Source organism: Megalobrama amblycephala, linkage group LG10, assembly GCF_018812025.1.
Source record: "Megalobrama amblycephala isolate DHTTF-2021 linkage group LG10, ASM1881202v1, whole genome shotgun sequence".
NCBI classification, from domain to species: domain Eukaryota; kingdom Metazoa; phylum Chordata; class Actinopteri; order Cypriniformes; family Xenocyprididae; genus Megalobrama; species Megalobrama amblycephala.
The window spans coordinates 5445681-5734038 of record NC_063053.1 but is presented as its reverse complement, the minus strand read 5'-3'; the positions used below and the strand labels follow the sequence as shown (position 1 = coordinate 5734038).

General features: G+C 37.0%; 14 protein-coding genes and 2 long non-coding RNA genes across 33 annotated transcripts; 7 read left to right on the top strand and 9 right to left on the bottom strand.

The window, feature by feature from the left end:
* Positions 1-25220: 25220 nt before the first annotated feature.
* On the bottom strand, positions 25221-27732 carry LOC125276562. Its single transcript, XR_007186696.1, has 3 exons — positions 27445-27732; positions 25489-25564; positions 25221-25404 (listed from the first exon to the last, which is right to left on the bottom strand). It is a non-coding gene; the product is annotated as an uncharacterized LOC125276562 (long non-coding RNA).
* Positions 27733-29779: 2047 nt separating this feature from the next.
* gabrb1 (gamma-aminobutyric acid type A receptor subunit beta1) lies at positions 29780-69728 on the top strand. 7 transcript variants are annotated; one of them, XM_048204135.1, is made up of 11 exons: positions 29780-30905; positions 31226-31317; positions 31434-31501; positions 52300-52520; positions 56564-56646; positions 62378-62512; positions 66988-67140; positions 67330-67568; positions 68714-68947; positions 69062-69164; positions 69352-69728. In XM_048204135.1, coding segments are annotated over exons 1-11 (1434 nt in total). In that variant the 5' UTR covers positions 29780-30801; the 3' UTR covers positions 69354-69728. The 7 variants fall into 7 exon arrangements, with proteins under 7 accessions (XP_048060092.1, XP_048060093.1, XP_048060091.1 ...); XM_048204136.1 differs by having other exon boundaries at positions 30129-30905; positions 69062-69099; XM_048204134.1 differs by having other exon boundaries at positions 30130-30905; positions 69062-69728.
* A 5189-nt stretch (positions 69729-74917) lies between these two features.
* commd8 (COMM domain containing 8) lies at positions 74918-84643 on the bottom strand. The gene is made up of 6 exons (XM_048204131.1): positions 84619-84643; positions 79956-80116; positions 78509-78664; positions 78251-78403; positions 78006-78161; positions 74918-75317 (listed from the first exon to the last, which is right to left on the bottom strand). Exons 1-6 carry the CDS (start codon positions 84626-84628, stop codon positions 75297-75299), a joined length of 657 nt encoding a protein of 218 aa, XP_048060088.1. The 5' UTR covers positions 84629-84643; the 3' UTR covers positions 74918-75296.
* On the top strand, positions 84001-120516 carry atp10d (ATPase phospholipid transporting 10D). Of its 3 annotated transcripts, XM_048204128.1 has the most exons (23): positions 84001-84238; positions 87208-87556; positions 87653-87847; positions 97090-97294; positions 98356-98441; positions 98523-98629; positions 98738-98869; positions 100083-100195; positions 100583-100835; positions 101578-101792; positions 101976-102152; positions 104356-104992; positions 109455-109558; positions 109707-109833; positions 109916-110100; positions 112060-112330; positions 112414-112490; positions 113552-113677; positions 113772-113972; positions 114070-114150; positions 115351-115455; positions 116281-116468; positions 119254-120516. In XM_048204128.1, the coding sequence occupies exons 2-23, from the start codon at positions 87267-87269 to the stop codon at positions 119468-119470; spliced, it is 4092 nt and encodes a 1363-aa protein (XP_048060085.1). In that variant the 5' UTR covers positions 84001-84238; positions 87208-87266; the 3' UTR covers positions 119471-120516. The 3 variants fall into 3 exon arrangements, with proteins under 3 accessions (XP_048060085.1, XP_048060086.1, XP_048060087.1); XM_048204129.1 differs by lacking the exon at positions 84001-84238 and having other exon boundaries at positions 87049-87556; XM_048204130.1 differs by lacking the exons at positions 84001-84238; positions 87208-87556; positions 87653-87847 and adding an exon at positions 90424-91243.
* On the bottom strand, positions 99882-101624 carry LOC125276558. 3 transcript variants are annotated; one of them, XR_007186694.1, is made up of 5 exons: positions 101495-101624; positions 101149-101227; positions 100742-100868; positions 100522-100627; positions 99882-100383 (listed from the first exon to the last, which is right to left on the bottom strand). It is a non-coding gene; the product is annotated as an uncharacterized LOC125276558 (long non-coding RNA). The 3 variants fall into 3 exon arrangements; XR_007186692.1 differs by having other exon boundaries at positions 100534-100627; XR_007186693.1 differs by having other exon boundaries at positions 100534-100627; positions 101441-101581.
* A 5138-nt stretch (positions 120517-125654) lies between the features above and the next one.
* On the top strand, positions 125655-139614 carry dapp1 (dual adaptor of phosphotyrosine and 3-phosphoinositides). The gene is made up of 9 exons (XM_048204125.1): positions 125655-125962; positions 128310-128432; positions 132054-132187; positions 132280-132410; positions 134423-134470; positions 134655-134717; positions 134799-134884; positions 137188-137275; positions 137479-139614. Exons 1-9 carry the CDS (start codon positions 125904-125906, stop codon positions 137500-137502), a joined length of 756 nt encoding a protein of 251 aa, XP_048060082.1. The 5' UTR covers positions 125655-125903; the 3' UTR covers positions 137503-139614.
* lamtor3 (late endosomal/lysosomal adaptor, MAPK and MTOR activator 3) lies at positions 139600-145155 on the bottom strand. 2 transcript variants are annotated; one of them, XM_048204126.1, is made up of 7 exons: positions 145013-145155; positions 144806-144851; positions 144695-144729; positions 144552-144610; positions 144335-144468; positions 140016-140079; positions 139600-139913 (listed from the first exon to the last, which is right to left on the bottom strand). In XM_048204126.1, the coding sequence occupies exons 2-7, from the start codon at positions 144818-144820 to the stop codon at positions 139840-139842; spliced, it is 381 nt and encodes a 126-aa protein (XP_048060083.1). In that variant the 5' UTR covers positions 144821-144851; positions 145013-145155; the 3' UTR covers positions 139600-139839. The 2 variants fall into 2 exon arrangements, with proteins under 2 accessions (XP_048060083.1, XP_048060084.1); XM_048204127.1 differs by having other exon boundaries at positions 145049-145125.
* A 2301-nt stretch (positions 145156-147456) lies between these two features.
* Positions 147457-156190, top strand: rrh (retinal pigment epithelium-derived rhodopsin homolog). Of its 5 annotated transcripts, none has more exons than XM_048204120.1 (7): positions 147457-147719; positions 150914-151104; positions 153163-153262; positions 153351-153504; positions 153623-153791; positions 155601-155779; positions 155861-156190. In XM_048204120.1, the coding sequence occupies exons 1-7, from the start codon at positions 147599-147601 to the stop codon at positions 155964-155966; spliced, it is 1020 nt and encodes a 339-aa protein (XP_048060077.1). In that variant the 5' UTR covers positions 147457-147598; the 3' UTR covers positions 155967-156190. The 5 variants fall into 5 exon arrangements, with proteins under 5 accessions (XP_048060077.1, XP_048060079.1, XP_048060078.1 ...); XM_048204122.1 differs by lacking the exon at positions 147457-147719 and adding an exon at positions 149207-149391 and having other exon boundaries at positions 155861-156188; XM_048204121.1 differs by lacking the exon at positions 147457-147719 and adding an exon at positions 149449-149776 and having other exon boundaries at positions 155861-156188.
* A 51-nt stretch (positions 156191-156241) lies between these two features.
* On the bottom strand, positions 156242-174241 carry LOC125276551 (glutamyl aminopeptidase). Its single transcript, XM_048204119.1, has 20 exons — positions 173256-174241; positions 170213-170354; positions 168214-168345; positions 167973-168093; positions 165848-166002; positions 164940-165053; positions 164684-164818; positions 163697-163762; positions 163549-163614; positions 161862-162022; positions 161305-161384; positions 161056-161192; positions 160395-160450; positions 160051-160201; positions 159821-159894; positions 159430-159534; positions 159153-159335; positions 157453-157593; positions 157291-157372; positions 156242-156687 (listed from the first exon to the last, which is right to left on the bottom strand). The coding sequence occupies exons 1-20, from the start codon at positions 173888-173890 to the stop codon at positions 156526-156528; spliced, it is 2898 nt and encodes a 965-aa protein (XP_048060076.1). The 5' UTR covers positions 173891-174241; the 3' UTR covers positions 156242-156525.
* Positions 174242-177166: 2925 nt separating this feature from the next.
* On the bottom strand, positions 177167-185566 carry lrit3b (leucine-rich repeat, immunoglobulin-like and transmembrane domains 3b). The gene is made up of 5 exons (XM_048206098.1): positions 185203-185566; positions 183685-184139; positions 181933-182238; positions 180707-180769; positions 177167-178172 (listed from the first exon to the last, which is right to left on the bottom strand). The coding sequence occupies exons 1-5, from the start codon at positions 185397-185399 to the stop codon at positions 177718-177720; spliced, it is 1476 nt and encodes a 491-aa protein (XP_048062055.1). The 5' UTR covers positions 185400-185566; the 3' UTR covers positions 177167-177717.
* A 2220-nt stretch (positions 185567-187786) lies between these two features.
* metap1 (methionyl aminopeptidase 1) lies at positions 187787-204790 on the top strand. The gene is made up of 11 exons (XM_048204117.1): positions 187787-187974; positions 190037-190088; positions 190203-190312; positions 190407-190467; positions 197614-197705; positions 198692-198775; positions 199421-199559; positions 200848-200979; positions 201179-201322; positions 201437-201502; positions 203733-204790. Exons 1-11 carry the CDS (start codon positions 187861-187863, stop codon positions 203897-203899), a joined length of 1161 nt encoding a protein of 386 aa, XP_048060074.1. The 5' UTR covers positions 187787-187860; the 3' UTR covers positions 203900-204790.
* LOC125276549 (alcohol dehydrogenase 1-like) lies at positions 204645-214628 on the bottom strand. The gene is made up of 9 exons (XM_048204118.1): positions 214490-214628; positions 213703-213804; positions 213261-213402; positions 209355-209442; positions 209030-209249; positions 206155-206415; positions 205925-206054; positions 205215-205350; positions 204645-205140 (listed from the first exon to the last, which is right to left on the bottom strand). Exons 1-9 carry the CDS (start codon positions 214505-214507, stop codon positions 205110-205112), a joined length of 1128 nt encoding a protein of 375 aa, XP_048060075.1. The 5' UTR covers positions 214508-214628; the 3' UTR covers positions 204645-205109.
* Positions 214629-225334: 10706 nt separating this feature from the next.
* Positions 225335-231437, bottom strand: adh8a (alcohol dehydrogenase 8a). The gene is made up of 9 exons (XM_048204116.1): positions 231303-231437; positions 229340-229441; positions 229098-229239; positions 227963-228050; positions 227662-227881; positions 226203-226463; positions 225948-226080; positions 225720-225858; positions 225335-225639 (listed from the first exon to the last, which is right to left on the bottom strand). The coding sequence occupies exons 1-9, from the start codon at positions 231318-231320 to the stop codon at positions 225609-225611; spliced, it is 1134 nt and encodes a 377-aa protein (XP_048060073.1). The 5' UTR covers positions 231321-231437; the 3' UTR covers positions 225335-225608.
* A 1981-nt stretch (positions 231438-233418) lies between these two features.
* Positions 233419-237231, bottom strand: fam241a (family with sequence similarity 241 member A). Its single transcript, XM_048204115.1, has 2 exons — positions 236690-237231; positions 233419-235074 (listed from the first exon to the last, which is right to left on the bottom strand). Exons 1-2 carry the CDS (start codon positions 236813-236815, stop codon positions 234781-234783), a joined length of 420 nt encoding a protein of 139 aa, XP_048060072.1. The 5' UTR covers positions 236816-237231; the 3' UTR covers positions 233419-234780.
* Positions 237232-238421: 1190 nt separating this feature from the next.
* On the top strand, positions 238422-245344 carry eif4eb (eukaryotic translation initiation factor 4eb). Of its 2 annotated transcripts, none has more exons than XM_048204114.1 (7): positions 238422-238529; positions 239302-239405; positions 240356-240451; positions 240574-240637; positions 241286-241399; positions 241507-241646; positions 244371-245344. In XM_048204114.1, the coding sequence occupies exons 1-7, from the start codon at positions 238485-238487 to the stop codon at positions 244483-244485; spliced, it is 678 nt and encodes a 225-aa protein (XP_048060071.1). In that variant the 5' UTR covers positions 238422-238484; the 3' UTR covers positions 244486-245344. The 2 variants fall into 2 exon arrangements, with proteins under 2 accessions (XP_048060071.1, XP_048060070.1); XM_048204113.1 differs by lacking the exon at positions 238422-238529 and adding an exon at positions 238626-238750.
* Positions 245345-259981: 14637 nt separating this feature from the next.
* On the top strand, positions 259982-280959 carry lingo2b (leucine rich repeat and Ig domain containing 2b). Of its 2 annotated transcripts, none has more exons than XM_048204111.1 (2): positions 259982-260589; positions 278398-280959. In XM_048204111.1, exon 2 carries the CDS (start codon positions 278404-278406, stop codon positions 280231-280233), a length of 1830 nt encoding a protein of 609 aa, XP_048060068.1. In that variant the 5' UTR covers positions 259982-260589; positions 278398-278403; the 3' UTR covers positions 280234-280959. The 2 variants fall into 2 exon arrangements, with proteins under 2 accessions (XP_048060068.1, XP_048060069.1); XM_048204112.1 differs by lacking the exon at positions 259982-260589 and adding an exon at positions 260621-261255.
* Positions 280960-288358: the final 7399 nt, after the last annotated feature.

Below are 288358 nucleotides of genomic sequence, written 5' to 3'. Positions count from 1 at the left end.
ATATAAATATTAGATGAGAACGGGCCTTTAAATATGAATCCAATCCAGACAGATGGACTCTTCTCTAGTCATTCATCTGAGGTCCATTTATCACCACACTGCTTTCAGAATGGCAAGAAAGAAAATGGAGGTGGTATAATGATGCTGTTATAGATATATCAAGAAAGAGTGAGACTGTTTAACATCCACCTAATTTACAAACATATCCTGTCTCAAAATAGGGAAAAAAGTAATTAAACTCACTGTTTTTTCTACTATGGCTAGCATGACATGAAAAGAAAGTAGTTTGCAGTGTCAATGTGTGGTATATTTGCATGAAGGCAGCACAACCATCTTATAGAAGCACCTCTGCTACTGGCTGCCCTCCCACCTGTAATTACACAGTAAGTGGGTAGAAAGACTCTCATTTGGATCTGTGTGTGTATGTGCATCTGTGTAGCTAAGACACAATTTCTCAGTGAAGATTAGAGCAAAGGAGAGGGATGTGGTGGATTTCATGGTCTGTTTACACGTTGACTAGGATACGTTATGGCTAAGAGAATTTGCTTAGTGAAGAAATGTGGAATAATGTTTTCAGGATTACAAATGTGCAATTTAGCTTTAACTGTAAAAAGAGATCTACACTTATTAAAAATCATTTTGATACATTCATAATGATTTGATACATTTGATTGATTGCAAGTGTGATATTGCAACTGTAAACAACAGTTAAGACAAAAAAAACTATAAGAAAAAGAAGAAATACTGAGTAACATTGATTTTAGAGACAGTATAGCTACAGTAGTCAACATTTGAAGTGGATCAAAACCTTTCATCAAAGTTGTCGTAAAACATTCTTTTTAGGACAACTTAGTTCTTAGGACAGCTTTGATGAACTTTTTTGATCCACTTCAAATGTTGACTACTATATAATATATAGTTATTGTTATATATTAAATATATATTATATATAGTTACTATATATATATATATATATATATATATATATATATATATATATATATATATAGTATTGCAGAAATATACAAAGTCGAAGTAGAATTATTCAGTTAGTGTCTCAGAGCAACAAGTTCCTGAATGAATCAGGGTTTTTGGACAAATAGATTGAGTGAATGATTCAATGATTTTCTCATAGACAGTTAGACCCTGTTCCAAATGGCACCCTAAACACTCGCAGTCTTCCTATGAGTCTGCACTTTTGTGACGTAACGCCCCTTTGACTGTCCGGTAGAAGTCTAAAGTCTGACATTTTTGCCCACGAAGGTGCACGTGGCAAAAATGATGTCAGCGCGTCGTGCACGTTGAGTGCTCGAGACCCCATTTCCCGTGGCAGTGGACACGGCATTTTTTGTAACTTTCCGCGCGGCTCTGCTTACAAAGATGCATGACTTCCAAGGCGATTCTGGCCGAGCAGGTATGTCTGTACTGGCATATTACCAGTACTCAGTTTGGGCTTGTCTAAATTAATTGCTTACATTTACAAAATGAGCCTACAATAGCAGAAACAAGCCTTTTTAATGAAAATAAAGGTCCATGTTTAATAAAACTGTTCACGAAATTAAATGAAAATGCTTAAAGCTGCAGTCCGCAACTTTTTTTGTGTTAAAAATTTACAAAAATTATATAATGAGAATATACAACATGAATCCATTTTCCAAACCGTGTTTTTGTCTTATCCTGAATCATTATGGTACACTTATAATAAGTGTTTATATTCGGACTATTTCAGACCAGACTGGTTGGACCGCAGTAACTGCATGACTCGCCATAGACATACACAGAGAAAAGTAGCTCCGGCTACAATGTTCTTCCACAAGACGCGTGCAGTACTGTTTATTAACCGCTAGAGGGGCAAAAATCGCGGACAGCAGCTTTAATGAAATTAGAAAATATTTAAGAGATTGTTGTTTAATTTAGTTTTATACATACGTTCTCATATCCATATATTTGGTTCTAATTTCACAAGTCATAATCTCAAGGTTTACTAGGTTTTACCCTATTCTTTGGTTATGTGGTGTGAGATTGGTTAAGTGTAATAAAAAACAAACATCTTCATGTATGTACCTCACTTCTTCTCATCTATGCTTCCTGACAGAGTTGCCAGGTTTTCACAACAAAACCCAATTGCTACACAAAACTAGTCCAATCACATTTCGGGGGGGGGGGGGGGGTTAAAATGTTTCGGGGGTTAAAATCCACTTTGAATGACTCATAAAACAGTCCCTTGTCTCCACCTACTGGCATGTCTATGTAACCTGCAGAAACAGTCACTGAATGAATCAATATTTTTAGTTTGAGTCATTTGAGTGAATGATTCAATGACTCACTCATTTTTCGCTACCTACTGGTATAACTATGTAATCTGCTGAAACGGTCAATGAAAAATTCCCACAGCTACACAAAGTGACAGTCTGTCTAGAACCATTAAACACAGACAAGCGGAGTGATTCAAACAATGAAAAATCCCTGCACTGTATGGACAAATATCAGAATATAATATTATTTTTAACCAGAACAAATCCATAATGTTATCAAAGTTGGGAGGAAACACTGTGATTCTTACAACATTAGAATAATAGTTTACTTGATTCTTATAAAAAATATTAGCATTATGATATGTTTTCTTTTATCATGTTTTGTAATTTTTCATAAATATTAATTTTTGTGTTGATTCGTGAGGCTGTTCCAATCTAATCTCTTATTATCATTCCTCATAAGCTTCTGGCAGATCTGAAGAAGAGAATGAGAGCTTCCATTACAATTCACGGGGGTAACACACAGCATAAGATAATGTTCTGATGTTGCTATGGTGATATCAGGCTCTAAGATCAAAGGTTTAAGGTGTCATTTGGGGAGACCAAATGGTTGATTCAACACTGTTAGAGACCGGCAAAATATGAGATATTAACAAATGTTTTTTCAGGCATCACTGAATCCTGCATTGAGATATCCCAGAGGATCAAGGTTCATTAAGCATTTAGCCAAGAGAGAAAATGAGAGGGAGGATTGATGGGGGTGGAACAGTCTGTGTGTTGTCTTTGAGGTCAGGTCACTACGGCCCATGGGTCAAGATTAGTTAGGTCAAATATTGATGAAAATTATACAGAGAGGAGAATTTTACAAAGAACTGTGTTCAAAAAAGTATATATATATACACACACACAGATCAGGCATAACATTATGACCACCTTCCTAATATTGTGACCCGTCGAGGCATGGACTCCACTAGACCCCTGAAGGTGTGCTGTGGTATCTGACACCAAGATGTTAGCAGCAGATCCTTTAAGTCCTGTAAGTTGCGAGGTGGAGCCTCCATGGATCAGACTTGTTTGTTCAGCACATCCCACAGATGCTCGACTGGATTGAGATCTGGGGAATTTGGAGGCCAAGTCAAAACCTCAAACTCGTTGTTGTGCTCCTCAAACCATTCCTGAACCATGTTTGCTTTGTGGCAGGGCACATTATCCTGCTGAAAGAGGCCACAGCCACCAGGGAGAATACCATTTCCATGAAATGGTGTACATGGTGTGCAACAATGCTTAGGTAGGTGGTACGTGTCAAAGTAACATCCACATGGATGGCAGGACCCAAGGTTTCCCAGCAGAACATTGCCCAAAGTATCACACTGCCTCCGCCGGCTTGCCTTCTTCCCATAGTGCATCCTGGTGCCATATGTTCCCCAGGTAAGTGATGCACCCGGCCATCCACATGATGTAAAAGAAAACGTGATTCCTCAGACCAGGACACCTTCTTCCATTGCTCCATGGTCCAGTTCTGATGTTCACGTGTCCACTGTTGGCTCTTTCAGCGGTGGACAGGGGTCAGCATGGGCACCCTGACTGGTCTGCGGCTATGCAGCTCCATACGCAACAAACTGTGATGCACTGTGTATTCTGACACCTTTCTATCAGAACCAGCATTAACTTCTTGAGTAATTTGAGCTACAGCAGCTTGTCTGTTGGATCGGACCACACAGGCCAGCCTTCGCTCCCCACGTGCATCAATGAGCCTTGACCGCCCATGACCCTGTTGCCGGTTCACCACTGTTCCTTCCTTGGAGCACTTTTGATAGATACTGACCACTGCAGACCGGGAACACCCACAAGAGCTGCAGTTTTGGAGATGCTCTGACCTAGTCGTCTAGCATCACAATTTGGTCCTTGTCAAACTCGCTCAAATCCTTACGCTTGCCCAGTTTTCCTGCTTCTAACACATCAACTTTGAGGAAAAAATGTTCACTTGCTGCCTAATATATCCACACACTAACAGGTGCCGTGATGAAGAGATAATCAGTGTTATTCACTTCACCTGTAAGTGCTCATAATGTTATGCCTGATCGGTGTATATATATATATATATATATATATATATATATATATATATATATATATATATATATATATATATATATAATAGCTGCCTGATGACCTTGAATGTATATATATATCTTATTCATCAACTGCAATTTTCTGCAGCAGCCCAACAAATAGCCAGGGAAGAACCTCTTTCATCGAAAATAATCAATGAGATTTTACTATGATGTGTACATTTTAGAGTTACACTTTGGCACTCAAATCAATGTAATATGTTTATATTTAAAGCAGTTTTATTAAGCAATGATAGATCATTGTCCTTATGTGAGGAACAGAGATAAAGAGATTTCAATTTTACACTTCCCATAGCTGCCAAAAAACAAATACAAGGCCCTTTTTCTGACAACAAGTCTAATGAAACCACTTAAATGCATGTCATCACACCGGGTTAGTCTCCGAAATTGGCTTCATTCACTCAAGTTGCTCAGCACTCTGTCTTTATGAAGGTCATTTGCTCTTCTATATCCAGACACTTGACCTTTCCTCGACCAAAACAAAAGAACAACTTCACTAAATAACATTCTGACAAAAATGTTTTTTTCTCAAGCAAATATCATCCACATGCTTTATTAGCATTTTCTATTAGCAAATTTCTTTTGTTAAAAAACAAAAAAAACAAACAGCATAATTATTTGAGTGAAAAGTTGAGATTGGTCCAAAAAGCGTGATCATAGTCAATGTCACAAATTTGTACTTAATTGAATAGTATAAATATATGAATAAATATATTAAACATATTAAACAAAATATATTTAATCAGTTTTTTAATCCTAGATTTTTCAATGTGGTATCAGACTTTACTGTCAAAGCTGTTGGGATTTGCTTTGACAGCCAGCAAATCTATTTATTAAATAGAATTCATTTTCAGTACAAAGTTGTTAATTTGCAAAGAGTGGCTAAATACTATTTTACCTAATAAGTATCCTGGAGTGAACCTGAACAGTAAACTGTTTTTGACAGCCAGTAGCTACACTGTACAATAAAGGGCAGAGCAGGCTCTTCTGTCTGTTCAAAAACAGCATTACAGTGTGATGTAATGTAGAGCAGATGAGCAGTGATGTGCTGGATGGCTGCAGGGCTTGATTCCGCAAGACTGACAGGTGAGTTGATCTGTGTTAGTGCTTGGGTCATTGATTTGGGGGACAAATAATTCATTTGGTAACAACTTCATATTGCTGGGCTGTCCAATTCAATGACTCATATGCTTAGTAGGAACGACCATCAGATCCTCTCACTTCTCAGTTTCTCCTCCCATTCAAACACCCACAAGGAGATGGGCATTTTTGTAATTATGACATACATGTGTGTTCTAAAACTGGTGTGTGTTTTGTCTATGTTTATGGGTATTTATAGCTGCTTCATACTGTATATTAATTATGCATACTGTATTGTGGCTGCTTGAGTATCTTTGACTGTGGCTACTGAAAGACCTGTCTTTTATAGGGGCTTTCACACCGGATAGTTATAGGAACTTGTGCTGGGTACACACTAAAAGATTTTCAAAATGTGAGAGACCACAAACAAGAGGACAAAAAATCATAGATTTAACCGTTTTGCTCCTATAGTGTGTAGTGTGACAAAGACAGCTTTTCAACCAGATTTTCAACCAGACTGTGAACACAGGAAATCTTGCAAAATCTCTTGAGTCTTCAGAACAAACATGGCGGACAATAGGCAGAAAGAAATTGCGATTGTTTGGAATGATTTTGACAGAAAATTCATGGGGGGGGAAAGAAAAGGGGGTCCCACTTTATATTAAGTGGCCTTAACTACTATGTAATAGTATTATAATTTGATACAATGCACTTATTGTGTACATACATGTTTTTACATTGTACTTATATTTTAAAAACACCTGCATGTAATTACATCTGCAATTAATTTCTGTAATTACATCTATAATTACACTGTTGACCCATCCCTTACACCTTACCCCTACCCTTAAACCCACCCATACCACCAAAGCTTTCCCTAACCTTACCCGTATCCCACCTCAATAGCAGCAAAAGTGTTTTGCAATTCAATATGAACCCAATAAGTACATTGTATTTATTTTTTTATGTTAGTACATAGTAGTTAAGGCCACTTAATATAAAGTTAAATATATCATGTTGAATATTTAACTACTCGTAAATATTCAACATGTTGAAGGGGAGAAATTGGCCCAAAATCAGCCCCATTATCTTGTGGTGTGTACCCAGCATTAGTTATAGAAACTAGCCACCAGGCAGTTCCCCAAGCACTATTAGTTCCCCTAGGGCCATTTTTTTTGGTTGCAAGTGATGTAAGCCGGCCGACATTGACGTCATTTAAGCACGGCATTCAACAACATCAACAACTTGAGAACGGAGGACACCATGATAGGAACTGTGTTTTTGTTGGGGGTGGTGAGATTCCTGATAATGGAGATGGAATGTAGACGTATACGTTTTGCGATGGAAAGAGGCAAAATCTCCTACAACAACTTGCGGTGCTACATATCAACGAGGCGGCAGGTAAATGCCCATTAACATTAGCTGTTTTATATGGCATGTGTTCGACCAATCAACATACACTTACAGTACGTCACTGGTAGTTCCTATTGAGCTGGGTTAGAGTGACCCTACTCTGAAGTAAGTGCTAATTTACTTCCCCCAAATGGTGTTCCTAGAACTAAATTCATTGCCAGTTCCTGCGGTGCGAACATGTCATACAGTGGGTACTTCCGCCATTAGTTCTTGTAACCATAAAAAGGTTCCTCTGGTGCGAAAGCTCCTAATGTCTGATTGTAGCTGATATTTTGGGAGCCATGGTGATCAGTACTCCTCACCTGATGAGTCATACACTATCCTCACTCCCCAATCTATTCACCATCCACACACTCTCATTGTCAGATGAAGACTAGTAAACAGTATGAAATCCCATGAAGGTTATTCTGACGATGAATAAGGAACAAAAATAGACATCGATGAGATCCAAGGACTTCTTTCATCACATTTATTACAATGTCCTTTGAATGAATTCCATCATCTTTTACTCATCCTCTTGTTGTTCCAAACCTGCATGACTTTATTTCTTCTGTAGAACAGAAAAGGAGAAATTAAAAATAGTTTATTCGACTGGTGCATTGCACATTAAGTCTTCTGAAGCCATACAATTGTGTGAGAGGAACAGAGCAAAATCTAATCATACTCTGCACATAGCTCTCAAATTACATTCCACATTTTGGCTCCTTATGTTCATTTCTAGACCTTATGTAGCCCCGCCCCTTTTCAGCACTGGACTTGTGTTCTGTCTTCTGGTTTGCATTTCCACGACATCTGCTTCAAACATTACAATGTTCATGATAACTTTCATTAATTCTATAATAAGTATATCCATTCCACCAACTAATTACTATTCGACAGCGCTGCCATTACACAGAGATAGCGCAAAAATGGAAGTTCTAAAAATGGAATTCTAATGATGGCTGAGGTTGGCTGAGGAAACCTGGTGTTACATGCCAAGTTTGAATATGCATTAGCATATTTTGAATCACAATTTAAGATTCTATTTCTATTGTGAGTTAAAGTCGCAATTAACAGAAATAAAGTCGCAATTAATAGAAATAAAAGTTGAAATCAAGAGAAATAAAGTCACATTTAATAGAAATAAAAGTTGCAATCAAGTGAAATAAAGTCACAATTGTGAGATATAAAGTTGCAATTAATAGAAACAGAAGTTGCAATCAATTGAAATAAAGTTGCAATTGTGAGATAGTTGCAATTAATATAAAGTCAATTAAAAGAAAAGTCACAATTAAGAGAAATAAAGTGTTTGAGTTGCAATCAAGTGATATAAAGTCGCAATTGTGAGATAGAGGCAATTAATTTAAAGTCAATTAATAGAAATAAAAGTCGCAATTAAGAGAAATAAAGTCGCAATTGTGAGATATAAAGTCGCAATTAATATAAAGTCAATTAAAGGGTTACTTCAGGATTTAGCATTAAGCTTTGTATTAGTAGAATACCACTAGTATTTTCGAATTACCGTGCTTTCCCCCTTCATATCAGCCCGAGATGAGAGATTTATGCATTTTTATTCTGTAAAAAAGCCTCCGATGACGCAAAAATCGTCATTTTGCGTCATCGGAGGCTTTTTTGGCCAGAGGCTTAAAACTACAGCCAGTAATAGCAGGTAGTTCCGCATTTTTTCACCACGCCCATACATATGCGCGTTTGAGGTTACTCACAGACATAGATCAAAGATTTTATCAAAAGTGGGTGTCAATTATATTTTTAAGCTTACAGTAATTAACTTTATTTTGTCTGCACTACATCAGTGGATCATGTCGCAAATTTATCGGTCTCTGCAGTCATCTCAACCAATACAGCAACAGGCTTTTGTGGTAACGTTAGCATAAATAGATAAATAAACTAACTCAGTTTTACAGAACAGTGGCTTTACTTTGATAACAGTCAACTTATATGCAACTTATATGTAATTGTCTATCTAACGTTACTTTGCTAAGTTTGCAGTTTTACTGCTACCTACAACACTACATATAGGCTACTGTGTTATCAGTCTAGTATCAGCGAGTCTTACCTCTAGGCGAATACGCTTAGTACCAGATGGCCCAGGCTGTTCGTCCTCTGGGAAAGTGAATATCGATGGTATCGCGGTGTCCTTCAGAATGGTTCTCTTCATTGAAAGGATATTTGGTTCGTAGTCCTCGTGCTTGAAATGGAGACTACATATTCTGCGTTTTTTTTAGGTTTTCTATAACGGTGTCATCTCCAAACTTCGGGTGTTTGATGGCCCGCAGCCACTGTTTACATCGCTCCAAATCTTTAACTTAATCGGAAAATGATGGAAACTTACTTGTCCTTTCCTGGTTTTGGGTGTACATCCAGGTACAAAGCAATTTAGCACCATTTCGCTGTAAATGTATGAACTAACTCACGATTTATAGAATTAATATGTAACAAAGCAAGCCTAGTTGTTTGAATTTTCCTGGTAATGCCGCCTGTAACCGATAGGCGCGGTTTGGGCGTGGCCTCACAAGGGCAGCAAAACAAGTGCATTCTGGGAGTTGTTGTCTTTCATCCACATTAGTCAAAAATACATTTTCTGCCTTTTCTCAGTCTAGAAAGCTCCAAATTCAAAAATAATTTCACATTTCTACTACATAAATGACCAATTTTAAATACACATTCATCTTTCCAGGGGTGAAGTACCCCTTTAATAGAAATAAAAGTCGCAATTAAGAGAAATAAAGTTGCAACTGTGAGATACAGTCACAGTTAATAGAAATAAAAGTTGAAATCAAGTGAAATAAAGTCGCAATTGTGAGATATAAAGTCGCAATTAAGAGAAATAAAGTTGCAATTATGAGATAAAGTCGCAATTAATAGGAATAAAAGTTGCAATCAAGTGAAATAAAGTCACAACTGTGAGATACAAAGTTGCCCTAGAACACTATTTCACAAGATGTAACATAAGTCTAAGGTGTCCCCAGAATGTGTCTGTGAAGTTTCAGCTCAAAATACCCCATAGATTGTTTTATTATAGTATGTTTTAATTCCCTATTTTGGGGTGGGATTAAAAATGCGCTGATTCTGTGCGTGTACACCATTAAATGCTCGTGCTCCCCGCCCCCAACCTCGCGACTCCATTAAACATTGGATAAACAATAGAATAAGTTCACACAGCTAATATAACTCTCAAAATGGATCTTTACAAAGTGTTTATGATGCAGCATACGAGATCACGTAAGTAGGGCATGTATTTTGTGGATGTTTACATTCGATTCTGAATGAGTTTGCTCAGCTGTACGGCTAACGGGGCTAAAGCTACACTGTTGGAGAGATTTATAAAGAATGAAAACATCAGATATCACTAAATATCATGATATCATGGATCATGAACAGTTATTATCGATCCATCTGCCCATTTTCGCTATTGTCATTACTTGCTTCACAATACCAGCAGAACTTCTGATGATTTGGCTGTGCAGCTCCAGACGTTAATACTGGCTTATCTAATGCTTAGAACATGGGCTGGCATATGCAAAAGTTGGGGGCGTACATATTAATGATATTAATGGTGTTATGTTGAGATTTGCCTGTTTTTCAATGGTCTTTTGCATGAACGAGATTTACATAAGAAGGAGGAAACAACAGTGTTTGAGGCTGTCATTTCCATGTACTGAACTCTTATTATTCAACTATGCCAAGGTAAATTCAATTTTACAATCTAGGGCACCTTTTATAGAAATAAAGTCAATTAATAGATATAAAGTGAGGTATAAAGTCGCAATTAAAATAAATAAAGTTACAATTAAGAGTAATATAGTTGTAATTGTGAGAAAGTTGCAATTAAGGGAAATAAAGTAAAAGTTCAGAGAAATAAAGTCAGAATTGTGAGATATAGTCGCAGTGAAGAGAAATAAATTTGCAACTAAGATAAAGTCCCACTTGCAAGAAATGAAGTCATAATTGACATAGCTTTTAATTTTTTTACTCTGAACTGGAAACACGCTTCCAACTATGTTCTGACTGGCTGGCTGAATACTGATATAAAATGGCTAATCTCTGCACACAACTAAACAACTGTACCAATTTGTTAATATAATGAAAATGTTGGATTTCCACACTAAATAAGCTCCATAGGCTGTCCACTAGACAGTGGAAGTGCAATAAGGACTACTCAGATCATAATGTCCTCCAGAAATACCCCAAACACACATGGGGCCATTACTCTAGTCATGTGTACATGAGGTCATCCATCTCAAGTGTTATCTTATAACAGAACGGAAAAGGTGAGCAAAGGGGCATTCGGTTGTTTGGATAAACCTCCTGAAGAGATCGAAATGCTGCGACAAACATTAATATGGCAAGCACAGTGTGAACTCATACACGCACACTTTAAACATTTGTTCCCCTGCTCATTGTCCCAAGAGAGCTCTGTAGTGGATAAGAGGCACAGATGGCCACTGTCAAGAGTGCTGATAAAGTGAAACGTCAAGAAGTGTTTCTCATCACACACACGCAACATTTTCAGAGCATTTGCTATGGAGTTCACACCGGATTATCAACGCCTCTTTGGACTTATGATGCACATTCAGATCTCCTACTCTGCTGACTGCTTCAAAACTGATAATACCACAGCAAATTTAATAATCTTTAAAGAAATGTAGTTATGGTATTTATATATATATATTTATATAATAAATTCATTGCGAAACATATAAATATATAGCTAAATCTAGACCTTATTAGAGAAATAATACAACCTAGCCTAAAAAAAGGAAATCTTGGGGTAAATTGTGAAGGCATGTCCATATTGCACCCTCCAGGCTAAAGAAGTATATCCATATGCACAGATATAATCATGTCAGAGATAAAGACTTGGAATGTGCACATACTGTATGCATATATATTAACACATCAAACATAAGCAAAATACATCATGTTCATAATATTTTTGGTAAAATCACTCACGTGAAAGACTAGATTCACATCACATCAGGCTTAGATGACGAAAACAGACAGCTGCAGGCTCCGGAGGGCTCTGTGATTCATGCTAGACTCACATTACATACTATGTCAAGGCACGAATTACTAGATTAATTCCTTTTACATCAGGTTTGCTTTTTAAACATTTATGACTGTCTTTATAACCTTAGTTCTGTTTTATTAATACATTTAAAGAACCCTGTGGTGAAAAGTTTTTAATGTTGTTTATATGTCTATATGTCCATTTTTTAAATATGTATTAAAGGGTTAGTTCACCCAAAAATGAAAATTCTGTCATTTATTACTCACCCTCATGCCGTTCCACACCCGTATGACCTTCATTAATCTTCGGAACACAAATTAAGATATTTTTGTTGAAATCTGATGGCTCCGTGAGGCCTTCATAGGGAGCAATGACACTTCCTCTCTTAAGATCCATAAAGGTACTAAAAACATATTTAAATCAGTTCATGTGAGTACAATGGTTCAATATTAATATTATAAAGCGATGAGAATATTTTTGGTGCTCCAAAAAAACAAAACAATGACTTATTTAGTGATGGCCGATTTTAAAACACTTTGCGAATCAAACACGTTATGAATCAGCATGTCGAATAAGCGTTTCGGAGCGCCAAAGTCATGTGATTTCAGTAGTTTGGCGCTTTGATCCGAACCAACCCCATCAACGTCCTTTAGCATATCATTAACTATGACCACTCTGAAGCAGGAGAGACTCAGGAGAATATATCCCGGTATATTTTTCTGTTGATATGAAAAATCGGGTAAATTTAGCAATTATAGTATGATGTAGCCTACATTACGATGTTATGATAAAGAGTCATTCAAAGCGTTTCTACAGATACTAATTTTTAGAGGGCAGCTAGACTGCGAACAGATGGCGAACAGGAACATTAGCTACACATTATTAAGAGCTGTTTGATAACATACAACACGTATTTGCGCAAAAACGCGAGACGCAGTGCTCAGGAATGGTTTTTAAAAAAGTGCAGCGTAGAACGTGATGCTTTTGAGACGTGATGCAATAGAGGGTATGCACGTGACGCCACCGTCGACCATTATGACTGCGGTTACGCCCACTGAGTGGCAAAAGACTGAGTGGCACTATTGGCTTTTAGCGTGAATTCCGCGAAAAACACACAAAACACATCCAAAACATGAAAGTGCTTTGCTATTGATTGTACAAATAGCTTTGACACAAAACCTGAGGTATATATTTAAAGACTGCCGAAAGCTACAGAAAAAAGAAACAAATGGATCACTGCAATTCACAGAAACAACTGCACTCTAGACAGAGAAACGTGGATTTGCAGTTATCATTTTGTGTCGAAACGATGGATTTTGTGGTAAAATCATACCCTATGTATTGTATTGTTATATATTGTGTTCAACTCATCAATTAAATATTTACCATCTTATATTAACTGGGTGTTTTTTTAAATAAACACTGACAAAAACTAAACAAGTTTTAGGGCTGGACGATATGACGATATATATATATATATATATATATATATATAAAACATTGATATAAGTGATCACTCGGATTTAGACTTATACTGCAGTTATATAAAGCATTCACAGGCAGATTTGCTTTATGTATTTCCCAGGAGTCGAAATCAGGCACATATAAATGCCAGGAAACACGATTCCTGGCTGTATGTAAATATCCATGGATTAGGTTTCTTTGACATGTTATAAGGAACACTTTCGAGCTATTAAATCCAGTCATATGCAGCAGGTTCTTTTGCCACTAAGTCCAGCTGAGGGAGCCTGTTAAAAGCTATTTTTAAGGCATGAAGACATTGTTTTTTTAAGGGATACAATTATTGACAACATGGGGAATTTAAATATTAAAAACATACAATTAAATATTTTTTACTTTACTGACAAATGGAGAAAAAAAGGGATTGGCAAAAGGATAAAGAAAAGCAATTTGGTCAAGGTTTGTCTGTTTATTTATTTAAATGCTCTTAAAAAGTTGCAAAATTGATGCATTATTTTATTGTTATATTAACTAACACTTTAATTTTTTTATTGAATAAATAAGTAAATAAATAAAAATAGAATATAAGATGTTATTTTTTTTAAAAAGCCATTGCTTATTTACATTTTTATTTTTTAATTAATAAATTGATAATTGATTCCTTCATTTTATTTCAAACTGGCACTCCTGCTTCCAATAGTTGACTGACTCTGTGAGAGAAATGGCTGTATATGAACCCCGCAGATGGATGAATATAGAGTCAGGGATTCTGTAGATAGAAATAGTGCCCATTTGTGGTGAACCATTTTGAAGCCATCAGCCTGAATAAATGATAGCTTGATGGCAGAAGAGTGCGGGACTGATAAAGATTTCAGCTGAAAATCCACAGTTCTTTTGAGGGTGAGAGAGTGAAGATAACTAGCATGCATCCACATGCATCTTCATCAAGATGCAAGTTTAATCAACAGCTTCCTCAGGATGTAATTTTATACAAGTCTCTCTAAAGCTGATTTGAATGCAGATATGAAGGACTCATCTTGCATTGCTCTACTCTGAGAAAACAAACAACTTTAATCGTTACTTCTGTTTATTGCCATCTCAAACGGATTTGAAATTCCACAGTGGCAAAACACTGCAAAGTCCAATAATCTAGTGCATCTGACTCATAACAGGAGACTGCAGAGCGTCAGAGCCGAAACACACTTTAGTTGGAATTGAGCTCTGAATTTGAATAGACAATGCACTGATTCTTAGTACTGAGACAAAAGAGGCTAAAAGGTTTATGTATCAAAGAATTATTTATGATTAAACTCTCCAACCTGTTCAGAGGCTTTCACCTGTGTGCGTGCAGTTTTCTGCTGTTTTCCCTTGCTTATCGCTCAGTCAAAAAAGAAAGGTTGAGTAAATATTAAAGGGTCGTTCCAAACCCGTAAGACCTCCGTTCATCTTCGGAACACAGTTTAAGATATTTTAGATTTAGTCCGAGAGCTTTCTGTCCCTCCATTGAAAATGTATGTACGGTATACTGTCCATGTCCAGAAAGGTAATAAAAACATCATCAAAGTAGTCCATGTGACATCATTGGGTTAGTTAGAATTTGTTGAAGCATCGAAAATACATTTTGGTCCAAAAGTAACAAAAACTATGACTTTATTCAGCATTGTATTCTCTTCCGGAATCCTTTCCATTGAATTGATTCCATTGAATCCTTTCATCTGTCGGCGTTGGTGATGCACTTGTACGTCGCCGTGGTTGTTTTTGGCGATTAGGACATCCGTGACATTTTGAAGCATCGAAAATACATTTTGGTCCAAAAATAACAAAAACTACGACTTTATTCAGCATTGTATTCTCTTCCGGGTCTGTTGTCAATCCGCGTTCACGACTCCGCTTCTTCTTGTTCTTGTTTCCTGTTTTACGGCGGTTGGCATCCAGCTTATTGGTGCATTACCGCCCCCTTCTGCTCCGGAGTGTGGTTCACGACTCCGCAGTGACGCTGCTGATGTAAGACGCTGCTGACGTGTTATCCGATGCGCCAGAGCTTCGTTTACAGTCTGAGGGAGACGCACGCTGTATTCAAGCTATTCTACATTGTTTGTATTTTGGTATTGCTATATTTTTTTAAATGGTGCATAAGTGTGCATGTTGCGGATGTCCTAATTGCCAAAAACAACCACGGCGACGTAAAAGTGCATCACCAACGCCTACAGATGAAAGGATTCAATGGAATCAATTCAATGGAAAGGATTCCCAAAGAGAAGACAATGCTGAATAAAGTCGTAGTTTTTGTTATTTTTGGACCAAAATGTATTTTCATTGCTTCAACAAATCCTAACTAACCCACTGATGTCACATGGACTACTTTGATGATGTTTTTATTACCTTTCTGGACATGGACAGTCTACCGTACATACATTTTCAATGGAGGGACAGAAAGCTCTCGGACTAAATCTAAAATATCTTAAACTGTGTTCCGAAGATGAACGGAGGTCTTACGGGTTTGGAATGACATGAGGGTGAGTCATTTATGACATAATTTTTATTTTTGGGTGAACAAACCCTTTAAGTACAGTTTAGACACAATATTGCCAGTTACTTTGTTTTTTTCATTGTCAACTAAAATACACTGCTCAAAAAAATTAAAGGAACACTTTGAAAACACATCAGATCTCAATGGGAAAAAATATCATGCTGGATATCTATACTGATATGGACTGGGTAATGTGTTAGGAATGAAAGGATCCCACATTGTTTGATGGAAATGAAAATTATCAACCCACAGAGGACTGAATTCAAAGACACCCCGAAAATCAAAGTGAAAAAATGATGCAGCAGGCTAGTCCATTTTGCTGAAATTTCATTGCAGCAACTCAAAATGGCACAAAATGGTAGCTTGTATGACCCCCATGTGCTTGTATGCATGCCTGACAACGTCGGGGCATGCTCCTAATGAGATGAAGGATGGTGTCCTGGGGTATTTCCTTCCAGATCTGGACCAGGGCATCACTGAGCTCCTGGACAGTTTGAGGTGCAACCTGGAGGCGTCGGATGGACCGAAACATAATGTCCCAGAGGTTCTATTGTATTTAGGTCAGGGGAGCATGGGGGCCATTCAATGGTATCAATTTCTTCATCTTCCAGGAACTGCCTCCATACTCTCGCCACATGAGGCCGGGCATTGTCGTGCACCAGGAAGAACCCAGGACCCACTGCCCCAGCGTAGGGTCCGACAATGGGTCCAAGGATTTCATCCAGATACCTAATGCCATTGTCTTGACTGTAGAGGTCTGTGGATTCCTCCATGGATATGCCTCTCCAGACCATCACTGACCCTCCACCAAACCATCATGTTAAACGATGTTACAGGCAGCATAAAGTTCTCCACGGCTTCTCCAGAACCTTTCTCGTCTGTCACATGCTCAGGGTGGACCTGCTCCCATCTGTGAAAAGCACAGGGTGCCAGTGGCGGACCTGCCAATTCTGGCGTTCAATGGCAAATGCCAATCGAGCTCCACAGTGCCGGGCAGTGAGCACAGGGCCCACTAGAGGATGTAGGGCCCTCAGGCCATCTTCATGAAGTCTGTTTCTGATTGTTTGTTCAGAGACATTCACACCAGTGGCCTGCTGGAGGTCATTTTGTAGGGCTCTGGCGGTGCTCATCCTGTTCCTCTTTGCACAAAGGAGGAGGTTTATTACTAACTGTAGAGCCATGACGCATCACTGTGATTTGTATTCACGAGTGGGATGGCCTTCTCTGGACACTAGGAGGAAGGGACATTGGTACACTTTTATTTTCAAGGCTATGCTTGGATTACTGCCCCCGTACATATGTACTTTAATCACACAGAGAAGTGTTGACTCATACACCCTGCGATCAAACGATCAGCTGTTGCTCTCTGTTCCTTTTGCCCGCACTGAGTTGGGGAAGAAAGCCTTTGTCCACTCGGTTCCTTTTGCTTGGAACATGTTGCAGAAGGACTGGAAACTGACCGAGTTCTTGTCCTTAAAGGTGCCATTGAATTGAAAATTGAATTTTCCTCTGCATAGTTGAATAACAAGAGTTCAGTACATGGAAATGACATACAGTGAGTCTCAAACTCCATTGTTTCCTCCTTCTTATATAAATCTCATTTGTTTAAAAGACCTCCGAAAAACAGGTTCAACATAACACCAACTGTTACGTAACAGTCAGGATCATTAATATGTACGCCCCCAATATTTGCATATGCCAGCCCATGTTCAAGGCATTACACAAGGGCAGCCAGTATTAATGTCTGGATCTGTGCACAGCTGAATCATCAGACTTGGTAAGCAAGCAAGAACAACAGCGAAAAATGGCAGATGGAGCGATAATAACTGACATGATCCATGATATCATGATATTTTTAGTGATATTTGTAAATTATCTTTCTAAATGTTTTGTTAGCATTTTGTTGCTAATGTACTGTTAAATGTTGTTAAAGTTACCATCGTTTATTACTGTATTCACAGAGACAAGAGAGTCATCGCTATTTTCATTTTTAAACACTTGCAGTCTGTATAATTCATAAACACAACTTCATTCTTTATAAATCTCTCCAACAGTGTGTAATGTTAGCTTTAGCCACGGAGCACTATCAAACTCATTCAGAATCAAATGTAAACATCCAAATAAATACCATACTTACGTGATTAGATATGCTGCATTACGAACACTTTGTAAAGATCCATTTTGAGGGTTATATTAGCTGTGTGAACATTGTTTATGCAACAATAGAGTCGAGAGCTCTGGGGGGGGGGCGTAGAACGTGAGCAATTAAAGGGGCCGCAGCATGAATCGGTGCATAGTTAATGATGCCCCAAAACAGGCAGTTAAAAAAATTATTTAAAAAAAAATCTATGGGGTATTTTGAGCTGAAACTTCACAGACACATTAGGGGACACCTTAGACTTATATTACATCTTGTAAAAAAATGTTCGATGGCACCTTTAAATGCTTTTAAAACTAAGCTGAAAGCAATAGAGGCTGCCTCAATAATGTGCAATTGTTTTTCATAACCTGTGTTATTTTAATGTTTCTTTGTTTGTTTTGCTGGACTCTCTTGAAAAAGAGGTTTCTTAATGGGTCTCTCCTGGTTAAATAAAGGTTAAATAAATAAATATTACATTCACTGCTATTTCATTTACATTTGTCATAAGACAAGTCCAACAAGAGAAATGTACCACAGGATTCAGTGTACTCACAGACTTTTTTTCTACAAATACTTTTTTTGGATTTCTATTTATTTTTAACAAATCATAAGATTTGTGGATCCCAGGTTTATGCATGTATTGAGACTAAATGTTCACATGTTCCCTCATGGGAATAAGCACAGTGACATACCACACTTAAGAGAGAAGATGGGTTTTAAATGTAAGTGGTTTAACTTGTGTGTTCTTGTAAAGGTGTGGGTCTAGCTTTTTGGCCTGACACAGTCCCAGATGCTCTCATGTCTTATTCATGTATCATTTGGTTCTTGAATTATGCTCGACTAAAGTGTCTTAGCCTCTACTTTGTGTGTGTGAGACATCACTTTTTAATCTCACAGGACGATTTTTCCACCAAAAAACCAAACCATGAGTAGCTTGAACAACTTTGTTTGAACATCCAGCTTCAGGGTCATCAGCTGAAGTACTTCTTTTCAGAAGTTTTCTTGAACTCCATCCCATCTGCCCTCCAGTTCTGCTTCTATAGTTATACATGGGCTTTAATCTTTGTAAAAAGGAAACAAAACTAAAATGACTGAAAATATACACACAGACAGGAACACTGGGATACAGCATGATGTTGAACTGCAGAGAAAGTGTGGTGTATGCTGGGAGTGCAGTGAGTCATGGGTCAGTAAACGTACTGCTCTTGTGGCATTTGGAATTGTTTAGTGTTCCTCTTTTTCTCTTTGTCCCTCTCACCACCCATTTCTCCATCACTCAGATTGAAATAGACGAAGTAAAAACCTTTTCTGTCCACCCTTTAAGTATACAGTACTATTCACTGTGGACACCTCAACAGCACAAATGGTCTACAAAGATTCATCTTAACATCACTGGGAACCTTTTTACGTACACATACATGCCCATTTACAGTGATGAAAATGTGTGAATTACACCAATGTTTGATGATCAAAATGGCTTGTGCAAAACACACATAAAAGAGACATAAAAGTGTGTATCTGAGTCTCAGTGAGGACACATGTCTCATCTGTCAATTCAATAACACTGATTAAAGCTAATGTATCTCCCCTTCAGGCTTAAACCTAATAAACCAGACATGAGACAGTACTGGTGTATGCTTTAAACACAAAGCTCACTTTCAAGATGTACTCTTACCCTCGTTAAAAAGTTTCACACTTCACTTTTTTAAAATGCATAAAATGTTGTTTACTCACTTAAGATCCACGCCACTAGGAGTCAAGTCAAAGTCCATTCAGAAAATATATGGCATATGTTCAATATGTCTTCTGAAGCAAGTGAAAGGAGAAACGAAGCTCTTCAAAACTCTCAATCATTAAAACCATTAGACACTCGGTCATGGATTCACCACATCAACGCCCTCCAGCTGTGTTTTGAAATTCAAGGATTTTGAAATGTTTCCAAATCAAGGTTCGAAACAGTATGAAGTCTCATTTGCTGAAATCACGTGACGTGCCAAGTTTGATACAACTTCTGAACCTCTGGTTCAATACAAAAGATTTGTGAATGTTTTAAAGCTTCATAAAAGAGTGTTTCGAAAATGACCATCACAAAGATTTGTGAGAATAACAGACTGAATTTTAAAGGGTTAGTTCACCCAAAAATGAAGTTTCTGTCATTAATTACTCACCCTCATGTCGTTCTACACCCGTAAGATCTTTGTTCATCTTCAGAACACAAATTAAGATATTTTTGATGAAATCCGAGGTGGGTTTTTTTTTTATCTCCCATTGAAAGCAATGAAATTACCACATTCAAGGTCCAGAGAAATAGTCAACGTGACTACAGTGGTTCAAACTAAACCTCTTGGATTTCATCAAAAATATCTTAATTTGTGTTCCAAAAATGAACGAAAGTCTTACGGGTGTGGAACGGCATGAGGGTGAGTAATTAATGACAGAAATTTCATTTTTGGGTGAACTAACCCTTTAAGACGTTTAAAATCCAGCCTAGCTTTACTTGGTGTCTTCGTGTGAGAGTTCATGAGTATCGATGTCAGTTTTGTTAATTAATAATCCCTTTAAAGGGTTATTTTGCCCTAAAATGAAAATTCTGTCATTAATTACTCACCCTCATGTTGTTCCACACCCGTAAGACTTTTGTTCATCTTCAGAACACAAATTATGATATTTTTGATGACAAGAATACTGTCAGATTTCCTTCCAGACAGCTACGCAACTTGATCTTTGACGCTTAAGTTCATAAAGAGATCTTAAAACTAATCCATATGAATTTAGAGATTTAGTCTGAATTTTCTGAAGAGTCTCGATCGCTTTTTATGATGAACAGATTGAATTTAGGCTTTTACTCACATACAGTATAAACCTTGATCAACAAACATAAACAAACGCTCAACCAAACCTGAATGACACACGAGAACAAACCTCTTCCAGAAGCTCAAACGGGCTGTCTAACAGGTTCATTTGTGTGTGTTAGGTGGCATGTTTGAGTTTCCAGAAGAGGTTTGCGATTGAGTCTCTTCAGAAAATTTGGACTAAACAGCTTGATTCATATGGATTAGTTTTACGATCTCTTTATGAACTTTTTGAAGCGTCAAAGTTGAAAAGGCACTCTATGGAGGAACAGAAAGTTAAAAATATTTTCATTAAAAAATTGCGTTTTGAAGATGAATGAAGGTCTTACAGGTTTGGAACGACATGAGGGTGAGAAATCAATGACAGAATTTTCATTTTGGGGTGAACTAACACTTTCAGTTTTGAATCTTAATAAATAAGTTCCCAACTGATCTATTCCCAAGTTCAACTCATTTAATGATACGGTTACAATGATCACTGAAGGGGAAAATTAGCAGTTAATAACACCGTAAAAAATCTTCTTGTTGTTGTTTTTTTAAACAAATGTATCTTTTATGACTTGGAATATAATGAAAGTCTTACTGAGCACTATTAAAATTCTTGGAGCTTTTGTGTCTTTGAAGCTTGAATGCGTCTGTTCGTTGGTCTTTACATTCTCTCCTATTGTGTTTTAAGGAAGAAGGATGTTTGGAATGACACAAGGGTGAGTAAATGATGACAGAACTGACTCACAAGAGCGCATTTTTCCATAAAACGATAAGGTTCTTCCTTAATCTGAATCATAATAATGGATTTATGGAGGAATGTGCTTTATTTAATCAGACACAAGAGTAAAAAATGCAATGCATATTTTTTATTTTAGGCTCAGATGTGCAATTCCATTGCCCTCTGCATGATGTGTCCTCTATGTTTTATTTTTTTATTTTTTTTTGGATGTGACCCAGCAAGGCAACATGACAGCCATCCCCTCTGACTAACAATCTCAACTGTGGGATCCAGGTCTATATCGTAGACTGTAAAAAAGAATAACGTTTATATATTGCAATTTTCATCCATTTGTTCCAACCAAGACAGTTTAGTAATTATGCTGGTGTATTTAGAGCGGTGAGAACATGGCTGTGTGTTGCATGAGTGATTTCATATTACGAGGCGAGTAATTCATCTCGACTAAGAGTCTCATTTACTTACAATCCACTATTAGGAATGATGAAGCATGCGATCTGATCCTTTATTTGAAGATGGAGATGTTTGATTGGGGGGTAAAAAAAACAGTTTCTATTAAAAGCAGGCACAACTATCAATCTGAAGCTTTGGCGACAGCTTCCACGCACTCATTTGCCATACCAAATTAGTTTGATTTCCATTTGTTCCAGCCAGGGCACAATTTAATCATATCACATCTATTATCCAAAACATGTTTTGATGCTGGATCACAGCAGCAGTATTAGCAGTATCATACAGCTTCATGTTTTATGAATGTGCATGTGTGTATCTTTACGCATGTAATAATGGTTTATCTGAAATAGGGTCAGACAGCCCCTAAACAGACCACTGGCACTGTCACCATAGCAACAGCCAGTCCTGCCATCCCCCTGAACTGTTGCCAACACATAATCTGATGCCTCTCATAAGACAAACAACCACAACACTTGTCCTTTAAACTCAACAGGGGAGGTCTAGAATGATGGATGGCACATCCAAACCTCGACCCAGGCCCTACAAAGCCAGTCACGGGGAGTCTGTGTAGTCATCTTTTCATGCAACACGGGCTTCAGAGGCAAAACATGCAGAGAACAGCCAGAGGCCTACTAGTGTCCAGATCCCACCTACTGGGTCTTTATATACGGAGTGAATGCCTGAAGAGCCTGGTGCTTCATATGAGAACAAACCACATAATAACAAGTCTAGTTGATGGTTTTGTTGAGTTTTAAAGGCATATTATATCTCATTTCCTATTGCAGTTGTATCCTTAAAGTGTTAGTTCACCCAAAAATGAAAATTCTGTCATTAATTACTCACCCTCGTGTCGTTCCAAACCCGTAAGACCTTCGTTCTTCTTCGGAACACAAATGAAAATATTTTTAAAGAAATTTGGGAGCTTTCTGTCCCTCCATAGAGATCCAACACAACTACCAATTTCAAAGTCCAGAAAGGTAGTAAAAACATCATTAAAGTACTCCATGTGACTCCAGTGGTTTAACCTCAATTTTATGAAGTGACGCGAGTGCTTTGTTTGTGCAAATACCGTAATAGCCTAAAAATAACCCAATGCGATTTTCTTGATTGTGCAGCCAAATTCTTCTCTGAATATGTACATCTGGGGGGTGTTTTGGGGGTACTGGATAGCCAAAAATGTACGTACGGGGGTGTAAATCAACCCGTGGAAAACATTTTTACCCACGGCAACCATAGATACAGTAGTATATACATGGATGCCTCATTAGCGGCCGTTTCAATGGGCCATTATAAACAAGAACATTTGAGAGCATGTATGAATATCTATATATGAAACAGACTTCAGCAGATGATTTAGCTAAACTAAACAATACAACAAGACAAAGGCATCAGCTGACACAACATTAAGAAGTTACCATAGTAAAAGTAAAAACATTAAAAATACCATAGTAAAAACATGTAATATTGAGTTAAAGGAGTAGTTCACTTTCAAATAAAAATTAGCCCAACATTTACTCACCCTCAAACTATTCTAGGTATATATGACTTCTTCTTTCTGATGAACACAATCGAAGATATTTTAATAAATATCCTGACGCTTTATAATGGCAGTGAACGGGGGTCACGAGTATGAGCTGAAGAAAGTGTCTCCTCCACATCCATCTATCATAAACGTACTCCACACGGCACTGGGGGGTTAATAAAGGCTTTCTGAAGCGAAGTGATGCATTTGTGTAAAAAAATATATATCCATATTTATGAAGCAAAATATCTAGCTTCCGCCAGACCACCTTCAAATTGCGAAGAAAGTGTAAACTGCGTAGGGAAGGCGTAGGACGTAGCGTAAGCTTTATGAACTGCATGAGTTTTACACTTTCTTCATATGTTGAATACGTACACATGAGTAATTAATGACAGAATTTTCATTTTTGGGTGAATTAACCCATTAAATTGAATTGACAACTGTCATCATTTACCCTGATTGCTCTCCAAACCTTTATTCTGTGAAACACAAAGGAATATATTTTGAAAAAGTCTTTATTTTTGTCTACAATGAAAGAAATAGAGGTCCAAAGTTCGAAATATCATTTGAAATATTTAACGTTTCACAGAATAAAGACATACAGGTTTGGAAAGACATTTTAATTTTGGGGTGAACTATTCCTTATATAGCCATAGTAATATAAATGACGTATTTTCAGATTTCCCACCTTCAAAACTATCTCTGTCCTGTAATCTTCTAAATTTCCCATCTGTGGCATATTTACTGAAGCATTAAACACAGCTGAGTACACAACTATTAATATCTTTCTAAGCTCATCATTCTGCCTGTGTATGTACACTACATGGCCAAAAGTGTGGACACCCCTTTACGGGTTTGGCTATATTTTTAGCTATACTGTCACAATGCTCTCAAAATCTTAAATGTAGACAAACAATGTTTTGAGCCATTTTGTGCTTTTTAAGGCCTTCTTGGATGTTTTTTGGTCATGCACCTGCTCTAAAGTGTGCACATACCATTTTATTTCAGCTATGCCCATTACTGGCCGGTGCATAAAATTACACATACTGCCATACAATCTTCTTCTTTTCAGTATAATGTGGTGTATTAAAGAGCACAATAGGATGTCAAAGAAAGATGGCCTACACAAAACCCAGACCTAACCCCTTTGGGACAAATTTGAATGTTGACTACCAATACCTCACTAATTGAATTTACTGATGCTTGTGTCTGAATCAGAGCAAATATGCACAACCATGTTACAACATCTTCCCTGAATAGTGGAAACCATTAAGGAACCAAAGGGCAGACCAACTTCCTATAGTATTTAATGGTCAAATTAGTCTCTGTTCTATGGTTTACTAAATTACAAATTCAGTGTAACTCATAGTCAATATTGTTTTTTCTCTTCTCTCTTACACTCAGTGTCTGTCTGAATCCATTATTTTTGTTTCTAAGACATTATTTAGTTGGTAGCGCCCCCTAGTGCCACCACTGCTGAATTACAGTAATGCAAGCTGTGTCTCCTAGGGTTACTGCCACTGTCTGCATCATATTTTACCCTCTCCTTTTTTGTGTTGATCGACAAAACATTGTATAGTGCATACATTTTTTTTCTTTTTTCAAATAGGAAGACTCCATGATTTGTCATATGTGTGAAATGCCAGACCTGTTTATCATCCTGAAAATCTCCCTAAACTGCCATTTTTTTCACAAGCAGTGAATTGTTAATTAAAAACCTGCCAATGAAAGTGCCATCAAAATAGATGAATACTGACACTGACCTTGCTGTGAACCTTTAGTTTTTTATAGAGTGAATCCTCCAGTGATCCCAGGACTGGTGTCCCTGAGTCTGTAACACAACAGCCAACTCAAAGTCAATGAGGAGAAGCAGCAGGTAAATGATGAGGATGGTATTTTTCACTCACTCACTCACCGGTTGCCGTTATATTTGTGGTCTGTGGTTTTCACAGTATGAGAGCCACTTCTCAGTAAAGCATGATGGACACACGCTGTGAGGAATAGGAGGTGAATGTGACTCAGTATTGATTCTTTGCTCTTGTTTGGGTTGATGAGATGTCTATGTATGTGTGTGCATGTGTTCAAATTTGTATGGCTACTTATTCATGATTTATTTTTTTTGGTGTGTGACTAAGTATATTACAACAAATTCAGAATGAATTATAGTCACCCTTTCCATGTCATTCAGTACTCTTTACTCTTTTATTAAATACAGTGACATGTGCGGTGTATATCCGCTGCTCTAATTAGCAACTTTTTGTGAGGAATCAAATGTGTTGGACTGTCCTCCACAAAGTGTCACTGGTACAAAAACCTAGAGGTGGTGGTGAAATAGTGCCTAAGAATTTAGTTTGGTAAGCTAGATATTCCAGAAAATTGATGGTTTGGTATGTACCTCAGTTTTGAAGTCAAGGTTCGGTACAGTTCAGTACAGCTGGGGTAGAAAACTGAACAAAATTACTTTTTTTTTTAATTAAACAGTTTACTGAACACTACTAATTGTGTCTTTGTCTTTAAATTAATTCAATTATAATTAAAAGTTTCTTAAGGATAAAAAAAAAAAAGTTCTCTGCTAATGCTGTAAACTCTATAGGGAGCCCTTACTTTAATTACATTACTTTAATATTAAAGGTTAAGAACAAAGCCCAAACTATTAGCCTAAATTCAGTTGCTATTTATTTTTTAGATATAATATCAACATTCAAATAACAAATTGTTTCCAAACATGTAAACTCCATATAAGGCGGTTTTTGCATTAACGTCTAAATCTAATTATAAAATTATGTATTTACTCCAATTCGTTGTTGAATTATAATCATTTATATGGCTGTCATTTTCATGACAGATTTATTTAAACATACACTAAATAATCAAGACATAACTAACCATTTAAACGGTTAGTTCACCCAAAAATGAAAATTCTGTTATTTATTACTCACCCTCATGCCATTCTACACCCGTAAAACCTTCGTTAATCTTCGGAACACAAATTAAGATATTTTAGTTGAAATCCGATGGCTCCGTGAGGCCTCAATGACACTTCCTCTCTCAAGATCCATAAAGCTACTAAAAACATATTTAAATCGGTTCATGTGAGTACAGTGGTTCAATATTAATATTATAAAGCGAGGAGAATATTTTTGGTGCGCCAAAAAAAAAACGACTTATTTAGTGATGGCCGATTTCAAAACACTGCTTCAGGAAGATTCGGAGCATAATGAATCAGTGTGTCGAATCATGATTCAGATCGCGTGTCAAACTGCCAACGGCTGAAATCACGTGACTTTGGCGCTCGGAACAGCAGATTCGACACACTGATTCATCTGTGCTCCAATGCTTCCTTAAGCATTGTTTTGAAATCGGCCATCACTAAATAAGTCGTTATTTTGTTTTTTTGGTGCTCCAAAAATATTTTCCTCGCTTTATAATATTAATATTGAACCACTTTACTCACATGAACCGATTTAAATATGTTTTTAGTACCTTTATTGATCTTGAGAGAGGAAATGTCATTGCTCCCTATGGAGGCCTCACTGAGCCATCGGATTTCAACTAAAATATCTTAATTTGTGTTCCGAAGATTAACGAAGGTCTTACTGGTGTGAAACGGCATGAGGGTAAGTAATAAATGACATAATTTTCATTTTTGGGTGAACTAACCCTTTAAGTAAAATATAATGAATAGGCTAATAGTGCATTTATTTAGCAAAAGAATATAACTACAAGCAGCTGTGGACTCACCTGAGGTAAATGCTACATTACAATGTTCACAAGCTGTTTTATTGACGTCTTTCCGCCGCTGAAACACTGATTGAGCGATTACACGAGATATGATACATTTCAGTAAGTTGTATTGTATCTTTCGACATACCTTCAGATGTTCATTCATGTTTATTCTGTAGCTAGTTTTAAAGAGGAAGAGATGACCGCTTTCTCTCGTGCTCCACGCTGCCGTTTGAAATGAGGCGCCTGTACAGTGATCTGCCACGCAACATCAAAGAGAGTAAAAACCGCATTTTTTGTTTGAATTTCGTGATAAAATGGACAGAATTGGAAAGATGACACTTTGTTTCTTATCGAAAGTAACAAAATGCGGAGCATATTGCGATTATTAAACTAAATAACAACTTTATTCAACAATATCTAGTGATGGGCGATTTCAAAACACTTCATGAAGCTTTGAAGCTTTACGAATCTTTTGTTTGGAATCAGTGGTTCGGAGCATGTATCAAACTGCCATAGTCACCACTGTCAATGCAACCATTGAAATTTCAAAACACTTATGACATAACGAAACCTTGTGTAATGAAATAATTTTCACGTTCCGAACCACTGATTCGAAATAAAAGCTTCATAAAGCTTCATGAAGCAGTGTTTTGAAATCGGCCATCACTAGATATATATTTTTGAATAAAGTCATTATTTTGGGTTTTTTTGGCACACAAAAAGTATTCTCATCGCTTCATAACATTAATGTTGAACCACTATCCACCTTACTCTAAGGCAGTGGTTATCAACTGGTTTTGCTTCAAGACCAACATTTGACATCAAGTGGCGACCCTACATAATACCCCCCAAAATTTATTGCATATAATTAAATGTCTTTAAAATCATTAGTGTAATGAACTGCAAAGAATATGCAAAATTATTAATATGACAAAATGGGAAACTAGTAACAAAGTGTCAATACCACAATGAATTCTGGCATCACATTCTGTCAGCATTTCTCTGAATCACTCCGTCTTTTTATTTTAAATCTGTATTGCTTTGAAATCTTTGGCACTTGTGAATATTTTGTTGTAGCTGGATCAAACTGAGCTCCTTATCTGCACTGTTCACTCCAGTGCCCTCTTACACAGTTCCTTCTGCTGTTCCAAGACCTAGTTCCCCACCAGGCTTGGACTTTGTGCATTTGAGGATTTAAAGATCCCAAAAACCTACTTTCCTATACCAACCCTCTTCTTCATGATATCTCAGGTCAGCTCAAAACAGTCTTTATTGAGGGCTCCTTACAAAGCCTGTACAGTATGGTTGAGCATTCAGGCATACCACTTAATGTCCAGAGGGGAAGAAAATACAGCAGCCTGTCATCGTGTCTCAAACTCTTTGCTCCACTAAACAATAAATCTTCTTCCCACAGGGCCTGACATGCAGTTTAGTTCCTGTCAGGCCTGATGGCAGGAGTTTTTTATATTGTAATTTAGCAGACACTTTCGACTGAAACTCTCCCTGGTGTATCCTCCATGTACGAATCCATACGAACTGAATACAGTAAAATCGCCTTGAGAGCGTGTTGAATATTTTCATGCTACCTTGTTCTAGTTTTTCTGATTTTATGTTATTGTTAGCAGTGTTGGGGTAACGCATTACAAGCAACCTGAGTTACGTAATCAGATTACTTTTTCAAGTAACTAGTAAAGTAATGCAGTTACTTTTTCAATTTACAACAAAATATCTAAGTTACTCTTTCAAATAAGTAACGCAAATTACTTTTTCACATTTATTGACTGACAGCTCTCCTGTCATGTTGACAGAAATAAAGCACAGAGGTGTTGTGTGCGCTGTGTGAACATGATGGTTATTGTAGTTCTAGACTAAATGTGAACATGCATTTACTCATCTCACTTACACAAATACATTCAGTATTTCTCAAAATGAATAAAAACAGCGAAATGCAATCTCAGAGTTTTACGCAAACATGTAATAATTAATTATATAAAATTACACAAATATACTTTATGTATTTAATCTCACTTTATTATCCAATGTCTTTGCTGCTGACCTTCAATGATCTGATTCAACCATAATAATAAGCAAAAATTACTTTAGATTTTATTTACAAGTAAGAGTGTTGAACTTCCTTCTGCTGTATCTTATTCTTCTCTAATCCAGAATGGCAGCACACCTGAAAGGTTTGTTTGAGCGGCGCCCTCTACTTTACAGATGTAAATATGCATTTCCTTCAGCCTGAGGCTTATTCATTTCACTTTTAGTGAGAAAGGGCCTTAACATTTGCCAAAAATATAACTTTTTTTGTTGTTATTAAAAAAACAAACAAACAAGCAAGCCCAGCCCAGATGAGAAAAAGTAAAGCAAAAGTAATGCATTACTTTTCATAAAAAGAAAATAAGTAACGCAATTAGTTACTTTTTTAGGGAGTAACAATATTGTAATACATTACTTTTAAAAGTAACGTCCCCCAACACTAATTGTTAGTCTGTTTAATGATGTAAAATAAACAACTGCACTGAATTCAATTGGAACTCACAGAATTACGCCTATATTTTTAATAAACTAAAAAAAGCTACTTAAAATAACTAAACAACTTGTTTGGTTTTGAACTAGTGTTTGAAAAACAAAATGGCTACCATTGCTAGAGAAAACAAATTTGCTTGTAAAAGGACTTTTTAACCCAAAACCACATATTTACTGTGACAACAAGCCCCTCGCCTATTCCTTTTTTTTTTCTGTGCAGTTTATCCCCCTTTATCATTTAATAACTTACCAATTTAGGTTCCTGCTCTTAGTTTATAACAGGTAACAACTATTATAGAAAATATTGCTAAAGTATTACTTGGCTGTTTGAACAGAATATCTCTATACTTTAAACGTCTGCTGTTCTTTCCTGACATCAGCAGTAACGCGCCCTGTCCATTAATTATTCCCACCGTCTCCAGATATTAATGCGTTTTTCGCTGCGCCCGCTGTTTTAATGCGTTTTCCGAGTTTCTACCAAATAATTCACTCTGTCTCGGGCGCGTGATGCACCGCAAATTGAAAGGTGGCGCGAAAGAGCTCTTGAGCCGGCGCGCGCGTTCAGGTGCGCACACACACCTCCAGCAAAAACTACGCACTCAGCTCTGTCTGCCTCGGATTGAATCATTTTAGATGCACGGAAGGGACAGGCGCATAATCTCCTCAACGCGACTGTACGTTCAGCTTCTCTTCCAAGGAACACGCGCAGTGGACTGCCATGAGCTGTCGTGTCCAGTGACCCGCTGGCGATGGGATCTGACCGGCATACTGATACGCTCCGCAAGCAGCGTCAGCACCGGGCAGCGCGACAGACGCAAGAACACCTCGCGCACCACTTTGGTTTTCCATAGAGTTGCTCATTTCTTTGCGTTTGTAGTATTTTAATGTTGGTCTCATCGTCGCGCATGCGTTGCTGTGTAGTTGACGTCGCTGAAGCGCTTCTTCAGACTAAGTTTGGGCTTCTGCTCGGTCGATGATGAGAGGGATGGTGATCGCTCGGGATCACTGGCGCGCGAGGATCTTGTGTCTCCTCGTGCTCGTGGCTTTGACGCTTGGTCGTAGCCCGCCGGCGAACAGGTAAGACATTACGTGCTTGTGTACCTATATCTGTATGATCAGTCTGACTGCATTCCCTGCAGAGCCATGTTAAACCATCTTTGCTGGTCTTAGCTGGTCTCACAGCCTGGTTTTAGCGCGGTTTTGGGCACTTTTCAGATGAAAGCCAGTTGAGGACAAGCTAGGGACTATCTAGAGCAGACTGGTAGACCAGCTAAGACCAGGTCGGCCAGGCTAGAAGGCAGCTTGGCTTTGCTACAAGACCAGATTTTAGGCTTAAGATGGATTGTTTCCGCACAGTTGAGTCACAGTTTCTTAAATATCACACTACTCTTCCTCAGTGTAAATGAACCAAGCAACATGTCATACGTCAAAGTCACCGTGGATAAACTACTCAAAGGCTACGACATCCGTCTCAGGCCTGACTTTGGAGGTAAAGATGTTATATTGATTTAAAACATTTTTCCATTCTCACTGATGGATTTGACCATTTTGATGGATCATATGAGACCATGTTAGAGAAGATTGTGGTGTCTGTTTGCTTTGCAGGTCCTCCGGTTGATGTTGGTATGAGTATTGACATCTCTAGTATCGACATGGTGTCGGAAGTGAACATGGTGAGTGAGTCCACAGGCTGCTCTGATTGTTTAATAGATGGTGGGCTTTGAAGCAAGTGGAAATCTCTGTCAACACAACCTATTAAGGCTACAGTGAATAATGTCTGCTGTTGTAGTCCAGTCAGGGAAGAGCTACAGGCTGTTTCTCTTTCTTTCACAAGCACAGCTGACTGTAAGATTAGAGAGGCATTGTGTTCATTTTGCATTATGATTGTTTTGGCATTGGAGCTGAACTGACATAATCTTTTACTCTGACTCAGCAAAGAAGACCAAAATAAGCATTTTTGTGAGGAACATGCACACGAGACCCCATGCACACACACTCACAGGTTGGTATAGGTTGAAATAATGGATGTTAAAACACAAAAATGATTTTAATGTCACCCTGAAATAAAAGAAATTATGATTTTGATGATCACCTAGCGGAATTCACTTTGACCTGTTTAATTAAGGTTTAAATGCAGCGAATTTTGGCTTGCGCTTCTGTAACCGAAGCTGAATGCATTGTAACGCATCAGCCATGGTCCAATAGAGTGGTGCAGGGAAGACAATTTTTGTTGGCCAAAACCCTGAAATTAGTTAACATTTTAGCACTTCCAGTTCCTGAAGTCAGTGGGTTTTTGGTGTAATTTGGTGTAAAACACAAGCCCAAGATATTTTCACATTTTATTCTACAATATAAAAGACATCAGTAATACCCTCTTGTGATTTTTTATTTTAAAGTTTTTACTTGTCTTGTAAAAGGCAGTTGTCGTAGATGTTAAAGGTGCCCTAGATTCAAAAATTGAATTTACCTCGGCATAGTTAAATAACAAGAGTTCAGTACATGGAAATGACATACAGTGAGTCTCAAACTTCATTGTTTCCTCCTTCTTATATAAATCTCATTTGTTTAAACGACCTCCGAAAAACAGGCGAATCTCAACATAACACCGACTGTTACGTAACAGTCGGGGTGTACGCCCCCAATATTTGCATAATGCCAGCCCATGTTTAAGGGATTACACAAGCCAGTAAAGTCTGGATTTGTGCACAGATGAAGCATCAGACTAGGTAAGCAAGCAAGAACAATAGAGAAAAATGGCAGATGGAGCAATAATAACTGACATGATCCATGATATCATGATATTTTTAGTGATATTTGTAAATTGTCTTTCTAAATGTTTCGTTAGCATGTTGCTAATGTACTGTTAAATGTGGTTAAAGTCACCATCGTTTATTACTGTATTCACAGAGACAAGAGCCATCGCTATTTTCATTTTTAAACACTTGCAGTCTGTATAATTCATAAACACAACTTCATTCTTTATAAATCTCTCCAACAATGTAGCATTAGCCGTTAGCCACAGAGCATATAGCCTCAAATTCACTCTGAATAAAACGTTAACATCCAAATAAATACTTTACTCACATAATTCGAAGCATGCATACAGCATGCATGACGAACATCTTGTAAAGATCCATTTGAGGGTTATATTAGCTGTGTGAACTTTGTAAATGCACTGTAATATAGTCGAGAGCTCGTTTGGCAGGGAGCGTGAGCATTTAAAGGGGCGGCGTCGAGTGTAAATCAGTGCATAGTTAATGATGCCCCAAACTAGGCAGTTAAAAAAATTAATTAAAAAAAATCTATGGGGTATTTTGAGCTGAAACTTCACAGACACATTCATGAGACACCGTAGATTTATATTACATCTTGTGAAAAAGCATTCTTGGGCACCTTTAAATGTCATCAGCAAAACAGGAAAACTCTTACTCGAACTTTCATGGAAAATGTTTTTAAACAAAGACTGAAAGAGTTGTCAAAAGCTAAGTGATGGTGACGTTGAAGTCATGAGACTGTGGTGTAGTTCGTTTATAGCCTACGTTTAGATTTTGGCGCCTGCATTTACTACTTAAAGGGTTAGTTCACCCAAAAATGAAAATAATGTCATTTATTACTCACCCTCATGCCGTTCCACACCCGTAAGACCTTTGTTCATCTTTGGAACGCAAATTAAGATATTTTTGTTGAAATCTGATGGCTCACTGAGGCCTCTATTGAGAGTAAAGCCACAGAACCTCTCAAGATCCATTAATGTACTAAAAACATATTTAAATCAGGTCATGTGAGTACAGTGGTTCAATATTAATATTATGAAGTGACAAGAATATTTTTTGTGCACCAAAAAAACAAAATAACGATTTATATAGTGATGGCCGATTTCAAAACACTGCTTCAGGAAGCTTCGGAGCATTATGAATCTTTTGTGTCGAATCAGCAGTTCGGAGCGCCAAAGTCACATGATTTCAGCAGTTTGGCGGTTTGACACGCGAGCCGAATCATGATTCAACACAAAAGATTCATGAAGCAGTGTTAATAAGTCGTTATTTTGTGTTTTTGGTGCACCAAAAATATTCTCGTAGCTTTATAATATTAATATTGAACCACTGTACTCACATGAATTGATTTAAATATGTTTTTAGTACATTAATGGATCTTGAGAGAGGAAATGTCATTGCTCCCTATGGAGGCCTCACTGAGCCATCGGATTTCAACAAAAATATCTCAATTTGTGTTCCGAAGATGAATGAAGGTCTTACAGGTGTGGAACGGCATGAGGGCAAGTAATTAATGACATTATTTTCATTTTTGGGTGAACTAACCCTTTAAAGCACACTTTAAGTACTTAAACCGCAGCAAAAACTACTAGCCTAACTAATAAAGTTCAAACATTATTAAAGGCAAGTGAACAGTCAGTAATAAAATAAGAACAATAATTACAAGCATAGATAAATACAACACAACTAGGGCTGCAACTAACGATTATTTAGATAATCGATTAGTTGGTTGATTATTTTTTCGATTAATCAATTAATTGGATAAAAATCCTAATTTTATTTATTTTAGTTTTTTTTTTTTAACAAAAAACACATTATTGCACATCGTGCCCAATGTACTTCAAACAAATGTTAATTGAATGCTATGAAAACATACAGTGCTAAATTTATTAGACTACCTGAGAGAACACCTGAACTTAAATCTTTCAAAACTTGTTTAAAACTAAAAATGTTATTGCCTAGGCAAATAACAAACTGAAAAAACTAAATAGTCATTATTCACACATAATATCCCCCCAAAAACTTAATAACAGTCTCTGGTGTTATTGACTGTAATTGGGCATCTGAAAAAAAAAAAAAAAAACACAACTATAAGTGCTTTACTTTTTTTCTGCCTTTCTTGTAAAACAGTAAAATCAAAAATTCATGGATATCAACAATAGACATATTGTAGCTTTAGAAATACTGCTGTGACTAAAGAACACATACTGGTAGATTAACCATTACAGAAACATAAAAAATGATTTTGGTGATACTGATAGTTTAGGACAGCTGTGGCACAAACCTTACATTGGGTGGCAGAGGTCTAATAAATTTCTTAAGCACTGTATATTGTGAATGTAGTGTAAATCTCTACATTACAAATTAAGATAGTAAAAAAGATAATAAAGAAAAACAAGATAAATGTTCTGCAGGAACACACACATTCACTCTGGACACAATCACCTGTTACTATCATTTCTTTGTCCTGTAAATAGTCTATAAAGCCCCGTTTCCACCGCAGGAACTTTACCCAGGAACTAGGGACTTTGGGCTGGTACTCGGTGTGTTTCCACCGCAGGACCCAGGAACTAAAAAAAGTTCCGGGTAAAATTTCCCCCTCAGAAAAGTCCCTGATGGCGAGGTGGTACTTTTTCAAAGTTCAGGAACTTTCGGGGGTGGGACTAGGCGCTGAACATGCTGATTGGTCGGATTCACGCCGCATTTGATTGGTCAACTCCACGCAGCAGTAAATTCCATAATAACATTCTTCACAACTCTGGATAATTTTGATTGATTGTTTTCTTACCAATCTTGTTCTTTCTGCCCGATGGAGCGCGTTCGTCCCAGCCATCTCACGGTCGATGTCGGCAATTGCAGATAGGACACGTTGTCTCATTTTATATCGAGAATTACGAGCTTTCTGTATACGCTTTACTATCAGTGCTCGTCTTTTTTCTGCCGTTTGGTTCATTATTTCTTTAGTAAACCAATACACCATGAGCAGAAGCAGCATTCCTTGAATCTCCTCCATACTGCTTTTTCTGTCGCACAAGAATGATTACGGTCCGTCACTGACAGGAAGAAACAGTTGCGCGCAGTACTACGTCACCGGACAAATTAGCCTAATCTTCACGGTACTTTAGACCGCGTGGAAACGCAGAAGGCAACAGGTCTGGGGGGGACAAAACGTTCCTGGGAGAAAAGTTCCTGGTACAATTGTTCCGGGTAATTTCGGTGGAAACGCGGCTTAAGAAACTTCTTACATTTAAATTACATGTTGTTATCCCTTTACAGTTACTACTATTATAAAATACTTGAATGACGTTGATTTTTAAATCTAAATTTAACTTTAACTTTAAACAACAGATATTTCAGCAAAATGAATATTTTTGCGCTGAATATCCCTCTCTACCGCGTTTCGTCTGTCTGACGCGGGTGCATGCGCCGGCTCTCATTCAGTAAAGTTTGAAGTTTAACGCAGACTGTCAGGATGAGCCTTTATGCAAAATGGAAATGCTTGCATGAATTTGTAACATTTACAGATAAGGATATAGCCGTAGAATGAACGTTTTGCGCTGAGGAAACGCATGCATCTGTCAAAGCGCCAGGCAGGGCGAGCCACTACGCTAATGCATTAGCTTGAAGCTTAAAATAAAGAATTCTCATGTTTTGATCGGCTCGTACCTTTCCCGCAGCAGCTCAATCTGTTTCCTCCACTTCACTATATTGATTTTATTGAATAGTTGTTGAAGCCCTAAACACAACAAAGTTACACAATAAAGTAAGGTCTAACTTGTATTCAGGTAGATAAATGTAATAATTAGGCACAGATAATAACAGCGCATGAGTATCGAATTAAATTCTCTTTTGCCTCTTCTTGCACTGGAATGGTTTAAAATCACTTGTATGTGTAAATTGGCAAAACGTGCAAATGATAAACTTCCCTATGATGGTTAAACTTTGCAATTAATCCCTGATTCACATGTGTGCTGAACCGTGGTTCCTGGTCTGTATGGATCACGAATCAACTACGATCCGTTTAACCCCTATTAAGAATCTTACATACCTATCTTACATACCTATTATGCCCCTTTTAAAAAAGATTTAAAATAAGTCTCTGATGTCCCCAGAGTGTGTATTTAAAGTTTTAGCTCAAAATACCCCTCAGATAATTTTTTTATATCATGTTAAATTTGCCACTTTTTGGGGGTGAGCAAAAACGCGCCGTTTTTTGTGTCCCTTTAAATGCAAATGAGCTGGTTCTCCCGGCCCCCTTTCAAGAAGAGGGTGGAGCTTAAAGAGCTCATGCTCTGGCATACCAGTGTAGGACAGATTGCCAGAACATGGGCAACAACAAAACAGGACAATCTCACTGTGACGAGCAGGGCGGGCGAGAGCCGTGAGGGAACGGCGCGAGGCCGGTGGCGCGAGTGATAATGAGCATCACCTGCGAGGCGCGCCGGCCTCGAGTCTCTCACGGAGGAGCTCCGGAGGCATAAAAGGAGGAGCGACGACCGTGAAGGACGAGAGAGGACCAGGCCTGGACTTTATTTTACGTTTTATTATGTTTGTGTGGCCGGCAGACGTCCGCGAGGGTCTGCCGGCATTACTTTCGTTTTGTTCTTTGTTTATTTTGAATTAAAGTTTTGTTGAATGTTCGCCGGTTCCCGCCTCCTCCTTCCCACATCTATGAACCACGTTACACTCACGCACTGAAAATTTCAGAAATTGTCAGTAGCGGTGTTCAGACTTATATGTTCGAACCGAAGTCGTTGAAAAGACCCTCGTTTGTGAAGCAGTTTGGCGCAAAATGATTGACACAAATGACTGCCATTAAGACCAATTTTCTTTGAGACATTTCCTTCGAAAATGAAATTTAACCACAATGTCCCAAAACACAACTCTTGTAATGCCTCTTTGGCACAGACATTGGACAACTCCAGCTGCTACAGCGAGTATACAGAAATGGCGGACTCTGTGCTTCTCACTCATGGCTGTGTCTATGCTAATAGTTATGCAGATCGTCACTGGTTGTGGGTGGGGCTTCTCCTTACAATGACATAATCGTAGGGGGGATTCTGAATCAGCTTATTTGAAGAGACTGCTTTTTATTTATGGGAATTATAAAAAAAGTGAGTGAGTGGATTTTGACCATTATAGGCTGGTTGTTCTCACACACATGCGGACACACATTAAACACCTTAAAAAGTGAATTTAGCTAATAGGACCCCTTTAAGAACCACTGCTATAGAGGACATTAGTGAGCTCCTCTTGTCCCACTGATGATGGCCGTGGACTGGAGATTAGTTCCAATCATTTTCTTTTTAAAATGATAAAATAGTTGTAAGAATAACAGTAAATTGTGTTCTGAAATAAACTTCCGCTCTGAAGACGGATGCACTCTGTGGGATTTCTAGGATACTCAGGTCTAAGGTTGAGGTTGTTATGACAAGGTGTCACATTGCTCATGCTGGAAAAAGCTTTTTTTCGTGAATTATGGATAGTGGGCCTCAACAAAAGCCATTTCTGTGGTGATTTGTCATACATAAATTATTTTACAGATTTGGAGGCCTTTCAGGGAGGACACATGGTGGGGGGAGTTAGTGAGGCACAGCGGAGAGATAGTTAACATTTGCAGCATCTCCCTCAGGACTCACTCTTTATAGAAATTCTATGTTTCTAGAAATATACTTTTAAAAATAAATTCAACATGTATGTGATCAGGTTAAATGTATGCAGGAATACCACCTGGACCAATTTATGTCAGTTTTCTCCCTTGTGGCAAAGTCAGGATAAAAGAAACCATCCCAAAAATTATTGTAGAGATTGAAGTTATGATTTATAATGTAGAGTTGATTATCGTGGCTGATTTAATTTACTGTTGAAAGGACAAAAGGATCTGGCATATTGTAGCGTGTTCTTATGCTCTGTTTTGAAGTTCTTTATCTAATCAGCTTTTCATGATTGCTTTTAATACTGGTCAGTGGTGAGTTTCACCGGAATTAATTTAGATTTGTTTGAATGTGTTGTGAGCAAAAGTCAAGTTTGGTTGTCATTTTTGTGTAGTATCTGCAGAGACTAGCATAAAAAATATGCAGTTACGTCAAAATCTGTTGTGATTTTTAGGTAAGAAGGCAGGGAAAAAATGTGATTCATGTGGCAACTCTATCTATGTGGTATATAAATTTATTTTATTCAACTTAATATTATTTAAAATCATTGAATCAACCTAAATGCATTAGGTTACACCTACAGAGCTAAATTTAAAGGTTCTATTAGGTAGAAATAGAAATAGCAGGTTACCACTTTAACAGCATACATATCTTGTCGATTTTTAAAAAATTCTAATTATTGGTTGATGTTGAATATATTGGCAGATATAATTGTGCATGCTCCTTTTCTTAATTTTTTCGTCTAGATTCCCTTGCATGTAATGCACACTTAATCTAGAAACACTAATATTGTTTTTCATTCTGAATATTAGAATGTGATGCCTGTATTTACGTGTAGTATTTAAAACTCTTAATTTATTTCTAGTTTGTTTTGTTTTTTTGTTTGACATTATAAATATAAAGATATAATTTTAATAACTGTGACTTATTGGTTATGGACCATTCAATGAAAGTAATCATGAGCTTATTGCTATCAGCCAGAATTTTAATATCAGAGCATCCCAAGTGCTTTTAGAAAATCAGATATTGAACTGCATTTGTCTCCAAGTAAACTCTCTCATTCTATTTTCTCCTCTTTGTTTGTCTGAAATAAACAGACACATACTCTCCGACGCGATTTTCATAACACTTCAGGATTGAAGCGGCAGATATCGACAGATGTGTTTTCTGTTTCTTTGCTTTTTATAGCCCAGAAAATCACAGGTTCAGAGAGCACTGCGGAAGGTGATTTGGCGGAGGAGTGAGAAAACCCGAATTTAAATAGCCAATTTAGAAACGGCGTTAAACTCTAAGATAATCTACCTCAGCTCCCCTAAGAATATTGCAGAAGGTCAGCTGTTCCCAGTGCTGTCACAGCTTCATAGCCAGCTTTTTTACGCTTCTGCATTGATTGTTAATGTACACTGCTGGTTACCTTAGTTGCCCTCGCTCACCACGTCGTGACTGCAGTGTTAAGTTTGCAGTAAAAGACGCTTGATGTTGATGAGTTGTGGACTCTTGGCTGCAGCATAATGCTGGTGTTTTTCTAACAACTGTTGTGGACTTCAGAAACAGAGACTCTGTTTACTTTATCAGTCTTGTTGTAAACGATTAATCAGTTTATTCCAAAGAAACAAAAAGGGTGTTTATAATATTTAATCAGGTTATTTTAAAGAAAAATTGGGTGTTCATAATAACAAATATATAATCTTCCTCTGAAATGATTTTCCTTTTCTGCTGACGTCACTTAGGCCATGCAAGCTTAATGTTATATATGGATAATGTTAACGATACGCGTATTCGTATCGAACCGTTCGGTACGAGGCTTTCGGTTCGGTACGCGGTACGCATTATGTACCGAACGGTTCGTTGGACTAATTAATTACATTTGGAAAATAAAAAAGTTTGTGAAATATAATGTTATGCGTTCAACAAGGTAGCCCAATAACCCAAACGACGTAACAGGCAACGCCCCTGACACCCCCGAAGAAAAAAAAACACCAACTTATACGTTTATGTTATGCTGCGTTCAAACCGAACGCGTCTGGGGCGTCTGGAGCGTCTGATTTACATGTGGCTACTCAGGCAGGCGCTCGCTCACTCAGTACGCGCTGAAGGCTCTTTGCAAAATGGCTAATGTGTTTAACACATAGACTGTAAAGGTTTAACAGACCAGAAATAGAAGATCGTCCAAATAACCAACAGGTCTGGTGTTTGGGTGCACTTTGGATTCCCTGTAAGCTATATAACATTTTCATTTTTTTATAAGGAGCTGTTTTTGTTTTATCTCTTTCGAGCGTGAGTTTAAAATATTCTAATCTCCCCCCAGAGTGAGTTTTTTTTTTTTTTAATGCAACCATTATTTTAGAACGTTTGCCTTTAATGTTTCCATAGGGACGCGTCTTGCGTGTCACTAGCGCTGAGCGCAGCAACAATAACACTGTATGACAGATGGATCGCTATTATTTTGTTTTTCCTTGTTTATTTAAAATATTCACAAACTTGCTTACCATGTTATCAACTATCTGATATTCCGATCCTCAAATATGTGTAAGTGAGTGTGTTTTGTCGTTTAAAAGCCTTTATAAATGATCTTTATCTTGATCTATAACGCGAGATAGGCGCCGCCATCTTAGTTTGCGCTGCATTTCACAGAGTCCTGTCAGTCGGATTTACAGCAGGTGAATTCATCATTTTCTCCCGAAATATATGCAAGTAAGTGGCTGGTGAACTGGAAGAATAATAGAGTAAACTTTATAGTTACTTAGGCCCATTATGTGTGTCTGATATGAATAAATATCGGCAAATTGTATATGAATGGATTGTTATTGCTCCTTCCACTGATGTCTGACATCAGCGTGCATTTTATAAACTCTAAATATATTGTTTTAATGGTGCTTATGCGTATATAAATGTCTGAAATCTTAAAAGAATGAACGTTAAAGAACGTTATGTGGCTGAAAACACTGCATAGTTGTGATAAAACGTACCGAACCGAACCGCGACACCAGTGTATCGTATCGAACCGAACCGTGAATTTTGTGAACCGTTACACCCCTAATATATATATATATATATATATATATATATATATATATATATATATATATATATATATAAAACATATTGGATAATGTTAACCAATATATGTAGGCAGGACTCGACATCCAAATGCAGGTGTATTTCAGCAGTGGTGTACAAACCCGATTCCAAAAAAGTTGTGACACTGTACAAATTGTGAATAAAAACAGAATGCAATGATGTGGAAGTTTCAAATTTAAATATTTGATTCAGAATACAACATAGATGACATATCAAATGTTTAAACTGAGAAAATGTATCATTTGAAGGGAAAAATAAGTTGATTTTAAATTTCATGGCATCAACACATCTCAAAAAAGTTGGGACAAGGCCATGTTTACCACTGTGTGGCATCCCCTCTTCTTTTTATAACAGTCTGCAAACGTCTGGGGACTGAGGAGACAAGTTGCACAAGTTTAGGAATAGGAATGTTGTCCCATTATTGTCTAATACAGGCTTCTAGTTGCTCAACTGTCTTAGGTCTTCTTTGACGCATCTTCCTCTTTATGTGTCACAGACACGTCAGGTTCCACCTCACTCCCTTACCCACGCACTCAATCACCAGCATACTAATCACCGCCACCTGAAGATCATCAGCACCATCATTACCACCACTATAAAGCCACCACACTCACACACACTCACTGTCCGGTCTCGTTTGCACTACAGCACATGTATGCTTACCTTAAGGACTCCCAACTACATACTTACCTGCTCCAGCGATCTCCTTCATCTCCTTCGTCTCCTGTTCTCCTCGTGTGCCTACCTGCCTGTGTGTGTGAGTGTCTCCGTCGTCTCCCTCCAGTGCATCTCTCCTCCAGCATCTGCAAGTTGAAAAAGGACAGTATTACATTCCATTCATCTCTCAAGAACCACATATCTGCTTGCTATCACCCAGTGCTCTGCTAATTGTGAAATAAAACTTACCTGGATTGCTTTTACCTCTGTCTCCGTGTCTCTGTTGTAACATTATGATGCACCAAATGTTTTCTATGGGTGAAAGATCTGGACTGCAGGCTGGCCATTTCAGTAACTGGATCCTTCTTCTACGCAGCCATGATGTTGTAATTGATGCAGTATGTGGTCTGGCATTGTCATGTTGGAAAATGCAAGGTCTTCCCTGAAAGAGACGACGTCTGGATGGGAGCATATGTTGTTCTAGAACTTGGATATACCTTTCAGCATTGATGGTGCCTTTCCAGATGTGTAAGCTGCCCATGCCACATGCACTCATGCAACCCCATACCATCAGAGATGCAGGCTTCTGAACTGAGCACTGATAACAACTTGGGTTGTCCTTGTCCTCTTTAGTCCGGATGACATGGTGTCCCAGTTTTTAAAAAAGAACTTCAAATTTTGATTCGTCTGACCACAGAACAGTTTTCCACTTTGCCACAGTCCATTTTAAATGAGCCTTGGCCCAGAGAAAACGCCTGCGCTTCTGGATCATGTTTAGATATGGCTTCTTTTTTGACCTATAGAGTTTTAGCCGGCAACGGCGAATGGTACGGTGGATTGTGTTCACCGACAATGTTTTCTGGAAGTATTCCTGAGCCCATGTTGTGATCTCCATTACAGTAGCATTCCTGTATGTGATGCAGTGCCGTCTAAGGGCCCGAAGATCACGGGCATCCAATATGGTTTTCCGGCCTTGAACCTTACGCACAGAGATTGTTCCAGATTCTCTGAATCTTTGGATGATATTATGCACTGTAGATGATGATAACTTCAAACTCTTTGCAATGTTTCTCTGAGAAACTCCTTTCTGATATTGCTCCACTATTTTTCGCCGCAGCATTGGGGGAATTGGTGATCCTCTGCCCATCTTGACTTCTGAGAGACACTGCCACTCTGAGAGGCTCTTTTTTTGCCAATTGACCTAATAAGTTGCAAATTGTTCCTCCAGCTGTTCCTTATATGTACATTTAACTTTTCCGGCCTCTTATTGCTACCTGTCCCAACTTTTTTGGAATGTGTAGCTCTCATGAAATCCAAAATGAGCCAATATTTGGCATGACATTTCAAAATGTCTCACTTTTAACATTTGATATGTTATCTATATTCTATTGTGAATAAAATATAAGTTTATGAGATTTGTAAATTATTGCATTCCTTTTTTATTCACAATTTGTACAGTGTCCCAACTTTTTTGGAATCGGGTTTGTATAACGCAGTCACTCTTACTAGCCACTTTGGCAGGTTGAATTTTATAAATAATATACATATACCAGGGGTGTAACGGTACATGTATTTGTTCATGCAGATAGACGACGAATACAGTCAGTCGCAGGTGATCCACACTACAATCCAGAAGGGGGCGCGTGTGGTAATACAAAACTGTTTGCTAACTATAAAAGAGCAGAAGACCAAAACAAAGTCCACAAGATACTAATGTCTGTTCAAAATGAATGAATAGAAACCTAGCATTGTGGATTTGTTCATTTGTCCGGTAAAACTTTAATTTTTCCAATTCTCACTATGAAATAGTTGCTTATTAGTATTGGCTGTTTATTAGTATTTATAAAGCAGATATAAATGCCTTATTCTGGATGACCATATTCTACATCCCATCATCCTACCCAATAACTAAACTCAACAACTACCTTACTAATTATTAATAAGCAGTAATTAGGGCTTTATTGAGTCAAAAGTCGTAGTTAATAGTTAGTAAATAGTGAGAATTGGACCCTAAACTAAAGTGTGACCTTTTCCTATTATACCAAAATCGTACCGAACCAAAACCGAGGTACATACTAAACCATGACTTCTGTATACTGTTACACCCCAACATATGCATTTTGCAATTGTAGTTTTTTAAAAAGGCATCTGAAATAATAAACTAAGTGCAATGTAGTGTTGTCAAAAATATAGTTTTTTTGATACATATCAATACTGAAATATCTGAAACACTTCCAATACTCAATTTCTGCAGAATAGATACACGATACCAGCTGCGCTTTCTCGCTCTCTCATCTCTCTGACACCAAGTTGACACACAAACCCGCCACCCGTCACTCACTCACTCACTCACTCACTCACTCACTCACTCATTGAATATTGTTGATGTTACAGGGCTTAAATTTTGCTGTGGGATTGCACGTATTGTAAACATAAAGCCACCTCTCAGTGGTAAATTGAGTTCTTTTTCACTGCTTATTGCGCTTAAGCAGTCAAATACACACTAAATAATGTCAAAAGGCTGGTCTTGGTGAGTATTCACGTAAATACAGTAAGTTATGTCTTAAGTGAACGTAAACCGTATATTGGATCCGTGCGTCAGGTCTTAAAGTGACAGCTGCCTAATATTCCTGCTGCCAAATTATGATATTACAATATTAAAAATATCTATATGGCAGTTTTTCCCCATGGAATTGATGTTAAAATTGTATCCAGTGAAAATGCTGAGTGGCTAGTAACTTTGGAAAGTGGCTCACAGTGGCTGGTGAGCAAAAAAGTTAATGTCAAGCACTGTATGTAGGCACTGATTCAGTAAACTTGCATTTGGTTTAGCTTCATTCTGGTTTGGGCTGTGCCTATGCAATCATATATCAATATGCATTTCTTTTTCCCACAATGCTGAAGTTTATACTGCGGATCAGGTCCTGTGTTGATTCATATAATTTCCTAAGGTTTGCCTAAATAAACAAAGTCTAAATTCATTCTGACTTTAATGCTGCAGCAAGCTGAACCAAACCAAATCAGATTGTTTTACAGTGATTTTTCTTCCCAGCTTTCCTTGTCCTTGACTCAGTTTCAATCTTTGTTCTTCTATTCGCTACTTTTAATCCTGTTGTGTCCCTCTCAAGTGAGTGTCTCTCTCTCTCAGCCTCTATTCTTCTGTTCCTCTGTGAAGTCTTCAGTGTGATGGGCACAGAGAAATTAGTTCATTTTAGACCGCACTGTGAGATAGGGTGTGTGACTGTGATAGGTATGGACTCCATTTGTGTGTATATGTGTGTGATGTTTCATTTGCTTAAGCATTTGTGTTTGTGTTTTTGTTTTGTGTGTGTCATGGTGCTTTGTGGAGAAGTTGAGGTGCTGGAGTGATGATTTTAAGCGGTTGTCAGGGGCAACAGCTGCTTCTAATAATAGAAGCTGAAGGAGGCATTTGTCCTAAGCGAACCTGAGGCACACCCATACTGTCTCTCTTTCACATTTCTCTCGCTTTCTGATTCGGTATTCTCTTTCTCTGCTTTTCTGCTGCACTCACATGAATACACTGAAATGTTGTCATCTTCATGGGATGGCACACTTCATGTCTGAAGAGTAGTTTATGAGAAAAAAAAATGTCCTTTATCTTTTGAAATAAAAGAAAGTAAGTAAGTCACAAATACATCACTCTAAAAAAAAAACCCCAGCAGTTGGGTTGTTTTAACCCAGCGATTGGGTTAAATGTTTGCCCATCCAGCTGGATAGTTTTATTTAACTCAACTATTGTTTAGAAATTACTGTATTGCTTGCTTAAAATGACCCCAAAGTATGTTGGATATTAACATTTACTAATATGTTTAATAAATGAACATTTAATAATAAGTTTAATGAATAATAATTAAACAATAAACATTTATTAAATTGCTTATTAATAAATGTTCACCTTTTGATTATTGCTGTTGCTTCTAGTAATTATGTGTCTGATTTTTAATTTCCAACCTATTTTGGGTTCATAGCCATATAGTAATTTTTAAACAATAGTTGGGTTAAATAAAACTGTCCAGCATGTTGGGCAAACATTTAACCCAACCGCTGGGTTAAAATAACCCAGTCACTGGGTTTGTCCATTTTCAACCCAACTTGGGTTGTTTTTAACCCAGCATTTTTTAGAGTGCTGGTATTATATTTCAGAACTCAAAACCATCCTCAATTTAAAAAATCATCATAATTATTAGTTATTATAATTATTAAAAATATTGTTTTTTACATTTTATTTTTGAATAATAATAATTAACAATGAATTCATCGATTAAAATGTAAAACAAATTAATAATAATATGAATAATAATAATAATTATTATTATTAGATTAGTAGTAGTACACAGCTGGTCATGTGATGTCCACATGGTGGTCTCCATATGTGGGGCAATCTTCTTCATGTCGAATAAAACTAGCCTGCTGTTCTTCCCTTCCGTTTGGCCTTAAACACTGTGTTCATGTTCATCAATTTTGAAATGTTGACTGCAAACACAGATGCTTTTCAGATTTTCCATTGCAGTGTTCTCTTCATATTTACGATTCTTTGCGGCCTTTAGCCACTGCCTACAACTCGCCGGATCCTTCACTGGAAACCAAAACTAACTCACTCCCGCTAAATGTTCACTCTTTGAATTCTTACACCTGGGAACAATATAAGTCAACATTATTATAACTAAATGTTTGCTAAGAAGTATTTTCTACTAAAGCAAGGTGTTATTTGACTCTGGTAAGTGTTTCGATTTCTGATTGGTGGGAGTGACCTTGGATGGCAACATGTCAAGTGCATTATGGGTGTTGAAGTTTTCCTACCTATTTGGCAAAAGGGAAGACAACAACCTTTTTCCTTTGTTTTCTCTAGTTAGGTAACAGCAATTTCATTTTTCACCTTTCTACTAAATACCAAGTTTTATTGAAAGCCCATTTTGCCAGTGTACCCCTTTAATCCTGACAGAAGAACTAACAATAAGTGTAAAATATGGGCAAACCTGCATGGATCATCTGTCCGTCCTGAAGGATCCCAAAGTTAGAAAAGAACACCTGTTATTTTTAACAAGATCACTGTCACAAATACGGTTCCCGCGGCTATTCCTCCCGGCCGCCGGAGGGAGCCGTCACCTGAATTCTGATCATCTTCCAATTCGGACTACATTACCCATAGGCCCTCATTCCTGGGACTGATTGCACACGCACGTGCACTGCATCACACTCATACTACTTAAGACACACACACTCACACACTGTGAAGTCTTGATTTGCCTAGGTGATCATTTCTGAGGGTTTCCTTGTGGACTGTTTATCTGTTGCTGTTTGGACTGCTTACCCTTTGTGAATCTCCGCCGTCTGCCCTGATCCTTGCCTGTTTCCTGGACTGTGTTCTGCCTGCCGCCTGCCCTGATCTCTGCCTGTTGTAAGATCCTGTCTCCTTGCCACCTGCCACAGCCTCTGCCTGTCCCTGTTTACGCTTTTGCCTTGCCCTTGTTTGCACTGTGCTGTGTTTTAAATAAAAGCTGCAAATGGATCCTCACGCTGTTGACCCATCATTACAATCACAGTAGCAGTAGCACTCAGTAGCATTTACAGTTTTCAGTTTAAAGGGTTAGTTCACCCAAAAATGAAAATTCTGTCATTAATTATTCACCCTCATGTCGTTCCACACCCGTAAGACCTTTGTTCATATTCAGAACACAAATTAAGATATTTTTCATAAAATCCGATGGCTCAGTGAGGCCTGCATTGACAGCAAGAAAATGAACACTTTCAGATACCCAGAAAGCCACTAAAAACGCATTTAAAACAGTTCATGTGACTACAGTGGTTCAACCTTAATATTATGAAGCAACGAGAATACTTTTTGTGTGCCAAAAAAACAAAATAATGACTTTATTAAATAATTTCTAGTGATAGGTGATTTCAAAATACTGCTTCATGAAGCTTCGAAGCTTTATGAATCTTTTGTTTCAAATCAGTGGTTCGGAGCGTGTATCAAACTGCCAAAGTCACGTGAACCATAGAAATTTCAAAACATTTCGAAACACTTATGATGTAACGAAGCCTCGTTTACTGAAATCATGTGACTTTGGCAGTTTTATACATGCTCCAAACCACTGATTCGAAACACAAAACTATTCTCGTCGCTTCATAACATTAAGGTTGAACCGCTGTAGTCACATGAACTGTTTTAAATACGTCTTTGGTAGATTTCTGGGCATTTGAAAGAGTTAATAATCTTGCTGACAATACAGGACTCACTGAGCCATCAGATTTTATCAAAAATATCTTAATTTGTGTTCTGAAGATGAACGAAGGTCATACGGGTGTGGAACGACATGAGGATGAGTAATTAATGACAGAAATTTCATTTTTGAGTGAACTAACCCTTTAAGGTCATGCATCCATACAGTACATCATCTCAGAAAGGCATGAGATGCATGTTATGAAGTGATTCCATAGGCATTTTTTAAAATCTTCCAACTGGGCTGGATGATGTGTGTGTGTGTGTGTGCTCTGAGAAGAATCTTAACTGAGTCTTTGCAGTCCAGATGAGTCTGGAGAAGCAGTAATGCTGGGACAGAATCTACCTACACCCTTCAGTAGAGCAACTGAAACATTTTATAACATCACACATATGGAGAATAATTAATCAAAATCATGTTCAGTTTTCCTCTCTGCTTTTTCTTCCATTACTGCAACATGTTGCATATTCCATTGGTTAATATTGACAGGATCAAATTTACTGCATTGCAGCAAACAAGCTTGCTAAGAATAGAAACATGACTGTTACTATCCTAAAACACAGGGGCAAATATCCGGATCTACTGCACTATTCAAATGCTTATGAAATCGATGGAAGAAATTAAATTGCTTAACATTTTTAAAAAGATTTATTCAATTGATTTTATTCTCAAAATTATTTTTTTTTGCTACAGCAGGATAGATAAACCCTTTAATTTGTTGTGTTATGTGTTTACACAGTTTGTATCTTATCCTGTTGGACTTCAGCACCAATTTCATGCTTTTCAACTAACCTAAAACTGTGGGTGATGCAGCTGTCCTGTTTTGGTCACTGCAATAATGACAACATGGACAGGTACAAGGAAAATATTTAAGGGTAAAAAGTGAATTTTACAATTTTTTCTAAATCTCCACTGTATGATTTATTAGATGTGAGATGATAGTGATGATAGGAGATGATAATGAAGCTAGTTAAGTTCTTTTGCTTTTTTCAGTGTTGGTTTTTAAAGCTGCATAAAGTTGTTTCTGGACTTCATTAGCTTTACAAGGTTTTCTGCCATCAGACATAAAACAGGCATAGACAGACGCTGTGATTGTTTTAAAGGGGTTTGTAAGTGTCTCTGAGAAGCAGGGCGAATCCACTCTGTCTGTTTAACATTCACTCTCACTTATCATGTTGGTTTAATGGAACCTTAACTTAATTTGCTTTACCACTTATTCAGCTGAGAAACATGGCGGCTGGGGGGATGGAGTTTAAGCAGAAGCCTCTGTGCAAATGACTTCGTTTTTTCAGTCTAACCTTTGACTTTACTGTTAGTCCCAACACATTTGGGTTCTTAAGAGACCCTTTTCTTTTCACAGAAACCTAAATGAAGTGCACAGTCATGTAAGTGGCAATTACTTAGAGCAGACCAGTGTTTGAAATATGGATGCGCTGTTGGAACGGAATCTCATTTGGTTCCATTTAAGTTAGTGATTTAACTCAACTTGACCCCAAAGCAACTTTATTTTCCTTATACTGTGGATAATGAAGCACGCAGTTGTTAAAATGTTGATGTTTTGTCTGCAAAGGAGAGCTTGTCATCTTAGATGATGCTTTGTGTTTTTACACATCTGGAGGCAGTGGCTATCTGACCTTCAGCTGAGAAAAACCGGGTGATGGAGGTCTTGGCTGATGGGAAGGCAAGCTCAGCCTCGAGGTGGTTGACATCCACTTTGATATGTCAGAGCAGGATGCAGATGCCCTTCCTGAGATTACAGATGCAGACGGAAAAGGAAATGAGATGGATAGCAGTGATACATTTTAACATGTGACATTTTCTTTAGTGGGGCATTTGCATATAAGCATGCAGTGTGCATGTTTTCGCTGTTAAAATCACTGAGAGCACGCACAATTTTAATGTTGTGAGCATTTTTGATTTGCACTTTTTTGAGACTAAAGTTACACTTATAATTTAATAAAAACGAATTTCATATTGTTAAAGGTCCTGTTCTTCGTGATCCCATGTTTCAAACTTTAGTTAGTGTGTAATGTTGTTGTTAGAGTATAAATAAAATCTGTAAAATTTTAAAGCTCAAAGTTCAATGCCAAGCGAGATATTTTATTTAACAGAAGTCGCCTACATCGAACGGCCAGTTTGGACTACATCCCTCTACTTCCTTCTTTAATGACGTCACTAAAACAGTTTTTTGACTAACCTCCGCCCACAGGAATACACAAGAGTTGTGTTTGTCGCCATGTCGTCGAAACGCTGTTATTTTCATCCCGCAGTCCAATCACCGGGTCTGATTCCAGCTCAAATTGATAGGGTAAAATTAAAGACATGTTTACAATAACACTGAGCGCGTGCATCTCCACGTTATGGTAAGAGGCGTGACCTTTCCGGGCACGGTGCGCTCAGAGCTGTCGAATCACAACACAGGAACCGCTGGCACAATCAGAACTCGTTACGTATTTCTGAAGGAGGGACTTCATAGAACAAGGAAGTCATCAGCCCGTTTTTATGACAGTGGAAACAGCGGTATACAGATAAGTAAATTATGTGAAAAATACTGTGTTTTTTTACACGCAAAACATGAACACATGTTATATTGCACACTATAAACACAATCAAAGCTTCAAAAAAACACGAAAAACGGGACCTTTAAATCATGTTGACTACCTACCGACAATGCCAAAATGTTAGATGGGATAGAATCCTCCACACGTCAGAAATACAGCAGAGCTTGTCTAATACCCAAAACCTGTTAACAACAAGTCATATCTGGTACTCAAAACCAGTGTTTTGTCTGGTACCCAAAACTGTATTAACAGTTTTGTGTCAGCCTGAGAGTTTGACTAAGAAAGGCAGGGACGAGCGGAAGCAGAAGATGAAGTGATGATGTGAAAACTTTTGAACAGGATGAAGATGTCACAATTTTTCTTATTTTGTTTAAATATCATTGTTTTTCATTTAGTACTGCCCTTTGGAAACCAACAGAAACACTTGCATGTTTCCCGGCAGAAAAATTAACAATTTACCTTGATATTTGAATTCAAAAGTTTTCACCCCTCGGCTCTTAATGCGTCGTGTTTCCTTCTGGAGCATCAGTGAATGTTTGAACCTTTTTTAATAGTTGAGTTTGAGTCCCTCAAGTGTGAAAAGATGAATCTCAAAATCATACAGCCACAGCTGGAAAGGGTTCAAATATGCAAAAATGCTTGAAAACTGATGAATCTGCAGGACTTTGAGGATTTTTCGGAAGAACAGAGCTCAGTTTAACTGCTCAGGACAAACAAGAGACTCATGAAGAACCATCACAAAACATAAAAACAGTCGTGGATCATCGGGTAGCCACACACAGTATTGAGAATCAATGGTTCACATACTTATGAATGGGGTTATTTTAATAAATTCAGCTATTGTTTTGTCTTGTGAACTAAATGCAAATATCTTTTATGTAAAATATCTTACTCAGGACAGTACTAAACAAAAAATAACATGCATTTTTTATTATCCCTCTTATTTTATTAAAATAATTCTCATTTTCACAGATTCTGCAAGGGGTTCACATACTTTTTCATGCCACTGTATAATATATCTTTATAGAGATCAGAGAGCAGAAAGCTAGGCTGTTGTGAATTCTGTAATATAACGAAATATATTGAATGATTTTGCAAGTTATTTTAGTTTTACATGCTGTATTTTAGTCATTTTAATGAAACGGAATAGATCAACTTTTATAGTTTGCTATATGTAACACGAGCATTAACTTTTTATACCATGTATAAATGAGTGATAAAAATGAATAATTCTCATCCTTTTGAATTCAGATGTAGTTGGGTTTATTGTTCTCAATTTGATTCTTTTGCTTTATTATTTGATTATTTCCCTGTTTTGTTTCCAACTTGAATGCATGACTTTTTGTAATAATGAATGCCTGATTTGGAGGTTTGAGTTTTCCAGGGGCACTTGAAGTCAGTGTGATCCACCAACATTTGACAACCAGAAAGAGTCCAAATATTTTTGGTCTTCATTTTGAACTGTAAATTAATCATTTATTTTTGTGTGTGTTTTTCAGGACTATACCATCACCATGTATTTCCAGCAGTCCTGGCGCGATAAGCGTCTGTCCTACACTGGGATCCCTCTAAATCTTACTTTGGATAACCGAGTGGCTGATCAACTCTGGGTGCCTGATACTTACTTCATAAACGACAAGAAATCTTTTGTTCATGGGGTCACAGTGAAGAACCGCATGATCCGTCTGCATCCTGATGGGACTGTGCTCTATGGTCTCAGGTCAGAGAGTTTGTGTGTGCGTCTTGTTTTTTTTATTTGTACTTTTTTTAAGTATTTTTTGTCTCACTTTTTCTCTCTCTCATGCATTAGATTAATGTTTGTCTCTTTTGCGTGCGTGCATCTATACATTTATCTCTGTCGGCATGTGTATGCTGTATTTTTGGCTGACCCTATTCCCCTGGCTGTCCTGATGTTGCTTTTTTAGAATTTAAAGCCCAGTGAGAGATGCGTATCCTGTCTCAGTCAGGGAATATGGGTTCTGTTTACCAAAGAAAGATGAGGCTGTCTCTGTCCTGGTTGAACCAGGCTATTTGTTAGCATTCACTAATTGGCAAAAGGGGAGATTGAAACTTTGTTTATCAGTTTGAAGTGCCTTAACAGGGTGCAGTCCTGTCGTGTGAGGAAGATCCATTTAGATCTGCTCTGATGGATAGATCCGTTTAGATCCACTCTGACGGACAACAACAACAACAAAAACTCCCTAAGACTTCCTAGCTCATCCATCCAGATAGCAAAATTCTCTGTCTTTACTGTTATTTCTATTCTTTATGTTCTATTTTTATTCTTCTTCTTTATGTAAAGCACTTTGAATTACCATTGTGTTTGAAATGTGCTATACAAATAAAATTGCCTTGCCTAATTGTCAAGAGCACAGTCCAGATCTGGACCCTGATTGGTTTTTATTCAGACATTATTATAATTATAACATGTAAAGAGAACAAAAAATGTAAGTCATGAGTAAATTATGTTCTCTACTGTTTATATGTTTGGGGGTTGTAATCAGGGCTTGAAAATGTGGGTGGATTTCAGCAGTGGCGTGTAACAGTCACTCCTACTAGCCACTTTGGCAGGTTGAATTTTATATATAATACTTTTTCCAAATGTAGTCTTTTAAAAAGGCATCTGAAATAATAAATAAAGTGCAATGTAGTGTTGTCAAAAATATAGATTTTCCAAAACATATCGGTACTGAAATATCTGAAATGCTTCCAATACTAATTTTCCGCAGAATAGATCATGATACCAGCTTTGATTTCTCATCTCTCCAACAGCAAGTTGACACACAAACCCACCTCCCCTCACTCACTCTTTCATTTGCTCCAGATGAATATTGTTGGTTTTACAGGACTTGAATTTCGGCGTGGGATTGCACGTATTGTGCATAATTTTACTCATTCCCGCAGATTTTGTTCTCAAACCCAAAGTGAGCACACATAAAGCCGCCTTTCAGTACAGAGTTATTTTTCGCTGCTTATTGTGCTTAAACAGTCAAGTACACACAAAATGTCGAAATGCCAGTCCTGGCGAATATATTTACGTAAACACAGTCAGTTTTAAGTGAACGTAAACAGTTGAGAAAGAAAACACACGTGTAACAGTGTAATGGATCTGTGCGCCAGGTCTTAAAGTGACAGCAGCCTGATATACCTGCTGTCAAATTATGAGATAATACTAAAAATATCTAGATGGCAGATTTTCCCCATGGTATCAATGTCACAATTGTGGCCAGTGAAAATGCTGAGTGGTTAGAGATAATAATTTCGATGCCGATAGCCGATTATTCAGAATGATATCCGCCGATGCTGATACCGATAGTTTGGTTTTTCTTAAGGAAAAAAAAAATCCCTCCCAAATAATGTTGCAAACTATACAGGGAACCCCTCATTTCGTACACTACTGTCATGATCACAAGTGGGAGTGCCCTAAAGCAGCCACTAGAGGGCACTCCAACCCGAACTCTTGTTTTTTACACTTGGACTTCATTTCCCAGAACTCACTTCCCGGACTCATTGCCTCTTCATTGCACCCAGCTGTCTTGAGTTATGTTATTAGTGTCTGTCTATTTATACTGAGTTTGTTTCTGCTTTTGTTATCGTGGTTTCATGTACGGTCACCGGCTTCTGTTTGTTTTTCCCTGTTTCTGTTATGGACTGTTTCTGTGGAGTTTGACCCTTGCCTGTTACTGGATTTACGTTTCTGGATTACCCCATTAAAGCTGCACTTGGATCTTACCTTATTGTCTCTGTGCCAATACGTGACACTACAATATTAGAGGTTACAATTAACAACAGAGGTATTATATTCAGCTGCTGTTTATTTTCAGATATAATAATTACACTTAAATTAAAAACTGAAATGTATTCCCAAGGTATCACAAAAGGTAGTTTACATAAGCCTTTTTTGTCTTCATGGCAAATTTACACAAACATATAATTAACAGTAAATAAGCTCCTCTCTAGTGTTTATTATATATAGATAGCTGGAACTGTGAACATTGGAAAACATTCCTGAGATAAATGTGACATGATGTGACACAGTGTTCATAAGCTGTTCTATTGACGTCTTTCCGCGGTTGAAACACAAATAAAGATTACATGAGACATGATACATTCCAGTAAGTTGAAGGGCTGCTATATCTTTCAACATACCTTTGATGTTCATGCATGTTTTTCTGGATATAACTTGTATTGAAGAGGAAGAAAAGACTCGCGCTCTGCACTGCCACCTGAGCTGAGGCATTACAGCGATCTGACACTTCACATTTAATGCTATTTATTGTTTGAATTTCATGATAAAATGGACAGAATTTGAAAACTGAAATTTTTATTCTTATCAGAAGTAACAAAGCACAAAGCTTTTTGCGATTATTGGATGGGAGGCGCTACAAATAATATTTGATGTATGAAAAAAAAAACACAGACCTGGCAACCCTGGCTTGAACGGTGTGATTAATAGGGTCAAAAAGAGCCTTTTAATCAATTTAATGTTTCCATGGAGAATAAAAGTTTTAATTTCCTTCCAAAAAATAAATCTTATTGACACCAAATTTTTGAAATCTTTTCTTGTTTTAAGTGCAAAATCTCTCTACATTCGGTTAGATTTATGCTAAAAGACAAAAAACTATTTGTCGAAAAATAAACAAGCCTTAATATCTTTAGTTTAGCTTCTGTTATTGTTACTGTAAGCAAAAAAGAAAACATTAAAGGAAAATATTGATTGATTAAAGTCAAGATTCATGTCATTCTGCAGAGGAAAAGCTGCAGTCCTACACTTCAGTGCAGAGTTTGATGTGCAGCTTTGTCAGACCGATATTCTCTCTCTCTCCATCTTTCTCAGTACTGTATAATTTATATCTAATGCACTATGCCTGAGAGGTATGGGCATGTGCTGCTCTTCAGCGGTGTGCACCTATGAGTGTGTGTCTATAAATATATGTGATCACTGATTAGATAACCAGAAAAACAATACAGAGTATAATAAGGTGTTTTTGTGGGGGTGGATGTACCCGTACATGTATACATTGTGTTTGTGTTGCATTTGTCAGGAGAAAGTGCTTTATACCCATCCAGGACTGCAGAACGAAGAAGCAATTCCATCATAAGTTGTCAGAAAGTGAGGCAGTCACGCACTGAAAGGCCACCGCGTGTGTTTCTGTGTTAATTAAAGCTCAATGTAATTAAGATCCAGCCAGAGGCATTTCAGAGAGGGGCTGCAGACATGACTGAGACAGCGTTAAGGCAATTACACAGGAGAGGAATATAACACAAGAGTGATATAAGGAACACAGTGTGTCTGCAGTGTTGTTTCACCAGCAGCTTGTGAGAGAACCTTTAAATGACATGTGAATGAACAATAAGCAAATATTACTGTGCATCACCATGCAATTACTTGCTACATCTATTTTACTTAATGGTGGTTGATTGGGAGATGGTTACATTTGTTATTTTGTTATATGAATAAATGCATGTGTGCTTGTCAAATTGATATTAGTTCAGCTTGAATTAAAGTTCTGCCAAGCTTTCCTGAGCAGCCATAGCTTTGAATATAAATCTCATTACAGGTGGAAGCAGGTGGCTGTAACACCATCTGCTCTTAAATACTTACCTCTTCTGACATCTGGACAAAGTTCAATTTTTTCTAAAATAATCAGTATGTTTGATCAGTCAAACTCACAAACAAACTTCCTATTACTGTAGACCTTCTAAACAACTGCTCAATTGTAATAGTTTCGTGTTGTGTTGTTTTTTACTTCATATCTGTAGGATAACTACCACAGCTGCATGTATGATGGATTTGCGCAGATATCCGCTGGATGAGCAGAACTGCACGCTGGAGATCGAAAGTTGTAAGTGTTGTTCACTGATTAACCATTAACAATCATGACTAGCACAGATGGCTTGATTGCATATTCACAATTAATCATGTATATGAGTTAGTGTTGTCTAAAGTACTGACCGCGATATCAAGTCGGTACTGAAATTTTGAAAATGTGATTCTTTGAGTGCTGTTGAGCAGATTCCTAAACACCTCTGCAGTGTTAATTTTGACAGCAAATTTTAATTTAGTTTTAGTCATAGTCTTTTGACTAAAATGCCATTTAGTTTGTCATATTTTAGTCATCGGAAATTGTTTTAGTTTTACTCGACTAAATATCATAAGATTTTAGTCGACTAAAATTTAATTTAGTTAAATTGTAATGCTTTTAAGCATTTCTCTAACAATACATAGATCCTATGCACTGATATAGGTAGGCCTACATATTCCCCAAACTGTTTATGTTCACCCAACTGTACTTTGCTCGCCAAAGCGGACGTTTTTTGACACGAAAGAGCAAAATTCATTACTTTTCAGGGATTGACACTTATCATTGAGGTACTAAACTCAGGTTAAGCTAAAGCTTAGACTTTACTTTTTTATATATATATACATATATTTATTTTTTATTTCAGTTAACGTTTACTTCAAGTAATAAAGATTTCTTTGGTTTTAGGTTTAGTTAACCCTTATACTAGTAAAATATATTGATTAATGTGTCAAATAATGTTCTTAGTCTTTTCTTCCTGTGACAGAAGATACAGTAGTTTACTATGCATTGAATAGAAATTAAATTTTTTGAATCACTGATTTGATTCGTAAAGCCTTATTTTGTTTTTTTGGCGCACAAAAAGTATTCTCGTCGCTAAATAATATTAAGATAGACCCACTGAACTCACATGAACTGTTTTAAATATGTTTTTAGTACCATTATGGATCTTTAGAGTTTCAATGGCTTTGCTCTCAATAGTGGAACGACATGAGGGTGAGAAATTAATGACAGAATTTTCATTTTTGGGTGAACTAACCCTTTAAATAGACTAAAAGTGGCTTTTCAATTTTTAAAAAAATAATTTAGTTTTCTTATCATTGCACACAAGCCTTTCACAGGTAATTCATTTTACAATCGAGTTTGTTAAACCGTCCAGGGGTGCGTTTACCAAAAACATAATTTTCTCAAGTTCAGTAGTTACCAATATAGTTCAAAGATTCAACATTTCCCAAAACCAAAAGTCCAGTGATCATTTACAAACAGCATCACAAAGTCACGTGATTGGAACCACAGCTCTTAGTTAGGCGCGTAGTTTATATTTAGTATGGCATGTGGACCTAAGTAGATCATGCTCTTAAGTGCAATCTATCTTTCATATATGCAAATTACATTCTACATCTTTTTGTTTGTCAGAAGAAAGAAAGCGCTGTTTTTGACGAGTGCATTGGGCGAATGTGATCTAGAATACTGGGGAACCCTGGAGTGAACCTGCGACTGAATCAAACATCTGGAATTAAAGCAAAACAACAAAGAACAAATTGGCGAAGTAGTACAGCAATAATCTGAAACTCCATCACCTGCATGACTATGTCATTAATGACAGTTCTTTATTGTTGAACAAATGTGGTTTGAGCTACAGATATGCGACAAAGTTACCATGGTTTCAGGAAAACGCTTGACTGGCTACTGTTCTTAATTTTTGCAATAATTAATCATACTATGGTAGTTAAAGGGTTAGTTCACCCAAAAATTAAAAATGTGTCATTTATTACTGTCATTAATTATATCAGTAAGACCTTCGTTCATCTTCAGAACACAAATGAAGATATTTTTAATGAAATCCGAGAGCTTTCTGTCCCTCCATAGAGATCGAATGCAACTACCACTTTCAAGGTCCAGAAAGGCAGGAAAGACATCATTAAAGTAATCCATGTGATTCCAGTGGTTTAACCTCAATTTTATGAAGCGACACGAGTGCTTTGTTTGCGCAAAAAAACATAATTGACCACTTTATTTTAATTCCGTATATGTGCAAACTGGCTTTTCCATCACATCCTCTTCAGCATCTTGTGCCATGATTGTTACATCTTTAAGACATCATGTCAAGACACACGTCTTGAGCATTGAGCATGTCTTCTGCATTTTGCAAGTTACATGTGTTTCATCTCAACATTTTTTAACTCAAGATCACATCCTTTGTGAATGGCTTCACATGAGAGGAGGTAAATAAAGTTAGTAATTTCTCCTCAGGTAGGAAAATGGGTCAGGAGGCATGATTAATTGTGTTAAGTTTGTTTTTGCATTATTCTTTATATAATATAAAACATTGACAGTCCTAAAATATGTATAGAAAGGGTGAATGCAAAAAGACCACATTTTCACTGAAAACATTAAATAAAGATGTATGATTTTCTTTATTGCGTGTAGTTGCAAGTAACTGTTGCATGGCAATGCAGCAAAAAAAAAAAAAAAATGGTGCAATTAGTTATATAATGGTCATGCATGCATCATTCATTTATCAGAAAAAATACCTGCAGAGAATATAGCTGTGCTGACTAATCTCTCGGTTTCATCTTTCTCAGTCTCTGCTACTGTCTAACTCTCTGTCACTCGTTCTTTTTGCTCTCTTTCATCTCCTCTCCTCATCTCTTTTGCACTTTGTCTCTCTCGGGGTGACAGACAGTGTTTGTAATTGGGCGTCTTCTCTGTTGGGCAGACAGCTGTAGCTCTGTGAGGCTGCTGTCATGTCAGAGCTCTGAGATGCATATCACAGCATGAAGGAGAAACCTCAACACTAACATCACAGCTGACATAAAACATGTCGCTTCCACGCGGCAGACATAAATCATGTCACCTTCACCACATTCTCATCATCCATGGGACTGGACAAGATCAGACTCACTGTTATGTAGACAAAAATACTTTCCACAAATAAGTTATTATTAGAAGTTAATAGTTCACCCAAAAATTAACATTGTGTCATCATTTACTCACCCTCATTTTGTTTCAAACCTGTATGACTTTTGTTCTTCTATGGAATATAAAAGAAGATATTTTGAAGATTTTTGGTAACCAAACAATTTTGGTTACCAAAATTCAAAGTTGGGAATTTAACTTTTGGAAAATTGCATCAAACATTTGCGAATAAAGCACTGTTTGCATCCATTGAGTCGAAGAGAACAAAATCGTCAATTCCTGATAAACTGGCGCTAAATACCACTAAGAAAAATGGAAGTTGCTGCAGTAGAAGCCATTGTTTATAATAATTTTTGTGTATAATAAATTATTTGTGCCTCATATCTCATATGATATCATGCATTCAGATGGCTGCTGTCTGTGAACGCAATCGTGAGAGGCGCTTCTGGAGGGAATTAAACTTAACCACTTTAACAATAGACTTTGCTCAGGCATTACAGAAAACAGCATTTCATATGCTGTGCAACGAGATCCTTCCGCTGGTTGGTCCAGTTATGCCATCCCATCGCAAAGTCACGTCTTCTTTAAAGGTGCCCTAGAATTAAAAATTGAATTTATCTTGGCATAGTTAAATAACAAGAGTTCAGTACATGTAAATGAAATACAGTGAGTCTCAAACTCCATTGTTTCCTCCTTCTTGTGTAAATCTCATTTGTTTAAAAGACCTCTGAAGAACAGGCGAATCTCAACATAACACAGACTGTTACGTAACAGTCGGGATCATTAATATGTACGCCCCCAATATTTGCATATGCCAGCTCATGTTCAAGGCATTAGACAAGGGCAGGACGTCTGGATGTACACAGTTGAATCCTCAGACTAGGTAAGCAAGCAAGGACAACAGCGAAAAATGGCAGATGGAGCGATAATAAGTGACATGATCCATGATATCATGATATTTTTAGTGATATTTGTAAATTGTCTTTATAAATGTTTCGTTAGCATGTTGCTAATGTACTGTTAAATGTGGTTAAAGTTACCATCGTTTATTACTGTATTCACAGAGACAAGACTGTCGTTATTTTCATTTTTTAAACACTAACTTCATTCTTTATAAATCTCTCCAACAGTGTCTAATGTTAGCTTTAGCCACGGAGCACCATCAAACTCATTCAGAATCAAATGTAAACATCCAAATAAATACCATACTTATGCGATTAGACATGTTGCATGACGAACACTTTGTAAAGATCCATTTTGAGGGTTATATTAGCTGTGTGAACTTTGTTTATGCTGTTAAAGGCAAGTGCGAGCTCCGGGGGTGGGGAGCGTGAGCATTTAAAGGGGCCGCAGCCTAAATCGCCGCATATTTAATGATGCCCCAAAATAGGCAGTTAAAAAAATTAATAAAAAAAAATCTATGGGGTATTTTGAGCTGAAACTTCACAGACACATTCAGGGGACACCTTAGACATATATTACATCTTTTAAAAAGACGTTCTACGGTACCTTTAAAGCGCATCAAGGAATTTATGTTACCATCATACGTTATGCACATTTTCGTATCGCATAAAAATCTATCCTACACATTTGAGCGTGTATGTTTTTATGCACATTTTTAGAATCTATTCACATCTTGGCGTTTCCATCCAGCAGGGTTTTTTTTTTTTTTTGCAATATCCCAAAATGCGCATAAAAATAGGTGGATGGAAACATAGCTATTGACTTCCATTTTATGGTTAAAAAGATTATGCAACAATACAACATGTTATGTGATTTTAATTGGTACAGTCAATACAGTGGAAGAGGAACAGTCATGGGACACCAGAGTGTACCCTTTTTTGTCACCAATCAAGAGGCCCTGTTTCCACCTGGTATTAAGATGGTCGATCGGATTACAAGAGGACGAAGGAGACACATTCCTGTTTACACCTGGTATTTTAATCCGTCTCTTTTGTCCACTTTCAACCACTTCTGTCCTGATTTCTTTGCGTGGAGAGTCTATGGCCAGGTAAATGCAGGGGCTTTTTCAAATCTTTCGATCTAATGGACAAAATAAGCTTGTGCAATTTACATATTAACGCACCCGGAGATGAAGGAAAAATATATGGAGAGTTGTGAGTGTGTGTTAGAAATCAGGAATGGTGAGATAACATTGTGCTTGATATGTTTTCATCTTCAAACCAAACTTGGGTCTTCAGCCGGCAAAGTTTAAATCCCATCTGGCTGGCGTGCTTCCCATAATGTTTACGCATTAAATCAGTAGGCGGTCTTTTGTGGCTGTTTGAACACATTCAGCCACATGAGCATTTACACTACGAAAGCAATGCATGCGTTTTCGACTACCTCTGGAAGTGGTAGAAAGTGGACAAGGTCAATGTTTTACACCTGTATTTAGTGTCATCTACTTGTGATCCGATCGTCTTAATACCAGGTGGAAACAGGGCCAGCTGACGGGCAATTTCAGACTCAAACATTAAAGAGAAGAGGACGGGAAGAGTAGACCTTCATGAGGATTATCTCTGTGCTTCAGTCCCTCAGGAGTCTAGACTGATGTTTCTTTTGATTGGACTTAATGAAGAACAGGGAGAATTGACTATCGTAATACTTTATCCTCTAATTAAGCTTTAATGTTCTGCAGTACTGTGCTCTCCTGGAGATAAGCGCGGAGAGTCTGCAGGGACAATCTTGTCAGTTAGACCTGGACCTCTCAGAGAAGTGTTCTCAATCACATGCTGATTTACACCACTGACAACACAGACTGTGGGAACGTGAGAGAGGCAGCTTTCCCTTTGAGCCAGCATGCTGTTTTGTGTATTTCTGAATGTTTCTGTCCTTCTTTTTTTTTACTCAGATGGCTACACTACAGATGACATTGAGTTCTACTGGCAGGGAGGAAGTTCAGTGACGGGGGTGGACAACATTGAGCTGCCGCAATTCTCTATTATTGATTATAAAACACTGTCTAAGAAAGTTGTGTTTGCCACAGGTACAGTGCACTCCCTGCATATTCATGAGATGAATAGACTTTCTTTTGAGATGAGTCAGCCCTCCTTGGTACTGTATGCCAAGTTTCTTTCAGTTCACGTCAGTTCAAAAATGATTCATTAACATATAGTTGTTTTTTATTTGTAAGCACAGAAATTCAAAAGTGTATCTATAATTAGGGCTACACGGTATATTGTTTTAGCATCGATATTTCCGTTTTCTTTTCTCGTGTATTTGTGTTTGAACTAGGGTGACCATATTTCTCATGGTAGAATAAGGGAGGGGTGGGCAATATAACCATTTTATTTGTAATATGAGAAATTATTGTTATATAAAAAAGAAATTTACAAACAATACGACAAATACAATAGAGATACAAATTAAATAAACTTGTTTTCAGATACAGTAGGTTTATTTACCATGTATACATTTATATTTTGCAACATATTTTGTTGTTTGATTAACATTAATGACAGACAAATATTTAATTAGGTTACTGTCCCTTGAAGAATTCATGGATGTAATATACTGACCAGTTTTCATCATAGACTGTAAGGTTTTCACCCACCTGTTTACGTGCACTTAAGCCATAACCGACTGTATTTACATGAGATACTTCACACTATGGACATTTTGGCAACTATGTGTGCATTTGACCATTCAGGTGCAATGATAACTGATCGCGCGCTGTCTGAGAGAACTGGGATCGCGCGCAAGGAAAGAGAGAGAGAGAGAGAGCACGCAAGAGAGAGCGCTTCTGGTATGTGTCTAGCGTGATTGCGCCTATCCCGCCTTCGCTAATGGCAAGTTAATCGATAACGAATTGTGATTGGATGGTAATTTTGTTCTACGATGAATTTGATTGGGCTGTTCTCATGTGACAGAACACTACTACTACTCGTGCTATTGGTCATAACGAAATTTTAGGCAAAACATGATTTTTTCTTAATAAGTCGGGACACTAAAAATAGAGCTAAAATAACGTCTGGTCACCCTAGCTCGAATGGACACATATACGCAGAATTATGTCAAAATGCCTGTCTCGGCGAGTGTTATCGTAAACACAGTCAAGCGTAAACAATAAAAAAAGAAAACGGATGCGTATTGGATCCATGCCTTAAAGTGACAGCAGCCTAACAGTCTTTAATGGTCTTAAAGTGATAGCAGCCTAATATTCCTGCTGCTGTCTGTGTCATTAATGTTAACCAAACAACAAAATACAAAGAGAAAATCACTTTTTGTAGATTTAACAAAGATTAATTATATTTAATTTATACAGTGAAGACTATGCAGTGCTATTTTTCATTTGATTATTCAATTTCTGTACCTGAATGCTGTTAGACTTACCTGAAAAACATAAAGCACTATTTCATTTGTATCTTTGTTCTATAGTGTTTATCTGTGCTCGTAATTTATTTTCTAGATTCACTCCCGTACAAAATCACCCCAATCATTCTAGAATGATGAATTCTTTCCAAATAGAGCTATTCAAGTCATTTGGGGAAATTTGCCAATATACATCACAGAGAAACAAAATATTGCAATGTCAGTTTTTTTTCAGCATTGTGCAGCCCTTGCTGTAATACTGTTCTGATGTGAACAAAATAATGTAGTATGCTGCTACGTAATGTCTGGTCCAGTTTGCAGCTTATTTTCATCCAGACCCGCCCATTTTGATATAAATTGGTCTGACTGACATGCTAAACAATCAACCACAGTTTGTTTTAGTAAATCTGAAACAGATAGATGCCACATTAATCGACCAGTGCAGAAAAAGCTCATTCGAAAATGGACTGACAGTCTCCACAGTTTAACAAATGCATGCATATACACCATTCAATTTGGGGTCGCTAAAAAAAATGTTTTTGAAAGAAAATAATACGTTTATTGACACTAAAGACTGGAGTAAAGGTTGCTGAAGATTCTGCTTTGCCATCAAATTACATTTTAAAATATAGTAAAATAGAAAACATTTGTTTAGACTGTAATAATTTGTCACAATATTACTGTTTTTTAAAGAAGCTTGTTTCCGCCACAGAATAAAAAAAAAACACAGTTTCCTCACAGTTGTGAGATATAAACTCGCAATTCTGACTTATAACTCACAATTGCGACTTTATATCACGTAATTCTGACTTTATAACTCACAATTGTGACTTTATATCACGCAGTTCTGACTTTGTAACTGGCAATTGCGACTATATCACGCAATTCTGACTTTATAACTCAAAATTCCAACTTTATATCACTCAATTCTAACTTTGTAACTCAAAATTGCGACTATATCATGCAATTCTGACTTTGTAACTTGCAATTGCGACTACATCACACAATTCTGTCTACAGGTGATGGTCATATAATTAGAATATCATCAAAAAGTTCATTTTTTTATTGTCAATTATTTTTAAAAATGAAACTTTCATATATTCTAGATTCCCTACATGTAAAGTAAAACATTTCAAAAGTTGTTTTTTTTTAAATTTTGATGATTAGAGCATATAGCTCATGAAAGTCCAAAATCCAGTATCTCAAAATATTAGAATATTTCCTTAGATCAATCAAAAAATGGATTTGCAAAACAGAAAAGTTCAAGTTCTTTAAAGTATGTTCATTTGTGCACTCAATACTTGGTCGGCAGCACATATTACAGCAAATGACTTGCTCCTAGCACAAATTACAGCATCAGTGAAGTGTGGCATGGAAGTGATCAGCCTGTAGCACTGCTGAGGCACTATTGAGCCTTCAGATCATCTGTATATTGTTGGATCGACTGTTTCTCATCTTTCTCTTGAAAATATCCCATAGATTCAGGGGTCAGGCATGTTGGCTGGCCAATAAAGCACAGTAATATCATGGTCAGCAAACCACTTGGAAGTGGTTTTTGCACTGTGGGCAGGTGCTAAAGTCCTGCTGGAAAAGGAAATCAGCATCTCCATAAAGCTTGTCAGCAGATGGAAGCATAAAGTGCTCCAAAATCTCCTGGAAGATGGCTGCATTGACTTTGCACTTGATAAAACACAATGGACCATTACTGACCATCATTACTGACTTCAGAAACTTCACACTGGACTTCAAGCAGCTTGGATTATGTGCCTCTCCAGTCTTCCTTCAGACTCTGGGACCATGATTTCAACATGAAATGCAAAATGTACTTTTATCTGAAAAGAGGACTTTCGACCACTGTTCACTGTCCAGTTCTTTTTCTCCTTAGCCCAGGTAAGATGCTTCTGACGTTGTTTCTGTTTCAGAAGTGGCTTGGTAGTCCTTTTTCTAAAGATGTCTGAGTGTGGTGACTCTTGATGCGCTGACTCCGGCTTCATTCTACTCATTGTGAAGCTCTCCCAAGTGTTTGAATTGGCTTTACTTGACAGTATTCTCAAGCTTGTGGTCATCCCTGTTGTTTGTGCACCTTTGCTTACCCAATTTATTCCTTCTAGTCAACTTTGCATTTAATATGCTTTGATACATCAATCTGTAAACAGCCACCCCATTCAGTAATGACCTTCTGTGACTTACTCTCTTTGTGGAGGGTGTCAATGATTGTCTCCTGGACCATTGCCATGTCAGCAGTCTTCCCCATTAGTGTGGTTTCTAAGAACAAGAGATACCCGGAATTTATACTGTAGGGATGGTCATTTAATGAAACTCAAATGTAAATATTCTAATATTTTGAGATACTGGATTTTGGACTTTCATGAGCTGTATGCTCTAATCAACAAATTAAAAAAAAAAAACTTTTGAAATGTTTTACTTTACATGTAGGGAATCTAGAATATATGAAAGTTTCATTTTTTTAAATAATTTACAATAAAAAAATGAACTTTTTCACAATATTCTAATTATATGACCAGCACATGTATAACACGCAATTGCAACTTTATATCACGTAATGCTGACTTTTTTTTCTTACAAAAGTTAACATTTTCTCAGAATTGCGTGATATGAAGTCGCAATTGCGAGTTATAAAGTCAGAATTGTGAGATATAAACTCGCAATTCTGACTTTTCTCACAATTGTGAGATATAAACTTGCAATTCTGACTATAACTCGAAATTGCAACTTTATATCATGCAATTCTGACTTTGTAACTTGCAATTCTGACTATATCACGCAATTCTGAGAAAAGTCAGAATTGTGAGATAAAAAAAAGTTACCTTTTACCAATTACCTTTTTTATTTTTTATTCAGTGACGGAAATGAGTTTCCATAGTTTTTACTGTATTTTTGGTCAAATAAATGCAGCCTTATTGAGCACAAGAGACTTCAGTGATTTAACTTCTTTCAAAAACATAAAAAAAAATCTTACCAACCCCAAACTTTTGAATGAATTATTACTGTGTGATTAAATTACTGAACGGTATGTGTACAGAACAGGACTAATCACAAAAGGTGAAATGACAACCAAATTTACCTGCAGTGTGCAAGTGTAATTTGTATACTTCACTGACCCAAAATACTTTTATTTCTCACTTTCAGGGTCATATCCTCGTCTGTCTCTCAGTTTTAAACTGAAGAGAAACATTGGGTATTTCATCCTGCAGACCTACATGCCTTCAACACTGATCACCATCCTGTCCTGGGTCTCCTTCTGGATCAACTATGATGCTTCAGCTGCAAGAGTTGCTCTAGGTGTGTGTGTGTGTGTGTGTGTGTGTGTGTGTGTGTTTGTGAGACCACCTAATACTTCACAGAAACTGAAGACACGTACATTCAGTGCACTTTTTCAACACCTCACTTTCCCCACTTCTTAAATTTACATTTGATTTCAACCATTTCTAAATAAGCTTTTTCAAACATTGTAATACTGACTCTTTTTAGGAATCACCACCGTTCTGACAATGACTACAATCAACACTCATCTTAGGGAGACTTTACCCAAGATCCCTTATGTGAAGGCCATTGACATCTATCTGATGGGCTGCTTCGTCTTTGTGTTTCTGGCTTTGCTCGAATATGCTTTCGTCAACTACATATTCTTCGGCCGTGGTCCACATTTACAGAAGAAAGTGGCAGAAAAAGCTGCAAAAAGCAACAATGAGAAGAGTAACAAAGTTCAGGTGGGTTATTGATCAGCTCTATGTTTACACTAAGTATTTTTTTTAATCGATACAGTAGAGGTCTTGGACTTCATACTGTCTTCCATTATTATATGTAAATTACCTTTGCCTTCATCTAACATTCACAAGTTAACTCTTTCCCCGCCATTGAGTTCTCATCTTTTATGAGAAAACACTTTTTTACGGCTCTCCGTGTTTTCACTGTTATAAGGTAGGGGGCGCTATTACACATCTTCTGAAAGAGTACTGAATCTCCTGATCAAACACAGGCAAAGAAGATGCAGAAACATGCGATAGCACATGTAATCACATGCATAAGTAAAATAACATGATCAACAACATTAGATAGCATATAAATCAAAACTGTCTAATGTTACCAAATGAAATATCGACCCAGGATGAGCTATAGGACTGTGATGCTTTGGGGGTGTTGATGGACTGTGTACTCCATTGTTCTGAATCTGATCCGGATGTAGTCTTTGACAAAACATGATTTTCTGAGCTTTTTGCTCAAAATGTTGTTGTTTTTTTTGTTTTTTTGTTTTTTTTATTAAACTTAACCATATTCAAGTGTTGATTAAAAAAAGAATGCATGAAGCTAAAATAAAACAGGGTTTTTTTGTTTGTTTGTTTAAAAGCTTATTTTTATTTAAAAGTTTGTTTTTTGATATATTGTTCAGATATTCATACAGCAAAATATTCTGGGGGTCATGAAATATTTGTGAAAATGATCAAAAATGCTGGCGGTGACTGGCAACTTAAAAAAAAAAAAATAAATAAATAAATAAAAACTGACGGGGAAAGAGTTAATTTTTAAAAACAGTGATTTAATAACACTGCTAAATGTAATCTTTAACAAATCTGATATATATTTTCATTCTGTTTTTCATACATTATTATTTGGTGATGCCTAAATTTACTTTCAGCATTTGGATTTTAGTTTTTAGTGTTTTATTTTTAACTTATTTCAACAAAATTGTTGGCCAAAACATAAAAATATTAATGTCTTATCAGCATTGGCCAGAATTTTAATATTGATTAATCTATTAATTCTATTTATTTCTTTTTCCATAAAACTTTGTAGTGAGAAAAATCACTTTTATTTACTCAAATGCAGTTTTATTCCTTCTTTTATATCAATAAAGGTTGATGTCCATGGAAACATTCCCCTGACAAACCTTGATCTGCGCCTTAGCGGGGCAGAGATGTTAGGTGCTCTTGGGGACCCGAGGAACACCATGTTCTCCTATGACAGTGCCAGCATCCAATACCGTAAGCCCCTTACAGGTCGGGACCTCTATGGCCGGCCCACTGCCTCTCTCGAGAGGCCAATGGCACAGAAAAAGAGTCATCTTAAGAGGCGAGCCGCTCAGCTGAAGGTGAAGATTCCAGACCTGACAGACGTGAACGCCATTGACAAGTGGTCACGTGTCATCTTTCCAATCACCTACACCTTCTTTAACTTAGTGTACTGGCTGTATTATGTCCACTAGGGAGCAGCACTAACTCGACCCAGCCATTCACACATCAGGTCAGGCTCTCTTACTCTCCTTGAGGTTTTGGCTGTCAGTCAGACAGGAGGAAGAGGTGCTTTCTGTAGGTAGCCCTTCTCTGTAAATTATTAAACTATAAAAACTATATAATATAAACCTGTATTATAATTTTTAAATAAGAGAGAAAAAAAATTAAGTTAAAATGACTGCCAAACTTTTACTGCTTAATGTAGATTGTCATAAATATTCATTTAAAATTGACACTGGATTTTTGCACTTTGCTTCTGTAGGATCCATTTCACTGACTGCAGGAAGTGCAACTTCACAATGGAAAGAAAATAGGCTTTTCTTAGCTAATGACTTCACTGCACATCTACTGTTGGTCAGGCTTGAATCTGTAAACCAATATTTGGAAGTTGTTTTCATCCTTCATCTTGCATATATGAAGGTCTTAAAAAGATTTTCTGGGTCTATTACAAGCTCTTTTGACATTTGTGGCATACATTTCATTACCACAGAAATTAATTTTGACCTGTCCCTCAGTTTTTATAATAAACAATTGGATTAAATAATTTTAAAAAGCTCTTAAAGGGTTAGTTCACCCAAAAATGAAAATTCTGCCATCAGTGACACACCCTCATGTCGTTCCACATCTGTAAGACCTTCGTTCATCTTTGGAACACAAATGAAGATCTTTTTAATAATATCCAAGAGCTTTCTGTCCCTCCATAGAGATTCAATGCAAGTACCACTTTCAAGGTCCAGAAAGGCAGTAAAGACATCATTAAAGTACTTCATGTGACTCCAGTAGCTTAACCTCAACTTTATGAAGCGACGCAAGTGCTTTGTTTGAGAAAGAAAAGCATAATTAACCACTTTATTTGAGGAAAAAAATTGAAAATATTTACTCTATGATACCTGGTAACTCAAATTGGTGTAATGTAACGGTTAAGCACTGCTTAAATAGGCCAAACGCCACCTACAGGAATTAATGTGCAGTATAATTTACTGAATATAAGTTCATTCCCCTAAAAAAGTAGTTCCTTCAGTAAAGTACATTTTATAGTTGGTCGATGGAGCTTAACTTGAAATAAACCCTGGAACATTTCTTTAAAACAAGACCTTCATAGTATATATTTAAGTTTGTTGATGAAAGCCTTGCCCCAGTTTAGACACATCGCATACTGTAGAATAAACTGGTTCTTCTTAGTAAGACCTCAGTAACTTTGCTACCAAGAAATGGGCTCATCATTTGGGTTACAGTATTAATAGGGCTTGGTTAAGACTACACCTCAAAAAATATTGTTTGCAGCTCTTGTGTGTCTATTTGTGGCCTAACACACTTTCTGTTCTCTATAATCAAATGTAGTCAAACTGCCAGGAATGGATGTCCTTAGATCAATATGACAACACATGATGACAAGCAGGATGTTCAGACAGTATGTAAATTTGTACATTAAAACATATCAGGTATTGGAAGATCAATGATGTCATCATGTTTTTCTGTACTTTTTCTTATAAACCAATGAATCCTGCATATTTCATTCAAAGCAGCGGTTGTATTTTCCGGCCCACTTTTTATTAAATGTCTTTAACTGCTGTGTCCTAACATTTTAATTAATCATATTGAATACAATGCACTTATTGTGTACATGCATGTCTTTTTTTTACACTGAACTTGTATTTGAAAAAATACCTGCATGTAATTACAGCTGTAATTAATTTAATCTAATCTAATTACATCAATAATTACACAGTTGACCTTCCCTTACAAGGTACCTGATCCATAAACACACCCATACCACCAAACCTGTCTCTAACCTTACCTATATCCCACCAAAATAGAAGCAAAAGTGTTTTGGGTAGCACTTTATTTTACTGTGTCCTTGTTACATATAGTTAATATAGTACTTACATGCAACTAACCCTCAACATGAACATATATATACACTGATCAGGCATAACATCATGAGCACTGACAGGTGAAGTGAATAACACTGATTATCTCTTCATCACGGCACCTGTTATATATTAGGCAGCAAGTGAACATTTTGTCCTCAAAGTTGATGTGTTAGAAGCAGGAAAAATGGGCAAGTGTAAGGATTTGAGTGAGTTTGACAAGGACCAAATTGTGATGGCTAGATGACTGGGTCAGAGCATCTCCAAAACTGCAGCTCTTGTGGGGTGTTCCCAGTCTTCAGTGGTCAGTACCTATCAAAAGTGCTCCAAGGAAGGAACAGTGTTGAACCGGCGACAGGATCATGGACGGCCAAGGCTCATTGATGCATGTGGGGAGCGAAGGCTGGCCCATGTGGTCCAATCCAACAGACGAGCTACTGTAGCTCAAACTGCTCAAGAAGTTAATGTAGGTTCTAATAGAAAGGTGTCAGAATACACAGCGCATCACAGTTTGTTGCGTATGGAGCTGCATAGCCGCAGACCAGTCAGGGTGCCCATGCTGACCCCTTTCCACCGCCGAAAGCACCAACAGTGGACACGTGAGCATCAGAACTGGACCATGGAGCAATGGAAGAAGGTGGCCTGGTCTGATGAATCACGTTTTCTTTTACATCATGTGGCCTCTTTCAGCAGGACAATATGCCCTGCCACAAAGCAAACATGGTTCAGGAATGGTTTGAGGAGCACAACAACGAGTTTGAGGTGTTGACTTGGCCTCCAAATTCCCCAGATGTCAATCCAATCGAGCATCTGTGGAATGTGCTGAACAAACATCTCTGATCCATGGAGGCTTCACCTCACAACTTACAGGACTTAAAGGTGCCCTCGAATGAAAAATTGAATTTATCTTGGCATAGTTAAATAACAAGAGTTCAGTACATGGAAATGACATACAGTGAGTCTCAAACTCCATTGTTTCCTCCTCCTTATATAAATCTCATTTGTTTAAAAGACCTCCGAAGAACAGGCGAATCTCAACATAACACCGACTGTTACGTAACAGTTGGGGTGTACGCCCCAATATTTGCATATGCCAGCCCATGTTCCCAACATTATGAAAGGCATTAGACAAGGGCAGCCAGTATTAATGTCTGGATGTGCACAACCAAATCATCAGACTAGGTAAGCAAGCAAGAACAACAGCGAAAAATGGCAGATGGAGCAATAATAACTGACATGATCCATGATATCATGATATTTTTAGTGATATTTGTAAACTGTCTTTCTAAATGTTTCATTAGCATGTTGCTAATGTACTCTTAAATGTGGTTAAAGTTACCATCGGTTATTACTGTATTCACGGAGACAAGAGAGCCGTCGCTATTTTCATTTTTAAACACTTGCAGTCTGTATAATGCATAAACACAACTTCATTCTTTATAAATCTCTCCAACAGTGTAGCATTAGCCGTTAGCCACGGAGCACTATCAAACTCATTCAAAATCAGAAGTAAACAATATAACAGTATACAATACTCACATAATCTGCCGCATGCATGACGAACACTTTGTAAAGATCCATTTTGAGGGTTATATTAGCTGTGTAAACTTTGTTAAGGCACTGTTTAAGGCAAGCGCGAGCTCTGTGGGCGGAGAGCACAGGATTTAAAGGGGCCGCAGCATAAAATCGGCGCGTTTATAATGATGCCCCAAAATAGGCAGTTAAAAAAATTAATAAAAAAAAATCTAGGGGATATTTTGAGCTGAAACTTCACAGACACATTCAGGGGACACCTTAGACTTATATTACATCTTTTAAAAACATAATCTAGGGCACCTTTAAAGGATCTGCTGCTAACATCTTGGTGCAGATACCACAGAACACCTTCAGGAGTCTAGTGGAATCCATGCCTCGATGGGTCAGGTCTGTTTTGGCAGCAAAATGGGGACCAACACAATATTAGGAAGGTGGTCATAATGTTATGCCTGATCGGTGTATATACAGAAGTTAAAGACACCTAATATAAAGAGTGACAGTTTTATACTGTAAAGCCCAATAAAATCCAGACTTGATTAATTAGCAAGAGGTTTAAAGAGGTTAGAAATGATATATAGCTTAATTATGTTATGCTTAATTAGCACTCCTAACACTATTGCAATCGAAATGTAGCTATGACTTTAGAGATGGGCTGTTTTAGGGATGTAGTTCTAACTATTTATATAGTAAGTGACGTAAGTGATAGTATTTACCTTACAAATTTGTATTTAGCTTTAAACATATTCACTGTGAGTTATATATTATCCAAGCTCACCAAAATGGCAGATAGGACTTAATAACAAATTAGATTTTTCCTCTATGGCTGAACTTGTGCCTTTTAAGAAAAAAAAAATAATAATAAAAAAGAACATTTTACAGGGTTTAACATACAGTAGCAGGGTAGAAATATTCTGAATGGATTTCCACTTTTCTATAGAACAAAGATTTCTCAAGGGTACCACACGTAATCACAACGAAAGGTACTTTGAAGGGCTTTTCCAATGCCCTGCATTAATATTCTATATAATATTATAAATACATAAAATGCATTTGGCATGTAAATAAATTGCTTGCACTGTAACACTTTTTGTTTCATTGTCAATCTGACTGGGACATGAGCAGCTCAGTAAGATTCTCAATTAAAGATTATCTCAAGAGTGGCACTGTAAACACAGAATCAGCATGAATACACACACATGTAAAAACACATATTTAACTTAGGCCATATATCACTCATAAAACAGCAGATGCCAAAAAAGGAAAAAAAGTTTTTTTTAAACAGTATCCAATTATCCGTGTATGATTTCTGTAATTGCATTCATGCTATTGGCCGATAAAATCTTGTGCAGATGCGGAGTGTGTTGAAGGAGAATGCGTTGTCACAGATTGAGACAGATGATTGTATTTGAGTGTATGTATTTAAGCCTAGGACTGCAACCACAGTTGTACTTGAGGATGCTTTATTTTAAATCTTAGAAATTTTGAATGAATTCAAATAAAATATCTCACCAAGCATAATGTGAAGAGCTGATTATTGCATTGTTGTTGCATTAACACATGGCATAGGTGTTTTTTTTTTTTTTGTGAGCTGGGAAGTCTAAGAATCATGATGGACAGTGAAATGGATAAAAAAAAAAAGGGTTAAAGGATTAGTTCACTTCAGAATTCAAATTTCCTGATAATTTACTCACCCTCATGTCATCCAAGATAATCGTGTCTTTCTTTCTTCAGTCGAAAAGAAATTAAGGTTTTTGAGGAAAACATTCCAGGATTATTCTCCATATAGTGGACATCACTGGGGTTCAATGGGTTGAAGGTCCAAATGTCAGTTTCAGTGCAGCTTCAAAAGACTCTACACGATCCCAGATGAGGAATAAGGGTCTTATCTTGAGAAATGATCGGTCATTTTTTCAAAAATAAAATAAAAATGTATTACTTTTTAACCACAAATGCTCGTCTTGCTCTAGTGATGCACCACGCATTACCTAATCACATTGGAAAGGTCACGCGTGACGTGGGCAGAAGAACCGGTGTAGGGCGAAAAACTCCATCTCATTTTCTCCTCCAACTTCAAAATTGTCCGACATCAGTGTTTTAACTTTTTTTGTAAGGGCCGTTTGACTTAGTCTTTGCACGTGTGCTTTGCTTCCACCTACGTCATGTGTGACCTTGGATCGTGTAGAGCCCTTTAAAGCTGCTTTGAAACTGCAATTTGGACCCTCAACCTTGGTGAAGTCCACTATATGGAGAAAAAAATCCTGGAATGTTTTCCTCAAAAACCTCAATTTCTTTTCGACTGAAGAAAGAAAGACATAAATATCTTACATGACATGGAGGTGAGTAAATTATCAGGAAATTTTAATGGCTGGGGGGGGGGGGTTCTGTCTTTTGGCAAAAAAGGAACAACTCACAACTCATGTGTTGGCTTTAATGTTTTTAGTTCCTTTATTTAGAAAGGCATCCTTTTGGGTTGTGAAACCAAAATTCATTTGCATTTCATGGAGAATTGAACACAAGATCTCAGGCCTTTAGCAAAATCCTCAGCCTCAAGCGATCCTAGCACCATTAATCAAGCAACTTCCAGTCCGTAATGTTGGAGCTTAAACAATAATATTCAGTCTGTTGAGCTCTTTATGAACACCTCATAGGCAGAGAAATTGAGAGATTCACGGTTCTGTCCGGAAGGTTCTTGTTTGCCCGCATACAGGCATTGTCTTATAATACAGACTTCAGAAATTCTCTCTTTGAAAGCATGATGGCACAGAACCATCTTTGTAAGGAAATGTACTGGTTGGTATCTTCATTTCAACTGCAGCACCACCTGAAATTAGACACAATGTCAGCAGAGGTAAGCGTTGGCGCCACTACTATATATTAAAGTGCCCCTTTTATGCTTTTGTGACCTTTCATGTAGTGTTATTTAGGTGTTTTGAATGTGAAAGTTCTGCAAAGTTTCAAAGTGCACGATAAATGGAGTTATCTCATAAAAGAAAGAACCCATTCTGAACTAGGGTTGTCAAAAGTACTGACTTCGATGATCATCAAAAACATGTAAATAGACATCAATGATGCTCTTCACCGAGCGCTTACACAGATACACACGGGAGCGTTTGAAAGCAGGTGTCTGTCAGCAGATTTGTCAGGGATCCACTGATAGACGCCTGCTTCGGTACTTTTGACAACCCTATTCTGAACTGCCTGCATGAACACATAATGCCCGTCTATTGGCTGCCTCTCAATAACGTCTACTTTGACCCGCCCTAAAACTCTCTAGTTGCAGCTGAGGCCTGGAAGATTTTGGTTTGTATTGTTGACATGTCAAGTAGAAGCTGTTTTCTGCGCTGTGAAAGAAAATCCACTATGTATAAACTTCCAAAGGATAAGGACTCGGGCTTAAATTGATGTTGTAAAACTGACACCATGGTTATTGTTCATATCAGTGTTTACAAGTGCTGAGGAAGTCTCCTGAAATTCAGATATAGTAATGGGTGTTTTGTATTACAACAGACCAATCACAACAGACCAATCACAACAGACCAATCACAACAGACCAATCACAACAGACTGGGCCGTCTGACCAATCAGAGCAGAGTAGGCTCTCAGAAAGAAGGGGTTTAGAGAGACAATCCTTGATCGAACCATTTCAGACACTGGCCCTTACTTATCAAAGGATCGTTCACCAGAAAACTCTGCATACGCTCGTTTCCACACAAAATTTGGCATTTATCAATACGAGCGTGAGCAGTGAGTACGATCAAATCTCACGTCAGGTCTCAGCTCATGTGCGCACGTTTTTGAGTCAGCGCAGTGTTGCCAAGTCTGTGGTTTTCCCGCGGAACTGGGCAACTTTTACACTGTTGCCGTGGGTTGTTTTTCATGTCCGCAGTTTGAATTGACCCAAAATAACGTGATATTTAGTCCCTGGAATGCGAATTTTACTAGGGGAGCCCCGCCAAAAAAGCGAATTTTACCCCCCGGAACGCGATTTTTACCGTGGGACTCCCCTGAAATGCGATTAGGCTAGTTTTGAGGATCAATTGGGCGGGTTTTGTTGTGAAAGTCAGCGGGAACTTGTGTGCAACATAGTAAATCTGGTGGAGAATTGTTAAGAGAACATTTTGTTTATTTTTCTAACCGACAATCACTCAATAACCATTAAACGACAGGATTAAAATGTCAAATTAAAATTAAATTAGAATAGATGAGTGTCTTAAAATACAACAAATGTTTTTTTTTCTTTCCAGGGATATTACTTTGCATGCACAAAATCAACAGAACATAAGGATTCACATCATGCACCTGCAATGCAGAGAAAAACGGAATAATATACAAAGAATAAAATAATAGGACTACACGAAATATATATTTCACTGAAATAATTAACAAAAGAAAAGAGAAAAACTGTGCATCAAGTAGGGCTAGTGTAGGCTACGCTTATTTGATGCGTTGTATTCGTTTTCTTTATTTTATTAAATTCAATTGATCGCGCAGGCGCCTCGCTCACACACACAGACCCAACATATCATTGCTAACTTTACATTTCAGCCATTTATCAGCAAACTAAATGCAGAGAAAGTTGACACTGCTCAGTTTAATGGTCCGTTTAATGTTGAAAAGAGTATGCCAAAAGTCCCCAGATGGTCTACTATTTCCGGTAGATTTTCGAAATGTGGATCTGTGCACACTATAAAGGCTAATATTGCCCACAACCCATTGCGCTTTGGATGAGGATTCAGTTCAGAACTACAAACATGAGTAAAAAGTGTTAAAAAACTACAAATGGCGGATATGCACGACCGACGGCAAGAGGTTTGAGTGACTAATAATCAGTTTAACCTGTGAAAATATTTATTTAATGTTATCCGTGTTATATTTTATCTGCAATACCAATGTGAAATTTTATAAAGATCCAATTGGCCATTAACTTTTAAATGCATCATTATGCATTAATATGAGGAGAGTTCTCCACACGAAAGAGGTACTGCATTTCTCTCTGATACGGTAGGAAATTAACTAAATGAAATGTGGTGGAGGATGTAAGATGATTGACAGGCCAGTTTACGGTGACAGGATGCGACAGAGAGCAAAGACGCAATTGTATGACGTGATAGTATGTCCCAAAGCTCGTCTACTCTTTTGCTACACACTCAAAAGTTTGTACTTTTTGTTCACAGAAAGAGTACATACTTTTAGGGCGTAGTAGAAGTAGGCGAATTGGGACACAGCATATGAAAGGCCGCATACGAAAGTTTAATGAATCACACGTGAGCGTTGACGCAAGCTGATTTTTTCATTCGGATGTACGCTGGTTTCTACGTTCGTTTGATAAATGAGGGCCACTGTGAGAAAAGAGTTGATGCTGCAATAGATAATTTGAGAAAATTGTGGGGTTTTTTACCTTGAATACAAGTAAGCCTATTTAATGAGACCTCCAAAACAAAAATTAGGAGCTTTAAACTAGCATAATAGAGGCACTTTAATAGTCCATTACCTTATCCTTAATCATTACCTTATTAGCAGCCTCTAGTGCACTGATGAGAGTTTGCAGCTCCTCTTTGTTCATCTCTATGTTCACAGATCTCTGAATTCCATTCTCTTTCAGGTCCAGACTGAGATTTAGCAGAGGGGTGTTTAAAGCTGACAGCTTATCACTGGATAATGCCAGCTAGGAAGGAAAGAGGGGAGGATGTAAGAAAGCAATATTTACAAATGGACTATGATTAATGCATGGATGTATGTATGTTCTTGATGCACCTTTAACTGCCAGTTAAAGTCCTGTAGCTGTGTGCTAGAGATGGCATTGGTTCTGTCCACCAAAGCATGTCTGATCTCATCAAACCTGGACCGCACACACTGGAGAACAGCCTCAGCCCGTGCTGTGTCCAAATCACTCAGCAGCTCCTGGATCTTCAGACATGCACAAAATAATGAATCAGATGTTTAGTCAACCAATAAATCTATTTTTTATGATTCTGTACACAGTTAGACATGTTTATATGTCTGTCTACTCACCTCTTGATCTGAGCAGCCCCTTCCTACAGCAAAGCGGATGAGAGAGGAGAGGGTGTTCATTAACTCCACCCATTCTGCCAGACTCCACCGTTCACCGTAATCTGTTCGCCTCGGACCGCTCCGCCCGCATACCCCATCCACCACCCTGTGTATGAGCTTACAATGGAAATAAGAAACTGAAGTATTCAGGGTTCAAAGTCAAATTGATAATCAGAGATTATTGTGTATGAGGAGTTTCATCTAGAATGAAGAAGGTACTACAAGGGGTCTGTGGACTTACAGTCAACCCAAAATTTATTCAGACACCTTGAACATTTCATTCATTGATAAAGTTTATTCACTATAAAAAAAGATCTCAAAGTTAAACTGTGTCAGAAAAAATAAATTATGTCAGATAACACTTGAGCAAAACATGGTCAGGTCAAAGTGTCTGAATAATTTTTGGTCCCCAATTTTACTGGTGGTTCACTGTATGAAGAATTTTTGGGTATAATATGTCACAGTTTACTTTATTTTGCTATCCTCACTTACATAAATGAACTATAGTGTCCTGCAATCACTAGTAAAAAACAAATATCTACTGTCTGAATAATTTTTGGTTTGACTGTATATTTGAAACATCTACAAATTTCTTTGACATCACAAAAATATACTATATATTTATTTGTAAATGTGGTTAAAATTTATGAACAAAAGCAAAAAAACAAACTTCAACACGGCTGATACTAGCATAAAGCAATCATTAAACATCCATTATAATATTTGTTAAAGTTAATGTTATTAATTGAAGACACTATAGATACAAAAAAATGGTGCAATTTAAATTTTATTTTAGGGAGTACCTGGTGTGTTTTTTTTTTTAAACAAACCTTTATTAAACGTCTTTAAATAACAAACAGGCATTATAATTGTTACACACAAACACAATAAAGAGGGGAAAAAATAGCCCACTAATAATAAATACATAAATATATGAAATAATATCATTTAAAGTGGAGTTAATCAATATACGTTAAATAAAATGTTCAAAACATTTTTAAATGCCACAAAACATTACGGTAAGTAAAGGTTGGCCATCCCTGATCTATACGTTGGTAGATAAACATCAGCTTAGATTTAAATGTATTAAAACTACCCTTATAATATCATAATCGTAATAAATTTACGTTGGTCTCGTGGAAACACTGCAAGAATCTTTCACAATCGTTGAATATATTGATGACAGAAGATGGTTATCGCATTTTCAAATAGATAGCATAATCGTTTTGTGAAGTATGTGATGCCAACTGTATGTTTTTAAGGTAAACAAACAAAACAATTCACAAGCCAAAACCTGCCACGCGCTGATCTCATGCTGATGGCGTGTGCTACTGGTGTGAGATCAGTACAACGTTATGTCCATTTATAAAATTTCATAAACAGCATTATAAATGCATTATATACTTACTTTAGGACATTCTTCAGACGGCAATTTGTCGAGCAATTTTATCATTATGCTGTCAGTCGTCTTCCTCAGCGTCGACGATGTCAGCTGATCAAATGTCACGTGACTTTGTCTTCTGTCGCGTCTTTCTTCAGGATGTTGAGCCGCACGTTGTTGCTTATACTCTGGGATTTATTAATGATTATTAATTATTAATTTATGTTAAAGAACAAAGAACTATTTCACTCTTGTCATATTTATACATTATTGTCAACTTGAACGAACCCGGAACTAGTCGCTCACAAAATTTCAAAATAAAAGTTCAAAAAAGTACATTAACTGTTTAGATGTATAGATATAGATTTGAAATTAGATTAACATGTATTTAAAATAATTTACACCTATTTAAAATAAAGTAATGTAGATAACTGGACTATTTTTCCCAAGCAACAGGTTGACAGGTTTCGGACAAACTTTTACCACGTCTTAAAAAAAAGGAAAAAATATTTTACTCAAAATGCTGGTAATCAATTACGATATAAAATGTTTTACGTTAAAATAAAAATGTTGTACTTGTTTAGGAGAGAAACTTGTTGTGGGTGTTGTAGAGAGTGAGTGTGGGAGTGTGGGTGACACACGGTGTTGCCAAATCCGCGGTTTTCCCGCGGAATGGACTATATGCAATAAGTTATTGTTTTTCTTAAGATTTTGTGAGTACTTCATACTTCACATTGACAAAATGTATTTTTAAACCTAGTTATTGTATAATGTTTAATATTTAGTCAAAAACAAAGTAAAAAACGATTAGAGGAAATGGCTGATATATGCGATATAAATATAAAGATATAATTTCCTACATTTTTAAACATTCAGTTTTACAATGGGGACAATCTCAGAAGGCTGAACAAATAATGTTTGTGGTCATCACATTAAAAATAACATTTGAAGTGCTGCGAAAAAAAATGCGTGTGCATGTCTAATTACAGACACGACATTTCTTAAACGGTCCCAATAGCTTCGTCTTTATTGCAATCAATAAAACTGGTTTATTGGCAAAATTAGGTAAATGTGATAACTGCATTAAAATATGAACGCAGCAATAAAAAGTCAACCATTGATGGTATTGTGCAAAGACTATAGAATAACACGCATCAATCATATGGTTTTGAATGGGAGAAAGTGAAACACGCAATATGGCGGAGTCCCGCCTTCTAAATAACAGCCAATCGCTGACTGGTAAAGTCATCGTGTCACTGCAGCGGCAGTTAGAAGCTCCAGTTTCTATAGAAACAGTCAGACTCGCGCCTCTGAAATGACATACAAGAGACGCGCATTTAGGTCTGCGCATGCGCATTAGCTTGATCCAGCCTAAAAAATACAGGATTTTTGTCATGATTCGAGCGTTTGGAAAAAAAAATTATGAGACAGTTGTTGTCAGATTTAATTGGTGATTTCAAATATGAAATTTAAATTGAAAGCTTGGCAAACAGCTTTGGAGAATTTGATGTTTCCCCATTCAAAGAGATAGGAGCTGCATTTGGATGCCCGAGAGGCATTTCAAAGATGGCCGCTGAGTGAAATAACTTGTCTTAAAGGTGCCATAGAATTGAAAATTGAATTTACCTTGGCATAGTTGAATAAGAGTTCAGTACACGGAAATGTCATACAGTGAGTCTCAAACACCATTGTTTCCTCCTTATGTAAATCTCATGTTTAAAAGACCTCTGAAGAACAGGCGAATCTCAACATAACACTGACTGTTACACAACAGTCGGGATCATTAATATGTACGCCCCCAATATTTGCATATGCCAGCCCATGTTCAAGGCATTAGACAAGCCAGTATTAACGTCTGGATCTGCACAACCGAATCAACAGACTTTATGCAGGTAAGCAAGCAAGGACAATAGCGAAAAATGGCAGATGGGGCAATAATAACTGACATGATCCATGATCATGATATTTTTAGTGATATTTGTAAATTGTCTTTCTAAATGTTTCGTTAGCATGTTGCTAATGTACTGTTAAATGTGGTTAAAGTTACCATCGTTTATTACTGTATTCACGGAGACAAGAGAGCCGTCGCTATTTTCATTTTTAAACACTTGCAGTCTGTATAATGCATAAACAACTTCATTCTTTATAAATCTCTCCAACAGTGTGTAATGTTAGCTTTAGCCACGAAGCACCATCAAACTCATTCAGAATCAAATGTAAACATCCAAGTAAATACCATACTTACATAATCTGATGCATGCATGCAGCATGCATGACAAACATTTTGTAAAGATCCATTTTGAGGGTTATATTAGCTGTATGAACTTTGTTCATACAGCGAGCTCGGGGGCGGGGATCACAAGCATTTAAAGGGGAAGCAGCCTGAATCGGCGCATTTATAATGATGCCCCAAAATAGGCAGTTAAAAAAATTAATAAAAAAATCTATGGGGTATTTTGAGCTGAAACTTCACAGACACATTCAGGGGACACCTTAGACTTATATTACATCTTGTGAAAAAAGCATTCTAGGGCACCTTTAAAGGGACTTTCTTTGGTGTCGATGTACACCAAACTACAGAATGAACTACAGAATGAACAGCTAACAGTTCACCGGAAATGCCGGAGCTGGCTTAACGACAACCAGGAAGTAACCGTGCACATAGTCCATTGGGCTACTTTTACACTGTTGCCGCGGGTTGAATCGACCCAAAATAACGCGATATTTAGTCCATGGAATGGGAATTTTACCAAGGGAGCCCTGCCAAAAAGCGATTTTTTTTTTTTACAATCTATGATTTTACCCCAGGAACGCGATTTTTACCGTGGGATCCAACAGAAATGTGATTGGGCTAGTCTTGAGGAGCAATTGGGCGGGTTTTGTTGTGAAAACCTGGGGCACGTTCAAGTTCAAACCCGTGCGCAAGGTTTTGCTACGTTTTCCGGGTTGAACTACATGTTTCCTGGAAATGGTGTGCAACGGGTTTGAGATATGTTTTCTCTTGTTTGGTGGGTGTGTCAGAAATGTCAGCCCAATCAGCGGCAAGATGTATATAAACCATGCAGTATTAAAGAGACAGCTCGCACAATGGGTATTAATGTAACAAAAATAGCTACTAATATATTTTGCTATTGTATTGTGAAGTGACACTTTAATAAACTTTTCTATGCTCCTCTGATTATATATAAATATTAAAGATTACAATTTCATAGCACAACAACAGTGATCAGCAATAATGATAAGCCTAATACTCACAATAAAAATAATATAGATCAACACAGTCTCGGAGGTAAGAAGTGGATTATTCTTCATCACATGTTTGTCTTTTCATGCTGAAATGCAAGGCAAATGTTGGACCACAATAATTAGAAGTTTCCACAAATCCATTCACTCGATTGGGATGTTCTCTTTTATTCTGGACGGCAAGGGCAGTGACTGTAACATCGAGCGTATTTTGCAGTATTAAACACGTATTTATACCGATTTAATCAGGCTCTGAAAGTTCTTCAAAAAGAACACAAAGAATGGCCTTCTCAGTTGCAACTCTTGCGTTATCAGAACAGGCTGTTCAACGCACCTCCTTTTCCGTTTAAAAAATGTTTTGTCGGGGCTGAACGCAGTGCTGTTTAGATGTATAGATATAGATTTTAAATTAGATTAACATTTATTTAAAATAATTTACACCTATTTAAAATAAAGAAATGTACACAACAAATGACTTTTACCACGTCTTAAAAAAGGAAAAAAATATTTTACTCAAAATCCCTTTGAAAATGCTGGTAATCAATTACGTTATAAAATGTTTTTCGTTAAAATAAAATGTACTGTTTAGATTGCCAAAGGAGAGAAACGCAGGAGAGAAACTTGTGGGTGTTGTAATGTAGAGAGTGAGTGTGGGTGACACACAGTGTTGCCAAGTCCGCGGTTTTACCTCGGATTTGGGCTACTGTTGCCGCGGGTTGAATCGACCCAAAATAACGCGATATTTAGTCCATCCATGCAACGCGAATTTTACCAGGGGAGCCCCGCCAAAACGAATTTTACCCCGGAACGCGATTTTTACCGTGGGACCCCCCTGAAATGTTATTTTGAGGAGCAATTGGGCGGGTTTTGTTGTGAAAACCTGGCAACCCACAACAGGATGCTCACGCACGCGCAAGGGGGGTTCATGCAGCTCTCCAAAGCGGGTTACTGTATGTTTATATATTTAATGTGACTGGTGGACCGTTAAATATAATAACGGAAAATCTGATGCATGATTTGTACAGGATTATACTTACTTTGAAATGCGGGCAGTCCACGACTTGATGGTAAGTTTTAAGGCTTTGTTATCTGGAATATGTGTTGGGTCCTTTAAGAAAGTGTACATCTTGAGCAATAAAATCGACATTAGCGTTTTATGATTTTACACTCCCTTTGACCTGTACTCACTCGAGGTCACACACACATTTATGGTACCTGCTTTATAGGTGTCTGTGGATGTGTTTCCGGATGTGTAAAACGGAGCTTTTCCCTTTTATTAAAACCAAAATCGGAAGCATCACGATCTTTTCGCGTCTAATGAGTAATAGCACGTGATTCGGATTGTGCGATTAAAACATTTGTTGGTCAAAACAATTTAACAGTTGTTTAACTGTTTAAATTTTTACAGAAAAGCGTAAAATAGGATGTTTCCATTGTGACAACTTACCCCATATCATGTGACAATATTCCCGCTGTTTTGTTTTCAGTTAACAGTTACATATATCGTTTTTCCTCTGCAACAGTGATGTAAATGTCCAGTAGTTTTTTAGTGTTATGTATCGTTACAGAAACGGTGTCAAAAGTGAAACTAGCCTAAGAAATACTTAAGAAAAAACGTGTAACTAGTATGTGACTAGTCGTCTCGGAGGCCAGTGCGAGTTTCCTAGTGTTTTTGCATGTTTATAAAGCATACAGTATTACATTTGATACATGAATTTCTAAATGATCTACATGTTGAAAACTTCTGCCATCTGTTTGACAGTTCATACTGGCCTGAAGCAACTTTTGGTTTATCCAAACATCTATTATGTATTTATGTGTTTGTTTGTTTATTTATTTTTAGAAAAACTAAAATGTGAGTATCAAAATTGATAAAACAGGCCTCTGAAGAATGTTTATTTGTTCATATCTCAATTGTATTGCATTGCATTATATATTTTGTCCCCCACAGAGCTTTGGTCATAAAACGAAGCATTTAAATATCATCTAATAATTGGGAGATATAGAGTGACAACTGATATTTATATGCAATTTACAATATGTAAGTAGTCTGCTATACTGCTATATAGCTATCAGAATGTCATCTAATTTTTAAGCCATAAAAATATCAGCAATCAGCATGTTTTTGCAAAGTTTGAGCCCTTGAATAAAATTGAGGAGTTTTTTCCTCCTCAAGTATGAGCTCCATATTATCATTAAATCATATGAGACACAAAAGCATGTTGTATTGAATATTATACAAAACATTAGACAAATATGCAAACCATTTTAGATACTATTTCAGTATTGGTATAGAATGATTTGGTTAGCCTTGGAGTCATTCCATATCAAATCATCCAAATTTCAGAAACTTCCCCTGCTAAACTTTTTGACTTTGTTAATAATTTTTCTGTACAAAGTTATAAAGTTAGATATTCCTCTTTAAAAAAAAAAAAAGGAACCACTGTATGCAAAGTATCCCACAACTGGTTTTTGACCACGAAAAATGTTTACAGTTTACTCATGGAGCCACATTAAAGGGATAGTTCACCCAAAAATGAAAATTTGTTTATCTGCTTACCCCCAGGGCATCCAAGATGTAGGTGACTTTGTTTCTTCAGTAGAACACAAATGATGATTTTTAACTCCAACCGTTGCGGGACTGTCAGTCGTATAATGCATGTCAATGGGAACTCCATCTAAGAGTAAAAAAAAAAATGCACAGACAAATCCAAATTAAACCCTGCGGCTCGTGACGACACATTGATGTCCTAAGACACAAACCAAGACACGAATGGTTTCGTTTCGTGTCTTAGGACATCAATGTGTTGTCACAAGCCACAGGGTTTAATTTGGATTTGTCTGTGCATATTTTTTTACTCTTATAGATGGAGTTCCCATTGACATGCATTATTTGACTGACAGACTGCAACGGTTGGAGTTAAATTTTTTTCATCATTTGTGTTCTATTGAAGAAACAAAGTCACCTACATCTTGGATGCCCTGGGGGTAAGCAGATAAACATCAAATTCTCATTTTTGGGTGAACTATCCCTTTAACATCTCTGGGACTGAACCATCGAGGGCATTTAAAATTAAGATACCAAAAGAAAAGTTTGTTATGTTATCTCTTGTTATCTAGAAGGATATCCTTAATACTTCTTGAGTTACAGGCATGCAAACATGAGGCAAAAATTTTTTTTGAACTGTCACCATTTGCGTATAATGCAACAAAGATTGATAAAATCTAAAGATTTTACTAATAGACCTACCAATCTCTGTGTATTAATAAAATAATGGTGCTGCCATCTTTCTAAAGTCATTTTTACATCGCTGTAATTTGGCTCCAAATCTTAGCTGGAAACTGACATTTTCACCCCCTTCTACAAAATAGTGGATTACAGTAAATATACATCTGTGACATTTAACATTTTGGCTTTCACAATTATTTATGTTTGTCTTTCTACAGAAAAAATATTAACAAAATCAAAAATTTGAGCTGGAGACCTCTGGTTGAGTTGGCACAGACTGACCCCTTAGTCAAAGCATGCTGAATGTTGGGTAGGGGGTATAAAATGCTAGTTTTATGTTAGTTAAGCTAGATGAAGTACTCATCTCATGCTTGTTTACATTTATTTCCAAGATTTCCATAAATATTTAAACAAAACATATCTGTGGCCATCTATGATCTGCAATACTGTGTGTGTTTATATAGTCGTTTTAAGATGCCATTTTTCAGCTTCCTCATTTCAGGTCGTGTCACTCTTGCATTATGTTCACCATATGCCTTACAGAAAAATGAAACCTCTTGTATTTTGGCCTATGTGAAATATAAGCTGCTTCATTTGAAACAAATTAAACACTCCTTCCTCTTTCCATGTTATGGGGATGTGGTTATCTTGTAAATAGCATTCACAACAGGCATAACTTCTGCCTTTCAGCCATGCAAAGCTTGTTCAACAGGTTTCATGCATTCATAAGGAGAAGAGATGGAAGACTGCAAGGAGTATACTCTGTGGATTTATAGTCATTTTTGGTGTGTGTTTATGTGTGTTCAGGACGAGGGCTGTTTGTAGTGCAGACAGGGACCTCGCCATTTTGCCTTGCTGTCGTCCTCATGGAGCGGCTCCACTGGGCTTGGCACAGATGTCTGCAGCTGATATCCACAGACAGGAGGAGGGGCTGGTACTCTTCTCCTTCATCACTTCCACCTAAGAGCAGTCTAGACGCTCAAGACCCTCTGGTTCAGCGGCTCAGTGAAAAGAGAAGAGTGGTGGTATCACGATGTGGTCCACACCATGCAGAGTACCACAGCTTCTCCAAGGGCTTTCAAGACAACAGCATCCGGACCACCAAGTATACCCTCCTCACTTTCATACCCATGAATCTGTTCCAGCAGTTTCACAGGTCAGATGTTGAGCTGGATATATCACGTGTTCTTGAAATGATTTAATTGTGTGTTTGTACTTGTGTGTTACTGAAACATGTGGGTTCTTGCAACAGAGCGGCAAATCTGTACTTCCTGTTCTTGGTGTTGCTGAATTGGGTCCCAGTGGTGGAAGCATTTCAGAAGGAGATTACCATGATTCCCCTAGCTGTGGTGCTCACCGTGATTGCCTTTAAAGATGCCATGGAGGATTACAGACGTTACCGCTACGACAAGAGAATAAACAACATACTGACGCATGTCTACAGCAGGTATGTGTTCATCCCTGTTTATCTGGTGGGGTCAGTATGATACGAATGTGCAAGTGTTGTCAGTGTTTCTGTTTTGTGGGGGCAGTTTTGGATGAGTTTTGTAACTTCCTTTCCTGGAAATGTGATTATTTCCTCATTATTTCCCTATATAAAATCAGCTAAAATTTTGATGCCCTAATTCAGGGTAAATGCAAAGTGAGAGTAGCTTGTGTTCTCCCAGGCAAGGACAGATTAAGAACTGAGAGGCCAAGACCAAAGTCTGTTGACATTTTCTACATTGCAATTAGAAATTACTTTATTTTCCTCACTGACAAAAAATAATGCAAACTGACCTGCCAATGCAAAGGTTATTTTAATTGCAAAGTAATTTATAACTTAATTTATACACTTATTTATTCTTCTTTATACATCGACGTTATACTTAATTTATATTGCTATTCTTGCGACAATCCATTCAGAATGAAGTGATTAATATATATATATATATATATATATAATTTAAAATGTTTTTTCCTTTCTCCTATGGATAAAATGCAATGGCCTCTGCTTTGTTCTGAATCTTGTGACAGTGGCATATTAAAGGGATTATATCATGAGGAACACATTTTTCCTTCATGTTTTGAGATAAAGGACTTCATTGTACCGTGAAAGCACTGTAACTTTCAGCCCAAATTTTCTTCACCTGCATTTAAGTCCTTTTATTAAAGCCGAGCTGTAAAAATGGCTTATTCCGAAATCTTTTTACATTTTTTTTTTGACAACATAAACTAATAACTTTTGACCACTCATATGTACACATCAATGCAGTCTAGCCAGTTTTTAGAAACCTGACCCACCAAGTGACGGTTAGATGATACAAGACAAAGCAGAAAGCTTGCAAGAGTAAAAAGTGTAGAAAATCTTCAGAATTGTTCCTGCTCTGGGGTATCCTTGGTCTCTCTGCATATCCTTCAGAAGAATCCCCATGATAGAAATCAATTGAACTGTTACTGAGTTTAGCTTAACTGCTTAAAGACACACAAAGGAACTTAGTGGTGACTAAAACCAATTGGGGTATCTGCTCACAGTGCCGAATTTGAACACACCACAAAGTCTACAGCCGGCAGCCAACTAGCATGTACGTTCTGCGCCTGCATGAGAGGAATAACTCTCCATACCAGCAGGTGGCAGTAGTCTGTATTCATCATTCAAAAAGGGAAACTGGAAGAGCTTTACGTTTGTGCATGAAGGTACCACACGAAACTGATTTCGGACAGACTTCTGAGGCAGCATAACGGTTTAATGATCTACAGCAAAATAGCGCGAGCTTTGGTGGGAACTAAACAAATATTGAATTACTGCAAAAGTAATTTCTTGCTAGAAATGACATCACAAGTGGAATGTCCATTTACACACAAACTGACCAGAAACCGCAACTTTCAGACGACATTTTTCATTTACTTGCTCAACTGTCACGAAAGGAACGCATACATCTATGCTGCCTTCAAAATTCGATCAGATGAAGGTATCTCAGGAGACAGGAAGTGAAGCTAACATTGGATTCGCACTAGGGCTGGGCGATATATCGCATGCGATTGTCACGCGCATTTCGTCAGTAAAGCCGGTTCCCTGATTACCGCTAAATCGCCATCACCTGCTTTCAAATGGAGCGGCATTTAATAGACAGAGCCGTAGATCACCGACAAGCTACGCAATATCGCGTTCATTATCGAAGGCGATTCATTTGCGATATGAACGCGATATTGCGTAGCTTGTCAGTGATCTACGGCTCTGTCTATTAAATGGCGCTCCATTTGAAAGCAGGTGATGGCGATTTAGCGGTAATATAATTTTCATTTTTTTTCAGAAAATGAGCGATGGTTTCACTAGATAATACCCTTATTTCTCGTCTGGGATCGTGTTGAACAATTTGAAGCTGCAGTGAAACTAATTTTGACCGTCAACTGTTTGGTGCCCATTGAAGTCCACTATAAGTAGAATAATCCTGGAATGTTTTCATCAAAAACTTTAATTTCTTTTCCACTGAAGAAAGAAAGACATAGACATCTTGGATGACATGGGAGTAAATCATCAGGAAAAGTTTATTTAAAAGTGGACTAATCCTTTAACTGTTGACACAGATTCACTATTCAAACACTGTGCTTCTGAGATGAGGGGCTGATTTCCAAGAAATAATTGCATAATTCCCATAATGTGCAAAACTTCCTTTTAGCTCTGAAGGACTTTAGCCGTTAGAATTAATGATTCTCTTATGTTCCTTATCCTTCATCTACAGTCTTCTATGTAAAGAAATTATCTGATAATTGATCTTTTTCCAAAACAATGCTTCAGTATTTCCTTGAAGAGATATGAGCTCTAGTATCTTGATGTGAAACTTCAAATGTAGTTGTGAAAGACTGTCATGTCACAGATAAGCCCCTCCCACTCCCTGAGCCAGTGCTCAAGTCATCTGACACAGGACAGCATGCTTTCCTTCTCTCTATGTTTGACTATGGCCACTATAAAATACTAAAAATATATCATATCTCACATATCTATCAAAATAGCATTGATAAAGTAATGGTTGTAATTGTATGCAGTACTCAAGTACTCAACCATCTGGGCTTCAAAAGTCCAAGGCTCATGATGATAGATAGTATAGCTTGTGTTCTCTGTCTGAGATAAACATCACACAGCAAACTTGTCGCTTATTTACCAGCCTTCGGTTTTGTCAGCCTCCGAGTCATAAAAAGCTCTACGTCTACTTTGTTTATGATGCCTGGGAGTGTTTCCTGGATAAGGAGCGGCCCGGTCTATACGTTATAGATCATTGCAGGTTTCTGAGCCACTCACACAACTGTTGAGACAAAAGAGCATAACACTTCTCAGGTGTCAACAGAATCATACACATGAATTTGACTAGTGATGGTAAGACCTGTTGGACATGCTGCGGATAGAGAAACTGCCTGAATTGGCTGGACCGTTCTTACAGACTGTCTTCCAGGAGCAGAGGAGTCCGGCTGCCATGATTCAGCAGTTGGACATGGATCAAGGTGGCACGGCGAAAGATATGGCCAAAAACAGAAGGCTTGTCATGCCAAGTTGGACTGAAGATGAAGAGGTAAAGGAATTACAGCAGTCGTACTGCAGGAATAAGGTCCGGACGACCAAGTACACCTTCCTGTCCTTCATCCCCAAGAATCTTTTCGAGCAACTTCATCGTTTTGCCAATGTATACTTCGTCTTCTTGGGTGCATTGAACTTTGTGCCTATTGTAAACGCGTTCCAGCCAGAGATCTCTATCATTCCTATTGTCTTCGTGATGTCCATAACTGCCGTTAAAGACCTTTGGGAGGACCAACGGCGGAGGAAGTCTGACCAAAAGGTCAATAACTGCTTATGTGATGTCTATGACAGGTAAAAACATGAAACATTCTGAACATCAGAATTGAAAGTATACATATAATACACACAATCTATAGCTGTAAAGTACGTCAGATTGTACTTTAACCTGTTTGGTTTGGTGGCTGATATCTGCTATCATTGATTCATGGCATATTGCATATATGTATTCAGTGTGTATTTATAGGGTGCGATTTGTGAAAAAACCTGAGGGGGGGATGTTTTGAAAAGTTTTTTTTTTTTTTTTTTTTTTTTTTTTTTGAAATTTGTTAAAAACCACAGTGGAGCTATATACTATTTTTGGCAGCTGTTACAGAAACATTTTTACAAAAAAAAAAAAAAAATCTTTTGATTTAACCTTGAGATTTGAAGTATTAGATAGCTTAGATATTTGCACCACTATCTACAATGACACTAATAATTCTTAATTTCTGATAGAAATGCAAAATCAATCGGTAGCTATTAATAGAATAACAAGACACAAACCTTTACATTCAATCGCGTTTGGCCCCATTTATTTTTGATCACAGTGCATACACATACAAACTTTAAGTCCAAAAGTGCGCACATTTGGAGAAATGCACATTTACCTCATATTTCATTAGATAGAATAAGCTGTGCCATACGCAGGGTTTCATAATTACTGAGGTCAGAAAATGTTGTTTGCTAGGGGGGTACGGGGGCATGCTCCCCCGAAAATTTAGATTTCCCGGGTGTACATATATGTGCAGTTTTAAGACTTTTTAAGGCCTACAAATTGGATAACAATGTCAACAAATAAATGCATGCATAGTTTTTAGGCAGCTTTAATCGCATGTTTGGTAATTTCATGACTTAACTAAGTTAACTTACAACAGAACAACGACAGTCATTGTTCGTAGTTTCTTTTGCGCTTTATTTAAGCTATAATGAAGTAATTATGCAGCGCACGCCGGCGCATTTGCGCATGCAATTCTTGAGTGCGTGCCACGAGCACAGTATCACGGCTGATTGGACAGTCATGTAATTTTTTCTGAGTTTTATCGACATAGCCTGACAACATCTCATCTGACCGCAGTTCACTGTTGTTCAACTGAAGCTCCCTCGTCGTCACCTAACGTTACCTTTTCCGTGCTTGTTTGACTTGCGCCTGGCGCTGAGGCGAAGTCGGAATGCTCATCTGAAAAGTGTCCCGTTTGTTGTGGTCGTAAAGAGACAGTTCTATATAAACGCAGCGGTTTACTTGGTGATGTTTTAAAAAAAGATTTTTATTTTTGGTATTTTATATGCTCTGTTAGTGGTTTTTGGAGTAGCATCACCCGGGAAGGATATTTTTTTTATCCCCGCCGGGGATATATATGTATATATATATATTAGGGCTGTCAATCGATTAAAAATTTTAATCTAATTAATTACATACTCTGTGATTAATTAATCTAAATTAATCGCATACATAATTTTTGCTGTGAAAGTATTAAATATTTCAATTCAAATGAATCAATGTAGGGTTTTTCCTGGGTCAAAAATGGTCTTTGGTGGTGACAGACATTGTCATCCACACAAACAGTAAAAAGTGCCCTACCCTATACTGACAATAAAGTACCCGTCACTCTCACTGTAATTCTTTCTTGCCCTCTTTGCAAAAAAAAAAAGAAAGAAAAAAAGTGATTTTATAGCTTTGTAAGAGAAGATTCTTTTTTGCTAAACCTGAAAAGTATTAAAAAGTAGCATTTAGAAGTTATATTAACTAATAATATAATTTTCTACCATATACAATTGAATGCACCTAGCTAACAACAACTTGCTTTGTTCTGGTTTCACCTCACTCCAGTCTAAACTAACTGATTTTATAGGTAGGCCTAATTTACTACACATTGTCATTTAAATAACCTGAAAATATTGTGGATTATTAAGGCTAATTTTACTTACCACTCTTGCTAAATGGGGTAAGCACATTTATGTTCTCATTTCAGAGTTGTTCGAGTAAATGATTCATTATAGACCGTGTGGACAGATTAGTTGTTGTCATGATTCATTAAAATGAATCTGTTCAAATGAGTCAATAGGTTGCGAATTGGACATTAGCGGACGTTGACGCGTTGCGTGCGAATCGCGACTGTTATTAGGACATCGCAAAAGATTTGTCAACACAGAAAACACTTCACCACTGCATAGGATTTTCTTTTTGTTTACTGAAAGTGTGGTTTATGTCAGCTGCACGTGCAGGGCGCCTGTCAGAGAAGATGAGGTGACGTTTTTTGAGCACTAACTGTTATTCAGGAAAAACATTCTCCGAATGCGCCTCGTGAAACATGGATTCGGTCTAACAAACTTTTAGCATTGTGTCAGTTGATTTAGATTATTATGTGTGAGGTAGAGAGAGTGCAAAGACGGTGCTTAGCCTACTTTGAAGAAGAAGAGAGCTCGCGCGCACAAAGGAGGAGCTCTGCTCGTTCTGTCCGTCAGCGCAGCAGTCGTCTCCCTCCTTCATTTTACAATCGAATGGTGGCTAGAACGGCTCCAGGTCAATACGGAATGGATTAATCTGCGTTATTTTTTTTAACGCGTTATTTTGACAGCCCTAATATATATATATATATATAATATATATGCATTCCCCCCGGGACAGTTTCTTCATCCCAACACTGGCTTGTTCCTCAAATAGTTCAGAGGTGTGGCTTAAAACCTTAATTGGATGTGTCAAATGAAACAAACTTTGGGTTCTCCAAATACAGCCATTTGGATTTGCATGTTAATGTACCACAGCTACAAGGTTTCTTCCAATTTGTATTTCTAAAACCACTAAATCGCAGTTGCGATTTCTCAGGCTACATTACATGTCAGTTTCCAACCTGTGTTGTAACCCATGTATGTCATTTTTTTTATTAGTGCATTAGTGCAGCTCTCAGTTAATGGTTAGCTTGAAGTATAGTTTTTATTGAACTATGTTTGTCTTTTAAAATTAAGCGAATATCTCTTGATTAGAGGTTTTCACCTTTGATTCATATTCTACGCTTTCCATGAATAAAGAGTTTATAAATACTCAAAATCACAATATGACCTTAACAAGAACAAAATAGAACAGGCAAAAGTTTAGAAATACCTTTGATTTCAGATTGTATTTTAATTAAGTGTTAATACTATATATACTATGTACAGTCATGTTGCTCCTGTACACAGTGGACTTTACACTGTTTAGTGTTTATATATTGCCTTCTTAGGCTAATGTCCTGATAAATATTGTACCATAGCATTGTGTTATCTGACATTTGGTTCTAGCTAAGCTGTTAATGCTGCTTTGTTTAAAAAGGCTCCCATGTGATCGTCTTGCCGCAGGGGGTCATATTAGTTTTCCTGTTGTGGAGCTGTTGCCGTGGGTAACAATGAAGCGCAGCCTTTACTTGATTACTATGGCACTGAGGCTGGAGTGTTTAGTGTAGAAGGAATAAAGCAGTTATAATTTGCATGTGTTTTGTGCTTAAGTCATATGGCACATCAGTGCACAGAAACAAAGCATAACTGTAAATGCATATACAGCACATTTTTGTCATGCTGTAGGTATATGTAAAATACCTTGTGTTGTTGGTTTGTTTCACAATTGTTCTGCAGATAATCAGTTAAACCACCAGCAAGACTGGTTTTCATGGCCATCAATACTGAGAGGGCTGTTTTGACTGATAATAAACACATTTTACATTGTTTTCTGGAAGACTGTATTCTGCAGTTTAATAAGCACTAAACTGTATGTTTGCATTTGTTATTTCTGGAAACTAATTTCCTACATAACTGTAATAGTTTATTGTCTTTCTTGCTCATGTTGTATAATGAAATAAGTTCAACATTTGAATGAAATAAGCAAAGTACTGTAATGTTTAGTCAGCCAGTCATTATCGCATAATAAACCCTTTCAGGATCATACGTGACCGCGGTTTATTGTGGGATAATACCTTTTAAGTTTATTAACTTTACATTACAGTAAAATACTATATATAAACAATATTTTGTATAACCATGCAAAAAGTAATAAATATCCCACATCTTATATTTTGATACAATTTTAATAAAATGTAAAAAAAAATTGTTACAATTGTCTGTCCGACTGTTAAAGTAGACTGATTTTCATAATTTTGTCTCTCTGATAGTATGCCTAATATTCAAGATATTATACACCAAAACTGTTGCATGTTCAAAAATGAGTGTTGAGAAAAGCAAAACAATTAGTGAAAAAGATAGTTCACTAAAAGATAATAAAAAATTCTGTCATTAATTACTCACCCTCATGTCGTTCAACGCGTTCATCTTCAGAACAAAAATGAAGATTTTTTGATGAAATCTGAGAGCTTTGATGCTTCAAAATGTTCATAAAGAGATTGTAAATCTAATCCATATGAATTGAGCGGCTTAGTTTACATTTTCTGAAAAGACTTGATCACTTTATGTGATGAACAGATTGAATTTAGGCTTTTATTCACATGTAAACCTTGATCAGCGAACATAAACAGAAGCTCAGCCGAAACTGAGCTCGATTCCTCAGTTCCAAGGCGTTGGGAATCGACTCCTCTTTAAGACCCCTTTTCAGTTCAACAGAGTTAATCATTAATTTGTTTCTCGCTGACTAATAGTGATTGGAAGTCTATTTAATTTCCAAACTGATTCCATTTTTTTCAATGAACCAGTTAAAAAAAAAACATTTCAGTGGTTCTTTTGCGTCATAGCTTAATGACGTCACTAGAACGTATTTCTAACAGCTTAGTTTTATGATATGCCACGCTGAAACATTCAAATAAAGCCATATGTGAATGCATATTGCTGATTATTAACATTCATTCACTTAAATTAATGGTGTTTGTTGTCATTGTTTCCTTCTGTGATCCTGCATCCTGGACAAGTTTACTAGACCCTATTATGCTACATTTTGCACCCAAATCACACAATGCATTGGCCTACATTGATGCACAAATGCGGATTTGTTCTACATGTCTAAAGTCTATAAAAATAGTCCTATAAGTTATAAACTCAATGTTTACACAATTTAGCTTAAATCGTGAAACTGTTGTCCACAATGATAGGTTTTGAGTGCTGCTTGGTATACGATAACAGATGCAGATGTGAGGGTCTTTGTCTTTTTTCATTTTAATATATAATAGTTACTTTACTTTATATAATATAATTTTTATTTTTTTTATTTTTTTTACACTTTTTCTTCCAATGTTAATTGAGACCACAGATTAGTGGCCTAACCCTCGACTCCATCGATTCCAGAACCAGGAATTGGAATCGATTCCAAAAATTCCAAAAATTCGAACAGCCCTACTGAAACTGCTTGATGCGCGAGAACAAACCTCGTCCAAAAGCTCAAACGTGCTGTGTAACACAACAATGAACCTCAATGGTTCTTGCATGAGTCAAGCAAATATGCTTGAGCTTCCGTTTACCACAACTGATGTGTGCGTTGATGAATGTTTATATGTGAGTAAAAGCCTAAATTCAATCTGTTCATGAAGCGATCGAGTTTTACGATCTCTTTATGAACTTTTTGAAGCATCAAAGTTTCAGTTGCATATCTGTCTACGGAGGGATAGAAAGCACTCAGATTTCATCAAAAATATCTTAATTTGTGTTCCGAAGATAAACGAAGTATAATTTAATAACTTCATAATTTAATCACTTTGATATTGCGCCTAATATTCAAGATATTATTACACCAAAACTGTTTAATGTTTGAAAATGACTGTATTGAAAAGCAAAACAATTATTGAAGTCCTGCTTTGGTTTCAATTATTCTAGAAAAGTGCATTTTTTCATTTTTGTTTTTTGTTGTGTTTATCTAATATTAATAGTGAATCCAAATAAAGCATTCAAAGTGTGTGTTTGTACTGAAGGAAGCATCAGCGGTATGTGGAAAGGCGTTGGGCGGAGGTGTGTGTTGGTGATCTGGTCCGTCTCTGCTGTAATGAGATCATTCCTGCTGACATGGTGCTGCTGCACTCGTCTGATTCTAACGGAGTGTGTCACATCGAGACTGCCAACCTGGATGGAGAAACTAACCTCAAACAGAGGCAGGTGGTCCGTGACCTGCCACAACAGGTATGTGCCTATCCATGTCATTGTCATCTTCATCACCATTATTTTTCTCTGTCCTCCATAAATATATGAGGTAAAATATGTTTTGCTGTTTTTTTCCACCTTATTTTTAATGCAATTTGTAAATTGAATGTATCTATCTTCCCATGTCATTTGCTTCCAGTCATTTTTAGCTGAACAAAACAGCTTGTTATGCTGCTTGATATTAAGAAAAACTGGTATTTACTGGTAGCGTATTATTTTAATGTATTGTCATAATTATAAACATGCTGGTTTGTAGCACATATAGTTTTCACCGTTTACTGCATTTTGTTATTCTTCTAGTTATTTATCTATAGTGGCTAATAAATCGAAAGTCTCGCACATTCACAGAAAATAGCTTACTTCTGCGTTTTCAAAATAAGGTGGATAAAGGTCATTGTTTTTTGTATTAAAATATATTAAGCTTTTTAAAAGAAATAAAATGAATTTCATATACAGTGTTCAGTAGTGGCTCAAAGTGATGTCCGGCCTAGGAAAATCTTCACCCTTTATCCAAATGTTTTATTAAAATAATATAATTTTTTAAGCATATTGTGTATTTGCGCTTGGAATCAATTGTTTTGTTTGTGATAACGCAATGAAACATGCCAAATTGTGCCAACATGCATTATTTTTGGCTAGATTGTAATACAAAGAAATTATGAACGCATGCAAAAGATAGAACCAACTAATTATGTTGTAGTCAATGTATGCTTTTTCCTGTGAGTTTTTTGTTTTTCTATGCATTTTTTTGCATAGTAAATTAAAACCTGTAGCTGTAGCTTGCCTTTTTTGCCAAATAATTTTGTGAGATAAATACTTCAGACAAGTTTAGTGTTTTGTTCTTCACTCATATTTAAAATATTTTAAAAATATTAAAAAATTAAAAAAAAAAAATTTTTTGTCGGGGCATAAAGTAGGGTGAAACCATCATTATAAAGAAAAAAGTCTCTGAAATGTAGAAATTCTTAAAAGAAAACTTTATTAAATTGTTTGGCATAAAAACATTGTGAAAAAACTTTGTGAATGTGATCTTCCTTTAGGGATCCGAATTTATTCCAGAAAACTACAGCAGTTGCATTGAGTGTGAAAATCCCAACAATGACCTGAGACGGTTCAGAGGCTTCATGTGAGTATGCTGTAAACTGCTTCTGTAAATGATAAACAAGGCATTTGAATAACATTTCTTTATGTTTGTATGTACACACAGGGAGCATCCTGGTAAAGCGCGGATTGGACTCCACAGTGAAAACCTGCTCCTGAGGAGCTGCACTGTGAGGAACACGGAGACTGTGATTGGCATTGTAGTCTATGCAGGTCACTTTTACATCTCTGTGCCCAGGGATCAAAAGATATGATGAGATTAGAGAAAGATAAAGAGCTTGATTGAGCAATAAAAGATCTTGTGTGTGTGCTTATATGCAGGTCATGAGACAAAAGCGATGCAGAATAACAGTGGGCCACGCTACAAAAGAAGTAAACTGGAGCGTAGACTCAACATGGACGTCCTCTGGAGTGTCGCTCTACTGCTGCTCATGTGCTTTGTAGCTGCTGTAGGTCAGTATAATGGGCACTGATGTACCTGTGCTAGCATTTAAACTTAAGTACTAAGTAAAGCAGCACGATTCTGGATAAATTGTAAATCCACAATTTATTTATTTTTTGTTTAAAATAGGGATTCTGAATAGACAACTAAACAAAAAAACATGTAATTTATTAGAGATTCAGCAAAATGTTAATTATAGCAGTCTATTTAAAAAAATATTAAATTAAAAAATTCTAATTAAACCTATTATGCCCCTTTTTACAAGATGTAATATAAGTCTCAGGTGTCTGTCTGTGAAGTTTCAGCTCAAAATACCCCACAGATCATTTATTATTCCCATTTTAAATTGAAGGAAAAACATGCTGTTTTCGTGCATGTATCTTTAAACGCAAATGAGCTGCTGCCCCCCACCCCGCGTTTCAGAAGAGGGCGGAGCCTACAGCTTGTGTCTCGGATACTCTGCCAAAAATGAACAAAACGTCTGTTTGGTTTTGATTATCATCTCTATTACGGTCACGCTCACGTGACATTGCTATGGAAGCTGGCCATAAAATAAAAAAGGTAATTGCGACTTTTTATCTCGCAATTCATCAGAATTGGAAAACATAAATGCGCAATTGCGAGTTATAAAGTCAGAATTGCGAGTTTGTAACACGCAATTCTGACTATATCATGCAATTCTGACTTTAGTAGCTTTAATAAGAATACATTTCTTACTTGAATGCTGCTGTTAAACGCTCTGGCCAGGAGATAAAGATGGCGGACTGTGTACAGCTCACTCAGGGCGGGGTTAATGCTAACAGAGCAGTGTCCGTCAGCAGTCATGGGCGGGGCCTAAGCATTTGTAATGTAACAAAAGCTAGAATCTGCAAACGGCTTGTATTGAGGCACTGCTTATGATTTATGGGGATTAAAAAAAGAGGAGTGGGTGGATTTTTAAATTTATAGGGTGGTTGTGTACACACTGCTGACACATTTATGTTCAAAGTTCAAACACCATATAAAAGTGAATTTTGCATAATAGGCCCCCTTTAAATGGGTTTGAATGAATGATTCATTGACTCACTTATAAAGACTTGTTTCAGTACTTGGATGAATCAGCGTTTTTTGAATGAATCTCTTAAATGAATGATTCAATGACAAACACACTTTAATTTTGCAGCTCTAGTACAAGGTTAGTGTTATTTTTGTGTGTTTAATAAAAAATGTGGTTTTGATGTATAGGTCATGGTGTTTGGTTGAATGGACTACAGAATACTATCTTCATGATTCCTGATGACACGCACCCTGCGCTCGCTGCCTTTTACATGTTTTGGACCATGATCATTGTTCTGCAGGTGAGTGACAGTGAGCGGACGCATCTGACATCTACACAAACACATGCATGTCACATCCATTATCTAATGGTAAAGTTTTCGCTAAATCATTAGTAAATTTGCGTATGTCAAATTTCATGATAGTTTGCTGCAGGTTTGAGTCTGGCTTGCATAATTTCCCAATTCTGTCATTTCTTCTTAAAAGGTGTCTAAAAGAAAAAAGAAGAATCATAATTTTTACATGTACAGTAATGTTGAAGATATTGTTGTATATCAGGCACATCCTTCATGGTTTATGAATCAGGTTTTCAGTTAAATAGACAAGTATGATTTGGTTATATGCTTACTGAAGTATGCACCTAGAATATCTCTCATTGCTGCCCTCGTTTCTTTTTTTCCGTGTTGTAGGTGCTGATTCCCATCTCCCTCTATGTGTCGATAGAGATTGTGAAGCTGGGACAGGTATATTTTATTCAGAATGATTTAGATCTGTATAACCCAGTACTGGACACAGGAGTGCAGTGCAGAGCACTGAACATCACAGAAGATCTTGGACAGATCCAGTACCTGTTCTCCGACAAGACAGGAACCCTCACAGAGAACCGCATGCTGTTCCGCTGCTGCACTGTTGCAGGAACCGAGTACCCTCACCATGAGAACGGTCAGTTTACTTCAGAACAGCCTTCAAATACACCTGATTGATGCCGTTTATAAGGATAAAACAAACATTTTCAATTAAAGTTTTAAATCGATTGACCCGCTTACTTTTGATCTGATTTTTTTTTTCTGTTTTTTTTTTTTTAAGGCTGTCAAACTTAACATGCTAACTTAAGATATTCATAAATTGATTAATATTATTTTTTGTAACATTATAAATGTATTTAATGTAACTTTTGATCAATTTAATGCATCCTTGCTAAATAAAAGTATTCATTTCTTTAAAAAAAAAATAAATACAAAAAATTCTTACTTACCCCAAACCTTTGAACAGTGTGTAATGTTACAAAAGTTTTCTATTTGTGTTCTTTTGAACTTTCTATTCATCAAAGAATCCTGAAAAAAAATGTACACAACTGTTTTCAACATTGATGATAATAATAATTCAGCTTTGCATTGCAGGAATAAATTACAATTTAAAATATATTTAAATAGAAAACAGTTAATTAAAATTGTAATAATATTTCACAATATTACTGTGTTTTTAATCAAATAAATGCAGCCTTGGTGAGCATAAGAGACTTCTTTTAAAAAAAGTAAAAATCTTACCGATTATATAGTTGTCTTTAAAATATCACAGTGTCTTTATAATATCAAACTTACTATTTTTTGCTACTTCACAAAGTACGAATGGGTGTTTATAGCTATCGTTCTGGTCTTGATCATGTTTGTTGATTACTCTTCAGCGATTTCTCTGGAACAGTATGAGGCGCAGGGCTGTGGCGATGCAGATCACTCTCTCACCCTGAGATCACGAGCTAGCAGGAAGTCACTGAGCTGTAAATCGCTCAGCTGCAACCGGAGTTCAGTGTCCCTTAATACCCTCACTGCAGAGTCTGACACGCACTCAGTCCATGACACGCTTCGCAGACACACACCTGGAGCCTTCAGCAGCACCATGGTGAGAAAAGGAAAGACTTATCTTTGGCATTTACGGTGCATGTGTACTTTTCCTTGTCTTTATTACTTTATTTCTTTACACCCTGTATTAGTCATCTATTAATTTCACAGTAACACACTGTAACGAGCGCTTCAAATATTTATTGTCATTGACAAATAAATCATATATCATTTTTTCCTCTAGGAATGTGCTGTTGTTCCAGACCCTCAGCTTCAGGTGAAGCTGAGCTCACTGTCATCCCCCAAGCGTTCCTCTCTCCGACAAGAAACTGCTGAAATCTCTCACATCCTAGACTTCTTTCTCGCCCTCACTGTCTGCAACACCGTAGTAGTTTCCTCACCCACTCAGCCAAGACATGTGGTATGATCCAAGTTTTACTGATATTTAACTGATAGTCTCAAACTCATGCTATCATACACCTCACCTAACATATGATATTGATTACTAGAGTGTACAGTTTTATAGTTCATACACCTTAAATTGATTTAGATCTTTATGTTAGTACTTCATTAATAAAACAATACTTTGTTTTGATATTTTAGCAGTGGTGTTTAATTGACTTGTGTTCTTTAACTGCGAGTTTGAATGGTAAAACATTTCAGGAAGGCATCTTTAAATTCATCACTCTTAAAGCTACAATCACACACATTCAGACGGCATCACGCAAGTTCACCCAAAAATTACATTTCTGTCATTAATTACTCACCCTCATGTTATTCTAAACCAGCAAGACTTTCGTTCATCTTCAAAACACAAATGAAGGTTTTTTTAATGAAATCTGAGAGATTTCTGGAAATCCAAACATTCGCCTATCATTCATCGACCTCAAATATGCCTTATCACTTGAAACATGTAAGAGCTTGAACAGAAACTATCATATAGGCTACTTTCCTCACAGACACAAGAAATATATCTATATAAAGCTTGGGATGTCTACTTTTAAACGAGCCAATTCTTATGGAAAATAAATATTCTCAGATTATGTAATCCATATGAAACTTGCATATAGGCGCATCCACTACTGCGGAGATGAGAGATGAGACAGCATTGTTGACTTAATCTCTGCAGTCGAAAACACAGAAAACATTATCAATAAATTATTGAAATGTTTGGCAGTCTCCTTGCTGTTTTTTCACGACGCATTCATAATCGTTACGTTTGCCGGTGCGCTGTGGCAAGTTTTATGCGTGTATTTGAGCACTGATTAGGCTATGTATATATAAGATTAAAGGCTCATTATTATGATTTATGGCTTTTTAATATAAATGCGCGATTAGTCGACTAATGGCTTAAATGAAAGACTATTGGTCAAATAGAAAAATCTTTAGTCGAGGGCAGCCCTAGTCTTATCTTAGTCTCAAAGTCTTGGTCTTATTTTGGACTCAAACCCAAAAAGTCTTGGTCTTATCTTGGTCTCAAACCCAAAAAGTCTTGGTCTTATCTTGGTCTCAAACCCAAAAAGTCTTGGTCATATCTTGGTCTCAAACCCAAAAAGTCTTGGACTTATCTTGGTCTGAACCCCTCAAAGTCTTGGTCTTATCTTGGTCTCAAACTCAAAAAGTCTTGGTCTTATCTTGGTCTGAACCCCTCAAAGTCTTGGTCTTATCTTGGTCTCAAACCCAAAAAATCTTGGTTTTATCTTGGTCTCAAACCCAAAAAGTCTTGGTCATATCTTGGTCTGAACCCCTCAAAGTCTTGGTCTTATCTTGGTCTCAAACCCAAAAAGTCTTGGTCTTATCTTGGTCTCAAACCCAAAAAGTCTTGGTCATATCTTGGTCTGAACCCCTCAAAGTCTTGGTCATATCTTGGTCTGAACCCCTTAAAGTCTTGGTCTTATCTTGGTCTCAAACCCAAAAAGTCTTGGTCATATCTTGGTCTGAACCCCTCAAAGTCTTGGTCTTATCTTGGTCTCGAACCCAAAAAGTCTTGGTCTTATCTTGGTCTCAAACCCAAAAAGTCTTGGTCATGTCTTGGTCTGAACCCCTCAAAGTCTTGGTCATATCTTGGTCTGAACCCCTCAAAGTCTTGGTCTTATCTTGGTCTCAAACCCAAAAAGTCTTGGTCTTATCTTGGTCTCAAACCCAAAAAGTCTTGGTCATATCTTGGTCTGAACCCCTCAAAGTCTTGGTCTTGTCTTGGTCTCAAACCCATAAAGTCTTGGTCTGAGTAATTAATGACAGAATTTTCATTTTTGGGTGAACTAACCCTTTAATTCACATGAAGTATGTTTTAAGCATTAGAGCAGGGTAAACAATGATTTTCTAAGACAGATCTTAATCTGTGCCCGTTTTAATGGATGTTTCACACTTCCAATCCAATGGATATCACCTTGCAGGAAAAGACTGGCCTTAGCAATGGATTTAGGTCAAGGGCTTTTCCCAGTGGGCCAGTCAATTGTGAACCACTGTCAAAACTGAATTAAATGCTATACTAATTTTTCATTGCTGAAAGCATAATTCATATAAATGGATATTCAGTGTGGGTCTGCTTATGGCTTGCAAAAAAGATACTTCTTATATGTGCATTTCTGTGCATGTTTGTGAATCTGTTAATGTAATATCAGGTTCAGATGCCTGTGGTTCGCACACCCCTGCGCTCTCTAGAGGAGATGAAGGCCATGTTTCAGAAGCTGAGTCTGCCTCGCTTTCCCTATTCACCTAATCAAAACACAGACACTCCTCCCAGCCTAACCAAGAAACTCTTCGGCCGGGGTCGTTCAGCTTCCTACTTCCCTAACAGCAACCCGCAAACACCCATCAAGACCCCACAGTCACCTTCCACACCTTCTGGCACCCCTTCAAGCACTCCGTCCACCCCTGTCACTCCTGCATTATTGTCCAGTGGGGCGTGGGGTGAGGACGTGGAAGACAAACAGCAGGCCAAAGATAACTCTGCTGATGAGAGTGAGAGCGATGATGAGGATGAGGCAGAAGAGTTGCTGTACGAGGCGGAGAGCCCGGATGAGGCAGCATTGGTGCAAGCGGCAAAGGCTTATGGATGTACTCTGCTGGGCCGGTCCCCAGAGCAAGTCCTCGTGGCTGTTCCAGGCACAGGGCCACTGTCCATCCCTCTGCTACACGTACTGCCATTTCATTCTGCCCGCAAGAGGATGTCTGTGGTGGTGCGCCATCCCCTCACTGGAGAGGTGGTAGTTTACACTAAAGGAGCTGATAATGTCATTATGGAGCTGGCTGAAGAAGGTATGTGAGGTGACGTCTTTCACGTATGTTTAATTAAAGTTAGTTTACACCAGAGGTTGCGTTAAAGGATTAGTTGATTTCAGAATTAAAATTTACTCACCCCCAGGTCATCCAAAGATGTTCATGTCTTTCTTTGTTCAGTCAAAAAGAAATGGAAAATGTTCCAGGATTTTTCTTCATATAGTGGACTTCACAGGCTACCAGTGGTTTGAAGGTCCAAATTGCAGTTTCAACACAGCTTCAAAGGACTCTACACAATCTCAACCGAGGAATAAGGGTCTTATCTAGACCTTTATTATGATCAAACGATCAATACAATGATTAAACGATCTGTCATTTTCTAAAGAAAATAAAAATGTATATACTTTTTAACCACAAATGCTCATCTTGCACTAGCTCTGCGATGTGCCATGCATTATGTAATCACATTGGAAAGGTCATGCATGACGTAGGCAGAAGTATCTCAGTATGGCGAAAAACTCCATCTCATTTTCTCCTCCAACTTCAAAATTGTCCGACCTTTTTTTGTAAAGGCCGTTTGACTTAGTCTTTGCATGTTCGCTTTGTAGACACTGGGTCGGAAATTCCGCCTACATCACGTCAAAAAAGATCTGTCTTTTTTGGGAAAAAGACTGATCGTTTCGTTAAGACCCCTATATATTTTTTACCACAAGACCCTTATTCCTCGTCTGGGATCAGGTAGAGCCCTTTGAAGCTGCACTGAAATGGCAATTTGGACCTTCAAACCATTGGTAACTGTTGAAGTCCACTATATGGAAAAAAATCCTGGAATGTTTTTATCAAACTGTAAATTATCTGCAAATTTTAATTCTGAAGTGAACTAATCCTTTAACCGAATATTTTCCGTCCATCTTCCTAGCGTTATTACTGGAATATTTGCCATCACTGAAAAATCTAAAGGCCATCTGTCATTTTGACAGATTAAACTGAGGGTGATCTATTGTAAATTGTAACTCTCCAGTGTGGCAGCAGAGCATGGGTTCAACCTCCAGAACAAAATTAAAACGGCCATGAGAAGTCATCTGTCTGAGGCAAAGACGCAAAATCTAATGTCAATTACCTCTGCATCAGTCTCCCTTGATGCATTTGATTATGCACAGGCGAGCACCCATTTTAAAGGATTAGTTCACCTAAAAATGAAAATTATCCCATGATTTACTCACCCTCAAGCCATCCTAGGTGTATATGACTATCTTCTTTCAGGCGAACACAATCAGAGATCAATCACAGCATAAATGAGTACACCCCCTCTGAACAAATACAAAAGATGTACTTTCTTTATGATCACTAATACAATTCATGGAAAGATGGCAAAACTAAAATACTAACATATACATAATAAAAACTGAGAAATATATGTCATTAATAGCCATAAAATAAGTAAATTAGACAATTTTGTTTAAATTAAGGATTGCAGAAATGAGTACACCCTAGATTTAATTCAACAAATGTGTAATATTCAAGCACTTAGTATGCCCTCTATAATTTTGAATATACAGCTCTGACCCTTTTTGGCATGGAGCATGCAAGTTCATGACAAATTGTCACATCTGTCCTGTTTAACTCCTGGATGATGAGCTCCTTAAATGCCCTGATCTTTAATGTGGAGTGTTGCTCAACTCGTCTCTACAGAATCCCCCACAGGTGCTCAAGACTGTTAAGATTGAGTGCAATACATGTCCACAGAAGGTTTTTCACCTTGGGAGAATGCATATCCTCATTGTCATGTTGAAAAAATGCCCAACAATGCAGGGAATGAAGAAAAGGGTAACATCTTCTGTTTAAGTTTGTGTATTAAATTACACAGTGGTGTGGGAATTCATGACAGCATTGATAAAGCACAACTCCCTCACACCTTCAGCACTCATACATCCCTATATAAGAGCTTTACTACCACTGAACTTTACTGTGGGAACCAGGCACTTCTCACTGTACTCCTCCTTTAGCAACACCATAACATTTTGGATGCTGTTAGATCCAAAATGATTGATTTGGTCTCATGAGACCAGAGTATTGATTCCCAGAATCTATATTTTGGAAATATGGGCTTTAGAAATGGCTAATTGACTTTATTGTGCTTTGGCTACAGTAGGTAGTTCCAGTGAGAACAACAACTATGCATGTCATTTCTGCAGGCTGCATCTTATTCTGTGAGAAAAACAGTCACTCTTTTCATAGCTTTTGCTAGCTCGCTTGGTATTTCTCCTGCTCTTTGTCTTGCAAAAAAATCCCTCATCACTAAATGAAAGCTTAAAATGAAGGCCTGATTATTTCAGGGGCCTTGTCACAAGTCCGTTGTTTTTGAATTTCTGTTACATTTGCTATATTTTCACACTTGAAACAATGATTTGTTAATCCTCTTGTATCACTGTCCTCTTTTGTGCTAAGAAATAAGTCTCCTGACAGTTTTCTCCCAAGTGCTTCCATTCTTGGCAGCATTAAGTCTGAGAATGATTCAGTGGGCTATATGACACTTTTAACTGTCAAGAAATGGCTTTTTTTGGTTCAACATACTTACCTGTTGATCAAACATTGCCTTAAACTTACACCAGAAAAATGTTTTTGTTTTATTTATTAACTTTTAGGAGGGTGTACTCATTTTTGCTACACAACATTTTATCACCTTGATAAGAATCTTATTTTCCTGAATAATTTTGACATGCTTCTTTGGTAACTGATTAAGCAGACTTGCTGGAACATTATACCTCTAAAGAACCCTTACATGTCTTCTAAGTAATTGAGTAATTGCTGACTTTCAGAAGTTTCAGAGGGGGTGTACTCATTTGTGTTGTGCACTGTATATTTAAAAATATCCTTGCTCCTCCAAGGTTTATAATCGTTTGAATGAATTGAAGTAAAAAATAATGCATCCATCCATAAAAAAAGTAATCCACATTGCTCTAGTGGGTTAATAAAGGCCTTCTGAAGTGAAGCAATGTGTTTTTGTAAGAAAAATATCCATGTTTAAAACTTTATAAAGTAACTAGCTTCCGGCAGATGACCGTACACAGAATGCGCAAGTCGATTTGTGGCGGAAGAGTGTCCTTTGACCTGACGCACAACGTAATGATGAACACGGAGGCGCAGAGGATAGAGCAAAACAAGTCACCAGACATGAATTAGAAGTCTAAAACGATAATTAGGATTTCGATATAAGAGAGGAGGAGCTTCAGCTTGTTGCACAACCCTATTTGTTTGAACCGCGAGAGGCATCTAAGCTTACGATACTCCTACATCCTACGTCATACATTCTGCATACAGTCATCTGCCAGAAGCTATTAATTTGAATTTATAAAGTTTTAAATAAGGATATTTTTCTTACAAAAACACATTGCTTCACTTCACTTCAGAAGGCATTTCAAATCATGGCCCCCCCATTCACAACCATTATAAACCTTGAAGGATTAAGGATATTTTGAAATATAAGACCTAAATATATCAACCTTTAATTCGATGCGGACAAGGAGGAAGGTTTGAGTCCAGGCAGATATTGAGCATCAATTGAGTTTAGATCAGTTATTTTTTTAAATATTTTATCCAATTGGCTCTATAATATGCAGAAGCAGAAAACAGGAATAAAGCGAGTATTTACTTTATAGGCCAAACCTGAGAAAATGGCACCACTATGTGGTAAAAAAAATAGTAAAAGGGTTCATTTTGAAGACTTGACAACAGAATGAAAGTCTATGAACAAAGACTGCATCATTTTATAGTTAGATGGCCTTGGGATTAAAAATGGCAGTTTTAATGGGTTTCAATAAAGACATTTTTGTCCTCAAGGTCCTGAATGTAACTATTTTGTGTACCTAGTGCAAAATGTTTTTTTACAGAAATGTGGGTGAAATATTAAAATTGTAATAGAAATACACGCGTGCTAAAATTTATGCTGTTGACATTAACAGGCAAAATTATCAAAAAACAAAACTGAAAAAGACACAAGGGTTAAAATGTGGCTCTCAAGTGAACTGAAGTTCAACTTTTAAAAAAAAAAATTTTTTTTTTCTTTTCTTTTTTCAGTTCCACTGTTCTGCAACTCTCATTTTTACCACACAGTCTATGTAAATCTGCACGTGAAATGTCATCATCTCAATTGGAATATGTGAAATCTAGAACTTTGTGTGAGATTAAATGTTTCCCCACAGAGATTTCACATTAAATTCAAGTTTGTTTAATTTTGAACATGACCTCTGAAAAGAACCAAGTGTGAAGTCATGATTTCTTCAAGTGTTTGGAGTATGTTTAGTAGATTACAGACAGAACAGAGTGTTGCCCTCTCAGTTTGCACACTGTGCATTTATTGTAATCACAGACTGTTGAGGATTAAAAAAATGCACCAGTCCATATTGTCATGTTGTGCAGACCTACTATTTTGGAAATTTGTATGCGATATTGTCCCAGTGTTGAGTATATATACTCATGTTTTGACTGTGTGTTCATGTAGGTGCAGCTGAAGATGGTTTCGCTAGGGAAGTTATAGAGCGGACGCAGAAACACTTGGACCAGTATGCAAGAGATGGACTGCGCACTCTCTGTGTTGCTAAAAAAGTACTCCTTTCGCTCTCATTTCCCTTATTTGCAACATTCGTTATCTTTTATTTGCAGCACATCAAATGTAACCTGACAATAGAATGCATTAAGATGCCTGTACATGGAGGTTGAGTCTTGAAAGAAATTGTTGGCATATGATTGACAGGTGTTGGAAGAGCAGGAATACAAAGCTTGGTTGAAGAGACATGAGTATGCAGAAACCAGCATTGAAAACAGAGAAGAGCTTCTGCTCGAATCTGCCGAGAGACTGGAAACTAATCTCACATTATTGGGTGAGACATTAAGACAATGAAGGCAAAAATGAAATGATGTTGTGTATTGGTTGTCCTAGCCTAATTCTTTCTTGGCTTTCAGGGGCGACGGGTATAGTAGACCGCCTGCAGGAGGAAGTGCCTGAGACCATTGAGGCTCTGCAGGAAGCTAAGATTAAAGTATGGGTCCTCACTGGGGACAAACAAGAGACGGCTATTAATATTGCTTTTGCTTGCAAACTCCTCAGACCCACAGACCACATACTGATGGCCAATTGTGACAGCAAGGTAAGAAGAGATGGTGGAAGAAAGAAACTGAAAGAAAAAAATAAGATTTTAGCAAAGGATTTGAACAAAGTGACTATTTACACCCCGGTATAAATAGCACTGTCCACTATTGTCAATTTAATATTTGTTTTGTATAATATGCAATAAGTTAAAGTACACCTGTAAGTAAATTCCAAAATAAGGATATTTATTTATATTAGACTTTTCCAAACATCTAGGCATTATATTATATTATATTATATTATATTATATTATATTATATTATATTATTTAGTACTGTCAGTCGATTAAAAGAAATTAACTAATTAATCACATTTTTCTGCAAATAATCGTGATTAATCGCAACTAACATTAAAGTTATTAATACATTTTATATTGTAATAAATTTACATTTAATCCCCAAATTAATGTAGAAACAACATAGACAGTATATTTTAAATATTTGATCTAAAGGCAGGAACACACCAAGCCGACGGTCGGCCGTTGGGCAGTTTTTCTTCGTCAGCCGACTAAGTTTCCTCAGTGTGTTCCACACCGTCGGTTGAAGTTGGTCCTCGTCGGCTTTTTTTCGGACGATTTGACATGTAGAATCGGCGTCGGGCCGTCGGCGAGAGACAGAACTCTGATTGGCTGTGTAGTATAGCAAACCAGTCAGTTCACGAGAATAGAAGCAAAAGTTATGAAAGCAAGCAAATAAGTCATGACGGCACAGACAGAAGGTTGTTCCAATTTTACGTCATCTTACCTGAGCACTCGAATGCATGAATATTTTCATAATAACATGAGCGGAGTGAAATTAAGAACATGATCAGCATGATTGATATTCAGAACGGTAAGCAAGCCCTGCTTTATGTATGGTTTGTATACATGCAGTCATAGTTTCGCTTTCCGTTTTTGAATGACGAATATAGACAAATATATCTGCTTAAATAGACAGATATCTCATTTATACGCAGGCGCAGAATGCGTGTGCTAGTTGACAGTCGGCTGAAGTTCTTTCGGTGTGTTCAAGCACATATTTTTTCCCAGACGCAGCCGACGTGAGCCAACCCCGCAGTCTGCTTTCGTCGCCACTAGTTCGTCGGCGTCGGCTTGGTGTGTTCTGGCCTTAACATGTAGAAAATATCCCGAATCAAAGCAGTTATCAAACACTTCAGTCTTTACTGCATAATTTATATTAAAATATAGATTCATTTTTATTAAAGCTACAAAAGTTATTCAGTCAAGAGCAGTGAGTGATTTTCTCTTTGTCTTTCGCTCCTTGATTAACAGACTTTAGCAGGTTTATTAGGCTGCTGTCACTTTAAGACCTGCAGCACATGATGCAGATCTGCATCCTATTTTTTCACAACTCTTTGTGTTCATTTAAGACTTTATTTAACTAATTTAAGACTGGGCTTACGAGGATACTCGACAAAACAGCCATTTTGGCATAATTTTGTGTTTTTGTCCGTCCAATCGCGATTTGTACTACCTGCTCAGATTCGACAATTCGACAGTGAATTGCTACCAGTGTGGTTTGAGGTTTTATTAACATCCTTTCATACCCCTACCATAAACCTACCCACAATTTAATTTGTAGCACAATCTAATAGGTAGCATTATCCGTCAGAACATGGCGCACTAGTACTGCACTGCGTTCTCTTTTGTCTTTTTGTGCTTGAATGGTTTACAAGCATTTGAATGAATAAGAGAGTGATCATATAATGCAACGCTAGCTAATGGATGACGGGGGAAAAGGAAGCTTCGTTAATTGCGTTAAATATTTTCAACGTGTTAAACAGAAAAAATTAATTGTGTGCGTTAACGCATTCATTTTGATTGCACTAATATTTTATCGAGGGCGAAAATGGCAACAAAAAGCAAAGGTAGACACCAATATGTTCAGTCCTTTATGTTGCGCTGTATATAAAACTTGAATCTGAATTACATTTTCTGTGTGTGTGCTTTGTCCCTCAGGAAGCTTGTGAGGCTCAATTTCATGAGTTACAACATGAGATCAGGCATGTCACAAAGGGAGGCGCGTCTGAAGATGATTGTAGTTCTGACTGTGTGTTGGTCATTGATGGGCGTACGCTGGACTTTGCTCTGCAGAAGGAGTTACAGGGGCCGTTCCTGGAACTCGCATGCTGCTGTCGCTCAGTCATATGCTGCAGATCCACCCCCCTGCAAAAGAGTCAGGTGGTACGGCTCGTCAGAGACGAGCTGAAGGTCATGACCCTGGCTATAGGTGAGTAAGTACATTGTAAGGTATAAGGTTGAATGTCAATGTAGAGTGTTGTTTAAACTAAAATGCATGATCCTCCTATTCAGGTGATGGAGCCAATGATGTCAGTATGATTCAGATGGCAGATGTTGGCATTGGCATCTCAGGCCAGGAGGGCATGCAGGTACAGGCAGAAACCAGGGTTGGGCAAAATTCAGGATTTTAGAATTCACTACCGTGCAATTAATGAGGGTGAATTCTGAATTTGACTGACCATGACCACATTCCACAGGATATTTAATTGGATTGATAGAAAGATGAAGTTACTCCTTAAATGTTTTGAATAATTATGTTGAATTTTGAGTAATTACACTACCGTTTAAAAGTTTGGGATTGGGAGGATTTTTTTAAAGCCTTTGAATGTAGTCAAATGCTTACTTATGAGCATCAAGTCTGCATTTATTTCATCAAAAATACAGTGAAAACATTAATATTGTGAAATATTATTACAATTTAAAATAACTTTTCTGTTTTAAATATATTATATAAATGCAATTAATTGAGGTGATGGCAAAGCTGAATTTTCAAATCTTTTTTATAGACTTTATATTGCAATTGGTATACAATGAAACAGGGCGACAAACAATAAAACGAAAAAGTAGTACTCAAAACAGTGCAAGACAAACAGGCAAATCCCCTTTCGCCAAACCCAGCAACATATGGGGGGGTGGGGGGTGGAATTAATTATATATATATATATATATATATATATATATATATATATATATATATACTCTCCAAATGAATGTAGAAACAACTTAAAGACAGTATATTTTAAGTATTTGTTTGTATAATGGCATCTTTTTATGAATGAAGGCCAGTATCACTGACATTCAACATTACAATATAACTAAAAGCTATCAATTTCAACATTTATTAGGCTTTAAAAAATAACAACTTTTAGTTTAAGTGAACTTAAGACAATCTTCACATAAACCCATTATAATAAATGTCATATTTAACTGTGACATGTCTAACAGATAGGAAATATACAAAAATTGAATAAAGTTGTCAAACACTTTACTTAAACTATATATTAAATATAGATTGATCCTTATTAAAGCTAAAATTTTCTCTACTACCTTTGTTCTTTGCTTAACATTAATGTCAGGCATCACAGCAACTGGTTTATTAGGCTGCTTTTGCATTCAAAATGTTTGTTATCTTCTCCCTGTGTATATATAGGCAGTGATGTCCAGTGACTTTGCCATCTCGAGATTTAAGTTCCTGAGAAAGCTCATTTTGGTTCACGGTCATTGGTGCTACACACGGTTGGCTAACATGGTCCTCTATTTCTTCTACAAGAATGTGGTGAGTAACGTACACATTTACACAGTTCCTCATGCAGCCCTTTATCTTATAAATCAATGCGGCCCTGACCTGTTCCTCTTCTTTTTTCATGCAGATGTATGTGAACCTGTTGTTCTGGTACCAGTTTTTCTGTGGCTTTTCAGGCAGCACGATGACCAACTCGTGGGTTTTAATCTTCTTCAACCTTCTCTTCACTTCCGTACCTCCGCTCATATATGGTGTGCTGGACAAAGATGTGTCTGCCAAGACACTCCTAGAACTGCCTGATCTCTACAAGTCTGGACAAAACTCGCAGGTGGTCATCCTGTCTCTGCCTTTCTATTTTGCAGTGTGTTTTACATGGTATGAATATAGTGATGGCTTATGTGTAGTCATGTGATGTGTGTTTTCAGGCCTATCTTCCATCAACGTTCTGGCTGACCATTCTCGATGCGTTTTATCAAAGCCTAGTGTGTTTCTTCATACCTTACTTTGTAAGTCATTCTGAAATTCTTCACTTTACTAAGTGTTCCTCATTTGAACTCATTTGAGTTTTTTGCATTGTTCCCAAATGACACATGAGATCTTAGGTGTGCCATTGTGCCCAAAAACACAAAGTGTGTAAAGTTTCTTAAATGTGCATTTGAATAGAAAATGTGAATTTTTTTTCTTTAAAATATTATTTCTTGCCTGAAACAAACTGAAAGCATTGCTTAAAGGATTAGTTGACTTCAGAATTCAATTTTCCTGATAATTTACTCACCCCCATGTCATCCAAGATGTTCATGTCTTTCTTTCTTCAGTCGAAAAGAAATTAAGGTTTTTGATGAAAACATTCCAGGATTTTTCTCCATATAGTGGACTTCAACAGTTACAAATGGGTTGAAGGTCCAAATTGCCGTTTCAGTGCAGGTTCAAAGGGCTCTACATGATCCCAGTCAAGGAATAAGGATCTTATCTAGCAAAACAATTGTTCATTTTCTAAAAAAAAAAAAAAAAGTATATACTTTTTAGCCACAAATGCACAAAAGCTCTGCGATGCACCAGACAAATCACATGCGTAATCACGTTGGAAAGGTCAGGGTGAAAGTATCTCATTTTCTCCTCCAACATCAAAATCGTGCGACATCGTTGTTTTACCTTTTTTTTGTAAAGGCCGTTTGACTTAGTCTTTGCACTTTTGCTTTTTAAACACTTGCTCGATACTTTCGCCTACGTCACGTGTGACCTTTCCAACGTGATTACGTAATGCATGGCACACCGCAGAGCAGTGCAAGACGAGCATTTCTGGTTAAAAAGTATATAATTTATTTTTTTATTTTTTTAGAAAATGACTGATCATTTCACTAGACAAGGCCCTTATTCCTCATCTGGGATCGTGTACTGACATTTGGACCTTCAACCTGTTGTACCCTACTGAAGTCCACTATATGGAAAAAAACCTGGAATTTTTTCCTTAAAAACTTTAATTTCTTTTCGACTGAAGAGAAGAAAGTCATGGACATCTTGGATGACATGGGTGTGAGTAAGTTATCAGGAAATTTGAATTCTGAAGTGAACTAATCCTTTAAATGTTAAAAATTGAATGTTTGAAATATAATTAATCATTTATATGAATCGTTTATATGATTCAAATATACTTTTCAGAGCCTGCTCACATATAACAATTCATATTGTATTTGTATGTTATGAAGGCGTATGCAGGGTCTGATATTGGGGTATTTTCATTTGGCTCTCCAATCAATGCCTCCGCTCTCTTCATTATCCTCCTGCATCAAGTCATAGAGAGCCGCACAGTGGTAAGCCAATTACAGTTGTTCAGTGCAAATGTATCATCTGTAATGCAGTCTACATAAAGTAAATCTTTAGAATAGTTATTGCATTCCATGCCACACTGTCTCCTCACCACGTGTTACATCTTATGATCTCTTATACACTACCAGTCAAAGGTTTGGAATAATTAAGGTTTTTTTATGTTTTTGAAAGGAGTCTCTTTCCCAAAGGATGCATTTATTAAGCAGCACAACAGTTTTCAACATTGATAATAATAATAAATGTTTCTTGAGCAGCAAATCATCATATTAGAATGATTTCTGAAGGATCATGTGACACTGAAGACTGGAGTAATGATGCTGAAAAATCACCTTTGATCAAAAGAATAAATTAGTTTACTATATAATCACATAGAAAACAGCTATTTTAAATTATAATAATATTTCACAATTTTTGCTGTTTTTTTTATCAAATAAATGCAGCCTTGGTAAGCAGAAGAGACTTCTTTCAAAAACGGTTAAAAACCATAATTATTCCAAAATTTTGGAATAATTGGAAATTTAGAATAAGGTAGTGTAAACCTGAGGTTTTTGCCCTACAGCTTTACATAATTGTACATTGACATATATCTCCCAATTGGCTGCAAACATTATCTCAAATCATTCAGCAGCTTCACATTCAGTGTGCACAGAGAAATTGCGTTTTGCATAAAACGCATTAACAACAAAGCACTGAGTTATTCTTGTAACAAAATTTGCAAACCATACCACTATCATTGATGTCTTTATTTATGGACTGGCTCAGTATCTTATGCTAATGCGTGATATTCATTTATTTTTATTTTTTTTCAGACATGGATACATGCTACATTGCTGCTCTTCAGTGTCCTGTTCTATTATGCCTTTGTCCTGTTGTTCAGCATTACATGTGTGACATGCAACTCTCCTACAAACCCCTACGGCATTGAGACTAAAATGATGTCTGAGTCGCTCTACTATTTAGTATGTGGACTAACCACAGTCCTGGCCCTGCTACCTAGGTATTACACACACACTCACACTCACACACACACACACACACCTGAATTAGTTCATTCAAATAATACAATAACAGACTGTAACACTGTTTCAAAACCTAGTTACCTGACTACAAAATTTTATGTTAAAGGCTGGAATGCACTACATGACTTTTAAAATCTGAACTCTTGCAGTTCACAAAGCTTACTCAATTCAATACAATTCATATTGCTTTATCATTTTTTTTTTTTTTTTCCTCATTAATATACACACAGCACCCCATATTGACAGAAAAACAGAATTGTTGACATTTTTGCAGATTTATTAAAAAAGAAAAACTGAAATATCACATGGTCCTAAGTATTCAGACCCTTTGCTCAGTATTTAGTAGAAGCACCCTTTTGATCTAATACAGCCATGAGTCTTTTTGGGAAAGATGCAACAAGTTTTTCACACCTGGATTTGGGGATCCTCTGCCATTTCTCCTTGCAGATCCTCTCCAGTTCTGTCAGGTTGGATGGTAAACGTTGGTGGACAGCCATTTTTAGGTCTCTCCAGAGATGCTCAATTGGGTTTAAGTCAGGGCTCTGGCTGGGCCATTCAAGAACAGTCACGGAGTTGTTGTGAAGCCACTCCTTCGTTATTTTAGCTGTGTGCTTAGGGTCATTGTCTTGTTGGAAGGTAAACCTTCGGCCCAGTCTGAGGTCCTGAGCACTCTGGAGAAGGTTTTCGTCCAGGATATCTCTGTACTTGGCCGCATTCATCTTTCCCTCGATCCATCTTTCCAGTCGTCCTGTCCCTGCAGCTGAAAAACACCCCCACAGCATGATGCTGCCACCACCATGCTTCACTGTTGGGACTGTATTGGACAGGTGATGAGCAGTGCCTGATTTTCTCCACACATACCGCTTAGAATTAAGGCCAAAAAGTTCTATCTTGGTCTCATCAGACCAGAGAATCTTATTTCTCACCATCTTGGCAAACTCCATGCAGGCTTTCATGTGTCTTGCACTGAGGAGAGGCTTCCGTCGGGCCACTCTGCCATAAAGCCCCGACTGGTCGAGGGCTGCAGTGATGGTTGACTTTCTACAACTTTCTCCCATCTCCCGACTGCATCTCTGGAGCTCAGCCACAGTGATCTTTGGGTTCTTCTTTACCTCTCTCACCAAGGCTTTTCTCCCCCGATAGCTCAGTTTTCAGCTCTAGGAAGGGTTCTGGTCATCCCAAACGTCTTCCATTTAAGGATTATGGAGGCCACTGTGCTCTTAGGAACCTTAAGTGCAGCAGAAATTTTTTCGTAAGCTTGGCCAGATCTGTGCCTTGCCACAATTCTGTCTCTGAGCTCTTCAGGTAGAGGTCGAAGTATCCTTTGACCTCACGATTCTCATTTGCTCTGACATGCACTGTGAGCTGTAAGGTCTTATATAGACAGGTGTGTGGCTTTCCTAATCAAGTCCAATCAGTATAATCAAACACAGCTGGACTCAAATGAAGGTGTAGAACCATCTCAAGGATGATCAGAAGAAATGGACAGCACCTGAGTTAAATATATGAGTGTCACAGCAAAAGGTCTGAATACCATGTGATATTTAAGTTTTTCTTTTTCAATAAATCTACAAAAATGTCAACAATTCTGTGTTTTTCTGTCAATATGGGGTGCTGTGTGTACATTAATGAGGGAAAAAAAATAACTTAAATGATTTTAGCAAATGGCTGCAATATAACAAAGAGTGAGCCTTTATTAACCCCCCGGAGCCGTGTGGAGCACATATTTATGATGGATGGATGGATGGATGGATGGATATAGATGGAAGCTCTTTCTTCAGCTTCATACTTGTTGGTCCTGTTCACTGCCATTATAAAGCTCAGATGCGTCAGGATATTTATTAATATTTCTCTGATTGTGTTCATCAGAAAGAAGAAAGTCATATACACCTAGGACGATTGGATGTCAATGTTTTTATCGTTCATCAGCTGGGAAAAAAATAACATTCTGAAAGTGATTCCAATGATATGGTTTCTCTGTGTCATTATTATTATAGTTGTGATGTGGACCCTGCTATTCTTTTATATTTAGAACAATTTTTAGATCTATATCTTTATCATTATCGTTGTAGTTATCGTCCTTGGTGTGAACGGGCCTTAAGGGGTTTGGCTGACAAGAAAGTTTGGGGACCCCTGCACTAAACAACTGAGAATAACACACTACCAGACTTTGACATCATTTACAAACTCACGCAGAATCATGCCTCTCGTTCTAAGAGACGCATGACAAATGAAAACAGTGTTCTAAAATCGGCTCAAAATATCAGACAGATTTGATCTCCTCCAACTGGATAGAATCAAATTCTGAAGCTACAAATCGGAGTCCGGGGCCTTTTTTCACTATGCTGTTTTCTGCAAAATCTATCAAATCCGACTGCCCAAAATCTGCAGACTGTCTCTGACTTTCAAAATCTAGCAAATCGGGGCAAAAGTCATGTAGTGTATTTCAGCCTTCAGAGCTAAAGAAGCAATATTAATGGCACCATTATTTGAGAAATGTTATTAAAACATGATCTTGACAAACAAGTTTTCAGTTTCCCCCATTCAACTTGATAAGATCTGTACTTGTATGCCTTTTCACTAGATAGAAAATAGTTATCCGTAGGCGTTACCTTGATGGCTGTAGAGTGAATTGTCTTACCTTAAGACTTTGGCCAAACTTTATTGGAATATTATCACATGTGTGTTCATCTTGTCTCAAAGGAAGCTTATGATGGTACAGTATGTTTCACTCTTGGCTTTTTATCTCTTTCTGTGTTTCAGGATCCTGTTTCGTGCCTTTTGTAACACTGTCTGCCCATCTGACCTGGTGAGAGCACAGAAAATGGAGAGACTCTCGGAGCAAGACTATTCCTCTAGTTTACGGCAGTGGAGGGAGAGCACGGCCGCTCAAAGACACGTCCCTCAAAACCTCAGCGTGAATGCTGACATGCCCTATTTAACAGATTGTATCGCTGAACAAGGCGCTGTTCTCTCATGACCAATAACAAAGTCTCTTTTGGTCATTTACACATGGTCATTAGCTCAAATAGTGACTGTATGTTCTTGCACTTTAATGATCGGTTGATACTCCGACCAGTCAGAATTCAGAGCTGGCTTTTCTCTGGCCAGTGAGAGTGTTTTCACCGTGATGTGCCGGGACTCGCTCACCCTCTGTGGGTGGAGCTTGCAGATGAACTGCATTGCAAACTCCTTCCTGTCCAGTGATCACAGAATGGACTTGGAGTCTGGTTTTTGTGAACAAAAGATGTCGAGAATTGTTTACATTTCACACGGCTGGGCCTGTGATGTTTTTATTCACACATGCACTCCAGCATCACACAAGAACCTCAAGAGTTGTGAGGATGAAATGTGGGTTAGGATGTGGCTACTTTGCTCCTACTCTAATGCAATACTCCATTTTTGGTTATTGAGGCTACAATATTCAGAGTTTCACAACTGCATTGGCCATTTAAAAATAAGCTTGCTACTTTTCTTAATACTAACATATGCATAAACTCACAATTTCCCAAACAGTCGTTTTTTCAGATTTTGTATTCTAGCAAACCATAAATGACCATTTTCCTCTGGTTGAGAGTATAGGAAGGAATGATTAAAGATGTTTTTTTTTTTTTTTCTGTTCTCAGTAATTAGGAAAAGCATGACTGTGTTTTAATATCTGATCATGGGGAACTTTGACACCATGAGGCCTTGCATAAAGACTGAGAGAATTTCCTCTGCTCAGGAATAAAATGAGCTGATGTATTTGTGACCCAAGGTCCTTGATGTACATTTGTGTTTTCATTCTGTTGGTATACATGCCTACTGGATGCATTACAAATGGACATGTCCAGTATTTTATGATAAATGCTAGATTGCTTTTTGTACTTAAATGCAATTTTATTTTTATTCCAAAAGTGAATGCTTGAATCCATAATCCAGAATGATCATCTAAGAGTCATTGACTTGAAAACATTATTTACATTCATCTTGTCAAGCCATTTGTGAAATTTGTAAAATTTGCAATAAAACATTCAAAACTTAAAATCTCGACTAGTGCATGAATATGAACATACACACAACCGATAGCCTATGTGTTATTGTAAAGCACTTGTTTAGTGAGATTAGAATTAGCTTTAAAATCAGGGCTGCCAACTTTTAAATTTAGCTTGGAGTAAAATGAAAAAAACACACAAAAACCCTGCATCAAAATAAAGTAAATAAACAGAATTATAGCATAGGCTACAGTTTTTATTAGTGTTCGACACAAATTGCATGATTTCAATTCATAAGCTTGTGATTTGAGTCCTATCTTGATTAAATATCGATTAATTTGGATAAATATCAGGTACAGAAGCTACATGTTAATTTTTCTCAAGGAAAAAATCTAAACTCATGCTGTAAACATACAGGGAGCTCTGTCAGCTGGTATTATTATTAAAGGTTAAAATTAACAACTCTAATATAGTTTTTTATAATAATAATGTTATAATATTTTTAATGATGAAGTAAAAAATATAATATGTAATATAGTGCATATATTTAGCAAAATACTCCTATAGTTTTATTTTTTTCTTGCCAATGTAACGTTATGCTACATATTGTTTACAAGCTGTTTTATTGACGTCTTTCCGCGGTTAAAACACTAATTGAGCGATTACATGAGATTTGATACATTTCGGCAAGTTGTACTGTAATCTTTCAACATACCTTCTTATGTTCATGAGAAAATCAATGTGAGAGCGTGAGAACAGTGTCAACTGCGTGAGTCTCACGCTGAACGCGTGAGAATTGGCAGCCCTGTGGGCCACATATGTGGTTCTTAGAATGACAGCAAATTTCAGCAATTCTACGTTGCTAATGAAATATCTTGATAAACAATGGACATGCACACTTGTCTTTGTGTGTTTCTAGACATTTATGTTTCCTTTTTCAGACGAAACATAGCACTGTGTGTCTTTGTTGCATCTAACCACCCTTACACTGCAAAAATAAAAAAATAAATACATTTTAAAAAATCTTAAGCTTTTGAATCTTTTATATATGCATTTTCGTTGCCACATCTGTAGTGGATTTTATTGGAAATGGGCTTGTCATATTTCTGGAATATATATATATAAATTAAAAGACCACTGCAAATTTAGCAGTTTCTTTGGATTTACTATTTATTATATGTATGTGTTAGTTTATTCTATAAACTACTGGTGTTGTTTAGAAAAATCATCTCTTCCTTGCAAATGAAGCTCAAAATTTTAGACTTTATTGTACAAAGCAACAAAGCTGAGATGCCTGCAGGACATCTGAGTTTGTCTCTGGCCGGGGCGCAATTCATAAATCGAGATACCCTTTTTCTTATCTGCTATTTCACAATAAGCTCAGTTTCACACAATTTTCTCATCCATCTCTCTAATAATGGCAGCCTGCCAAATGATAGTCAACCCTTTATCATAGGCTATATTTAACATTTTCCAAGGACAACCGGCTCCTTCCTAGAGGAGGGAAGCCTCACCATGACATCATCCACAGCCACTTGTGGTGTCCTGAAAATACCCCTAACTTGGCAATATTGGGTCACGTGACTTTCTCTAATGCTCCTGACCTTGTGACAGTTCTTACGGTCATGTACAAAACACACCTGTTTACACACCTGGCTGTTATATTATTAAAACTATTTCTACAATGGTTTTCTTATATGATTGATAAAACATTCCAACACTGGCAACATTTTTTCCCAATTTCAAGTAAAATCATTGTCATTTAGAGCATTAATTTGCAGAAAACTGGTCAAAATAACGAAAAAGTGACATGTTTTCAGACTATGCAAAGAAAGCAAGTTCATATTCATTTATAAACAACTCAATACTAATGTTTTAACTAAGGAAGAGTACAAAAATCAATATTTAGTGGAAAACCCCTGATTTTCCAATCAGCTTTCATGTGTCTCGGCTTGTTCCCTATCAGCTGGTCACATTGCTGTTGGGTGACTTTATGCAACTCCTGGTATATATATATATATATATTATGAAAATGAAAACAATTTACAAACAGAGCATTTTACCACCAATATGAATAACTTAACAATGTATTCAAGACCTTTGTTAACATTGTTTTTATATAGTACACAATAATATCCTTTAAAGAAAAATTTTACAAGATTAAAAATAATTTCTGCCATTTCCTTCCAAAATTTTGGGTAATTTTACAATCAAAAAACAAATGTGTTAACACTTCAATCTCATTTTTACAAAAGGAGCATAAATCATCAATCATCAATTGTGAAATTATTGATTTAACAGGGTAGATGGTATGCAAAATTTTAAAATGTGTTTCTTTAGTTTTCTTTAGTTTAAGTTATTGATACAATATTTAAAGGGGATTAACCAAGCAGCCTTCCAATTAATATTATCAATAACAGAGTTTTCCTCTAGGTGTTATTTTATTTTATTTTTGGAAAATAGTACAAATATGTTTGTTATTGCATTTTTTATCAATCAGTTCAAGAACGGTTAAAATTCATTTTGGTTTTGTCATTATTGTAGAGTTATAGTGAATATGACTTTTAACAAGATGAACAAGAGTAGCAGGAATAGCTTTAATGACCAAATTAAATTCCTTAAAATGCACAGGGAAACTCTGGAATTGTTCATAAGTTAAAAGATTATCAAACATATCATAAGATGATTAATATCCCTGTTAAACCAATTCCTTAAAAATGAAGATTTATTGGCAGTCGTTATATTGGCATTATTCCAAATGAAGGAAGTATGAGGAGAAAAATTGTGTGAGTAGCAAATTTTCCAGGCTAAAAACACTTGCTGGTGGAATATGGACAATTTAAGACGGAGTAGAAATATTAAAGTCATAAGTTAACAGAAATTCTAAGCCACCTATTTGGTTAAAGAGGGATGTGGTTCCCAAGGAGGTGAATCTGATTTCACCAAGTAACATGTTCCTGGAACAACATTCCAAACAACCAATCAGATTTCAGGGACAAGTTTACCATTTATGTCAAGTTTAGGATTGCAACCAGGGTTCTTCTACATCAGTGTTATTCACATTTTCCTCTCTGATTTTAGGGAGAAGTGATTAGGTTTAGGGGTAGGAATAGGGTTAAGACTAAATTTTTGGACAGGAACATTGTTCCAGGATCAACAAAATATGTTGATTCATGAACATGTCTTACTTGGCAAAATCACGGTGAACTTCCAAATGGAGTTATGATTATGATGATGAAACATTTTTTTAATCCAATTGACTTTAAAAGTTCTATTAACATCTTCAATATAAAGTATTTCCAAGCCCCCTTCTGCTTTCTTATTAGTAAGAACCATTTTCTTAAGTCTCTGGGATTTGTTTTTCCAAAACAAATTATTGATATCTTTACAATAAGAATCTTTAACATACAAAGATATGGAGGGATAGACAAATCGAGATAAGCCTTCTGCTTTAGATAATCGGACATGACCATAAACAGAGATCACGTTGTAACCAACAGTTTAATAACGCTTTTGTCTTCCTGTAACATCCTTTGTTACAAGAATTCCTAGGTATTTGATGTCACTGGAAGTACTGAGGTATATAAAGTAACTAGGGGAGAGCGGGGCAAGTTGTCACACTCTTCATAACTCCAAAACTAGAGGCTCTATCTCAAAAATCAAATAGCCACTTTGTGTGACTAATTCTTCTATAGTCAACTTTCTGTTCACATGTGGTCAAGATCGCTCTAATCTGAGGTTAGCACAATTTTCTTATTTTTTGGCTTAAAAAGTAAAAAATTTGCACTTTAAATTTTATGCAATACAACTTTGTTAGATATGAATGTTAAAAATTATTATTTTGCACAACATAGAGGAGACAATAACGTGTCTTTTGATACTTTAGCTGATTTGCTATGTTGAGCTCACCTTGAGATTTAGCCAACATTAGCACACATGTCAGTTTGGGACAAGTCGTCACATGTGACAACTTGCCCCAGTACAAATAAACACATAGAACATGCTCAAAAAAGAGGTTCAACATGTTAAGTCAGTTATGGTCAGAGATTAAACATGTTATCTGCAGCATTCCATTCAGTTATCATGGATCTATGTGCAAGCCAGAGAAAGTTTGAGTTTAAAGTTCAAAGTACAGTGGTCTTGCCACTTAACGTGTTTTGACTGAAATGTGTATTGTTTGGATTTAAATAATTGTTTTTCCAAATTCTCTAGGCATGATTGTTTATATTTCCAGTTCTGGTTTGAATTTAAAAATTAAAAGACGAGTCCTCTCCCCTACGGTCACCGTGATTTTGCCAAGTAAGACATGTTTCTGGATCAACATATTTTGTTGATCCTGGAACAACATTCCTGTCCGAAAATTTTGTCTTCACCCTATTCCTACCCCTATAATCCTACCCATAAATTATCTCTAAAATCAGAGGGGAAAGATAGGCTATGTGAATAACACTGGTGTAGAAGCACCAAACCCTGGTTGTGTAAGCCTAAACTTGACATAAATAGTAAACTTGTCCCTCAAATCTGATTGGTTGATTGGAATGTTGATCCAGGAACATGTTGTACTTGGTGAAATCACGTTCATCCTCCCCTACATGTACTTACTATAGGGTTAGGGTTTGGTTTAGGGTTAGTTGTATGTAATTATGCATAATTTATAGTTAATACTATAGTAACTACATGTAACATATGTAACAAAAATAAAGTGTTACCTTAATTTCTTTACCAAAAATTTGGAGACCTTGAATTTGTTCATCATTAACGATACCAATGGATAATAATTAAACTACCAAAAAAAAAAATAATAATAATTTTTGTTGGTAGTTTATTTATTAAAAAGGTATACTGTATCCTTCCGCTAGAGGGCGCATATAGGGCGCCGCGCAGTGACGGTTCTAAATGAATAGATGTAAATATAACGAGAATCTGTAAACACCGTATCACTGCGCGGCGCCCTATATGCGCCATCTAGCGGAAGGATACAGTATACCTTTTTATATTAACTTTCAAAAACATTTAAGATCAAACAGAAACGGAGGATACATATATTTTTCCCCCTTTTTTTCAAGAGATGCAGTATAATTAATAAAATCACGGTACAATATAAATTTGTATCTTCAATGTTATTTGAATATGTTGTAACCGTCGTGCCTAACAACTTCAGCCATGACTATTCACGAGGGAATTCTTCCGCGTCATGGTTGAAATGCGGCCAGTCGGGTATGAGAACAAGTGCATATCAGTACATGGTTCTATAAATATATTAATTTAATTAGTGGGCGGATCTCTTCGCAGACTTCCCCGCTTCTGCTGTAACTTTCGATTGTAGCGCTGGAGCAGCTGTACGTGAGTTTCACATCGAGCTGAACTGAGATTAGTGCTGAATGACTGACTGACTGGCTGAAGCCCTGAAAATCTGCTTCAGTCGCGGCAGATCAGAAGATGAGCGTCAGTTCAACACGGAGCAGCGGGGAAGAGCTCGACGAGCTGGAGGCGGTTAGGTGAGCTGAACTGTTTTATAATCGACTTGGACCTTTCTAAACACATATACACACCTCTCATGAAATAATAATACTCTACAGGATAGAAATCAGTGTAGATGATTGAGCTCAGATATAAGCAGTAACCATACACTCCTTTATTTGAACGTTAACGGTTGTTTGTATAGTCTCAGATTTTTATTGACCTAAATCTGTTACTGTGAAAGTAGTTTCTCATATTGTTTTTACAGTGTTATAATCAAATATGAGAGTAAAGCATAAACAAGGAAGGGGAGAGCAAAAAAAAAAACAAGTATATGAAGAGCAAACTCTTGTTAGTTGTTGTTTATTTGATTTGTACAACTGTTTTGCTGAGGTTAATAGCGGCGTCAGCGAAAGAACGAGGAAATACTTCTCTAATTTTACTTCTTTAGTGAATGAAAGGACCTGATCACTCATTAACTGTTTGTTATTGCCTATAATTTAACCTACATTTAACAACATAGCAAAACAAATGTTAAACACTATTTTGTTCAATGTACATTTAATTAATCAATTTACCACAAAACCCATATGTCAGTTTTGTATTTTAACCCAAAAATAAGCCTATTTTAGGACCATTAAGTTATTTAATAAATGATTAATTGCTTTGTGACATTTCTATGACCAGCACATTCACCCCAATTACAATTACAGTAATCCATGTGGATGTTTTACATTTAACTGTTATTTTCATTAATGATGCATATGAATGATTCTCACTGTAATAGTCATGAAAAGCATCTTGTCCGTCAATATTTATTTATCCAAAAGTTTCATAACAAATAGAAAATGTAAATAGTTGAACATTTAAATAGTAGCTTAATTGTTTTGATTTACTTTATGCTGAGGACATTAGCGAGACAATTCAATAACAGCACCAACACATGTGGAACAATAGCAAATATGTCACTACGTTATGTAATTGAGCTGCACAATACAGTTTGCACTTGACTGTATCCAGGTCACTGTTCTGTACTATCAATCTACTAACAGAGATTATGTGCTGTGTACGACTTTGTTGAAATACATAACAATTCTAAATTAATTTCCATTTTTATTCACATATCAGTTTTTCTATTGCTGCAGTAATGAAGTAGCATATTATCCTTGAATCAGCTCTGTGCATTAAAGGGTTAGTTCACCCAAAAATGAAAATTATGTCATTAATGACTCACCCTCATGTCGTTCCAAACCCGTAAGACCTCCGTTCATCTTCGGAACACAGTTTAAGATATTTTAGATTTAGTCCGAGAGCTTTCTGTCCCTCCATTGAAAATGTATGTACGGTATACTGTCCATGTCCAGAAAGGTAATAAAAACATCATCAAAGTAGTCCATGTGACATCAGAGGCTCAGCTGGAATTTGTTGAAGCATTGAAAATACATTTTGGTCCAAAAATAACAAAAACTATGACTTTATTCAGCATTGTATTCTCTTCCGGAATCCTTTCCATTGAATTGATTCCATTGAATCCTTTCATCTGTCGGCGTTGGTAATGCACTTTTATGTCGCCCTGGTTGTTTTTGGCGATTAGGACATCCGTGACATTTTGAAGCATCGAAAATACATTTTGGTCCAAAAATAACAAAAACTACGACTTTATTCAGCATTGTATTCTCTTCCGGGTCTGTTCTGTTGTCAATCCGCGTTCACGACTCCGCTGCATCTTCTTCTTCTTTCCTGTTTTACGGTGGTTGGCATCCAGTTTATTGGTGCATTACCGCCCCCTTCTGCTCCGGAGTGTGGTTCACGACTCTGCAGTGACGCTGCTGATGTAAGACGCTGCTGACGTGTTATCCGATGCGCCAGAGCTTCGTTTACAGTCTGAGGGAGACGCACGCTGTATTCAAGCTATTCTACATTGTTTGTATTTTGGTATTGCTATATTTTTAAAAATGGTGCGTAAGTGTGCATGTCGCGGATGTTATGTTCCAGGTTGTACGTCAGAACGCCGGCTCAGTATTGGCTGAAGCTGTTCATATGAGCATCACGACACATGCGTGAGGTTGAACCACTGTAGTCACGTTGACTATTTTACCGATGTTTTTACTACTTTTCTGGACCTTGAATGTGGTAATTTTGTTGCTTTAAATGGGGGATAAAAAACCTCTCAGATTTCATCAAAATATCTTGATTTGTGTTCTGAAGATGAACTAAGGTCTTACAGGTGTGGAACGACATGAGGGTGAGTAATTGACAATTTTAATTTTGGATGACTAACCCTTTAATAACTTAGTATGTCTTCACAGTGGATGTTGTCAGTCATCACCAGACAGCATGGCTTTGTGTTTAAGTGCCCCAATTTGTTTCTCTCTCTCTCTGTAGCTGGTATCATTATGATTTGTCCCGGCACGCAGCTGAAGCTCTTCTACTTTCGAATGGGGTGGATGGGAATTTTTTACTCCGAAACAGCAACAAGGGTCCTGACTGCTTTGCTTTGTCTGTCCGGTAAGAAATATCCAATTTGGACACAAGTTCACAAGTACTTGCAATCACTTTGATATAAAAGTGCACAGACATACTGCAGATTATGCAAGTTGGATATTTTATTGTGTGCACCGACTGCACTCCATTCAATCTAAAGAGAAATCTACCTGAAAAGCTAAAAGCTTTTTTTCTGTAATTTTAAATTAATATTTCCCATACTTCCCATACAGCTGTTTTCCATTTTAATACAAGGCCATAACCATGTCTTGAACATTGGTGGGGGGGTTCTTTAAAGGATTAATTTGAATTTAAGGGAATAAAGAAAAAGAAATAAGAACAGTAAAAGAAGATCTCTAATTGTAGTTAGTCTATTTGAACAGTTTGCAAATAATATTTTATTTTAAAATATGCACACATTCACTCTTTTTTGTGTCTAATATGTTGAAAATGCTAAACCTTTCTTGTCTCGTCACATTTGTGACAAAACCAGTCATAAGGGTCAATTTTTTTGAAATTGAGATCTGAAAGCTGAATAAATAAGCTTTCCATTGATGTAGGGTTTGTTAGGATAGGACAATATTGGCTGAGATACAACTATTTAAAAAAAATCTGGAATCTGAGGGTGCAAAAAAATCAAAATATTGAGAAAATCGCCTTTAAAGTTGTCCAAATGAAGACATATCCACTCACAAAAAATATATTTACGGTAGGAAATTTACAAAATAACTTCATGGAACATGATCTTTACTTAATATCCTAATGATTTTTGGCATAAAAGAAAAATCGATCATTTTGACCCATACAATGTATTGTTGGCTATTACTACAAATATACCCGTGCAACTTATGACTGGTTTTATGGTCCAGGGTCACATTTAGTCATGATTGAATTACATGAATCATGTAAATGACAGCATAGTTTTAATGCAAAATGTCAAAATTTGATAAAGTTAAGTAGTTTGCATCACTGGATATTACTGTCGGTCGTTAAACATTTCTATCATAAAACAGTTGTCAAATATTAAATGTTTAGCTACTTTCATCTCACCACGCACGTTCACTGTTGAAGCGTCGTGCTGGAATACGGACTCGTCTTCGGTGAACAGTAAGCCCCACCTTCTTTGATTTGATTGGATATCTCAATCATTTTGACATTGATGAGCGCTGTTAGACCGATGAGGCAGAGCAGCCTAAAAATGTAAATTTTACTTTTTGTCATCCTAAGAGCAAACAGAGCAGCGCTGCGTAATAAATTGCAGCAGGGCAGCTTTAAGAATAGCAAATATTGGGAGGGACAGTTTGGCTATTTCTAATTATTGGGGGACTTGTCCCCCTCGATGTTTATGGTGGTTACGGCCCTTTTTTAACATATTTTAAAATGTAATTTATTCCTGTGATGCAAAGCTGAATTTTCAGCATCATTTGTCATGGTATGAGGAGTCCAAAGATGAAGATGAGTCAGAAGTTCCAATCTAAAGGTATTTAATAAAAGAATAAACTCAGATAATCCAACCCAGTGTAACAGTTTGTCTACACACAAACAATAGCCGACAGTGAAAGAAAGGAAAGAAACCAAGGAACAAATGAAATTCCATGGCAAATGATCAGAGCGGGAAACTTAAACAAAGGAAACAGGTAACTGGTGATAAACACAAAAAGTAAATAAACTCAAAGTCCATGAAAATGAAACTAACCAATGACTAAATATACATGGTTATTCCAGTCTTCAGTGTCACATGACCCTTCAGAAATCATTCTAATATGCTGATTTGCTGCTCAAGAAACATTTCTTCTTATTATTATCAAGTTGGAAACAGTTGTGCTGCTTAAAGGGTTAGTTCACACAAAAATGAAATTTGTCATTAATTACTCACCCACATGTCGTTCTACACCCGTAAGACCTTCGTTCATCTTCAGAACACAAATTAAGATATTTTTGATGAAATCCGAGAGTTTTTTTTTAATCTCCTATAGAAAGCAACGAAATTACCACATTCAAGGTCCAGAAAAGCAGTAAAGACATTGTTAAAATAGTCACTGTGACTACAGTGGTTCAACCTTAATGTTATGAAGTGACGAGAATACTTTTTGTGTGCAAAAACAAAACAAAATTGACTTTATTCAAAAATCTTGTCTCTACCCTACGGAAGAGGATTAGGGCCAAACAATAATAAAAAAATAAAACCATCTCGAGATTAAAGTTGTTCAATTTTGAGAAAAATCTCGTTAAATTTCGAGAAAAAAGTCGAAATAAAATGTTGAGAATAAACTCGTTAAATTACGAGAAAAAAGTCGTTAAATTACAAGAACAAATTCGTTAAATTACGAGAAAAATCTCGTTACATTTCGAGAAAAAAGTCGAGATAAAATGTTGAGAATGAACTCGTTAAATTACGAGAAAAAAGTCGTTAAATTCTGAGAAAAAAGTCGAGATAAAATGTTGAGAATAAAGTCATTAAATTACGAGAAAAAAGTCGTTAAATTACGAGAACAAATTCGTTAAATTATGAGAAAAATTTCGTTAAATTTCGAGAAAAAAGTCGAGATAAAATGTTGAGAATAAACTCATTAAATTATGAGAATAAACTCATTAAATTACGAGAAAAAAGTCGTTAAATTATGAGAACAAATTCGTAATTTAACGAATTTGTTCTTGTAATTTAACAACTTTTTTCTCGTAATTTAACGAGTTTATTCTCAACATTTTATCTCGACTTTTTTCTAGAAATTTAACGAGTTTTTTCTCAATTTAACAACTTTAATCTCAAGATGGTTTTATTTTTTATTATTTCTTGGCCCTAATCCTCTTCCGTACTACCCTGTCATTCTCCTACGCTGTTTACATTGAAAACACATTGCGTGTTTACCTCCAAACGCCGGCTCATAATTGGCCGACGCTGTTGATGTAAGCACCACGACGCAAGCTCTGCAATGTGTCTTTAACATAAACTGATATTGAAAGTTCAAAAGAACAGCATTTCTTTAACATTTTAAAAGTCTTCACTGTCACTTTTGATGAGTTTAATGCATCCAATAAAAGTATTCATCCTGGCGCCACACTTTTGAATGGCAGTGTAACGTCAAATGAACTTATCTGACCTTTGATCTGTGCAGAAATATAGACACCAACCTTTTCTAAAATAGGTTGTTCCACTGACCTTTTATTAAGCAACTTAAAAAGCCAAATGATGAACCAATATGTTTTTTGTTGTTTTTGCTAGTGTCTTTATTTTTCCATTTCTCTTATTTTCTGTGGGTATTCAGTTTGCTTGAAGTTTTTCGGTTCCCTTTTCTTTTTTCAAAGTGTCAGATGTTAACAACTGTTATCTTGTGTCTTGTAAAATAAAGGTGCTTACTTCCACTGGAAAATATATTTAGAAGAAACCCATTACCACAAGCCATGAGGCAGCACCCTGCTCACATCACTGTAACTGATTGTTATGTATAAATGCATTTAATTATGATTTTAATTGACTCTTCGTTTATAATGTGTGACTTTGTAGAAATAATATTGTGCCTATTTCAGTGCGTCTGAAGGTTGCTTTTATACGCGATAAACAAGTTAAAATGAAGTAATACTGGGAATTCAGTCACAGTTTGGCAGTATTTCCTCACTCTCTTTTCCATCTCAACATTTCTTCAGAGCAAAGGATTCAGTGAAACACTTCCATGTCCGGCGGCAGTTTGGCAGATATGCCTTTGGCTTCAATGAATTCCCTTGCCTTCAGGATTTCTGCAGTCACCTTGCCAATCAGCCTCTGCTAGGCAGCGAGACAGGTTAGCCGCGTGCCTTTAATTTACAGTTCACAAACTTTTCAGCACTTCTGCAGCACAATCACACTATTTCCTGTTTCACTCTTGTAACCAAGGAAACCTGATAGTGCTACGGTTCCCATACCCACGGCAGGTGGAAGAACCATCTATTTATGAGACAGTATGTGTGCATACGGCCATGCAGACAGGCCGGCATGAAAATGACCTGGTGCCTAATGCTCCAGCGGTAAGTCAAAACGACATTATACAGACACATGTATTGCATTTAAAGTGCTGCTATTATGCTTTTGTGGATGATACCTTTCGTAGTGTGTTATATGCGCTCAATCTCATGAAAGTGTGTATTAATAGCACAAATTTTTGTTTGTATTTGGCGTGCCATTTATACACAGAAATTACTTTTTACGTACATATAATACGCACTTAACCCACACCACCAATCCTACCCTAGGGGTTAACAGTGCGTGCGTATCAGTGTTGGGGAAAGTTGCTTTTAAAAGTAATGCATTACAATATTGTCACTCCCTAAAAAAGTAACTAATTGCATTACTTTTAATGAAAAATAATGCGTTACATTACTTTTGCGTTTTGCTTTTTCTCACCTGGGCTGGGCTTGCTTGTTTGTTTTTTAATAACAACAAAAAAAGTTCTATTTTTGGCAAATGTTAAGGACAATTCACACCAAAAGTGAAATGAATAAGCCTCAGGCTGAAGGAGATGCATATTTACTCCTGTACACTAGAGGGCGCAGCTCAAACAAACCTTTCAGCTGTGCTGCCATTCTGGATTAAAGAAGAATAGGATACAGTAAAAGGAAGTTCAACACACTTTCTTCAGTGATAAAAAATGTAAAATAAATCACAAATGTGCTGTTTATCTAAAGTAATTTTTGTTTATTAGTATGGTTGAATTGGATCATCGAAGATCAACAGCAAAAACATTGGTTAATAAAGTAAGATTAAATACATCAAGCAGATTTGTTTAATTTAATACATTTAATTATTGCAGGTTTGTGCAATATTCTGACATTTTGAGGACTCTGTTTTTGTTCAAGTGAGAAGAGTAAATGCTGGCTCACATATTGTCCATAACCATTATGTTCGCACACAACGCCTCTGCATTTACTCACAACTTCTCTCAACATGGGGACAGGAGAGCTGTCAGTCAATACGTAGGAAAACAAAGTAACTTACGTTACTTACTTGAAAAAGTAACTTAGATATTTAGTTGTAAATGTAAAAGTAATGTGTTACTTTAGTAGTTACTTGACAAAGTAATCTGATTACGTAACTCAAGTTACTTGTAATGTGTTACCCCCAACACTGGTGCATTTCGTATGTACGTAAAAAGTCATTTCTGAGCATAAATTTGTGCTGTAGATGCACAGTACTAGGAGATCGGGTTGGTTATATAGCTGTTTGTGAATGTAAAAGTTCTGCAAAGTTTCAAAGATTAAAGTGCACGATTAATGTAGTTACTGTCTCCCAAAAGAATGAACCGTTTCTGAACTGCCTGAAACGAGTCGTCAGTAATTCCAGCTTTACTTCCTGCTTGACCTATGTAGGTTTGTTACAAATTTGCATAATGCTTACTTTGACCCGCCCTTAAACGCTGTAGTTGTAGCTGAGACCTGGAAGAGATTGGTTTGTGTTGTCGACATGTCAAAATGATGCTGTTTTCTGTGCTGCAAAAGCAAATTCACTTTGTATGCACTTCCAAAGGATGAGGACTCAGGCTTGAATTGATGCGGTAAAACTGACGCCATCGTAACTGTTCGTATCACTGTGTTTACAATTGAAATTCAGATATGGTAATGGGCGTTTCGTTTCCAACACGTGCTGTAAGCGGTAAACCAATCACAACAGACTGGGCAACTGGACCGAACAGAGCAGAGTAGGCTCTCAGAAGGGCGGGGTTTAGAGAGAACGAATTCTTTATCGAACCGTTTCAGACACTGACAGTATACAATGTATATAATGAGAAAATTTTAAGTGTTTTTTGACCTTGGATAAATGTAAACTTGTTGTAGGAGACCTCCAAGACAAAATTAGTATCCTTTAAAATAGTATAGTAGGGGCACTTTAAAAGTAATAAAGCTTGGAAAGAGTTATAGTAAAATGGCTGTCTGCACTTGGGTTAAAAAATCAATACATGCATGCATTGAGTGGCAATCATCTCTGTGTTAGTAGTATTGTCTGTGCTTGTGAATCATTGAAAGTCTTTTCATGTTGTTAACAGCTTGGCACAAAAGAGGGTTATCTGGTTAAACAAGGAGCGATTATCAAGGTATGGTTACACATGTTACTATATATAGAGTAATATTTAAAATTCAAACCAATGTTTGCAATAAATGCCAGTTACAAACTAATAAGGTAAATTGTGACTGGGTTAAACTGTTTCTAGAGCAAACCTAGACCTAGATCTGTTGTGATGTTGTGATGGGAATCCTCTTTATTTATTTTCTGGGCAGAGCTGGAAACAGAGATGGTTCACACTGAATAGAAATGAACTTAAGTATTTCAAGGATAAAATGGTAGGTCCATGTATTTTGTACAATGAGATTTAGAATTAGATTAAAGTTGATGATTTGTCTCACAGAAAACTGTCCCCTCAGTTTGTAGAGCCGATACGAACCCTGGATCTGACGGAGTGCTCAGCTGTCCAGTTTGATTACAGTCAGGAGAGGGTCAACTGCTTCTGGTGAGAAATTTATGATATGTCCGCACTATCTGATTTCTTTTCTTCCCTTTTTGAGTGTCAAATTCAGAAAATAGGTGTCCCTTTTGTTTGGTAGCGAATATATAATTTAACTTTTTTTAAAGGATTAGTTCACTTTAAAATGATGATTAGCCCAAGCTTTACTCACACTCAAGCCATCCTAGGTATATATGACTTGCTTCTTTCTGATGAACACAATCTGAAATATATATTAATAAAAATCCTGATGCATCTGAGCTTTATAATGGCAGTGAACGGGACCAACGAGCATGAAGCTGAAGAAAGTGTCTCCATCCACATCCATCCATCATAAACACGTGCTCCACACGGCTTCAGGGGGTTAATAAAGGCCTTCTGAAGCAAAGTGATGCGTTTGTTTAAAAATATATATATCCATATTTAAACAAGTTATGAAATAAAATATCTATCATCTGCATGAGCTGGTCATATACACCTAGGATGGCTTGAGGGTGAGTAAAGCTTGGGCTAATTTTAATTTCAAATTGAACTAATCCTTTAATAGTGATATATTCTGAAAAAATGTAACCAAAACTCTCAGATGTGTATAAAAGGGATATGTACATCTGTTTGAATTCTATTGAAGTTTGAATATACTTCCTTAAATTTACTTAAGGAAGTATAACTCTATTCTGCATTCATTCAAATTCAGGATTTGTAATATAAAAGGCTTTCTCGGTTCAATTCTGAATGGTGCACAACCATGAGTTTATGTGACGAGAGTGGCTACTATTAATGAACAATCTTTACACAGTTATTCAACTGAATCATCACTGAACTGAACTGAGCTGAAAAATGACATTATCATACAGAATTTGAATCTCTTATTCAATAAAGTTTGCTTCACAAGTCTGTTAAGGTGATGATACACGGGGCAACTTTTTGAGCAATGTTGCTGGGCAATGTTGCCATCAACGGGCAACCTGATGAGACACAGGGCAACTAATTAGGGCAACAGACAGTTGGCAGCAACTAATCAGAGTGGAGCAAATCTATTGCCAACCCAATAAATACTTTATTATAAACACTTGTTAGGCACTTTATTTCAACTTTTCAAATATTTTCTTCATTTTTATTAAAAATAAATGCCTTTCAGATCTGATTTGTGACAGGAAAAGGGAGAAGAGCGAGTTCGGCAAAAGGCGGATTCGAACCCGCGTCGATCGCATCAAAAGCTATTTATATGTCAAACGCCCTACAGCCTACGCTACTACAGCCGTTGAACAAACCCCGTCTTTTTAGTATTTAACTGAAATCATTCAATGGCTTCATTACAGCATACACACATTATTTCGGACAGTTGTTGGTATTTTAAGCAATATATGAGGTAAATTCCATGTTTTGGGTTGACGCATGACAACTTACTAGCGTAAAATTATAAAAGTTCACACTCCTTTTCTCCGCTCCACTGCCGCTGAGAGGCCGCCATCTTGTTTTAATTTTTTCTGAAATCTCTGAACCGGTCACGTGATCGGCTGCTAACATTCTGATTGGAGGATCTCAAAAAATTGCCCACGACCGATCTAACGTATCCAGATATATATTTGTTGCTCTTTCTCAGTGGGAAAGTGCCCAAGCAACGTTGCCCGGCAACATTGCTCAAAAAGTTGCCCCGCGTATCATCACCTTTAGTTTCCTGTTTATTATAGCACTATAAAAATAAAGGAGACCTAAATATGACATCATAAAAAAAATAGTGTTACTTTACCATAAAATCATAAAGGATTCCTGGGAAATAAAGAAAGATGCCTAAAATGTTGATGCTAATGATGCTTTTCTTACAAAAGCAAAGTTTCTGAGGAAAAATAAGACTTTTTCTAATGTGCTAGACTAGTCTTGTTTTTACATCTGAAACTTCTGCAATTGGCCAACCGTAAAATTACTGGCTATTTTTGACAACTGAAAATGAGCTAGTGTATCTGCAGCATTACACAGTTCCTGTGCTCATTAAATCTGCATTAGAGAGAATCTGAATGACAAAATTCACTCTGTCTGTGTACAGACTAAGAGATAATATGAGATAATTACAGTTTCATCTCAAAATCCTAAAATTGTGTGTTCAATATCTATTGCATATCTGATATTTTCCTACATGTACTGTAAGGGAAGCTCAGTAATGAGGAAGTGCATTCAGAAACTCCTATTCGCAGACTTCCTCCTGCCCACATATTTTCCAACGTATGCTCAATTTCAGCCTTTTACTTCACTATGCAACTCTTTATTGATATTCTTCTACTTTTTAATTTTTCTCTGTCTCTTTCCTATAGTCTGGTGTTCCCTGAGAGGACGTTTTATTTGTGTGCAAAATCCGGTGCCGAGGCAGACGAATGGATTAAGATACTACGATGGAAACTGGTAAGCAGAACCTAAAAAGTTAACCATGCATGAACAGTCACTATGAATAATCAATGTGCGTAATGGGTTAACAGTATAAATAGAGTCTTGTTTCTTTGTTCCAGTGTAAATGAATTAATCTGACTCAATGCACCAGCACTAATCGTAAATGTATTTGTCGTTTGTTGCCCTTATCTCTAATAATGACTACCCTGCATTTCCAGTCACAGATAAAGAAAGGTCGATGATGTTCAACATGGAGAGAAGTAACACTGGAGCGATGTGAGCTGTGTGCAGTTTTATGGTAGTAATTACACAGGATTCATCAGCTTCATCTGATGCATTTGGCATCATGGTTGTACATTTCATTGCACGTAAGATATGATCTGGGCAATGAATCTCACACGCAAGATTTTCCATTTAAGACAAGTGAAGTCCCATGGCACCATGCTGTCATGCTTTAAAAAGAGTCTGGAGGCAGAGCATTACCAATGTTGGGATTATAATTGACAGTAGTTAGTTTTTTTTCAAATATTGTCTTCTATGTGGAATTTCAGATTTTCTTATTCTTCTCCAAGCCAAGCTATACTCGCAGCATGTGCCTTTACTTTAAACTGTGTGTATGCTCCGAAACATATGTACAATACCCCCTTATATACATGTCTGTTACTGTGAAGAAGTAAACATTAATATTATGAATTTTTAAGCACTGAAAGAGCTATAGATGTAATATACTTTTTTTTTTCCAGAATCAAGCGCTGCAGTGATTATGTATTTTGTAGGCTAACCTAGAAGTTAGCATCACCCTTGTTCCCTCCACAAAAAACCCAATAGGATTTTCCATTGACTTTTGGATTATTGCAGAAAACAAGATCTGTGACCAAGAGAATTTATGATTCTTAAACATTTTGTACATCATGATAATAATGTAAAGATGAAAGTAGGCTATAAAATAACTACTTCAACATCACTATTTAAAAAAAAAAAAAAAAAACTCTTAAAGTTTGCATTAGAATAGTTTGCAAGTACGCGATTTTAATCCTCTGGTATTGTTCATTTGGGAGTCACACTTGTGTTGTCCGCAGTCAAAAGTGACCGAAACCTGAAATGTAACCTTTTCTATAAATCAATGTAATATATTTTTGTTCAATAATATTTTTTATTTTTTTATTTTTGTATTTTGAGAGAATGTTATGGTACCAATTAATATTTATGCAATAATTATGATAATTTTTTCCCCCATGTTAAAATAGACACAATGCCTTTAAAATCCAATTTTTGAAGGCAGATTAGTGCCATCTGGTGGAAGTAAAAAAAGAAAAACGTCTATAATGCCATGGTGTAACCACTAGATTCCTATATAGCTCTATATAAAAAGGCTTATAAATTCTCTAGTTGTTTTTACACTTAAATACTTGTTTTTATTAAGTTGTGGATTTGGGTATATATTTAGACATTCTCAAAGACAACTTTTTGTCAAGGTTTAGATTTTTTAGTTGTAAATGTTGATTTGAATTGTCAGTTTTTGCATTAATTTTACTAGTCAAAACTGAACACAGGACATTTTGTAACAACATCAAATTTCAACAAAAATTAAAAAAAAATGAACAGGAATGTGTTTGCGAACAACACGACACATTTTTTTTTTAATGACCGTTTAGCTTTTTCAAATCAAGTCACATAGCGACTTCCATAAAAGTCACCAAATTTCTTACCATAAAATTTCCAAACATTTTTTTTCCCAGTCTAAAATGACCGAACACCAGAGGGTTAAATGCAATAAGGTTATGAAAGCACACTAGTGAGCAGTTTTCCTGTTCAGTGTGATGACGTTTAATGTCAGGCCAGGCCTGACGAAGACTGTTTGTGGTTGAAACATTGCAATTTATTAAACAGAAATAGCAGTGTGCCAGTTCTTTTGAATTTCAGCTCAGTTTTCTTTTGATCGAGCACCTGCTGAAGTGATGTTTGGATGTGCTACTTTGAATTCATGATGTTTAATGTCCTCATTAATATTTAGTCCCAGTGAACCATTTGTTAGCAACTGCTTTTTTTCAAGACTAGTAAAAGCTTTAAAAAAACCACAAGAGGGTTTTACTGATGTATTTTATGTCATTGTATAAAAATCTTAAACTTGTGTTAACCACAGACCTCTGGCTTTAGGTCTACAAAAAAATACATAATCCCCGCAGCACGTGATAAATAACCAAAATGAAAAGGTATAAAATTATAATTTGTCTAAATAGCAATGCTACTTCTAATGTGATGTGTGAACTGACAATGAACCTGTAACTAGTACCCGTTTTCCTACTGTAAAAATGTAACATGTCAATAAATAAAATTTATTTTTGTAAACCAAAGCTTTAGACAAATTTATTAATTATGAGGAGACAAAAAGGAGCAGGTTACATTCATAAAAGACATACAGCATCAAGACCAGCCAACATTATATATGTACATATGTGTGTGTATGTGTGTGTGTGTGTGTGTGTGTGAGCTAGAACATCAAGACATCAGACTGGATGGGCGATCGTGACTCCCTTATCCAAATGTCTGATTCCTGAAGGTGTTGAGATGAAAAGCAACTAAGCTACTTCCACCACCTGCCTTAGTTCTTCGATCAGAGGGACTAGTTCCTTCTCAAGACTGAAGATCAAACCTAAAAAAAAAAAAAATCAGGGAAATGAATCATTCAACTGTTACTGGCATGAGCATACAATCAAAGAGGATCTGTGGCTTTTGTCCTAGTGGAGAGACTCACCTGTGTTGGCATTACTACTTGCGATGAAACTTATCACTAAGGGTAATCGGTTGAACTGTACAATCTGCAAAGGAAATACATAACCGCATATTTTAAAACAAGAAGTGCTTAAAGGACACTTTTCACATTTCCAAGGTTCTCATAAGTGGAAGTAGTCATAGTTGAGTAAACTTCTTACAAGAGATGACAAATATAATTTGTATTCCCATTTGTGCCAATAGCAAAAGAAAAAAAAACATGATAGTGTTTCCATGACTTTACAAAAGAGGGAAAAATATAGAGAGATTAATTACAGCGGTCAGAAGAGAGAATGATGCCAAATTTGTCGTCACTCGCTCAGCCTCGTAGCATTGTTAATTCATTTTACAATTTACTGCCAAGGTATTATAACACAAAGTATAGCATTAGAAATGTATATTAAAGTCCCCCTGTGGTGAAAATCAAGTTTTTAATGTTGTTTATACGTCTATGTGGTGCTTTTAATATGCTTGTGCAAATTCGTAAGTCAACACCATTGCTGAGTATTTTCTCTTTAAAATTGCAGTGATCTAAAGATGTGGTTTGATATCACTGATGTTTATGACATCACAAACTACCTTGTAACCAATCACGTCAACGTGGCAGCGGGCTTTAGCATATCATTTACTATGACCGCTCTGAAACAGGAAAGTCTCATGAGAATATAACCCGGTATACACTGCCCGGCCAAAGAAAAGTTGCTGTTTGGATTTTAATAGGCAATGGATCATTATTACATTGATTATTATGTTTCTAGCATGTTATGTTTGGCAATGGTTCTTTTAGCTTTTAACCCTTAAAAGGTGGAGTGTGTAGCTTTTCATTTCTTAAAGGATTAGTTCACTTTCAAATGAAAATGTCCTGATAATTTTTTCCCCCATGTCATCCAAGATGTCCATGTTCTTTCTTCAGTCGAAAAGAAATTAAGGTTTTTGATGAAAACATTCCAGGATTATTCTCCTTATAGTGGACTTCAATGGACTCCAAACGATTGAAGGTCAAAATTACAGTTTCAGTGCAGCTTCAAAGAGCTTAAGGGTCTTATCTAGCGAAAACATCGCTCATTTTCTTAAACTTTGACCTGTGGAGGGCAGTAATACACTTAGCAGCATCTACACTGCCAGAATTCTAATAGAGAAGAAGAAGAGAGCTAGCTCAAGACAAGTGTCTATGGTTAAAACATATATAATTTTTTTTATATTTTTTAACAAAATGACCGATCGTTTCTCTAGATAAGACCCTTATTCCTCGTCTGGTATCGTTTAAAACCCTTTGAAGCTGCACTGAAACGGTCATTTTGACCTTCAACCGTTTGGGCTCCATTGAAGTCCACTATAAAGGAGAAAAATCCTGGAATGTTTTCATCAAAAACCTTAATTTCTTTTCGACTGAAGAAAGACCGACATGAACATCTTGGATGACATGGGATTTGAAAGTGAACTGATCCTTTAAACAACAATGTAGGAAGACACATCACGGCCATATTCCAGGATGACAATGTCAAGATTCATCAGGGTTAAAATTGTGAAAGAATGTTTCAGAGAGCATGAAGAATCATTTTCACACATGAATTGGCACCTCTGAGTCCAGACCTTAATTTCACTGTAAGTCGTTGGGATGTGCTGGAGGAGACTTTACAGAGTGCTCACCTCTTGCATTGTCAATACAAGATCTTGACCAAAAAACGATGCACCTCTGGATGGAAATAAATGTTGTGTTGTTATTTTCATCAAGAGGTGCATCAATTATTGGTCAAGATCTTGTATTGACAATGCAAGAGGTGAGCACTCTGTATAGTCTGAAAATTTTTGGCCGGGCAGTACATTTTTCTGTTGATATGAAAAATTGGGTAGATTTAGAAATATAGCGGGTGTATGATGCATATTATGATGAACTATATGCCTTTCTCCAGCAACGTTCTGAGTTGTTAAAAGCGTTTCTAAGGATACTGATTTTTAGAAGGCAGCTGTCTGACTCTGATGGTGAACGGGAACATGGTTTATAACATTAGCAACAAATTATTAGCAGCTGTTTGATAATGTAGTCAAGCAAAAGGCTAAACATATTAATTACCGTTATGTGTCCGACATTGTAAAAAGTGATACCATTGTGCCAGTGGATACCAGTGGATCTCTGAGCTTGTGCGAGTGAGTGGAGGCAGGGCTAATTAGCATATTCATTAATCCGCGTATATTAAATGAAGCAAGAGTATTAAGTTACATTCAGGCTATTCTAAGACATGATGAATTTTTTTTTTCCCCAGGAAAAAATGTTTAAAGGTGCCCAAGAATGCATTTTTAACAAGATGTAATATAAGTCTAAGGTGTCTCCTGAATGTGTCTGTGAAGTTTCAGCTCAAAATACCCCATAGATTTTTTAAAATACATTTTTTAACTGCCTATTTTGGGGCATCATTAACTATACACTGATTTTGGCAGCGCCGCCCCTTTAAATTGCGTGCTCCCTGCCACATGAGCTGTCTACTATATTACAGTGCATTTACAAAGTTCACACAGCTAATATAACCCTCAAATGGATCTTTACAAGATGTTCATCATGCATGCTACATGCATGCTTCGAATTATGTGAGTAAAGTATTTATTTTGATGTTTACGTTTGATTCTGTATGAGTTTGAGGCTATATGCTCTGTGGCTAACGGCTAATGCTACACTGTTGGAGAGATTTATAAAGAATGAAGTTGTGTTTATGAATTATACAGACTGCACGTGTTTAAAAATGAAAATAGCGACGGCTCTTGTCTCCGTGAATACAGTAAGAAACGATGGTAACTTTAACCACGTTTAACAGTACATTAGCAACATGCTAATGAAACATTTAGAAAGACAATTTACAAATATCACTAAAAATATCATGCTATCATGGATCATGTCAGTTATTATTGCTCCATCTGCCATTTTTCGCTGTTGTTCTTGCTTGCTTACCTTGTCTGTGCACAGATCCAGACGTTAATACTGGCTGCCCTTGTCTAATGCCTTGAACATGGGCTGGCATATATGCAAATATTGGGGTCGTACATATTAATGATCCCGACTGTTACGTAACAGTCGGTGTTATGTTGAGATCCGCGTGTTTTCCGGAAGTCTTTTAAACAAATGAGATTTATATAAGAAGGAGGAAGCAATGGGGTTTGAAACTCAATGTATGTCTTTTCCATGTACTGAACTCTTGTTATTTAACTATGCCAATATAAATTCAATATTTAATTCTAGGGCACCTTTAAATACACTACCTGTCAAAAGTTTGGAAACATTACTATTTTTGATGTTTTTGAACAAAGTCTCTTATGCTGCTTATTTCATAATAAATTAAGAAAAAAAAACAATAATATTGTGAAATATTATTACAATTTACAATTATGGTTTTCTATTTTAATATATTTTAAAATATACATTTATTTCTGTGATGCAAAGTTGAATTTTCAGCATCATTACTCCAGTCTTCAGTGTCACATGATTCTTCAGAAATCATTCTAATATGATGATTTGATACTCATTTATTATCAAAGTTGGAAACAGTTTTGCTGCTTGATATTTTTTTTGGAAACTGATACTTTTTTCAGGATTCATTGATGAATAAAAGGTTAAAAAGAACAGCATTTATTCAAAATATAAATCCTTTCTAACAATATAAATCTTTATCACTTTTTATCAATTTAACACATCCTTGCTGAATAAAAGTATTCATTTCTTTCAACAAAATAAAAAGAGAAAATGACTGACCCCAAACTTCTGAACGGTAGTGTATATTGTTACAAAAGATTTCTATTTTAAATAAATGCTGATATTTTTAAACTTTTTATTCATCAAAGAATCCTGAAAAAGTATCGCAGGTTATAAATTAATATTAAGCAGCACAACTGTTTCCAACATTGATAATAAATCAGCATATTACAATGATTTCTGAAGGATCATGTGACACTGAAGACTGGAGTAATGATGCGGAAAATTCAGCTTTGATCACAGGAATAAATTACATTTTAAAGTATATTAAAATAGAAAACCATAATTTTAAATTGTAATAATATTATTGTATTTTCTGTATGTATTATGAAATAAATGCAGCCTTAATGAGCATAAGAGACTTATTTTTAATGTTTCCAAACTTTTAACTGGTAGTGTATGTCACTTTGGTGATCAAAGATGTGTTTTAAGGGATAAAATTATTCACTACAGGGGGACTTTAATTTTATTTTTATAAAATGAGCAATGTGAAAATGTTACAGTCTGTGAAAAGGGTCAAGTCATATGAGTGTGTGAGTGTTTGAGTATAAATAAAGTACCTGGTATGTGTTATAGTAACAAATGATGCTCTTATTTTTGGACAAGCCGAGCTTGCTGCCCTGGTCAGTTGCCAAGGCGAAGGTGGACAGGAACGCCGGCCGCAGTGCATAGTCAGGGGCATTGTCATTGGCAACTAAAGGTAAAAACAAGTCAAATCTCAGATGGAGCTTCAGCAGATACACAAACAGACATGAAACTCAGAGCTGAGGCTGTTACCTTTGATTACAGGGACTCCATCTCTATCTGTCACCACTATTGCATGGAGTCCTTCAACACTGATGATGACAGAAACATTACTACAGCTCAGAATGCACAATGAAGTATAAAACTTGTCTAAAATACAAGATAAATCCGTTTACCTTGGCAGTTGTTTATACAAATAACTCCTCAGATTCTGTAACAATGAAATCAAACGCATTATGACATTTCAAGAGAAGATATTTCAGCAAATGCATTACAGATATACTCACATCTGCCATATTCATTAGATTGACTATGTAGCTCCCCTGCTGCACCCTGGAACAAAAAGAGTACATAAAGACGTGGAAATTTCACGAAATGTTACGAAATTCTGACAGTATCTTATGGACATTTCATTGACAGTTTCTAACTAGACATTGTTATACTTGGCGGAAACATATATTAAAAGCATAATACGCTAAAAGTAATAGTATTACCTTCAATTTAAGCCAGTTTTATAAAAAGTTCCTCACTTGTTTATGTGCGATCATCACATGACAGAAAACACAAGGTTTTCCGTGTACGTAATATCCGTTATAACGTCACGTTCAAGGAGAGTGCGTGCACACAACGCCATCTAGTGGTGGCTGGTGGAGCTGCTGTTTATGTTAATGAGGGCATTTGGGGTTTTGATGTTAGTAGAGTGTTTATCTTCAGCCCTTTATATATAAATGGATTGTTTTAAGTTAAAGTATATAGTCATTTTATCTTAAAATTTTGGTAACACTTTACTTAAAGCCTTATAAAGGTATTCAGAATGTACGTTATTATCTTTTCATAAATAATTGTAAGCAAAGTTAAAATGCATGATAATATTCACAGATGCGTTGTTACATATGAAATTGTTTGTCGTGTTTTAATGCATTATATACTTTCTAAAGGTATATTATAACGTAGACTATTATAACTGTAGTTAGAATTATTCATGAGAGCATACAGTGCATTATAAGGTGCATTACAAGGCATAACTAGATAAAAAAAAAGGTTGTCGAGACAAACTTTAAGTTGGCTTGAAAAAAGCCGGTCCAGAAAGTTTGAGTTTGAACGTTTAAGTTTTAGTTTAGTAGTTTTGATAGATAGATAGATAGATAGATAGATAGATAGATAGATAGATAGATAGATAGATAGATAGATAGATAGAGTCAGGGTACTCGGGGTGGTTGCTAAGGTGTTGCTATGCGGTTGCTAAGGAATTTTAGGTGGTTCCTAGGGGGTTGGTATGCAGTTGCTAGGATACTCGCAGTGGTTGCTAAGGTGCTGCTTTGCGGTTGCTTTGGTAATCTGAGTGGTTGCTAGGGTGTTGCTATGTGGTTGTTAAGGCATTCTGAGTGGTTGCTATGTTGTTGCTATGCAGTTGCTAAGGTATTTTGGGTGGTTCCTAGGGTGTTGGTATGCAGTTGCTAGGGTACTCGGGGTGGTTGCTAGGGTGTTGCTCTGCGGTTTCTAAGGTATTCTGGGTGGTTGCTATGGTGTTGCTATGTGGTTGCTAAGGTATTCTGAGTGGTTGCTAGGGTGTTGCTATGTGGTTGTTAAGGTATTCTGAGTGGTTGCTATGGTGTTGCTATGCAGTTGCTAAGGTATTTTGGGTGGTTCCTAGGGTGTTGGTATGTGGTTGCTAGGGTACTCAGGGTGGTTGCTAGGGTGTTGCTATGCGGTTTCTAAGGTATTCTGAGTGGTTGCTATGGTGCTGCTTTGCGGTTGCTTTGGTATTCTGAGTGGTGGCTGTGGTGTTGCTATGCAGTTGCTAGGGTACTCGGGTTGGTTGCTAAGGTGTTGCTATGCGGTTGCTAAGGTATTCTGGGTGGTAGCTAGATTGTTGCTATGCAGTTGCTAGGGTACTCTGGGTGGTTGCTAAGGTGTTGCTATGAGGTTGCTAAGATATTCTAGGGGGTTGTTTTATACTTCTTGGCCAGATAGACAGATAGTATAGTAAAATACTTTTATAATGCATTAAGGCAGTAAAGCATTACCAATTTTTTCTTTCCATTCAGTCCACATTTAATACAGCCTAACTGTGTTTATTTGTTTCTTTATTAGCACATTATTGTGTAAAAGCACTTGAAATACTGTGATATATAAATTATCTTGCCTTTAGATATAAATCATTTGGCCTTGGATTTTATTTCGAAATGCCGTTAAATTTGCAGAAAAAATTGTAAATTGCCGAAAATGTTATTATTGTAATAAAATGTTAATAATACAGTAACAATAATAATATGTATTGTTGTAAATTTAGTATTTTATATAAATAAAATGTTCTTCACACTAAGAAAAAAGGGGGGTTGAGTTTTGTTATGTGTTGTATGTCACTTTCTGATCATCATATTTCACACACACACACACACACACACACACACACACACACACACACACACACACAAACACACATATATGTATTATAATTTTATTATTATTATTAAATCTGTTATAACAATGATACTTTGGTATTTAGTAATAGGCAAGCTCCACTTCATCTTAAACAAGCTGTTTAATCCAAAGGTGATGTAATAACATTCTTGAAATAACAATAATACTGATAGATACTGCAGATGTGTTTTACTTCTCTGCAAAAACAATTTTTTAACACTAGTCAGCTAAATGTTTGAACTATTTAATTATGCTTATCAATATATTTCTGCTCATCAATATATTTCTGCCATTTTGTTGTTTTTAATGGTGAAATATGCTACTGACTTGTACTCCACATTCCAATAAAGCTTTTCTATTGCATAGAATGAGAAGCTTTCATGTGCGGATTAGCACTGAAACAACGGTTTCTTCAGTCCTCACAAACCAAGCAGAAAACATAATTAGTGAACATAATCCAGCCCTTCGTTCCCTCAGTCACCCCGTAACCTTCTACAGCCCCTGAGCGCACACACACTTTTATGATCTCTTTCTAGGTAGGACAGGGGGATCTGGACTTCAGATTTTCTCAAGCTGCATGATTTTGTTTGAACAGATGTGAATGTTAGTCAGAACTGAAGCCTGAGTGGTGTATATAGCCTACAGTATATATAATCATGTGTGACGAAGAGATGACAGCTCGATTTCTGAACGCTTCTGCTGAGAATGTATACGATGAAAAGAGCGCTTTCTCACAGACAGAACACAATATTGTGGCTGCATACCTCATCACAGCAGGTAAAGAGAAGAGATTGTGTTTTTGTATTTGATGTTAGCAAGCTATAAATGAACTGAAATTTTTAAATAACATTTAATATTTATCAAGTTAATATTATAATAATTATCAAGTTTTTGAATTGGCATATCTTCTCATTAAGTAAGAGTTTAGTAAACCAAGAATTGCCTTACTTTTGTGGCCTACCCAGCAAACAGGGAACATTCTCAGAACGTTGTCAGACGGTTTGGCAACGTTCTTTCAAAATTTCTTTCGAAAATGATACTTATACTTCAATCATGGAACTTACTAACTTTTTTTTTTTTTTTTAGTTGGACGTTTGTCTAATGTTTTGGCAACGTTCTTCCAGTAAGGTTAATAGAACATTAGTTCACAGTCAAAAAAACGTTACTTAGGGACATTGATCGTGAAACATTTTTTAAACATTTTAGTTGGACGTTTGTCTAATGTTATGGCATGGTTCTCTCAAAGTTATGATCAATCTTTCGTCCAGTAATAAAAATGGAACATTAATTGGTTCAAAGTTATGTGATCTTTAATAATGTTCTCAAAATGTTATTTATTGTTCATGGAACGTTTTTCTAAAATGTTTTAGTTGGACGTTCGTCTAATGTTTTTTTTAGACGAACATTGTTTGTTAAATGTTAGGCCCCATTTACACTAGTACTTTTTTGTTTTAAAATGGCGTTTTAAAAGGAAAGCGATCCTCGTCTACACTGGCGTTTCCACAGCGTTTCAGAAATGGTCTCTACACTACAAGGCCGAAAAAGCATGTTCATGCACACTGCGCGTACAAGTGTAAACAGTTGCATCTTGCGCATGTAGGCAGCTGCAGAATTAAAAAAATGCAGTTTAATCAAAGTGCCTTTAAGACAAGTCATTTCACTCGGCGGCCATCTTTGAAACGCCTCTCGGGCATCCAAATGCAGCTCCTATCTCTTCAAATGGGGAAACATCACATTCTCTAAAGCTGTTCGCCAAGCTTTCAATTAAATTTCATATTTGTAATCGCCAGAAAAAAAAGGCATTTTTCTATAGGAACTGGGGTTTCAAACGACCGCTGCACTGACGCGATGACTTTACCAATCGACAGTTGGCTCTTATTATATCTAAGACGGGACTTATTCCGCCATTTTGCGCATTGCACTTTCTCCCATTCTTAATAATACTAGTGATCCGTCTTGTGTTATTCTCTAGTCTTTGGTTTAACTGCTGCTAAAAAATACAACAAAGCCAGCAAAGATTGCAGTTCAGTCAAAAGTTGCGTCCCAAATTATGCATTATACACTATGCAATTATTCACTATGTACTTATGCAGTATGCACACATCCATGTAGTGCGTGAATTGTATAAGGTTATTTTGTCATTAAACAGTTGAGTGCATGAAGTGTCCAACATTCCACACTTCGTTTTTTCCGTTAATTTAGTGCATTATCCGGGTATTCAAAGTGTACTTTTTGTTTTTGGAATTTTAAGTGTGAACGCACTACTCGCACTATTTATACTTAAAAACGTCATAGAATAGTACACAAGTACGTGAATTGGGACGCACCTAATGAATATAGAACAACACAAGACGCTTCACTCGTACTGTTCTGAATGGGAGGAGAAAGTGCAACATGCGATATGGCAGAATAAGTCCCGCCTTCAAAAATAAGAGCCAATCACCAATTGGTAAAGTCATCGCGTCACTGTAGCGGCAGTTAGAAGCTCAGTCAGAGGCACGCCTCAGAAAAGATTCACAAGAGATTGGTTACCCCATTAGCTTGATCCAGCCTGAAAAAATAGTTTTTTGTCATGATTCGAGCGTTTAGAAACAAAATTCATGAGACAGTTTTGTCAGATTTCTCTGGTGATTTCAAATATGAAATTGAATCGAAAGCTTGGCAAACAGCTTTAGAGAATTTGATGTTTCCCGAGAGACGTTTCAAAGATGGCCGCCGAGTGAAATGACTTTTGTTAAAGGGACTTTGGTTCAGTCTCTGTGTGATAGTTTACATGGTCATCAAGGATACGCAGAGTGAACGTGGGCAGCTACGCCATCCTTTTCTCTGTTTTGGTCTGTTTATACTGAAACGCAACCCCGGCGTTTTCAAACTACGGGGTCTGCAGCGTCTTCAAAAGTCTCCGTTTTCGAGGTTCGAAAGTGCTGGCGTAGTGTAAACGACAGGCGTAACCGTAGCAAAACTTAAGCCGCGGTTACACTAGACTTTGAATGTGCGACATTTTTTCGAATGCTGTAACGGTCGTGATATGTCACTGTCTACATTGTCTTTTTTATAAACACGAATTCAACACATAACTTAAAGTAATACATTCAAAATGTAAAAATATAGAACCTACTCGACTTTACTGCAAAAATATAATTCTTTTAATTCAGGCAAGAGGTCATGCCGTGACGAATCGATCTTCTACTGGTCGCACGTCTTCACGTGATGCGAATTCGCAGGTCAGAGTTCACCAAACTTGAACTTTGGAACGCAGCGAAATGCGGAATTTTTCGCACGAGCTTGTCCCTGTGTCTCAATCAGCTCCCTAGCTCCCTAGGTCGTGAATCAGTATATAATGAAAGTGAATGTGGCTGATACCCTGATCAGTGCCCTGACTACTGAACTAGGGAGCTGATTGAGACACACGCCGTGTTTCCGGTCTGACGCATTCGCATGCGTTTGAATGGAAGTCAATGGAACGAAAAGTGCAGTGTGACCGCACCTTTATGCGTTTTAAAGTGAAAACGCACAAGTGTAAACGGGTCCTAGACGTTCATTAAACATTAGCTACTGCTTATTTCAGAATGTATGAGAACATTAAAAAGTAATGTTCCCATAATGTTTTCAAAATTAAAAAATGGAATGTTCCCTTAACTCTCGGAAAACCAAGAATAAAACATTTTTAAAACCTGGAAATTTTCAGGGAACATTCATAAATAACGTTTTCATAACTTAATGGGAACGTTAACAAAACATTCTTAGAATATATGCTATTTTTGTTAGCTGGGTAGGCTTAATAGATTCAACACAATGTTTTAAACATTTCTTGAAACTGACATTTATAGATTCAGCCAGGCGTGTGAGGTAACCAGCAGGGGTGTGTGTAAAATGGGAAACTGAAAACGGGAAATGTTTTGAAAGGACATGAAATATGTGTGAGACAACGTCCACAGATGTCTTAACCTCCTTTCTCTCTCTCGTGGCAGGAGTGGTCAGTCTGTCTAGTAACATTGTGGTGCTGCTGATGTTTGTGAAGTTCAGAGAGTTGCGCACTGCCACAAATGCTATCATCATTAATCTGGCTTTCACTGACATTGGCGTAGCCGGTATTGGTTACCCCATGTCAGCAGCCTCGGACCTGCACGGGAGCTGGAAATTTGGATACATGGGCTGCCAGGTGTGCACCTCCTACTCCATTTTTAGACAAAACAACGCATCAGCAAACACAAAGTCATTTTGATTGTATAATTAAGCAAAATTGTGAATATAGTAACAGCTAAGGGTACGTTTACACGACAACGATGTACTAAAATTGGAAAAGATTTTCTTTTGTACAGATGATCCAGTTAAAGGGTTAGTTCACCCCAAATTAAAATTCTGTCATTAATTACTCACTCTCATGTCGTTCTACACCTGTAAGACCTTCGTTCATCTTCAGAACACAAATTAAGATATTTTTGATAAAATCCAATGGCTCAGTGAGGCCACCATTGACAGCAAGATAATGAACACTTTCAGATGCCCAGAAAGCTACTAAAGACGTATTTAAAACAGGTCATGTGACTAATGTGATTCAACCTTAATTTTATGAAGCAACGAGAATACTTTTTGTGTGCCAAAAAACAAAACAAAATAACGACTTTATTCCACAATTTCCACGATTTCAAAACACTGCTTCATGAAGCTTTATGAATATTTGTTTTGAATCAGTGGTTTGGAGCGTGTATCAAACTACCAAAGTCACGTGAACTATTGAAATTCTGAAAAGTTTTAAACACTAATGATGTAACGAAGCCTCGTTTACTGAAATCATGTGACTTTGGCAGTTTGATACATGCTCCAAACCACTGATTCGAAACAAAAGATTTGTAAAGCTTCATGAAGCAGTGTTTTGAAATCGCCCATCACTAGATATTGTTGAAAAAAGTCGTTATTTTGTATTTTGGTGCACAAAAGTATTCTCGTCGCTTCATAACAATAAAGTTGAACCACTGTAGTCACATGTTTTAAATATGTTTTTAGTAGCTTTCTGGGCATCTGAAGGTGTTAATTATCTTGCTGTCAATGAAGGCCTCACTGAGCCATCGGATTTCATCAAAAATATCATAATTTGTGTTCTGAAGATGAACAAAGGTCTTATGGGTGTAGAACGACATGAGGGTGAGTAATTAATGACAGAAATTTTCATTTTTGGGTGAACTAACCCTTTAAAACGGATCTCTGAAAATGACTAAAAACGCTGTATTATTATGCCAGGCCAGTAGTTGGCAATGTCACTTTGTAAAGAAAGATACGCGCCTGCGCACATAAGCATTCTTTTAGGGGCCGTTCACATTGCATCTAAAAATATGTGGAAACTCTCCATTGTTCCAAAGAGCTTGCGCTCCTATGCCACCATGAACTGCGCTCTCCACAACAACGAGGAAGTTTCAGCAAAGGATTCATTGATTTCTAGCCCTTGCATTAGCTCTACTACTAGATATATTTATGGATTTGAGAAATAAAAACCCGCCTTATACAGCTATGACCAGCTGTTCGGCTGAGCTTTCGATGTTGTTACGGAAAAGCTGAAGATGATCGGTTGGTTCTTGTCATGTGACCTGCGGTGCGCTTGTGGCATTCTGAAAAGTTGAGAATTTTTCATCTAGCTGTGCCTGGAAAACGCTATCGCACCCGCATGTGCATCGTTTCTATTTTGAGAACGCTTGTCACGCACCTACATTTGAAATAACGAACTTGAGCATGCAAAAGGCGCGATATGTGAATGCCTACCCTTTAAGCCCTGGGTTTACAGGTTTATGCAGGTTTTCTTTGACTTCCTTGTGAATCGATGCCCCCAGGGCACGGTTGCCACCTTGTGGACAAACTAATTACTGCAAAAAATTTTTTTACATGCGAATCCGGTGGTGCGCGTACAGTACTTGCATACTCTTCTGATGACGAATTTCACGTCACACGCACTGTACGCTGACCCTTGTGTATGCGTTTTCAGCCCCCCAAAATGCCATTGTCGTGTAAATGAATGGCCAAAACGCATAATTCTGTATTTAGTTGAAAATGGTGTCGTGTAAACAGTCCCTAAGTAGCATTGTTTGAGGTCAATGATGTGTCCCAGAAAAAAAAAAATAAAAAAAATAAAAACTTTTTAAAATCTAGTATAAAGCACACCTTGCTTAATTCCGCTAGAACCTACTTTCTTACATGTAAACAACATTACTCGCTGCCTCTGTTACAGATCTATGCTGCCCTGAATATATTCTTCGGAATGGCCAGTATTGGGCTGCTCACTGTGGTTGCCATTGACCGATACCTTACCATATGTCGACCTGACGTAGGTATGAATCTGTCCATACAGCTGAACCACTAATGAATGTCATTTGTGCCAAATGCTGTAGGAAATCTATTCATGTTTGTTTGTTACAGGACAGAAGCTGTCAACATTATCATACACGCTTCTAATTGTGGCTGCTTGGCTGAATGCTGTGTTTTGGTCAGCCATGCCCATCATTGGTTGGGCAGGATATGCCCCTGACCCCACAGGAGCCACATGCACCATCAACTGGAGAAACAATGACGCGTGAGTGAAGACACCAGTCTTTTATCAGTTTTACCACTCTGTAAAGCTTTTTCCTTCAGATTGTGATCTTAAAAGTGGAGAGGGGATTACAAGTGGAACTAATCCTGTTTGATTTTAGATCTTTTGTGTCCTACACAATGACTGTAATCATTGTCAACTTCATCATTCCACTGTCGGTCATGTTCTACTGCTACTACAACGTCTCGGTTACAGTGAAGAGGTTCAAAGTTAGTAACTGCTTAGACAGCATCGACATGGATTGGTCTGACCAGATGGATGTCACTAAGGCAAGCAAGTTTTTTTTTTTTTTTTTTTTTTATGCCATAAAATCCCATTCACATGAGGGTGAATGTAACAATATTTTATTTAAAATAAATTTTATTTCATTTTATTTACATTTTTTATTTATTTATTTGATTTTGGGGAGACATATGATGCAGGAAAATACTTTACAGCATTAAAAATCTGTTTAATTAATTTAAATAAAGCTAAAATAAAATAAAACATAAATAATAGATGAACATTTTTAACTTAAAAACCTTAAATGAAAATTAGAAATATTGCCTTGGTAACTTAATTAAACAAAATAAGTTTCAGTAGCCTACTAAAATTACTAAAGCTAAAACTGAAATAAATATAAATTAAAGCTAAATAGAAATATTTTATGAAAACATAATAAAATGACTAAACTTGAACTGAAATTAAAATGAAAACATGAAACACGAGACTGTTTTCAACTATAAACTGAAAACTTTTTATGCATTTTGGCCGTTCATTTATATGACAACAGCATTTTGGGAGCCTAAAAAAAAGGGAAACTTTTGAAAATTGATAATAAAGTGCACATTTTTGAAAATGATACCGTTGTCATCTCTGTGTAAACTTATGGAGCCCTAGACATGAAATGCAGGAAAAAAAATAGTAGGCTAAATCATGTGCACGGTTTATTAATTAATTCCCTCGATGTACTAAAACGTGCGCACGATTTACTATTTCGTTCCCTTGTTTTATAGATCATGCACATGATTTTTAAATCGAGGGAACAAAATAGTAAATCGTGTGCAAGTTTTAGTAAATTGTGCGCACGATTTAGTAAATTGAGGGAACGAATTAGTAAATTGTGCGCACGATTAGATTTTTTTTCTTGCATGTCATGTGGCTCCTTATAAACTATAAAAAACATGAATTTGTGAAAACAGTGAAGTCATGCGCGTTACATGCATATTATGTGTTTAGTGTATAGGCGCATATTTTTTTTTTTTTGTGATTTTAAGTGACATCGCCGGCAACTGACCTGGCATGAATAATACAGCATTTTTAGTTGTTTTTGTGGATCTGTGCAAACAATGAGGATCGTACAGCATTGTCATCTTTTTTTTTTTTTTTTTACACATCGTTGTCGTGTAAACATACCGTAAAAATAAATTCTTAGGGTACGTTTACACGACAACGATGTACTAAAACGGAAAAGTTTTATCTTTTGCGTTTTTTTGCGTACAGACAATAAAGTTGTCAAAATGATACATGGATCTGCGTAATGACTAAAGAGAATGTATTATGCTGCCAGGCCAGTAGTTGGCAATGTCACTTTGTAAAGAAAAACTACACATGCGCATGGCTTCACTACTTTCACAAATTTGCATTCTTGTAGTTTACACAAACTAATAACTGCATTGTTTTCAAAAACTTGCAATTTGTAACCCCTTTTCAAAAGGTTGCATGTTCAGGCACCCAAAATGCCATTGTTGTGCAAATGAACGGCCAAAACGTATACAAAGTATAGTTTCTAGTGTAAAGAAACCGTCTTGTGTAAACAATGTTTTCATTTTAATTTCAGTTCAAGTTTAGTAATTTTGTTTTTATAAAATGTTTCTATTTAGCTTTAATTTATATTTCATTTTTAGTTTTAGTAATTTTAGCATTTAAACTTTTTTTATTTCGATAAGTAGCCATAGCAACATTTCTAATTTTTATGTGTAAACAGCCCCTGAATCAAAACATAAATACAATAGACTAAATAATGCTAATATACACTGCTTGACTGGTTTTGTGTGCTCACTGGTTTCATTTAACTTGAATCCTCAATTGTTTTATAGATGTCCATTATAATGATAGTGATGTTCCTGGCTGCCTGGTCTCCATATTCGATTGTGTGTTTGTGGGCATCGTTTGGTGACCCCAAAAAGATTCCAGCACCAATGGCCATAATTGCCCCACTCTTCGCCAAGTCCTCCACCTTTTACAATCCTTGCATCTATGTCATCGCCAACAAAAAGTAAGACCTCCTTGTCCCATCTTTCTTGTCACTTTCTTTCCTTTTCTTTCCTTCCTAATAAGTTGTATTTGTTAACTGCAGGTTCAGGAGAGCCATCACTGGAATGTTACGTTGTCAAACACGACAGCGAATGAATATAAGCAACCAGCTTCCAATGACAGCGTCTTCTGTGCCACTCAACCCTTAAATGAAGAGCGATTCAGATATTTAAACATTCATAAAACATCAGCGCTGGACGCTTTCTGTCTGCTCCACTGTTTTAACACCACTAGGGCATGATTCCTTTATGGATGTAAAGTGTTCTTGAACAACTAACATTGACTTCCTTTAACCTTGCAATTCAGTATCTAATCTGATGCTTGTTACATTGTTATGTCTACTACAAATCTTGTGAAATTGTTGTTCTTGATACTGTATGTACTCAAAATGTTTTAATTTGAATAAAAACAATTACACAATGACTTGTTTTAAAGATTCCTGAATTTATAAGCATCCTTTATGACATTTATTTTACATTACAAATAATTAATTTGATGTATATTGAGAAACATTAAATAAAGAAACAATGTACAGTGCCTAAGGATTTGTAATGCCTAAGAAAATATGTTTTAAAACTGTCATGGCAACAGAATCCAAGACTATTTTGTCATGAGAGTGTTTTTAATTATGGCTCTTAGCTAAAGTTTCATTTTCAAGCTGCCCTGAGCAATTCATTGACAAATTTAGTGGGATGTGGGAAAAACTGTTCAGATGCTGGAGTCTTCCATCACATTGTTCTCCAGCCAGACTCGGATCTCCTCCTGGTTCCGTCGCATCCATTCAATATTGTTCTTCACAGTCTCTATTGCCTGCTTCCTGGGCATCTCACCTGCTCCTGCATTCGGGTTCAGGGCAAAAAAGTGCTCCATCTAGAAAAAAAAAAACAATTTGTGACAGTCAAACATTGAGACATTTTACACAAAACTGCATTAAAAATTCAAAATCCAGTAAGTAGTAGCAAAGTCCCTTTAAGACAAGTCATTTCACTCGGCGGCCATCTTTGAAACGCTTCTCGGGCATCCTGGGCATCATGCAATCTCTTTGAATGGGGAAACATCAAATTCTCCAAAACTGTTCGCCAACCTTACGATTAAATTTCATATTTGAAATCACCAATGAAATCTAACAACAACCGGCTCATAAATTTAGTTTCTAAACGCTCGAATCATGACAAAAAACTGTATTTTTCAGGCTGGATCAAGCTAATGCGCATGCGCAGACCTAAATGCGCGTCTCTTCTGAGGCGCGCGTCTGACTGTTTCTATAGAAACCGGTGATTCTAACGGCCGCTGAAGTGACGCGATGACTTTACCAGTCGGCGATTGGCTCTTATTTAGAAGGCGGGACTTATTCCGCCATATTGCGCGTTACACTTTCTCCCATTCAAAACAATACGAGTGACACGTTTTGTGTTATTCTATAGTCTTTGGTAGTAGTAAGCTAGTATTCCAAACACAGTCTTTGTGTCTCACCTTCCACAGCTGCAGCTCGGTGTTGTATGTAGTAGTAATTCTGGAGGGCAGGCGGCCCAAGTTCCTGTCATTGATAGTATATCTAGAACAGACATGAGATCATATATAACAACAGAAGAACACTGATTTTCCCTATTCCTTTCAACTGTTGGATGAACTAACCTGTTCACTAGGTAATCCCAGTTGAGCGTCATCCAGTCCCAGGCCATGGTTTTGCCATATGCGTTGTGTGACACATACTGCACTAAAGTAAAAACATCTTGACTCCTTATAATGCTTTCATTTTTAGCGGCTTCAAGCAACCTGATAGAAAAGAAAAACATTTGAACAAATTAATTATTAAGTGCTTTTACTATGTCAAAGGGCCTGTTTACATCTGGTATTAAGATGCGTTTTGGTCGATCAGATCACAAGGAGACACATTCCCGTTTACACATGGTATTTTAATCTGTCTCTTTTGTCCACTTTCAACCACTTCTGTTCTGATTTCTTTGTGTGGAGAATCTATGGGTAAATGTAATGGCTTTTTCAGATCTTTTGATCTAATGGATGAAATAAGCTTGCGCAATTTACATATGAAGATGATGAAAAACATACAGAGAGCATCAGCTTTCATTTCTGCGCCGAGAAAATCAGGAATGGTGAGATAACATTGTGCTTGGTATGTTTTTCATCTTCAAATCAAACTTGAATCTTCAGCCGACAAAGTTTAAATCCCATTTGGCTAGCACACTTCTCATAAAGTTTACGTGTTAGGTCAGTAGGTGGTCTTTTGTGGCACATTCGACCACATGATCGTTTCCACAACAAAACCAATCCGGTCAAATGTGTTTTTGACTACCTCTGGAAGTGGTTGAAAGTGGACAAGCTCAAAACGTTTTACACCTGTTAAAACCTGTATTTAGCATCAGCCGAAATGCATCTTAATACAGGGCAAAGTCCCTTTAAGACAAGTCATTTCACTCAGTGGCCATTTTTGAAACAGTGCAGCTCATATCTTGAATGGGTAAACATCAAATTCTCTAAAGCTGCTCGCCAAGCTTTCGATTAAATTTCATATTTGAAATCACTAATGAAAACTGACAACAACAGTCTCATAAATTTTGTTTCTAAACTCTTGAGTCATGACAAAAAAACAGTATTTTTCAGGCTGGATCAAGCAAATGCGGGCAATACGCATGCGTCCCTATAGGAAGCGCGCATCTCACTGTTTCTAGGAACCGGAGCTGCTAACTGCAACTGCAGTGATGTGATGACTTTACCAATCGCTGATTGGCTCTTATTTAGAAGGCGGGACTTATTCCGCCATATTGCCCGTTGCACTTTCTCCCATTTATAATGATAAGAGTGCACCGTCTTTCTATATAAAGTCTTTGAACAGGGCCAAAGAGATCAAAGCATGTGGACATTTTGTTCATCTAATAAATAGTGGTGGTAGCATACTAAAATCTCATCTGAGAAGCAAGAGGAGAATGATTTTTTTGTGTGTGTGCAATTTAGCTATGACTTAGTCATGTGTTCCTGTAGGTGAAAGGATCTGAAGCACTGTCAGTATTTTCACTTTACATTAAAAGTTGCAATGAAATGGAAGTAGTGACAGATCTTTTCTACTATATTATGTACATCCAAAAATAATGGGTTATCAAAAAAGAAAAATGCATTGGTTCCATGCATCATTGTTGATTGAATTCTGAGATGTGGGTGTTGCACTCCAGCATACGTCACCAGAGAGAAGTCTGTCAGGATGACTGAGTTATGACATTTTCATTCAAAAATAAAGCATATTTTTGGAAGAATCACTCACAGTAAAATCTATATCATGCATTTCAGCTTTAACACTGCACTAGGAAGAGGGAGATTACCTATGAAGGAGATCGACATTTTCTACTGAAGCCAGGCCATAGAGCAGCTTGTCTTTCTCCTGGGCAAGAGTGGCAGAGAGATACCTCTGGAACATGATTTCCCAGCTCCGACTTTCCAAGTCTGATTTTGAGTTCTTCATTCCGTATCGGTACACCAGCAACCGCAAGTTGACGGGCACACTGCTGCTCCCCAATCAGAGAAAGAGCCTCTTTGATACACTGACACTGAGTGGACCACTATATATCTTGTGAGGAATATATGTATGAATGTGATTACCTGATTGTTCCATCAATCCATTTATTGAAAATGTCAGAGGCTTGGTCAAGAGCTACCTGGTCATTCATCTGACATGCAATGCCTAAAACGGTCTCTCTCAGAAGTCTGTACAGGAAAAAAAAAAAAAGAAAGAAATTCAGGGGCTGTTTAAACACCGTTTTCAACTAAAATGGGGGAAAAAAAGAACTTTTAATTTTTGGAAAAATAAAACTTTTGGACGCCACTGTATATGGGCGTACGTACACACATGCAAACTATTTATGCATGTGTGTGTTTATACAGTATATGCAGCATTTAACTCTGAGGTTTACAAGACTGATTAATCCAAGAATGTGTCCTTGGCCTGACGTATAAGAGAGTTTTTTAGTTAGTTCTGCCAAAAAATTCTCACCGCTGTGTTTGGGTCCCTTCATCAATCCACCCAAGCGCACTGGATATCTTCTGCACATGGTCACGGAAGAGTTTCTGATTTGAAACAGAGCATATGAAAAACAGAAGATGTGAAATAGTAACTTCTTTCAACTTCTTTCATAAATCTCCTGCTTGGAATAACATTTCACATGTTTTTTTCATAAGGACTGTTGTCATGCTCTGGAAGGCAGTGAAGACTTTGGGCCCAACCTGAAATTTGGGGTACAGCGTTCGGTCATCAGCCAGCATGTCTCTGACATAGGAGATAGAGGTAGCTACTCGATCCCACACAATATACTCCGTTTCATTGGCCAGATATCTTGTTAAGTTGAATGCATTTCCATAATCGACAATATCTGCCCTGATAATGCAAAACAAATGGCAGCACTTTTAAGCATGACTTCATCAGACTTACTTTCTGACCTCCACTATAACCATAAAAAGCTGTGCTATGTAAAATCATCTCAAATTCATTTTTTTTTTTTTTTACTGTCAACAAGTCGAGATTGAAAGCATAAGCGTTCTGCATTTGGAAAATGTTTGTATTAACTCACCGTCCAAATGCAAATACATCATCAATATAGCTGCTTCGATCAGTTGCATCATACACCTAAAAAAGATAAACATCATGTGAATTAATAAAGCAATAAGCCCCACGAAGCCGTGGTTTACAGTGAATTTATAACAGCTAAGGGGCGTTGTATGAAAACCCCCTTAGCTGTTATAAATTCACTGTAAACCACGGCTTCACAGGGATTATTGCTTTTATAAAACGGTTACCACACAATACAAATATTAAAACCAAAATATATGTATCAATGCAACTTTCATGAAGTAAAATCATCAAAAGGCATTTTTACAGTGTTAGACCCTCTTGTTGCTAGGCTTATTGTTTTGTACATTATAGCGGACTACTTTTTTCTTAGGGGAAGCTTTATACAGGCAGTGTTGTCATTAAAGCGAGAAAAGTGATTAATTCAACAGCGATTCAACCGTGCTTTCAACCGAAACAATAAACAATACCCAGTCTCTGGAAACCCTATGGCAACAGCATCGCATATAGGCATGAATATAAAATAATTTAAACTCAAATTAGTATTTCATGTAAATGTATTTATTTTACATGGTCACTGTCATTAAAAACAAACATACTTATTTCTTTTCTCTCTGTAGCTACAATTCTGTTAGTTAGTTCTGAAATATCAATGATAATACCGTATGATCTGTGAAAAGTTGCTCGGCAATAGCGCTCCACACACTGTCGTGGTGATTTACTCGATAAAAGCCAATGTGGTCTTTGTTGACTTTGATAAGACCATCGGTAGCAGGAGAGTATCCAGAAATGACTGCCTCTAATTAAACACAGGCCAATGACAGAAATTATTTACACAGCAGAAAACCTTAATTAAAACAACTTATTCCTCAGATAAGAAAAAAAAAGTCTAAGCATATAATCTTATTAACCTGTTTGTCCTTTGTCAAATAAGAAAGAGTTGTTTTTGGAGTCGAATGTGCTCCATTTCACAGGAATGGTCCAGTTGTATCTGTGGGACAAGAGATCATTGTGAACTAATGAATTTTTCTGTGTGCCAAATGAGAGAAGAAGAATCAGAGGTGAGTTCAGTTCATTATCTGTGTTCCTGTGAAGAATAATGAGGAGAATTATTATTTGTAATCATGTTGTAGTTTATTGGGGACAGATGAGATAAGGACCTAAATAATACTGCTTTTCAGGTCATGGGTTGTGACCGTAAAATGAGTTGTAGGTTTGTTCTGATTGTGAACAGTAAGAATAAACAATAATTGTACAGAATTTTAAAAGGGAGGACAAAAACACTTTCCATGTATTTTGTTGTTGACGTCAAATGCTGTGCATTTGTTTAAACAGTATTTTTGGTGCAAATTCATGTCACTTGGCAGTATTGCTAATACAATATTTGGCTTAGTGGTAATATTATTGAATTCCAGTATTTGATTCCACAGACATCATAATTTTAGTGTGGGAATATCATCAGACTCACCCAAGGGGAGTGTTGGGTTGGCTGGGGTCAGCATTGGGGTCCAGGAGGAACCTTTTCTGGGTGAGTTTAGCTTCAGTGTCTGTGTTGGTCAGCTGCAGAAGAGGATAACCCATCTGCTTGGTCCATGTGTCCATAATGTCTGCCACAGGTAAGCCACTCTCCTAAAGTATGACCCAAGATATATATATAATATGTATATATCTATATAGTGTGCAGACTAATATTTATAGAAACATACATATTTATAAATATATAAAAACATATTCCAATTTTATAACTTGATCATTATATATACATGTTAATATTTTCACACACACAAAATGGTTTTAAGCCAGTTATTTATATATTTTGATGTAGTGTGTCAGTAGGAAATATCAGTTTACATTTCCAAACATTCCTTTTGCACACAAAAATCTCACTGGATTATTACAATTAATGGCAAAAGGAAGGTTTGAAAATGTAAACTGATATTTCTGATATAGTTAACACTTTATTTACGACAGTCCACTTTAGACATTTACTGACTATAAGTAACTTTGCAAGTATGTGTCAACTTATTCAACTAACCCTAACCTAACAAGTCTACTAATTCTTTAATGAGAGATAGTAGACATGTATTTGAAAAGTTACTCATAGATAGTGGACTATCGAAATAAAGCGTAACCTATATTTTGCCCTAAATGTGTCACAACATATGTAGCATTAAAGGTGCCCTAGAATCAAAAATTGAATTTACCTTGGCATAGTTGAATAACAAGAGTTCAGTACATGGAAATGACATACATTGAGTTTCAAACTCCATTGTTTCCTCCTTCTTGTGTAAATTTGATTTGTTTAAAAGACCTCCGGAAAACAGGCGAATCTCAACATAACACCGACTGTTACGTAACAGTCGGGATCATTAATATGTACGACCCCAATATTTGCATATGCCAGCTCATGTTCAAGGCATTAGACAAGGGCAGCCCGTATTAACGTCTGGATCTGTGCACAGCTGAATCATCAGACTAGGTAAGCAAGCAAGAACAATAGCGGAAAATGGCAGATGGAGCAATAATAACTGACATGATCCATGATAACATGATATTTTTAGTGATATTTGTAAATTGTTTTTCTAAATGTTTCGTTAGCATGTTGCTAATGTACTGTTAAATGTGGTTAAAGTTACCATCTTTCTTACTGTATTCACGGAGACAAGAGCCGTCGCTATTTTCATTTTTAAACACTTGCAGTCTGTATAATTCATAAACACAACTTCATTCTTTATAAATCTCTCCAACAGTGTGTAATGTTAGCTTAATGTTTAGCACTATCAAACTCTTTCAGAATCAAATGTAAACATCCAAATAAATACTATACTCACATGATCCGAAGCATGCATGCAGCATGAGGGTTATATTAGCATGTGTGAACTTTGTTTATGCACTGTTTTATAGTCGAGAGCGAGAGATTAAAAATTAAAATTAAAATTAATTTAAAAAAATCTATGGGGTATTTTGAGCTAAAACTTCACAGACACATTCAGGGGACACCTTAGACTTATATTACATCTTGTAAAAAAACGTTCTAGGGCACCTTAGACTATATATATATATATATATATATATATATATATATATATATATATATATATATATATATATATAATCGTTAACATGGCAAGGTATAACCAATAAAAGCTACTTACATCAGCCAAGGCTTTCCAAAAATCTGCAGTCTTAGCATTCTGAAAGGGGTAGGCTTTCAGATATCGCTGTGGTAAAAAAAAAGAGGTTTTATTTAAGATATAAGTGTGGAGTCATTGGAAAATGTATGTAAAAAGTGAGGCGCCTTACTCGACATCCATCCCTAAATTTGTCACGGCCAAGCAATTCCTCCAGCATACGTAAAATAGAAGCGCCCTAAAGCAGAATGAGATTAGAGCAACCAATACATAGCAAAAAGAGATACAAGATTAGTTCACTTCAGAATTCAAATTTCCTGATAATTTACTCACCCCCCATGTCATCCAAGATGTTTATGTCTTTCTTTCTTCAGTCGAAAAGAAATTAAGTTTCCAGGATTTTTCTCCATATAGAGGACTTCACTGGGGTACAACAGGTTGAAGATCCAAATTGCAGCTTCAAAGGGCTCAACACAATTCCAGACGAGGAATAAGGGTCTTGTCTAGTGAAACGATCGGTCAAAAAAAGAATTTATATACTTTTTAACCACAAATGCTCATCTTGCACTGCGATGCGACGCGCCACGCATTACATAATCATGTTGGAAAGGTCACGTGTGACGTAGGTGGAAGTACCGCGGTAGGGCAAAGAAACTCAACATCTCATTTTCTCCTCCAACTTCAAAATCATCCGACATCATTGTTTTACCTTTTTATTGTAAAGGCAGTTTGACTTAATCTTTACACGTTCACTTTGTAGACACTGGATCTGTACTTTCGCCTACGTCACGTGTGACCTTTCCAACGTGGCGCATCGCAGAGCAGTGCAAGATTTGTGGTTAAAAAGTATATACATTTTTATTTTTTTTAGAAAATGACCAATCATTTCCCTAGATAAGACACTTATTCCTCGTCTGGGATCGTGTAGAGCCCTTTAAAGCTGCAATTTGGACCTTCAACCCGTTGGTAGCCAATGAAGTCCACTATATGGAGAAAAATCCTGGAATGTTTTCCTCAAAAATCGTAATGTAATTTTTTCGACTGAAGAAAGAAAGACATCTCGGATGACATGGGGGTGAGTAAATGATCAGGAAATTTTAATTCTGAAGTGAACTAATCCTTTAATAGATCAACATAGGTCAGGCATCACTGACTTTACCTTGTTATATGAGATGGCATCGAACACAGATGTGATCTCAGCAGGGCTGGACACATCCACAATAATAGGATGGGAGGAGAGAAGAGCATCATCAACCATGACAGGAAATACATCATTGATAAGTATGATGTCACGCTGTTGAATTGAATACAGAGATTGAATTGGGCATAAACATGACATCCAGCCTCAGTGGGATGCTTTCAGAGAGATATTGCCTATTAAGGAATATATTTGAATGATTCAGGCATGTGCTCACCATTCCCCAGTCAGACTCGGCTTGTTCCACTCCCACATACTCAAAAAAGCTGGCAAAGCCCTCGTTCAGCCACAAGTCGTCCCACCAGTCCATAGTCACAATATTTCCAAACCACTGCAGATTAAAGACAAAACAGCTCCTTAAACGGTAGACCCCAAATACCTCATGCTTATTCAGCCCTGTATTGTTCCTGTAACAGTGCCTTTAATAAAATGTTTATTCAAAGCGAAAAAAAATGTGGCAAAGACATATTTCAAAAATTCAATACACGAACAAAATCATCAGCATCAGCAGTCAGCATGATGAAGGCTGAACAAAAGACTCTGCTTTGAGTGAATGACTTTGTAAGGAAATAAGTTACCAATCTAAATTACATTATGATTTTAGAACGTCTATAAAAGGTTTTTACAGTATTATAATATGACGTTTTTAGCCCTGTGCAACTTCGGGTTGTTTTTTTTGGATTCCGACTGCTTCCAACAACCTTGGACCTGGCCATAAAAAGATAATCTTATCAGTAAGCAGTGTGACTGCTATCATTATCCAAAAAAACATCACTGCGTTGGATGCCCCTGAGAGGGTGTAATATGTAACTGTGTGATAGCAATCTTTATGGTAATCTCTGTCAGTCTTGTTACTGTAAATGTGCCTGATAAATTCAGCCTTTTCGATTGAAAATGCAGTTACAGGAAACAGTAAAATGAGATGCATGTTCAGCACAGGGTGTTCTGCCAAGGCCCGTTCTGACGTGTGACTGATGATGTGTAGGCAATTGTCCTCAATTTGCGCAGTGTCCTGGACAGAGCACCAAACACTGCTTCCTATAAATGATATAACGCTGGACATGATGCTAAGGTTATCTAGCTTCACAACTTGTACTCTTTCAGATATGTGATAGGGTTAGTAACCTGGTGAACAAGCTCATGCGCAATGACACTGGCCACTCGCTGTTTGTTGATTGAAGAGGACTCCTTGTCATCGAACAGCAGGTTGGTTTCTCTGTAAGTAATCAACCCCCAGTTCTCCATCGCTCCTGTCCCAAAGTCTGGGATTGCTATCTTATCTGCAGCAGAGACAGAATACAGACTTTTGTCACAATAATTATTGTATAGATGGACATGATATGAATCAGCTGATAAGATAAAATATGTCATGAATCAGTGCCTTTTGATTAGATCAGTTTTTACAGCTATTTCAAATTGTAAAAGGGTAAATGACAAATAAGAACGTTTAAAGATTATTTCATTTTTAAAAAATGTGCTCTTTGTATTAATTTTGGTTACATATGATTTTGGAAAAAAAAAAAAAAAAACTTTTTTAACAAATATCATGAATGATTAATTCATAAACATAATGTTTTGGGGGAGTTGCATTTTTGACATTTTGTGGTATTTGACTTTTTTTTTTTTTGCTTGTTGATCATGCCCAAGCGGCAACCTCCCCCAGTCTCTCCTGAAGCCAATGCGGAAGTGATTTAAACTGCGATTCATCGACTGGCCGCTAGGAACAGGCTCCAAAAGAGAGCAGAATCTCATTGAGTCCCATGTTAAATTGGCCAAGTTTACAGCAGAAAAAAACATGTTTACAAGTTGGTTCAAATTGTGGTTTTGGTCTATACTGCTAATTTTGCCCTTCATGACAACTGTGTTTTTTTCTAACTCATTCTTTTAAATTATATTAAGCCTTAAAGTTCTGCATAATTAAGGGCGTGGTCACTTGAGTGACAGGTAGATGCCGCTGCTGTCTGTGAGCCGTTACTTTACCTCAGCTAATTCCAGCCACTGAATTTGGCATATTTGTGCTCGATTATTTTATACAATTATAAAATATGGCTTGCTGTATAATATTCGAGACTGATGTGTGTCTGTGTAGATGTGCATGCATGCGGAAGAAACAGAACACACGTTGTTGGATCGTGGCATTGGCTAAAAGTTTTGTTTGTGAGATTTACTACAATGACAACTCTGACAGCACTGCTTGGATATTATAACTAAAACTGCTGCACTATTTTGAAAAAATATACTTTGGACACGGGCTCATTTGTTTGTTAGATACGATCGTATACAGTTTTACAACATAAACGCTGCTCAGATTGCATTATTTCTTGAAGAACGATGACAGAGAGCAGATCATTCAGAAGAAATGTTATGCAAACAATGGATAATATATCAATATTTCATGGACAAAAAGTACTGTTTTTTGTTTTGCAATGGACATTTAGATTTTACCCAAGTGCCACAGATTGGATTCATCTCGCGATCTCTATTATAAAGGTATGAAGTCCCATTTTGATTTTCCATGTTGTTATGCACACCCAACACAAATTACTGGTGTTGGAGCATCTATATCTTAAAAAAAAAACACCGTAGATTGACAGTAAACCTTTATAACTTTCTGATGATAAAACTTATCTTCATTAATAATTTAGATAGTATCTAGATAGATAGCTCCTTTGCTTGCTAACATGGTCACGTCGAGCTAGGCGGGCGTGGTTTCAGCAACCAGTCACATTAGCTCAAACCACCTCCCTGCCTCTTTGCCCATTTTCAGTTATCCGGGAGTGACGTGCGGTGACGCGCAGCTAAGATGGCCGCGGCCTCATTTACGCGTCAAAATCTCAAAATCATGGTCAAAACTGCTGTTCAGAAATCTATGGGTGACGTCACGGATACTACGTCCATATTTTTTTACAGTCTATGGTCATGCCACATGACAAGTCTTTCAAAAAATAAGAAGCAATAAATCTGTTAAAATATTTTTTTTTTCTAAGACATCATCACAAAAAAGTATGTCCACTTACAGTAATTAATTAACAAGGGTTTCTTTTAAGAATTTTTTTCTTCATTATGATATTGACAGAGCTTAAAATGAATATCACAATAAACTTTAATTCAAAAATCATGTTAGAGTTGTATTGAAGTTACTATATGTATGATTTTTTTAAATAAATTAATAGATCCAGAAAAAAATGATGATGATGATGATACCCCTAATATGCTAAACAGTTAAAAATTGTGAAAATGTATGATTTACCGAGTTTCTCTATAGAATATTCCATGTCAAAATACTCCTCAAAGTAATCAAATATTATCTTAGTGACATTTGCAGCATATTCAGCGGTGGAGATCTGCAAAGGCTGAGCATAGATCCGCAACTGTCAGGAGGAGAGAAAGAGATGAATAATGAAAATCCAGAGGTTTCAGTGTTCTGACTGTTAGGAAATATTCAGTAAATCCTGGATTCAGTAAAACAAACATTGAGAGAAATTGCTTACTGGTATTCCTCTGTTCGAGGTTTGCTCCACATATGTGAACTGGTGCACCGCAAAACATACCAGATAGGTACTCATGATTACTGATTTTTTAAAGGAGGTTTTTGTCTTTCCATTTGACACTGTCTCTTTGTTCTGTAAAAGAAAGCCAAAAGATGCATTTAAAGGGTTAGTTCACCCAAAAATGAAAATTATCCTATGATTTACTCACCCTCAAGCTCTAGGTGTATGACTATCTTCTTTCAGAAGAACACAATCGAAGTTATATTAAAAAATATCCTGGTTCTCCCAAGCTTTATAATGGGGGCGTGAGATTTTGAAGCCCAAAAACAGTGCATCCATCCATCATAGAAGTAATCCATACAGCTCCAGGGTGTTAATATAGGCCTTTCTTAAAGCGAAGTGATGGGTTTTTGTAAGAAAAATATCAATAACTATAACTTTATCAATTTTAATAACTAGCTTCTGGTATGCATCGAGTATGGTGAAAGAGTGACCTGTGAATGACGTTGATGTAGGAGTATCATAAGCTTAGACGGCTCTTGCGGTCCTCTGACATTTCTCTTTAAAAATTCTCGTTTTAGACTTCAAATTTGTGACCGTCATTTTATTTTGCTCTATTCTTTGCACTTTCGTGTTCGTCATTGCATCATGCGTTGGGTCAGAGGTTACTCTTCCACCGTAAATCGATGCATATGGTTATCAGCCAGAAGCTAGTTTTAAATATGGATATTTTTTCTTACAAAAACCCATCGCTTCCCTTCAGAAGGCCTTTATTAACCCCCTGGAGCCGTATGGATAACCTTTATGATGGATGGATGTGCAAAATCTCACTCCCATTATATATATTCTTTAATATAACTCCGATTGTGTTCGCCTGAAAGACGATAGTCATATACACTACCGTTCAAAAGTTTGAGATCGGTAACATTTTTAATAACAGTTTCATCTGCTCACCAAGGCTGTAAAAATACAGTAAAAACAGTAATATTGTGAAATATTATTACAATTTAAAATAACTGTGTACTATTTGAAAATATTTGAAAATGTAACTTATTCTTATGTTGGCAAAGCTGAATTTTCAGCATCATTGCTCCACTCTTCAGTGTCACATGATCCTTAAGAAATCATTTTAATATGCTGATTTGCTGATCAAGAAACATTTATTGTGCACACATGTACAAAATATTTGTGTACAATATTTTTTTTTCAGGATTCTTTGATGAATAGAAAGTTCAAACGAACAGTGTTTATTTGAAATATAATCTGTTGTTACATTTTAAATGTCTTTACTGTCACTTTTGATCGATTTAATGCATCCTTGCTGAAAAAAAATATTAATTTCTTTAAACTCTTCTCAAAAAAAAAATAAATAAAAATTCTTATTGACCCCAAACTTTTGAACGGTAGTGTATAATGTTACAAAAGCTTTGTATTTCAGATAAATGCTGTTCTTTTGAACTTTCTATTCATCAAGGAATCCTGAAAAAAAGTAAAATCAATGTTAAATACAACTGTTTTTAACATTGATAATAATAATAAATGTTTCTTGAGCAGCAAATCAGCATATTAAAATGATTTCTGAAGGATCATGTGACACTGAAGACTGGAGTAATGATGCTGAAAATTCAGCTTTTCCAACACAGAAATAAATTACATTTTATATTATATTCCAATAGAAAACAATTATTTTAAATTGTAATAATATTTCACAATATTACTGTTTTTACTGTATTTTTAATTAAATAAATGCAATCTTGGTGAGCAGAGAAAACTTCTTTTAAAAATATTAAAATTCTTACCGATCCCAAACTTTTGAACGGTAGTGTACACCTTTGAGGATGAGTAAATTTTTTGGTGAACCATCCCTTTAAGAGTAATGCTAACCAAAACCATACAACCACACACCTGCACATAACGCATTAGCAAACTGATGGTTCTATTCTTGGTTTAAACATTGGTTCAAACTCCACAAACTGTTTTGAAGACAGGGGCAGCATACCTCCACAGGCATGTTGGACAGCGCTTCATATGCACTGTCATGGGTGATGGAGATTGTGTAGGTGGCCTTTTTGTTGGGCTCATCAAAACAGGGAAAAGATTTACGAGCGTCTGTGGGTTCATGGTCTGTTGCAGCAATTTTCCTGTAAAAGATCAGAGTGGGGTTTATGAAACTCAACCAGTGGTTTACGTTTACCCCAGCAACAACGCGGGGAAAGTCCAACCACATTTTCATTAACATCTAATCAAGTTTGATTACGGCCAAAATTAAACTCACTGCCGGTTCTATGTGTGTGCAATAAAATAGATTTTGGTGGCCTCTGAAGTTTTGCCCAAATGCTTTAAAACAAAAGTAAAAAGTGATTGAGACATTGATAAACGTGATTCATAGTTCTTAGACATCATAGATAATAAAGACTTGTTTGTTGATCATATATGATATGAAATGATATATGATCATGATGTATGAGCTGGTATTTCATAAAATATTAGAAATGGCATACTTTACTATTTCCTATTGTAAGCTTGTTTAACTGTTAGTTTTTAGTATATGAAACTAGTGCAGTAATAGTGGTAAAAGCCATATTACTTCATGAATAAATAAGCTTTAGCAGATGTAGATCTCTCATTCTTGGCACCTTTCTGCTTTTGTTCCAAGAAATGAGGGTCCAGGTCAGTTCAGTGCAGTTGTTAAAATTGCACACCATTCCCAAATCGGATAACATACTGTGACTCTACTAACAGCTTGGCAGTACTCACCAAGCACTGAAAATAAATGGCACGTGTAGCATTGTTAAATACTTAAAGGTCGGGTAAGCAAATTGTTTTATAAACACTTTTTGTTATACTGGTTGAAACTCTCTTCACATCCTGCTAGCAATCATTAATAGAAGTGGTCTGAATATTAAAACGTACATAAATCTTCTGTGGAAGTCTCAGGACCAAAAAATGTTTGTCCAATCATTGCATTCAGTCCAAAGATTTATATGCCCAATCATTGCTTTCGGACTCAGATTTATGTTTTTATGTCAGCTATCAACGGCGAAATGAATCTGCAGCAATCAGGTGGTACAAGTAAGAGCTGGAAGTTGAATATGTTCATTATTATTGCTTTGGACATGAGGTAGTTTATGTCTCGTCACATGTCTTTGGAGATGCTCTGAAGGGAGAGTGAGATGCTTTCAAAGCTTTCTTGCTATTCCTAGCCGCTCCGAAATCGCCTACCCTACTGCTAACATTGTAATCTCATTGGGATTTTCCACCATTTTTGATATCTCCCTCAGAGACTATAATTAAATTCTCCTTGGAGCAGAGCTCTCAGACCTTCTTATCCAAACCATGAGCTAAATTCAGACAATCAGAAGATTGGAGACTGTCTATCTGTTCCCTGTCACAAATCAGAGGAGCTGAGATGTAATTGTGAGAAAATTGAGATAAATAAGCTGGCAAGACATTTCTGGGACATGTTGTAATTTGGTAAAAGGTCATTTGCATTAGTGAGATATCACTTTTGGAGCCAAGCAGTAAATGATACATTTAAAAAAAAAAAATAACCTGGTTAATATCTGAAATTACTGCAACAATAATAGGTCATCTAGAGTACAGAGAGATAACCTAGGGTCTACTAACCAAGCCATGTCACCTAAAGTTTAGGGTAACAAAGTTTTGTAGTACAAGAGTGACAATGACGGTACTGATAAAAGGTTTACCATTTGGTGTTGTCTCATGGCCCTGAAATGATGAACTGTAACATCCTTATCTGAGCACCTGCTTAGTAACTATTACAGACATATAAAAAAATAATCCATAACTAAATTGCATCACGTCATCTGTTAAACTCTGTACAGAGTTGTAAAGTACTTGAATAACTGTATTTCATCACAATACGCAATTATTATTTTGTGGAACTTACTCAACAGAAACTGAATAATGGTATACCACTGTATATATATATATATATATATATACATATATATATACAGTACAGTCCAAAAGTTTGGAACCACTAAGATTTTTAATGTTTTTAAAAGAAGTTTCGTCTGCTCACCAAGGCTACATTTATTTAATTAAAAATACAGTAAAAACAGTAATATTGTGAAATATTATTACAATTTAAAATAACTGTTTTCTATTTGAATATATTTCACAAAGTAATTTATTCCTGTGATGGCAAAGCTGAATTTTCAGCATCATTACTCCAGTCTTCAGTGTCACATGATCCTTCAGAAATCATTCTAATATGCTGATCTGCTGCTCAAGAAACATTTAATGTGTACAATTGTACAAAATATTTGTGTACAATATTTTTTTTTCAGGATTATTTGATGAATAGAAAGTTCAAAAGAACAGTGTTTATCTGAAATCTAATCTTTTGTAACATTATAAATGTCTTTACTGCCACTTTTGATTGATTTAATGCATCCTTGCTGAAAAAAAATATTAATTTCTTTAAACTCTTCTCAAAAAAAAAAAAAAAAAAAATTCTTACTGACCCCAAACTTTTGAACGGTAGTGTATAATGCTACAGAAGCTTTGTATTTCAGATAAATGCTGTTCTTTTGAACTTTCTATTCATCAAGGAATCCTGAAAAAAAAAGTACACAACCGTTTTCAACATTGAAAATAATCATAAATGTTTCTTGAGCAGCAGATCAGCATATTAGAATGATTTCCGAAGGATCATGTGACACTGAAGACTGGAGTAATGATGCTGAAAATGGTCAGTATTTAATATAAAACAGTTGTTTTATTCCAATAATATTTCACAATAATACTGTTTTTACTGTATTTTTGAATGCAACCTTAGTGAGCATAAGAGTTTTCTTTCAAAAAGAATAAAAAAAGTAGCAAACTTTTGAACAGTAGTGTATATTTACACGTTTTTCACTTTCAGTGACGTATACATGTTTTATAATTCATTAAATTGTGACGGTACACACTTTCAGGTATGATTTTTCAGTACTTTTCATACCCCGGACCTGTGCATACTGACTAATTACGCCACAAAAAATACATTTCTACAATATAGATGTTTCGATGCTTACTTGGTAACTCCATTCTCCTGATACGTGGTCCTGTAGAAACCAACAAGAGAGCCGTTGAGCCAGCCCTGGAAGTGAAGAGTGAGGATGTAGTGCTCTCCTGTCCCAGTGACACTCAGCTGCTCGGCCGCCTCCACCACCACATACTCCTGCGGCGTGTACTGAAAGCATTCCTTCACCCTGACAGAAGTCAATCCGGACGGGCCACTGCGCTGTAAAGCGGGCACCTCGGTGACAAAAGTCTCTCGGATGTGGAGCCACAGGTGCTGACTGGGCTGCGTCAGGGTCAGATGGATGGACACGCTCCCGGTGTAGATGTCCGTATTGAGGTCGGGCTCCAGATGCAGATCGTAATGGAACGGTACCATGTAGTCAGGTAAGCGGAAATTGTTCCATCCGCCGTTTGTGTTGTCGGATGGTTTGCAGGGACCCCGGTCATCTGGCAGTGTTGTGGGTGATGGTGGTGATGGTGTTGGAGTTGGTTTGGTTTCGTCTTCGGATGAGGAGGTCTTCTGGCTTAAGCCAACTCCGAGCCCCACGGCAACACCTGTCACTATGACAACAGCGCAGATGATAGCAGCATGCTTCCCACGGATTAAGTACCGCTTTTCCTTCTTTTCAAACTCCAAACTTTCCATTGCAAGCCGTCAAACGCACACACAGAGTCAGAAAGTGTACAAACACTCAAAGTTCACAAAGTCAGAACACTCTCTCCCTGTGAACCCCCCCACACACACTATCCTTACACTTCCTTTTGCCTCCTAAGAGGGAAAACAGCTGTGTCTGATTCCCAAATGTGTGGACATATGCAGTCCCACACTCACTCATGCAGGGCAGCCTGTGGGAGGCTCAGGAGGTTAAAGCAGGAGTTAAATTTCACCGCCCTCCAAAAAACTGCTCTGATGTCTGTAAGGTCACAGCCACGCGGTTGTCAATGCGTTCACACGGGGAAGTGATCTTAAGTATTAGTGTGGCAAGTCCTCCTACACTAAATCTCATGCTGATAACAGTGATACACAGGGGACAGGGGCTGAATTTGTACCGCCCTCAGTTAAACATAAATCAAAATATGTTAATCAGCAGTCAAAGAGGAATGATCACAAACAAGCATCAGAGAGAGAAACGTGGGGGAGGGAGGCATAGGAAAACAGAGTAATGTGAAAAGAGTTATTATGAGGAGAGGAAGGGGCTTAAGGGAAAGAACTGGGGAATGTTACGAAGCTGATGCGGTTTTAAGTGACTGAACATTTTCAGACATTAAAGTCTACAGCAGGTATATGGAGTGTTACTTTTACAAGTAATGCATTACAATTGCAGTAAAAGTAACTAATTGCGTTACTTAGTTACTTTTTTATGGAAAGTAATGCATTACGTTACTTTTTCGCATCTGGGCTGGGCTTGCTTGTTTGTTTTTTAATAACAAAACAGTTATTCTGTTTTTGGAAAATGTAAAGGCCCTTTCACACCATAATTAAAATGAATAAGCCTCAGGCTGAAGGAAATGCAAAGTGCAGAAAGTTCAGCACTCTCAACAACAAAAAAAGAAACACAAATGTGATGTTTATCTAAAGTCGTTTTTGCTTATTAGTATAGTTGAATTGGATCGGTGAAGGTCAGCAGCAAAGACATCGGTTTATAAAGTGAGATTAAATACATAAAGTATATTTGGGTTATTTAACATTTAATTAGTGCAGGTTTGCGTAATATTCTGAGTTTGCATGTCACTGTTTTTATTCATTTTGAGGAATACTGAATGTTTTTGTGCAAGCGAAATGAGTAAATGCATTCATATTTAGTCTAGAACTACAATAACCATCATGTTCACACAGCGCACACAACACCTCTGTATTTACTCACGATTCCTCTCAACATGTGGACAGGAGAGCTGTCAGTTAACAAATGGGAAAACAAAGTAACTTGTGTTACTTATTTGATAAAGTAACTCAGATATTTTCCTGTGAATTTAAAAGTAATTTGTTACTTTACCAGTTACTTGGAAAAAGTAATCTGATTACATAACTCGCATTACTTGTAATGCATTACAATAAATGGTCCTTTATTCATGACACCATTCGATCAGAAAGGACTAATGTTGTGATCGGAGACCTTGAGTAGGGAGATCTAAATACAGTCACTCCATGTTAGTGACTATACGCAAAAACCCCATATGCAAAGTTTAGATCACATGCCTGTTTTCTTCCTAAATGTAGTTTTATTTATTCTTATTTGAAGACAATTGATTATAATATATGTTTGGTTTTAAAAACTCAGAGTAACATTCATACACATATAACAAGGAAAGTGCTTGTGTCCAAACAATGAAGAGCCAATAAATAAGACTTGATTGATGGCTGTGGGCCAAAAGTAAATGCTGCATTATGTCCCAACAGTATTATATTCAAATTCAAATGTACATTTCTAAAAATCCAATTCACTTATACTCTCTCTATTTCAATGCAGAATGATCTAACTTAACATTTGGGCAAACGCTCAAGTTTTAAAAGACTTCAGTGTGGACTTCAATGACTTCAGTGGTGCAGCAGTAGCGAGTAATGCTTGCAGACCTGGCTTTTAACATGATCGGTGTGGGTTCGAATCTTGCAGAGTTCGCATTCATTTTTAATAGAAATGAAAATAATGTCCTAAAAGTGGAAATAAACTGCAAACAAGTGTTTAATAATATTAAAAGTGTTTATTGTGTAGGGTTAGGAGAAGGTGTAGGGAGGGTTTTTATTCTCCCAATAAGGCAGCATCCATTTAATAATTTTAATAAATATTATCATTTACAGTCTATGATATTATTGGATCCTGATTATGTACAAAAATACTGAGGTGCAAATAGAATCTGTCGATATAAAGTATAGAGAGCATCTAATTACTATTTACTCTTATTGCAGAGAACTGATACTTTTACATGGAGTAAACAGAATCTGTCGCTATTTTCACCTAGTGTAAATAGCCTATTGCTAAGAAAATGCTGCTATTGTCACTTAGTGTAAATTGAATATATTGCTATTTTTACTTAGTGTAAATAGCATCTATTGCTATGAAAATATGCTATTTTCACTTAGTGCAAATAGCCGCTGCCTAAAATCTGTGACTGTCATCTAAGGGTATGTTTACACAACAACAATGTTACTAAAAATGGAAAAGTTTTTTGCATACAGATGACAAGGTTGCCAAAATGTCTCCATTCACATGGATCTGTGAAAACACTGTATTATGCATGCCAGGCCAGTAGTTGGCGATGGCACTTTGTAAAGAAAAATTGCGCACCTATAGACTGAACATGTAATATGCATGATGTCACAGTTTTCACAAATTTGCATTTTTGTAGTTTACACAGAGACAGTACTGGCATCGTTTCCAAAAATGCGCATTTTGAAACCCGTTTTCAAAAGTTGGCATTTTCAGGCCCCCAAAACTCCATTGTCGTGTACAGCCAAAACGCATAAAATGTTTTCCGTTTGTAGTTGAAAACGGTGTTGTGTAAAACAGCCCCTATCTGGAATGACTTTTACAGCATGTCTTCATTGGATCCACTTCAATGTGACATTCAAAAAGTAAACATTTCGTTAATTATGCTTAGGTAATATAGATGTTACTAGTGATGACAATCAGGTGTGAGTTTCTACAAAACCATCACAAAAACTAACTATTGTAATCTTGGTGTTGTAGTGCTTAGGTAAAACTCTTAAAAAAAAAAATTACTTACTCACCATGAATATGGTGTATTATTTACAGGACTGAGTGATGAAATCAGATCTTGAACATTTATAGGAGGCAATGATGTGAAAGTCTTTGTTCATTGACATATCATAATCATATAATAATAAAATCATTTGTTATCAGTCTGTGAGATGACTTGACGGAATATATGAAATAAGACAGAAACAATAATGCTGTAACATCTTTATCTGGGAGTATCAATGATCTAAGAAAGACAGGAAGCTTTTACAGCTATTAAGACGAATAATCGCACTGAATTTCATCACTCTTATTTGACCCCATATAGAGGTCATTGTCACCCGAACACTGTTTAACACAGATAATAGCTCAATTTGTTAATAAACAGCTATTAAGTTCACACAGATCTATAGAGCCATATATTATAAAAGAGTTATTAACTTGATGTATTGCATTGACCAGTAATACTATTCACCAGATAAATTCTTTACAATAAGAATGTGACTTTTATTAGGCTACTGATATGACTAGAGGTTCATGTGAGGGAACATCATTTTAACATACTTTTCAAAAGTACAATTTCAGCTCGTTTTTAAATGTTTTTTTGTTTTTTTTAATAAACAAATGGCTTTTGTCATGAAGAGTCTTTAGCTCCGAGCTGCCATCTGCTGGTCATGGCTGTGTAATACATGAAAGCAACCTTCCATTGAGGAAATATACAAGGTTATGGTCATTCATATGAAAAAAGAAACTTCCTGAAATTACACATTTGAATGTGTCAGGTGTGAATTGACATGGAGACATGAGGTGTTTGTCTTTTGTGGAGTGGATTTTCAGAAGCAATCAAAAAGTGTCTCTGTGGCAGGTTCTGTACAGCTATCCTGTCCCTTTTCATTTTGTCTCTGCTGGCTTTGGGGATTTTCATGATTCTCTTTGGAAGGGAGGGCTGTCCGGTCATGTTTCGAGGCAACAAAGAAGGTATAGCCTTGGACTGGAGCCTCTGGTTGGGTTTCCTCTGTGAAAAGTCTGATTTTGCAACCGTTTGCTGTTGATCAGAGTTTTTAGAGTTCGCATATTCCGCCATTAACCCGACCACATTCAGACTGACAATGGCCTCTGATATCCCTGCCATGTTTTGTGCTCTGCATCGGTACTCCCCTGCATCTCTGTAGGATATTCCATTAATACTGACTGCCGACCAACGGATTCCCACACGTGTAGACTCTTGTACATCTGCAGGTAGTGGGTATAAAAGTGAAGCGTTCATGTGATCAGACATTAAATCAAGTGAATCTTACATGATTTACTAGCTTATAAACTGGTAAAACATTTGCCCCAATCTGCTTTGTAGGGTAATATTTAAACACAAAGTTTTACAAAACCAAGTGCACTACAGCTAAACAGTTAATCATTTTAAAGCTGCAGTAAGCGATTTCTGAGAAACACTGTTGATATTTGAAATCAACCCAAACAAACACACACCATTGCTCCACCCCAAAATGTATGAAAAAGCAATGCAAGAATTGAAATCTCTTTATCATAGCAGAAGCAAAGCAAAATAAAGTGAAGATTGATGACCAAAAGACAAAAAAGTATGAAAATGAACATACTGTACACAATAGTACAGTGGGTACGGAAAGTATTCAGACCCCCTTAAATTTTTCACTCTTTGTTATATTGCAGCCATTTGCTAAAATCATTTAAGGTCTTTTTTTTTTCTTCATTAATGTACACACAGCACCCCATATTGACATAAAAACAGAATTGTTGACATTTTTGCAGATTTATTAAAAAAAGAAAAACTGAAATATCACATGGTCCTAAGTATTCAGACCCTTTGCTGTGACACTCATATATTCAACTCAGGTGCTGTCCATTTCTTCTGATCATCCTTGAGATGGTTCTACACCTTCATTTGAGTCCAGCTGTGTTTGATTATACTGATTAGACTTGATTAGGAAAGCCACACACCTGTCTATATAAGACCTTACAGCTCACAGTGCATGTCAGAGCAAATGAGAATCGTGAGGTCAAAGGATACTTCGACCTCTACCTGAAGAGCTCAGAGACAGAATTGTGGCAAGGCACAGATCTGGCCAAGGTTACAAAAACATTTCTGCTGCACTTAAGGTTCCTAAGAGCACAGTGGCCTCCATAATCCTTAAATGGAAGACGTTTGGAACGACCAGAACCCTTCCTAGAGCTGGCCGTCTGGCCAAACTGAGCTATCGGGGGAGAAGAGCCTTGGTGAGAGAGGTAAAGAAGAACCCAAAGATCACTGTGGCTGAGCTCCAGAGATGCAGTCGGGAGATGGGAGAAAGTTGTAGAAAGTCAACCATCACTGCAGCCCTCCACCAGCCGGGGCTTTATGGCAGAGTGGCCCGACGGAAGCCTCTCCTCAGTGCAAGACACATGAAAGCCCGCATGGAGTTTGCCAAGATGGTGAGAAATAAGATTCTCTGGTCTGATGAGACCAAGATAGAACTTTTTGGCCTTAATTCTAAGCGGTATGTGTGGAGAAAATCAGGCACTGCTCATCACCTGTCCAATACAGTCCCAACAGTGAAGCATGGTGGTGGCAGCATCATGCTGTGGGGGTGTTTTTCAGCTGCAGGGACAGGATGACTGGTTGCAATCGAGGGAAAGATGAATGCGGCCAAGTACAGGGATATCCTGGACGAAAACCTTCTCCAGAGTGCTCAGGACTTCAGACTGGGCCGAAGGTTTACCTTCCAACAAGACAATGGCCCTAAGCACACAGCTAAAATAACGAAGGAGTGGCTTCACAACAACTCCGTGACTGTTCTTGAATGGCCCAGCCAGAGCCCTGACTTAAACCCAATTGAGCATCTCTGGAGAGACCTAAAAATGGCTGTCCACCAACGTTTACCATCCAACCTGACAGAACTGGAGAGGATCTGCAACGAGGAATGGCAGAGGATCCCCAAATCCAGGTGTGAAAAACTTGTTGCATCTTTCCCAAAAAGACTCATGGCTGTATTAGATCAAAAGGGTGCTTCTACTAAATACTGAGCAAAGGGTCTGAATACTTAGGACCATGTGATATTTCAGTTTTTCTTTTTTAATAAATCTTCAAAAATGTCAACAATTCTGTGTTTTTCTGTCAATATGGGGTGCTGTGTGTACATTAATGAGGAAAAAAAATGAACTTAAATGATTTTAGCAAATGGCTGCAATATAACAAAGAGTGACAAATTTAAGGGGGTCTGAATATTTTCTGTACCCACTGTATATACAAGCAGGAGTTTGTTGTTGATCACCTGTAGCACACCAGTTCCAGAGAAACAATGACACTCAAAACTGTCCTGTTACCATAGTTAACATTATAACAACAGCATATCTTGGTTCTGAGAAACATAGCAAAACCAGTTACATATGGAGCACAAACAACGCAACCTCTGCATTCGTTTTCAGGCCTTCTCTCTTCTCTCCAAGTCTCTCAAGCTCTGGAAAGCTTTTCTAATATTAATGTGGGTCCTAAAGCTCTCGCCTGATCATAACACTTCTTTTTCCATTGAGATTCCTCTGACCTTTTCTCTTTTGTAATGTCTCTCAGACATCTCTCTTTCTACAGTCTTTCATCTCCCTCTTGCTAACTCTCTCTCTCTCCTCCCCCTTCATGAGTAGACACGCCCCCTACTGCTGATTGGCTACAAGTGTGTTGTGCTGCTCGGTCCGATCCACTTAATTTGTAAGAAATTGCTTACTGCACCTTTAAGTGTGACAAAGTTCTAAAGGTTACTTACAGCCAGAAAGTTTTCTGGGCAATCTTTCGATGTCAATGCTGCTTTGCATCTGCTTACAACAAGCTTAAAATAAAGGAGAACATAGTTCAAAACTCTGGGATCACCAGTGAAATAACAGTAATTCACTACTTTAACATTACAAATTTTACAATAAGGTCTCATTTGTTAAAAGGATTAGTTCACGTCAGAATTCAAATTTCGAAAAAGAAATAAAGGTTTTTGAGGAAAATTTTTCTCCATATAGTGGACTTCACTGGTGTACAATGGGTTGAAGGTCCAAATTCATGTTTCAATGCAGCTTCAAAAGGCTCTACACGATCCCAGCTGAGGAATTAGGGTCTTATCTAGAGAAACAATCAGTCATTTTCTAAAAAAAAAAAAAAAAATTTATATACTTTTTAATCACAAATAATTACGTAATTACATTGGAAAGGTCACGTGTGACATAGGCGGAAGTACCGCAGTAGGATGAAAAACCACAATCTCATTTTCTCCTCCAACTTGAAAATCATCTGACATCGTTGTTTTAAGTTTTTTTTGTAAAGGCCGTTTGACTTAGTCTTTGCACATTTGCTTTGTAGACACTGGATCTGTACTTCCGCATACGTCACGCATGACCTTTCCAACATGATTACATAATGTGTATGCGTATCGCAGAGCTAGTGCTAGATGAGCATTTGTAGTTAAAAAGTATATAAATTTTTTTTTTTAATTTATTTTTAGAAAATGACCGATCGTTTCGCTAGATAAGACCCTTATTCCTCAGCTGGGATCATATAAAGTCTGTTGAAGCTGCATTGAAACATCAATTTGGACCTTCAGCCTGTTGAAGTTTCTTTTTCGTTGTACCCCATTGAAATTTCTTTTTCGACTGAAGAAAGAAAGACAAACATCTTGGATGACATGGGAGTGAGTAAATTATCAGGAAATTATAATTCTGAAGTGAACTAATCCCTTAACATTAGTTAATGCATGAACTAACATGAACTAGCAACAGCATCTATTAACCTTTGTTATTGTTAGTTACAAATTTTCATGTTAACAGATACAACTTTGATCTTAAAGATGTATTAGTAAATGCTGAGATTAACTAAGATCAATAAATGCTGTAGAAGTATTGTTCATTTCATGTTAACTACGATTAACTAATCAAACCTTACTGTAATGTGTTACCAATTTTTTTATTAGATTCATACTAATCAGCATAACAATGTACAAGAAGATACCTTGGTTATAAAGGTTGGATCTGGCAGATTTTATCCACATAATTGTTGGAGTCGGGTGTCCTGTTGCATCACAGCGAAGTAGGACATTGCTACCCAGTAAAGCTGTGATCTTTGTGGCAGAGGTCACCACGTAGGGCCTGCGGCAGCGAGTGAGCTCCACGCTCTGAAAGGGAACTCCGGCGAGATCTGGCGGTTCACTACAGGTCAGGAACCGATCCAACAGGACCAGAGAGGATTCTGGGGCTTTACTAATGTCAAGCAAGGTGGAAAGCCTACAGTCACACACCCAGGGGTTGTCCTGAAGACCTGCGAGAGGAATGAAATGGGCGAGAGAGGGTGACGTGATGACACATTGAGTCTTCAGACAGAGGTGTGCACTGATTACATAAACTGTTTTCTCCAGGCTAATCAGAGTACACAGCTTTGGTTTCCACTGGAGGAACGCAGTGAGCCTTCAAAAGGCTGAAAACTCTCAGATCGCACTTAGATATCACATATGTGTTTGTGTACACCAGTCAGGTTGGCTAAATATTTCATTAACATAAGACATTAATGACTTGATTTGGTTTCACTGACTTTGGTGGTGTCCATGTGTGTGTGGAACAGTTCGTCTAGTATAGTTGTATGTGGGCCAATCAGGGTGTGACTGGATTATTATGTGCTAAAATCTTTTTCCTGTTTATTTTGCTCACTGAATACAGTAGGTTCCAAACGACAGAGACATACTTGAAACTTGATTAATTTGGAAACCTTTTTCATATTGTCGCCAATATTGTCGTCAGTACCATATGCAGATTACTGATGTAGGTTATTTAGTTAACAGCAGTGTTGGGGAAAGATCCTTTTAAAAGTAATGCATTACAATATTGCATTACTAAAAGCATAACTAATTGCGTTACTTAGTTAATTTTTAAGAAAAGTAATGTGTTACATTGCTTTTGCATTACTTTTTCTCACCTGGACTGGGCTTGCTTGTTTGTTTTTTAATAACAACAAAAAAGTTGTATTTTTGACAAATGTAAAGGAACTTTCACACCAAAAGTGAAATAATTAAGCCTCAGGTTGAAGGAAATGCATATTTACTCCTGTACAGCAGAGGGCGCAGCTCAAACAAACCTTTCAGCTGTGCTGCCATTCTGGATTAAAGAAGAATATAATACAGGAGAAGGAAGTTGAACACTCCTATTTCTAAATCTAAAGTAATTTTTGCCATTTAGTATGGTTGAATTGGATCATTGAAGGTCAGCAGCAAAGACATTGTTTAATAAAGTGAGATTAAATACATAAAGTATATTTGTGTAATTTAATATAGTTAATTATTACAGGTTTGCATAAAATTCTGAGATTGCATTTTACTCATTTTATTTATTTTGAGAAATACTGAATGTTTTCGTTCGAGTGAGATGAGTAAATACTTGTTCACATTTAGTCCAGAACTACAATAACCATCATGATTATGCACACAATTTCTCTGCACTTTATTCCTCTCAACATGTGAACAGGAGAGCGGTCAGTCAATAAATGTGGAAAAAGTAACTTGTGATACTTATTTGATAACTTTTGTTGTAAATTGAAAAAGTAACGTGCTACTTTACTAGTTACTTGAAAAAGTAATCTGATTACTCAAGTTACTTGTAATGCATTACCCCCAACACTGGTTATCAGCAACTTAAAAATGCGTTCTTCATTTTAGTTATGATCCTACAGCTTAACAAATGATCCATAGTGTAGTGTCTCCTCTTTATGTTTCACCTAGAACCACTGAGCGCTGGCTTTGAGTGCTGTCACTGAATGGCCAGAGAGCAGACAGATCATTAGGCAGGGTGCTCAGCTTGTTGCTCGAGAGGTCCAGATAAGTCACATTGCCAAGGTAACGCGCAGCCAGGGGTGGGATTCGTGCCAGGCGGTTATTGTGCAGTCCAAGTGTTCGGAGGCGGGGCACATCCCTGAGTCCCTCCCAGGGGAAAGTGGAGAGGAGGTTCCCGTCCAATCGTAACTCATGAAGGGAAGACAGGTTTGTGAAACTCCTTGGGTGTAGAACTGTGATGGAGTTATATGTCAGCCACAAATAAAGCAGATCTGGCATGGCAGAGAAAGCGCCTCTAAAGATCCTGGAAACAGAGGTGCGCTCTAGACGAAACTTGACAGTATCACTTGGCAAATCAATTGGAATGGCAGTCAAGGCTGGGTTCTTACAGAGCACAGTTCTAGGAAAAACAGAATATATAAACAGATGAATTATATAAATTAACATTACAGTTAACATACACAGTATGCATGTGTGGTTTCCAACGTTGTGGGGATGAAATGTCCCCACAAGGATAGTAAAACCTGAAATTTTTGACGTTGCGGGGACTGCAGCAACAACCTGTTCATACTTAGCATCCCAACACAAAAATGTGCAAAACAGTATAATGTTGTGGTTACAGCATTAGCCAGGCCAATTTGTCTTATATATTTATAAGATAAATTGATAAGACAAGATAAATTGGCCTTTTATACACTCTAAAAAAGTCTGTAAAAATAGGGCCCAATGTACCATGTTATTGATTTTTCAGAGGTGTTTTATCAGTATATTGAATTTAGTTGTGTTTTAGGGTTGAAGGAAATGTCTGTAACCTTAACAGGAAATGTACTGTTAATTTTCTGCCAAGACAGTATCCATTTCTCTACGCTTTTATTCTGACAGTGTATACTACACATATTCTCTCAACATATACAAAGTTATGTCATGAAACTCTAGATGGCACAGGCTAATAGGTCCTTAACTCAATTTGCTTGTAATCACATCATTATCTATAGGACATAGTTGATAAATTTCCTGCTGTATCAGTAGCCAATGAGCTTGCGTGCTCAATCTTCAAATACATGGGTAGCATTTGCCTTAGCAGTGCAGCGCACTTTCAGAAACCCTCCACCTTCCCCAGCTCCACCTGTATAGATCTGCTATGGGTAATTCGTGTACGCTATATATTGTACAGCAGCAGCATGTCTTACTTGCTCACAGCAGCGTGTTGTGTATGTAGCGTAGCAAATCTATTCCGCCAAGACCAAATATATCAGCATTGTCATATCTATTACCATGCCAAACACTCCGAGAGTTGCCATGACAGAACTATGAATACATCTGTCTCCCCTAGATTTCATTACTGGCACATTGCAAGAAACAAGACAACAACAGGGTGAAGGAGAAAGTGTGAGGATGGAAGAATCCAGGATCAAAGACTTGACCGGGCAAGAAAGATTACAGAAAAACCTATTTGACTGTACCTGAGTCCTTTGGAATCGCTGCGATCATGGAGCATACAGGTGCACAGAGACGGGCATGATGGACTCTGAGCACAGACCACCAACGCCAAGCACAAAGTGAGGTCTGCATATAGAGCTGGATGCATCGCTCTAAGTATCTCATACACTACTGTCTCAGGAAAGAAGTGCCACTCTCTGTCTGAGCAGGAGTGTGACATTCCCAAACACTGTCGTAGATTAAGACAAAGACTAAAAGGATTAGTTCAGATTACTCTGGAGCAGATCAACACCTATAGTCAGTGTAGTAAAGTGAAACATTCCCTGATACTGATGCTTTACAATAATAAATCAAATGGAAGATGAATTCAATTAAACTGAAATAATGTGTTTTCTAATCTACTTGCCAATAACTATTGCGCAGGGTGACTGATATAATGCTTGCTAGCAAACTGAATATAGCATATATAATACTCCAATAGAGTTTCTAAATGATACGAAATTCACAATGCAAAGTTTATAAATCTATCACTTTGACTATCAATAACTGTTCCATCTTTAATTACAGTGTTTTCTCTCACAAATGAAAGTGGAATGGAATCGTATAATTTAGCCTGTAGCTATATGGTTGCTTTCAAAACAATGGCCCTGTCCCAAATGGCACCCTAAACACTCGCGGTCTTCCTACGAGTCTGTACTTTCATGACGCAGTGCCGCTTTGCCTGTCGGGAAGGAGTCTGCTGCGAAGCAAAAGTGCACATCGAGGGTGCATATCGACTGCAAAGGGGGCGCTCTCGAGCACCCTTCTGAGACCTAAAATGACAAATGAGACACGCTGTGGTCTCATGGACTTAACTGAAGTGTGCCATTTGGGACAGGGGCAGGGCCAATACTTCATAAAGCCTTGAAACATTTGCAAATCTTTTGTTTTTAATCATTGGTTCGGAGCTTATTTCAAACTTGACAAGTCACATAATTTCACAAAACACTGAAATTTCTGAAAGTTGTTTTGGTGATTTCAAATATCAACAGAATTTCTCAGAAATCGCTTAATGCACCTTTAATGGCATTTTCATTTTTTGGCCAAAAGAGAACAAAGCCGCCCCGCCCAGGGTTGCCAGGTTGTCACAACAAAACCCGCTCAGTTGCTAATCAAAACTAGTTTCAGGGGGGTTCCCAGGTATAAAAATCCACGTTTTTGGCACGGCTCCCCTGGTAAAATTCGCATTCCAGGGGATAAATATCATGTTATTTCAGATCGCTTCAACCCGCGGACATGAAAAACAACCCGCGGCAACAGTGTTAAAGTAGCCCAATTCCGAAAATCGCAGACTTAGCAACACTGGCCCCACCCCTCCATGTTCAACGATCTGGTTTCACTCTTGCGCAGCATGTTTTGTAACTTTGCAAGTGGCTCGGCTTCCGAAGATGCACAACTTCGAAGCGACTGCTCAGTGTTCTGCTCCTTGTGTGCATTTTATTTAAATTTAATTAAAAAGTCTAATAATAATACAATTATACAAAAAAACTAATTTAAAATAAGAAATTAATAATTATTAAAAAAAAAAAAAAAAGTCAATTTTGTTTCAGTTTTCGGCCAAGTGCATCCAGAATTTTTGGCTTTGGCCCAAAATGTTGATTTTGGTGGTGCATCCCTAGTTTAGAAAAATTGAAAAATTCCAATGGTTCACCACTAGAGGGCGTTGGTTTGTTGAACCCATGAACAAGTGTATTACAAAAAAAGAGAATATTTAATTGCTTCTAATTGATCTACGGAAGAGGATTAGGGCCAAGCAATAATAAAAAAATAAAACCATCTCAAGATTAAAGATTTCGAGAAAAAAGTCAAAATAAAATGTTGAGAATAAACTCGTTAAATTTCGAGAAAAAAATCATTAAATTTCGAGAAAAAGGTCGAGATAAAATGTTGAGAATAAACTCGTTAAATTACGAGAAAAAAACTCGTTAAATTTTGAGAAAAAAGTTGAGATAAAATGTTGAGAATAAAGGCATTAAATTACGAGAAAAAGGTCGTTAAATTACGAGAACAAATTCGTTAAATTATGAAAAAAATGTTGTTACATTTTGAGAAAAAAGTCGAGATAAAATGTTGAGAATAAACTAATTAAATTATGAGAAAAAAAGTCGTTAAATTACGAGAACAAATTCGTTAAATTATGAAAAAAAATTTACATTTTGAGAAAAAAGTCGAGAGAATTTGTTCTCATAATTTCACGACTTTTGTTTCACTCATACCTTCAGCTAGCAGTTGTTTGTTTTCTCTGCTGGGTTTCTCTGCTGTTCAAGAGTGGAGCGGGAAATAGATAAACCTGTAGTGGAACTGCGGGGCGTGATTACAGAGCTGGGTATCTGTTGCTCCGCTCCACTCATATACAGAACTCCAGTCCGGTATTCGTTCTACCTTGCTTGGTGATTCCTGCAATGTTTTTGTTTCTCGTGGAACTTTTTTAGTTTTGGGAGAAGAAATAAAAGAACTAACTTTCCAGTGATGTCTAGTCAATAATTGTGGCTGCGATAAGGTAAAATAAATAGATAAATAAATACTCCATTTTGCAATGATGCACAAGGTGGTGTGTGTCGGAGTCCCTCCCTCTGATCTCAGATGACTGCAGCGGTAGTCAGCAGCAGCTCTCTCTCTCTCTGACCGACAGCAGCAGAAGCATGGCGGCGGTGGAGACACGGGAGTGCGAGACGGAAGGCTGCTGCAGCGAAGCTAAGCTCCAGTGTCCCACCTGCATCAAACTCGGAATTCAAGGCTCATACTTTTGCTCTCAGGTGAAGCTCTGACACTTTGGTTTAAGAAACAAGCGAAGCTCTCGGGTTTTGTAGCGCATGTCACGCTGCCGGCCTACGGGACTGTGCTCAGCATTAGCTAGCTAGCTGTCTTACACCACAAACAGGCACTTTAACCCTTGCTTTGAGCTTTGACGTTTGCATGAAAGTTTTGTGCATGGTGATTTTCAGGATGACACATTTGTTTGAGATGTTAAACCCTAACAGGAATGAAAATGTAAATTTGCGAGCTGTTTCTCTGCTAATGACTTCAGCTCAACGTGGCCCGCTTGCTGCCCAGTTGCTAAATCAATTCACCAACCCTTTAGTTATTGCATTTCTAATCTCTGAAGTCCATTGACAACATGATGCATGAATCTGTACAAAGGATGTGTAGATTTAACCCTGACTCTCTTCATTCTCGTGTGATTTGCTGGACACTCCTTGCATAGGCTATGATTCAAATCCTAGTGAGCTGCTACATGGCCATGATGGTCAAAAGTGCTGTCTAGGTTGATTTTTCTTTTTTGAGGCAAATCAAAGTGTGATGTCTATTTAAACAGCATTTTGGACATAATATGTTTGTTTTAAGGCATGTGCTCAAAAAATGCTGTATAGGTGGACAGCTCATTACATTTTGAGTCATATCTTTTGACTCTAGCACCTGTTGGAGAGCAGATCTGCTATCTTGCTTATGGTGTTGAGAGGCTGATATTATGACATGGTGTTGCCAAGCCCAATATATCTGATTTGACATTTCCACTGATTCCATCTGATTCAAACATTCACGTCTGCAGTGCTATAATTCACCCTTATGTCATTCTAAGACTGTATGTACACACTTTGTTTTTTCTTAATGCACTCAGTTGGGTTTAATGTTGTTTGGACTGTTTTCAGAATATCCTCTTTCATGTTCCACTGAATAAAGAAAATGATACTGGTTTGGAACAGTGTGAGGATGAGTTATTGATGACAGAATTTTCATTTTTGTCTCTCCCTCCCTGTAGAGCTTAGTCATGTATTATAAAGGATTTTTTCATCAGTTTTTCTTTCTAATTGTGCTAAAGTACATGATTCAACTTGCCTGTAACCAGAGTATGTTAGGAGCTGTACATAATGTAACAGTACAGTTAGATTCATGTTTTGTTCTATTGATTTGATTAAAGACCTTGAAATTACTTGGTGAGCAAGGTGGTGATGTACTTCATATTCAAACAGGAAGATGGACATATTATAAAAAGCCTTTACATTAAAACGAGGACTATGATTTAATTATTGCAAGCTTAATTTTTGAACAAAAATGTGGATATTCATGTTGCATTTATTGCAAGATCATCACTCATCATAATATTTTATCCGTTTCTTGGGAGAGAATGTGAAATTTTAAATGCTATAATATACACTACCATTCAAAAGTTTGGGGGTAGTAAGATTTTTTTTTTTTTTTTAATTGGCTCACCAAGGCTGCTTTTAATTAATCAAAAATATAGCAATATTGCAAAATATTACAATTTAAATTAAACAATTAAATTTCATTTATTATAGTTGCATGAAAATGTAGCCTGTATTCTTATAGTAATGTATATTCCAGTCGTCATTGTCACGCTCCTTCAGAAATCATTCTAATATGCCGAATTGGCACTCAAGAAACATTAACAGTTTTGCTGCTTAATATTTTTGTGGAAACTGTGATAAATTTTTTTTTGTTCAGGATTATTTTATAAATAGAAAATTCAAAAGGGCAGTATTTATTATAATTTTTTTTTTAAACGTAAATGTCTTTACTGTCACTTTTGGTCAATTTAATGCATTTAGCAGAAATGCATTAAATTGTGTGTGTGTGTGTGTGTGTATGTATGTATATATATATATATATATATATATATATAATACACACACACACAGGTTCAAGGAAAAAACAATAAAGAAAACTTACTGAACCTAAACTACTCAAAATTGTATTATAATTTTGTGCACTAGCAAATAGATGCATCAAAGCGAACAGAAATTTCATTTTTAAGGGTCTTTAATAAGTGAAATAACTTCTGTTCTTGTATGTTTTCAGGAATGTTTCAAAGGCAGCTGGGCCACCCACAAACTGCTCCACAAAAAAGCAAGTATGTGTGTTTTATTCTCTCAGTGTTGAGTGATGTTCAATTCTGCATTTGTATACTCTATACAAATCATGTCTTACATAATGCCATCATTAATATCTGACATTTTATTTGTAGAGGAGGACAAAGTAAAAGATGAGGGGAAGAACTGTGTGGAGAAGGAAATCAACACAGACCCGTGGCCTGGGTACAGATACACTGGTAAACTGCGACCCCACTATCCACTGGTAAGGACGCAACACACTAGAGATGGACAAGAGCACAGTACACAATACATTACTATAGAACAGAACAAAAACAATTTTTCTTTGTTGTTTTCAGACTCCCATGCGGCTTGTTCCTAGCAACATCCAGAGACCAGACTATGCAGATCATCCTTTGGGTAAGATTGCAAAACCCTTCACACATAAATTGGACATCATTTAGTAAATTATGCACCACAATACTCAAATTGACTTCTCTCACCTGGACTAGCTTTCTTGCCCCAAGCCCTTTATCTGAGTCATTGTACTACTCTGACAGGCTGCCCTGTTTGAGTACGCCTGTATGAAGTTTAAACTTTTAATCTTTGCAATGGGGCACTGATATACAAGCTTTTAAACTAATGGTCTCCATTCTCATCAGCTGAAGTGTTTGATTTTTTTAAAGTGTTTGCTGCAATAGTGCATCTCTGCTGACCACATTAAACCACTGTTTATTGTATATACACATCTAGATGTTCAGGAATAACCTGTTTACTGAAACTCTAACTGTGTTTTTTGTTTGCGATTTAATTGGTGTATCATCTGTATCATTACGATGAGTCTAATGAACTCAAGAGTTGTATATTTGTGATTAGAAAAGGAGATGATGAGCCCAAATGCAGTTATATTGTGAAATTTGTTGTTATTGACTTGTTTTCTATTCTAATGTTTTGTATTTCCAAATAATTTAAAATGTAATTTATTCCTGTGATGGCGGATGAAAATTCAGCTTTGCCATCGCCCCACTCTTCAGTGTCACATGATCCTTAAGAAATCTTTCTAATATGATGGTTTTTATCATTTGTGAATACTGATGTATGTTTTTCAGGATTCTTTGTTGAACAAAGTTAAAAAGAACAGCATTTATTTGAGATAATCTTTTGTAACATAAATAGTTACTTATGATCAATTTAATGCATTCACAAACTTTTGAACGGTAGTGTATAATGGTAGGGGTGTGACGAGATTGAGTTCACGAGGACGAGACGAGATGAGATTTTTACACAGTATTTTTAAGAAATCATCAATGAAGAAATACATGACTAGAAAAATATCCTGCAGGCGCATTTGAAATGTTTTAACTAATTTTCTTGTAATGAATGTCAATTCAGTTCTATTTTCCAAGTATGAATTATCATATGCAGTAAAAGACAACAATACTCAAGCACTTTAAAAGGTTTTGCCACAAACTCAACTGACTCTCCTGTATGAATTTATATGAATCAATTCATATGATCAATCCATTATGAGCTTCTACAACTTTTGGCTTCCTAACTGAACTCCTTTCCACAAATTGATCATGGAAATAAAAACAGTATAAATAAAAAATGAACACAGTTTTCTCCTAGTCTTAAGTGCAAACAATAAGTGCAACCATAATCAAAGCACTCTCTCAATATTCAAAGTGCAAATAGAGACCAAATTTTTCTTTAAGCATGATATAGAGCTAAGAGATGGTTACAACTACACAGACCAGTGTACCAGTGACTTTGCATTTATTACTTAGCCCACTTTTACTACTCCGATACCACAGCAGAAACTACTAGTCTAACTAATACGTTATTAAAGGCAAGTGAACAGACTGTAAAAAGAACAAATACTGTACACCAATTACAAGCATAGATAAATACAACATAAAGTTACAAATAAAGTATAAGGTCTAACTGTAGTATTAAAGGGTTAGTTCACCCAAAAATGAAAATTCTGTCATTAATTACTCACCCTTGTGTCGTTCCACACCCGTAAGACCTTCGTTAATCTTCAGAACACAAATTAAGATATTTTAGTTGAAATCTGATGGCTCAGTGAGGTCTTAATAGGGAGCAATGACATTTCCTCTCTCAAGATCCATAAAGGTACTAAAAACATATTTAAATCGGTTCATGTGAGTACAGTGGTTCAATACTAATAATATAAAGCGATGAGAATATTTTTGGAGCGCCAAAAAAAATAAATAAATAACGACTTATTTAGTGATGGCCGATTTCAAAACACTGCTTCATGAAGCATCGGAGCATAATGAATCAGTGTGTCGAATCATTATTCGGATCGCGTACGCTCCGAATCTTCCTGAAGCAGTGATTTGAAATCGGCCATCACTAAATAAGTCGTTATTTTGTTTTTTTTGGCGCTCCAAAAATATTCTCGTCGCTTTATAATATTAATATTGAACCACTGTACTCACATGAACTGATTTAAATATGTTTTTAGTACCTTTATGGATCTTGAGAGAGGAAGTGTCATTGCTCCCTATTAAGGCCTCACTGAGCCATCAGATTTCAACTAAAATATCTTAATTTGTGTTCTGAAGATTAACAAAGGTCTTACGGGTGTGGAACGGCATGAGGGTAGGTAATAAATGACAATTTTCATTTTTGGGTGAAGTAACCCTTTAATTTTCGTGTACAGAAATGTAATAATCAAATGTGAAATGAAACTGTTCACTGACCCCATGCACACACACATCCGAATTCTCACCTCGTTCAATTAAGACATAACCGAATGTTTTTACTTGCCAAGAAGGGTATTTTGACTGACATAATGCATGTATGTGTCCATCCAAGTGCATTGAGGATGCGAAAGAGAAATCAATTTGGAGTTTGCGAGCTATCTGAAACGCGCCTCTCTCTCTCTCTGTGTGTGCGTGCAAGCCTTGTATGTATGTGCGTCTGTGCGCACCCATAACAGCGTGGGGTGAGATACCGAATTAAATCATCTTTTGCCTCTTCTTGCGCTGGAATAGTTTTATATCCATTTAATGCGTATACTAGCAAGACAAAACACATGCAAATGATAACCTTTCACTCTATTGCGGTTAAACTTGATCCGCGAATCACATGCGTCCCAAACCATGGGGCTTGGTCCGTATGGATTACGGGTCAACAACGATCCGTTTAACCACTAGTGATCAGTGAACTCTGATTCCTGCTGACCTATGTACAGTGCTGCAGCTTGTGTTAGATGAGCTGGGTGGGATTGAAGCGACCGTTATCCAACTGAATTAAATGGTTTTTATTTCTATAAAATGCAAATCAACAGTGGAGGCATAATGTAAATCACAAGACGGCTTTTCATCTCGGCGAGAAATCATCACATTTTTAATCTCGTGATATCTCATGGCACGAGATCTCGTCACACCCCTAATAAATTGCATGGGTTTTTAAAAAAGAGAGATTATCACTAACCTTCTAGTTACTATGCTAGTGTCTGAGAACTGAAGTTAAAACATGAAATTCTTAGAAAAGGTGTCGTTTTATTTATTTGCAGACCCCACTTTGATATTTTTATTAAATGCAGTGAAACTCAGACGTGTCCTTCAAACAATGATAGACAGTACACGTCTTTAAGTACGAATTATGATCACGCACATTTTTTTCTTCTAGTATAGATGCTTCTCTCATGAATCACTGTGTATTGTGAATAAATGCTCATTTGTCCCTCATTAACGGATGCTGCAGACTCTTCCTGTAAGTAACCATTATGGTGGTGATTAGTTGGTATTAGGCTCCTCTAGTTACAGCCTCTCATTCCTCTGTTATTAGCTCATCCTTGAGTCTCCAGCCCCCGGCTTTCAAACAGTAGAATAGCGATGTATTGAAAACACCTGAATGTCTTCAAAAGCATCCCATGGTTAGGTCAGGAGAATGTGCACATTTGCAAATGTACATTCAATAGCACTTCTTTGTGAGAGAGTGTGTGATGGTCCTGAAGTCACTCTATACACGTTACCATTTATTTCCATGTGTGTGTGTTTGGGGGTGGGCTGCTGCAGTGTGTGTCTGAAGCTCTTCTCTTGCTCTCTGCAGCTGCAGAGGTTGGGTTGTTGGCAGGTATGAAGCCCCGCCGCTTCCCATGTGTGTCCAGCCAGTGCTGTCCTCTTGTTTTAATAGTATTACAGGGAGCAGTTTGCTCCGCAGTGGGTGTGTGAGTGTATTTTTGTGAGAGAAAGTGTCTGTTTAGTAGCATGGCTCTGTTTGTTTCTGCATGGCTGATATCGTTACTCAGCTGGGACTAGAGGTGGGCGATATGACCAGATGTATTGTTTTTGATGAGAATTCAATGAAAAATGGTACATCTAGCCTACTTGTTTTGCGTTGCATCCCTTGATACTTGTGTTAGACACATCCTGCTCTCTCTTTTCACATTAATACTACTTAAGGGCTTATCACGCTTGAACATTGAGTCATTGTAAACCCCGGTAAAGGAATCCTGGGCTTTCATGCTTCACGTTTCACACTGTTTATAATTTTCCCAGGGTTAACAATTAATCCTGGGTATTCATTAGGGCTGCCCCTGACCAAAGATTTTTCTAGTTGACTAGTAGTAGTTCATTTAAAGGGTTAGTTCACCCAAAAATGAAAATTGTCATTAATTACTCACCCTCATGTCATTCTAAACCCGTAAGACCTTTGTTCATCTTCAGAACAAAAATTAAGATATTTTTGATAAAACCTGAGAGCTCTCTGACCTCCGATAGACTGAAACATTATCACTTTCGGGGCCCAGAAAAGTAGTAAAGACATTGTTAAAACAGTCCATGTGACTATAGTGGTTCAGCCTTAATGTTATGAAGCGATGAGAATACTGTTTGTGCGCAAATAAAAACAAAAACAACAAAAATGAGTTTATTCAACAATTTCTTCTCTTCCCTGTCAGTCTCTTGAGCTGTTCACATTGCAAACACTTCCGGGTTCTACATCAGAACGCCGGCACTTTTGAATGATGTATTACTTTTATCTATATGACCAAAAATAATGGAGAATTTTAATTTTGTTTCCATTGTTATCAGGAAAAAATGCAAGTGATCGCAATGGCGTCTCCATGTTTTGCATGCTTCAGCTCCCACACTGCACACAAACACTTGGATATGCACCTAATAATAGTGCACATTTATGTAGGTTAACTTTAAAGTGAGCAGCCATGTAAAGTTGCTACTATTTACATGTTTCAAATAAGTCATATTTGAGGTCGATGGATGTTTGGCGACATACTGTAATTACCACAAGGACCTGCCATTAATGTTCTGTCCCTCACGGACTGTCTGACTTTGCCTCAAGGTTTTTTTTGTTTTGTTTGTTTTTTTTATTCCTGCAACTAATAAAATTTTTGCTTGACTAAGCCTCTTCTAGTCGACTAACGATTAGTAGACTTTTCAGACCGTAAGGGTGAGAATGAAATGCTCTCTTCAATCCAGTTGATGCACTTTGTCACCATTTGACATTATCCCCCTCGAATGCTGAAACATACTGTTTATACAACTATAGTGTTTTGTGACTGTCCAAAGCACATGAATATGAGGCATGCGTTTAGCTGTCGGCTGATTAATCGGGCCAATTTTTGGCATTTTTTAAAGGTGCCCTAGAATTAAAAATTTAATTTACCTTGGCATAGTTGAATAACAAGAGTTCAGTACATGGAAATGACATACAGTGAGTCTCAAACTCCATTGTTTCCTCCTCCTTATATAAATCTCATTTGTTTAAAAGACCTCCGAAGAACAGGTGAATCTCAACATGACACCGACTGTTACGTAACAGTCGGGCTCATTAATATGTACGCCCCCAATATTTGCATATGCCAGCCCATGTTCAAGGCATTACACAAGGACAGCCAGTATTAACGTCTGGATCTGTGCACAGCTGAATCATCAGACTATGTAAGCAAGCAAGGACAACAGCGAAAAATGGCAGATGGAGCAATAATAACTGACATGATCCATAATAACATGATATTTTTAGTGATATTTGTAAACTGTCTTTCTAAATGTTTCGTTAGCATGTTGCTAATGTACTGTTAAATGTGGTTAAAGTTACCATCGTTTCTTACTGTATTCACGGAGACAAGAGCCGTCGTTATTTTCATTTTTAAACACTTGCAGTCTGTATAATTCATAAACACAACTTCATTCTTTATAAATCTCTCCAACAGTGTAGCATTAGCCGTTAGCCACAGAGCATAGCCTCAAACTCATTCAGAATCAAATGTAAACATCCAAATAAATACTATACTCGCATGATCCGATGTATGCATGCAGCATGCATGACGAACACTTTGTAAAGATCCATTTTGAGGGTTATATTAGCTGTGTGAACTTTGTTTATGCAATGATAGAGTCGAGAGCTCGGGAGGGGGCAGAGAGCGCGCGATTTAAATGGTCCGCAGCATGAATCGGCGCATTTCTAATTATGCCCCAAAATAGGCAGTTAAAAAAATGAATAAAAAAAAATCTATGGGGTATTTTGAGCTGCAACTTCACAGACACATTCAGGGGACACCTTAGACTTATATTACATCTTGTAAAAAAACGTTCGATGGCACCTTTAATTAAAAAAATCTGATTATGAAAGTCCTTGTCTTCATCATCCGATTGTGCTGCAAATTAGGCCGATTAATAGGCAGGCGCATCTGCGAGCAGCTAAGCATTGTTGTGGCACAAGTGACGCTGCCTCTTGTGGCAAGCAGATTGCCATTCCACCGGCATAAATGCCCGGATAAACTTAATTTTCCACGTTCCGCTGCATCTTGCGCACAGTTGAGCGTGCAAGCCTTTCAAAGTATACTCCTTTGGCCATGAGCACGGAAAGACGTGGCCAAACATATCAGCCAAAAAAAATCGGCATCATATATCGGCCATCGGCTGCCCTGATTTCTAAATATCGCATCGGCCAGAGGAAAACCCATATCGGTCGACCTCTACATGCGATTGACTGTCTTTTGCTAAGCATCTGGCCGTAACACCACATAATTTCATAATGTACATGTTTGGTACTGCAACGCTCAAGAGCAGGGTTTCATAAGCCCGGGTAAAACGCGGCGCTAACCCCGCTTCAAAACGTTTGTGAAATGTTCCTCTACCCGGGGTTAAAAGCAGTTCTTAGAATGACAATAACCTGAGATTAAGCGCAGTGTGAAAAGCCCTATAGAGTTTCTTTGTCTCTCTCTATACACACGGAATACAAAATCTCTATCTCTACCCCCACACGATATAGTCATACCGCCCAGCCCCAGCAGGAACTGTCTGTGATTGCATCATTGCCAAACTGTCATGTCCTAGACCTCACTGGATCAGCGACCATATGTGTGTGTGCGTGTGTGTTTGTCTCTAAGAAGTGGTTATGTTGTCTTCATTAGCTCACTGGAGACTGTGCTGTTGAGATTCTGTTGTGGTGAAGGTCAGTAGGCAGAGCTAGTCAATATATTTGAGTGATAGTAAGATGCTTTTGTGGGTAGATGGGTATCAGTGTATTTTACTGCTCACCAATTCACAAATTCATCACGTCTTGCAGGCATGTCAGAATCAGAGCAGACCATGAAAGGGACGTCTCAGATTAAGATCCTCAACGCTGAAGAGATTGAGGGCATGAGAGTTGTCTGCAAGGTAAATCAACATCATAACTGCACAAATGATAACTTTGCATGCAGAATAATAACTGTGAAATGTAACAGTTGAAGTTTTGGGTGGTGTTGTGAGAGTCAGGCATAAAGTACAAATAATGGAGAACAGGCATCCATATAGTTAATGAACTAGATTTAGTTCTGTGTTATACTTGAATGAATAGAATTACATTGTTTGTGTGTGTGTAACACTATCCAGAATACAATTTGAGAAATTTGGTCCTAGATTCGAATTTTTATTCTGTGAGTGGCATCCCATAAGCTGACGAATATGTGATTCGTCATGCGTTTCAAATCAATTGCCTGTCTTGTAATGCAATGAATCAGTTTTAGTAAATCTACTTGAAGCCTACTGAAATAAAAACAGGAATACTGATAGAACAAAAACAAATGTCTTGGATTTAATTAGGATGCATGGAGCGAAAAGGTTTTCTGCCTCTATTTAATCACTAATTGCTCTGCTGCTGTTCGTTCTGCCTCAATTTCTTATTTAATTAGTCATTTAAAGGGATAGTTCACCCAAAAATGAAAATTCTGTCATCATTTACTCAGCCTCAAGTTGTTCTAAACCTGTATTAGTTTCTATCTTCTGTCAAACACAAAAGAAGATATTTTGAAGAGTATCCAAATAGTTTCTGGTCCCCATTGACTTCCATAGTATTTTTTTTCCATACTGTGGAAGTCAGCAGCTGTTTGGTTACCAACATTCTTCAAAATATCTATCTTTTGTGTTGAACAGAATAAAGAAACTCATACAGGTTTAGAACAACTTGAGGGTGTGTAAATGGTAACATAATTTTTATTTTTAGGTGAACTATCCCTTTAAGTGAGAACTCCAGAGAAACACTTGGTTCCACAAGATAAATTCACACATTTTATGCAAATCAGCTGAAAATCGGCTAGTGTCAGAAGCACAAAGAAGAGGTTTGGATTACTGACTATAAAGACTGTGTTTGTTTCCTCCTTCAGTTGGCTCGAGAAGTACTTGACATTGCTGCCATGATGGTGAAACCTGGAGTGACAACGGAGGAGATCGACCATGCGGTGCATTTGGTAGTACTTCACAATCTTTTCTCTCTTTCTATCTCTTATAATATTACAAAGTAGTAAGTTTAAATACAGGTTATCTAAGGGAAATATGAAATTGCTGATGCATTCATGTGGAAAATTGTCTTTTACTAGCTCTAAAGCAATGGTTCTTAACCTTTATGACTCCAAGACCTACTTTGTCCAAGACCACATTCAAAGGCCCTCTTATCTAAGCTGATATGCACGCCTGGTGCTTTTGTTGTAATAAAAATTAATAAACTCAAACATAAGATGTCAATATTATACACTTTTTTTTTAGCAGTAACTATAATAAGTATAATCTAACTATAATTAGTGTTAATATAAATAAATGTATATAAGACGTTTTGGGGTCCCCCTGAAAGTTCGCCGAGGCCCCCTAGTGGGCCCCGGACAGCTGACTGAGAGCCCCTGCTTCAAATGTCATGGTTCGTGCTGGACTACTTTTTGCTAGTTTCCTTCTAAAAAAAAAAAAGCATAATTTTGACAATATGCTTAATGAATGCATGGATTTTTTTTATTATAAACTCTACTTCAAAACTCTACTTTTGTTATGGTTTGAGTAGTACAGCCTGTATGTCCATCTTGAGTGTTGATGCTAATGTGGTTTCTCCATGTTTACTGGTTAAGGCGTGTACAGCAAGGAACTGCTACCCCTCACCTCTGAACTACTACAACTTCCCCAAGTCCTGCTGCACCTCGGTCAATGAAGTCATCTGTCATGGGATACCTGACCGCCGTCTCCTTCAAGAGGGGGATATACTGAACAGTATGTATCAGCATGCATCTGCACACATAGTATATGCATGCATCTTACTTACGAGATTTCACGGGAGATCTTATTTTTGTCTTCAAGAATGCTGTTTTTTAAATTATATTTCAGTTAGTCCAGATGTCAGCTACACATTTACTAGGCATTAGAGATCTGTGTGTGACTCTTTTTTTTTTTCCTCCACATTTTCACCTTTCTGTGAATGCATTGGCAGTGTCCAGACTGATGTTTTTTCCTACTGCTTACTTTAGGTCCCGTACATAATAGAAAGTAAAAGAAAGAAATAACCACTCGGGTTGTGACTGTGAGGAAAATTTTCCCACTGGTTAATTGATGTGTGACAACACCGGTAATACCGGCACCTCACTTTAAAATCGATAATTTGAAAGTGAAAGTACAGTGCACACATGGCCGCAATCCTATGGAAGTTGAGCTTCCATAGGGATGAACTGAAAACGTGAATTAGTGCCAATTTGGGGGCGACATTGCTTGAATGGTGGGTTCATTAGTATTATTAATGAAAAACACAACTAATCCTTTGCAGGTTCCCTATTAGCACTGGGTTTAAATCGAAAATATTGCCAAATAGGTGCTTTTACATTTTGCTTTAGTTTGAGACCAAATCTTCCGACATTGTCTTGTCAGTCAGCTTCTCGCTCTCGTAATAAATGAAATCTGTCTCCTGCTGCTGATCTGTGCTGCGACTCGTTTGGTTCATGCTGCATTGAACAGATGCCTTAAGTTTTTAGTTGTAGTGTCTGTTTTCTAACTGAACTAATGATTTTTATTACTATAAAAAAACGAAACGATGGTGGGGGGTGGTTCAGCAGTGGGCAAGTGTGGCTCAACGCTGGTAACACCGACTATCGCAGCAATCCTAATGACCACTAACTTCTTTATTGCAAGCTGCATTCTTTGTTTTTGAATACCTTAATATAAATACAACAGGCTACAGTTCTGAGAACTGCTTCTGTTTACATTCAATGGCAATTTTACACTAAACAGACCTTATACTGAAGGCAAGATCCTGACAGAATCTGCAGCCTCTTTTTGGCTTTTTTTTTTTTTTTTTTTTTGCACAGATTATGAAAATGTGGAAAATGGATTCCTCTATCAATTTGAGTACTACAATCATAGTCGTAGCTGAATGCATAATCAAATAATTTTGTGTCAGTTTGTGTATTTTTCTGCAGAGTTCATGCTGAAAAATATTCAGACTTAAGTTGAATTGCACTTCATGTTACATGCTCACTTGGCCAATCATATATTATTTTTTCCCCTACAGTCGATATAACGGTTTACCACAATGGTTACCATGGAGATCTGAATGAAACCTTTTTTGTGGGTGAAGTAGATGAGGGAGCCAAGAAATTGGTTCAGACCACTTATGAATGTCTTATGCAAGCCATCGACTCTGGTAAGGATGAAACTACATGCAAACAAGCACCAAACAATTCAACAGACCACATGTTATATGAATTTGACATTTTATTCAGACTAGGTGATGTAGGATGTTTGTCTGCTGTGATGTACACTAATGACCTTCAGAGGGCACAGTTGCACAGCGGGATGTCTGTGTTGTCATCTGAGGTGGTTTGTTGCTGTCTTGTGTCTAGTAAAGCCTGGTATCCGGTATCGTGAGCTGGGGAACATCATCCAGAAACATGCGCAGGCAAATGGTTTCTCTGTGGTACGGAGCTACTGTGGTCACGGCATTCACAAACTGTTCCACACGGCGCCAAACGTACCGCACTATGCCAGTGAGTAACATCTCGTCATGTTGATGCAGTCTGAATGATACAAGCATTGCACACTGTGATGTAATCAAACCTACAGAGATTACAAACACTCAAAGGTTCTATGTATTTCTACAGAGAATAAAGCAGTTGGAGTGATGAAGCCTGGACATGTGTTTACTATTGAGCCCATGATCTGCGAAGGTAATTTTTTATTTTTTTAAGTAAGGCATGCAATTAATGAAATATGCTGAACATTGTTCTTTTTTTAATTTGGTTGGTTAATTTACGCTATTGTTCAAAAGTTTTGTGGTCAGTAAGGTTTTTTTGTAATGCATTAATATTTTTATTTAGCAAAGATGCATTAAATTGATCAAAAATGACAGTAAAGACTGTTATGTTACAAAAGATTTCCATTTTAAATGCTGTTCTTTTGAGCTCATCACTAAAACCTGAAAAAAAAAAAAAAAAACAATATTAAGCAGCACAACTATTTTCAACATTGATAATAATAAGAAATGTTTCTTGAGTACCAAATCAGCATATTAGAATGATTTCTGAAGGGTCATGTGACACAGTGGTTGCTGAAAATTCAGCTTTGTCATCACAGGAATGAATTACATTATAAAATATATTAAAATAGTTATTTTAAATTATAATATTTCACAATATTACTGTTTTAATGCATTTTGTTCAATTAAATGCAGCCTCGGTGAGCATAAGGGACTTGGTAGATTTATATGGTAGATTATAACATAACTCTTAATATTCTTCTGTATCACGCAAGCAAATCGCTGAACCCGACAACTGAACAAGTTTTCTTTCCTTCAACATAATATTAACTATAAAAATAATGAGACTAAATTAGGGCTGCATGACTGATAATCAAGATTATTTTGCTCAAAATTATAATCAAGATTATTCTTTCAAAAAGGGTAATGTAGTAATGGCCCTTATGCACGTTCTTTACCAACCTACACTTCACCCAAAAGGCCTGTAGGTCATTTCACCAACTATGATAACTTCGTTAGATGGTAAATCAATACAAAACACATGGTTTTGGTGAGCGCTTTGTAATCTGTATTCACATTAGATTTTAAAGCAACACAATTTGTTTGCAAATTAGACAAACCACAGATTCAGATTGGCCTGCAAATTTCTAAAGAATGATGCTCTTTGATATAAAAAAAACTGTCCCTGGCTAAGGACATTCTAAAATGCTTAACGTGGCTTAATGTAGTAAGACAGTGATATTAAAAGACCGAACTCCGTAAACATCATACTAATAAACCGTAACCGTTTTATGTACAGCAAAGCAGATGAGCCCAGAATATGAATGCAATGCGTTTATTTACACGTTGTGTTTTCCTCCCATTGAAACCGCTATAAAGAAAAAGCTTAACGTCGCTTCCTAGCCTACTAAGTGATATTAAAAGATCAAATTCTGCACAAACCAATTTTTTCTGTATAGTATGCTTTATTAGTGTTTACTAAGTTTGGTCTTTTATTGTCACTGTCTTAGTACATTAAGCCACGTTAAGTGTTTTCTTTATGGGAGGAAAATGCTTCATTAAATGTGTTGTGTTCATATTATGGGCTCATCTGCTTTTCTGTACATAGTACGCTTTATTAGTGTGGTGTTTACTAAGTTTGGTTTGTTAATAACACTGTCTTAGTAAATTAAGCCACGTTAGGCGTTTTAGAACGTCCCAGTGACTATAGAATTTTCAACTGATTTACATTATGAAAACTGGTAAAACCTTTAGGAACTTCAAAAGAGAAAATGGCGAAACTCCTAATATTATTTCCAATAATTCCAAATTATGTTCATTTTCCCAATTGAATCGTCACATGGGTTGCAAAAGTGCATTTATTCTGCAAACAGTAAAGGTGGAGATCCATGTTGCATTTGTTGAAATTCATCGCTGAAGGTTTGATCATGGCAGATTTAGTCACACAAATAGTACAAGTGGCTTGTGAAGAAACAAATACTGGCTGTATGACGCTTTCATTGAAGCAGAATTTCGCTGTGGAGATCACTAAACTCCAGCGCACGTTTCTTTTCAGATCATCAGCACTGCTTCCGCATTTAGAGGGAGCGCGTGCACAGACTTGCCAGATTGCACAGATTAAGTAAAACACCGGGAAGACAGTATATCTTTTTAATGGAAAAGCTCTATTTAGGGGATTTAAGCTCTGTGCATCTGGCAACCACAAGCATGACTGCTAGTGGAGGCTTGTTACCAATGCAAGATAATGCAAATCCCAAAGAAAAAACATGTTTTCAGGATAAATAACGAGCGGTTATTTGTAATCAATCGAGAGAAGCAGATATCGTTATCGCGATTACAATACGATTAATCGTGCAGCCCTAGACTAAATGTGAATAAATATTGTAATTGATGTATTATTAAAGAGTCTTTGCTCTGTGCAGGTGGATGGCAAGATGAGACGTGGCCAGACGGTTGGACGGCAGTCACTCGTGACGGCAAACGCTCGGCCCAGTTCGAGCACACGCTCCTTGTGACAGACACCGGCTGTGAGATCCTCACACGTCGCCTCGAGGATAACGGCCGCGCTCACTTCCTGTCCCAAATGTAGGATGGTGGGGTTATATCAGCCCTGTTCTGCAGTGGAGGATACAGCGGCTCCGCCCCATATCACCGATCAGCCAATCACATTGTGGTTCTCTGTTGGGCAGGAGATGATTGGCCATGTGGCCGTGTCAGTGGATTTGGGCAGGAGATGGAGATTTTATAACTTCTGAATGTGTCACCTGACAGTCACATTTAATCAGCTTGGATCTGAGAAAATTCAAAGGCACTGGCCTTTAACTTGGTTTCAGTGCCACCACACTCTGTCTTCAAGGCAGAGGCATCCGTGTGAGTGGTTTTGCGTGTACGCACCTGTGTGTTTTATGAGAGCGCGTCAGCTGTGTGAGGTTTGCTGTCTCAGTCTGCTTCAGTGTGTTTTGTATGCCTTGGCTCGTTGCAGTGTACCGGGTCTCTTTTGTAAGCCATTGTTGAGGTTTGAGATGCAGTGAGTGTATGTGATAAAACCCTGTGGAGTCTCTCCAAACCTTATCAAATCATGACTGATGTATGACAACTCTTTACAGCTAAAAGAGTGCCTCGTAACGTTATTGAACATTGTACAAATGTTTTTCATGAACTTCTACCAGCGTTCATAAGGTTCAATTAAATCGATCCATTTTGAGTGAGAATGTGTCCGTGAACACCTAGAGGAAACATTAGGTTAAGTACAATGGTGTAATTATGTGATGGGGAGAGGATGGCCTTTCTGCATGTCCTCTCACTGCAGTCATCCTTAGTCAGTGACGAGATGATTTTTGTTTGTCTTTGGTTGTTTAATGCCACTTAAAGAGCAAAAGTCTGAAAAGCAGTTGCAGGCCTCTGTCAGTTTGATGCATCTCATGGAATCAGTTTCAGTGTTTCAGTATTCAAGCTGAATTAAAGTATATTTTCTCCTTTATTTGGACTTGTTAGTTTTTTTTAATGTACAACAAATGCCAAACTTTTAACAATCATCACAATGGAATGCAATTTCAACAATGATTTATGAAAGCAGGTGAAAAGATCATCCAAGAAGTTCCTCTGTATTGAATTGTTGTTGCTTTTGGTGAAACAATTAAATTTCTTGCCATGCAGAACTGGAGTACCAGATTCAATCCATCATTTTACCTTTTAGAAATAGTTACAGCACATTAAACTAGTATTGATTGTGTCTGCTGTAAGTCTGAGCAGTCTATTCCCATCTGTCTCAAAGAAGTTGAGTGAAGATAATTTGCTTCTCATTTGGATATATTCAGTATGCATCGAATGCTGTAAGATAGGAAAAAATGTTAGAACTTTCTGACAGGATTAACTTGAAATGCAGAAAAAGGTAAGAAATATACCATTGTCCATTCTTCATGAGGTTAATGGCATCATTGACCTCCTCCAGATTCATTTTGTGTGTTATAAACTCATCAAGCTTTATTTTGCCGGTCATGTAGTCTTGAACCAGTTTTGGAATCTCCTTGACCTTATAACCTTATTCACATAAACAGAAATTAATACATACACAATCATCTACTCTGAAAGCCTTAAAGGGTTAGTTCACCCAAAAATTAAACTTCTGTCATTAATGACTCACCCTCATGTCGTTGCAAACCTGCAAGATCTTTGTTCATCTTCAGAACACAAATTAAGATATTTTTGATGAAATCCGAGAGGTTTCATTATGCCCCATAGAAAGCAACGAATTTACCACATTCAAGGTCCAGAGAAGTAGTAAGATATCGTTAAAATAGTCAACATGACTACAGTGTTTCAACCTTAATGACAAAAAAACGTATTCTTGTCGCTTCATAACATTAAGGTTGAACCACTGTAGTCACGTTGACTATTTTAACGATGTCTTTGCTGCTTCTCTGGACCTTGAATGTGGTAATTTTGTTGCTTTCTATGGGAGATAAAACCTCTCGGATTTCATCAGAAATATCTTCATTTGTGTTCTGAACGAAGAACGAAGGTCTTACACATTTGGAACGACATGAGGGTGAGTAATTAATGACAGAAATTTCATTTTTGGGTGAACAAACCCTTTAACTGACAGTTGGTTTACCTCCTAATAGAGTTCCCTTCCAGGTTTTCCCAAACATGAGCTGAACTGGTTGTGCAGAAAAGTCTGTATCAGTATAGCCAACCAGAACACTCACACCCCAACCTTTAACACACGACTCCAGCGCGCTCCTCTGAGGTCAAAGACACATTGATTCACACACAGAGAGATTGCAAGTACTGAAAGCTTTTAAATGAGTAGTAATTAAATGCACCTTGTTGGTGAGGTCTTACCGATACTTCAGTGTTGCCCACACACTCGAGTGAGAAGTCCACTCCTCCATTGGTCATTTCTGTCAGCACTTCGGCGATTGGTTTATTATATGCTTTTGGATTCAGAAAATCAGTGGCACCAAAGACCTTTGCCTTCTCAAACTTCTGTTCATTAATATCCACAGCAAAGATGCGAGAGGCTCCGGCGTTTTTACAGCCCATGACTGCAGCCAGACCTACTGCACCCAGTCCAAACACTGCACACACTGAGCCTGGTGTCACCTTCACACAAACACAAACAAATCACTATTCTAATGCACCTTAACATTCAGCTCGGTATACAAGCAACACACACACACAAAATTACTAAACTAGTCAAGTTTAAAAGTGCATTAATTTCTTTGGATAAGATAAACCAAGTGGCATCTGTGAGTTTTTTTTTTAATGTAATTTCTTTAAATTCTTAAATTCTAGTGGAAACGCATGAGGAAAAAAACTATGCTAGCTAACAGTTAGCATGTAGTGCCAATATATGCCATCAATTACTCACCCTCGTGTCATTGCAGGCTTGTCAGTTACCACTGACTTCCATTTTACAGACAAAAAGAAAAAAAAAAATAATCTCAAAATATCTTGTTTTATGTTCCACCGAAAAAGGCAAGTCATACAGTAAATGACAGAATTTTTATTTTTTCAGGTGAACTACATATTTCATTGTGGAACAACTGTCTTTCTAGTAGTTTGATGACCTTACACTATGTAACTTTTTTTGTTCAAAATTTAAATAAAGCAAAAATACATCAACCTTCTTCTAAAACATGTTTTTGTCTTACCCTGGATGGATTCACTATGGTAAAAGCCTGTTATATTTATAATATATAAATATAAGCGTTTACATTTTAGAACTAGCGTTATGGTTTTTGTGGGAAAATGCGTACATACACCTGTGCGTGTCTCATCAAATCCCTAAATAGAAAAAAGTTTTTCCGGCTACTTTGACACACGTATGGTGTGGAAGTGACATAGGTTAGTTGTCACAAAAGGTTGACATGGAGCAGCTAAATCTCAAACCTCCAGGAAATCAACCTGGAGGTGACCTATTATGCCCCTTTTTACAAGATGTAATAGAGTGCCCCAGGGATGACACGTTTTTGTAGGCAAAATCCGGAAGCGAGTTAGCATTTTAGGACTTCCGGTTCCAACGCCGTCAAGTCTATGGGTTTTTTGAATGGGTTTTTGCTAAATCGCCTGAAATAAGGTCTGTGGTTAACAAAGCCTCTAAATACTTTCACGTTTTGATGTATGACATAAAACACACCAGTTATAACCCACTTGTGATTTTTTAAACTTATACTGTGTCTTAAAATCGGCGGTTGCTAACAAATTGCTAAAAGGGACTACTTCCTTTGGCGGGGACTTTAGACGTCATCATTAAAAACGGGACATTTGGACAGCATTTCTCATGAAAAAGTGGATAAGTATTAATAACAGCGCAGATCATAATCAGCGAGCATGTTTTGAAATAAAGTTGTTTTCTAAATAAAGTTTGAGGAAGCTTGGCGGTGACGACGTTGATCCGCGACCATGGTGTGCTGTAGTCCGTTTATAGCCTACTGTTAGCCTTTTATATCTGACGACTTTATTTAGGCTTCAAAATCTATAAATGTTGTGTTAACTTGTAAAGATTATCTTGATAGACAAAACGTGTAAGTGTCATAACCCTTTGTTAAACACAGAGCTTATTTTCTGCGATTTTCCAAAAGTCTATGGGAAAAATGCATAGGCTTTCAACCGAGGGAACCCGTGCGCCGCTAACTTCCGGGTTGGCCTACAAAAACGCGTCATCCCTGGGGCACTCTATATAAGTCTCTGGTGTCCCCAGAATGTGTCTGTGAAGTTTCAGCTCAAAATACCCCACAGATCATTTATTATAGCTTGACAAATTTGCCCCATTTGGGTTTGAGCAAAAATACACCATTTTTGTGTGTGTCCCTTTAAATGCAAATGAGCTGCTGCTCCCGGCCCCCTTTCCAGAAGAGGGCGGAGCTTTAACGGCTCAACAACAACAAAGCTGGAGAATCTCACGCAGCCAAAATGAGGATTGTCAGTAACGGTGTTCAGCCTTACATTGTTCAAACCGGAGTCGACACTGATGGAGAGACTCAGGAAGAAGTTACAAATTTTAGAATGAAACTGGACGTTTCTGAATGGTTAGTGGATAAATTTATGTAAGTTAGTTGCTGTGGAGTTGATTCAACTCATCGACTAGCATGTGCCGTCATGTTAATCTTGTGCAAAACCCATATGGATGTCCACTATACATAGCGTACTTGTTTGCCGAACAGAGCCATACACACCAGGCTAACGTTTATGATTGCTATCAAATGCTGTGATTGGTCTAATATTTGTTTCAAAATATTGCTTGGAAAGAAACGCTCCTTTTTTTTTAGTAATCGAACTTGCCAGGGTCAACTGGCAGGCTATCCAAGCTAATGAGACTCTAAATAGTGTTCTGTGCTCGTCTGTGCAGCCAATGACAGAACAGTTGCCATGCTTTGCTCAAACTTTTTGCCATGGCGTTAGAACTGGTTCACCTTTGCAGCTTGCGAAAATAAAACGGCTGCGCCGTGGCAGTTGCGGTTCTAGTAGTACTTTCCTACTACTATGTACTACTATGTAGTAGGAAAGTAATCATTTAAGGATGTGAGGATGAGACATGGATCATCCACAGATCTAAATCACTCAAAAACACTGATTCATTCATTCAATGAACACACAATGTGTGTTTCTCAGAGACGTACGATGGTTAATTCTGCTTAGGCTTTGTTTGGAATTGTTTTCTTTGACAGATCAAAAATGGAAAGTGTCCAAATGCTTCTTGAGTCTCTATACTCACCCCAGCTGAGTTGACAGCAGCTCCGTAGCCAGTAGGGACGCCGCAGCCGAGCAGACACACACGGTCGAGTGGAGCATCATCATGAATCTTTCCCACATAAATCTGGTTAACGACGATGTACTCAGAGAAGGTACCGGTGCCTGTGAACTGTAAGATGGGCTGACCACGACAAGTAAAACGTGTTGTGGGATGCGACATAAGATCAACATATTTATTTACCCTGCCAAAAAAACAAACAAAAAAACTGTAAGCGTTCAAAGAGGAAAAAAAAAAAAAAAAAACCCCAGAAGGATTTAATATGTGAAAATTGTTGTTTGTTTCTCACCAGCTGCGTTCACACAAGTTTGTTTTTGGATTCTTGCAAAATCTGCATTCTCCACACTGAGCGATCGAGAGTGGAATGACCTTATCACCTGTTCACCACAATACACAGATGTATTATTAGTTACAGCAACAAATTTACACTCACAGTTGAAGGGAATTAAAGGATTAAAAAATTCTGTCATCATTTATGTCACTCATGTTGTTCCAAACCAGTATGACATTCATTTATTCAGTGGAACACAAAAGATATGTAAAGTCAGTGTTATTTATGTACTATTATATAATTGTATTAATATTTTTACATTTTAATTTTAAGTTTTAATTTTTCAGTTTTAGTGTTAGTAATTTTAGCACTTAAACTTATTTCAGTCAGTCATTTCTAATTTTAGTTTGTTTAAAGCTGCAGTCCGTAACTTTTTTGGTTAAAAATGATCCAAAATCAATTTTTGAGCAGGTACATAACCAGCCAGTGTTCAAACGGTGTTCAAAATCTCCTTACCTTAGCCCGATTCACAACGGTAAGCTTGTAATAATGTTTTATAATAAAAGCGGAACTGGTAGGTTTCCACGAGAAATTCGAGCATGCAGCCATTCGTCTTTGAGTCATTACGTCACGTCTGTTTATATAAAGAACGAGTCCCAGTTAGTGGGTTATGTCGCACGTGAGGATGGCGGATCATTTAAAGCCTTTTCTCACTGCAGCTGCAATAATTAAACTTATGGCAGATTAATCCAGAAAAGTCCAAATGACAGTCATCAGTGACAAATTGAAATCTACAGGTAACTCTAATACACGCTAAATACACAGTCACGCAATGCTGATGTTGTTAACAATAACATTTTTAGTGCAAATTACTGTGCATCTGGAAAGTATTCACAGCGCTTCACTTTTTCCACATTTTGTTATGTTACAGTATTATTCCAAAAAGGGATTAAATTTATTTTTTTCCTCAAAATTCTACAAACAATACCCCATAATGACATCATGAAAGAAGTTTGAAATCTTTGCAATTTTATTAAAAGTAAAAAAACAAAATCACATGTACATAAGTATTCACAACCTTTGCTCAGTACTTTGTTGAAGCACCTTTGGCACCAATTACAGCCTCAAGTCTTTCTGAGTATGATGCTACAAGCTTTGCACACCTATTTTTGGGCAGTTTCTCCCATTCTTCTTTGCAGGACCTCTCAAGCTCCATCAGGTTGGATGTGGGGATGTGGGGATGCACAGCCATTTACAGATCTATCCAGAGAAGCTCAATCGGGCTCAAGTCTGAGCTCTGGCTGGGCCACTTAAGGACATTCACGGAGTTGTCCCGTAGCCACTCCTTTGTTATTTTGGCTGTGTGCTAAGGATCATTGTCCTGTTGGAAGATGAACCTTCACCCCAGTCTGAGGTCCAGAGCGCTCTGGAGCAGGTTTTCATCAAGGATGTCTCTGTACATTGCTGCATTCACAGGCCTGGTTGGTGGAGTGCTGGAGAGATGGTTGTTCTTCTGGAAGGTTCTCCTCTCTCCACAGAGAAACGCTGGAGCTTTGTCAGAGTGACCATTCTTGGTCACCTCCCTGACTAAGACCCTTCTCCCCCGATTGCTCGGTTTGGCCAGGCGGCCCGCTCTAGGAAGAGTCCTTGTGGTTCCAAACTTCTTCCATTTACGGATGATGGAGGCCACTGTGCTCATTGGGACCTTCAATGCTGCAGAAGTTTTTCTGTACCCATCCCCATATCTGTCCTGTCTCTGAGGTCTACAGAGAATTCCTTGGACTTCATGTCTTGGTTTGTGCTCTGACATGCACTGTTAACTGTGGGACCTTTATATAGACATGTGTGTGCCTTTCCAAATCGTGTCCAATCAACTGACTTTACCACAGGTGGATCAGTGGAAACAGGATGCACCTGAGCTCAGTCATGGCAAAGGCTGTGATTCCTTATGTACATGTGATTTATTTCGTTTTTTATTTGTAATAAATTTGCAAAGATTTCAAACAAAGTTCTTTCATGATGTCATTATGGGGTATTGTTTGTAGAATTTTGAGGGAAAAAAATGAATTTATTCACTTTTGGAATAAGACTGTAACACATGAATATTTTCCGGATGCACTGTATAACAATAATAATAATTTGCATGGTTTGACATGATCCGAGCTAAGCGATTGTTAATCACCATTGGTAGCGCAATTTATTGTAATGCTTTTTTTTCTCAGTTGGTCAGAACAAAAGTGGCAGACATGTTACTTGCTTGTTCAGATGATGTTCTGGTGGAAATTCTTATTTTGGTCATGCTTTCAAGACGTAGAATCTGTGATTCCGAATCCACACCGATGTGGTGATTGACAGCAAACATTAGATTCATCTGCGCTGAGGAGCCATGCCGATGCACAACCCACGTAAAGATGATAATTCCGCAAATAACTGCAATTGCAGGTTTCAAACAGAGATGGCGACAAAGAGGGACTGCAGCTTTAAATGTGCCATCGAACGTTTTTTTACAAGATGTAATATAAGTCTAAGGTGTCCCCTGAAGTTTCAGCTCAAAATACCCCATAGATTTTTTAAATTATTTTTTTAACTGCCTATTTTGGGGCATCATTAAATATGAGCCGATTTACTGTATGCTCCCTTTAAATGCTGACGCTCCCCGCCCACGGAGCTCACGCTTGCCTTAAACAGTGCATAAACAAAGTTCACACAGCTAATATAACCCTCAAATGGATCTTTACAAAGTGTTCGTCATGCATGTGGCATGCATGCGTCGGATTATGTGAGTATTGTATACTGTTATATTGTTTACATGCGATTCTGAATGAATTTGAGGCTGTGATCCGTGGCTAACGGCTAATGCTACGCTGTTGGAGAGATTTATAAAGAATGAAGTTGTGTTTATGAATTATACAGACTGCAAGTGTTTAAAAATGAAAATAGCGACGGCTCTCTTGTCTCCGTGAATACAGTAAGAAACAATGGTAACTTTAACCACATTTAACAGTACATTAGCAACATGCTAACGAAACATTTAGAAAGACAGTTTACAAATTTCACTAAAAATATCATGATATCATGGATCATGTCAGTTATTATCGCTCCATCTGCCATTTTTCGCCATTGTTCTTGCTTGCTTAACTTACCTAGTCTGATGATTCGGCTGTGTGCTGCTCCAGACGTTAATACTGGCTGCCCTTGTGTAATGCCTTTCATAATGTTGGGAACATGGGCTGGCATATGCAAATATTGGGGGCGTACACCCCGACTGTTACGTAACAGTCGGTGTTATGTTGAGATTCGACTGTTCTTCGGAGGTCTTTTAAACAAATGAGATTTATATAAGAAGGAGGAAACAATGGAGTTTGAGACTCAATGTATGTCATTTCCATGTACTGAACTCTTGTTATTTAACTATGCCAAGATAAATTCAATTTTTCATTCGAGGGCACCTTTAAGTTTTTCATCAAAATATGTGTGCGTGTAGTCCATATATTTCAAAACTTTTGAAGCTTTATGTGAGGGAAAAACTGTTAAGCGCTGGATTATTGAGTCGTTTAGCCAGTTAGAACTGGAATCTGGATCAGCTGATTCAATGAAAGGAATACAAACTGGACACCATTTTCTTTCATGTACTAGCCAAGAAAAGCTAAGGAGGAGTTACTGACAAGCTCAAGGAGGCAAAGATTATTAGTGAATAATGAATAATCTGTGAAAACTCAAAGCTAAATGGCTTCAGAACACTTGGAAGTCATATGTATTACTTTAATTATACTTTTTTGGTCCTCAGTCCCTGTAATTGCATGGAAAAGAAATAGTCCATAATTACACAGTGGTCACCACAGAAAAAAAGTATGGAAGAAAGGTTTGGAACAACATGAGAGTGAGTAAATGAACTATGCCTAGAAATGACGTTTTGGTAGTGACCTGGTTTGAAATCAGTGACTCCAGGTCCAACACTCTCCACCACACCAGCGCCCTCATGTCCCAAGACAGTGGGAAAACCCTTCTTGTTCTTTGCCTCAAACAGGTGGAAAAGCTCGGTGTGACACAGACTTGAAGCTACAATCTATACATGACAGTGGAAATCCTTGTTTATTGACAGGATTGAATGTTTTAAAAGGATAGTTCACCCAAAAATATTTTAATTTCTTTCTTCTGCTGAACACAAAGGAAGATATTTTTAAGAATGTCAGTAACCAAACAGTTAATGGGCCCCACTGACTGTTCACATTCATACAGGTTTAGAACAACTTGAGGTGGAGTAAACAGTGACAGAACTTTCATTTTTGGGTGAACTATCCCTTTAACAACTGATTGTTATATTAGTTGCTTGGATTTGTGACATTTTTCATAGAATATTTCCCACCTTGATGCGTATTTCACCTTCCTGAGGTGGGGCGACTTCTATTTCTTCTATTACCAGAGGAGCATTGGGCTCCCAGGCAATGGCAGCCCTACATTTGATAACCTTTGGCACAAATAAGAGATTGGTTCATCATATTTTATGTTTTTAATGGTTAACAGAGGTTTTTAATGGTTATCAGGCATGATCTCTGCTCTTTAACTGTAGTTGGAGGTTGTCCAGCCAAAGTAAGCATTAAAACGGCTATTAGAGCCAAAACTATCTGTGATTTCACTATCACTAATGATTAATATTAACTCACTGACATTGCAAGAACACAGTTTCAGTGTGGTTAAATATTATCCATTTCATTGAAAACTTTGAGAATTTCAAAAAACTACAAAAAAAAAAAAACCTACAAAAAAAAAAAAATTTTTATATATATTTTAAGAGAACTAGAATAATAATTATGTATAACTATTGACACCTCACACTTTTACATGTGGTATTTAACTCTTTGTCTTCATATTGCATTATAGTTAAAGCAGTGAAGCAAGTCAATTGTGCGTTGCAATAATATCACGTCTTGCTTTTTTCAAGTTTTTGCTTATGGTAGTTATAGCCTGCATAGCTCAAAGCATCCATAACTGGATGTTGTTGTTATTATTGCATTAAATTGATCAGATAGAATACGAATTAACCTATGCAATCAATCGGTCAGTGGAAATGAGGTTAAAGGTATAAAGGGACTGTAATGCATTAACTGCTCTGCAGCACAAATGACAAGAGACCAAAAGACAAGTTTACGAACCTTTCCTGCAGTGGCCATTTCCCAATGTAGTCGTATTGCTGAGATGAATGAATGCAGAGAGACAGAGATTCTTTGGCACTCGTTTTTATACTCTGGATTTATATGTATGAAGCAATCCCCCCCCCCCCTCTCTCTTTCTCACCTTTATACTGAATTAAAATGGTAACTTATGAGTACATTCCCTGAGATATTTAACTTCAGACTGCTACTCTATTGTGTGAATTTGATCTTATGAGAGTTTGTCCTTCTTTCAATTTATTTATTTATTTATTTTTTTTTGTAAGTCGGTCAGTAAATCTTGACAAGTAATTATTTATAAAAGATATTCACAGTTACATAATGAGCAGCTCAATCTTGTTTAAAAAGGTCATTAAATTTTACCCTAATAAGTAGGGTAAAATCAACTTTTAAAAGACTCTTTTCTTCAAGGTTTAAAGGTGCAGTGTGTAAATTTTAGCGGCATCTAGCGGTGAGGTTGTGAACTGCAACTAACGGCGCACACCCCTCGCACCCCTCCCTTTCGGAGAAGCTACGGTGGCCGTCTGGCCGACATGTCGTCGTTTGAGAGAACAGAGAGTAGCCTGTGTGAAGTAATGAGGTTTTCTCTTACCTCTAACAAAGAACGGTCTTTGCTTCTAATAAACCAGAATAATACTACTACTTCTTCTTCATGCGTATATTCAACGTAGTGACGATGCAAGCTGCCTCTAAAAACAAGAGCGATTTAGAAGAAGAACAACTTAGTGATGAAATGCGCTCTGTGGATTGTTTGTCCGTTTAGGGCTGCTGTAGAAATAAAATAAATAAAACATGACGGTTCATTATGTAAGGTCTTTATGTACCACTGAAAACATAGTTATGCGTATTATATTGCATTTCTGTCAATAGATCCTCCCAAATTTTACACATTGCACCTTTAACACAGAAGGATTACTATTTTTTTTTTTGTTTTATTTCCATGTAAGGGGAAAATGAGGAAGGTTAGAGCAGGTGTATTGAGAATGGTTCATATACAGTATTGAATATGGCCTAATGGTTAGAGAGTCAGACTTGTAACCTGAAAGTTGTAGGTTCTAGTGTCAGTACTGGCAGGAAATGCTTGGGGGGTTCTAAAGCCCCCCTGCAATGATGTGAAGGACCCACTCCTCCATTTAAGCGAGAAAGCAATCTATCCCGAACACGATTTCAACCGAGGGGGGCCCCTGATCTGATTTGTGCCACCTCAGATTCAATTTGACCCCCTCCACCCAGCGAAACGCGTCGATTTTAACCATTCGATGCATGCGATCACTGGTGTATTTAGAACATTCACTGCTAAATTCAAACATGTTTTTGCGCTTTGTCTGGCACTGAGCCAGAATAAAAGCCTAAATTCAATCTGTTTATCATATAAACACACAAATGATCTCGAGAAAATGACTAGCAGCATGTGCACCATTTTCACTAGTAGGCTACATTAGATACTGTTGCACCGATGAGATTAAAAAAGGTTAGAGAGAAAAATACTGTACCTTGGTACAACAGTATTACTCGCGCTATCAAAAAAGAAACTCGCAATCTAGAACGCAAATGGAGACAAACTCGTTTAGAGGTCTTCAGAATCGCGTGGAAAGAAAGTTTGTCTCGTTATAAAAAGACTCTAAAAGCAGCCAGGGCCGAGCATCTCCGCGAACTCATAGAAAATAATCAAAACAATCCACGGTTCTTGTTTAGTACAGTGGCTAGATTAACAAATAAACAGACATCACCAGAACAAAACATTTCATTACAATTTAGTAGTGATGACTTTATGAATTTCTTTACTGAGAAAATCGAAAGTATCAGAAATACAATTGTAAATGTACAACCTTTAACAGATTTTTATGATTCAGCCTCAATTATCGCCCCTCAAGAACAGTTGCAGTGCTTTACAACTATAGGACAGGAAGAGCTAAATAAACTCATCACTGCGTCTAAAACAACAACATGTTTACTAGATCCAATACCCACTAAACTACTGAAAGAACTGTTACCTGTAGCAGAAGAGCCTCTTCTCAATATTATCAACTCGTCTTTATCTCTAGGTCATGTCCCACGACCGTTCAAGCTAGCAGTTATTAAGCCTCTCATTAAGAAACCACAATTAGATCCAAACGTATTAGCAAACTACAGACCCATTTCAAATCTTCCATTTATGTCTAAAATACTAGAAAAAGTAGTGTCGGTCCAATTATGCTCCTTCTTGCAAAAAAACGCTATCTATGAAAAATTTCAGCCAGGATTCAGATCTCATCATAGCACAGAAACTGCGCTCGTTAAAATTACAAACGACTTACTTCTAGCTTCTGACGAGGGCTGTGTCTCAATACTAGTGTTACTTGATCTCAGTGCTGCGTTAAACACTATAGATCATAAAATACTCCTAGATCGACTACAAAATTACACTGGTATTCAGGGCCAGGCATTGCGGTGGTTTAGATCGTACCTATCAGACCGACACAATTTTGTTTATATAAACGGGGAAAAATCTAAGATCACGATAGTAAACTATGGAGTGCCGCAAGGATCAGTGTTAGGCCCTCTGCTATTTTCAATATACATGCTGCCACTCGGCAATATTATAAGAAAACATGGAATTAGTTTCCACTGCTATGCCGATGATACTCAGTTATATATTTCAACACAACCAGATGAAATCTCTAAATTATCCAATCTGACAGAATGTATTAAAGAAGTAAAACTTTGGATGACTAGTAATTTTCTTCTATTAAATTCAGATAAGACTGAAGTATTACTTATTGGGCCAAAAACCTGTACACAGAATCTCGCAGACTACAATCTGCATTTAGAAGGATGTACTGTTACTCCATCCTCAACAGTTAAAGACCTGGGTGTTATATTAGACAGCAACTTGTCCTTTGAAAATCATATTTCATATGTTACAAAAACAGCCTTCTTCCACCTCAGAAACATTGCTAAAATACGGAATATGTTATCTATTTCTGATGCAGAAAAGTTAGTTCATGCTTTCATGACGTCTCGACTAGATTACTGTAATGCATTATTAGCTGGTTGTCCTGCTTCCTCAATAAATAAGCTACAATTAGTACAAAATGCAGCTGCTAGAGTTCTTACCAGGTCAAGAAAATATGATCATATAACACCAATTTTATCATCTCTACACTGGTTACCTATTAAGTTCCGTATCGATTATAAAGTATTGCTAATGACCTATAAGGCTCTAAATGGTTTAGCTCCTGTGTACTTAACTGATCTTCAATCGCCCTACAATCCTTCACGCTCTTTAAGATCAGAAAACTCTGGACTTCTGGTTGTACCTAGGATAGCTAAGTCCACTAAAGGAGGGAGAGCATTTTCTCATTTGGCTCCGAAACTCTGGAATAGCCTTCCTGATAATGTTCGGGGCTCAGACTCGCTCACCCAGTTTAAATCTAGATTAAAGACGCATCTCTTTAGCCAAGCATTCACATAATGCATCTCATATCAGATCAATTGCACATGACTATCTTTGCTTAATGTTATGAACAGCAGCTACGCTAAATATTCTCCATTTGCTTTTCTGTTTTCCCTCGGGACACCCGTCCCGAGGTGACTAGAGAGGACTTCAGCTTCAGTTTGGATCCAGCCTCTTAAGAAGACCTCAGATGACCAACACCTATGAAGAGACGGCGCCAACTCCTGTGAGGACTTCAGAAGACGCAATCATCTGGATCAACATACACATTGCACAATTTCTATATCCTAATTATTGTTAATGTAATTCATTTTTCAGGAGCTCATTGCTTCTACGTTCAGTTAAACTGCTAACAGTGATTGTAAATTAATTGCCTAAATTATTACATTATTTGCTAACTGGATTCTTTAAATTGTAATGTTGACATGCATTCTCTGTAAAGCTGCTTTGAAATTATATGTATCATGAAAAGTGCTATACAAATAAATGTGAATTGAATTGAATTGAATATAAAGCAATCAAGTCTAATCAGAAAAATTGGACTAAACCGCTCAATTCATATGGATTGGTTTTGTGATTTCTTAATTCTTAACTTTTAAGGCATCAAAGTTGTGTAGCTGTCAATGGAGAGACAGAAATCCCTCAGATTTCATGAAAAAATATCTTAATTTGTGTTCTGAAGATGAACAAAAGTATTATGGGTTTGGAGCAACATGATGGTGAGTATTTAATGACAGAAATTTCATTTTGGAGTGAACTAACCCTTTAATTATATCTGGCTCAGGTTTGTTTGATTATGGTTGGAGCTGAACTCTGCAGGAAAGTGGGGGTGCATCTCAATCAGCTCCCTAGTTCATTAGTCGGAAAAATCCTCAAACTCAGTCATAAAATCCTACCAGTGCACTGAAATGTTTTCTCCCTAAAAGTCCCACAATTTGACTATTTGCACGGTTACTTCCTGGCTGTCTTTAAGCCAGCTCGGGCATTTCCAGTAAACTGTTAGCTAATCATTTTGTACTCGCTGTACATCAACACACAACCATCAGTGGTTGACTTTTTAATGTTGTATTTATATTTTAATGCAGTTATCACATTTACCTAATTTGCCAATAAACCAGTTTTATTGATTGCAATAAAGATGAAGCTATTGGGACCGTTTAAGAAATGCCGTGTCTGTAATAAGACACGCACACACATTTTTTTTTTTTTCCAGCACTTCAAATGTTATTTTTAATGTCATGACCACAAACTTTATTTGTTCATCCTTCTCAGATTGTCCCCATTGTAAAACCGAACATTTCAAGATGTAGGAAATCCATCATTTGATAGAAAACACTTATTTAAAAATAAAAAAGACATTAATTACCACTTTAACCAGCAGGTGGCGGCAGAGTAGCATTTATTTGCGTATTAGCCATTTCCTGTAATAGTTTTTCACTTAGTTTCGCTTTTGAATAAATATTAAACATTATAAAATGACTAGGTTTAAAAATACATTTTGTCAATGTGAAGTATGAAGTACTCACAAAATCTCATGAAAAACAATAACTTTTCTTTTGAATGAATTACACAGAAAGCGAGCACCGCGCTTTCGCTTTGAAGCTGTCAGTCAGTGCAGTGCAAGCTCAATGATTTTGGCACACTTGTGAAAACTCACATTTTATTCAATTAATCTAACTAAAATGCAAAATAAATATTTAAATTTTGATGCTTTTTTTCACACGAAAGTGTGTAACTGATGGTTGAATTGAATTTAGCTAAGGAGGAACACTGGAGCCTATGTCTTTAGATATTTATTAATTTTTTAATGTCATTTTACGTAGTTTGAATAACTAAATTAATGCTATGCCTGACTATTTAAGTGACTATATTCTGATTATAAATTAAGTATTACATTATTGATGCTCAACACACAAGGGCTGCGTTCCACTTTTAGACACGCACTCTCAAACTTCCCTAAGCACTTCCCCTCGGGGGAATCCCTGCTGCCATTTTGAAGTGCATTCTACTTCATGAAGTGGACGAGGGAAGTTTATATGGACAGACCCTTGCTCCCTTGGTCAAAATCGTGCTATGTCTACTTCATATGTACAGTTCAGGCAGCTCCATATCCCACAATGCAACACAATTGTGGCGTCACTGCATATCACATTTAATTTACCCCACCACAAACTCTATGATATATATATTAAATATTTAAAACAACTCAAACACACATATAGAATGCAATTTCATAAGGGAAAAAAATAAATAATAAATCAACTCATGGATTTTCAAGTGATCAAGGGCTTAGGGTGTTCCGATTCAGCTTGTTCTTCAAGTTAGCGATGGAAGGGCATAAAAAAACCAACTGGAACACAGCCCAACAAGTGACATTTCACCGGAAGTTTTCTAGCTGGCTTATATTATTGTGAGCAACTCACTACATATAATGACACGCAGTAGATGTTTTTTTTTTTTGTTTTTTTTATAAATACAAACCATTCTTTAATTATACTCAAGCATAAACATACATTGCTAAACAGGAAATGAACATAATCTAGCTAACATAATTTTATTACAGCTGAAATGTTGCACGTATATGTAACAAGCAAAGTATCATAATGTACTTTGAATGACATTAAAAAATAATGTCAGAAAGATATCAGTTCTGCTGTTGTTCATTAATACCAGTAGTGATGTTGTACAATGAGGACATTGCATGTTGCCGGAAATAGAGTCATCAGTGTCCCAATGTGTAGTGAGCCAGCATCCATATTGTCCTGGCCAGTATACTGATTCGCAACCTAGGAAGCTAGGGAGCTGATTGAGTTACACCCTGAGTCCCCAGCAGCAGGGTTGAAGACCTCTCTGGTGTACACTACAGTATTTGTCTGATGTGATGTACACTAATGACCTTTAGAGGGCACACTTGCACAGCAGGATATCTGTGTTGTGATGTCTGTGTTTGTTGCTGTCTTGTGTCTAGTGAAGCCTGGTATCATGAGCTGGGGAACATCATCCAGAAACATGCGCAGGCTAATGGTTTCTCTGTGGTACGGAGCTACTGTGGTCACGGCATTCACAAACTGTGAGTAACATCCTTTCATAAAGACACCTTCTGAATGATACAAGCATTGCACAATGTGATGTAATCAGACCCGCAGAGATTGCAAACACTCAAAACTGGTACTGTCCATGTTTTATTAATCTAGAAATGTCTTTATGTGGTGAAAAAGGGGTGACATGAGGACTGTGAGGTGCGGCAATACTAAAGCAAGTGTCTGTGATACAGTTCTTGTGGATTTTTGGCCTGACATACTCATTCATGTCCAGGGCCGGCGCTACCTATAGGCAGAGCAGGCAGTTGCCTAGGGCCTCGGGCATGGAGGAGGGGCCTCCTGCCTCCACTACCGTAACATCCCCCTAGCAAAATACTAGGCTCTTTTTCCATTGGATATAAATTAATTCACAGTGACTCTCACCTATAATGAAACCAACTGTCACCGTATCAAAGTGGGTCCCACCTTCTAAATAGGCCTACATGAAAAAAAAGTTACGAAAATGCAACTTTTCTGCTGCTGACTTGCTTTAAGTAACTGAATTATGATTGCGCCGAGACGAACATCCTTCGTGGGATGCAAAGCGAAAGGCTAAACAGGCACGCAAAGAAGTTCGTAATGTAGGTGTGCGAGCTGTCACCATCTCTTTTGGACTGATTGTAATGTATTCTAAAAATAAACTTGTTCTGTCGATCGGCGTTATTTTTGGATATATCATTTGCCGGTTTATGAGTTTAAAAGAGCGCGAGCATGAGCGCTATCGATGTGTCCAGACTGTTAGACACTTTAAATTTGTGCGTAATGAGTGACATCGCGTCGGGAGCGGACTACCAATACTGAAGTAAAAGCAAAGTTCGTATTCAAAGTCAAAAAGCTAGAGTATGCTATTACAGCACTAGAGTACTTTTTTAATGTTTCAAAAACAGTATCTCAACTGTCTGTATCTTTTAAATTCTGCTGTTTACATTATTGTTCTACCGCAATACTTACTTTCAGTTTTCAAAACATAAATAGGCTATTGTTGTTATATTTATTGAAAAATCAGCGTACAATTTTATAAAATAATTAAGTATTTATGCTTAGAAGTTTGTCACTTTCACTTTTACTATATAGTAGTTGATTTGTGTAGCCTACACTACACTCTTCTGTGGTTACATGAATAACCTTTAAAATCCACAGAACGTTTCCATAACACAAAAGGATCTTTACTGTGGAAAAAAAGTTCCATTACATTGTTTTAGAATGTTCTTCACACTAAATAAAAAAAAAAAATAAAAAAAAAAATGGCTCCACACTCTAAAAAATGCTGGGTTGAAAATGGACAAACCCAGTGGTTGGGTTAAATGTTTGCCCAACGTGCTGGGTAGTTTTATTTAACCCAACTGTTTAAAAATGACTATATGGCTGTCTTAAAATGAACCAAAAATAGGTCTGAAATTAAAAATCAGACACATAATTACTAGAAGCAACAATAATAATCAAAAGGTGAACATTTATTAATAAGCAACTTAAATGTTTATTGTTTAATTATTATTCATTAAACTTGTTGATAAATGTTCATTTATTAAACATATTAATACATGTTAATTTCCAGGATACTTTGGGTTAATTTTAAGCAAGCAATACAGTCATTTTTAAACAATAGTTGAGTTAAAAAAAAAATTCACCCAATTGCTGGGTTTGTCCCTTTTCAACCCAACTTGGTTTTTTTTAACCCATCATTTTTTAGAGTGCAGTAAAATGTTTACTGAAAGGTTCTTTGGGGAACCAAAAGTGGTTCTTTTATGGCATCAGTGTGTAAAAACTCCCTTTTGGAACCTTTATTTTTAAGAGTGTATAGTGCATATTTGAAGTATTGCATAGCAATACATATGATAATATAGTTTAAATTGGTTCAACAGGAGGGGAAAATCCTGTCCAAAAATGATTAAGGCATGATGTTCATTTACTTAAGTGATTTTCCTTTTCTTTCATTTTACTGTAGGCCTAAACAGTTTGTTATTCCAAATAGTGGGTAGGTGTGTTAGGCTACTGTAAATAAATTACTGAACAAATTACTACCAAAAAAAAAAAAAAAAAGAAGAAAAAAAAAAAAAAGATAGCATCCTCAACAAACAAATAAGAGATTACCTTAAGTTTGATTAATATGGACATATAAAAATAAAACAAATATATATATAAATGTGTAGCTATATAAAAATATAAAAATTGTAATAACAGATGTTAAATAAAAAGGTAAGGAAAAGGTATTTGTTTTAAGTGCTTTTTATTAGGAGGGGTGTGGAGCAGGGGGCCTCCAACATAAAGTTTGCCTAGGGCCTCCAAATGTCTAGAACCGGCCCTGTTCATGTCCATGATGAATATGTGAAAACGGTTGCATTTGCTCGGAGGGATCACAAATTAATCACCTTACTGTTTTTAAAGTATCAAACTGTATGAGGTTTGCTGTTTTAGTCTGCTTCGGTGTGTTTGTATGCCTGGTGCAACATTATGTCATGACTTATATATGAAAACTCTTCAAATCTGAAAGAGTGCCTTGTAACGTTATTGAACATTGAACAAATGTTTTTCATGAACTTCTTCCAGCGTTTATAAGGTCCAATTAAATTGATCTTTGAGTGAGAATGTGTCTGTGAACACCTAGAGGCAACATTAGATTGAGTACAAATGGTTTAATTATTTTCTGATCATTGCCGTTTAAAGAGCAATGTAAAAGCCTAAAAAGCAGTTGCAGACTTGATGCAGCTCATTTCAGGGTTTCAGTTTGCAAGCTGAATTATAGTACATTTTCTATTTTACTATAGCCTATTTTAACGATTTAAAATGAAGGCCGAATCTCCGGCAATCGTCACAAAGAAATTGAAATGGGTCATAAAATGTGAAATAAAATTCAGTACATAGACTGTAAAAAAATATGGATGACACTCCACTCTCTTCCACTGTAGAAAAGTGAAGCCGCTGTAGGGACAAATTGCCTATATATTTATAATATTATATAAATTGCATATATTCTCAATCATCTTTAATATAATTATGTGTTAAATGAAGTGTTAAATGTCCAAATATTTAAGTTATACAAAAAAAAATTAATTATGTTCAATTATTCACTTAATAGGCTACTATTATTATTATTAGGTGATTTATTAATTAACAGTTAATTCAAATGTAAGAAATTAAGTTCCGTTTGTTTCATTATGCATTAATGTGTTTTCGAACGCATTATACAGTAAGCTATGAGTATTTTAAATTTATATAATCCGTATATACATAGGATAATCATTAACTGACAGTTTGGGGAGACCTGATTTCGAGGGAGGACCCGATTTGTCATAACACCGCCATTGTCCCAATATGGCGCTGATTTGGGACCTGAGTCTGCGCAGTACTAAGCATGAAGTGGAGTCGCGCACTATCAAGGCCTCACCCACACTCCCGCAGAATAGTTTAGTACAGTTTACTGCAGAACAACTAATAAACAGTAATGGAAATGTAAAAGTTAAACATAAAGCTCCAATTTCCACCGAAAATCCCAAAAAAAGTCAGTTGGTGCCTCAGTGACTACTTCACTCAGAGAAGCTGTCAATCATGACGTCACACCCCTGTTTTTATAGCATCAACTAACTAACTAAAACCAAACATATTTAAAAAAAAAAAAACGTTCATCAACTTACATCTTTGGGAAAAAAATATTTGAAGTGTAATTTAATTGTTTAGTTTGTCTCACGTCCCATTACATTACATGGAGACAGCGGGGTTTATGACCTATACGGGGACCAACCACCTGGGGGCGATCGAGACACTTTGGCTTCACTTTTCAGGACTTGTGCATCACATTTGATTCTAATGTCATCCAAGCAGTATTACTATTGAATTATTGCTCCGGCTTTTCACATCATTTAACTTTTAGCCAGACAGACCTGGATAACAAGATTCATACCTTTAGTTTTATCTAAACCTTTCAGAAATCGTTTCAGTATGATAAACTGCCATTGAGCATGTCTGCATAAGGTCTGAGCAATCTATTTCCATCAGTTTGTCTTGAACTTTTTGTAGAAGAGTCTGGAAAAAAATGGTTTCTACAAGTTGAGACTGAATTGACCACCCTAGACAGACATATCTGTAGAAATCGTTTGAGAAAGACATGCTGTAAAGTATTTATCGTGTTTATCAGTGTTTGGATCAGTTTGGCAGGTTATGACTTCATGCTCCAGCTGCAAATTTCTTTGGTGCTTCCCAGCTTTCCCATGATGGTTATGTAAGCAAGACAAATGCTGGAGAGTCTGGCTCAGAGGAGACAAATAAACTATATTGACAGCATCATAAATTGGTTATACAAAATCACTTGAATGATTTATATGCTTGTATCTTTTTTTATTTGCCACAGATAACATTTTCTTGCAAAACTTCTCAGAACTATTTTGCCTTGCAGATGAATATAACAGTTTTTGATGCTAAACATTAACGTTTACATGCACTTGTGTCTCACTTCATAAAGTAGAGGGCTGGAATAATCTATTAAAGAGAATCCTTGAAGCTGGTTACCCAGCTGTAACAAAGTGGGAGAAGAGAATAAAAGGAATATAAGCGTGGCCTAGAATATAATGTGTGGAAGATGATTGGCTTCTCATTTGGATATATTCAGGATGGATCGAATGCTGTAAGATGGGAAACAAATGTTAGTACTTTCGTCTTTCCAATATAACCTCAGACAGAAAGATGAGAGTGAAAAATATACCATTCTCCAGTCTTCATGAGGTTGATGGCATCGTTGACCTGCTCCAGACTCATTTTGTGTGTTATAAACTCGTCAAGCTTTATTTTTCCGGACATGTAGTCACGAACCAGTTTTGGAACAGAGTCCTTGCTCTTAAAACCTTTGCATAAACAAAAATGGATGCACTCAGGCATGTACTCAAGTTCCTTCTCTGAAAGCCAAAAAAGCATTAACTGACAGCTTGCTTACCACCAAACAGAGATCCTTTCCAAGTTTTTCCAGATATGAGCTGAATTGGTCGTGCAGAAAAGTCCTTCATATCAGTCCATCCAACCAGAACACTCACACCCCAACCTTTAACACACGACTCCAGCGCGCTCCTCTGAGGTCAAAGACGCATTAATTCACACAAAGAAAGATTGCAAGTACTGAAAGCTTTTAAATGAGTAAGTAAACAAATGCACCTTTTCACATACTGTAGAGTACGTGTCAGGGAGGTCTTACCATTACTTCAGTGTTGCCCACACACTCGAGTGAGAAGTCCACTCCTCCATTGGTCATTTCTGCCAGCACTTCAGAGATTGGTTTATTATATGCTTTTGGATTCAGAAAATCAGTGGCACCAAAGACCTTTGCCTTCTCAAACTTCTGTTCATTAATATCCACAGCAAAGATGCGAGAGGCTCCGGCGTTTTTACAGCCCATGACTGCAGCCAGACCTACTGCACCCATTCCAAACACTGCACACACTGAGCCTGGTGTCACCTTCACACAAACACAGACAAATCACTATTCGAATGCACCTTAACATTCAAAATTCGCCATTAAAAGTGTTAACATGACAATATACAACATGATATCTGGACTTGGAGCTAGCTATATTGTATTTATAGTGTTGTCTAGCAGATAAAGTGTTCACAGGCTTTGCTTTATGTAATTCTCCGGCATCTAAATCAGACACGTATAAATGTCAGGAAACTCAATGTCACGTCAATAATCATGGATCACTTGTTCTTTGGTAAGTTTAAGGAACACTGTTTAGTTCAATTGTCTTTAATTTAAGAAGATGAGAATTTGTTTCACTCCTGTTTTTACAGTTTCCCCTTCTAAATTCAGTGATGTTGCAGGACGCTTTGCCACTCAGTCTGGCTGAGGGGGCGTATTCCAGCAGGAAAGCGACGTCATTGCATATCCTCTATATAACAGTTCCGGTCGTCAAATCTAATTGGTAGAGCAGCAACTGTACTGTGTAACTGTTTGTCTTTGTAAAGTGTAATTAGTGTCATTTCTTTCTTATTTTAGAATGTAATCATTTCTTTTGTGAAATGAGACGGCTTCGATGAAGTATGCAGCTGAAAGATTCAAACTCTGGAGGGCGTAGCCTTGGAAATGAGTCATTTATAAACGAGCCATTGAATTATTCACTTAACCAATTGCTTGAACTCACTGATTCATTCTGTAACACACTGAGATTAGTGAGCGCATGGAGGTTTGTGAGTTAATGAAATGCTATTAAATCATAAAAATGAAAATTATAATAAATAGATTTAAAATAAAAACAATCAAAATAAAATACTTCCCTTAAAATACAAAAATGAAATATTATATCTGTTTAACTGCATGTCATCTGACCATTAACAGACATCAGAGAACCTTGAATATGCTCTTGAATATGTTGTTAAATTATTGAAATATTAACTTAAACACAATATAGAAATTTTTACTTTAGATTTTTTTTTAAAAAGTTACTCAATATTAACTTAAGTTGTATAGAATAAATATCAACACAGCTAACATTAACTTTTAATGTTTGTCTTTTAAATTGTTTTTCTTGCTTGTGCCCTCTTTCTTTAAAGTGAATGACTCTTGAATTCAGCATTTTGTTATATAAAGAAAAGACATTCAGTCAAGTGTGACTTAAGTGTCCAAATACTTCTTGAATACACACAACATCTATGCTCACCCCAGCTGTGTTGACAGCAGCTCCATAACCAGTAGCGATGCCACAGCCGAGCAGACACACACGGTCGAGTGGAGCATCATCGTGAATCTTTGCCACAGCAATCTGGTTCATGACAGTGTACTCGGAGAAGGTACTGGTGCCCATGAACTGCAAGATGGGCTGACCACGACAAGTAAAACGTGTTGTGGGATCAGACATAACGTCGTAATTATTACTTGTCCTGCCAGAGAAAAAATGGTATGTTTCCAAAAAGCAAGAAATGAAATATAATGTGAAAAGTTGTTTTGTGTTTGATTCTCACCAGCTACGATCACACAGGTTTGTTTTTGGACACTTGCAGAATCTGCATTCTCCACACTGAGAGATGAAGAGTGGAATGACCTTATCACCTGTTCACCACAATACACAGATGTATGTAATTATTTATTTATTTTACTTGCATAAAGGGTGCATCTCAATTTTTGGTTCCCAAAATGTTATTTTTTAAAGGTTTGTTTTTGGTTAGCCAGGAAAGCTTTCTTAACAGAACGTTCATTTTTGGTTTGTAGAATGTTATTCTAACATTCCCATAATGTTATTCCCAGAACGTTTGTTTTTAAGGTTTGTTTTTGGTTAGCTAGGAAAGTTTTCTTAACGAAATAGCACGTTAGTTTTTGGTTTGTAGAACGTTATTCTAATGTTCTACTGACATTATTCTAAAGTTCCCAGAACGTTCTTTTTTAAAGGTTTGTTTTTGGTTAGCCAGGAAAGTTTTCTTAACGGAAATAGAATGTTAGTTTTTGGTTTGTAGAATGTTATTCTAACGTTCCAATAATATTATTCTAACATTCCCAGAACGTTCTTTTTTAAGGTTTGTTTTTGGTTAGCCAAGTTTTCTTAACGGAAATAGAATGTTAGTTTTTGGTTTGTAGAACATTATTCTAATGTTCTATTAACATTATTCTAAAGTTCCCAGAACGTTCTTTTTTTAAGGTTTGTTTTTGGTTAGCCAGGAAAGTTTTCTTAATGGAAAAGAATGTTATTCTAACATTCTCAGCACGTTCCCCTAAACACTTTACTTGATATCTACCCCGCTGTACCTCAGTATTCAGCCATCGCACCCGTGACCCAGTAGCGGTATGGAAGATGGATGTATGGACGAAATCGATAAACGAATGTTAGTCGTTTGCTCTCAGTTGTGGAGGATATTTAGTGTCAACCTCCACTGAGGGAGGGGGGGTTTGACGTTTATGACGTTAATGATGTTTATGAGTGCACATGTATGTAAAAAAAATAAATAAATAAAGGTGTGCACACTGCACAGATAAATGATTTATAATAAATACTGCAACATTCTGTAAATAAAATAGCATAGTCAATTTTGATTTCATGGTGATTTTAAAGAATAAATAAATACACGGAATAAGTGTTGTTAAAATGTAGTTTTAGTTTGTGACCTGGTTTGAAATCAGTGACTCCAGGTCCAACACTCTCCACCACACCAGCACCCTCATGTCCCAGTACTGTGGGAAAACCACGCTCGTCCTTCCCTTCAAACAGGTGGTAAAGGTCAGTGTGACACACACCTGTAGCTACAACCTTCAAGACAGGAAAAAAAAACTTGTTCACCAATACCACAATAAGTTACCAGTATCACAGTATTTAACTGATTTTACAACTTTCATAGAATATTTCCCACCTTGATGCGTATTTCTCCTTCTTGAGGTGGGGCGACTTCTATTTCCTCCATCATCAGGGGAGCATTGGGCTCCCAGGCAACGGCAGCCCGACATTTAATCACCTTTGGCACAAAGAAGAGATTGGTTCAGCATGTTTTATAGATATTTAATGGTTGACTACTGATGTTTATATAACTGCTGCACTTGAGCGTTTGCATGATCTACACTCTCTATCCGTAGTTGGAGATTGTCCAGCTGTTTGGCTTAAGCCAATGGAAACATGAAACATCTGTTTTTAGAGCCACAAATATCTGGGATTTCACAATCACAATCAAATATTAACTCAATGAAATTGCCAGAGCACTTTTTTTTTTTTGTAGTTTTAACGTGGTTTACTAGTTTCCACTTGATAGAAGACTGGCAGAATGACTAATAAAAACCATGAGAAAAAAGAGTTGAATTCATTTTGAAAAACATTTGAAAAAAAAACATTTTTTTTTCATTTGTTACCTCAGTTTTACATGTGACATCTAAATCTCTTCATATATATACACTACAGTACAGTCCAAAAGTTTGGAACCACTAAGATTTTTAATGTTTTTAAAAGAAGTTTCGTCTGCTCACCAAGGCTACATTTATTTAATTAAAAATACAGTAAAAAACAGTAATATTGTGAAATATCATTACAATTTAAAATAACTGTGTACTATTTAAATATATTTGACAAAGTAATTTATTCCTGTGATGCAAAGCTGAATTTTCAGCATCGTTACTCCAGTCTTCAGTGTCACATGATCCTTCAGAAATCATTCTAATATGCTGATTTGCTGCTCAATAAACATTTATGATTATTTTCAATGTTGAAAACGGTTGTGTACTTTTTTTTTTCAGGATTCCTTGATGAATAGAAAGTTCAAAAGAACAGCATTTATCTGAAATACAAAGCTTCTGTAGCATTATACACTACCGTTCAAAAGTTTGGGGTCAGTAAGAATTTTTATTTTTATTTTTTTGAAAAGAAATTAAAGAAATGAATACTTTTATTCAGCAAGGATGCATTAAATCAATCAAAAGTGGCAGTAAAGACATTTATAATGTTACAAAAGATTAGATTTCATATAAACACTGTTCTTTTGAACTTTCTATTCATCAAATAATCCTGAAAAAAAATATTGTACACAAATATTTTGTACAATTGTACACATTAAATGTTTCTTGAGCAGCAGATCAGCATATTAGAATGATTTCTGAAGGATCATGTGACACTGAAGACTGGAGTAATGATGCTGAAAATTCAGCTTTGCCATCACAGGAATAAATTACTTTGAAATATATTCAAATAGAAAACAGTTATTTTAAATTGTAATAATATTTCACAATATTACTGTTTTTTTTACTGTATTTTTAATTAAATAAATGTAGCCTTGGTGAGCAGACGAAACTTCTTTTAAAAACATTAAAAATCTTAGTGGTTCCAAACTTTTGGACTGTACTGTATATATATATATATATATATATATATATATATATATATATATATATATATATATATATATATATATATATATATATATATATTCATTCTATAGTATTTATATACATAGTAGGTCTTTATACATTGCATTATTATTAGCAATGCAAAAAGTCAGTAGTTCATCGCAATAATATATACACAAGTTGTACATTGTATGTGCATTTGAAACAAGCATTGATCTTGCATTTTTTAAGCCAGTTTTTGTTAGTTATGTTAGTTATACTTGATGACTTAAAGAATCTAAAACACTCATATGAGAGTCTTATTAAAACTTTGGCATTAAATTGGTCTGATAGAATCTTATTTGTTGAAGTATTTGCGATATAAATTGTTCCTCAGTAGGTCAATGGAAATAAGCTTAAAGGTATAAAGGAACTGAAGTCATATTAAAAATGCATTAACTGCTCTGCAGCACAAATAAAAAGAGACCAAAAGACAAGTTTACGAACCTTTCCTGCAGTGGCCATTTCCCAATGTAGTCGTATTGCTGAGATGAATGCAAAGAGAGACAGAGATTCTTTGGCACTGGTTTTTATACTCTGGATGAAGCAATTTCTCGCTCCCTCTCTTTCTCTCTCTCTTACTGAACTAAAATTAACTAACATATACAGTTAACTCCAGAATTATTGACACCCTTGGTAAATATTAGCAAAGGCGGCTGTAAAAATAAATCTACATTGTTTATCCTTTTGATCTTTCATTAAAAAATGTTTACAAAATTCTAACCTTTCATTTGAAGTAAAACAATTGAAACTCACATTATGAAATAAATGTTTTTCTCCAATGCATGTTGGCCACAATTATTGGCACCCCTAGAAATTCTTATGAGTAAAATATAGTACAGGTGCATCTCAATAAATTAGAATGTCATGGAAAAGTTCATTTATTTCAGTAATTCAACTCAAATTGTAGAACTTGTGTATTAAACACCTTGAGTGTAAGAAAGGCGCAATACAAATAATATTTATTATTATTATTATTATTAAATAAATTCAATGCACACAAACTAAAGTACTTTAAGTCTTTGGTTCTTTTAATTGTGATGATTTTGTCTCACATTTAACAAAAACCCACCAATTCACTATCTCAATAAATTAGTATACTTCATAAGATCAATAAAAAAAGGATATTATAAACAGAAATATCAGGCTTCTGAAAAGTATGTTCATTTCTATGCACTCAATACTTGGTTGGGCCTCTTTTTGCATGGAGGCGATTAGCCTGTGGCACTGCTCAGGTGTAATGGAAGCCCAGGTTGCTCTGATAATGGCCTTCAGGTCATCTGTACTGTTGGGTCTGGTGTCTCTCATCTTCCTCTCATAGATTCTCTATGGGGTTCAGGTCAGGCGAGTTTGCTGGCCAGTCAAGCACAGTAACACCATGGTCAGTGAACCAGCTTTTGGTACCTTTGGCAGTGTAGGCAGGTGCCAAATCCTGCTGTAAAATGAAATCAGCATCTCCATAAAGCTTGTCAACAGTAGGAAGCATGAAGTGCTCTAAAATTTCCTGGTAGATGGCTGCGTTGACTGTGGACTTCAGAAAACACAGTGGACCAACACCAGCAGATGACATGGCAGCCCAAATCATCACTGACTGCGGAAACTTCACACTGGACTTCAAGCAATATGGTTTCTGTGCCTCTCCACTCTTCCTCCAGACTCTGGGACCTTGATTTCTAAATGAAATTTACTTTCATCTGAAAAGAGCACTTTGGACCACTGAGCAACAGTCCAGTTCTTTTTCTCCTCAGCCCAGGTAAGACGTTTCTGACGTTGTCTTTGGTTCAGAGGTGGCTTGGTATGTGGAATGTGGCAGTTGTAGCCCATTTCCTGAAGACGTCTGTGTGTGATGGCTCTTGATGCACTGACTCCAGCTTCAGTCCACTCTTTTTGAAGCTCTCCTAAGTTCTTATATCGGCTTTGCCTGACAATCTTCTCAAGCCTGCGGTCATTCCTTTCACTTGTACACCTTTTCCTACCACAATTTTTTCCTTCCAGTCAACTTTCCATGAATATGCTTTGGCACAGCACTCTGCGAACAGCCAGCTCTTTCACCAGATGGGTTTGGTGCACACATGGATAAAAAGTACCCCATGCCCACAGTTAAATATACTGCTGGATCTTTAATGTTGTGGGCCTATTTTTCTGCTGGAAGTCCTGAACATCTTGTTCAGATACATGGTATCATGGATTCTATCAAATATCAACAGATAAAAAATCAAAACCTGACTGCTTCTGCTAGAAATCTTATAATGGGCTGTGGTTGGATCTTCCATCAGGACAATGATCCAAAACAAACATCAAAATCAACATGAAAATGGGTCACTGAGGACAAAATAAGGTTTCTGCCATGGCCGTCCCAGTTGCCTGACCTGAACCCTAAAGAAAATGAGTTGGGTGCTTTTCAATTGGTACATGCTTAAGTTCTAAAGATTTGTAATAAACATATCGGTAACAAATTCAGGGCATCCCAAAAACAATGTATTGCGTGTACTATCCTTTTGGGAAACGTATTCCTGTTAGATTTGGTGGATTTCATTGGGAAAAAGCAATAATAACAAAAAAGTATTTTAAACCATGATCATTTTTATTATGATGATAACCCAGTTTTAATGTTCCCTTACATTGCAGAAAGATGTGAAATATAAAAAGCAATTCTTTACAAATAAATTAATCAAAGTATTCCTCACAACTCACCACCATCCCAAAAATACAGCATTGTGGGATACAGTAAATGATATGTAGGTGAAATATGGCACAGAAGATGCAGATTAACACTGAACAGAATCAGATACATAAGAGCAAAGTTTTGGCATTGTATCGGCAATTATGAATTGTAATATTACATACCTAATAAAGTACCAAAAATAATCATATTCAAACAAGATTTTCAGGAATATGAAGTGATGTCATCTTGCAAAGATATTCACAGTTACATAAAGAGCAGCTTAGCTTTGCTTAAAAAGTTAGAGTTCATTCAATAATCTTCAAATGTAAGAAAAAAAAAACATGTGCAATAAAAACAGGCCTTTTCATACTTCTCATCCTGAATATGGGTCATACAAAACATTCTGTTGTAGCAAAACTTGCATACTAAATATTTTATCTTTTGATTTCATTGATACAGATATTGTAACATTGATTTTTGAAATGAATGAGCAGATTAAAGTAAAATCAACTAATAAGAATACCAAATAGGGATATATGGTGCATAAAGTACTGTAGGTCTTTTCTCACAAGAGGTTTGGTTTTAATAAAGAGTCTTCCTCTGCTCAGACTTTTGGAGCATTTGATTGAATTCATCCTGTCAGAGGAAACCCAAAAATATCCCAGCAGCCCCAGAACATTCACATGCAGTAGTATTAACACATTCAAGTGAACACAGAAGGATTATTATTATTCCCTGGTATATTTCCAAAAGGGGAGAATGAGTAAGGTTGCCCTCTAGTGCAATTGTGGAGAATGCAGGACTGACACCTGGGCAAATAAGAGTAATACATTCAACAAAAGTACCATAGTCATTTTAATGACCATATATCTGGCATGTACAACTGTCATTAAAATCTGGTTATATTTATGCTCTTTATCCTGTACTTTACTTTAAAACTTATTATAGTCAACATATCAATATGCACCCATTTTGTCTATGCAAATATTGAAGGGAAGCATGCTTTTCACAAATACCTTTCATAGATAATGCACAGTTCTGGAGGAATCATCATTCCAGTAGTTAAATCAAATCCTCTGATTATCTTTAATAACTTGAACATACCCACATTAAAAGAAGGCATATACGGTAGTATACGGTTCGAGTAATACGTTCAAGTGGCATTCACGTTTTGTAGAAAGAAGTCTCTTCTCTCTTTCACTGGCACAGGCTGTTAGTGGCAAATGCACCTTCTTCTGTCGGTCCGTCACTTAACATCTGCTATTTCTGGATGTAAATGATAACGATGCATAGAGTTCCCACAAGGCCGAGGGCTTGGATACCAAGGAACCAGAGCAGCAACCAAAACACCAGCACGACCACAGGCTCCACGATCTTCTCTCCGAAGTAAAGCTGGGTGAAACCAAGACCCCTCAGACACTTATTGAGCTCCCCGAACAGAGTGCCCATCTTCTCACAGTCGTCCACCAAAGGAGCCTCTGCCGCAGGTCCTTCTGCTGCCTGTGGCTCTGCTGTGGAGCCATCGTGTGGTCCTTCTCTTCCCCTGAGGTCATTCTGAGAGCAAAGACAGAGTTTGAATTAATTACGCAATGTTTTTTAACTTCGTTTAGGAGTCACACTTGCCTTCTTTACAGTCAAAAGTTACCGAAGCCTTGAAAAGTAACTTTTTTGTTTTTCAGGAAAACCATTGTAATATATTTTTGTTCAATAATATTTTGATTATTATATAAAATTGAGGGTATTTTATGATACTATGCAATATTTATACAATTTTTATTAGCTATTTTCTAACATTTTTAATTTATTTTTCAATTAAAGCAGTATTCCATGTTAAAATAGAGACAAGGCATTTAAAATCCATTTTTTTTGAAGGCAGATTAGTGCCATTTGGTGAGAGTAAAAAAATGAGAGTAGAAAAATGTATGCAATGCCATGTTGCAACCACTAGATTCCTATAGAGCTCTATATAAAGTGGCTTATAAATTCTCTAGTGGTTTTTGGACACAACACTTATTTTTATTAAGATTTGGATTTATACTTAGACATTCTCAAAGACAACTTTTTGTCAAGGTTTAGATTTTTTGTTTTGTTTTAAATGTTGATTTGAAGTGTCGGTTTTTGCATTAATTTTACTACAGTCAAACCTGAACACAGAGGAGGGCATTTTGTCACACATAACATCAAAAGTCAATAAAAATAAAACAAGGTGTGTTTTATAGCAGCTTAATAAATCTGGGTCTGATCTGATTTTAACCTCTTATTTGAGTTTTGGCTCAATTTTACCATATTATTACAGCCACACCAGTTCATTTGTGTGTGTATAATGGGGTGTGTGTCTGTGAATGTGTGTAAGTGAGTGGGTGTTTCTGTTTTGTACTCTGTGTTTTAGAGTGTAACCTTTTTCTTGCTGTTCATTTTTTTACTGCTTTGTGGCTGAATTTTTTATTTTATTTCACACATTTGTATAAACTTGCTCTGTCTTATAGTTGTGCTAGTTCATATATATATGTTTGTGTGTGTCTGTTTTGCACTCTTGACATTTTAGAGTGTCACCCCTTCAGTGTTGTGCACCTTTTTTCTGCACAGTGTCTGATTTGTAGTTTATACCAAAAAAAAGATTCACTGAGTTTTCGTATTTTTTCGTATTTCCCATTCATTTCCTATGTCGGACATTTTTGACTGAAAAGAAGGTAAGTGTGACTATTTTTAACACAAAGCAGAAAGTGGAAAATACTGTACAAGATGACACCACATAACCGTGCATGAGAGTCTGTGGGAGTGTGTTTATATGTTTGTATGCACTCAAGCTATATATAGGCAGACAGTAAACAAGTTGGTACACTTAGTTAAAGCTAAGGTAAGCTAAAGAGAGATTGGTGAGGCTCAACAGATTAGAATGAATGCCTTATGTTATACCTAAAGAATGTGGCAAAGAAGCTATTTATAGAGCAGGCTGTGGAAAGCTGTTGATAAAGAAAGGGAGAGGCAGGGCAGTGTCTGAAGTTACAGATATTCCGTGATTTCCCAGTATAAAGTGAAAGAAAGGAAGTTAAATGCACTCATGCTACTCTAAAAAAATGTATTATGATATTTAAATGCAAAATGAAAGCGAAAAGAAAAGAAGACAGCTAAATGTTTGCTCGAGCTGTATGAGATCTGACAGTCTTACCTGTTCGCGTGAGGGTCTGACAGCATGCTCGCGCTGGCAATGACACCTGCTTCGTTCTCGCGTCCCGCTTAAGACATCACGATGACGTACCGCCGCATCATGTACGATCCGATTAGTGCTTGACATATTCCTAAAAACAGAATGATTAATGCTGACCTGAGATAGGGCCGAAGGGCTGAGAACCAGATGGCTGGCTACTGGCGATACTTCCGGTCTCGGCTGTCAACAGAAGGTACATCCTGACGTCATGAGCCACGGCGCGGTTATAAAAAAAGATTTATTATCCATAATATCGAGAATTATTGTATTATGTTTGTTATAACCTTTATAATGAGAAAAAAAGAGAATGCATTAGACATTATGTAGAAGTAATAGCCCTAAACAAAAACGTTTTCTTTCTTTTTTTCTTTTTTTTTTTTTTTTAAAAACTGTCTAGCCTGTTTCATAGTATAACTATTCATTAATAAATCCGCACTAGAAATATATACTGTTATTGAAGTGCACGGCAGTGTGTCAAAAACAAGCCAACTACGTAGACAAAATTTGGGGGCGTCATTTCCGACCAGTCGGTTCTTTCGAACGGTTCATTTCAACGAACCGATTCAGCTGCCCTTTTACGTCACACAAGTGATCATATTTCGGTCTGTCATGTTCAAACCTCTCCAGAAATTCATATATCGTTACATATTTCTGTTTATTAATGTTTCAGTTTTATTAACAGTTATGTTTATTGCAATTTCATTCAGTTTACTTCATAGCAGCCCCGATTCAGCCCCGAAGTCAACAAGAAGCTAAATATAATTTGCATTTACACTAAACATTTTTAAAATACTATATATATATATATATATATATATATATATATATATATATATATATATATATATATATATATATACTAGTCAAAAGTTTGGAAACATTACTATTTTAAATGTTTTTAAACAAAGTATCTTATGCGCATTTATTTCATAATAAATACATAAAAAAACGATAATATTGTGAAATATTACAATTTAAAATGATGGTTTTCTATTTTAATATACTTTTAAATATAATTTATTTCTGCGATTCTGAATTTGCAGCATCATTACTGCAGTCTTCAGTGTCACATGATCCTTCAGAAATCACTGTAATATGCTGATTTATTATCAATGTTGGAAACAGTTGTGCTTCTTAATATTATTTTATAACCTGTGATATTTTTTTCAGGATTCTTTAATGAATAAAAAGTTTAAAAATATCAGCATTTATTTAAAATAGAAATCTTTTGTAACAATATACACTAGCCTACCATTCAAAAGTTTGGGGTCTTTTGGGGTCTTTTTCTTTAAAAAAGTTTTTTTTTTTTAAAGAAATTAATACTTTTATTCAGTACGGATGTATTAAATTGATAAAAAGTGATAGTAAAGATTTATATTGTTAGAAAAGATTTATATTTTGAATAAATTCTGTTCTTTTTAACCTTAACCAGGGTGACAGCACAACTGTTTCCAACTTTGATAATAACTGAGTATCAAATCCTCATAGTAGAATGATTTCTGAAGGATCATGTGACACTGAAGACTGGAGTAATGATGCTGAAAATTCAGCTTTACATCACAGAAATAAATTATATTTTAAAGTATATTAAAATAGAAAACTGCGATTCGCGAACGTTTGTGAACTCAAAGGAATGATTCATTATCGTATCAGATAGCCGTGTTCGAATCCTTTTTGAGACACCGCCTGTGATTCGCTCCCAGCACTGTGTCAGCCAATCAGAGCGAAGCACTGAAGTGAAGCGTGAACGTCCCTTATGAGGCCTGTGAACGACTCACGTAAAATGGCGACGGCGGAGCCGGTGAGTCAATAAACTTCTCAAAGATTGTTTTGTACTTTTCTGCCGTTTCACGCCAAGCTTCAAAACGCCATTCCTTTACAAAAAATTGTTTATACTTAGTTTTAGGCTAAAGTGGCTTTTATATTTCATCCTCTCTAAAACTTCTAAAAAGTTTTTCGGCATGTTTGAATGGTATGGCTCAACAAGTTTGGCTGAAAGTTGACAAGGCTTGTTCCAGTCGCGTAAGGCACTTAATTACTTTTCCAGATGTCTGTTCGTCACTACTACCCTTTATGCATTTAGTCACGATTTTCATCTTGTTTAAAAGACAATTCTGGAAGAAAGCATGCCAGTCACAGCACAGCTGTCAAAAACTAAAGGAAAGTGAAGTGAATTGTAGTGGAACGACACCATGCTGGATCAAACCGAAAGCTGTGTGAAACCACAGATGTTAAAAACTGCTGTATTTCTAAACTGCTCACTTGAAAGACCCTCATGCTCACAGTAATGAATGACTGTAAACACGTAAAGCTCTCACACACAGCTCATGCTAGATTAAATTCAAGTTAAGAAAAACTAACAGCAGATACAACACAACACAATCACATTAAACTACCAGGTATTGCATTGGTCCCAGGTGTTGAGTCAGTTTTGTTCTCTATGCTTGTGTTAATTTAAATAAATGAAGAAAATAAAGGGACGTTGTTTAGAGTAAGTCTTTCAGTGTTGTGTGTGTGTGTCTTCAAATTAATTATATTAGGTCAAAACTAATCTTTAAAATTTTCCTGCCCAGGAAATAAACTCAAATTCTTGTAAGAGTGAAGAGGAGAACTCAGAAGAGACCAATCTGGAGATTGTCAGCCCTGAGAGCTACATCAAACACCCCCTACAGAACAGGCCAGTCAATGAATGAATAATGAATAACATATAATGTTATTTGCAATAAAACTCTAGTTTCTATATTTATATATTTTTAGTTTTTAATGCATACAAATTACATATTCCATATCTATAAATGTATACCTTAAAGGGTTAGTTCACCCAAAAATGAAAATAATGTCATTTATTACATGCCGTTCTACACCCGTAAGACCTTCGTTCATCTTCGGATCGCAAATTAAGATATTTTTGTTGAAATCCGATGGCTCAGCGAGGCCTGTATATTTATATTTCCTCTCTCAAGATCCATTAATGTACTAAAAACATATTTAAATCGGTTCATGTGAGTAAAGTGGTTCAATATTAATATTATAAAGCAATGAGAATATTTTTGGTGCGCCAAAAAAAACTAAATAACGACTTATATAGTGATGGCCGATTTCAAAACACTGATTCAGGAAGCTTCAGAGCTTTATGAATCAGTGTGTCGAAGTCACGTGATTTCAGCAGTTTGCTGGTTTGACACGCGATTTGAATCATGATTCGACACAAAAGATTCATAATGCTCCGAAGCTTCCTGAAGCAGTGTTTTGAAATCGGCCATCACTTTATAAATCGTTATTTAGTTTTTTTGGCGCACCAAAAACATTCTTGTCGCTTTATAATATTAATATTAAACCACTGTACTCACATGAACCGATTTAAATATGTTTTTAGTACCTTTATGGATCTTGAGAGAGGAAGTGTCATTGCTGGCTATGCAGGCCTCACTGAGCCATTGAATTTTGACAAAGATATCTTAATTTGTGTTCTGAAGATTAACAAAGGTCTTACGGGTGCAGAACGGCATGAGGGTGAATAATAAATGACAGAATTTTCATTTTTGGGTGAACTAACCCTTTAAGAGTGTTTTTTAGATTTCAAGATTTTGTGAAACTGTAGATGTTATTTTTGTTTTTCCCCTAAAGATGGTCTTTATGGTTCTTCAAAAATGACAAGAGCAAAACATGGCAGGCCAACCTCAGACTGATCTCCAAATTTGACACAGTAGAGGATTTTTGGGCGTAAGACTTTTTTTTTTTTTTTTTTTTTTTTTTTATGCAAGAGATAAGCATACATTTCACTTTTTTTCCCACCCCAAATTACTTGACCAGTTTAATTGAGTTTATGAATCTTTTCTTTATAGGCTTTACAACCACATTCAGCTCTCCAGTAATTTGATGTCGGGATGTGACTACTCTCTTTTCAAGGTAGGATTCCCTCATAACTGCTGTGTAATTTAAGGGATAATTCACCCAAAAATGAAAATTTTATTATCATCATCAGCTTTAAATGAAAGCTCTGTGAAAATTTTACCCAATATTATTCACACATTATCATGACTTCAGGAACTAACTGACCTTTTGCTAAGCCGCACAAAAATATTACTGACCAGTCATACTGGGCATCTGCTGTCATCTGTCATGTTATCTGATGAGCTGTTGTTTTTTTTATATAGCTTAAGTCAGTTGGAGATGTGTGTTTGGATTGAATTTACAAAGGCGATCCAAAAATATATTACTGTAATCCAAATCTAAAAAAACCTGTTTATGCTGTGCAAATTGATATTGCTTATTAATTAATTTTACATAGACATGCTTTGACATAGACTCACATACATTGTCAGGTTTTACCTTTTATGAGCACATGTACATTGTTCTATTCATGGAGATCTCCAGTGGAATGTAACCAAGGAGAGTGGAGTTTAAGGGTCAGTTGCCGAAAGCATAGTGTTTGCAAAATATTGTTTTTGTATTTTTATTCTTTTTCTGTAAGTAGATTGTTGCTCGCTGCTTTCTAGAGGTAGTGTACGAGATACTCCAGATTACTGTGGACTTTGGTATGTGCTTGGGTTGCAGGATGGTATTGAGCCCATGTGGGAGGATGAGAGGAATAAAAGAGGAGGCCGCTGGCTCATCACTCTCAACAAGCAGCAGAGGAAGTATGACCTGGACCGCTTTTGGTTGGAAACTGTAAGAGTTCTGAGTTAGTCACTGAACGCCCCCTCAACATGCACGCAAGTAATTCATGTGCTTCTGTAGCCCTGACTTTTAAACATTTACCTGTGTCATTCCTACAGCTGCTGTGCCTCATCGGTGAGGCCTTTGACGACTACAGCGACGATGTGTGCGGGGCTGTGGTCAATATTCGAACGAAAGGAGATAAAATCGCCGTCTGGACAACTGATTATGAGAACAGAGATGCTATAACGCACATAGGGTGAGACTCTCATGACTTCACGCTACATATAAATCAGGGGTGCCCAAACCTGTTCCTGGAGATCTGCCTACCTGTAGATTTCAGATTCAGCACACCTGTCTGTAATGATCAAGTGCCCCTGAGGATTTTAAAGGGTTTGTTCACCCAAAAATGAAAATTATGTCATTAATGACTCACTCTCATGTCGTTCCAAACCCGTAAGACCTCCGTTCATCTTCGGAACACAGTTTAAGATATTTTAGATTTAGTCCGAGAGCTTTCTGTCCCTCCATTGAAAATGTATGTACGGTATACTGTCCATGTCCAGAAAGGTAATAAAAACATCATCAAAGTAGTCCATGTGACATCAGTGGGTTAGTTAGAATTTGTTGAAGCATCGAAAATATATTTTGGTCCAAAAATAACAAAAACTACGACTTTATTCAGCATTGTCTTCTCTTCCGGGTCTGTTGTCAATCCGCGTTCACGACTCCGCAGTGACAGCGGTTGCTGCTGTGTAGGAGCTTCTTCCATCGCTCTTAGTTCTTCGTCTGTGTATTCGGGTTCAAATAAATATGGCTGAGCAAAAAAATCTTCCTCTGTGTCGAAATACTTAGACATGTTTGCGAAGGTTGTTTTGTTTACAGCGTGCGTCTCCCTCAAGCCCTTTCCACTGCACACGACATTCGCATCCAATTGTCGCATTTCGCCCCCTAGTGGCAGTTGCACGGAACTTTGAAATTGAAATTTTTTTTAACATAATTATTAATAACCACCATTTTACAGAAATAGTGTTTACAGAATAACGTTAAAGTGTTAAAACATTGGTAATTCTAATTTCACGCTTATAGTTTTTATTAAAATACATCATATCCGGTCGGCTGGTCGCATACGGTCTAGCCGCAGAAGTTCAAATATTTCAACGCATCCGAAGCTCAAATCGGATCCGAAATTTCCGCATTCGCATATGATCGGAACTCCACGCAGCCCCCGTACTACTCTCCATTGGAAATGAATGACTTCTGGTTCAACGGCTGTCGAATGTCGTGTGCAGTGGAAAGGTGGCTTCAGACTGTAAACGAAGTTCGGGCGTACCAGATAACACGTCAGCAGCGTCTTACGTCAACAGCGTCGTGAACGCGGATTGACAACAGACCCGGAAGAGAAGACAATGCTGAATAAAGTTTTTGTTAATTTTGGACCAAAATGTATTTTCGATGCTTCAACAAATTCTAACTGACCCACTGATGTCACATGGACTACTTTGATGATGTTTTTATTACCTTTCTGGACATGGACAGTATACCGTACGTACATTTTCAATGGAGGGACAGAAAGCTCTCGGACTAAATCTAAAATATCTTAAACTGTGTTCTGAAGATGAACGGAGGTCTTACGGGTTTGGAACGACATGAGGGTCAGTCATTAATGACATAATTTTCATTTTTGGGTGAACTAACCCTTTAATTAGCTGGTTCAATTGTGTTTGATCAGGGTTAGAGCTGAACTTTGCAGAAAGGTAGATCTGCAGGAACAGGATTGGGCACCCCTGAAATAAATAGCCGCTTTTTCACTGCCGAGCGGGACCAATAGCCTCGGACCTCAAGCACCAAGGCCAAAATCAAGTTGCATTTCCACTGTCGGACCATTAGCCCCACAGCTCTACCCTAAAACCCACCCTTAACACGCCTCCATAGATCGTCACACAACTCTACCGTTTCACTAGATCGCAAAATGAGCATGACAGATGTGAATGTTTGGCCCTTACTTGAAGACTTAAGATTGCAGTATCAATATTTGACCAATGTTTTACAATAAAAAATGTAACAGTCACAGTAATTTATTAATTTGTTTCAGGAGTTCACATCAATCATGCTGAATCAATAATTTTAATGCTGAAGTGAACTAATTTAAGGCTTTTAAGTCCAAAGGCTCATGCATTTAGAATAATAGTGATAAAATATCATATGTTTATGTCACATTTCTGAGCATTTCTATAAATTTTTCCACAAAATTATGCAATGATTGCGATCTGAGGAGGTTTGAGCGATCTCTCCTGTCTCATTATACTCATTATCCTTTCAGTCAGAGCAACAGAAGGCGTTCACAGACACAGACAGAAAACAGGAGTTATTAGTTATACGAGTTAACCGGAGTGTGTGACACATATGCGGATGGATTAGTCTGGTATCAACAAAGGCACAGGGAGGGAAGAGACAGAAAAAATGCGAATCCATATAAATCGTATGTGATTTGTACGTTCTTCAAGCAGTTTCTGTTATTTTCCAAAAATGTGTGTATAATCGCAATGATTAGCATAAGTAGCCTTTAGCATCGCATATAAATACATTTCTGCCTCATACGGTGATCAGAATCCCCATCGGATCACAAGGAAGTTATGTCAAACACTTGCTGGTGTCTGAAAGGGAGTTGTAAGCTGAAAATTTAAAATATTGAAGTTAGCTGGTAATCTGGTATGATAACATGAGAAATGAGCTGCGGTGTTAACCTTCTCCTGACCCAGATTAACTGTTTATGACCACTCCCTCAAACCCAAGTTGGCCCGCTTTGGACCGAGGTATTCGGTGGGCCAAAAACCCCTGGCCATTAGCCCCAATGAAGCCCGATCCAGCCCCGGAAGTGACAGTGGAAATGCGACTGGCCCTGGCAGGCACTAGCACACTCGCCTTTGGCCCGACAGTGGAAACACGGCTAATGCAATGTGTAATTGTGTTTGTTTGGCAGGAGGGTGTACAAGGAACGGTTAGGCATCCCTATGAATATGACCATTGGCTACCAGTCTCATGCTGACACGGCCACTAAGAGTGGCTCCACTACTAAGAACAAGTTTGTGGTTTGAATATCTTCAAGGGCCTGAATCTTCTCTCTCTCTTCTCTCTGTTCTGTCTCTTTCTCTGCCTCTTAAAACCAAAGCAACAAAAACATACTGGACTCAAACTGCCATGAAACCCCTGCAAGTACACTTTTTTTTTTTTTTTTTTTTTCTCCTCCAAAAGCCCTTCACAAACACACTCCTGGACTTCTACTTGTACAAATGATGAGGATTGCAGCACAGGCAAAGTTTGAAAATAACAGTGTTGTTTGTTACATTCACAGACATTTAATAAGTATTACTTCTGTGCCATGCTACACTACACATGTTCCCACCAAACATTAACACATCACTACAAAATTTCCCTAAGAAAAAAATGAATACGCAAGTCACATTCAATGTTTACCCCTGGCAAGTCTTGTTCAGAGTTATTTAAGTATTTAATATTTTTTTTAAAGAAATTGTCAATTTATTTAATGGCAGAGGAAAAGGAAATGTCTGTGTTCTTTTATCTAGCAGCTTTGCTGCTTCAGTGCCTAATGAACATAAACATTTTAATTTATTCAGATTAATCCTCTACAGTTCATTGAGATGGTATTTGGCCATTGAGTGTATGTAATCAAGCTAATCTACATAGATCTGCCGCCTTTAAGCATTAACATGATTAAATTTGGGGGTTTGCAATTCAAGATAAGTGTTTTTTTATATTGTGAATTTTCGATGCAATCATAAGTTTACATTCCTTGTTAGAACAGTAAACTGTGGGACTTTTTTGCAATGCTGTAACAGAATTGTGCTTGTCTGGATGTCATTGGCTTGATTTGGCTCTTCAAAATGATAGCAGCATGATCAAATAGGCCCTGAAAATAAAATAGATTCATGTCGATTCAATTTATTTCACTGAAGAGGGGGAAAGGCGTCTTGGTATTCATCACCACAGTGAAGCAGGATGTTAATGGGCAATTAATTATTTATTCGAACATCAAATCTCACCAAAATAGATAACAGAGGTTGAGAAATCTTGACTAATCTTGTCCATCTGTCTGTCTGTCCTTAAGTGTTGTTGTTTTTTGTGAACTCTACATGTTTAACATTCAGATTTGAAATCTCACAATCTATAAGCTAATCATTATTGTGTTTTTTTTATTTATTTATTTATTTTTATTTTTTTGCAGTCTTTGTCTGGAGGTTTGCAGTACACTGTATTCCTCAACCCATCACCACTCAGTCTAGTATCAATGCAAAGCTTGATTGTGCTCAGTCACATTATTTTCTGGATCCAATATTAGTATCTGTCTGTCTAACTGAATTCATAGAGCTCAGAATACATTCAAGGTATCATGCAGCAGACTTTGAACAGTGCTGAATGATATTGCATCAGAATGTCACCTGATACTGGCTGCTAGACCAAGGACGAAGGGTTACCGCAGGCACGTAGAAAGAGAATAAATAATTATTTATTAGCAAGGACTTTGTTCAGAATCAAACCGGTGTTCAAACTGAGATTTTCTATTTATCTCAAGGACAGTTGATCAATACTAGCATTTATGTGGTTCTGTGGTTTTTTCCCCCTCTAAGATCTTTTTAATGTTTGAAAGAATTAAAACCAAGGATGTTCACCAAGGAGGCATTTATTTGATCAACACAGGAAAAAAAAAACATGTTAAAATAGCTGTTTTTAACTTTAATGTATTTGTTTTTAACTTTAATTCTATTTAATATATTTGAAATATATTTCTGTGATGGCAAAGCTGAATTTTCAGCATCATTACTCCAGTCTTCAGTGTCACATGATCCTTCAGAAATCATTCTAATATGCTGATTTGCTGCTCAAGAAACATTCTTCTTATCAGTGTCGAAAACAGACGGGCTGCTTAATATTTTTGTGGAAACCATAATACACAAATGATCAGCATTTGTTTGAAATAGAAATATTATGAATGTCTTTACTGTCACTTTTGATCAAGTTAATGCATTTCTTAATTTCTTAAAATCTTAACTGGTCCCAAACATTTGAATGGTTTGAAGTTTTGTTAGCCAAACTCCAATTTTACTACAACATCTGATAAATTTCAATGGCATTTTTATTCGTTCTGTCAAGGATAATCTTGCCAGGAGCTGTTACTGATGTCTTAAATAGCAAACGTTTAAGCTCAACTCCTGAGTCTTGAGCATACAGACAATGTAAACATACTGCCAAGACATTATCTTTATCATCGATGGTTCATTGATCTGTCTACTTAATCTAGTACATTTTTTAGTCAAGCTGTGTGAGCATGTAAAGCTTTGGTGTGAGGAGGAGTATGTGTCCTGTTGATGCATTGCCCCCCTGTTTCACAGACAAGGCTTAAACTAATCCCAGACTAAAATGCATGTTTGAGCAGTTTTAACTGAAAGCATCTTCATACTGACATATATGTCAGTGCCATTGTTTTGTCTCAAGATGCACACCAGTAATGTTTTTTTCTTGTAGCATACGTTTATAAAAGGTACTTAAATGTCCTAATTAGGGGTGTGACGAGACGGGTATCTCACGAGACGAGACGAGACTCGAGATTGAGTTCACGAGACGAGACAAGATTTTTACACACTATTTTTAAGAAATCCTCAATGGCGAAATACATGACTAGAAAAAATATTCTGCAGGTGTATTTGAAATGTTTTAACTAATCATCTTATAATCAATGTCATTTCAGTTCTACTTTCTGAGTATGAATGATCATATGCAGTAAAAGACAACAATACTAAAGCACTGTAAAAGGTTTTGCCACTAACTCAAATGACTGACTTCTCTCCTGTATGATTTCAGTCTCTTCAGATCTTACTGTACATGATTTATGAGCTTCTACAACTTTTGACCTCCTAACTGAACTCCTTTCCACCAACTGATCATAGAAATAAAACAGTATAAATAAAAATGGTAACACTTTACAATAAGGTCTCATTTATTAACATTAATGTATTAACCAACATCAACTAACAATGAGCAATATATGTGCTACAGTATTTTATTAGTTTTTGTTTATGTTTGTTAATAAAAATAGTCATTCATTGTTAGTTCATGATAGTTCACAGTGCATTAACTAATGTTAACAAATGAACCCTTACTGTTTGTGCTTAATAAGATTAAGAGAAAACTGTTATTCATTTTTATGGTAACACTTTACATTAAGTGCAACCATAATCGCACTCTCTCGATATTCAAAGTGCAAATAAGACCAACTTTCTCTTTGATACAGAGGTTATGACACTGCCCAGCCTAAAATAGCTTTCATATTGAGAGATATTTGCATTCATCAGGGAGCCGCTTTCAAAATGCGGGGTATTGCAATCGCGTTTTTACTTTCATTCTTAATTTACTTTCACTTTCACGATCGTGTGTAGCTCTGGAGCGGCGGCGACCGTTATCCAACTGAATTAAATGTTTTTTATTTCAATACAAAGCAAAACGACAGTGGAGGTGTAATGTAAATGTAGCGGTGGCATATTCTTTCCTAATCATCCTAACACTCTGTCATGGCAACATCACGAGACTACTTTTCACCTCAACGAGAAATCTCGTCACATTTTAATCTCGCGAGATCTCGTGACACGATATCTTGTCACACCCCTAATCCTAATTGAACTAAGGCTTAATCCTGGTTTAGGCTAAACCCTGTCTGTGAAACCAGGCCTTATGTCTTGACTTATAATTTAATGTTTTGTTTGGTAACACTTTACAATAAGGTCTCGTTTGTAAACTACATTAGCTAACATTAACTTTTAACAGCATTAATTCATCCATGTTATGTAAGTTAATAAAAATAGTTATTCGTTGATCATGTTGGTTATCAGTGTATTAATTAATGATTAAGGGGCTGTTTACACAACACCGTTTTCAACTAAAAACTGACATTTGGCCATTAATTTACACGACAATAGCGTTTTGGGGGCCTGAAAATGCAAACTTTTGAAAACGGGATTTAAAGTGCAACTTTTGAAAATGATACCGTTATCATCTCCGTGTAAACAACAAAAACGTTGATCTGTGAAAACGGTGACAGCTAGCACGTGCGTATTGTGTTCAGTCTATGTGTGTTTGGTGCGAGTATGTGCATAGTCTTTCTTTACAAAGTAGCATCGACAACTACTGACCTAGCATGCATAATACAGCGTTTTTAGTCGTTTTAGTGGATCCATGTGATCGTTTTGACAATGTTGTCATATACATTGTCATCTTTTTTTCCCCCCATCGCTGTCATGTAAACGTACCCTAAAAATGTGTTAATGTTGAAATCACCATTATGATTAATAAATGCAGTAGAAATATTTCTCATCGTTCATGATAACAAACTAAGCCTTATTTTAAAGTGTTACCATTTACTTCGATGGCATGTTCTGTTGTGTATCTTTACTGTGGCTTAGTGGTTTTATGCAGTTTCAACATCTGATCAACGGACGGAGAGATCCTTTAATAGTCGAACAAACAACGTGGGAGGGTCCCAGACAAAATCAAACTTGACAACTACAAAACTCATTTTGTGATGGCCGTAAAAGACTATTCTGGTTTATTTAATGGCTGCGATCCAGGGCCACTAATAATGATACAAGATGTCAATAGTTTTTAGTATCATTTTGATGTCTTCTGGATGTTTATGTGGTACTGGCCAGCAGGATAATGAGATGCCAGTCTGATGTGCTGTTTGAGCTTCCTCACTTCACACCTCTAGCATCTCTAATGAGAGACCCTTGAATCAGTCTTAGTGACCCTCACAAAACTAATGAGGAGCACGCAGTTTGTTCACCAATTACCGGTCTCAAGCAGATGGAGTTATGCAGTGTTGAAATCTTAATTTAGATGTCTGTTTTTCATGTAGTCTGAATACTTGTTATGTGTGCATATACATACTCTGAGATGAAAGCCAGGTCTTTGAAAATGGAGGACTCTTATGAAGAAAAAGCTAATAACAATCAGACCTCTGAACTGAGATGAGACGAAGATGGGCAGTGAGGGTATTATACAACTGCCCTATAAAAGAAAAGAGCTACCAGGCATATATTTGACATTAAACCCCATCCAACCTCTGAATACCATAGTATAAATGGTTATTCACTAGGCAGGATGCTCTTAGGCTAAGTCATGTCTTATTACTTTACATGTTTGTTCTTCCCTCTAGCTACCAGAGAGCATGAAAGCATTTTCATTGTTACAGCAATTCTGGCATGTGGCTTGGGGTTTTTGCCAAACATTTTCAGTATTTCAACAGTGCATGGCTGTGATGTAAGTATACAATATGCATGTAAGCAGAGATTATTATATATATATATATATATATATATATATATATATATATATATATATATATATATATATATATATATATATATATATATATATATAATTTTATTAGACAAGTTGATTTTCTGATTTTTTTTTCCAAGCACATTTTACCAATTCCAATCCACATCAATCTTAATAACTACTATTAATATTGTTTGTAATCATTTATAAGTGATATATAATTGTTCAGGAAGGCTCGAAATGAAAAATGCCTAATATTCAGGTGTGTAGAATTATTAGGCAGGTTTTCTTTTACAGGCAAAATGAGCCAAAAAAGAGATTTAACTCAGACTGAAAAGTCAAAAATTATTAAATACTCATGAGAAGGATGCAATACTAATGCAATATTAGAAATTGCAAAGTTAAAGCATGACCAAGGGACAGCAAAATGCTCATTGGGTCAGCGGGGTCATACAAAAACAGGTGGAAAAGAAAAGGCACATGTTAACTGCAAAATAATGAAGAATTAAGGTGAAGAATTAAGTGTGAAACCATCAGGAACCCTTCAGTCTCCAGCGCCACCATTTTCCAGAACTGCAACCCACCTGGAGTCTCCAGAAGTGCAAGGTGTCAGGATCTCAGAGACTTAGGTTAGCTAAAGAATCCTAAAAAATGACCCACTCTTAATAAGAATCACAAGCTGAAGTGTTATAAAATACATGAAGACTGGGTTTTTATAGGCCTTATAGACAGACAGCTTGAGAGTGACTCTTGAAGGACCAGCACCACATCCTCTTGTACCACTGAAGAATTTATCTTCCAGAATCTGGCAGTAAGGTGTGGGAGTTCACTTTTAGTCCATCTCTTATCCTAAAATGTCCGTCTTGCAGAGATGGACTAAAAATTATCTTCCAAAACTTACTGCCAGATTCTGGATGATAAATTCTTCAGTGGTACAAGAGGATGTGGTGCTGGTATAATAATATTTGACTTTTCAGTCTGAGTTAAATCTCTTTTTTGGCTCATTTTGCCTGTAAAAGAAAACCTGCCTAATAATTCTGCACACCTGAATAGTACAGGCATTTTTCATTTCCAGCCTTCATGAACAATTAGGCTATATATCACTTATAAATGATTACAAACAATATTAATAGTAGTTATTAAGATTGATGTGGATTGGAATTGGTAAAATGTGCTTGGAAAAAAAAAAATATGATCAGAAAATCAACTTGCCTAATAATTCTGCACACTGTGTGTGTGTGTGTATGTGTATATATATATATATATATATATATATATATATATGTATATGTATGTATATATTGTTTAAAAATTGCTATATGGCTAGCTTAAAATGAACCCAAAATAGTTGGGAAATTAAAAACCAGATGCAGTTAGAGGCAACAATAATAGACAAAAGGTGAATGTTTATTAATAAGCTTTAATATTTTATTAATATAAATGTATTAATAAGCAATTTAATAAATGTTTATTGTTTAATAATTATTCATTGAACATTAATAAATGTTAATTTCCAACATACTTTGGGTTAATTTTAATTAAGCAATACAGTAATTTTTAAACAATAGTTGAGTTAAATAAAACTACCCAGCAGGTTGGGCAAACATTTAACCCAACTGCTGGGTTTGTCCATTTTCAACCCAACTTGGGTTGTTTTTAACCCAGCATTTTTTAGAGTGTAGCGCATATATATATATATATATATATATATATATATATATATATATATATATATATTAAATCAACATCAAACTTTGTGTGTAAAAATGTATATAATATTATATTATGCATTTTAATATATTTAATGTATATATTAAATATATTGGTGTGTATCTTTGATATTGTAATTTGTCACCTTTTTGTGCTTTTGGCCTTTACTAAATTGCCCTGCAGCGTGTCAGATTCATTTTTAGAAGCATAAATATTTCATGTCTCTCAATTAATTAATATGACTTTATAAAAGATGCAAGCAAAGTAATCATGTATATAAAAAATGGCAAGATACCTTGCCTTTTAAAATAGTTTTAGATTGATATACAAATATTTCCTGTGAAATTTGTGTTTGTGCATATACACCTCACCATTACACCAACAGGGACTATAAGACATTACATTTTAAATAAATAGATGTTATTATGTAGTTGGTTCCCCCTTTTCAGCTATAGCTTCTACTCTTTTCACAAGATTTTTGAGTGCTTCTGGGATTTTTTTGCCCATTCATCCATAGAGGATTTGTGTGTTCAGGCACTGATGTTGGATGAGAAGGCCTGCCTCGCAATCTCTGTTCCAGTTCTTTATGGACCTTGCTTTGTGCACTGGGCACAGTCATTCTGGAATAGAAAAGAGCCTTCCACAAACTCTTCCCACAAAGTTGGAAGCATATTGTCCCAAATGTCTCGGTATGCTGAAGCATTAAGATTTACCATTATCCCTCATCGACCGAACATTATAGTTGGCACAATTCAGTTTGGTAGGTAACATTCTCAAAGCATCCGCCAAACCCAGACTTGCCCATCAGACTGCCAAACAGAGAAGCGTGGTCCGTCACTCCACAGAAAACGTGCATGCAGCTGCTCGGCCACGGAAACCCATTCCATGAAGCTCCCGCCACACATTTATTTTGTGATGATATTAATGCCAAAGGAAGTTTGGAATTCTTGGAATCAGCAGAGCGTTGGTGACTTTACATGGTCAATAATTAATAGGTATGTCCCAATACTTTAGTCCATATATATATATATATATATATATACACACACACATACATATACACACATTTTTTTTTTAAATTAATGAATGCAATGATGCAATAAATTGGTTAAAAGTGACAGTAATATTTACATTGTTTAAAAATCTAATAAATCCTGTTGTTTTGAACTTTTCCAGAATTTGAAATCAGACTAAACAAAAATATTAAGCAGCACAACTAATAATTAAGGTTCATTGTTTACAAGAAATAACATTTTAAAGTCCCCCTTTGGTGAAAATCAAGTTTTTAATGTTGTTTATATGTCTGTGGTGTTTTCAATATGCTTTAAGACAAACCATGTGCAAATTCATAAGTCAACACCATTGCTGAGTATTTTCTCTTTAAACCAGCAGCGAAAGAAAAAGAAAAAAAAAAACGTGTTTTGAAATCGCTGGTGTTTCTATAATGTACATTACGATGTTATGATGAACTATATGCCTTTCTTCAGTGACGTTCTGAGTTGTTTATAGCGTTTGTAAGGATACTGATAGTTAGAAGGCAGCTGTCTGACTCTGACATGGTGAATGGGAACATGATTTGTGTAATATTAGCAACACATTATTGGCTGTTTGATAACATAGTCAAGCAAAATGCTAATCATTACTTACTAATTAATTACCGTTATGTGTCTGAAGAGTGATTTACCTCAGTAAGTTGACCGAGTGGATCTCTGAGCTGGCGTGAGCGAGTGGAGGCGGGGCTAATTAGCATATTCATAGATCCATGTATACTAAATGAGGAAAGGGTGTAGAGTTACATTCAAGCTATTTTAAAGCATGAAGAAATTTTTTTCACAGGAAAAAAAAACATTTAAATATGTCATTTTGGTGATGATCAAAGATGAATTTTAAGGGATATAATTAGGGGGGACTTTAAAACATGTTATTTTAAAATGTAATAATATTTCACAATATTACCATTTACTGTATTTTTAAGCAAATACATGCAGCCATGGTAGGCATAACAGACTTCTTTCAAAATCATTAAAAAAATCTTACTGACCCCAAACTTTTGACCTGTATAACACACTAAGGTTTAGAGAAATTCTGAAATTAAAGTTAACTTTAAGTCAGACTTTTGTACTTGAAAACATTTGTTTGTAATTAGAAAAAAAAAAAAAATCATGCCAAATTAAATAGCTTAAGTTTAGATGTAGTGGTATCCTCAGTTACATGCTTAGATAATTGGCCCTTATGCAATATGCACTTTCCTGTGCAGGAGTTTCATCTGCCAATAACCTAAATGTGAAAGTAATATACTTGAGCGTTTGGGAGGGAAGATTGTGGGATACAGATCTGTGAATATTATGATTAATGGCCACAAGATGGAGACTCAACCTTCACTTTGTCTCTGACAATTAGTCACCCCCTCACTGACTTGAAGAGCTCGTGCCTGTAGAGATCACTGCCACTGCTCTCAAGTTCAGATGACTTTTCTGTTTGTTTGACAAATCGTATGTTTGTATTTACTTGTCTGTTGAAATTGAATCGCACATTTGCTTGGGGTAAAATGAATGCTAAACGGTCATGCTTACATATTTTTAAAATAATACTTCCTGAATTCACTGTGTCACGTTCAGGTATGAATGCTCGCTGTTTTCAAATCTATATAAATCACAGTCCGGGTCTTACTGAAGGGTGATTCATGTACAGATTTGTATCTATTTGCCTTGTTCTTTAGATTTATATTTGTGCTGCCCAATAATTATTCCATTTTCTAAAATGTCTCGCTCAATATCCGAGCACAGCGTGACCCCTAAATGCTTTCCTGGCTGTTATTAGACCTCTGACAGATGAGTTTCTATTTCTTTTATGAGGCAAGGGGTGAGAAACCGAATTGTCCACATCTCGGAAACGGCACTCTGTCACACACGCTGTTAAGTGTGTTTCAGTGGATAGGATTGCTCGTGGCAGGAGTCCCTCGAGGGCTCGTTTTGATGTGCTCTGATGGTTACCCATAGCAACCGACTGGCCAGTCAACGGCTACATATGGAGTGTGTGTGAGAGTTGAGGAAGTGTGTTCTATTCACACTTAAACTCTGACACACAGCGCTGCACGATTCTCACTATAGGTGCTTCTTTTTACACGGCAGACGCGTGAAGAGACGTTAATGAATGCGTTTCACTCCAGGCTCCTTTATTTCGTGTCAAATTGCGCCGTCGCATCTCTTGATGCTTTCAAACAATGATGCCTGAAATGATCAAACATGCAAAGAAACATCAAAGCATCTTCTGCATAATTAAATTGGTTGTTTTTACATTTGTTTACTTTGGAATGTTTCATTTTTTATTCATAAAGAAGAAGTTAAACAATTGTCTCTTCAAATGTTGTTGTCAGTTCAGTGCATAAAGTCAGTCATTCGGTCTGTTTGGGCACATGCAGGCTGACATTGATTCACAACCTTAAAGAGAATTATCCCATAATTTACTCACCCTCAAGCCATCCTAGGTGTATATGACTTTCTTCTTTCAGTCAAACACAATCAGAGTTATATTAAAAAATATCCTGGCTTTCCCAAGCTTTATAATGGGAGTGAATAGTTACCAAGATTTTGAAGCCCAAAAAAGCACATCCATCATAAAAGTAATCCATACGGCTCCAGGGGGTTAATAAAGGCCTTCTGAAGTGAAGCGATGCATATTTCTAAGAAAAATATCCATGTTTATAACTTTATAAACTAGAATCACCAGCTTCCATTAGTGAGTCGATTCCAGCGGAAGAGTGAACATTGACCTGATGCATGACGTATTGATGAACACGGACGCTCAGAGGATGGAGCAAAACAAAACACCGGTCACGAATGAGAATGTTTAAAGAGAAATGTCAGAGGAGCTTGAGTTTGTTGTTTGAACCACAAGAGGCGTCTACTCTCAACCAAAGCTTACGCTACTCTTCTTACGTCATACACCAGAACTCGACTCTCGTGAACGCGCAGACGGACATTACTGGAAGCTAGTGGTGCCGTATGGATTACTTTCATGATGGATGGATGTGCTTTTTTGGGCTTCAAAATCTTGATAACTATTCACTCCCATTATAAAGCTTGGAAGACCCAGAATATTTTTTAATATAACTCTGATTGTGTTTGACTGAAAGAAGAAAGTCATATACACCTAGAATGGGATAATTTTCATCTTTTGGTTGAACCAACCCTTTAACCGTGTAATTTCTGTGCCACTTGTATTGAAAAAAATAATTTTTGTTATTGTTTTTCAAAAGGGTTTCCAAAACACTGCCTTGCCTTTACCATCTGTAAATGTTCTAGCAGCTAGAACCACCTTAACCTTGCACTATTAGTTCATTAGAAGGCTCATCTTTTTTTATATAAGGGAAAAAGCGATTTACAAAGTTTTAGGAGTTATAAAGTGTTTAAATGCAGGAGAAAAGGCCCGTTCACACTAAGAATTATAGCTTAAAGGTGCGGAAAGTAGATTTTGAACAGCGCTGTGGGACATTGTTGATATTTGAAATCAACCCAAACAAACCCACCTCTCTCTTCATTGCTCTCACACTCCAATCCTAACAACCCTGGCCTGCTCCGAGTCGGTCTCAAACCCCAGCCCGATCGCTGCTGGCATGGCAGGTGAATGCATATCAATGACACTAAACACCTCATTCTCTAGCTGTCTTCAGTGTGCACTGGTTTAAAAGTGCTAAAGAGGATGTTTTGTTTTATACATTTTTGCAATATTACTTGAAACTGTCTTTACTAACTGATAAAAGACTATTTATTAGGTGCACTGAAAGGAATAATATTAATATACATCATCTGTGCACGAGGTAGGGCCTTAAAAACATCATCGCGTAAACGATTGGCCCTCTGGATTGTCAATCACTGCTGTGACGTTCCTTGTGAAAGACATGCGCGGATTGGCTCTCTGGCTTGTCAATCACTGCCATTATGTTCCTTGTGAGAGACGTGCGCGGCTGCGTGCTCCAGTAACTTTCCACACTCCACAGGCGCCGCATACAATGTTTTTGTCAGGAGACAGGAGTAACAACTGCAGATTATGAGTTACCTGCGGTGAGTCCGACATAATGAATCCAAAAAACACGACACAGCGAATGCCGGTGGTAAACACTCGTGTTCAAATACTCGTGCACGAGTTTTGGGAGGCGTTCCTTTGAAGTGAGCTGTGAAGGAGGGGGGCTGTTCTTACGCATGCGCTCATTTCAAAAACTCACTAACAGTCTTTGGATTCTCAGTCAACAAAAAAATCCTCTCTATCACCTTTTAATGCAAAACTCTTACTATCTGGTCACTGTTACACGCAATCCGAGTCTGTTTATCACAGCTGACGCGCAACAAAATGCTTCATGAAAAATAAAGCACAGATGATGAACGAACGACAAGGAAGCACAAAAATGAACATAGAGTACACAAGAGCAAATATAAAGTGTTCATTGTTAGTCGCAAACAGAACAGCAGCTCCAGACAATCAAAACCGTGTTACTCACACGAGAAGCGGGATCAAAGCAGCCTCTGCGTCTGTTTTCAGGCCTTCCCTCTTAGCTCTCTCCAGCGCCGGAAAGCTTTCCTAATATAAACGCGGGTCCTAAAGCGCTTGCCCAGTCATAAACCTTCATTCCAGTGATATTCTTTTGAGCTCTTTTGTATTGTCCCATCTCTCGTTCTGCAGTTTTTTTTTCTAATTTTCAAATCTCTAACTTGCTCGTTCTCTCTCCTCGTATGCTGATTGGTTTGTTGTTGGTGTCGGCCCGACTAACTTCCAAACAGTGTATTTGAAATAATATTGAGTCCACCTTTAACAGTCTATATTAGCATCCACACCAACACACGTTAATGTTCTGTTTATTATAAGTGTGCTCTGCAGCGCTTTCTGTCTGGCTCTCAGTGTTTTTATTGTTCATCAGCTGGAAAAACTGTTTTCCAAGTGATTTCAGCAGTTTTGTTCCTCTGTGTCATTATCGTTGAAGTTGTGGTGTGGAACTCCTATTCTCAGAGAATTCAAATGATTATTGAAGTATATGTCTCGCACATATACTTCAATGAGTGCGAGACATCACTGCTGCTGTCAGAGCACGATCAGACCTCACTAAGCGAGTGCTGAACGCAGTTGGACATAGTGGTGTTTTAGAGGTAAAAAATGATATAAATACTGTTCGGTTTCTCGCACAAACCGATCGTTTCGTGTCTTAGGACATCAATGTGTCGTCACGAGCCGCAGGATTTAATCTGGATTTGTCTGTGCAAGTTTTTTTTGACTCTTATTGATCCAAGTTCCCATTCACGCCAATTATTTGACTGACAGACGGCAACGGTTGGAGTTAAAAATCATCATTTGTGTTCTACTGAAGAAACAAAGTCACCTACATCTTGGATGCGCTGGGGGTAAGCAGATAAACATCAAATTTTCATTTTTGGGTGAACTATCCCTTTAAATCCCTTAAATTTTTAATCCAAGTGTGAACGGACTATAGGAGTCACTCCGGAAACATCTCATTGATGTTAACAATAAACATGAATGCAAACAGATTAGCCTGAGGTATCTACCAGAGGTATCTACTCATCTCAAAAGTTTTTCATTTCATTCAGCTCCTCTTTTTAAACAGCCTGCTGTCTTTGGACAGTAATGGACCGCCCTTAGACCACAGAGCTGGCAGGGAGAGACAGGTGTGGATGTCAAAATTGCGAATGAGTCAAGACACGTACCTCAGTCTGTAATTTGCCAGCACTCCTCACAGTGAAAGAAGACCCTCATCGACAGGCTGTCAGTTTCCAAAAGAGAGAGAAGCATTACTGCATTAACAACTAGTTGTTCAGTTCTGTTCTGTACACAATTTTTTTTTTAGGTTAGATATAAATTTGGCTACCATTACCTGTAATTTAGCTGTAGAATGCAGCTGTCCCTCTCATAAATAACCAAATTCACCGTGTACAGAACAAGATTGAGCAGTCAAAAGAGGAGTGACTCTGTATAAAGGCACGTTCACACCAAGAACGATAACTATATTTGCATCCACACCAACGAACGATAACGGTCTGTTTATTCTAAGCTCACGCGCTGTGGTTTCAAAGTGTGTACAACATGTTTTTGCTGTTCTTGTTGCATTTACACTGCTTTAACCAGCAGATGTCCTCAGCATGTTATGTTTCGAGTGAATAGCTAGTGTAATCGATCTAATCTAACAGTGAATTTAGCTGATGAAGTCAATATAGTGGAATAAAAACAACGCCTAGTCTTTTTCACTGCAACAGACGATGTTGTCGAAACTAGCGCTGGATACCTGAGGTAATTTATTTGACACTGTTTCCTAGCCTGGCATAATGATCTCAACGTTAATACTTCTCACCATTTATTCTGAGGGTATGACCGATTGTTTTCCATATATACATTTTCTTTAAAAGGGGGTTTGACTTGCCAAAGAGTTGTGGCTTTTTTGGACCTCTGCGATTAACTTCTCCGCAACGTCGTCTGCCATTTTAATGCGCAAGCCTTTAAATTAGAATGGATTCTGATTGGCCGCCAGTGTTTTATCGTTCAACAGCTAGAAAAAAAATCGTTCTGAAAGTGATCTCAACGATATAGTTTCTCTACATCGTTATCGTTATAGCTGTGGTGTGCACTATATCTCTTCATAGTCATCGTTCTTGGTGTGAACGTGCCTTTAAGCTCCAGTGCGAATGTAATGCTTCTTTATTATTACTCACGTTAGAAGTGAACATACTTACAGACACATAAAAGTAATAGAGTTTGCACTTTTCTTCTCACCGAACCGAACGCAATCATCTTTGACTCTTACTATTACTGTAATGTGGTAAAAAGTCTGGCTTTCCCAGTCTTCACTGTAATTGTCTCTGGGTGTATCCGGCTTTGCATGTGTGGGATTCCTGCTCCTGGAATGTGCAATCACAGTAAGCTTTCATCTCTTTGATATCAGATCAGCATGACAGAATCAGATGATAGAGCTCTACAATTACAGCTGCACCTTTGAAAACACATTTGGCATTCGACAGAGCACATGCTGCATACATTGACGCCCCAGATACCGTCGAGTAACTCGTTACTATCACATCATATACATCAAGCTTTCATCTGTATGGCCGACAACCTCTTCAGTCAATTACTTTCTTGTTAGCGAGGCTTAAACCTGATGGGGAGTGGCTTAATTATAACACCCACTACATTGTGCACAATTGTAGAGTCCTTTGTTTAGTATGTAGAATAAAGAGCCTGTCATACTCCCAATGGCAAATTGCCATCTACACCATGTTAATGGGAATTAGACATGGCATTTCATGTTACCTAAAGTACCATAAGGGATTCTACCCTCACTTTGTCCACTCCGCAGGGTTTCGAATTAAAGCTCGCATTGCTGGACAAGGCGAGTGCTTTGTAATCTTAGAAAAGGCGGCGAGTTTAAGGCATTTGGCTGTAGCTATTTTAATCTGAAGGCTGGAGCATTAAGTCAGACACACGATAGAGTGGTAGAAGGGCCTCCCTGAGGGCTAGCCGGTTACACGAGTAAAGCTCAAGAGGAGAAAGCGAGAATATGTGTATGCAAATCAGCGCCAGTGCCTTTTCAGCTAGTTAGTTCTTTTCTTTTATGCGAAACTGAATCAAAAGTGGCATGCGGCTGTGTCGTGTGCCTCTATCTCATGTCATTCACCCTACATTCCCTTCACGGGCGAATATCTCCATGACGACCCCATCCTCTGTCTCTCCATCTCCGGTCTCTTTCGCCCTCTCTCTCCCTCTCTTTCTAGTGTGCGTCATGAAGATGAAAAGTGCCTAATCCCCTTGTGGAACTCGGTCTAACAGACACACATGCAGAATCCTTGCTTTTGGGAAGACGTCACACACAAGCGCGTCACTCTCTCTGAGTGAGCGCGGCTTTACAGCGGGAAGCGGCGGATGGGAAAGGAAGAAGAGAGAGAGAGAGAGAGAGAGAGAGAGAGAGAGAGGGAGGGTGGCGATAAACGCTTATTGTTCTTGAGGAGCCTGAACTGGAGGTGTGGCATCTGCCGGGCGTTGTCGTGGAGACAGAGTGCTGGCTGTTCCCTCTTCCCCTTAGCTGATCACTCAGACGCTGATCACAGGGACACTGATCCTTATGGCATCTAGAACAGCAGCCACAGGTAACCAGCCGCACGCTTTGAGCACATAAGCCGCCGTACCTATGCTGTGAGGTGAGGTGTGTGTATGTGATAGAGTTAGGACTGTTTAAACTGTCAGTGCATGGAGGTAAAGGTAAAAGAAAACGATTAAAAGTGCGTGTTTGCTTGAGACACCCTGCGTGTGGCAGGTGGGAACGGATCAGAGGTGTGTATGTGTGTGCTTTGTGACTCATAAAGGGAAAGTGGTGATGTATTCTGCCAGGGGTTTCAGCGAGCGCTGTTGCAAATTTCCACAGCCCTCTCCTGCTGCGCTTTAGTAGAGAGGTGGGAAAAAAGAGAGGCACAGGAGCGAGGGAGACATCACTGCGATATTTCATCAGCGCGGTGCACGTAAGTGTGTCACTAGTTCACTTTGTCTGTGACGGTCAGGTGTCGTTAATGCGCACGGTCTTAGTTAGCGGAGCTCCTTTCGGCAGACGGCAGCCACGGCGATTCTCCCTCCGATGGCTTTCAAATTCGCTTCCGATCTCACACGCTGATAGACTAGAAGGGCTCCGGACAGTGATGGATGCTGTTCCTAGGTAAAGAGCAAAAAGTGTGGATTTCAAGGGGTGGAGAAGGCTGTCAGACATAATAAAGAAGACCTGCCTTCAAGAAAGACACGCAGAGCTTTGACCGACTGAATAAGTAAGTAACTTGTCAGGGTGTGATTCACCCATTTGCATTTTCATCTTATCAAAGTGTGTCGTCACAAGTGGCGAGAGCACGATTATTTGCTTTAAATCCGGTTAAGACAAAATATAAACTCAGCAGATCTCCAGGATGTGCAGTTGCATTTTCACATCCATTAGGGGCTGACGGAAGGGGCTAAAACGGAGATTGAGTAAATGGACCCGGAGAGTTGATACAAGGCTATTTAGGTGTATAGCGAAGAGAGCGTCTGTTGTATTGTAGGGGAGATATAGAGAACATCGGATAATCGGATTTATTTTTAAATGAACATTTGTGTGTGTGACTTTTTGAACTTGGTGTGACTGAATGTCTGAGAGCATATTGTTTTTGAGAGTGTGAATGGATGTGATTTGAGAAAGTTTGTAACAGTTTTAACCAATAGACTCAAGTAAAACCGAACAGTTAAATGAATTAAATGAAATGAGTTTGTTTCACTCAAATAATAAGAAAAGTTCATTGTACTTAATAGAAAAAAGTTACGTGAATTTAAAATTTCATTGTAGCAAGCTGAACATAAAACGAGTAGAGTTGCATCAGATTTCTAATTCCCAGCATGATATTTACGGCAGACTGTATAAATAAATGTTGAAATTAAGCGTTAGTTTTAGATTAACATTGGAAGACATAAATTAATGTTAGTACAAGGGGTTCTGTTATGTTAGTTTTGTAGGGTTTTGTGATGAAGAGAGCCTGTGGTTAGGTTGAGGATGGGCTGCAAATCTTTTAAGACCATATATACTGTAAGTTGTTTGATTTTATATACATGACAGTCTCTTTGATAGTTATAATAGCATGTGTTATTTGCTATCTAACATTTAACCGAGATCTGAATGTGATGTTTATGTAAATGAACTGTATGTAATTAACATTAAGATGAGTTGGGCGAGGCTGAGACTGTGGGAGCGAAGGGATGCCGGTGACGTGATTGTTAATGAGAGACGCCTGTGCACCACACTGGCTTTGCTTCGCTTCCATAGCTCTTGGCCCCGTCCCACTTAAGTTCTGCTAACTTAAAAAAATTAGTTAATTAAATGTTTTGAGGTAATATGTTTCCTCAAATGTTTTCAGTATTCTGAACTTATTTAGTTTTACACTGTATCAGGAAGTGTAATTAACCCTAAGATCATTCTAAAGTGTTGCTGTCTACACCCTAATGCCCGGTTCAGACTACACCATTTTAGCCCGATTTTGCCACAATCTGCTTAACGCATGATGTCGTGGGGATTCATAAAGGACAATGGGCATCGGGACACAAGATTCAACCATTTCAGCTTGTTTAGTGTGTCACAGTGTAAAGCTGCTTTGAAACGATATGTATCGTGAAAAGTGCTATACAGATAATTGTGAATTGAATCATAGTGGACGACAACCGATGCTTCACGACGTCACGACAGAAAGACTAGCATGTTTATTTTATTTTTTCCGGTTGTCCACGACGAGTTCCGTCACATGTTTGACACTGGTCAATAGGAGCACAGAAGCACCTTCATACATGCTTTCAAACACAACAAAACAAAAGAGAGACAATGGTAACGTTCCTGCTAGGTGGAATTTTAAAATGGATGAAATGTTTGAGTAGCTATGGCAACAATACTCCTGCGTTAATGATGTTTCCTCGAGGGGCTACCGTGAAAAAAAGTAAATAAAGCATATGTTATCTCAGTTCTCTTTGGAGGAAATCCAAATATCCATGTAATCCAGATCCACTTTTGGCCTTTTCTGAGAAAATACAGAGCAAAACACGCTGCAAGCTATTGTTTGTTTACGCCAAAGGCACCTTCTGTCAGTCGATAGTCCCGCCATCTTGATGAGAGCATGCACGTGGCTAAGCGTTGAATGGTCAGGTAGCAACGTGTAGTCTGACATGTTTCTTTTCCATGACACGACAAGATTTTAGGCGTCAAAATCACATAATCTGACACAGTGACTATCGTAACCGACAAAAATATTGTGTAGTTTGAACCCGGCATTACTCCTTCTGGTGTATAATCCTTTGTGTCCAACCAGATTAAATCACAGAATCATGTGTATTATATATTATCACCTCGCAGAGAAGCGGCAATTCTTTACATGGAGGTTTTTTCTTTTTTTCCCCCACCTTTATACATTTTAGCTCTTAATTGGGCTCTAAGGGAATGCTCTGTAATGTGGTACTTCACATGGTAATTACCATGTAATTATTATGTAACAAACATAGCACAAATTTCACAGTGTTTAATAGGATTAACCTCTGCTTTACTCTCACTGTAAGCTGCACCAACAGGTCTGTCTGTAATGACAATATGTGTGTATTACTTTTTTTTTTTGCTGACACCTTGTACCAACTGAACCATAAAATAAAATGTGTCTCTCTTTTTTTATTTAGCAAAGCAAAATGGTTTACCTAGATTAGTCCAGACTACTTTCACAGAATTTCACAAGTGCTGCAAGAACTGAATGGTATTTTAAATGATTGCTCAGTGAATTAAATCAACTTGTTTTAAATGTAAATGCAAACACTGGAGACAAGCATTCTGCTACTGTTTTAAAATGCTTTCAGAGGCATGCAGGAATGCATTGGCATTAACATAAATACATTTTTCTTGTATACTTTTTGTACACCTTGTCTTACACTGCCAAAGTGACTTATTAGAATGTGCATATATTCTATTGTTAAAATTAGACTTCAGCAGGAATGAATCAGGAATAAAGCCAGAGTGGCAATTTAGAAAGTGGCAACAAGAAAGTGCCACTGAAAATATAGTGCTGTCTGAAGAAAAGAGTTTCATCCAAGTTTACTTAGTAGGTGTGGTTAATAATGAGTGCATTTTTTTCCCTTGCTCTTTCTTATTTTATTTATTTATTTACAATGAATTGGACTTAAACATGTTTTAAATTGCTTTTTGTTAAATTTTACATGGGCTAATTGTGGGACGTGGTCTCGGTTTACTGATTTGTTTTATTTGTCTGTTTCACTATTTTAACTAAATCTTAATTTTCCCATAGTCATAGCAGATTCAGGCAGGGCAAGATTGTGTTTGTTGTTGTGAAATGGTTAAAACGAGTAAATAGCCGTCTACTGTAGCAACAAGCAGCCGACTAAGAGTAGAGACGTTTCTAGATGCAGAATGGTGGGCACCTCTCTCTGTAGTGAAATGCAGCTCAGCCTCAGCAAAATAGCACAGATGTACTATGATATGGAAGTAATTGAGAACTAGTGGTAAGTGATGTAAACCCCACTTCCCCTGGGGATTTGTAAATCACAAGTGTGTTTCTCCAGAGCCAAGCCTAATAAGTCTGACAGTTTAGCTGGCTTCATTAAGGATCTTTGAGGGATGCCAACAGGGTTACAAATTAGACACACTAGTGCTAACAATCTGCAGTGTATACTAGGGGCATATGCAGGAGATGTCAAGAACAAGAAGATGGGATCAGAGCAGTATATGATTTTACCGGAAGCGTTTTTATTTATTTATTTATTTATTTCTAAGTCACAAAGTCTGTGTTCTTTCTCACTTCTCAAGATCAGTTCAGTACAATAATGCAATTGCATGTTAGCAAGAATTCATCACATACAGTGTTAATAGACAATTAGCAGTCAGCATAAAAAAAGTTGTTAAATATAATTGTAAAAATTATGATTAAAAATATAAACATTTAATTAAAATGATTGATTTTGAAAATAAAAGAAAAACATGACAATTTTCAAATATGGAAATAAAATAAGTGGTAAAGTTACTCTCGTTTATCAGATTTTTTGGTGCTCTTTGGTCATTTTTGACCGAAAAGTTTTTTTTTTGTGTGTGTGTGTGTGTGTGTGTGTGTGTGTTTTTGTTTTTTTTTGTTTACTTCATCGGAATGGTATGAAACTTGGTAAAGGTTTTGGCACTTGCTATGTGAACACAAAAAAAAAAAAAAAAAATCATGGACATAATTCGAAAAGGTTAAATGATCCTGAAAAAATAGTCACACTTGTGCTCCTCGCGAAATTGAAATGAATCGGAGATGAATTTCATCTAGTGAAAACTTTTGGTAGTGCGGCCAAACAAACTCATACTGAAAGCTCATTTTTTGAGATATTAAGCTCAAATTTGGAACACAACTTGTTTAGATTTATGGCTTTGGTTTTCTTGCAGATTTACAGTAAAACATGTTTTTGAAAGTACATATCTCATAAAAAATATAAAAAATATTTTTGCACATTTTTCATAATAAATGTAAAATTCTGTAACTTTTTTTAAAACTTTTTTTCACTTTAGCAGTTTGCCAAGTGTCGTCTTTAAAAAGAGATCAAAATTTAAAAAGCATTCAAAATATGACAGTTTAAGTTGGAAATTTTATTTTGCTCAAATTTTACTATGCTCAAAAAGTGAATAAATGGATTTAGTACCATAAAATCCCCTAAAAATACAAAATTTTTTCAGAAAGCGTACTATTAAGTACGCTACAATTATTTAGAAATATTACATGGGCGATGCAATGATATTTTAGGGGAAAATGTGTCGGTCTAATCCACTTGTCTGCAAATCAGTTTATGTTTTTTTGTTGGTGGCACTGGTTGTTGCGGTATCATTATCCGTCCAAGTGCCAGAATTTCATGCCAGAGCTGGTTTGGACTCATAATGGTAATGTACTCTATGCAATCAGAAACAGACTGTTCTCAAGAGCTTCTTAGAGCAGCTGATTCAATTCCCTGGAAATGCCAAGCAAGGATATGTTCTGACTCACCACCAAGAGGAAAGTGTCCTCATGAGGGTGACCACCAAAATCCTAAGAAAATGTTTTGTAGCTGCCATGACCCAAAGATGTTACCAAATGACCCATCGTAAAGACACGCCCCCTTAGTTACTGTTGCTTTATCCGATATGCTCTCATGCCACACATCAGTGAAAAAGTGAAAAATACATCACGGAGCAAAAAGGACACTGACAACGCGCCAACAGAGCAGGAATATACACCATTTTATGTTTAAGTTTACAATTAAGTTTAATTTATTAATTTATTAATTTTCCTGTCTGGTTCGTTTGTTGAACAAAATGACGGATTCAGCATCATGATTGGTCAGATCGCCTGTCAATCAAACTCCCAGCAAAGGGTGAATTGGTAGTTCCTGAATTAGATTTAAATTGGAAGTGCATAGAATTAAAACACTGCATTAGAACTGAATGAAGTAGAATTATAAAGAACTGAAATAGAAAGAAAATATACCTCCAAGTGTATATAAAAAATAAAGTTTGTCAAGACAAATCTTAGTCATAGAAATCTGTACTTAATTTATATATACTTATTCATATTGCCAATTTTTGGACCATAAAACATTAATGAATTGTAATTAATTAAATTTCCTGTACTTCTAGTTTAAATTCCAATTCATTTTCCCATGGGAAATTCACAATTTTGTACAACCACTCTTTCTAAATCACTTCTTCTCACCAACTCCTGTTCTTTGAATATTCTTCTATTGTATCTTCAACTATTTTCTTTCCCCTTACATAACATTTGTTCCCTCTGAGGGTGTTTTGAGTTTCTCTCTTTAAGATTTATATTGTATTTTGTATTTTCTGATAATTCTTTAGAGCAGAGTGAAAATGAATTGAAATTCTGTGAAAATACAACCGCAATAAGTATACTTTTTTTTACCAAAAAGGAAAGTATATCAGTACAAAACTTGGCTCGACAGCATTGTTTGAAATCTGTACTTAATTTACATGTACATATTTATTTATATTACAATTTTTTTTGGACCAAGATGGGGAAAAAAACTTGATTATCATGAAATTCCAGTTCAAATTCTAATTCAGCTTCCTGTGGGGTGTGGCTAATTCAAATCAAATTCACAAAAATGCACAAAGCTGTTGCTTATACCTGGCTAACTCCTAAAATATTAAACATTTATTTGTGCTATGGATAAGAATAATAGCCTACCGCATATTGTGCGACTTCTAGTGGAGAGGTGTGCTGTAAATTAACAAGATTTATGATTTTTGTGAACAAACACCATAAATTAGGAACCCGAGCCATATTTAGAATATCACAGTGTGATTTTTGCATGCAAGCACCACACATTTTCTGCATGAAGTGTAAATTCATGCTTGAAAATAATTATCAAGCCTTATTATTAAGTGATTAGATCACCTTTATTTTGAAGGAGAATTATAAAAGAAAATGAATGCAAAAGGAAATAATTCCGCAGCAGCTAAGTAAACTTTCATACACGGTTAGCACTGAGGTCCTGTGTGTGTGGGAGGGTGTTTGTTAATGGTGCTAAGGGTTAGTGTCTTGGTGGTGGATTTTGCCTGCAGGGTTAATTAGCATTGCAGAAGCAATGTCTGGAGGCAGTCGGCTCATCAAATCTCGCCTTTCTCCGTCTCTCGCATCCCTTTCCTTTTCGTGTGTGTGTGTGATTGTGTACATGCAGAATATTGTGTATGCAGAGAAGAAATCAACAAGAAAGCATAAATGATGCTCCTACTACACAGTATGCCGTTGATGAGCGCACACACAGACAAATGCCAAAGGGAGGAGGAAACCTGTTGGCCAAATAAACGTGACTGCACACACATTAATGTTATTACCCAGGCGCGCAGGTGGAAAGATGAATCAGTATGCCTGATTTCTTTGACTCGTTGTTTTTCTCTCATGCACTGCAACATGTTCCTCTTTCTAAATTACCTCTTCTCACCAGCTCCTGTTCTTATATCTTTGGATTCTTTTTTTTCTTTCTATTGTATCTTCAACTATTTTCTCTTCCCTTACATAATATCTGTTCCCTCTGAAGGCATTTTGAGTTTCTCTCTTCAAGATTTAAATTGTATTTTTATTTTCTGATAGTTTAGAGATTGCAAGCGGTTAAAGAATTGCAAAGAATTGAAAATTGGATAGAACAGATTCCTATAGCTGGGAACAAGCCTTTATGATGAAGATATATTTCGCCCTTTGACATGATGTGTCATAGCAGTTTGATGCTGTAGTCCATCCAAACCTTTTTAAAAATCATTTTTAAATTCTTGTTTGATATTAATTGCAAGATGACATGCTACATTTGTCGACCAATAGCCATATAATGTTAATACAGGTTAATAATCATTATATAGTTATATAATATAGTTAATAATCATTTAATTAGATGTAATAATGTCATAATTATTTAAATTATATTATTTTAAATTATTATTATATAGTGTATAGCGCTGTCAAATTGATTAATCACATAAAAGTTTGTGTTTACATAATGTGTGTGTGTGTGTGTGTGTGTGTGTGTGTATGTATGTATGTATGTATGTATGTATGTATATATATATATATATGATGTGACTGGTCATTTTTTTGTCCAAAGGCCTTAATAATAATAAAAAAAACAAAGATATGACATCCAAAGTATGTAAGATAGTACAACTAGATCTCTATTATTGAATCTAAAAGGTTTTAATTATATTTTGCTACATATAAAGGTATTTTAAAGATTTTGAAGTGTCAAAAGGTCATTCGGTTTAACCGCCCAAAGGCCAATACAGCCATTTCATTTGTGATTAAAATATCTTAAGTAATAAATGTATATATTTTATTCTGCCATGATTTTATAACACTAGCATAGTGCAAAATGCTATTATAATTATGTGTAGAAGTCGTTGCTTTGTTATGAGAAAGAATGTCTGGAAAAATGAATTTCATTGATGTCATTCGGAGTAACCAATATAAAGGGACCATTTTGGATCAAGTCATGTGGTCAGTATCATGTGACAGGATGTGACATCATTCAGACACTTGCAAAGGACCACATGGTCATGAAGAAAAGTAACTAACTCTCTTTTAACTATTTGAAAAATTCATGTTTTCACTTGCTTATACGCATGTCCCGAAACATCAGGTCATTCGGTACAACCGCTATAAAACATGGAAAATGTTGTAATATTTTAAAAACTTGTACTAAATATAAAATGTTTGATTGTCCTTTTGCTAGCTAGCTAACTAGGCTATTCAGCCTGTTAGCATTGTTTGAAAATATCATCATTCGGTAAAACTGAAATTTTGGTTAAACAAATGACTTTTTTGTGACAAATTTTGTCCATCTTGTAAAAAATAACAAAAGCAGTATTAACTGATTATAAAACCCACATAATTTCATTCTAAACACTTAATAAAACTTCAAAATTAACTATATCTCCATTATGCTTTTTTATACTTTTAAAAACCTTATGTCAATGACCCATATACAGTATAACATATATATATATATATATATATATATATATATATATATATATATATATATATATATAAAAATGACATTTATATACTGTATATTATACTGTATATGGGTCATTTATATATATAATATATATACACACACATATTATGTAAACAAACTTTTATGTTAGATGCGATTAATGGATTTGACAGCACTAGTAATATATATATGTATATATGATTGTATATACACTCTTGGGCAAAAAATAAAAATAAAAAATTGGACCACCCCAAAGTGGCAAAATATTTAGTGGTCTTTTGATAGTCTTAACCATTTTAATTACAAATCACTGTTCAGGAAATGAGCAAGAATTGCAGAAATACTGTAGATAAAGTAACTTAGCACGGAATAGCTTTCTCCTTTGTTTACTTTAAACGTTTAAACCTGTGTTGGTAAACTTGCAGACAGCTTTTTACAGGAAGAAGAGTCAGTGTTGTTCCTCTCAATGTTAAGGGCTTCAACCCATTCATGAGTAGTTGAAAAATGTCTCCCACTTTGAGTTTAATGTAAGGCCAAGTATTCACAATATAGGGTTGAAATCTGGACTCTGACCAGGCCAAAACATTCAGAAAATTCAGGCAGGAGCCTTGTCTTGTTGAAGAATAACATCATTCCTCTTTAGATAACAACTTTTCATTGGTGGGCAGCAAGCCATTCTGCAACATTCTCCTGTACACCAAAGCTTTAAATGACTTTTCCCAGCTAAAAAGATTCCCCACACAAGCTACCCAAGTTTCACTGTGGTAGAGATGCATTTATTATTATGTCTCACCAGATTTCTGAAGACACCGCACTGGAGCATTACCATGCAACTCGTGTTTCATTGTGATTCACTCCACACAACTCTGCTGAATCAAACTTCACATATCCTGCCAAAAACTTCAATCTGTCTTTGATGTTTTTCTGAGACAGCAATGGTGTTTTAAGTAGAGCATCTGCTTAAATTTAGCTAATTTCCTGACCAATGATTTGTGGTTAAGACAATCAAAAGCTTAGTGTTTAGTCATTTTGGGCTGTCCAGAAGTGTGTGTGTGTGTCTGTGTGTTATATATAAGTAACACTCCTTCTAATCGACCAAATATCCAAGGTCATTTTTCTCAAAACGACAAATACTGAGTAAATATTGAGCTATGAATGAGCTTTGTGTGTATAAACATTTGCGTGCTTGTACTTCAACCTTATTAATATCTTAAAAGTCCTCTCATTTGAAGAACAAATGCTGACAGGCTTGACAAATGCACCATAAATTAAGGCATCAGCAGCTGAGCCCAGACGCCCTACTGATTGTGTACTGAATGTCCGTTAAACAAAAACACACTGCATCAGCCCTGCCAGTGAGATAGCCTCGGACGTACACAAACACGAGCGCACACATAAACATACTCATTTATACCAATAAGGATAGCTGACAGCATGCAAACATGCAGGAAATACTCTATTCCCCCCACTTCCTTCTTGTAGGGGAAACAGCCATCCTAATGGCACAGAAACTCAAATGAGTGAAGCTACACACTCCGGCAAAATCATTTGGGTATTATTAAAGTATTCAGTGGATTCTCACCTGAGCTCTAGGGATATGAAACATTCAAAGATAAGGACTTGATTGACAGCTCGGTTGCCATGGGTGCAGAGCTACACGGGGTTTCAGTCTTGTGCAATGTGAGAGACGTTTGAAGAAGCGAATGTGTAATAACGCAGAGATCAATAGCTGGAGTCAATAGAGCTCCACTGGGCTGGATCAGAGCATCGCAGAGATACTACAGCACACTGTCTGAAAGTGACACGCGGCGAACGCACACAGCCTGTGGCACCTACATTTAGACACCTCTGTATGAAATGATCACCAAATGTAGTTCAAGCTCGTGCTGTAGTGCTGAATTAAACATGAGATCCATAGACCCCGAAGGATCAAGGTCAGCACGCACAAGCTCTCCACCACACGTTCCCGCGTATACACGCTGATGTACGCATGCATGCTTTCGATGCTTCACAAACATACTCTCCAACAAACTTTCCCTTTTTCCCTTCAGTCTCAGTTAACTCAGACACATACGCGCATGCACCCGGTGGGAGATGGGACACTGCGCTCTCAGTGGCTGTGGTGGTTTCACTCAATGAAAAATGGATGAGACTAAAATTAGATAAACTAAAATTAGACCAAGTTAATCTGCAGAATGTCCTCAAAGTAAGAGAAACCGCAGGCTTCACAATCTCGGTCTCTGAAAGCGAGACAGACATTGATGTAGAGCAATGAGGAGACACTGCCGGATTGTTTTCCACAGCTCACCTGCAACGTTTGAGGAAACGCTCTGATCTTTACTTTGGTACACTAGAAGAGGACGCAGAAGGTTTTTGATACTCGCATGCTCACAGCAAAAATCAAGGAGTTTTACTAGTGATGTCTGTTTGTTGTCTGTATGGAGGGTAAGCAGCTGTTAAACTGAACGTTCTGGTATCTTTGATTCAAAAAAAGAAAAAAGAAAATATATATTTTGTCAGTTTGTCAATACATTCCTTTTATGTTCCAGGTCAGTCAACACATTTTATCTGCATTGCATTGAGCAAGTTTACTAGCAAAAACAAACTTTTAACCTTGTGGACCCATGGCAGACACGATATATTCTCTAGCCCAAAATATATTAGATCTGATAAATATTTACTTTAAGTTGACACTTTATTTTTTCTATGCATCATTAGAGTACTGTTAGGGTACCTTTACACGACAACGACGTAAAAGAAAGAAAGGAAAAAAAAACAGACTTTTTTCTTTGTATAGATGACCAGTGTTGGGGGTAACGCATTAGAAGTAACTTGAGTTGCGTAATCAGATGACTTTTTCAAGTAACTAGTAAAGTGACGCATTACTTTTCAACAAAATGTGTTACTTTTTCACATTTATTGGATGACAGCTCTCCTGTCCCCATATTGAGAGAAATAAAGCACAGAGGTGATGGTTATTGTAGTTCTAGACTAAATGTGAACATGCATTTACTCATCTCACTTACAAGAACATTCAGAATTCCTCAAAATGAATAAAAACAGTGAAATGCAATTCCAGAATTTTATGCAAACCTTTAATAATTAACTATATTAAATTACACAAATATACTTTATGTATTTAATCTCACTTTATTAAACAATGTCTTTGCTGCTGACCTTCAATGATCTAATTCAACCATACTAATAAGCAAAGATTACTTTAGATTAAATTTAGAAATAAGAGTGTTGGGTATACAAGAGTAAATATACATTTCCTTCAGCCTGAGGCTTATTCATTTCACTTTTGGTGTGAATTGGCCTTAACATTTGTCAAAAATAGAACTTTTTTGTTGTTGTTATTAAAAAAACTAATATGCAAGCCCAGCTCAGGTGAGAAAAAGTAACGCAAAAGTAATGTAACACATTACTTTTCATGAAAGTAAATAAGTAACGCAATTAGTTACTTTTTTTAGGGAGTAATGCAATATTGCAATGCATTACTTTTAAAAGCAATTTTCCCCAATACTGCAGATGACAACGCTGTCAAAACGATCCCCCTTCACACGGATCCGTGAAAATGACTAAAAATGCTGTATTGTGCATGCCAGGTCAGTTGGCAATGTCACTTTGTAAATATAGACTACTCGCCTGCGCACATACGCATTCTTTTACAAAGCACTCACACCAAACGTGCATATACTAAACACGTAATACGCATGTGCATGCTGCTGTCACCACTTTCACAGATCCATGTTTTTGTAGTTTACACGGAGATGATAATGGTATTGTTTTCAAAAACTTGGATTTTGAAACCCATTTTCAGGCCCGCAAAACGCTGTTGTCGTGTAAATGGACGGCCAAAGTGAATAAAAAGTTTTCCATTTTAGTTGAAAATGGTGATGTGTAAACAGACCCTTTGATGTATAAACCTGAAGAGAAGCATAATGGCTGCCAATACAATAAAAGAACAGTTGTGAATATCATGGTTTCCATTCAGTTTTCAGAAAGCTGAAGGAGACAGTATTTATGTATTATCTTCATTGAGCATTACATAATTTTTTATTGATATAGGTTACTATTATTAATGCATTTCTTCTTTGTTCTTTTTTATACATTCCCACCAGGCTGTTTTATTGAACAGATTTCAGGGTTCCCTCACCTTTAAAAATCCCCATTCGAGCGCTATGTGCAAGTGATGATCATTCAGCGTATTTCTGAGTGATAAAGCTGTGCTCCTGTATGTGTGTGGCAGAGAGAGCGACAGATTGTGACTGTGAGATAAAGATTTTGTAAAAGACCGAGAAGAGTATTTGTTCTACCAAAAGCTGCTCCCCACTGTGTGACAACATATACTCTCATATAATGGCTTATCTCTATTCCCAAAAAGATTACTTTGTAATGATTTACTGATACACTTTGCCTTAGAAATGCGTTTCTAATCCAGACACCTTTAGCAAGAATTACATCAACGCTCATGCTCTCCCCTGCTGCTGATACTGTCATCAGATCGGCTGGGATGAATTGAATTATTAACTCATTAAAACTTAATAAACTTCTCCTGTCAGCGAGCTGCTCCCCATAACGAACCACAGGCTTAGCGCTGCCCCCTGATGTTCCACCCAGACGCGTCCTCTGTCTTCATTCTGACACTCACGCTGGCAGGCGAACGTTTGACGTGTTGCGTCGCGACAAACCTGATGGAGTTGTGAATGAAACTGAGCGCCGTCAAGGTTGAGAAATGCTGCTCTTGTACAAGCAAGGACATTTGCAGCCACATGCTTTTAAAGGCAGTGCGAATGCGGCAGACTTCGTGGCATGTATTGATATTGATTTGAAAGGAAAGCCTAGTCTTGCTCTTGCTAATCATATGAGTGTTTGAATGAGATGACCTGTGCTCGTTTGAATCATTTAGGCCAGTGCGAGGTGAAATAGATTTTTAAAGAATTTGCACCTCAAACTCTGTCTTGGTGATTTCAACAAATTCTTGTACGCTACCTATAAGCATTTGGTAAATTTTTTTAAAATGTGATTTGCATTAGGTTTATACAAATAATATACAAAGAAAAATGTTGTAAATTGTGATCAGTGTTGGGAACATTACTTTGGAAATGTACCTAATAGGTTACAGATTACAAGTTACATTTAAAATGTAATAAGTAGTGTAACTTCAATTATTTGATTAAAGTAATGTCACTGATTACATTTCATTGTAAATTTCTAATGAATGTTTTCAACTGTTAATCATTTTCAAACATTTAAACCACGCAGGGTTAACCTTACAGTAGTACTCAACACTGATTAGCCTACTAATTGGTTTCAAATTGATTTTGAATTAAGATAATAATAATTAATAATTAATGTTAAAGCACAGTCACCACAAAATCAGACTTTAGCACCTCTTTTTACTTGATTGTTCTGAGTTTAAAGGATTAGTTCACTTCAGAAATCAAATTTCTTGATAATTTACTCACCCCCATGTCATCCAAGATGTTCATGTCTTTCTTTCTTGTCGAAAAGAAATCATGGTTTTTGAAGAAAACATTCCAGGATTTTTCTCCATATAGTGGACTTCACTGGGGCTGAAGGTCAAAAAAAGTTTCAGTGCAGCTTCAAAGAGCTCTACACGAACCCAGACGAGGAATAAGGGTCTTGTCTAGTGAAACAATCTGTCATTTTCTAAAAAAAAAAAAAAGAACTATATACTTTTTAACCACAAATGCTCATCTTGCACTGCTATGCGTTCGCTCTACAAAGCGAACGTGCAAAGATTAAGTCAAATGACCTTTACAAAAGAAAAAAAAGAAAAAAGGTGAAACAAAGATGTCAGACCATTCTGACGTTGAAGAAGAAAATGTGACCTTTCCAACATGATTACGTAATGCGTGGCGCATCGCAGAGCAGTGCAAGATGAGCATTTGTGGTTAAAAAGTATATACATTTTCATTTATTTTTTAGTAAATGACAGATTTTTTTGCTAGATAAGACCCGTATTCCTCGTCTGGGATCGTGTAGAACCTTTTGAAACTGCAATTTGGACCTTCAACCCATTGATCCCCAGTGAAGTCCACTATATGGAGAAAAATCCTGGAATGTTTTCTTCAAAAACCATGATTTCTTTTTGATAAGAAAGAAAGACATAAACATCTTGGATGACATGGGGGTGAGTAAATTACCAGGAAATTTGAATTCTGAAGTGAACTAATCCTTTAAATACAGATTTCTGGATGAAATTATTTTTTTAATTTCCAGCAACGTATTTTTATCACTCGCCATGGTGGCAACTCTCAGACAGGTTGTAGCGTAAAGCTTTCAGGGGCGATTTGGATTGATGTAATTGGCAGACTTAGTGCTCTGCAAATTCAAACAAGAGAGCCAATTAACAGTATCAGAATAGCATCGCTTTACTAATTGGCCTTTATATGGCAGGAGGCATTGTGCACATCAAAAACAGGCAAAGAAACAAATTAATATTTTTTCTAACATATTCTAGCTTTTTAGAGAAAATATTCAGATGTAACCTCATTTGTAATCGGATTACAGTTACATTTATTTTGTAATTAAATTAAGTAACGCCGTTACTACCCAACACTGATTATCATTGACATAGTGAAGCCACATGTCTAAATTAGGCCTATTCAGTACATTAGAGGGAAATAGACACCATTATTCAGTGCATGCAGGTCAATCTGTAGCTATATTGGTTATGAGAGTGCTCCGCGGTGGCTTACCAGTTCACTGAAAATTGTCTGCCCCATTTTTCAGCCCAAAATTATGACCATTTCTCTTTAGGGCCATTTTGGAGCAATAAAGGGAAAAAGATTCCTTTATGATTTTATACTATTACTAATTAATTGAGAGTATGTGCACATAACCTTTCCCCAAACAATGCTCTTTGATAGTTATATTTTCAGAGCAATTACTACTCTCATGTCTCTTTCATGAGAAACACATGATCTTGTGGTATGAAACAGCGTGCATCATGTCTAAGGAGACATTTAAAAGATTGAAAAACAGCCTAAAAGCGAGAAGCATATATAATCAGAGCTTCTGGGATGGTCTGAGGATGTTGTAAGATGTAATTATCCAAAGCTTTGGCTTCTTCGATGGAAAACATTAATTTTTAATTACAATACTAAATGGTTGTAGTTTAGATGCAGGTTTAAATGATGCATTCTCATGCAAGATAGATACCTCATAACATGTAAAAGCTCCCTTGCTGGTGATCCTTATGTGAGAGGCTTTAACTGTTCATTTGATTTTTATATTGTTTGAAATAAGGTGTGTATTTCAACCCATTTCATGTTGGTAGGGAAAGTCAGTCAATGAATTAGTATAAAAAAGCAGTTAAATTGTCATTATATAAAAACATACAATTAAAATATCTCCTTTTTGTCTGCCTGTATCTGATTTGATATTGTTATGGCTATTTTATTGTCTTTGTCTTACAGCTCCCATCTGCTCTAATTATTTGGTGATTTTAACATAGACATAAAACATTTAAACAGATATGGTTAAAGTCAGTCTATATATCTGATTTAAATTACACATTTGTAATCCAAATCTAACAGACCTGTGGAATGCCTGCCTTTTGCTTTCCTACATTATTGATTTCGATTGGCAAAGCAAGACTTGTGCCAAGGGAGCATGGGGTTTCCATGGTTATGGCATGTTTGGAGATGTCTTTCTGAAAGCAGGTTTTGTGTGTGTGTGAGTGTGCGTATGCGTATGAGAGACAGAGAAAGAGACGATCGATGCACCACAGGGTTCCTATCAGCTAGAATCAGGAGAGATCTTGCACAGAGGAGGTGTTGGGAAATTGGGATGAAACAAAGAACCTGAAGTGCATGTATGTGCATTATAGGGGTCATTCTACAAAATGCAGGCTTATTTGTGTCCCTCATACTGTATATATACCGCATGTACAAAAGTTACAATAAATAGCTGATGCCAACTTATCTAACAATTTTATAAACATTAACAAAAAATCTAGTTACTTGTAGTTTATGTTTTTCTTCTCCTTGTTACATTGGTAAATATGCAGAGAATTTTGCTTTAATTGTGTGCATAGTGGACTTCAACAGTTACCAATGGGTTGGTAACCTCTATTTATTGTTAGAATGACATGTTTCAAAAGTTAAATTCTTAGGCTTGTTTGTCTCAGCAGTCTAACTGTGCTCGTCAATGTCGAAATGGTGGCCAATCAGATCAAAGAAGGTGGGGCTTACCATGCACTGAAGACGAGTGCGATTTCCAATACGGCGCTTTAGGTTTTAAGTGTAAGAGTGCATAGTAAGATATATGTAGCTAAACATTTAATATTTGACAACCATTTTACGATAGATATGGTCAACAACCCACAGTAAAATACAGTGATGCAAACTAGGCCTACTTGTTTTTTTCTCCCTCAAATTTCTCCATTTTGAATTGAAAATATTCTATAATTTACATGATCCATGTCATTCATAATAATCCATGAATGTAAGGGAACAATTTCATTTTGCATTGTTGACAAATTAGACATGCAAATAAGAGCAAATGTGTGCATATTTTGAAATAAAATATTATGTGCAACAAGTTTAAATGGATTACTTAACTAGGCTACAATTAGACTTAGAGCTTCATTTAACTTTCTAATTTCTTTTTACTTTATTCCCTTAAAAAATGATATTCAATACATGATTACAGCCTTGGCTTGAGATACTAAAATATAATTAGCTTCAGAATGTCAAACAATTTACATTTTTTTTTCTTGTAGAATAACCCAATTGGTAGAATGACCCATAGTCTCATAGAATTTATATATGTGGATGTTTAAATTACCCTGAGTGACTAAACATGCAGCCATATCTCTTACTGATGTAATTTTTTCTATCTCTGTTTTCTCTCTGTAGGTGGCCATGCTGTTCTCTCCATTCTTGTGTGCTCTGGGGCTCTCCCTCCTGCCACTCCTCCTGTTTCAGTGCCCCGCCCACGCCTGCCCTGCCCGCTGCGAGTGCTCTGTGCCCACGCGTTCTGTGTCATGCCATCGCAGGAAGTTAGCGCAGGTGCCTGAGGGCATCCCTATAGAGACGAGGGCATTGGACCTCAGTAAAAACCGGCTGCGCATTGTGACTCCGCAGAACTTCTCCTCGCTGCTATTGCTGGAGGAGCTGGATCTCAGCAACAACCTGCTGTCATCTGTGGAACCCGGCAGCTTTCGCGCCCAGCCGCGGCTACGCTCCCTCCGGCTGCGCAGCAATCAGCTGACTCTCCTGCCGCGCGGGGCGCTGGCTGGCCTCAGCGAGCTCACTCTGCTGGATGTCAGCCAAAACCGTCTTGTTATTCTGCTGGACTACGGCTTTGAGGAGCAGCGGAGGCTGCGGGTACTAGAGCTGAGTGATAATGAGCTAGTGTTTATTGCCCCACGGGCGTTCAGTGGCCTGGCGTCCCTGCGCTCTCTGACGCTGCAGCGCTGCAACCTGAGCACAGTGCCCACACATGCTCTCGCACATCTGCACGGCCTCACCAGCCTGCGGTTGCGGGACTTGGGCATCGCGGAGCTTCAGCCACACGCCTTTAAGGGTCTGCCGCGACTAAAACACCTGGAAGTGGACCGCTGGCCTTTGTTAGAGGGGTTTCCGACCTCCACGTTGCAGGGGCTGAACCTCAGCACACTGTCCATTACCCACACCAACTTGACGTCCGTGCCGGTTGTGACGCATCTGTTGTATCTAACACATCTCAACCTGTCTTACAGCCGTATACGGGTCCTGCCAGCAGGGTGGTTGCGGGGAATGGACCGACTGGAAGTCGTACGTGTGCGACAGGCTAACCTGCTCAGTGTGGAACCTCAAGCCTTTCAAGGAGCCTCCTCGCTGCGTATTCTTGACCTTTGTTACAACCGCCTCTCCACGCTCGAGAGGAGCGTTTTCCCTGCTTCCGAAGCCCTGCAGAATCTTCTGATTGGACAGAACCCGCTAGTGTGCGACTGTCGTCTACGCTGGCTCCTGGAGAGGACTCCACCTTTGCTGTACGGGGATGTTCAACCTGAATGTAGTGCTCCTGCCCCCTTGGCTGGGAAGCCTCTTAGGGATCTGGCAGAAAATCAAAATCAAATCTCTCGCTATGTTATCTGCACCAAACCCAGGGTCATCTCCATGGCAACTTACCCGGCACAGGCGGAAGAAGGGCAGAGAGCTTGGCTATATTGCAGTGCGGATGGGGCTCCACCGCCCTCTGTGTCATGGCTGACACCGCACAGGCGGCACATTACCACAAAGAGTACGGGAAGAGTGGTGGTCCACACCAATGGATCACTGGAGTTCCGCATGGCAGAGCCTCAAGATAGTGGCATGTATGTGTGTGTGGCATCAAACCCAGCGGGCAACGCTACTCTGTCTGTAACGCTCGCTGTTAAAAGCTCGGGAATCAGGGACAGAGCCCTTTACGCCAACCGCAGCTTTCTTTTTGACCCCGACTACAACAGCTCCTTGATTAATGGCACAGAGGAATACACCATCAGGGTAGTGCTGGACTTCACCACCATCCTGGTCTCCACAGCAATGGGCTGCCTCAGCTTCCTAGGCGTCGTTTTGTTCTGCTTCTTGTTGTTGTTTGCATGGAGCCGCGGCAAAGGGAAGCACAGAGGAAGCGTGGACATTCAATATGTCCCACGAAAGAGGAAAGGTGCAAACTCAGAACTTACAGAAACAAGCGGGCCCAGACGAGTCAACATGAAGATGATCTGAACTTCTTAACTAGCCGAGGATTTCACGGGTTGCATGGTTTCGTGTGCGTGTCTGTTGGACTTTGTGAGTCTTTGGGTATATGTGCTGCAAAAGATGCAAAGGATGTATTAAATCATGAGAGTATTCATGTGGTATCCCAATGAAAAGAAAGCAAAAGAAAAACACCAAACCATATAATGCGCGTCTTCTGCGATGCTTTGTCTGTGGAAAGCATTATTTGGACAGTGCAGACGTGATTTAGTTCAAGTTGTTGTATATATTTCATATTTGTGGGAAAGAATGGTATATTTCTATATATATATATATATATGAATATATCTATTTACAGATACATTACAATTACCTTTCAAAACGCTGCAAAAACTCAAGTTGTCTTCCCCAATAAGCAAAGTATCTACTGGAAAAAGCCTCGGCAGTGCTGTGTTGTGAAGTGTTTGGTTTTGCTCAGAATTCCTGTTCTCCTGGGACATCCTCTTCTTAGCAGAACCTCCGGGGGAACCGGAGAGTTTTCTGCCATTTTGTTGTAAAGATGTTAAAATGCAAGAAGCCGCTTGACATGGTGGGTTCCAGGGGCTGTATTTGTGACTCAGTGGAAGTCTGTGGAACTGTGTGAAAATGTTCTTTTCTTTTCTTATGTTCTGTCAAATGCTGCTCAAATGTTTTTACATTCTAAATATCTTGTTATATTTTCCAAAGAAAATAAATATAAATCGTACAGCTTGAAAAGTGTTACTGTCATCTAAGCTCTTATTCTGTCTCAAGTGTTCCCTGTAGCACAACAACTGCCAAACAGATATGAACCTACTCCTTGTTAGGCTTATTGCTTTTGGTGGTGCTTGTGTTTATTCCTTTTTTTTGCACAGCTATAACTTCACCTCAATTTTGCATGAAGGTTATTTTTTTTTGCTACATTTTCCAATATTCTCTTGCTTAGCAACAGGCATATAAAAAATGTAAAATATTAAAGCTCAATGCTGTTGGTCAATTTGAGATATGAACTTGAAATTTCACATATCCAGCTTCTCATAAAACATACATTTAGTCTCTATAATGTTTTTAAACATACTAAAACTCTTAACTGGTTAATCATAAACTGGTTAATCAATGTGCTTGAAATCTGGCAGGAATGCTCTTTAACCTGTGAACAGTTCATGTAAACATATAAATCACAAATAATCTATTATATATTAGTCAGCATTTGAAGAGGATCAAAAGCTTTCATCAAAGTTGTCCTAAAAACCTTCTTCTTAGTACAACTTTGATTAACTTTTTTGATCCACTTCAAATGTTGACAACTGTAGTTTATTAGATGTGTTGGCAGTGACTTTTTTTAGGGCTCTTAAAAGCATGAAATGGACTTATATTTGTCCCTGTCTGCTGCATTTGACGTCACAGCTCAGGATAGTCACTAGTGAAGGGTGAATCAGTGTTTTTGTGATGTCATTTTCCTACTTCTCCAGAGTAAAAAAAAGTCATAAACAAAACTGTATCCAGAACTAAGTTCCCACGAGCAAGGATGGCAGACTTGAAATTGCATACTTCCAGGTGGTCACATGCCATGCAAGCAACTGCCGTTGAAATGAATGGGAATGCCAATGATAGTTTTCTCCTGGTATTATTGACCTCTTTGATTCAGGTATGCAAACAGCAAAGCCTGCTAAAGCTCTATTGATTTTTACTTAATACAGTTAACCTAAATTGGTCAGGCAGGAGTATTTAGAATTTTCACACGTCCTGATTTTGCCGTGTTAGACGCGTTCCTGGTTCAACATATTTTGTTGATCCTGGAACAACATATCCTGTCTGAAAATTAAATTCTAACCATATCCCTACCCTTAACCTTAGGCTATCCATAAGTTATCTTTAAAATCAGAGGGAAATGATAGGTTAATAACACTGATGTAGCCTAACCCTGGTTGTAAGCCTAAACTTGACATAAACTGTAAACTTGTCCCTCAAATCTGAGTGGTTGATTGGAATGTTGTTCCAGGATCAGCAAAGATATTGATCCAGGAACATGTTGAATTTTGTGAAATCAGTTTTTGCTCCTCTGAGTGAGTTCATGTCCATCAATATCATAGTGAAACAAATTAAGGGTAAAACTGACACTCGTCTGTCTGTAATTAACTGTAGTGCATTATTTTCCTTTCAATATACTGAATACAAAGGACTCATTTCCTCTTTTCTTGCTAAGGGTTTTTTTTTTTTATGTTTTTTTATTTGTAAAGGCCTAGGCTGTATTTGTTCGATTTTCTGTACATTGTCATGTTCTACAATGTCTTTAGTAGTGTCATCTTTAAAATCCTCGTTCCAAATCTTAACGTCAGTTTTGTTATGTCTAAGCATTTAATTACCTACTTATTGCTGTTCAAGTTAGACCTTGTATATTGCAACTTGAAGCTATATTTAAACTATATTCCTTCCTGACTCTATCTTAACTCAATTTCAAAAAGGAAAGACGGATGGCTAAAAATTGTATTTGATATAAGTACTGCACTGAATTAAATTTAGCCTATCCAAACAGATTATTATTTTAAAGTCTTTCCTCCACTTAAACTGCTTTAGATTGATCGTGTTACACAAAAGTCCAAGGACAGAGTTTTTCATCAAGACAATGTGCCTCAGGTTACTACTTTTTGTATTTGGTGTCAAAACTGGTCCAGCTGTATTAAAGAAACTGCAGGGTGAAACATTAACCTCTATGTGCTTCACTTCCAGTACCTTAAAGTACCCTGAAGGTATGTTGGTCCTTATGAGGTGAGCTTGTTACACAATCAAAAGCATCTAAATATACCTGAACTAATCATTTCCACGTCTATGACTCATAAATTGAAACAAAAGAAGTTATTTTTATATGAGTGTGTCAGTGTGTGCATCATCATCATCATCATATGACTAGTGTTCTGTGGTGAGTGCCTGACCTTGCAGTGTTCTGTCAGGACACGTCTGAGGTGAAAATATGAGCAGGGGCCACTTTTCTATGTGAATGAGCCTTCCTCAGAGACACATTAAAGGATCAGGAACTGATGCATAAATTCTTGCTTTAAGATGGACCTTGGGAACCGCCTGCGACCCAAAAGAAAATGCAACAGAGAGAGACATATTAGAAGGACATCAGTAAAGAAGAGAATTATTTATGAAATCAAATGTTACTACCAACACTTTACCTACAACACTAATGCTACCAACACCAGTTATTGTTGAATTATTTTGCCAAAAAAAAAAAAAAAAAATCCTGTCGATAACCCTGCAGACCAGTGGTGTTAAAGGTGTCGGTCGCAGAATGGAAATAAAAGGGTCAAAGCAAGTCTGATAATGATGGTTTGTCCATACAATGTCAGAAATATGAATAATACAAGTACTCAAATTCAAATTTGAATTGGGCATAACTTACAGTACATAATTTTTTACAAAGCACCAAAAGCTTGCTAGACAGCATAGCAGCGTTTCTTAAAGGTCCCGTTTTTCGTGTTTTTTTGAAGCTTTGATTGTGTTTATAGTGTGCAATATAACATGTGTTCATGTTTCGCGTGTAAAAAAACACAGTATTTTTCACATAATTTACTTATCTGTATACCGCTGTTTCCACTGTCATAAAAACGGGCTGATGACTTCCTTGTTCTATGAAGTCCCTCCTTCAGAAATACGTAACGAGTTCTGATTGTGCCAGCGGTTCCTGTGTTGTGATTCGACAGCAGTTTAGCGCATCTTGCCCGGAAAGGTCACGCCTCTTACCATAACGTGGAGATGCACTCGCTCAGTGTTATTGTAAACATGTCTTTAATTTTACCCTATCAGTTTGAGCCGGAATCAGACCCGGTGATTGGACTGCGGGATGAAAATAACAGCGTTTCGACGACATGGCGACAAACACACTCTACAAACGCAACTCTTGTGTATTCCTGTGGGCGGAGGTTAGTCAAAAAACTGTTTTAGTGACGTCATTAAAGAAGGAAGTAGAGGGATGTAGTCCAAACTGGCCGTTCGATGTAGGCGACTTCTGTTAAATAAAATATCTCGCTTGGCATTGAACTTTGAGCTTTAAAATTTTACAGATTTTATTTATACTCTAACAACAACATTACACACTAACTAAAGTTTGAAACATGGGATCACGAAGAACGGGACCTTTAAGTCATGTGTGTGTCCAAGTCTCTACTCTGTTATAACTGAGAATACTATCTCAACAGGCGTTTATGAACACTATTTATGTATAGCACATAGGGGTGTAACGGTACATTTATTCGTCCCGAGCTGTCATGGTACGGACGTCACAGTTCGTTGCATACACTCAGATGACGAATACAGTAAGTCACAGGTGCCAATCCAGAAGGGGGCGCATGTGGAAATGCAATGCTGTTTGCTAACCGCCACAACAGGAAAAGGTGCAGAAGAAGAAGAACAGACAATCTATGCATAGATATGATTACATGTAATCTCTCAACCAGTGTTTTAACCGTGGAAAGACATCAATAAAACAGCTTGAGAGTAATATCTTACGTAGCGTTACATTTACCTCAGGCAAGTCATTTAGTGTCCACAGCATGTTCGTTCAATGAACATGAAATGAACTCTAGAGAGGAGCATTTCACTAAATATATGCATTATATTAGTTTACATATTCATCATATTTACTTTAGTAATGTCTTAATTATTTAATATATGTTTAAATAAATTTGTCATGAAAACAAGTTATGACTGTGTAAATGATCATATTTCAAAAATGAATTAGAGTAGGAAAATAATTAATGCAAAACCAGCTTTATGTGCAAAATATGTGTTTTTTTTATTTGAGTGTTAATTGTTATATCTAAAAATAAATAGCAACTGAATTTAATAGTTTGGGCTCTGGTGTTAATTGTACAACAGCCAGACACCTTTATTTTAATGATAAATGTTAAAGATAAATCACTGTTTGGCCAACGGTGATTTATATGGAGATAAAGGTTAGAGGATTAGGAGGATTAATACTTTATTATTTAAGTAGTACTATTTTTGAGATCTAACAGAGCATTTGGACCTGGAAATTGTGACACATGACGTCACAATTTAAAGGGGTGGTTGATTATGATTTCATTTGTTAGTGTGTAATGTTGCTGTTAGAACATAAAAAATGTCTGCAAAGTTACGGTGCGCAAAGTTCAATGCAAAGGGAGATATTTTCTTTTAAAGAATTCTCTGTTTAAGGACTACAAACAGCTGGTAGGGACTACAACAAGCTTCTTCCTCGGTTAGTGACATCACTAACCCTAACATTTATATAAACCCCGCCCCCGAGAACACGCAACAAAGGAGGCGAGGCCATGTTGGGCTGCTTTAGAGAAGAGGAAGAGTTGTTGAAGTAGAGTGTTGTTGCCAAGCTGCAATTTTACCCCGGACTGCTTCACAAACGAGGGTCAATTCAACACTGGATTTGCACAAAAGATTAACATGACGGCACATGCTAGTCGATGAGATGAATCAACTCCACAGCAACTACATAAATGTATCCACTAACCATTCAGAAATGTCCAGTTGCGTTCTAAAAGTAATTTCTTCCCGAGTCTCTCCATCAGTGTCGACTCCGGTTTGAACAATGTAAGGCTGAACACCGTTACTGACAATCCTCATTTTGGCCGCGTGAGATTCTCCAGCTTTGTTGTTGTTGAGCTGTTAAAGCTCCACCCTCTTCTGGAAAGTGGCCAGGAGCAGCAGCTCATTTGCATTTAAAGGGACACATACAAAAATGCTGTGTTTTTGCTCACACGCAAATAGGAGCAAATTTGACAAGCTATAATAAATGATCTGTGGGTATTTTAAGCTGAAACTTCACAGACACATTCTGGGGACACCAGAGACTTATATTACATCAAATTTCTATGGGCACATCAACATTGTTTGAAATGCTGTGGGCTTATATATTAAAAATATGAATCCCACTGACAGAAGGCTGCTTTCAAATTTAAATGCCCGTGTGCGCTTTGTGAAGAACGCTTGTGCATGCGGCTGTGTGCGTCTTCGTTTAAGTCCTTAAATGTACTTGCATCTCAAAATGCTTTTATGATGCGAAATTAATGTAAACAGTCAGTTAAGTCTTAAAGAATTAAACAGACAGGACAAAAACATCTTATATTTCAAAAGAGATCTGTACATTAGTGTAATGCAGCTTATTAGATCTCCTGCTGTCTATGATGTCATCAGTATAGGCTAATTAACAACAATAAAGCTGAGAAAGAGAAAAATCACCCACATAGGCTAATACTGAAAGCACTCTTTGTTTATTGCTTGAAATGTTTTGTTGTTCCTCTTTATTATTTACAAGGCTACTTGCTTGTATGTTTTGAAGCGGTTTATATAATTAAAAATCTTAACATACAATTGTATTAATTCATTTTTTTTAACTTGTTATAATTTAAAAAGTACATATAATTACCTATGTAAAATAATTTAAGATTAAGAAACTAAATAATGAATTAAAAAAGTAGATCAAGCATCGTTTTTGAAATGGATCGTGACTCCTGAGGCGCCTAAAGATTCCCACCCCTATTTAATGGGATTTTCATCCGACCGTATGACATGGGGGAAAAAATGACAACAAAATGAAAGAACAAATGGGGTTTCCCCCTCATATTTCATTCTAAAACATTTTTAGTGGTTCTTGAGATGAATTATAACTCTCTCGCTGGTGAGTCTTAGCTTGAAAAGTTCGGGAACCCCTGCCGTGTGAACAGTCTCAGATCAGCAGTTATTTCAACAAGATTTTCTTTTACCTACTTCTGTTCTGAGACAAAGCTCAAGGGAGGCTGTACACTGCAGTTAGTGTACTGTAAATCACTTCAGATAAAAAGCATCTGCTAAATGACAAGTAATCAATATTTCCACAAGGTCCTGATTTTGAGGGAAAAAAAGCTTCTCCCAAAACACTTTAAAATCTTTACCCTGCGGATTAGCGTCAGTGGAAAATGGATGTTGGCTAATGATTACCAAGATGGGGTTCATCTCCCCCACATATTTCACTCTGACTGATGGTGAAGGAGGATGAGTTTAGACTAAAGGTTTGCCGGTGCTGCCTATCTGCCTGCCAAATAAGCAAAATAAGAAACAAAGGGGAACAACATGTCAACCAGCTGAACCCTAGTCATAAATCTTTGAGCTTCTCTCATATTTTAAAGTGGCTTCAATTGCACCATCACACAATACAACCATCCCCGTGGGTTTGTTTGCCAGGTTTGTCCTTCTTTTCTGACTTTCTCCCGCTGAAGGCATGCTCGATTTGAGCTTTGGCATGCTGACACGATATATTGCATATGAGATTTTTTCATACCCATGGCATTAGCAAAAAATAACCCATTACCCATCCACGCGGGCTGGGGCGAGCGGGAGCCTTGCATCTCCACTCTTCCACACCACAGAATGATGGGATGGGATGAGGAACAGGGTGGAGGGAAATCACTCTGGCAGATGTAATGACTCTGTAAAGAGCAGACATGACAACTGCTAATCAGCACAGCGAGCCCTAATCAGTGAAGAGAGCGTGTGAGCATGAAGGTTTCATATAGAAACACACATCATTAAGACTCGCTCATAATCAGTTTCTCATCATGCTATAATACCAAAGCCGCACACTCATCCGTACTGAACTGCAAATAATCTGTTGCTATATTTCAAGCACATTATGTAGTCAAGCAAATCAAGCAGAAGGCAACAGCCCTAACAAAAGCCTGCACAAATGATTTCTTTCCCATGCCGTCTTGTAACCTGGCCTTTGGATGCATGGATACGGTTGCTAGGCGCCACCTAAAAGTGTCGCTAACGCTGCTTCGCACCATTGTTGCCATGGCAACCTGAAATGCCTCTGTCTCTCTCTCTCTTTCTCTCTCTCTGCCATCACAATAAGTCAACGAGGTTTGTGGCATTGTAATGGAAAACTGAGAGCACAATATATATCATCCAACAACAGTTGTTCGAGGTGGCGAGGGTCAAGTGGTGTATTTAACCACCAAATTGAGATCAGTGGAGCAGTTCAGCAAGGTTGGACGGTGTGTATTACATACCAAGAGGTAGAAGGATGAGGTGCCAATCAGAAGGCTTAGAGAGAGGACAATACTGCAGATGACTATCTGCGTCTGAAATCGAATACTTCCGT

Bases quoted from the DNA above. Each gene is read 5' to 3' on its own strand.
- rrh (XM_048204120.1), top strand. From the start codon at position 147,599: ATGTGTGACGAAGAGATGACAGCTCGATTTCTGAACGCTTCTGCTGAG. The intron at 151,105-153,162 runs GTGTGCACCTCC...CCTCTGTTACAG, and splicing joins TTGGATACATGGGCTGCCAG to ATCTATGCTGCCCTGAATAT. The intron at 153,505-153,622 runs GTGAGTGAAGAC...GTTTGATTTTAG, and splicing joins AACTGGAGAAACAATGACGC to ATCTTTTGTGTCCTACACAA.
- LOC125276551 (XM_048204119.1), bottom strand. From the start codon at position 173,890: ATGGAAAGTTTGGAGTTTGAAAAGAAGGAAAAGCGGTACTTAATCCGT. The intron at 166,003-167,972 runs GTAAATCATACA...TCTCTGCTGCAG, and splicing joins ATATTCTATAGAGAAACTCG to ATAAGATAGCAATCCCAGAC. The intron at 157,594-159,152 runs GTAATCTCCCTC...CTTTTCTATCAG, and splicing joins AATGTCGATCTCCTTCATAG to GTTGCTTGAAGCCGCTAAAA.
- dapp1 (XM_048204125.1), top strand. From the start codon at position 125,904: ATGAGCGTCAGTTCAACACGGAGCAGCGGGGAAGAGCTCGACGAGCTG. The intron at 132,188-132,279 runs GTTAGCCGCGTG...CTTGTAACCAAG, and splicing joins TCTGCTAGGCAGCGAGACAG to GAAACCTGATAGTGCTACGG. The intron at 137,276-137,478 runs GTAAGCAGAACC...CTGCATTTCCAG, and splicing joins AGATACTACGATGGAAACTG to TCACAGATAAAGAAAGGTCG.
- commd8 (XM_048204131.1), bottom strand. The intron at 78,665-79,955 runs GTAAGTATATAA...TTCCATTGTAAG, and splicing joins CGTCTGAAGAATGTCCTAAA to CTCATACACAGGGTGGTGGA. The intron at 78,162-78,250 runs GTGCATCAAGAA...TTTCCTTCCTAG, and splicing joins ACTTTAACTGGCAGTTAAAG to CTGGCATTATCCAGTGATAA.
- eif4eb (XM_048204113.1), top strand. From the start codon at position 238,703: ATGGCTCAACAAGTTTGGCTGAAAGTTGACAAGGCTTGTTCCAGTCGC. The intron at 239,406-240,355 runs GCCAGTCAATGA...TTTCCCCTAAAG, and splicing joins AAACACCCCCTACAGAACAG to ATGGTCTTTATGGTTCTTCA. The intron at 241,400-241,506 runs GTAAGAGTTCTG...TCATTCCTACAG, and splicing joins ACCGCTTTTGGTTGGAAACT to CTGCTGTGCCTCATCGGTGA.
- LOC125276549 (XM_048204118.1), bottom strand. The intron at 209,250-209,354 runs GTGAGAAACAAA...TTTTTTTGGCAG, and splicing joins AACTTGTGTGAACGCAGCTG to GGTAAATAAATATGTTGATC. The intron at 206,055-206,154 runs GTAAGACCTCAC...CTTTGACCTCAG, and splicing joins TGGGCAACACTGAAGTATCG to AGGAGCGCGCTGGAGTCGTG.
- lingo2b (XM_048204111.1), top strand. From the start codon at position 278,404: ATGCTGTTCTCTCCATTCTTGTGTGCTCTGGGGCTCTCCCTCCTGCCA.
- fam241a (XM_048204115.1), bottom strand. From the start codon at position 236,815: ATGTCAAGCACTAATCGGATCGTACATGATGCGGCGGTACGTCATCGT. The intron at 235,075-236,689 runs GTAAGACTGTCA...CTTTGCTCTCAG, and splicing joins TCAGACCCTCACGCGAACAG to AATGACCTCAGGGGAAGAGA.
- lrit3b (XM_048206098.1), bottom strand. From the start codon at position 185,399: ATGTCACACTCCTGCTCAGACAGAGAGTGGCACTTCTTTCCTGAGACA. The intron at 182,239-183,684 runs GTGAAACATAAA...TTCCTCTCGCAG, and splicing joins CCAGCGCTCAGTGGTTCTAG to GTCTTCAGGACAACCCCTGG. The intron at 178,173-180,706 runs GTAAGTAACCTT...CACTACCTGCAG, and splicing joins GCCCAGAAAACTTTCTGGCT to ATGTACAAGAGTCTACACGT.
- metap1 (XM_048204117.1), top strand. From the start codon at position 187,861: ATGGCGGCGGTGGAGACACGGGAGTGCGAGACGGAAGGCTGCTGCAGC. The intron at 190,468-197,613 runs GTAAGATTGCAA...CACGTCTTGCAG, and splicing joins CTATGCAGATCATCCTTTGG to GCATGTCAGAATCAGAGCAG. The intron at 201,323-201,436 runs GTGAGTAACATC...GTATTTCTACAG, and splicing joins AAACGTACCGCACTATGCCA to AGAATAAAGCAGTTGGAGTG.
- adh8a (XM_048204116.1), bottom strand. The intron at 227,882-227,962 runs GTGAGAATCAAA...TTTCTCTGGCAG, and splicing joins AACCTGTGTGATCGTAGCTG to GACAAGTAATAATTACGACG. The intron at 225,640-225,719 runs GTATATTTTTCA...CCCATCTTACAG, and splicing joins CTCATGAAGACTGGAGAATG to CATTCGATCCATCCTGAATA.
- lamtor3 (XM_048204126.1), bottom strand. The intron at 144,469-144,551 runs GTAACAGCCTCA...TTTTACCTTTAG, and splicing joins TGGAGTCCCTGTAATCAAAG to TTGCCAATGACAATGCCCCT. The intron at 139,914-140,015 runs GTGAGTCTCTCC...TTTTTTTTTTAG, and splicing joins AAGTAGTAATGCCAACACAG to GTTTGATCTTCAGTCTTGAG.
- gabrb1 (XM_048204133.1), top strand. From the start codon at position 30,802: ATGATGAGAGGGATGGTGATCGCTCGGGATCACTGGCGCGCGAGGATC. The intron at 56,647-62,377 runs GTAAGTGTTGTT...TTTTTTACTCAG, and splicing joins CACGCTGGAGATCGAAAGTT to ATGGCTACACTACAGATGAC. The intron at 67,569-68,713 runs GTGGGTTATTGA...ATATCAATAAAG, and splicing joins AGAAGAGTAACAAAGTTCAG to GTTGATGTCCATGGAAACAT.
- atp10d (XM_048204128.1), top strand. From the start codon at position 87,267: ATGGAGCGGCTCCACTGGGCTTGGCACAGATGTCTGCAGCTGATATCC. The intron at 102,153-104,355 runs GTATGATCCAAG...ATGTAATATCAG, and splicing joins CCACTCAGCCAAGACATGTG to GTTCAGATGCCTGTGGTTCG. The intron at 112,331-112,413 runs GTGAGTAAGTAC...CCTCCTATTCAG, and splicing joins GGTCATGACCCTGGCTATAG to GTGATGGAGCCAATGATGTC.